The 237,838-nt window shown below is 43.0% G+C and overlaps 21 protein-coding genes and 2 long non-coding RNA genes across 41 annotated transcripts in view; 12 read left to right on the forward strand and 11 right to left on the reverse strand.

The window, feature by feature from the left end:
* The first annotated feature begins 4,559 nt into the window (after positions 1-4,559).
* On the forward strand, positions 4,560-6,184 carry LOC105030365 (transcription factor HES-1-B). Of its 2 annotated transcripts, none has more exons than XM_010904195.4 (4): positions 4,560-4,843; positions 4,948-5,043; positions 5,174-5,261; positions 5,412-6,184. In XM_010904195.4, the coding sequence occupies exons 1-4, from the start codon at positions 4,736-4,738 to the stop codon at positions 5,909-5,911; spliced, it is 792 nt and encodes a 263-aa protein (XP_010902497.2). In that variant the 5' UTR covers positions 4,560-4,735; the 3' UTR covers positions 5,912-6,184. The 2 variants fall into 2 exon arrangements, with proteins under 2 accessions (XP_010902497.2, XP_010902498.2); XM_010904196.4 differs by having other exon boundaries at positions 5,508-6,184.
* Positions 6,185-11,675: 5,491 nt separating this feature from the next.
* zgc:153913 (LRR and PCC domain-containing protein) lies at positions 11,676-15,410 on the reverse strand. The gene is made up of 2 exons (XM_010904197.4): positions 15,237-15,410; positions 11,676-14,924 (listed from the first exon to the last, which is right to left on the reverse strand). Exon 2 carries the CDS (start codon positions 14,916-14,918, stop codon positions 13,305-13,307), a length of 1,614 nt encoding a protein of 537 aa, XP_010902499.2. The 5' UTR covers positions 14,919-14,924; positions 15,237-15,410; the 3' UTR covers positions 11,676-13,304.
* A 116-nt stretch (positions 15,411-15,526) lies between these two features.
* cldn1 (claudin 1) lies at positions 15,527-19,397 on the forward strand. The gene is made up of 4 exons (XM_010904198.5): positions 15,527-16,103; positions 17,087-17,251; positions 17,857-17,941; positions 18,242-19,397. Exons 1-4 carry the CDS (start codon positions 15,881-15,883, stop codon positions 18,402-18,404), a joined length of 636 nt encoding a protein of 211 aa, XP_010902500.2. The 5' UTR covers positions 15,527-15,880; the 3' UTR covers positions 18,405-19,397.
* A 1,943-nt stretch (positions 19,398-21,340) lies between these two features.
* On the reverse strand, positions 21,341-24,075 carry LOC117594282. Its single transcript, XR_004575637.1, has 2 exons — positions 23,658-24,075; positions 21,341-23,369 (listed from the first exon to the last, which is right to left on the reverse strand). It is a non-coding gene; the product is annotated as an uncharacterized LOC117594282 (long non-coding RNA).
* A 22,511-nt stretch (positions 24,076-46,586) lies between these two features.
* Positions 46,587-52,817, forward strand: bcl6ab (BCL6A transcription repressor b). Of its 2 annotated transcripts, none has more exons than XM_010904199.3 (8): positions 46,587-46,726; positions 48,624-48,795; positions 48,902-49,123; positions 49,304-50,310; positions 50,409-50,576; positions 50,715-50,845; positions 51,464-51,601; positions 51,871-52,817. In XM_010904199.3, exons 1-8 carry the CDS (start codon positions 46,696-46,698, stop codon positions 52,012-52,014), a joined length of 2,013 nt encoding a protein of 670 aa, XP_010902501.2. In that variant the 5' UTR covers positions 46,587-46,695; the 3' UTR covers positions 52,015-52,817. The 2 variants fall into 2 exon arrangements, with proteins under 2 accessions (XP_010902501.2, XP_010902502.2); XM_010904200.4 differs by lacking the exon at positions 46,587-46,726 and adding an exon at positions 46,745-48,352.
* A 2,036-nt stretch (positions 52,818-54,853) lies between these two features.
* On the reverse strand, positions 54,854-58,779 carry cmpk (cytidylate kinase). Its single transcript, NM_001304184.1, is given in 6 exon segments — positions 54,854-55,246; positions 55,774-55,870; positions 56,147-56,223; positions 56,567-56,719; positions 57,017-57,163; positions 58,526-58,779. Coding segments are annotated over 6 exon segments (660 nt in total). The 5' UTR covers positions 58,670-58,779; the 3' UTR covers positions 54,854-55,204.
* Positions 58,780-58,905: 126 nt separating this feature from the next.
* On the forward strand, positions 58,906-65,115 carry fam78ba (family with sequence similarity 78 member Ba). Its single transcript, XM_010904202.3, has 3 exons — positions 58,906-60,208; positions 61,382-61,661; positions 63,689-65,115. The coding sequence occupies exons 1-3, from the start codon at positions 59,874-59,876 to the stop codon at positions 63,929-63,931; spliced, it is 858 nt and encodes a 285-aa protein (XP_010902504.1). The 5' UTR covers positions 58,906-59,873; the 3' UTR covers positions 63,932-65,115.
* A 2,693-nt stretch (positions 65,116-67,808) lies between these two features.
* On the reverse strand, positions 67,809-84,012 carry slc35a3b (solute carrier family 35 member A3b). Of its 6 annotated transcripts, XM_010904206.5 has the most exons (9): positions 82,281-82,445; positions 79,352-79,467; positions 76,345-76,621; positions 75,662-75,816; positions 75,313-75,435; positions 74,154-74,328; positions 73,941-74,059; positions 73,422-73,555; positions 67,809-71,112 (listed from the first exon to the last, which is right to left on the reverse strand). In XM_010904206.5, the coding sequence occupies exons 3-9, from the start codon at positions 76,553-76,555 to the stop codon at positions 71,019-71,021; spliced, it is 1,011 nt and encodes a 336-aa protein (XP_010902508.1). In that variant the 5' UTR covers positions 76,556-76,621; positions 79,352-79,467; positions 82,281-82,445; the 3' UTR covers positions 67,809-71,018. The 6 variants fall into 6 exon arrangements, with proteins under 6 accessions (XP_010902508.1, XP_010902509.1, XP_010902506.1 ...); XM_010904207.5 differs by lacking the exons at positions 79,352-79,467; positions 82,281-82,445 and adding an exon at positions 83,753-84,012; XM_010904204.5 differs by lacking the exon at positions 79,352-79,467.
* LOC105030372 lies at positions 82,871-85,089 on the forward strand. Its single transcript, XR_829584.3, has 3 exons — positions 82,871-83,132; positions 83,612-83,729; positions 84,220-85,089. It is a non-coding gene; the product is annotated as an uncharacterized LOC105030372 (long non-coding RNA).
* Positions 85,090-87,273: 2,184 nt separating this feature from the next.
* Positions 87,274-89,416, forward strand: imp3 (IMP U3 small nucleolar ribonucleoprotein 3). Its single transcript, XM_010904210.3, has 7 exons — positions 87,274-87,536; positions 88,162-88,269; positions 88,466-88,540; positions 88,633-88,712; positions 88,836-88,887; positions 89,009-89,081; positions 89,200-89,416. Exons 1-7 carry the CDS (start codon positions 87,400-87,402, stop codon positions 89,224-89,226), a joined length of 552 nt encoding a protein of 183 aa, XP_010902512.1. The 5' UTR covers positions 87,274-87,399; the 3' UTR covers positions 89,227-89,416.
* sec22ba (SEC22 homolog B, vesicle trafficking protein a) lies at positions 89,359-91,748 on the reverse strand. The gene is given in 5 exon segments (NM_001304197.1): positions 89,359-89,959; positions 90,444-90,590; positions 90,816-90,976; positions 91,219-91,328; positions 91,567-91,748. Coding segments are annotated over 5 exon segments (648 nt in total). The 5' UTR covers positions 91,642-91,748; the 3' UTR covers positions 89,359-89,804.
* A 277-nt stretch (positions 91,749-92,025) lies between these two features.
* On the forward strand, positions 92,026-101,233 carry zgc:55943 (DUF4612 domain-containing protein). Of its 6 annotated transcripts, none has more exons than XM_020045484.3 (7): positions 92,037-92,275; positions 93,853-93,915; positions 94,007-94,142; positions 96,584-96,666; positions 98,454-98,524; positions 99,358-99,418; positions 99,867-101,233. In XM_020045484.3, the coding sequence occupies exons 3-7, from the start codon at positions 94,052-94,054 to the stop codon at positions 99,909-99,911; spliced, it is 351 nt and encodes a 116-aa protein (XP_019901043.1). In that variant the 5' UTR covers positions 92,037-92,275; positions 93,853-93,915; positions 94,007-94,051; the 3' UTR covers positions 99,912-101,233. The 6 variants fall into 6 exon arrangements, with proteins under 6 accessions (XP_010902519.1, XP_034147284.1, XP_019901043.1 ...); XM_010904214.4 differs by lacking the exon at positions 92,037-92,275 and adding an exon at positions 92,299-92,758; XM_010904217.4 differs by lacking the exon at positions 93,853-93,915 and having other exon boundaries at positions 92,026-92,275; positions 94,007-94,094.
* Positions 101,134-103,362, reverse strand: tsen15 (TSEN15 tRNA splicing endonuclease subunit). 2 transcript variants are annotated; one of them, XM_010904218.4, is made up of 4 exons: positions 103,171-103,362; positions 102,861-102,942; positions 102,509-102,644; positions 101,134-102,145 (listed from the first exon to the last, which is right to left on the reverse strand). In XM_010904218.4, exons 1-4 carry the CDS (start codon positions 103,249-103,251, stop codon positions 101,977-101,979), a joined length of 468 nt encoding a protein of 155 aa, XP_010902520.1. In that variant the 5' UTR covers positions 103,252-103,362; the 3' UTR covers positions 101,134-101,976. The 2 variants fall into 2 exon arrangements, with proteins under 2 accessions (XP_010902520.1, XP_010902521.1); XM_010904219.4 differs by having other exon boundaries at positions 103,035-103,263.
* Positions 103,363-105,826: 2,464 nt separating this feature from the next.
* si:ch211-13f8.2 (procollagen galactosyltransferase 2) lies at positions 105,827-113,893 on the forward strand. The gene is made up of 12 exons (XM_020043591.2): positions 105,827-106,323; positions 107,677-107,787; positions 108,428-108,545; positions 109,139-109,273; positions 109,903-110,107; positions 110,817-110,936; positions 111,403-111,476; positions 111,566-111,672; positions 112,168-112,300; positions 112,564-112,691; positions 112,806-113,012; positions 113,308-113,893. Exons 1-12 carry the CDS (start codon positions 106,073-106,075, stop codon positions 113,585-113,587), a joined length of 1,869 nt encoding a protein of 622 aa, XP_019899150.2. The 5' UTR covers positions 105,827-106,072; the 3' UTR covers positions 113,588-113,893.
* A 92-nt stretch (positions 113,894-113,985) lies between these two features.
* zgc:153115 (C2H2-type zinc finger protein) lies at positions 113,986-120,017 on the reverse strand. Its single transcript, XM_010904220.4, has 2 exons — positions 118,985-120,017; positions 113,986-117,238 (listed from the first exon to the last, which is right to left on the reverse strand). The coding sequence occupies exons 1-2, from the start codon at positions 119,484-119,486 to the stop codon at positions 116,985-116,987; spliced, it is 756 nt and encodes a 251-aa protein (XP_010902522.1). The 5' UTR covers positions 119,487-120,017; the 3' UTR covers positions 113,986-116,984.
* Positions 120,018-120,419: 402 nt separating this feature from the next.
* On the forward strand, positions 120,420-162,729 carry LOC105030387. 3 transcript variants are annotated; one of them, XM_020045595.3, is made up of 74 exons: positions 120,420-120,976; positions 121,193-121,240; positions 121,501-121,667; positions 121,925-121,995; positions 122,461-122,626; positions 124,037-124,174; positions 124,369-124,546; positions 124,922-125,064; positions 125,830-125,933; positions 126,673-126,838; positions 127,128-127,310; positions 127,695-127,847; positions 127,994-128,138; positions 128,444-128,602; positions 128,759-128,877; positions 129,484-129,765; positions 130,104-130,259; positions 130,518-130,702; positions 130,802-130,984; positions 131,089-131,180; positions 131,611-131,780; positions 133,797-133,950; positions 134,278-134,357; positions 134,466-134,646; positions 134,772-134,927; positions 135,021-135,154; positions 135,880-136,038; positions 136,248-136,428; positions 136,587-136,798; positions 137,062-137,250; positions 137,348-137,490; positions 137,636-137,795; positions 138,197-138,280; positions 138,732-138,869; positions 139,543-139,659; positions 139,763-139,855; positions 140,098-140,321; positions 140,783-140,985; positions 142,709-142,957; positions 143,961-144,190; positions 144,550-144,714; positions 145,240-145,329; positions 145,823-146,167; positions 147,698-148,054; positions 148,989-149,354; positions 149,907-150,038; positions 150,133-150,285; positions 150,710-150,823; positions 150,996-151,169; positions 151,431-151,683; positions 152,191-152,345; positions 152,442-152,554; positions 152,654-152,735; positions 153,156-153,365; positions 154,431-154,593; positions 154,818-154,933; positions 155,330-155,476; positions 155,620-155,733; positions 155,874-155,999; positions 156,190-156,348; positions 156,512-156,670; positions 157,347-157,509; positions 157,696-157,889; positions 157,971-158,063; positions 158,288-158,492; positions 159,082-159,269; positions 159,405-159,502; positions 159,597-159,781; positions 160,393-160,598; positions 160,822-160,984; positions 161,265-161,374; positions 161,866-161,991; positions 162,098-162,245; positions 162,493-162,729. In XM_020045595.3, the coding sequence occupies exons 1-74, from the start codon at positions 120,919-120,921 to the stop codon at positions 162,501-162,503; spliced, it is 11,736 nt and encodes a 3,911-aa protein (XP_019901154.3). In that variant the 5' UTR covers positions 120,420-120,918; the 3' UTR covers positions 162,504-162,729. The 3 variants fall into 3 exon arrangements, with proteins under 3 accessions (XP_019901154.3, XP_019901155.3, XP_019901156.3); XM_020045596.3 differs by lacking the exon at positions 150,133-150,285; XM_020045597.3 differs by lacking the exons at positions 156,190-156,348; positions 156,512-156,670; positions 157,347-157,509; ... (10 more) ...; positions 162,098-162,245; positions 162,493-162,729 and having other exon boundaries at positions 154,823-154,933; positions 155,874-155,993.
* A 119-nt stretch (positions 162,730-162,848) lies between these two features.
* Positions 162,849-169,341, reverse strand: LOC105030381 (V-type proton ATPase subunit d 1). The gene is made up of 8 exons (XM_010904221.3): positions 169,144-169,341; positions 167,721-167,892; positions 167,367-167,545; positions 165,971-166,050; positions 165,049-165,126; positions 164,458-164,634; positions 164,028-164,102; positions 162,849-163,159 (listed from the first exon to the last, which is right to left on the reverse strand). Exons 1-8 carry the CDS (start codon positions 169,271-169,273, stop codon positions 162,998-163,000), a joined length of 1,053 nt encoding a protein of 350 aa, XP_010902523.2. The 5' UTR covers positions 169,274-169,341; the 3' UTR covers positions 162,849-162,997.
* A 4,465-nt stretch (positions 169,342-173,806) lies between these two features.
* asip2b (agouti signaling protein, nonagouti homolog (mouse) 2b) lies at positions 173,807-178,242 on the reverse strand. The gene is made up of 3 exons (XM_010904222.3): positions 177,907-178,242; positions 175,818-175,891; positions 173,807-175,260 (listed from the first exon to the last, which is right to left on the reverse strand). The coding sequence occupies exons 1-3, from the start codon at positions 178,013-178,015 to the stop codon at positions 175,093-175,095; spliced, it is 351 nt and encodes a 116-aa protein (XP_010902524.2). The 5' UTR covers positions 178,016-178,242; the 3' UTR covers positions 173,807-175,092.
* Positions 178,243-188,779: 10,537 nt separating this feature from the next.
* LOC105030383 (sorting nexin-16-like) lies at positions 188,780-196,273 on the reverse strand. 2 transcript variants are annotated; one of them, XM_010904223.3, is made up of 10 exons: positions 196,092-196,273; positions 194,556-194,626; positions 194,035-194,361; positions 192,778-192,864; positions 192,394-192,542; positions 192,182-192,283; positions 190,720-190,789; positions 190,136-190,272; positions 189,658-189,828; positions 188,780-189,268 (listed from the first exon to the last, which is right to left on the reverse strand). In XM_010904223.3, exons 3-10 carry the CDS (start codon positions 194,350-194,352, stop codon positions 189,169-189,171), a joined length of 1,134 nt encoding a protein of 377 aa, XP_010902525.2. In that variant the 5' UTR covers positions 194,353-194,361; positions 194,556-194,626; positions 196,092-196,273; the 3' UTR covers positions 188,780-189,168. The 2 variants fall into 2 exon arrangements, with proteins under 2 accessions (XP_010902525.2, XP_010902527.2); XM_010904225.3 differs by lacking the exon at positions 192,182-192,283.
* A 127-nt stretch (positions 196,274-196,400) lies between these two features.
* LOC105030385 (receptor-interacting serine/threonine-protein kinase 2) lies at positions 196,401-209,741 on the forward strand. Of its 2 annotated transcripts, none has more exons than XM_010904227.3 (12): positions 196,401-196,607; positions 197,026-197,279; positions 197,630-197,783; positions 198,171-198,326; positions 199,635-199,792; positions 200,941-200,990; positions 201,099-201,260; positions 201,410-201,495; positions 202,611-202,712; positions 203,443-203,539; positions 205,366-205,569; positions 205,927-209,741. In XM_010904227.3, the coding sequence occupies exons 1-12, from the start codon at positions 196,572-196,574 to the stop codon at positions 206,301-206,303; spliced, it is 1,836 nt and encodes a 611-aa protein (XP_010902529.2). In that variant the 5' UTR covers positions 196,401-196,571; the 3' UTR covers positions 206,304-209,741. The 2 variants fall into 2 exon arrangements, with proteins under 2 accessions (XP_010902529.2, XP_010902530.1); XM_010904228.4 differs by having other exon boundaries at positions 196,528-196,607; positions 197,186-197,279.
* LOC105030384 (Y+L amino acid transporter 2) lies at positions 206,568-220,807 on the forward strand. Of its 2 annotated transcripts, none has more exons than XM_020045174.3 (11): positions 206,568-206,655; positions 213,145-213,669; positions 214,346-214,471; positions 215,208-215,352; positions 217,369-217,492; positions 217,759-217,862; positions 218,397-218,493; positions 218,664-218,813; positions 219,380-219,563; positions 220,388-220,478; positions 220,571-220,807. In XM_020045174.3, exons 2-11 carry the CDS (start codon positions 213,162-213,164, stop codon positions 220,596-220,598), a joined length of 1,557 nt encoding a protein of 518 aa, XP_019900733.2. In that variant the 5' UTR covers positions 206,568-206,655; positions 213,145-213,161; the 3' UTR covers positions 220,599-220,807. The 2 variants fall into 2 exon arrangements, with proteins under 2 accessions (XP_019900733.2, XP_010902528.2); XM_010904226.5 differs by lacking the exon at positions 206,568-206,655 and adding an exon at positions 212,112-212,397.
* A 3,054-nt stretch (positions 220,808-223,861) lies between these two features.
* On the forward strand, positions 223,862-226,224 carry wu:fc46h12 (uncharacterized protein LOC568958 homolog). Its single transcript, XM_034291590.1, has 5 exons — positions 223,862-224,074; positions 225,016-225,124; positions 225,344-225,463; positions 225,615-225,693; positions 225,811-226,224. Exons 1-5 carry the CDS (start codon positions 223,977-223,979, stop codon positions 225,918-225,920), a joined length of 516 nt encoding a protein of 171 aa, XP_034147481.1. The 5' UTR covers positions 223,862-223,976; the 3' UTR covers positions 225,921-226,224.
* A 7,158-nt stretch (positions 226,225-233,382) lies between these two features.
* The window catches only part of ccdc39 (coiled-coil domain containing 39), an 18,678-nt gene continuing 14,222 nt past the window's right edge, over positions 233,383-237,838 (reverse strand). Inside the window, exons 18-20 of the mRNA XM_029119076.2 lie at positions 234,989-235,168; positions 234,183-234,271; positions 233,383-233,847 (exon numbers count right to left, since the gene is read on the reverse strand). Coding sequence (XP_028974909.2) covers positions 233,664-233,847; positions 234,183-234,271; positions 234,989-235,168 — 453 coding nt within the window. The 3' untranslated portion in view covers positions 233,383-233,663. The remainder of the gene's footprint in view (positions 233,848-234,182; positions 234,272-234,988; positions 235,169-237,838) is intronic.

The raw sequence follows: 237,838 nt of genomic DNA on the forward strand, positions 1-237,838 counted from the left end.
AGATTTCAATAAGACTTCGGTCTCATTGCTCAAAGTTGAACGTCTCTAAATGCCTGCTTTATACGACTTAAAGGGACATTTCACCCAAATCACAAAATGAAAAATTGGTGTCCTATCCCTGTAAGCAGTCGATAGGAAAGGTTTGATAGGAATCATTGCTTTGGTGGCACAAATCCTATCCAAAGCCAGAGTCCAATATTAGCGTTGGGTGAACTATCCCTTTAAGGAAAGTGACAGATGGAGGCTTGTTGTGGTCCAAGTTAGGAATCTCAAAATGCCTATTGCTGTGGTCTTCTAACTTAGTCAACAAAATTTTCCAAAGCTATGCATCCCTCCTGTTTATTGACTTTAGATTAACAGATTTTGTAAATGCTCAGGTTGTTGAAAAATATGATCTTAAATCTTCGATGAACACAGGGCTTCTGCATCATGCCACAAGACTGTTGGCCCTTTGAGCGATAAACCATTGCTTTAGGATTTAAATCAATTATTCATGTCTAATGCAAGTTTATTAAACATGCATGTGTGGCTGTCTAAATAACCCCCCCCCCTCCCTATACATTAGGATTGCTCTCTTGGTATCTGATTATCCAGAAAAGAAATCCCACACTGTTAAAGAAACGAGAAAACCCAACCTTTGTTTTCAATCGCTCTCTTATCTCCCAGAGCTTTCATCTGACATCCAGGCCTTTTCATCCCCACCTCCGATAAATTCAACCATATTTTTAGGACGGATGGTGGCCATGGAGACCAGTGATTTCCCATCATCGAGCCTTTCTCCCCTCCCTTTCCCACTATTGATACCTCCCTCTTTTTTTTTTTGTGCCAATAAAACAAAGCCCAGTGCTGAATGGGCTCTGAGGTAGGTAAATGTATTCAGTGACATCAGCCAGGACGATTCTATTCTGCCGGATTCCTGTACCATTTGTTTCCAGCCTTGTCTGAGGGCCGGACACTCTGTTGAGCCCATTGTCCCACGTGTATTCCACACAGGCCCGCAATTAATGGGAGCCTTGTCTAAGGCTTCTGGAGCAGAAACGTCTGCTGTGAAGGGGGACAAAAGGCGGGCGGGCCACTGCCAGGAGTTGCAATGGAGCCCCCCCCCCCCCCCCCCATTTAGGGGGGGGGGGGTCTCAAAGGGAGGAGGTGGAGGGAACAAGCTGAGGCGTGGGTGAGATGTTTAAGTGATCCCGCTGTCCCCATCTGGCTGGCCTCGCTCTCTGTGTCACACAGCCCAGTTTAAGGGGACCAGTCCTGGGATTCGGTGATTGAGATGGCCACTGCTCTGCCTATTTGCCTTGGCAGGGTCAGCATTGGGTGGGGGGTGGGGTGGGGGGGGTTATGTGTTGGACTGTCCATCTCAAACCAGGTGAACGTCAGGATGAGTTTGACTGAGAACAAACATTTACAAGTGACCGTGAGAAAACGGCCCACGGTGCTGTCTTTGATTAAATGTAACATTGTGAACACGTAGCAAACGGACCACGGTGCTGTCTTTGATTAAATGTAACATTGTGAACACGTAGTAAACGGCCCACGGTGCTGTCTGTGTTTAAATGTAACATCGTGAACGCGTAGCAAACGGCCCACGGTGCTGTCTTTGATTAAATGTAACATCGTGAACACGTAGTAAACGGCCCACGGTGCTGTCTGTGTTTAAATGTAACATTGTGAACACGTAGTAAACGGCCCACGGTGCTGTCTTTGATTAAATGTAACATTGTGAACACGTAGCAAACGGCCCACGGGGCTGTCTTTGTTTAAATGTAACATCATGAACACGTAGCAAACGGCCCACGGTGCTGTCTGTGTTTGAATGTAACATCATGAACACGTAGCAAACGGCCCACGGTGCTGTCTGTGTTTGAATGTAACATCGTGAACACGTAGCAAACGGCCCACGGTGCTGTCTTTGTTTAAATGTAACATTGTGAACACGTAGCAAACGGCCCACGGTGCTGTCTTTGTTTAAATGTAACATCGTGAACACGTAGCAAACGGCCCACGGTGCTGTCTTTGTTTAAATGTAACATCGTGAACACGTAGCAAACGGCCCACGGTGCTGTCTTTGTTTAAATGTAACATCGTGAACACGTAGCAAACGGCCCACGGTGCTGAACATTGTGAACACGTCAATCAATTAAATGTATTTATTAAGCCCTTTGTACATCTGCTGTTGTCACAAAGTGCTTTTACAAAACGATCATCGCTGTTGGTCATTGACATGAGCAAAGCACTCAAATACAGGTTTGAGAATGTGTACATTCAAGTAGCAGTACATTTATCCCCCCCCCACACACACACCACCACCACCAGCACCACCACCACCACCACCATCACCACCACCATCACCACCACCACCACCAGCCTCTCCCTCTGTTCCTCTCCCTCTGTGGTTCCCACACTGATACTAATCTGGAGTGTGCCATAAAACACAGTTATAGATTATGGTGTGCAATAAAGGCGAGGAGTGTCTCCAGCCAGACCGGCAGGCTTCTTGAGCAAAGAGCTGATAAGCAGCAAAACCTTTTGTCTGATGCCTGTCAAGAAAGGTGAAAATAAAGACATCCCGATAAGCATGTTGGATAGTAGCCAGCTGTGCTAGTCCTGTTGGCCATCGGCTAAATCTAACCACTGGCTGAAATGTGTGCCATGCAGAATTTGTAAAGATCAAAATAATGTCCCTAGTTGTGGGGACACGTTCTATCAAGCACGGTCTGAAAAGTACTAGAGCTAGGATAGATTAAATTCCATCCCTAATACAGTGGGGAGAACAAGTATTTGATACACTGCCGATTTTGCAGGTTTTCCCACTTACAAAACATGTAGAAGTCTGTACTTTTTTATCATAGGTACTCTTCAACTGTGAGAGACGGGATCTAAAACAAAAATCCAGAAAATCACATTGTATGATTTTTAAGTAATTAATTTGCATTTTATTGCATGCCATAAGTATTTGATACATCAGAAAAGCAGAACTTAAAATTTGGTACAGAAACCTTTTTTTGCAATTACAGAGATTATACGTTTCCTGTAGTTCTTGATAAGGTTTGAACACACTGCAGCAGGGATTTTGGCCCACTCCTCCATACAGACCTTCTCCAGATCGTTCAGGTTTCGGGGCTGTCTCTGGGCAAAACGGACTTTCAGCTCCCTCCAAAGATTTTCTATTGGGTTCAGGTCTGGAGACTGGCTAGGCCACTCTAGGACATTGACATGCTTCTTACGGAGCCACTCCTTAGTTGCCCTGGCTGTGTGTTTCGGGTCGTTGTCATGCTGGAAGACCCAGCCACGACCCATCTTCAATGCTCTTACTGAGGGAAGGAGGTTGTTTGCCAAGATCTCACGATACATGGCCCCATCCATCCTCCCCTCAATACGGTGCAGTCGTCCTGTCCCCTTTGCAGAAAAGCATCTCCAAAGAATGATTATTTAAAAATCATACAATGTGATTTTCTGGATTTTTGTTTTAGATTCCGTCTCTCACAGTTGAAGTGTACCTATGATAAAAATGACAGACCTCTAAATGCTTTGTAAGTAGCAAACCTGCAAAATCGGCAGTGTCTCATACTTGTTTTCCCCACTGTAGCTATAATAATGCATTATCTTTGTCAAGTGCTTTTCCCAAAATGAACCCCTGTGTTCTCTAGTGTTTTCATTTTGTCTGCGTAATTAAATCCAGCACCTTATGGTCATTGTTTACAATTTGGAATCTGTCAGTCACATAAGCTACGTAATGATAATAGTTACAGAAATATTGACTACACAGGCAGAGGACAGAAATCAGTGTTTGAGTTAGCATAGGCTGTTTTTCATTCAGTTGGTTCAATAATTTGATAGAAATTACATCAAGAAAATGTAATAATAAATAGTAATATGTGGGATGTGTAGTTTAGTAGCTGAAGGTTATAGGATTGTGTAAGTTATTCAGTGATTGAGGTCAAGGCAGGACACCAGGACAGACCAAGGATTTTCCCTCAAGTGAGTTAGGCATGAAATCTGGTTTATGTCTGGGTTGAGGCATGAAGAGTGAGTGACATGAAAATGACAGGACCTGTTAATCAGTCCAGATAAGTGAGGCACTCTCCCTGTGTACTCTCACACAATTCACAAGCTGCTGTTTGATTGCGTTTGCTTGTTTTGTTTTATAATCAGTTAGCTTCAAATTGGGTCCCATACAATTACTGTACACTCTCCATTTGTTGTTTACCAATGGCAACATGAAACCACATTTCAGCAATAACTTCTATATACATTAACCTGTCGAAGCTGTAGACCACTGCCAATCTGTCTGGTCTCTGTGAAAAGTGCTGAGGACCGTGTCTTACACCCGACATCGGATAGCCAATCGAATACCTCTTTGCACGAGCCAACCTCCTCCCTGGCTAAACGTTGGCGACGTCGGGTTACCTCCCTGGCAACGTGTCCCGCGCGCTTATTGGTAGAAAGTTGCAACGCGGAATGAAACTTTGGGACGGTTCACACGAGCGGTTCGCGTGCAGCCTACTCTATAAATAAGACCGGAGGTGAACTTCCAAGTGTTGACTTGTTATCAACACCGTACAGGCGGGTCGTTATAACTCCATTGTAATAAACACTTGTAATAAACCGCGTTGGTCAGTAAAAGTGAATTTGAGTGTTTCACTATTCCTCAATAGGCTGGATTTTATCGAACAAATATTTTGGTGTATTAAAAGGGACCTACTGGAAGATTGTGGGATACAAAAACTTAAATATGCCGGCCGATATTTTGGAGAACACTTCGTCGGCCTCTGTTGTATCCACACCTTCGAGGGCGAATGGAAATCCGGATAAACCAAAGACTGCCTCGGAGCACAGAAAGGTAGGTTCACTGAAAAGTACGGACATACATCGAACAGTTTTTATACCTTAATAGCTGGTATTTTGAAAAGTAACATGACCTCGTGGATGTTTTTTTTCTTTCAGTCTTCTAAGCCAATAATGGAGAAGAGAAGACGCGCGCGAATCAATGACAGCCTTGGACAGCTCAAGACCCTCATCCTGGATGCGCTAAAGAAAGATGTAGGCTACGTTGCTGATGAAATATTTATGCCTATGACTGCGATATATGCTATCGTTATGAATATACGATACACTGAGAAGAAGTTCTAATATATTATTTAATCGTGTCATTTTGTTTGTGTCTATTTAGAGCTCCAGACATTCGAAGCTTGAGAAGGCAGACATCCTTGAGATGACTGTGAAGCACCTTAGGAATATGCAGCGTCTTCAAATTACTGGTAGGTTTTATGGAACGCTCATTGATTACAGTAATTCTAGACGTGGATGTTTATGGCATCGGAGACTGTGCTAATTTGGCAATTAGTTACTATATTTACATATTATATATTTTTTTAATGGACAATACGTTGTTTTATTTTACTTTACAGCTGCTATAAGCACAGATCAATCAGTCATTGGCAAGTACAGAGATGGATTCAGCGAGTGCATAAGTGAAGTCACCCGTTTTCTGTCCACATGTGGAGGGGTGAACACAGATGTCAGGAGCCAACTTCTCAGCCACTTAGCTAGCTGCGTGTCACAGATAAACACCATGAGCTTCTCAACTCAACGCCAAATCTCCACCTACTGCCAGCGTCCAGCGCCTGTCCAGTCCATTTCGCCAACACCAGCTGCGTCGCCTCAGTTGAATGGAGTCATGTCTTGCAAAAGTGGCTCGCCGCTCAACTTCTCATCAGAATTCGCTAAACTCTACAGTGGACTTCAGATTGTGCCGGCGACAGATGGACAATTCGCCTTTCTGATTCCAAGTTCTGCTCTTGCACATATCAACGCGCCAAACGCGCAGCACGGTAATCCGGGACTAGCGGTGGCGGTTTCACCTGTCTTGGCTCCTATCACCGCTGATTCGGTGTGGAGACCGTGGTAGTGTAGCGCACTCATTAGATTGATGGACTTACACGCACTATGAGGCCTTTTTTAACGGAAGGTACACACACTGTCAGACTTCTTGTATATTTTTGTACAGGCTGTTCAAAGCTGAATGTTTACACGTTATTCTCTGATCCAGGATACCATAGACTGTATTGTTTATGTTTGTATGTCAGTGATCGTGTTATTGTTGAAACGGAAAATATGGTTCAGATGTTTTCCTTCAGGAAATCAATACACTGTTCAAAATAAATTAAAATTCTCAATACTTTAAACTGGTTGTTTCTTACATGCAAAGTAACTATATTCTGCATCCTATCGCTATTAATGTGCTTTGATTAAATACCTCATCCAAAGTCTTACCCAAACACTGGATAACATAGGATCTCAGTATCAAGCATCAAGCGCTGAATTTTCTGCAGTCAAGCACGCCCCTTAAATATTTGAACACATGAACTGATCCTTACTCATCCGATTTCAACTCTGTGCCGTGACTGGTGACGAGACGTGAACTGATTTTAACTTTGATTTCAGTTAAACGAACCATTCCAGTGTTCTGGCAACTCTTTCTGTTTTTATATATGAAAATAATATATCAGTTCTGATGCTGTAGATAGAAACTACATTATTGCGTCTTAAACATTATAAGTTCTCTTCTCCATCGAACTGATTCCTCATCACCAGCTCCGAGTTCTATTAGTACTTTTCAACATTTCCCCACCGGGAATAAATAGCTCCCGGATGAGGTAAGGAATCTGAGAGCTGGAAGGAAGTACTCTCAACCCAGCGGGAGCCGCCAGGACAGGGAAGACGAGAGGAAGTCTTTGGGGCACGCACCGATATGTCTGCAGGAGAGGGAATGCTGGCACACAGAGACAGAGTAGTTGAACCTGGTGAGAAAGAAGCTGATCAGGATGGAGGGAGGGAGGGGAAGGCCCAGATGAAACAACTTAAATGTGACACCAAACGAACATAGTTAGGTTTGATCTGGGTGGAGGTTATCTGAGAACCGATCTGGGGTCAGAGGGAGATATTTCATGGCCAAAGAAATGTCAAGCTACACTATACTAGACTTACTTTAAATTGATGAGATGGTAGTGTTATGTTAGGTGCTCTTGCATTTTTGCATAAACATGTAAGTAAAAATATATACAAACATTTTTTGCACCCCACACTTTGGTAAATATGTTGTTGTTTTTTTTAGCTTGAAGGGATTCTCCTCAAACATCACAAAACATTCAATTTCAACTGGAAGGTGCAAATCAGGCTAGATTATGTATTCAAAGCCCCCCCCCCCTTTTTTTGATTTACACACAGGAAGTGCATGTTTGCTCATGGGATCTTGACAGTTTAGCTTAGCCTTAGTGCTGCTGTCCATTTAGCAATCTGGGAGAAAGCTAATGGTGTCACTAAACCAGTGTGAGTCCAGTGAAAAGCCGGACCAGGGCTCACAGGTGCCTGTCATCCTGCCTCACAGTACCCAACAAGCCTGTATCCAGATCTGTTTGTGTTGTTTCCCTTTGTTTGGCATGACAATCACCAAAGGGGTTGGCAAGATGGAACAAACAGACCTGGAACCAGGCAGGGCCACATCTGCTAGATCCTCTGTCACGGGAAGCAGTTTTAACAACATAAATAAGGTAAAACTGGAGTAAAATTAAAGTAAAATAATCAAAGTATTTGTGTGAATATATCATATAATGTTAAAAAGTGCATTCCAAATGTATAAAAAAATACGTATTTCCAATGCGTAGCAGTTTTGAGTGATACTGTTCTTTTCACCCTACAGGATTAAATTAGATTGAATAGTTGTTGTTGTTATTTTTTGGGGTGTGAGAGGAATTCTGTTCATCCAACAACTTCTAATTAATTTATACATTGAAACACGACAAAATAAGTTTCTCCTTCCAAAGTGTTTGTCAGTCAAAGCCGCTCCGACACATAATGCAGTCAATTAAGTTTACATCTCTGGTTTGCCCAAACACACCACCCCAGCAATGTGTATGAGCCCTAAAAGCCAAATAAAGCCTCCCCTATCAGGACAGGCCTTTGAGAAAGAGCCCCGCAACCCAAAAACAAAGGCCGGCCCTCAGTGGCTCAATGGCTTCACTCTTTGTGGCCCTCTCACTCTCCATAAAGGGCTTTGCTCTTGTTTATCCAGGAAGAGGGGTTTAATGGTCAAAAGGGGGGTACCATGCTGTCACTTTCACCACGCTAGAGCTGAAGGCTCTTTGTTGAGAGGGTCCCAAAGCTCCTCTAAGTCCAGACTACTCTATAGAGACAACACAGGACCACTGCTGCAGTTCCTGGGCTAACAGGTTTGTTTCTTTAAACCTACCCACCAGCACCTCCCTCTAACCCAATGGGCCACCTGTATACTAAAGGATGCATGGGTGGAGGTTTAAACAACACAAGATCTTTGGACTGGGTTATTCAAAAATGGGCACAAGGTCCCAGGTCAACTGGCGAGGCATAATGGTCCTGGTCAGGGTTCTTTGTTGGTGCAAGTACATCAATGGGAATTGGTATTTTTCAAAAAATGACACATCACATTTCTATGGATTATATGGTTTATTGACTGGGTGTCAGAGGCTAATTAAATGTACAAAGTTCAGTATTAGTCAAAAGTTTGGGATATGAAAACTATCCACAGGAAAACCTGTTGGGCCCAGGGTCTTGACCAGCTGAGGGGGACGCCACACAGCATAATATAAACATAACATAAACACTTTCACCAGTGTTAGTTGAGACACACGGCCAGCCCCTGTAAGTCCAGTTGTTTTTGCTTTCTTCCTGTCCCTTATCTTCCAGGCCAGGCCTCCCCTCTCTCCCCTTCGGTTTGACTGTTTTCTCCCATACCTCCTAAAAGGGAGGATGACAAGCATTAAGTTAGCTCAGGCATGGAGCCTCTGTGATCTGTGATTGATGAGCCATTCGTCACACAAACAGTAACCCAGTGACAGGGGCCCTGCTATGGGAAACCCAGCTTCCTGATATGTGCCCCGAAATCTCTACTGTGACTGAATCTATGGTGAATTGGTTTGTGTTGTTCTAAAGAGCTGTCACAATGATTTGGGCAAATAGTTCATATCTGACAGTGATGGTAAATAATTGCCTAGATTAGGTACTTGACAATCAATGGAGAATGATGAGGTTGAACCAAGATCTTTATTTTCTAGGAGTTGCGTACTTGTACATAAATACTGTGCCGATACACACATACCTGTAGGTACACCTGTTCATTGAAGTGATTTACCTGGTTTCTATGTTTCAAATTGGAGATATTTTTTTTTTAAATTGACAAATTGTTGACTTGGCACCAGTGATGGCACCAGGATGCACTGTGGGATGATGACAAGCTGGTGGAGGGAGTGTGATGATTTGGGCGATGTTCTGCTAGAAAAACCAGGGTCCAGGCATTCAATGTAGACGTCAGTTTGTAACATGCCACCTACCTAAACATCAATACAGATCAGGTACACCCCATCATGGCAACAGTATTCCCTGATGGCAGTGGCCTCTTTCAGCAGGATAATGTGCCCTGCCACACTGCACACATTATTCAGGAATGGTTTGAGGAACACAATGGAAAGTTCTATCTGATTGAGCATCTGTGGGATGTGCTGGACCAACAAGTCATAATGTTTTGGCTCATCAGTGTATGGGCAGCACAAGACATTTTACTAAATAAACAATTATAAAGATTGTATTCATTTTAAGAAAAATCTGAAAATATAAAAACAAGAAAAGAAATGAAAAGACGTCAGGATTGAGTCGTATTCATTATTTTCCAATACTCCGCTACTCTCCGTAGGTCCTGATTCATGTTTACCTGGCTTCTAACAGTTGGATTTTGAATTGAGGCACGGGGGCAACACGGCTGCCTTGCATTGTCCCCATGGCGACAGCCTCGGCTGTGAAATTCTCTCAGCCAGACCAGGCTGTCGACATACTGTAGATGTTCTGGTGATACGAAGACAACATTAATATTCCATGTTTTGCCTTAACCAATCTTTTCCCACAACTGTTCATTATGATTGCCGTTGGCGTGGCAAGCTACAAGCTACAGCTGAAAACATAAAAATGAAAGGGGGGAGGGTTCTCCATTGAGAAAATGAGGCATGACTTGCGTGCGTATATACAGCAGTTCTTCTGAAGTGCCCCAAATTCCTCTGACAATACCCCGAACCCCGTCACAGGACCAGGTTCCTCTGTCCAGGGCTGCAGGTGTGTTCTTCCCCAATAATTGGAATTTGCTTATAAGAAGATTAAATTCTCTTGTTCTCTTTCCAATAGAGGAGGTTGGGTCATGAAGCATTATGATAAGGGATTACCATTGGGACCTGCTCCCCTCCACTTAACGTAAGCATCAGGTCAGCTGTTCCTAATTTGGTCAGTGACACTCATTGGCCCCTCCTTTGGGGGTCTAATGTATATGGAAGAAGGACTGCTGAACCTCGTGTATTAGCAGCGGGGGGTGAAATGGCCGGTTCATGTCTTGGGGATGTGGCTTGTCATGATGCTTGTGAACGCTGGCCTGTAGATGAATGCCACTCAGTGGACAGCGCTGTCTCTCATTTTGTCGACGACTTGTTTTAGGAGTTAGGAATTTTCAGGAGGATATACGTTGTTAATGCTTAAATGTGGCTTGTTGTCTTTTACAATAAGCAAAATACCTAAGGGACAACATTTCCTAAATCTACTGACATCTACTCACGTGATGCCAGACATAGATCTGTGTTAACAGATGTCAAAACGCTATAAATGTCCAAGTTCTGTAACGACTCAGATTCTCTGACCACTAACAACCGCAAAAACCAAAATCCTCCCCTGTCCACCCCTCCTGTCCTCTCTCTCTGGCTGTAGACCTCAGAGGACCTCTCCCCTTTGTCCTCTGAACTCTGCCCTCCCTCACAGCCACTCTTTTATCCTCGGCTGTCCCGAACTCGGTGAGAAACCTCCCCGCGCATTGTGTCATCTGGACTCTGTGTGTCCTGGAGAACAATGCCCCCACCTCAAGGATCCAGCCCCCCCCCCCCCCCCCCCCCCCAATACATTCCCCACCCTCCCAAAGTAAGAGGTACTGTGCGACGCATGGCGCCCAGCACTAACAAGCCGATAAGTGGGGACGGGGGTCTTACCAAGGGGGGTTGAAAGGTGCTCTTCAACCAGCCTGAAAGAATAACAGCACAGCCTCCCTGGAACACCCTGCTGCTGTTTATATCCCAGACACTCTGTTTGCCTGCTACTCTGGCGAACGTCATGGATGGTGCGCTGGATGGTCATGAGGGGTGGATCGAGGGACAGAGTGGATCACTATATTAACCTCCAGGAGAGAAGAGGTGGACAGGTCTTAATCTCAACACGGGTCATGAGAACTGTCCAATGGGGTTTAAGCTAGCTGATGATCTGTATTAATGTTATTATTTGAGTTATTTTTAAAAAGGAAATGAAAAACATAGAAGGTGGACAGAAATTGTAAAAAAGAAAAAAAATACTCTATTGTCCCTAAATAAAGGTGATTCACTGGCACATCTTTAGTTGCTTTCACTTGTGTTTTGTATAGAAATATCAGATTTGCACTGGTGCAGTGATTCACATTCCAGACCCAGTAGACAAATTCCAATTTAAAAAAAATAAAAACATGTTTACGGTGTTGTTATTTGGTGATCACTATATTTGTACATATTGGGGACAATATTTCCCCCCTTTTAATTCATGTTCACCCCCTTCATTCTGGTCAAGTGAGCATGACCGCCTCATGCCGTCCCTGCCAGCTATGGAGGCCAATACTTGTCAGCTGAATTGTGATGTCATTCATCTCAGACGAAGGACCCAATCGACCCCACGACCCCTGACCCCTATAAACTGCTGGGTTAGAGTGTTTTATTCAAGGTGTTGCCATCTGTGTGCCCTCCCCTCTTCTTCCTCGACTCTTTTCTTCGGCCGTCCTGTCATCCTCTCCTATGTCCAGGGGCGGTGGTGTGTGACAAGTCTCCCCGGACGGCTTGTTTGTCTCGATCCATGTTTAAAGCTCCAGATAAAAGACTGAGTGGATCCCGGAGATAGATGTCAAATCTCTATGGTGGCGTCTTTGTAAGCACTTCCACTGATGTTTGTGCTTGTTGAAAATACATTTATAGGATTGGGTCGTCTCTGTTTCGAAAAAGATTCATATCTCCAGGAGGATCTCTCTTAATTGATGTATTTTTGTTGTTACATTGAAAGTGTTCGTTGAACATTTTGTTGTCCTTAATTCTAGATGGTAAATTAGCTGTGAAACTGTTGTTCCAAATTGATCACTGGTGTTGGTTTTTAAATGCATATCTTAACTTACTCGTTCATTAGGAAAACTTGTCTTTCCCCTCCATCGGCAATGCTGTACAGTTTGTGTTCAGACTGATCGACATAACAACCAACAAGTTCATTACTGGGGTGGCTGAAAGTTAATTTGCTATGTATGCCTGCATAGTTACAGTCTATATCTATGGGTGGCATAAATACGTATTAGTGGGCGAGGGCAATTGGGTGTATGCTAAATAATGTAAATATCTAAGATGGTTTGCGAATACTTTGATAATCTATGGGAGTGATACCGAAAAGGGTGATTCAGATGGTAGAAATGAGAGAAATGTATAATTTTATGGGAAGATGATGAGAAATGGAGTCATCTGCTGGTAGAAATCTACGTTACAGTAGTGTATTTGTTAGACAAGCCCCACTTCAACCCAGTTCATGCATTCTTTTTTCCCCCCCCCGATTTGGTCCTCATTTTAAGTGTGTGAAGATTTTGTAGACAGTTGTAGAAGAAAGATTTTTGATTTGAGTGTGACCATATGTTTCAAGTGTAAACTGACAAGATCAATCCTGGAGTCCTGGAGGAAGGACACATTTTACAGGCAGGAAGTAAAAAAGGATTTAACGATGATGTGGATACTACTGGGTTCACAACATGGTCTAAACCTCTTCAGGTGAACTTTGAACCTTACAAAACAGTTCATTCACCCTGCTTATCACTCCGATTTAAGTGGGAAACACTGTCAGTTACTGGTTGTCAGCATTTCATTATAGGCCTTCAATATTGACAATGACTGCAGGAAATATTTATTTAAGTTAAACCCAATAATGCTTATGTCAGCATCAAATCATATTATAAATTACTTACAACCGATAAATGAGAAAAACTATACCTAAAATGTATATAAGATTCAGGGGAGATTAACTTTTTTCTCATATTCAGTATGTTGGCACATACAAAAATGTACATCATGTATATTTCTTCATAAATGCCACTCTGAGTTTTTGCATTGAAACATGGCCATACAGTAAGAAATAACAACATAAAGTACGGGAGAAAATGGGGTAAAAAAAAAGAAATTGTAAAAAAGACTTTACACAGTGGGATTAATAGTCCAAGTATGACATTGTGACGATTCTGACTGTGGTGAGTCTTTTTTCAAGATATACTCAGAGGGGTTACTATCCCCTTCTTGGAATTGCACTTTGAGGCTCAAAGGCCTACCCTTAGTCACTTTGCACTTAATAGTCATGTTGTCGTCAATGACCTGGACAGTACATTTGCCAGGGTGTGGCCTCTCCTCCACAGAGCAATTGAACGGGACAGCGCTGGCTCTCGAAGAGATATTACTTGGACACACCAGCTGGTCCCTCTCTATGGATACCAGACTCTGTCCTCGTAAAGATATGGGACCCTTACAATAAACGTTACTGAGGTCCTCCACTAAGTGGCTGTGTTCAACCATGTAGTCGTACAGATAAATCATGTGGCAGTCGCAGTGCCAGGGGTTCCGTCTCAACCTCATCACGTTTTCGTGGGCCGACGTGTCGAAGAAGCCCGGTGGAAGCATCTGGAGGCTGTTATCTGAGAGGTAAAGCTGCTCCAAAAACACCTGGTCCTCAAACAGCATGGCCTCCAGAGAGCTCAGGTTGTTGTTCTGCAGGTGGACGAATTCGAGTTCTCTGAGACCTTGGAAGATTGTTCCAGGCAGCAATATTAGCTGGTTCTTAGAGAGGTCCAGGTGTTGCAAAGCCGTTAGATTTCGAAAAACTGCCTCTGGAAGGTCAGTGAGCTGGTTCTTGGACAGGAACAGGTGACTAAGACTGGTAAGACCACAGAATAAATCAGACGAGATCCATGCCATTCGGTTGTCTTTGAGATCCAGCTGCTGCAAGCTAGAGGGAAAGGTTCCAGAGCTCACATTTGCGATCAAGTTGCCGCGAAGATTCAGCTCCTCTAGTTCTTCTAGGTGTGAGAAGACCCCTCGAGGGAGGTGAGATATTCGATTTCCCTGCAAGTAAAGATTTTTCACCTTGGAGATGTTGTGGAATGTGTCGGGCAAGAGAACGTCAATCCGGTTGTAGCCCAGTCTGAGGGACTCTAGCTGGGACAAGCCACTGAGAAGCTCCCCTTCCACCTTAGAGAGCCTGTTCAGGGACAGGTCAAGAACGCGAAGACTCTGGAGGTTCTGAAAAATCTGCCCGGGCAGGTGGGAGATGAGGTTACCCTTCAACTGAAGAGTCATCAGCTTCTGGAGGGAACTAAAGAGGCCGTTGCTGAGTGACTTGAACTTATTGAAATTCAGCATAAGTCGAGTGAGATTCCTCTGATTGCCAAAGGTTCCAGGGTTCAAGTGCTCCAGCCAATGGTTGCCGCTGATCTCCAGCTCCTCCAAGCCAGTCAGATGGTCAAACGCCGTGGTGGATACGTGGGACAGCAGGTTGTTGACAAAGACCAGTTTGGTGAGATGAGGGCCATAATGCATGGTCGAGCTCAGGTGCATGAGACCTGTTGTCATCACAATCAACTCCTTCACTTGGGTAGACGTGTTTGTGGGCATGGATCTCAAGCTCTCCTGAGAACACATCACCTTTGTCGATGAGAAACACTGGCATTTAGGAGGACAGTTTGTGTTCGGTGCAGAAGTGGCCCCATGTTGAAAAAGATGAAAGAACAGCCACAACGTGGAACCAAAATATTTCAACATCCTTCACTATAGAAATAGAACAGTGAACATTTAAACATTTAAATGAAAGATATATTGTGGTATTTCAGATAATATATTTGACCAATAACATTGAGTATGGTAGGGCAGATGGAACACAATTCTAAGTTAACTTGCTGAGGAGAATTTCAGTTCCACTAAGTGTTGAATAGTGACGTATATATTGTTCCATCCAAGCTTTGCTGATATTAAGCAGTTCACAATAAGTAAAGCTGTAATTTTTTATTTTGACTGTAGTAGAAGGCTAAACTATACTGTCTGCTATTATGTTTCTTAATTTTATAAACAGCCAAAACGTACCTGTTTTGTGACTATTTTCCAGGTTTCCAAATGTCTGAATAGAGAAAATAATTTCCCTTGGGGATTTGAGGCTTCAGTCCAACTAACACACACTGTGCAAGTCCACCCACAACATGTCTACATTGGGCAAGACAGACCTTTCAGCTATTGGTCAGATAATGTCATGAAGTCCTTAGATCACAAGGCAAGGGGCAGTCTCCAGAATCTAACAGAGCTGCGTAATTTAGCTAAAAGTTACTCAAAAGCATTGCTGTGGTGAAACCAGACGTAATTCCCGTGGTATATAATGTCATATCACGGCTGTATGCTATGTGAAATTGAGGTCACTCGGAATTGCGCCCTCTAAAATCTAAACACAGTACTTCTAAGGGGCGGCAATAACTTACAACCTTTTTCTAAAATGAATGGAATTCCAGGAAGCCGTTTTTTCACCTGAGCCCAAAGGATGCGTTGGCACACCTTTACCCAGAGCGCTCATCAAGCACGCACCGCTACCTGACGTTTCTAGGACATTTCTAGATATTTTTTTTTTTTAGAATTTAGGCAGATTTTATTTGAATGCTGAGTTAACCCAATTGATCATTTATTTTTTAGGTATCTGTTATACATTCATTTATTCATAGGGCCTATTTTATTCGTTTGAAATGGCAAACTCGGGGATGCAGTTACTTGGATTCACCTTAGCTTTTTTTGGCTTCATCGGGATGATTGTGTCCACGGTCATGGCAGAGTGGAAAATTTCGTCATACGCTGGAGACAATATCATAACAGCCCAAGCCGTTTACGAGGGGCTTTGGATGTCCTGTGTATCGCAGAGCACTGGTCAAATCCAGTGTAAAGTGTACGATTCGATGCTTCAGCTACCGGGTAATTTCTTACTTTATTTTCAAACGTTTTACACTATAAGACACTATTTTTACACTATAGACATATTAAATATATTTTTTTCCAAAAATATAAACGAATCAATCAATCTCTTTGAAGTGTTTAAGAAATTCACAACAATTTAAACCTTGGAAAACCGACATAAAGCCTTAGCGGCGTGCATGAGGTCTCATACATGAACAGACAAGTCTTGGGAATGCTAGCCAGGGATAACTGAAAAAAACACCATAGCTCCATGGACGGGATTCAATCAAACACCCATTGCAATATTGACGCGATAGCACTTCAGTCCACGGTCAGTTTTACTTACACGCTGGTTAGTGTAATAAAAACCTGAAAAACAGTTACCACAGCAACCACACCAACATATATCCTTTTGAAGAATTATTCGTTTTGGGGGTGGGGGGAATTAACATTTATTCACAACACAGAAAACATTGCTAAGGCATGAATGAGTTGGGCTGAACAGGGTAATGATGTTAGATAGCATCTTCCACCTCCATTAAACCAACATGTTTTCACATGCAAGTTCGTACAACAGATACATAGCTAACGTACCCTTATTCCCGGTATTTGTTTATCAGTTAAAAGTATGAGTTAAAGGTATTTTGTTTTTATATGATTGTTCTTTTATTTATTTCATATTATTATTTCTTATTTTCTTTTTCATGCTCTTTGACAATATTCCTTTATAATAAAAAGTGTTTTACAAATGCAATTAATTATTATTATTATTATTATTATACTAAGTCAATGATTTTCTGTGATCAACTAGTCAGACAAAGAAACACGGACAGGGGCACTGCAGACAACAAAACCTACCTGCTATTAAGGAGCTAGGTTATGAGTTGTAGCTCTTATACTTTGTTGTGCATGTGTCATATTTAGGACACAATCATTAAAGATAAAATATGACATTATGACATTGACTGAGTGTGTCTTCTGTTCCTTCTGTTCCTTCCCAGGCATGGTTGTGGCTACCCGAGGTCTCATGGTGGGGGCCATCTTCCTGTGTGGCCTCGCCATCCTGGTGTCCATGGTAGGCCTGAAGTGCATGGTCTGTCTGGCAGAGCAGCCAGATGCCAAGGGCAAAGTGGCCATGACTGGAGGAATCGTCTTCATTATCGCAGGTGGGTGTTCGGAGAATGCAGAACCACTGATATTTGGTCATAATTTTGGGCAAAAAAGCTTTCTACTTCTTTGTGTGTAAAAAACCCCAGCTAAAACCTTACCCACGTGTAAAAACAGTTGGTACTTAACTTTAAACTTGTTGTTTACCCCATATCTTGAAATATATTTTGTCTGGGGGTCTGTGTATATGGTGTGTGTGTGGGGGGGGGGGATACAGCCCGATACAGTACCGGGTATCGGGCTGATACTGGGCTCATGTACTTATGCCGATGCCGCGCACCGATGCCGCGCACCGATGCCGCGCACCGATGCCACGCACAGATACCACGCAGCAGCCAGAGGCCAAGGGCAAAGTGGCCATAACTGGAGGAACAGATGCCACGCACAGATGCCACGCACAGATGCCACGCACAGATGCCACGCACAGATGCCACGCACAGCTGCCACGCACAGCTGCCACGCACAGCTGCCACGCACAGATACCACGCACAGATACCACGTCATGGAAACATTAAGTGAAACAAAGGGTTATCGGTGCATCCCTACATGGAAATGTTACCAATTTAACCAGGACCCAACATTATGTTGCTCTGCCATCTCCCAGGTCTCTGTGCCCTGGTGGGCACGTCCTGGTACGGCAGCAGAATAGCAAAGGAATTCTACGACCCCTTCACCCCTACAAATTCCAGGTATGATGTCATTATCCCTTTGGCTGAAGGGGCTTAGTTAGGATTTGGGAAAATGTTTTCGATATATTATTCAGATTACGTAATATACAGTGAAATGTAATTTTGCACATAATTTATCATAATCTATGTTTACTTTGAAAAAGCAGCCGCCTGTTTGATTTTGTTAATGAAATCAATGTACTCCTGCAGGCCCCGTGTTCTGGTGGAACACGTCCGCAATCCCAAAAGATCAGGGTTCAGTCTTAGTCTCAATCCTTCCTATTTTGTCTCCTCTTAATCTGCACTTCTTGACATCTGCAGGTATGAGTTTGGCAAAGCCCTGTTTATTGGATGGGCCTCCGCTAGCCTCACCATCATAGGCGGTTCTATCCTGTCCTGCAGCTGCCCCGGTAAAGCCTCAGGAACATCCCCCCGCTACCCGGCCACCCGGTCCACCGCCCCCCCGGGGAAAGACTACGTCTAGACCTGAAGGACTTCCAGGGTCACATTTAGTAGGCCAGACCGTGGCAAAACCTTTACATTTCAAACCAATCTTTGGCAATGAGAAGGTCATCCATTGTATTTTTTTGTCATTTTCTTTTGTTCTGTTTCTTGCCCATTGAACCAAACCGTCATCATCCATCCGGCCATGCCTTCTTCAGGGAACGGTTCTGACTATGCTAGGGTCAAAACTCAAGTTATTTTTGTTGATTTGGTTGGTTTGTTTTAGCATTTTCATGTCTGGTTGTTTTAATGAAAGACACACTACTAGCAAACAATATATCCATGATGCTTTTATGTTATGTTATTTTTATTATCATGTTCGTATCATTGATTCACACCAAACTGCACGGCGCTGTACAGATATTTTCTTTTCAGGTTGTTCATCATTCCACAGCTATGGCAGATTTGCAACCAAGCCAATGTACTTCAGCTGTCTCTGGTCGGATTAATCTAGAACATAATATTTGTGCACTGCAATTTGATAGGTTGCTATTGCTGTGAGCAGTGTCGTTTTAAATGCACTGAAACATAAAAAGGGGTTATTTTACTGCGCAGGTGTGGCTTTGATTATTAACCAAAAATAGACAGGAGTTTGGGTTACTGTAAAAACAATTACCATGCCACTTTAGAGAAATAGTTGTTTTTCAACGGTATTTTCTGTGGCATCAAATTAGCCTATGGCAACATTTCTACCAAAACCTTTAGGTCATGTGATAATGTTGTTGTTTTACATATAAACTGGTGTTTATAATAATAATAAGTTTATCTTTTCATTTAGATTTCATTTAATCTAGATACTGTTATATTTAGAAAGTACAATAGTACTGCTGTAACTAACTGTACCTAAAATATGCAGTAATTAACATAGTTGCGGGCATAATAGAATCACCTAAGCTGAGTTTCAACATCCAACATGTTTACAGGTGCCAAAATAAGCTAGGTTGAACCTGAAACATGGATGTGTGTGTCTCAAGATACCCTGCAGAGGGTACTTGATGAGATGGACGTTATATTTTCTTTGTTGTTAACTACTGCATTCTTTGGAAAGGGAGGTGCCTTGACCTGACTTTTGCTGTCACAGTGGACCTGCCGCAACATGCCTTCAAGGTTCTTCAGGACGTATGAAAGGAATTTCTATAAAATAACTGGGATTAGAAACATCAGCATCAGTGTCTATATCCTGCTCTTAATTATATAAGGTAATTGGTTATATTAAAGTTTCCTTAATTCAAACTGAAACATGTGAGAAAACAAAATGATAGTTCATAAATATTCCAAGAGTCATATTATTGGCAAAACTTGTACTCTTCTTTAACAAAAGCACAGGTTATTATCTTCTAAATTCTCTTTTTAGAATGAACTACAATTCGGTTGCTGGTTTCGATTAACAGTCTTAAGCAATATGTAGCCCAGGGTTATGATTCCTGGCACTCCCTGTAAAGCCAAGATGCTGGAGAGTGATACAATCAAAAGGTATTACTCACATCTCCAACTACCTGTCTTTACATGCCCCCTGGAAACCTTTCTATGCTAGGAGTGGGAATTTCTCTCTGGAAAAAAAGGCTAGGAAGGTGCTTCTTAACATGTTTGACTTGATGGAAACATACTATATTTTTAATCTAAAGGTTAAATGAATGGTACTATAGTAAGTGACAATAAAGTGCAGTTAAAACAATCTCCTTTCCATCTGATAACATCGAATTTGATTAACAAAAGGCACATCTCAACAGGTTGCCCCAGGGGGCAAAAACTCCTTGAATGCTCTACTCCGTTATGTAGGTGTGCTTGAAAAATGAAATGTTCAAAAATAAATACAGGGATTTTCAACAGTAAGAGATCAAAAACTGCTTTAAAGACACCCCCCAAAAAAATTGGGAGCAAAGTGGTTTTTTGTTGTTGACCTTAAGCAATGTGGCTTAAGGTTGGTCTCATTGGACTCTGTTTTGCCTGAGAGACAAAATAGAATCATTGTTTGGTTTTGGTTGATGTGTTTTCCTCAAGGCCATGCATGTTGTGTTCCCCCCGTAACATAACAAATGTTGAACGAGGTCCTCAGCTATTATATTAAGACAGGCCTATTAACGATAACTTGATGTTTCAAGTAAAAGTTTCCTCATACTAAAACATGAGTTTAAATGCGTCACAAATCACAAGAGATATCAATAAGAAATTACAGAAAAAAACTTTCAAAACACAAACATAACTATGGGTTTACAGAAAATGTGGGAGGAAAAAGACAATTCCAGTCTTTTGCCACTTTCAGAATAAAATTAATGGTAAAAATTCTGATATTTTGGAGCAAATATTGTTAAAGGAATTCTTATTAAAATACACTGTATTTAATATAGCTGACTTTTGAAATGTCCCATTGCTACTGAAGTGTGACCATACCAATGCAATGACAAATTGACATCTGGAAGGTAAAAACAATATACTTGTACACTTAACTTGGTAGGTGACATCTTTGACATTGCTCAATGCTCATATTACTGATCGCTAATTTCAAATATACTTCTGGGCAGAAATTATGAAAAAAGACTAAGTTTGGCTAATAATAAATTAAATGTGGCTGGAGGCCTGTTTTATGGTTTTATCTTTTCACTGGTTCCTTGGCAGGCAGCACCACCCTTTGGTGCCACCAAGAATTGAAGAACAGGTTTTTTTTGTAATAGATGCTCATTCTGTATGAAGAATGTAACGGGAATGTTGAGTTTCGAGAAAGTGTCTTCTAAATAAAAAGGAACATGCATGGGAGAACGATCAAGTTAATTATTTTAAGGAATTGGGGCGCCATTTAAAATACAGTATGTTTTCACATCAATAAGTACTTGGGCAGCAATGTTGTTGTTCTATTTTTTAAACAAATTAAATCTGATGAACTTTTTGGAACACTTGAAAATAACTTTCATAAATAGCTAGATTTGTAAGGATTTTATTACATTAAAAATAATTTGTGGATCCTTGATAAACATAAGCATACATTGTACAACATGTATTGATGAGTTAGAAAACTCACCTACTTTGATAACGTATAAAAGTATTCTTCTACCTTAGACTTTTGCACTTTTTATTTTGTTACATACAGCATGAAATCAAAATGGATTTCATCAGGTGTCTTGCCACTGAACAACAAAAAAACATGATGTCAAAGTGAAAAATCATTGAATGAATTGAAATGAATTTCAAATATAAAACAGATTTTAAATTCATATTTTTTTATAATTGATTGCATATGTATCCCCCAACTTTTTATTAAACACCGGAATATGCAGTGGTGCAACCACTGTCTGTACAGTCACCTAATTAGTTGAATGTCTACCTGTGTGCAAAAAACATGTTTCACATGACTTAGGTTATATACATCTGACCCACAGTTGGTTAGAACAATTACTTACAAAAAGTACTTCATGAAGACCAAGGCACATTCAAAGCAATTCTGGAATAAAGTTATTCGAAAGCACCAATGGTGTAGGATATGAGGACATTTCCAAATCATTCATATGGAGCACAGTAAAGTATATGGCTCAGGTGTGAATCTTTCTAGAAAAGGTTGTCCTCTTAAACTGAGTATCTGGGCGAAAGTAGCAACTATATGCTGGGTGCTTTACAAAAGTAGCTGTTATGGGAAAGATACAAACATTTATGAAAAAAACTCATATCAAATCATAGCATGTGGGAGATTCTGAAACCAAGTGGAAGAAGATTCCTTGGTCTGATGAGACCAAAATATAACTTTTTGTTTTAGCACTTTGTTTGTCACAAGCATAACACTGTGCATCATCCTGGGAACACCGCCTCTACTGTGAAGCATAGTGGTGGCAGCATCATGCTGTGGGGATGCTTCTCTGGGCCTGGAAAACTTCTGAAGATAGAGGGCAAAATGGGTGCCTCAAAGTACAGAGAAATCCTGGATGACAAAGTCTGAAAGAAACTTAAATCTTGGGAGAAAATGACTGTTCCAGCAGGGCAATGACCACAAACATTCAGCCAAAGCCACAATGGAGTGACAAACATTTTAATGTACTGGACTGGCCCAGAGCTTGAGCAGTTTTGCAAAGAAGAATTTACAGTTTTGCAAAGAAGAAAGTCCAGATGTTCAAATTTGGTAGAGTTATTAAAATAGAGTAATGGCTGTAATTGATGCCAAAAACCTCAACCAAATATTCACTAAAGCAGGTGAATACTTACGTAATCCATTATTTTCTGTTTTGTATTTGAGATTAATTTCTATGTATTTATATTCAATTTGACATTTTGGATCTATTTTGTGTAGATCATTGGCAACAACTCCTAATCAAATCCATTTGAATGTTGTAACACAATTAATTGTTCAAACGTCCAAGGTGGGAGAGAATACTTTGGAGAGCCACTGTATGTACAGCTGAGAACTACCTTGCTGTTAAAAGACCACTAGGGGACAACAGAGGTCCAAGTTAGGAGACTAGATCTACACCCTTTTCCATCTGGGCAATGTCAACAAGTGATCTGGAAAGGCTAGCAGTCGAAATAAGTAGGACGAACAGTGTTGCTTACTGATACCTATCCCAGAAAAAGATTATCAGAATTCCAACCGTACAGTTACCAGTAACACATTTACATTAGCAGTTTACATTATTCACATTGGGATTCACAATATTTCATTGTAAGACTGTGATCTTTTCAGGTGATTGGGTTCTTTTCTTTTTAAATAATCAGATAAATGTAATCGATCTACAAAACGTTATGTGATGCCATTAGAGTGACCTCATTCCTAATGCTTTAAAATGTATGTTTTATGGCCGTTATTGATAAAACAGGAGACAGGCATTTAGACTGATGAAATGCGTCCACACAGCACACTTATCACAAAGCACGTTCCCCACATTAGCGCAGATTTATCCGATCTGGATTCCATCCAGCTCCCTTTGATGAAACCACTCCACATCTCCAAAGCTGCAAGGCTATGCTGTTGATGAATGCAGACATTTAATATGCACAGTGTAAAGCATTTCTGGGATTTGTCACACCTTATATTAATGTTAAACCACTGCGTCACCAGTGATTTGTTTTATGGATACCCATATCACATATAATTCCCATATTGTATTTCAACAATAATAGCTTTATTCAACTGTAAGGCAGGAAAGGCTTGATCAATTTATGTCAGCAACCTAATTGAATTTCGGCTAAAATCACACATCAAACGTTTTTCTTATCAATCAATCGCGCAGAAACAGATAAGATTTATTCAAACCTGTAGACGGAGCGATGGAAATTTTCTATGTTGTCAATCCAATCTTACCCTCAAGACTAAACTGGCATGGTCTTCTGTGTCATGTGCAGTCTCAAGATGTTAAATAGATTCCTCTGAATTACAACCAGACCACAGCACCCCACACCCAGAGTATTGCCAACAGATGTTCTCGTTTAGCTGGAAAGGGTCAGTTGACTTTCAGGGACAACTTGTTTAGGACAACTTGGTTCAATGTGAATAAGAGATGCAATCAATGATCTACATTCAGCACTGTTTATTGACTTTACAGACTACTTTCTGTGAGATGTGACAAATTAGTAATGTTCCAAAAATGCTATTGTGAACCCAAGGGACTTAATGGATAATGGAATACAGCTTGCACTGCATCATCTGCGACACCTTAATATGTCCATTTGTAGAACCCCCCCCCCACCACAGTACTATGATAGAAGTGTTTTTACAATTTTAATTCCAAACAGTGTGACTTGGTCTGCAAGGCTGGAGGCCAGGTACAGCAGAAACCCTATGCCCCAAGCCAGTGCAAGCTTATCCTCATGGGTTGCCATTCACCTATCGCTGTGCTTCCACCTGAAACTCAGCAGCCAACTTCTTCAGCATTCCCAAATCTGCCTCCAGCAGAGGGTTCCCTGAATAGCACTCTTTGGTGGTGCTCTGATCCGATTAACCCTTTAAGGGGGGGGGGGGGGGGATAATCCCCCCTGGGCTCGCTGGAAATAGAAAATAGTCTGAGCCGAGTCCGAGGGACCTTGTATGCCTCAACAGTCACCTAACGTGACCTCCGGGACTCTAACGTGACCTCCGGGACTTTTGTTATCCCCAACCCCTGTGTTGATGGTTCATGGACAAACTTGTCAGGAGTGTCACACAGATTTGCCTATAGTCCTGGTTCAAAGCCATGGTTGTGTATCAGATCTATGGTACGGAACTGAGTTTAGTCAAATCCTGTCTCAGCTGGGGTGTGAAAATGGCAAATTATCAAAACATCTAACATTTCCGGCCTCAGATCTTTTGAAGCTGTTGCTTTCAACAGTGTTTTAACTGAATATGGGTCAACTTGAGTGATTTTGCAGATAAGATGATCCTTGTCACATCAGTAATTGACAGTGGCAATAATAATAATTAACCACATTTTTTGTTAAAGTAATAATAAATAATTTTCTACCTCTTATTTTTATAGAAAACATTCAATAGGCCTTGCGCAATTGCAGTTTGGCTGTTGAGAAGAGGTATAGCATACTAACAAAAACTCAAGACGAAATCATTAACACTGTCTGAAAGTGTACACAAAATGAACTCAGAAGACTTTAAATGAATCAAGCAACTGCAGATTGCCACTTTAAGCAAAACCAATTACATCATGCTCAGTTGATGTAGATTGCAATGGACTCAGCAATCCTCAGCAGTGTGAGTGTGTGCGTGCATGCGTGTGTGCGTACGTGTGTGAGTGTGTGTGTATGTGTGTGTGGGGGGTGGGTGGGTGGGAGGGGCAGACAATCGGAACAGCAGCATCTTCCGTAAACAGAATGTCCACAAAGCTCTCATCTCCTTCCTAGCTGCGTCATGAACTCTCCTGACCCGAACGGGCAGCGGGACTGTGCTGTCCGCTAGGAGGGGAGGAGGGTTACCATGGCAACAGGCATGTCATGCAATACGCCCCAAACCCGTGATTATTCTGTCTATGCGTGCGTGTGCACAATAGTATTATCCCAAGTGTATGCATCTGTGCATTCCTCTGCCTCATCTGTTTCATACCATTTTGGAACTGTATAATAAAATACTATGCTGGGATTGTTTTAACAAGGTGGTCCTTGTTAACGGAACACCAACTAGCGATCTAACTAATTAACTAGCGATCTAACTAGCGTGTGTCCAGCACATGGCTCATATCACGAGGCATGACAAACCAAGACATTTCATGACAAACCAAGAGATTCCGTTCCGCTTCTCTGCTACGTCGCCCTGACGGTGAATTGCAGCTGTTTTTAAGGCTGCCCGTCTTTGAAAAGCAATTGCTCAAACAATCTGCCCTGGTCATGGTGCAGCTTCAAGGGCATTAAAAACCTGGGTATGAATTGACTAGCTTAATTAATATCCAAGTTTTTCAGCAGTTGTTCTTACACACATTCCGTATGTGCTTGGGAAAATTTGTGTAGTGGTCTAGAACCACCAGAATGCAACCTGATATAGGTAAAAATAACAATTTGCTATTTTTATCCTCCGGGATAGATAGTGGTGGATAGGTCAAAGGTGACTGGCACTTTGCATTTGGTCATCATTGTTGTGGTCAGGGAGCATGACGAAATCCTGTTGCATTACCTTCACCAGAAGCTGGCCGATCAAGAATATTCTGGGCCTGAATGAGTTTGACTATAGTGTTATCTTTTTCCTCTGTTGCTAAAGTGAGAATGCTGGCCGTTGTATATATGATCAGGGTTTATACAATGTGACCTACTAAACTCAACCCAAAAATGGACCTCCCCAGCTTAAGTACTCCCTTGTGGAAGGCCTAGAATAGGGTTGAAGTGTGAAGAAGATCTGCTGCTGGAGAGGACTTGGCCCATTTTGGTTGTATGAGTTGTAGGAGGCGCCGGGAACTCCTGTTCAGCAGCAGCCTGGTTTCATGATGCGGAACTGGAACTGAGGATCTCACTTTTGTTCTCTCCCTTGAATCTGTCTGCTCACATGTTGAATCTGTCTGTTCACAGGTTGAATCTGTCTGTTCACAGGTTGAATCTGTCTGTTCACAGGTTGAATCTGTCTGCTCACAGGTTGAATCTGTCTGTTCACAGGTTGAATCTGTCTGCTCACAGGTTGAATCTGTCTGTTCACAGGTTGAATCTGTCTGTTCACAGTTTGAATCTGTCTGCTCACAGGTTGAATCTGTCTGCTCACAGGTTGAATCTGTCTGCTCACAGTTTGAATCTGTATGCTCCCTGGCTGAGTCTGTCTGCTCACAGGTTGAATCTGTATGCTCACTGGTTGAATCTGTCTGCTCACAGGTTGAATCTGTCTGTTCACAGTTTGAATCTGTATGCTCACTAGTTGAATCTGTCTGTTCACAGGTTGAATCTGTCTGCTCACTGGTTGAATCTGTCTGCTCACAGGTTGAATCTGTATGCTCACTGGTTGAATCTGTCTGCTCACAGGTTGAATCTGTCTGCTCACTGGTTGAATCTGTCTGCTCACAGGTTGAATCTGTATGCTCCCTGGTTGAATCTGTATGCTCGCTGGTTGAATCTGCCTGCTCACTGTTTGAATCTGTATGCTCACAGGTTGAATCTGTATGCTCATAAGTTGAATCTGTCTGCTCACAGGTTGACACTCTCTGCTTACAGGTTGAATCTCCCTGCTCACAGGTATCAGATATGCTGTTACCTACCTGACCCCCGGGCATCTCAAGCTCCAGGGGCTGTGGTTTGAGGTTCTGAGGTGATGTGTGTTAAAACACAAATGCAAACACATCCCTGTGTGCCGTTATAGGAAGGGGTGTTTGGTGGTAGGTTGAACTGCACAGCGCTTGGGTTTTCTGCCCAACACTTTCCAGCGTCTTCTGATACAAACGTTGGATTGAAACAGACACGCCCTCAGATTGTCATGAATTGAAATGGAATCCCCCTCGTTGTCTCTTTTGTGCTGCTCAGCTCTCCTCTTCATGTTCCCCCTTTGGATCGATTATTTATTTCCCCCCTGAAATGTTTGTGCGGATCGTACAGATGAAGTCCTGTAACTTTCCTTCAGGTCAGTGAAGAGTTACATAGGCAATAGAAAACTGTCAATTCCGATGAGTTTAGATGAGCTGCTTCAGCAAGAAGCCCGGGGGGCCCAGCTAGGTTCATACTGTGCGGAATGTGGACAGAGTGTTCCCAACTGATTAAATCCGCAGACCACATGGGCAGATCGAGCAGCGCTCTGTAGACTGTCGGGGGGGGGGGGGCGTTGATGTAGGGGGTGGGGGTGGGGGTTGTTGATGGCGGTGGGGGTGGGGTGGGGGGGGTGCTTGCAGAACCCGCCTAGAGAACGATGATGAACATTGAGGTCACTGAGAAGTGTATTACAGCCTTGACTGTAACTCCCTGGCTTTCTCTTAATCGCTCTACCCAGGCGCCCTCCCTGAAACCTGCCAAAGAGAAGAACCCGGTGGGGTACATCGATCGAAGATTGATAATGAAAATGTAAAAAAGCCCCACCCCTCATCGCCCCCTATGAACACGTTGGAGGAACATTTGTTTCGGGGGGCTGTTGCTCGGGTGTTCACTTCTTCTTCAGTCTCTGTCTGTCACCGTGAACATATAGCAGGTCGCCACCCTCATGTTGGATTTGTCTCCTGCTGAGAGCAGCAGGCATCATCAGAAATGAGCAATGAACAGTAGGAACAGTAGGAACAGTAGGAACAGTAGGCGACCACTGAATTTGAGCTCCTTCAGCTTTGACTGGGGGGGGGGGGGGGTTGCTTTGCCAAGGCCCATCTCCGTGGGTCACTAAATGTGCCACTCAGAGCGACCCGTCTCCACGGAAAAATCCAAGGGGTCTGGACACACTGCCCCTCTGGGCAACACGGCCTTCCCGGACCCGCCAGGCTTTGAAACAAGCACCGGCTTCCCAGTACAAATTAGTTGTGCCACTTCACTTTCAGGAGCCGGGACGCACAGTGTGAAGACAATGCCCTCTGTGTTTTCTGAGCTCGGCGCTCTGTTCTCATGTTGATTGGCGCTAAAATACTACAACGTGCCTGTAAGCTTGCAGGGAGGTCACACCTAACGTAACAATGGACTTTTACTTCTAAAATAGGACTGACGATATATCGCTCTGTGCCAAATAATGATACTCTGTGCAACCTGCACAGTGTATAGACACCAGCGGACACAGTCACCACAGTAGTCATGACTTTGGCACTTGCAGGAAAGTGGTATGTCTGTGCGTAAAGCGGTCGCTGGTTGCTCGTCACCTTTTGAGGCTGTTTTAGAGTAATTGAACGGATGGGCCAGAAGCTGTCTCTTTTACAGTCTTAGATTTAAGTGCATAATATAATGGGGATGGATAATATTGTACACGATTGCTCTCTCTTTGGCAGTGTTTGATGAAAATGCTGTACGGAAGGCTCCTGGCGGTCGCTGAGGAAGCAAACATTAAAGCGACAATCAGTCATTCTCAGAATGAACTTCAAGGCAGATCTAATGATTCGGGTTTCGCATCGTTGTTATTAAGACCAAACTGTATCTCACGGTGGCTACCGTGAACGGGGAGTTTGTGTGTCACGTGACTTGTTTCCAGCCACAGTGTGAGCAAAGGGCTTCCATGGGAACAGTGCCTAGCTACAGAGGCCTGCAGGACTGTGTGCACAACTGATCCCCTTTACAAGAAACACATGGGGCAGACATTTCTCACTTCAATGCAAAACCAGTGAGTACACACAAGACATACTGCTTTGCATACTTTTTCTTTTAATTTAGAGAAAACGATGTGCATTCAACAGCAAATATGCCCACTGTGATCTGGGCAGCTACAAGCTGGCAAATACAGTCCGAACAGGGAAGGCCTTGATAATTATTGAAACAGAACACCAGATGCAGAATACATATAAGGGGCTGCTCTGCTCCTTGGCTCTCCATCGACTTTGATCTATTCAAACGTCTCCCCTCCGTCTCATCGCTTCCCTAGTTAATCGCTAACTCTACACTGGTCCAGTGCCCGAAGGACACCCCTGACAGTTATTTCGTGTATATCCAACCACACTAGAAACACGACTGGCGCCGGATGTACAGGCAATGCTGACTCAGATCAGTCTAGCTCTCGCTGGTTGTGCGGCGGCGCGGCGCCCGCCTCAAAGGCAACTGTGGTTCTGTGGTTCTGTGGAAACAAATGGCGAAGGGCTGATGCATGTGGTGAGGTTTGGGGTGACGTGGGAAACTCCGCCTCTTCCTCTTCTTGAAATTGACATTTTCGAAGTGCAGACGTGCACCCCATAACGTGCACACCATAACGTGGACACAACCGATGTGACAGGGGAGGATGGATAATATCTAGGGAGAGAATCCTGCACAGAATCACCTGCCTACACACAGAAACTAATGCCAGAGAGGCATCTTTTAAAAAGATGGGTGAAGTTTGAGGGCGGGAGATATTTGAGTTGTGCCCAAGGTGATATTTGTCTAGGAGGGCGGGTGTTAACTGGCTAGTGCACCTGCGCGGATTAACTAATACACAAATGACCGTATAACAAAAAGGTATGACCACAATAAGTAATGTCTTTAAGAGGTTGGTGACTGCAAAGGAGACCTTGAAACCTTCAGCGTATACAGGCTGCACTGTGGCATTCCCGCTCTGTCAGTCTCAACATCTGCCTCTCATCAGGGTTAATCAGCCCCGCCCCTCCTCACCTGCATGTCATCAGGGTTTAAAGCCACGCCTCTCCTCACCTGCCTGTCAACAGGGTTAATCAGCCACGCCCCTCCTCACCTGCCTGTCATCAGGGTTAATCAGCCACGCCCCTCCTCACCTGCCTGTCATCAGGGTTAATCAGCCACGCCCCTCCTCACCTGCCTGTCATCCGGGTTAATCAGCCATGCCCCTCCTCACCTGCATGTCATCAGGGTTAATCAGCCACGCCCCTCCTCACCTGTATGTCATCAGGGTTAATCAGCCACGCCCCTTCACACCTACCTGTCATCAAGGTTAATCAGCCACGCCCCTACTCACCTGCCTGTCATCAGGGTTAATCAGCCACGCCCCTCCTCACCTGCATGTCATCAGGGTTAATCAGCCACGCCCCTTCACACCTACCTGTCATCAGGGTTAATAAGCCCCAACCCTACACACACCCATACCTTATCTCAAGGTGAAAAAGCCCCACCCCTCATCGCCCTTTTTGAACGCGGGGATATTCAACGTCAACCAACTCTCCACATATATTGTTCAGCGAAGGTGCATAGATATGGGAGCCTGGCGTGTTAAGTTTGACATGTTTTTACTTGGCACTTTTCACTTTTTTTGGTATTGGCATTAACACAGTATACATGATCAAAATCTATCTCCAAGAGGGCTGCGATTTGAAGAAGTGGAAAGTTTGATTTTTGGAAACCCTAAGCAGTCACGTGGCGATACTTAAAACTAGTTCCTCCAGTGTTGTTGTCATTAACGGCTGCCCCTTGGCCATGACCCTGATCTCCGAGGTTATCTCAGACAGAGTGCGTAATACACTAAACAGGTTTCTATTTGTCAACTCCACTGGATGTACTATTTTTGGGCGGAATAGGACAAAGATAAGCACCCCGTATTTGACCTTTAGAATTTTGTCAGATGCCATCATGTGACTTGTGCTGAATGATCTCGTTCTATGTGACATCCTTGCAACTTCACTGTTGGTTGAACAGCACAGAGGATTACCTAACCCGGGAAAACATTTACTCATGTGCAGTATCTCAGGCATCTAGTTTCAGGCATTTGTTTTACACATGCCGAGTTAAGCTAATATTGGACTGGCGAAACCTAGAATGCAGTAAATGTGGTAGTTAAATGTCCTTTTGTGATATTCCCTGTTTTGTCAACCTTTGGGCTGCTTTTAAACAGGTGATTCAGTTTGTTCATCTCGGAAAAATATCAGTTGTCAAGAGATATCGGAAACAATATGAGAAATTGTGAAACCGTGGAACCCAGACATGGGCCATCTGTGTAAAGTACATAGGGCAACCAATGATATGAATTCACTGACAGGTGACTGACAGGGGCGCTGTTCTGAAGTCCCTCTCCGCCATTAAGTCCCTCATGAGTGCCAGCCTCACACTACTACTAATGTAGTGTTCCTAGCACAAATTTGCTGTTGTGGGGATGGCAACATAAGCCCTGTTGTAAATAATTTCAAAATCTCTTTAAGTATTTTGTCATTTTTATTATTATTATTATTATTATTTGGCAGCCCAGTGCATTCAGAGGTTTCATTGGCCTAGACGTAGCGTAAGATGTCCATGGGTTGTGGAGGTCATTGCTGTCAGCTGTGCCACAGAACAACCTTGGGATCGGCCCTGTTAAAGAACAACACCACCGTTGTCCGGAACAACTAAAGCACACGAGCGGACTGTCACACTTTACATTAAAGTACCACAGATTACCATTTTATTATCTAACGGGAGACAGAAGACACAGGTTTTCTTTATTGTAATACATTGGGCATCCTATAAGTCACAAAGCAAAAAGCATTGATCCTGTGTTCTTATGTTTCCTCTCAGTGGTTTGCACCTCGTTGGTCCAAATTGACTCGACAAGGATCAGAGTGGTAGCGGAAACCTGTCACCTGTAGGTGTCAAATACAAGCCCCGGGAGGGACCCAGATGTACGACGTGGCAGGCACCAAAACAAACCTGACGACTTGTTTTCTGTTCCCTCCCCTCATGGTGCTCTCCCAAACCCCTGTTTACCATGGGTTTGGGTTACGGTCAGGCATGTTGGCAGCGTGTATCCGGTGAAACCAAAGACATGACCTGGAATTTGATCTTTTCGATTGTTGAGGCACATGAGGGGAGCGTCATCGTTCACACACGTCCATGCCTTATTTTTCCCCTGGTCCACCACTGCGCGGACATTTCACACCTTTCCATTGATTCATATCAGTGTCTATTCTCAAAGGTTTGCAAACATGGCTTTGTGTAGTGCAACATGGCTGCAGTGTTTTACGGACAACTTGGCGGTCACCAGAGCAATTTTTTATTACATTAAACCTTGCACAGGTTTGTTAAAGAACCCTCCCAATTGTGCTTTGCACAATCTACAACATAAAACCCAGCTACACTGAAGGCTTCAACTACCAGAGGGAAAAAATAGCTCTGTCCTATAAACCTACTGACCTGCCATTAGGTTAAAAACTGTTCCAAAGGCTGACCTTTAGCTCTGGTGAGCCGAGCGGCAGTTTACAGAAGCCAAACGGAAACCACCCCTACTGGGCCACTGTGGCGGAGATGAACATGAAAAGGGTTACCAAAAAGTTACATAAGAGATACAGTTCAATAAACAGCAAGCAACAGCGAGCCGGTAAAAAAGTTCACAGTGAAAAGAGGAGAGATTGTGAACATTCATGCTCAGCTACGGAACAATGCAGTCCTTTGTGAATCACGATGTCACTAACAGCTAACCAGTCTTGTTAGCAACCTGACATCAGAGCTGCCTGAAACCAACTCTCAAAGGCCCACCATACTTCCCTTCTAACATGGGTCGCGGCTATCCTATTTTCACAAGGGGTGGTGAAATGTTTGTCAATTCATTTTAGAGAAACGAGAATCAGCTATAACAGAAAATGAAAGAGGTGACTGTGAACAGAAAAACTGAGTTCAATCTAATTGCAACTGACAAAATATTCGTGTTTGGCATTTGTGCAAAGTGTTTCATTATGATTATTCGTCAGTGATCTGTGGAATGAAACCTGGATTGGACATCCGCACTGACTTTCAAGACTTTCTAAACATGTTCCTATGCCACTGTGCTTCATAGCAGTGGTGCTCAGGTTGTGGGTTATGACACCAACGTGGACATGACCAGTTGGGAACTCCCCGCTTCAGAACATGTAATTTCTTCCCATTGGTCACCCGTTTTGCTTATTCATCAACGCCACCACCTTGTGAATGCTGTTACCACTTATTTAATTCACATTTTCCACAAACCTTGGTCACGGAACATTTGATTTGGATCATTCATTTAGTCCAGCTATCACTGTGGCTTATGGACTGTTGATTGATGCCTTCCTCATGGATTTAGGCTGGTGTCCCCCATTGAGTGCTGGATTAGACAAATCACATAAAATGCATTACCATTTGCGTAGGTTAGAATGGAAAGGTCATTATAAAGACGTAATACCCAGTCGAAAACTTTTACTTAAGTCGTTTGCTAACAATAAAGAATCATAAAGAAACGCATAAAGGGTCACATATTAGACTGTCACATTTTGATCAGTTACAACCACTTATTCAATCTTCTGTACTTTGGTTAAACTCAATAAAAGTTTAGGGGCCACGATGTCATGTGGTTTTTCTAAATATTCTATCTACATTTTAGATATTTGACAATCGAAACAGAACACCACCCCAGGGACAGGCAGGATGAATCTTCGTGACAGAAGCCGCTGTCCATTTTCAAGTTCAGGCTGGTATAACTAAGTGTGAAAACCAAAGAGAGGAGCATAAAACCTAGGTAGAGAAAGTGCAGAAACCAAATTGCCATACAGGGACAGAAGAGGGAAGGATATGTTATTCTTTGTAGGTGACAGTAATTCCTTGAATACACAAGTTTGACCATGACTAATGTTAACAACAGCAGATGGCTAAAACCACTAGGATAATCATCTTTAGTTTATAGAAATGTGCTGAATTGGACAGTGATTTGCAAAAGTTGAGTTATTTTAATATTATAAACACACAATATATATTTTTTAAGATAAACTAATCCTGAGCTGTAAATTGCAGGAGCCCTCAAACACAAAGGGTTATTTAGAAAACAGTGAGCTTTTGGTTTCTCCGCCGGAATTTTATTGCTAATTAACCTTTACAACTGCTTTGTCCAGAACAGTCAAAGGCCAGAGGTTTTTATAACAGCAATGTTTTTCAAATAGACTTTTAGATTACTGCAGTGACACCCATCTGCTTGGCCTCTTCAGCCACTCCCTCTGAGCTTGTCCTGAGAGCAGACTGGAATGACCACTATGTACGGAATTCAGATGGCCAAAGCCTTGACTTGCTTATGTGAATCGTAGAGTAAACTACATTCTTGGATGACCTGTAACCTAATATTTCATCTACTGCAACATTTTTATTTCATTGAAAATACTACCCCATTTATCTCATTAAAATCTAAAATTGTACAAACGTTTCTTTACAGCATAGCAAAGTGAAGTGTAGTGCATTAAAATCCTAGGATACAGCGTGTCCTTGGGCATGTAAACAGAGCTCTTGTGGACAGTAGATGGTTAATCTCAGAAAGGGCCAGTCTGTCTGTATAAAGGTAAAATGTAAAAATATTACATAATAATATGAAATGATGGCGTTTACTGGCCACCTTGCATATCCAAAAGTTGACAATGAGATTCAGTCATGCTCATCTGATAAAACTCATTGTTGGATAATACACATAACCTGATCACATATGCTCAACCTTCACATATTGTAAACAACTGTAACAACTCTAACAACTGTAAATCAGTTGGCGTTATCCACTGTAATGCCATTAATGTGGCGTAGAGGGCGTAGGTGTGTATATTAGGTGTGTGTGTGTGTGTGTCAAGAGGGTGTTCAAAAGTGCAGTCTGCAGGCTGAGTTGAACATGGGTTATGGTTGTCATGTGGCCAGAACTTACGCAAGTCCTTGTATAACCTGAAATTCAACCAACGTTTGCTTTTTTCCATATCAACCGAAGTTGATCTTTTTAATATCAACCAGCGAATGGCTTTTGTCGTATCAACCAACTTTTACCTTATCAGTATCAAACAACTTTTGCCTTTTTCATTATAAACTCTGTTTGCCTTTTTGAGTATCAACCAACAGTTGTTTTTTTCAGCATTAACCAACGTTTGCCTTTTTTCGGTATCAAACAACATGTTTTCCGAATTCAGTGTGTTGTTACTTGTCAGTGATAGAAATACAAAATGGTTAGAACCCAAAACAAATAACAAGCACATATATGCACATCTTCTGCATTGCCCAAAACCTGTTCTCTTTCACATTATTAGTCTGTTCCACTTGGGCAAGCCCTGCCCCTAATTTCTCCCAGAAAGGCTTTAGAACTGCAAAGTCAAGCCTGCTTGTATCCAAACATGCTAAGCATGGATACTGTATTTCACTGGCTTGTTAAAATGGGATCAATTATCAGCCAGTGCCATTTATAGGTCTGTGGGGTAGACTAAGGTTGGATTCACAGGTGGCCTTACTCTCGTCTCCTCAAAGGTCATGTGACAATCACGCCTCCACTTCCTGACAAAATGCAGACAGGACTTACCTGCTTCTCCGTGCATGTCTCAACTCATCTCGTCAAGCAACTTAGTGCTGTTATGATCTAATTACATCAAGCGAAAAGTAACGACAAAAATGTCCTTGCTTGTTTAGCTCTCTTCGAGATCATGGTGATTCTAGTGATGACAAGCGAGAACACAAAGTTTTTGATCCATCACCTTTGGCCACAATAAACAAGACTCAAACTTCTGTAACTGCACAATTGTTCCCTTAGGCAAGGCAATCTCAATACAGCCCAAATAAGTATTATTTAAATATTATTACACAGTTTTTTAACACGATCATATTCTAGACTTATTACAGACCCGAGAGCAGCAAACAGTTACCAAAATGACTTCACGGGGAACATGCCAGGCCTCCCTATCCAAACAAACTAATTCCCACAGGCTTTCCCACCTACCCCTCTCAGGTCACTGAGGCAACAACCTCAGATGACCTGTTGGACATATGTTGACATGAACACTGGGCTGTGTTTGTGTGCTCAGAAACCGTTTGTTTACATTAGCTGATACACACTCGCAGGGCTCCGTAAACAGCACAAGGCCATGTGTTCTGTCCGTGTCTCTAGCATGCTCTGTCCGACAGGCGTGTCACGAGGTAGACCTACGCTTGTAAATCAAGGGCAAACAGAGACATTTGCCAGGAGTGAAATCAGACAACAGCGGTAGCTTTAAGATGAACGATGGAAACAAGGCGTCACTTGTGGATCGACATACAGATTCGGAATCAGGGAATCATTATAGTTTTTACACAGTTGTCTTAATGTCTCAACTATGGAAATAGTTTTTTTAAATATATATATTTTTGCTAACTTATGACTCTGACTATCATTTTTACTCTCTCTTACACATGTTGAACGAAGATCTGATTTGTGATTCCAACAACACCCCAACACTCACACACACACACACACACACACGCACACAGGTCCCTCCCAGAGAGCATGACATTACTAAAACATGACCCCTTACAAGCAAGCTAACAGCAAACAGACAACAAAGCTGCCATTTATTTCCATAAACTCACTTATCCCTTATTTATATAATTGTTCCAAGGTCAGACGTGACACACAATCTGTGGATGCCCTCGGAAGCCCATTGCACAGTTAACGGTCCATCACTTGGAAATTACCTCAAAAGTCTCGAAATGACACATGTTGTTCTATTGACTACTTGTTGCAAACATCCACTCTTCAATTCTACTATTGACCCCGAATGCTGATTCAAGTGTTGAGCACATACCATTTTATGTGCTATTTAAACCCACACTTATTTCATACTCATCTTGCGAATAGACGTGACAGTTATAAAGGTTGTTTCTTCTATCCAGGCAACAACGCTTCACCCACAGGAGAGGCATTGAAGAAATGTGTGAACAGTAATTAGATTGAACAACAGACATTTTCGGTCAATAACTGAACATTCCAAAAGCCAAACGTGGTTAGTTTTGTGTTTTTTTGTGCTTTATTTAGGGCACATGCTGTAATTCCCCCATCTTGCTGTAGGAGCCTGCAGAACTGACCGAAAGGATCGTGGGATCGTGTGTAGGACTTCCAGAGCATTCTTACACAACAAAGTTGCATTTCTTCATAGGTCGGATACACCTGCCTACAGAAGCAAGCTAAATAAATCTCAGATGTACTTCTACCGATAAATTCAATAAATTAACCAAGGCAGCTACAATTCCAATGTTGAAATTTCAAACCTCAGACCCCTTTTTAGATTTGAATATCAGTAAAAATTTTAATAAAAAACAGATTTGCCACACCTGTGAGGTGGATGGATTATCTCGGCAAAAGAGAAATACTCACTAACACTCATTTAGCCAGATTTGTGAGCAATATTTGAGAAAAATAGGCCTTTTGTGTACATGGAGAAAGTCTTAGATCTTTGAGTTCAGCTCATGATAAATAGGAGCAAAAACAATAGTGTTGTGTTTATATATTTTGTTCAGTGTAGTTTTTTGGTGTTTTAGTAGTAAATCTAGATATTTTTGGAACCAAAATGGTTTAGTTCTGTTATTGTGACGTTCCATATGGTGTTCCAATCTCCTCAAAGGATGGATTCTCTTTCCCCTTCTGTACTGGTGAGTAGGTCTGCTCAAGCCTCACTGCAAATGTCGGTAACAACTCGCAAATGTGGCTGGGGGAGACATAGGTCATGCAAGTTACCTATTATTGCTAAGAATTGAGAAACTGATGTTTACCAGTTGCAAAAGCACCTGGGAACTGCACACTTCCTCCCAAAGACCACAAACAGACCGGAGAAGACTAGAGAGTGATGAGTGTGATGAGAGATTGTGTGGATGATATGCTGGGTGAAATGGCACAAAATATATTTTTTAGCTCCACTGCCAGAGATTGACCTTTTAAACACATTGCCCTTGCACAAACCATCTACTGCAACAGGGTGATCAGATTAACATTGTACATCTGTAGGTTCTAATACCCGATATCACGGGTAGTTTCCTCATATCCCAGAAGATCCGAATCCTGCTGTTGTTCTGTTCTAACTGATAATTAACTGCACCCATGTGATGTCCCAGTTCTAGGGGAACAATGAAAAAATGCTGTGAAACTTGCTTCAAAGTCCAGAGTTGAGTTTGAGGCCCCTATACGAAATGAGCCGAGTTCATATTTCAAAAGCCTTGGGCTTGTTCAGCGTGACAGGGACGTTTCTGGTTTCTCTCTGCAACTTAACACACTACTAGACACTGAGTAATTGTTCTAATGGTTAATCTCCCCCTAATTGCAATCTACATGCCTTAACTGTAAGAGGGATATGGAATGAAAGGGCTTTTATTCAGTTCATCATCAGTGGATGATTCTGCACAATCACTTTTTCAGGGAGTCGGGTTCCCTCAGTGTGTGTCAGGGCTTAAGTATAGATAAATGAGAAGTAGTGGGATATTCTTGGAGGGGAGACAGAGAGGGGAGGAGCCCATCACTGGCTTATGGCTCATCCCACAGTACAACTCTTCCACGTGGAAATGCGCAAAACCAGTTTCACCGATATTATTATTAAATGTTTAAGGCATTTATGCTTTTATTTTAATGTTTTGCAAAAAGAGTAGTGTGCCAGATTCAAACCCACAAGGAAGTGTCTTTCTTATCGCTTACAATGGCTGTGCAAGCAGATGTTTCCCAAAAACAGACAGTAGTGCAGTTCCATTAAACTATCTATTGTCACATTAATAACATTTTCCTCTTCAAGCGGATGTATATATTGTATGAACCTTGGAAAGGACACTACTCACCCATCCACAGGGCATATCTTCATTTGGAGCAGCCCTGCCAAACTCTACTATATATACTTTTTTCTGAGTCTGTTAAGGGTTTTCTACACATTTTGGTTGAACTGTAGAGACAATGTAATACATGTTAATATTAAGTCACGTATAAAGTAGGTGAATGAAAACATTACATACCTTGAACCTTGTTAATACCTTCCTGAATGAGATTCCAATTAAACAATACAGTTCTGGGAATGTAATATGTATTGTTTTACAATGTGGTTATTAGAATTTACCTAGATTTACTGCTTTTATCTCAATCAACCACCAATGTAATTGTTTGAATAATCACTAGATTTTATAGTTTCTACAACTTTTTTTCTTACCACTCAAAGCATGGTTTTTATGATACTATTTTATATGGATTAATGGTTAATCTCGTTCCCCGTGAGCCCAAACACACAGAAGCTCTATTGAAACAATCTGTCAAATTTGGCCTTCATCAGCCAATAAGAAAGTTGTATGAAAATCCAAGGATGATTTTGTCTTTTAAAACACATTAGTTGTAATAGAAAATATTTCAAAAATAAGTAGCTAATTGAACAAACACTGCGTTAAGTGTAGAAAGATACAAACTGGTTATAGATTCAAGCTGGTTCAGGGTGGACTAGATTTAATGGACAAATGTTTGATTTACATTATCTCTTAGTCAGAAATACATCACCATTTGGAGCCACGTTTTGACTCATCATAAAATCATCAGGCCACTGCCGCTAATGAACATTATAAAAAAAAAACGTAAAAATTCGAATGCCTGTTTTGTCGGGCTAATGGCACCGAGGTGAATTGAAAGTCAGATCACACAGTCACACACGGTGTATTTGCACGTGGAGGAGTTCATTGAACACTATTACAGCCTGGTAGCCATTAGACCGAAAACGAAGGACGAGTGGAACATTGCCGCTCAAAGTTCTTTGTTGTTGTGGATATTGACCCCCTATGCTGTTTACTCAATGCAGAGTGTTTACATGTACTTCATTTCGCCGATTTTGCCGTCGATACAGATTCTTACTGAAATGTGCCCCCCCCCGTTTTGAAGAACAAAAAGAGTAAATAAATGTGTGATTTATTTCCTTCTGACATGGCAAGAAATAGGTCAACCGCCACGATGACTGCGGTAACTGTTGATTTGGTTGTCAACATGCCAGTGCTTACTGTGGTCTTTTGACTGTAGAAAAAAAAAGCGATCCAATTGTCCCAGTTGAAGCAGGCAGCATGCACGGGAGGGGCTGTACCTTGTCGGACTGAAACTCATCCTCTGCCATTTTAGTAAACATATACATTCCTCATTAACATCCCATGACTGAACCTTTGACCTTGAAAATCTGAACATTCTTCTTGATGTCACAACCAAAATGGAAAGAAAATATTCAGCTCCGGCATAGTCCATGAGAATAAAATTGCATATTAAAACACAGTGTGAATTGAGAACAAGATTAATGACAAGATTAACGTTAGTATTGGAGAACATCACTTTGTCATTCATAGGTTTCATGCACCAACTGATTTTGTGTTTGTAGCAGAACAAACATTTTCTTCTCTTTTGTTTACACCCAAAATGTGACAGCATCACTATTCCTACCTAATGGAAGAAACCTGTGGGACACAGCTAGGAGTGACACTCTCATGACTTAGATTTGAAGACCTTAAATTACGCTAGAAAAGCCCACAAAAATACACGCCTTGCTGGAAGCCCCGCCTTATACAGGTGATAAGCCTAAAGCTCAGATTCATTCCTTTAATTAAATACAGCTCCTAGCTGAGCCAGGAACACTGGGGTGGGGCCAAAAAGGTGTGGTTCTGAGACTTCCTCCTTCAGGGAACTGTAGTTGTAGTCCTAAAATTACATTTCCTTTCAGTCTGTCAACTCGGTAGGACTACTGGGAAATTGGCCTTAAAGCTTGTCCCAAGCACCCCCCAGCAGTTGGGCTCTTTTGGTTGGGCTCCCTGTTTGTGCCACAACCCGGCTGGGTTTTAACATACCCAAGTTCTCCCATGTAACCCCGCTCCTGAGCTCACTCCACTGCCTGCCAGTTGAAGCTCATATCCACTACAACACTGAGCTTGGTCATGGTGCCACAAGTTCAACTACCCTGCCCTGCTTTCAGGCTATAGTCGAAACCCTACATGCTAACCTCACGCACTTCCTTTGGCCACCCCTGGTCTCTTGGCCACCCCACCCTTACAGCTTCCATTAGGCCCATTCAGAGCTCTGTCCTGGATCCCTAATGATGGAGCAGGCTTACCCTTCAAGCTAGGAAAGCAGAGTCCCTGCTATTTTCCAGAAACTTCTAAAACTCAGTGCATCTTTGATAACCTTATCAGCTACTCCAGGCCATCAGTGAGGTTTACACTCACACTTATTTCCTTTTATCGTGCTATAATTACTAATCGTCTCATTTCAAGTGCATGAGACTCCATCGGGTCTATCCTGTTAGCTATTCAGGCTTCACCAGGCATGTGCGCCCTAATGTTCATGTGATTAATCGAACAGTTATGCAATTATTAAGGGGCTTAGATACAATGAGATAATCCTCACCATCGATGTCACAGCATTAATTCTTTAAGTCAATTAAATCAGCCATGTTAAGTTGAGAAAGAGCAACAGGCCAGCAGGTCGGGCGCTTGTCTTCACTCCACTGTGTCCTTCCTGTAGGTGTGCTGCTGTCCTACTGTGACACCAATGGAAGCAGCCGAAGTTGCAGTATATGAGCGTGTAGTTAATTTCCCTATTCTACATTTAATCATCCTAACTGTGTAACGTAGAATAGCAAGGCTTCTGATGTAAAACAGATAGGACTGCTTTGAAATCTTCAGTCAATCTTGGTCTACAGTGGTGAGTCAATAACGCTGCAAGCTATGAATAAGGAGCGTCCATGGAAGATGTGTTACGATAAATACATTACAAAAATGTGTTCAAACTCCACCATAGAAGCAATAAAAATGACAATGTTCCTCCTTGTTAGGGAATTTAGTACTGTCAGCCCTCTGCAAGAAAGCTGAAACTAGGGTGGAATTTCACCTTTCAGCAACCTAAATTCATCCAAAGAACTTGACAAAGCTTGAAAAGTTTTATAGAGAAAATTTGTCATATTGCTAAATCTAGGTATGGAATGTTAGTAGACAACTATCCTAACAGCCTCACAGCTGTAATTACTCCCAAAGCTGTTTCCACCATGTATTAAATCAATGGAGAAGACCAGGCTCTATCTGCAGCTGAGAAACTACCCATGAGGGGTCTTACACAGCAAAATGTGAAAAAGGGGGTGTAGACTTTCAATAGGCACTTGCAAACCTCCCAACCTTCCATCCTTCGCACAAATATATATTAACACTGACTGTTTAGGTTCATTTTACATCAGCAACTGTCACAATGTGCTTTTACAGATACTCAGCCTGAAAACCCCAAAGAGCAGGCAATGACATTTGATGAACAGTGGCTATGACAGTATAACTTCAGTCAATTTTCCAGCCACCATGTCATCGTGAAAACATACCACTATCTACCAGTGAGACTTCAAAACTCTCACAATCCCTGACTACTAGTCTTTGCCTATACATTCATTACAAGCTATGGGAGTATGGGTTTGGTCTGGCCCAGGTTTCCATTCAACCAACAGAGAACACTGAGTCTAGAAAGGATGCTGCTAAGATGATTAAACCACAGAAGTTTTCATCCACTAAAGATAACTGTGTGGAAAACACAGGCCCACAGAAGAGAGAACATTACATACTAGAAATAGACCTGTCGGTTGCCATGGTCACCTAAACCTCTTTACCTTTTATTTAAGCGTGTGGGCTTGAGAACCACTGGATGAGGAGTGCCATCTTCCCATGCTTTAATTAAGATTATCACTAGATACACAGGGTAAAGTTGTATTTTTACAATGTAATTTTACATCGTGTGTCTCTCATTTAGCAACCAACCACTGGTACTCAACATTTGAACTACAGGTAATAAATTAATACAGATTTGTAATTGCAAATATTTTTATTAAAACACAGAATGTGGGACTGTAAAGGAATTTCGACAAAAACAAGAGGCAACATGGCAATGACTTTTCCTCCACACTTTCAAAGAAAAAAGGTTGTAAGTTCAGTTCACATCTTTGTGGGACCAGTGCAAAAAAGTATGAACTCATTACAGTAATTCACTCTGGATAACAAAATCTGCTATTTATACGTAAAGGAAGCATGTTTGGCAACCCCTTGGACTCCAGGGGTTTAAACCAGTAATTAAATTAAAATTAAATTAAATTAAAATCAAAAATCTGTTTGAATAACACTATTGTATTGTATATAATGTTTGTACAGTACTGTGCTAAAGTCTTAAAATATATATTGATTAAAGCTATTTCTTTTTACAGTAACTCTTTACTTTTTAGAATATAAAATATATAACATTGCAGTAAACACATAGAAACATTAATACAATGAAAACTAACAAAAACAATTCCCTTGCTAGAATGTGGTGTCATGTTATCAAGTAGTGCTGTGGTAGTTTCTTCTCACAGTATTTGCCATAACACTTCTTTTGACTTTCAGTGCGTTTTCTTTCTTCAACTTGTCCATTGTCCTCTAATGACTTTATGACATTTCTTCTAACCATCTCATAAGACATCAATTACCTCACAAGACATTTTTGTTCATTTGCATTATGTATTTTCACTTTTATTTGTATTTATTCTAATGTTGTATAGTGTTTTGCAAGCAAATAAGCATTTAGTGCCCAGATAAATTGCTTTAAACAAATGTAACCTGTGGTCTAAGATTTTTGCACAGTACTGTATATTTTAAATGAATGTCTGAGTTAGCCATGTGTTTATATTGTTTGGGCAAATCCTACAATATTTTTACTTTGAGATTTCGAATATGTCTATTATGTAGCCTAAAGTATCCTTAACGTGGTGTCCATTGCAGCAACTTTAGTAAATTAGTGTTTGACATTAATTAATAATGATTTACTTGGTCTGTAACACGATTGTAAATGGTGTTGTGTTGTATTATGCAAGAAGCCACTTTACAAAATTTAATTCAATAATATATACAGAGATTTTTCCAAAACAGCTGTAAATGTCGACTTAAATGTTTGGTACTTTTGTAGGAATCAGTCCACCATACTGACCAATACTTACAATGTTAATGAGTTAATATTTTATAACAAATCAGCCTAACATCAACTGATGTGAAAAGCTCTGCACATTTTTCTTAGTACTCATCAGAAAAGTACATCCACTAAATGGTTGGAAAGACCGCTATTTTGTGCGTCAGGCTGTATTTATCGCGTTTTTAGGCGTTTTTAGGCAGACAAGAAATGTGGAAAACGTCGAACTCGCGATGGTGACATCACGCCCAAATACACCTGGCAGTACAATCTCTCAGTGAAAAAATCATGTCAAGCAGTTCGTGCTTTTTCGTGTTATATGCTACCTCTGATTTGTGCGAAAATGCACGAATTAATATTTACCGGAGTATCTCGAGGCGTAGCGATTTCCTCCACGAGTTAACATCCGAATTTGGGCGTCGATTTCACCAACACTTAAGTAGGTGTCCCTAAAACACATTAACACGCTCAAGTGCGTTTTTGAGCGAATTCACTGTGAGACCGAGTCGAAATTTGACATCCATAAAAAAGCGAACTGTGCGTAGTTCAGTCTTGTTCAAACAAGCTGGCATTTAACAGACTGATCGGGAAGAATAATAGCTCAAAAAAGAGCAAAGCACCTGGGCATTTAGGCCTACCTCCCCCTCACACAGCTGCCAAGGTAGATACACTGCTGCTGGGCAAAGACAACAGTCAATAGAGTGTTGTTGTACTTAGCTAAATCAATTCCTGTAATTCATAAGTGACATTTACTCTGACACATCCCAACCCATTTTGAAATCCATGAAGTCTGATTTACAGTAAGGTATGTTCATTAATATATTAATAAACAAGAAATCTCCCATAATTTTGTCTCTGTGACACAGTAAGTGCAGCTATCAACAGATTAATGTATTGATAATGAATTAATCTACTAAAGTGAGAAGGGTGAACTATTACATTGAAAGTGTTGGCTGTCCACCTGACCCATGCATTCAAAAAGTTAACCCTACTTAAACACTACAATACAAATATCAAATTTTTTGGTTAAATATTGAAAAACAACTATATTAGTATCATAGTTTTTTTCAATTTGTTGAGTTGTTTTTGCGATCACAATTGCTTGTTAGTTACACATAAAACAAATGATCAAAGTGTACGTGGCCCTAATAGCCAAAACTTGTTTTTGATGGGATCTGATATGATAGGAAACAGGCCACAGATGTTGTGAGGTATTGAGAGGATGTGGTGTCAAAGAAGTGACTGAAACATACGCTTTATGATTGTGTCATCAGTTTAGTTCTGACATCTGTAAAGATTAATCTTGCATTCTCCATATCAGCAACAAGGTGATTGTGATAACCATAAAAAAAAAAATCTTCCCTGAAATAAATGCAGTCACAGTGCCATCTTTCTACAATTACTGTTTCCAAAATGTCATTTGACTGACTTTAAAACTGCATTAAAAGTATAACTGCACTGAATGTTTTCACTCCAGATTCACAATGTTAGTCTCGATTTTGTTTACATTTTGACCCAATTTTAACAGGTAAATTGACTGAGGACACACTCACAGCAACAGCCTGTAGAGCTTTTAGTGACTTACTCAGCCACGGAATGTCAGATTTCCACTTTGCTGGCTCTGAGATTCGCTCTAGTAACCTTTCCATTACTGGTCAGATATTTTAACTGCAAGGCAACCAGTCTAGCTCAGACTGAGGAAATTAAAAAGCCACTCAATTAACAGGTACAAAAATATGTGATTAACCTGTCATTCAGAAGGAAATCAATGCATTCTTTTAATGAAGAAAAAGTAAAAAAATAAAATAAATAGACCATCAAATGTTTTCTCCAAATAGCATTTTTTGTTAGCTATTTAACCATAATTTAATGGTTGGAATTAAACGGATCTAAGGGGATCGTGAAAACAATTAAAGTAAAAACAAAAATACTATTCTCAAGCTTAGTCTACATTACAACAATTGTATTACAAAGTAATACAATTCAATAAATCATACAGTGAGCATGAACCTTTTACTTTGGAGTATCCTAAATAGAAGCACGTCCTTATAGGTGGAGATTTGCATTAAGGCAAACCATGCAACCGATTTTACTCTACTATACTATTATCGCGATTGTGCTTTCACACAAGCGCAAGACTGAAAAGGTAAAATCCACAAGCGATTGATGAAACTGAAAAAGTCTAAGAGAAGAACAATTTGAAAATTCTTTACTACAATTAGCATTGGCTACGTTTTGCGAGTACATTAGAAAGAAACTTTCTATAACGACAAGCAACCTCCTGCTCTGCGCAGCGCCGTGCTCGTGTCCATCCTCGTGAACGAGCGCAAATTCTTCGAGGTCTTTATAGAATGGTCAGGTGACCTTGGATTTGGACGATTCCACAAGCGAGGGAGAACATAGCCAAATAAAAAATAATAATCGTTTGAATAATCGTTTGAATCAGTAGTAGGCTATACCACGTTTAACGTTTGACTGTATAAAACCAAATATATAAATATATTTCGTGTAATGTTCATAAAAGGAGAGACAGCTTAACATGGATCCTCCCCAACGACTCGAAAATGGTATATCTCTCTGGTAGAATTCCGAGAATTAAGCCCTTGAGTTTCTTAGAACTGGATTCTCAGAACTGGTGATGCACGAAGTTTCCAGGAAAGTTTTACAAGGTGAATCTTTTTTTTTTCATTATTGGACGGGATTTCGCTAGAAGTTACTTGTAGTGGTAGACGTTAGTGGTGGCCCTATTGGCATCTATTGATACAGTTTAAAAACCTAGATACTTCCAATTTATAATTTGTTCTTAAGTTTTGTGAACAGTGGGGTTTCTCTTGACTGCGGTTGCTGGACTTGCTGATGTTTATAGCATACCTGATTCATGGACGTGTTGACTAGTCTAGTATGTCTTCTGCTCAAGGCAAACCGCATGCTTGCGAGCGATTTATCTGGAAGTTCTTCGTGAATTCTTTCATTGGGATAACACATTCATTTTTGTAATTGCCCATTGATGCCGTTAAATGTTGATCATGTTTTTTTTTTTAATATAGAGATTATTAGAATAAACTGTATTCAATGCATTTTGTGCAATTGGTTCTTAGCCTATATTAAAGTGTACAGAAAATCACTTATGGATTCAACCAATGGTCAAAATGTTTTGATTAATCAAAGGCCAGTATGACTTAAATATTTTCAAAACGAACCTCAAACAGTCGCAACAGGGCGCGCCTGTGTGGTTAGATCACTGTACTACTTTTTAGTTTTGCGCAGTTTTTTCTCTGATGGTGGTTTCAGTTCCTGGTAGATTTCCACTGCTGATCTGTCGAATACTTTTCCAATTAGTGTTGCGACTGGGGGAAGAATTTTTTTATGTTGGTCTACATTCTTGATTTGTTTTTATGGACCGTTATCAATTAAATGGCCAGTAATTTTGGACACAACTTATGAGGGATGGGAACCTCCTTGCAAAGCAAAACCCATATGCATTTGAAACTCCTTTAGACATATTTTGCAATGATACTTGTTTACTTACTGGTTAACTTTGATATATTCCACATTTTCTAATGAACATTTTCAAGTTGAAGTAAGCAGTTGGTAGAAATACTATGGGTTACACTAGGTGGTTTCCACTTACAGGCGTATCGAACAGAAAGCGTATTTAGAAGCAACCTAATCTGTGCGCACGCAAGACGGAATGTACAAAATGCGACACTTCCAAGCGCGAAGAGAGCGTGAACTCAGGCTACTCTTAAAGGGGCCGCCAGTCCTTTTTTATTTCAAAATATGCACTGCGCTGTCAACTTAAACATGGAACACCGGTGTCAAACCGATTCCAATGAGGGCCTAGTGTATGCTGTTTTTTCCCCATGTAATTAGTGTCAAAATGAAGAGTCCAAAAACCAGATTATGGGAGATCCTAACTAATTAGTGACCTAATTAATAAATCAAGTACACGGTAAAAAGGGAACCTGCTGACACTCTACCCTCCGTGGAACCGGTTTGACAGCTGTGCATTAATAGGTTAACTGAAAAAAGTTACAACTACCATAAAAGCATAACTCTTATCTCTAAAATGTGCATTTTATCAAAGTGAAATACAATATTCTGCAGTTAAAAAAAGCTCACAATTTGTAAATTACTGTTGGGGTTAACTGTGTTATCTAATATCAATATGTAATCTGCTTTTTTGGCGGCAACCATTACAAGTCCTCTTTCCAACTGACCACATCAATCATGGCTTGTCGCTATTTATATGTCATGAACAGGAGTTGCTGCTGAGCTGTAGTCTTGTTGATATGGTTAGTACGATTTGTAGCTACCGTAGAAGAAAAGGACCCCATTGCCCCAATGTTGTTTTTTTTTTTACACTAATGGGCATTGAATTTGTGCCACCTATTAAATGAATATTTCTTAGACACCCAACATGACCTATGATTGTCCTCATATAAAATATGACATGATTATGTATTTGACAAAGAGCAGCTTTGTGTACATGGCAATGTTCATTCTGCAATACATATGTTTGGCGGTTTGTCCTTCATTAACCAGAAATTCACCATGATCCTTTAGACTCTGACACCATGGCCTCATCGGCAGATGGCTTCATTCAGTTTACCCGCCATGCCGGGGATGTTTTGCTCAACTTTTACCGACTCCGCAGTAGAAATATCCTGACCGACGTCACTATCCAGATTGATGGACAGTGTTTCTGCGCTCACAAGACAGTCCTCGTGGCCTGCAGGTATGTTCAAGTCCAACTGTGTGTTCTTAGACTAATCCTTATGGCGCTATTGTATTGTCAGAGGAAAGGGTGTGATATTAAGGGCATTTCTCCTCTGGATTTTCAGTGGACTCTTTTACTCCATATTCACGGATCCCCTGAAGAGTAACCTGAGTACAATTAGCCTGGACCCCAAAGTTGACCCTGATGGGTTTGCCATCTTGCTAGACTTCATGTACACCTCAACCCTGACCCTGAAGGATAGCCTGGTTCTAGCTACCATGAACACAGCCTCGTTCCTACAGATGGAACATGTGGTGGACACCTGCCGTAGATTCATCAAGTCCAGGTACGGAAAAAATGAAACCATTGCTCAGCTATTTATTCTTGTTCTGTAGCCTACTAGTGCCTAGGACATTGCCCAGTTAGGTCTGAGAATAATTGTAGCCCCATGATTTTTTTTATTCTCATCAGTGTATGATTTCAGTGCTGAAGGGTTGTGTTTGCTACTTCCTTCCTGGCCTTTTAGAGAGCAGTTTGTGAGTATGCAGAGAGAGGAAGTACTGGCCAGCCCGATGCGTCTCTCTCAGGACCTCCCAGTTTTCAGGGTCCTGGATGGGGTGGAGGCCAACAGCAGCCGCAGTTCCCCATCTTCCCTCAGGGATTGGAGCAGCTACAGCCCCAGTGTGTTCAGTGGCATCAATGCTTCGGGTAGCTCCCACCACATCCACGGACAACACCTCCCAATCCCCGTTGGAAAGCTGCCAGATGCCCACACTGTCGGTGACCTCCACCAAGGGGCCACCGTCTTCCAGAAACCCGGCTCTCCTGTGAATCGCGTAGAGGACACTGCCATCATCCACCACTCTCTGTCATGCCACTCCTCATCCTCCTCTGTCGCCATCACCCGACCTCTCCCCTGCACAAGCTGTCAGTCCGTGGCTTTTGGGGGCCTCCAGGGCTCTGAAAACGGAGGGGCCTCTGACATGGAAGAGGACAGCATCCAGCACCCCAAGCCCGGCTCCCTCAGCCTGTCCCCAGGTTGCAGCAAGGGGGTGATCTGCAGCCCCAAAAGCCCCCTCCGCTCTGACTGCCAGCCCAACTCCCCCACCGAGTCCAGTGGATGCAGCAGGAATGTTGCCCTGGCCCTGACCCGGCCCTCTGGCTGCTCCCAGGAGAACAAGGCCCGCAACTGGAAGAAGTACAAGTTCATCGTGATGAACCAGACCTCCGGGGAGAAGGAGGAGGACGGGGCCCGGGGAGGGAGCGTTGAGGCCGGTGACTGTTCCCCTCTCCGGGGCCCCTGTGGGAGCAGCGGATCAGAAGGACCAGTGGGAGAGCTGCAGGCTGGGGAGAGGCTCGGTGTGCACGAAGATGAGATCCTCAGCCCGCAGGCCAGCCATTACAGCCGGCTGACATGCTCATCCTGTGGCACGAATGCCCCTCAGCACCTGGAGGTGTGTCCCCGCTCCCCTGGTTCCTTCAGTGGGGAGGACGCCAATGAGCTGCACTCGGAGTACTCCGACTCAGGCTGTGGTGAGTAGTATGCTTTTGAAGGAAACATTGACGTGGCGTGTGTTCTGTTCACACTGTTCGCAACCCCGTGGCAAAACCTTGATGCTCCGTTCCCGCAGAGAACGGTTCCTACTTCTGCAATGAGTGTGACTCGAAGTTCGCCGAGGTGGACTCCTTGAAAGGCCACATGCTCCAGGTTCACGCCGACAAACCGTACAAGTGTGACCGATGTCAGGCGGCGTTTCGGTACAAAGGGAACCTCGCCAGCCACAAGACTGTCCACACTGGTAAGACTTGCACAGACGAACCGATAAACGTTAACGTCGGCATCGGAGGTGGAACCAGTGGGACTTGGGGCAATGGGCTTCACTTGGTCCTGGACGGTGTCAGTGTTTCATGGTTTCTTCATGCCTCCCGTGTTTCAGGGGAGAAGCCGTACCGCTGTAACATCTGCGGAGCTCAGTTCAACCGGCCGGCCAACCTCAAAACCCACACCCGTATCCACTCTGGAGAGAAGCCCTACAAGTGTGAAACGTGCGGCGCTCGTTTTGTACAGGTGAGAAGATTGGATGCAACTCGCTTGTGAAGGAAATCAATTTCCAATACAGTGGGCTATATATTGTGATCTAGGTTTAAATACTATTTCCATTTATTTCACATAATTAGTGGTGCATAATTTGTATTTGAGTCTTTAAAAGAAATACAAATAGACTTGGAAAGTATTTTCAGCTATTTCATTATAGATTATAGGACAAGTCAACTGCATATATTTGGCTGTGAGTTAACAGAATGAGTTAGCCACTTTAAACATTTTCAAATAGAAACTCTTAAGTATCCATACAATTTTAATCCAGGTCTGGATATTTCATTGTAATGTCATTAATAAATAATATATTTTTGGTTACTCTATTTGGGTCGTCAAGATTGCCATCTGTAGATGCTCTACAGATATTCGTACTACCAACAAACTATTAAAAAAAAACAAGTAAATGTTTTCTACAGTTCATTTTAGGGTTAGACTGACAGTGTTGGGGTGAGGGTCAAGGATAGGATGAGGTTCAAGGTTAGAGTTAAAGTTACTAGCTAGGCAATGCTTTACAAACTCTCCAAATGAAGTGTTCGCTTTTTATTCAATTCGCCCCTTTCAAAACCTAACGTCTTATTTTGTTTCTAGGTTGCACATCTCCGTGCCCACGTGCTGATTCATACCGGAGAAAAACCCTATCCCTGTGAGATCTGTGGGACACATTTCCGCCATCTACAGACTCTTAAGAGCCACCTACGCATCCACACGGGAGAGAAGCCCTATCATGTAAGCACCTTGCTGTGACCCTGTGTGTAAGTGGTTAATCAGGACTGCTCCACTTCCTGGATAATCCAAGCTTGGCTTCCTGTGACCGCCTATCAATAGCCTAAGCCCGGTACTGCTTTAAACAAAACTGGAACTCCGCTTAAACACGTTACTGTAGTGGATGTAGGCTGTCCTGATGGGAACCCTTCATTTAGTTTGTGAATTAACCTGTTAAGAGGTGAATGGATTGAATTTGTCACTCAGCTGCGGTTGTTCTCTCCCTTCTTTAGTGCGAGAAATGTGACCTCCACTTTCGCCACAAGAGTCAGTTGAGGCTGCATCTCCGGCAGAAGCACGGTGCCATAACAAACACCAAGGCCCAGTACCAGCGGACCAACACGAACATGACCGTCGGCTTGGCCGAGGTCTGCTGAATGGGAAACCGATGGTGGAGTGTAACTGGCTGACAACCCACTTGTGTTGTCAAAGAAACGTGTTGTCATGACGTCTTGGTAGCACACTGGCAGAGACTGTTGTGTTCGTTAGCACTGGTGGATGGCTTTCCTCCGAATGTGAATACACAACCATATTTTATCATTCACAGCCATTGTATTTGTATGTTTGTGTATATAAGTACAGTGTTACCTGTGATAAAATGTTTGTGTTTAAAGATAGTGGCGTACATTTTTCCTAAAGGAGTATCTCATGATGGAATGTACATTTTGGAAAAAAATCCTACATCAGGCAATATGCTTTTCCTAATGTGTTTGGTATTCACTTGTGTATTACCTTTTTCGTTACCTTTTTTCTTTCCTAAGACCCTCAATAATACTGAACATTGAATTCTCATTCATATTGAGAAACGCTGTCATGTTGGTACATCCTGCTATAGATGCAGTCTATGGAGGCATGCTCAGCTGGAGGTGAGCTAATATGTTCTTATGTCCTTTGAATTTTATATCTTATATACTGTGAATATATATAATGTTATGTGTCCAGATTGACCTCTGCTGGCAGAGTACTTGTCTGTAATTAGTTACTGAGGTACGCTTCTTGTTTTGTTATGTTTTTTTGTGCATTGAAAATAATATATTATCCGACACTGTTCCATACGTATGCAGTGTATTCAACGTGCCTTACACTGAGAGGTCCTCAGGAATGTTACTCACATTTGTCTTTATAAACTGCAGAGATTTATGTGAAATACAGTGTAAATAAAAGTATGTATTATGAAGAATTGTGGGGGGGTTTTTTTGGGAGGGGGGCATAATGTCAGTGTGATTGGAAAAAACACCATTACACTTCCTAATTGGGAACTACATTCTTATTCCATTATCTCACAATGGTGTTATATAACACTATATACCGGTCCTTCAAATTTTGAATGCTGATAACCATGGTATATTAGACCAGAACACTTTTTTTTTTTTTTTAAGCTATAATTGCGTTGGTAACCAGTTTATAATCGAAATAAGGCGTCTCAACGGTTTGTGGTATATTGCCAATATACCACAACTAAGCACTGTGTCCGTGATGTGTAGTGTCAAAGGACCGTTTTTAGCCATTGTATATTGGCCATATAATACACCTCCTTATTGCTTAAGTATATTTATTTTATAACTGAGTCATGTTTAAAGACATCATATGACCACACCACAGAGGATAAACCACAGTATTGGACAGAATGACCTACATTTGTAAGTATTATAATGGTATTTCTGTAATTTAATTTCCACATATCGTCCTAGTTGCATTTTCTGTGAGACAAAGGTTCACGGGTTAAAATGTGGTCACATCTACACTGCTTACTTAGACACATCATTTATATAGTTGTAGGATCCAGTGTAGTTGGGAGAGCATGGTAGTTGCAACGTCAGGGTTGTGGGATTGATTCCCATGGGGGCCCAGTACAAACAAATATGAATGTGTATGCATTCACTATTCTAAGTGGTAAATGTAGTAAAATAAGTAGTAAACCTAACAGGAGTACAGTAATTAGGTTTAAGTGCCTTGCACAAAAGCAAAACACAATGTCTGTGTCAATTGGGTACTGTGTCAACACTCCAATCCCAGTTGAACCTAAACCAATTGAACGGTGATTTGACTTTTGGTAATGTTTTCTAAATGTCAACATGGTGGAAATTTTGGTTTACAAAGAGTTGTGTGAAGTTTGGGGAAAAGGCTGAAAATCGCAGTTTTTATGATTTGTTTACATGGTCTTTCTTCTGGAACTTTGATGTTTTGGTGCATATAGTTAATAGAACCAGTTTTAGCGCGACAACTGAGAAAAACTAAAGCTTTGAGAGATCGATCCAGCTTACGAAGTAAGAAAGGTGACGTGCCATTTCTCAACACTACTGATACCAGCCTGCCCTCTACTGGCTCAATGGGTCCACTCACATGAAACAGAACCGTATTGTTCCTCTTCATTTCGGAGAATGAAGCATGTGAGGCTGTTACTACACAGCAGCAAATCTGTTTGTAGACGTAATGTGTATTCTCTGATATTTGAATAAACGCATTTAAACTATGGCGATAAACACTCACCCTTAACAAGACTGTAGGATGAGTCACGTATGGGATTTACGCAGTTGTTTCATCCCTGAGAACCACATACGTTAACACTTCTTAGACTCATTGGTCAATAATTCCCTGGAAATTGTCCGAGTGTGTAAAAAACTGACACAGTAAGGGGGCGTTTAGTGTTTCATATTTTACTCATATGTTTTGCCCTTGTGGTAATCATTAATCTAACAAATAACCCTGCAGGAAAACTTGACAGCATTATTTATGACGTCACAACCAGAGCCGAGTGATTATGTGATTTGGCATCCCCGCTAGCTCCACGTGGCACGAGACAGGCATTTCAGCATTCTGGAGACTGCCAAAGCAGCAATTAAAAAGCTTACGGGCGACCCCATGTTTAAAATTTGTCGCTACGACCTACCGTCATTGATTACGCTGCAAGTTTGTCCTACCGCAATCAAGTCGGCTTGTTTAATTATACCCCGTGGTCCAATAGTACCTTAGCTGAACATCCACTCAAATGTATTCCAATGAGAAATCTGTTTTACATGTTTCAGGGGAAGCCCATTAGGCAAACGTTAATCTCTGAGTATAATTCAATTGTACATCCAGAGACGCCACCTCTGATTCCCCTGTGTAATTATTTCATTAAACCCCTCTCTATCTAGAGCAGGAGAATGGTTGGTCTTTGAAAATGCATGTGCTCGCCTAGATTAGAGCTAACAATGATGCAAAGAGTTTCAAACACAGAAAAACTTAATTTAGTTCAGGTACAGTACAGCATTTGACTCTGCTTGACAATGAAAAAGTGCCTCAGCTAGCTAAAAGTAATTCTTCTAGCCTTTAGCCTATAAGCAGATCATCTACATCCTCCCTCCCTCCCTCCTTTACTCACTCAGGCAGTCAATCAGTCACTCAGTCAGTCACTCAGTCAGTCAGTCACATACAAGAAACTTGGCATTTGACAAATATGAAGCGCACCCAAAAATAATAACACAAGTAAAAAGTCATTAATGGACATATAAACTGAGTAGTGCTGCTGAAGTTGATAACAATAAAAGTAGTAGATTGGTACAGCTTTTGGCAGTGGGCCGAGTTTCAACCCTCTTTGTCCAGGATGGCCTTGACGTCAGCAAAAACCTGAAATAGAGGACAGAACCCGGTGCGTTAGAAAAACCGAGCACTGACGTCTGCATTTCAATCGCCTGAAAGACGGGAGCACAGTAATACACGGTCAGTTACTAGTTTGGACACACTTAGCCATTGAAGTCTAAAATTTTGACTGGTACTTTAGAGTTGCTGGAATTTTGAATGGCGTTTGAAATCTAGACATTCAGCGTTGTTCAGATATTCCCCATGTCGTGTTAATGGGCTGCCAGGCTCATGAGGAAACCGGCATTTCCATTTTCGGGTGACCCTGCAGACGGTGATTGGGGGCTAACAGGGCTGCTTGTTGAGTGTCCTTCAAAAGCATCTATGTGCAGCAACAGCATATGCCTGTCTAAATAAATGACTCTGGGCACAAGTATGTAACTAATGAAAACAGGAATAAAACCAGTCACTGACTTCAGACGGATATAAAGAGATCTAACTTTTATTGTCCATTGAACAATAAAAGTGGTGTGCGGTACAATTGCTTGTGTGTGTTACGGCTCTCCTTATCTTACCTCATCCACGCTGCGTGAGGCGTCCACCGTGTGCACCTTGCCCTGTTTCTCATACAAGGACACAATGGGCCGTGTCGACTGCAGGAATGTCTGAATCCTTCAGAGGAAGAGGAGACTCAGACAAAGGGCTGACCAGTACCCGGGTCATCACCGCTCACATCACAGTCACACAAGCAAACACAGCCAACTAAAACATGCCTCTGAAGTGTTACTTTTGACCCAAACGTCGACTGAACCTCAAAGGATATCGGCATATAACTCAACAGTAAACATTACTAGAAAGCCATTATTGAAGGTGAGTTTTGAGGCTGCGTAACACAGGGCACATGTTACGTATTCACGGACAGCGTGCCCTTCAAGAGTTGGCTGCTACCTTTTCCTTAGACTCTCTCTGTTGTCATCGCTGCGCCCACTGCTCTTCCCCCTCTCCAGACATCTGTCAATGCAGACCTGTGGACAACAACGCACACGGGCGCACATAAAGCATTACGGTGTCATTCCAGCAGCCAAGATGTTTACACAAGGAGCGACTTTCAAACTAGAGCCTTTACTCCGGATTTCTCAAATCTGATGTAACCTTTTCTCTTAATGACATTTTTGCCCGCCCGCTTCCTCTTGCCAGAGATCCTTGCCTTCCATATCAGAGATGAAAGAGGAAATGGACTCTGGCTCCATGTTTTTCGGTTTTAATGGAAGTGAAGGAACTGAGTAGACCAGACCCAGCTGCTACTGCTACATCAGCGGTAAGCAGTCTGAGTCGACTGTCTTCACAGTGTCCGGACGTCTTATTTACCTCATTGCTACAGTCAAAGAAAAGCACAAATTTGACATCTGCCTTCCCATCCATGACAGAGGTCCACCCCTTAAAGTTGTCTTCATTTCGGGGAAAGCCGTCGATGAGGAAACGAAACTTCTTCTCATCTATTTGCATAGTCTCTTCCATGGCCTGTGGACAGAGTCAAGTTCAAGGGGCAGTTCTGCCTCAAGTCAAAACATTTTGGCGGGATTATGACAGCTATTAAAACGACATGGTGGCGCAATCCTTCACGAAACACACGCCTTATTTAAAGTGGATCTAAAAATCCCCTATGGAAGAAATTAATGGTGTAAAGAGCAGCTTTTGAAATGTTATTGCTAGGTTTCATGGGAATTATGACTCCTTCTATTTCAGGCAATTGTAATGCAGAAGTCAACAGTCAGGCCAAATCCTGAGGCTACAGGTATACCTGGAGATGGAGCATACCTTCCTGAGTAGTTTAATGGTGATCTCGACAGGGACAATGTTGCCTTCCTTGATGTAGCTGTCAATGAGCTGTCCAAACTCTGAGCCTTCTCTGTTCCGTTCGGCCCTCAGCAGGTCTCCGGCAGACAGGTGAGTGTAACTGTAGTTCTGTGAAATATGAATAGGACAAATGCAAAATGCTGCATACAGGTGTGCGGTCATACTCTACAAAGAGCAAGGAGGAAGGATTTTGAAGAGGGTGTGACATGTGCGCCATAGCTGTTACAGTGTGCCGTGTGAGTGTAGGCTTTGTGCGTGTGTCTGGGTGTGACTTGATAAGAGTCAACACTTTGTGCTTGAATAGGATGCTTGCTGATACATGTGGTAACAGCCACATGGTCTAAAGAAACAATGAAGCAGGGCTAGGAATTGCCTGACACTACAGTATTGTCACAATACACACTGCATATGTCAACCCTGCAGATAACTGCATTATCATGATTCTCTATGTATTGTGGTTCGACGCAGTGTTATTGTAGTTCCAAAAATACTGTTCCCAACCATGTCTTTGAAAGAATGCTATAGGGGTTTTGGTGCAGGTGCAGCCAAGTAGCGCAAAATAATATTGTGATGTTGTCAAAAACAATTAATCAAACATAAAATCACTGTATGTAACTGTATATATCCCCCCCCAAACATAGTCCATGGAAAATGCAGGAAACGTGTCTTGGCAGAATAGAAAGTCACAAGGGAGCTACAATGGTGGGAGTAAATGTCAGTTTGCCGACATCTGCCCTCATTTCTGACGACCGTTTTTTTTTTTTTCCAAGGGCATTGTTTGGAGGATTGGGGCAGGTTCATTGCAGATGAACAAATCTTTACATAATATAATGTGAGTCGCACAACCTTCGTTTTCACGATTTACACATCGGTATGACGTCAATATGAGCGCGTCAAGGTTACTAGTTGTTTTAATTACAGTGTTTTCAACTCTGAGCTATATTTATTAGCAACAATACTTTGAAGAGAAATGTCGAACATTCAAGAATAGCAACATTTCTTGATTTCAAGGCGTATAAGATGGGAACGATGATACCTAGCGTAATATTAATGCAACATTTACTGCCAACATTTAAAACTGTTTTCCAGATAGCATGTTGTCAGTGTAAACAATGGTGATGTAAAATGTGGCTACGTTTCAAATAGGCAGACGAAATCTAAAAGGTATTTTTTTTTAACTGTTCTCATAACCAATAACATGAGCTATGTTGCCATCAAATACCAATTATTTAACAAATATTAGAATTGGGCTGTTTTTTTTAAATGCATCCTTTGAGTTGAGGTATAACCATTTGAGAACCAGTACAGTGAGCTAGAAGACAAGTACCGGAAGTTGGCACCTTTAACTAGTCTTTCTTGAACCGAACCTAAGAAATGTGGTAACAGCACAATCAAATATCTTAGCAGAATCCATTGCACTGTCAAATTACAATTGTCCTTTTTCATTGTTCTTGCATCGACATCTCCTACCTCCACGATTTTGGCGCACTGGGTCCCTTTGCCCGCGCCAGGCCCGCCCAACACGAATACAACTTGCGGCTTCATTATCAATGCGGCCCTGTATACAATGCTCGGCACCTTCGCAGATAAGCTACTCAATAATCGGAAAATCATAAACCAATAACGACAATCCAACAAAACACTAAAAACACGAAACCGTTCGGCGAGAAACAGACAAAACGAATTGAACGACCGGCTGAATTCGTGTCACTCGAGGGAAGTCTGTCGTGCCGAAGTAACACCACTTCCGCTGTTGACGTGGCCAACCAATGGAAACAAAGGGGGGTGTCTATCGGTGTAAATCACGCCCACAAAAACCTGTTTTTTTCCTCTCCCCCACTGTTCACGGATGTCTATCCTCCCAGCATCAGCACCTTGCTAAACTGAACAGCGACCGTCCTCGAGGAAATGATGCTCTACCGAGCGAGAGAACTGGAGCGATAATGGTCAATCGGTCGACGGAAGTAGATATTTATCATTCGCGTTACCAAAATATTTTAAGGATGAACTGCTAGGTAGTCTATAACACCTAGTCGCGAGCACGTTTGTGCCTCTCGGCTTTCGTTCACCATTCACGATGTGAGCCATCCTCATCATTGATCTCAAGAATGGCAAGAAGAAAACATTTAAATTGACATAATGGGTCGACATGGCACGTCAGCCTGCCCAGGCTGTTTCATTGATTGATATACTATAGTATATCTGGCTATAATTAGCCATCGAGTTTATGTAGGATATGAGCCGTTGTATAACGACTTATTGCTTTGCGGACCATCTCCTTTGAGGGCGCTGGACAAATAACAAGGCTAAGTGAACCGTCGAAACAAAGGCGCCCGTGTACCCCTACTGACACACCTGCTACCCGGTCGCTACTGACATGACAACGCTGAACCGAAGAAGCAGGATCAAAGGGCACCGACCTGCAACCGGACGCGTGGACTCGAAAAGGAAGGGGTACGTCGGACTCGCAGCGTGGAAGCGGAGCAGCCCGGTCGCGGCCCAATTGCAATTTCTGGGGACAAGCACCAAGGGCAGTGCGGCACTCAGAAGTCATATCAGGGAAAGGCTGCGGGGAGCTGTTCAATGTTTTACCTTACCCCAACTCCCCGTTACGTTTCTTCGACGGTCTATTTTCCCGTCGCGGAAAAATGCTTGAAAACACCAGCTGTATTGATTTGATGATCGAATGTCTGCTTATTGTTTATATTCAAAATCATGCCTCTATTCCCTTTCATTCTATCTAGTCATTTGAATGCAGTGATGGGCCTATAAGAGATTTGTCTTTATTTACAAGCTGGTTGGAATCCGAGTGGAACTGATGTGGATACTGGCCAGGTATCTTCGGCTGCCTCCGTCTCTGGTTTTGCTTATTCTGCTACTTGCGAGCGCCATGGGCTGTATTCAAAGCATAGCATGCAAGCCACGAATTAGAAGGGAGAACATTGTGGTGTACGAGGTATCCGCCTCCATTGACCAGTGCCCAACGGTGATAGAGGAGAACTCGCCCATCGTGCTGCGGTATAAAACACCGTACTTCAGGGCTTCAGCCGGGATTGTGATGCCTCCGGTGCCCCGCAACGAGACCTGGGTGGTGGGTTGGATCCAGGCGTGTACGCAAATGGAGTTCTACAATACCTATGGTGACATTGGCATGTACGTTCTTGGTGGTCGTTCACCTTTTGGCATAATCGTTACATTTCTGGCTCAGACTTTGCCTTTCGCTGTCTCTCCCTCTGACTCTGTTTTTCTATGTCTTTATGTGTCTCTCTGTTTCTAAGTAACGCACACACAATATACTTTAGTTCAGTGGGCTAAGGCTTGACTCTCTTGGCCAGACGATGCAGGTTTGATACCCATTGGATCACACAATAAGAGCTGTATGATATACTGTATGTGTAGAGGTGTTGAAATGTGAAATTATAGCACCTTTGAAATGTTCAAACATCTATTAAGTGGGCTGTGTGATGCACTGGGGCGAAAATCTGATATCTAGTTTGGAGGGGACAATTACATTACATTTTCTCAAGAGCAATTTTTGTAGTTTTGTAATAGTACTGTAATGCTGGTTTAGTTTGCACCATCAGTTTGCTCGCTATTGTAGCTCTGCAAATTCAGCTATTGTGTGCGAACCCTACCAACATAAAACACATTTACTGGATTAGTCTTACGTTAGCTACGTGCATTGAGTGCCTTTCAGATGGTAAACACGAACACTGTCACCTTGCCAGCTAAGGAACACCTCATACACTGCACTGGAAGCTTCTCTCATTGACTTGAATTCAAACAGCTGCAAAAGCTGGTTGATGTTACTGTAGCTTGCGAGCAAAACATCAGCTAACCCCTAGCTAACATAACGTGTGACCTGTAATTCAGGCAGAGAAAATTAAGGCTGGTAACGGTTAGAAATGTTTTTTTTTTTAATTGTATTGAGTAGTAGTAAACACATGTCTAAAATATCCTTTGTTTGACCTACTTACTGAAAGTCAATCACCAACGACAGACTGTCAGATTCCCACTCACCTGCACAATGTGCCGCTGCTGAGGGCTGGGAGGCAATGGATCAAACCATTGTGATGCAAAGGGTGGGGGTGTCGCATTTAAAAAAACTTAAAGCCGCTATTAAGTGTCTATAATCAGCACAAGTGCTTTCATTGCGTCTTATTACTATTATTTAAATTACATAGTTATGTTTACATTAATATATGGGGGGGGGGGGGGGGACAAATCATAGTTACACCCAGGATGGGGGATTTCCGCCTTTGGTGATGCATCATAGAGGTTTCCAGATATGACATGATAAGACATTCTCTCTGTCTACCACCCAAGGTCCAGCTGGGAGTTACCAGAGCTCCGCGAGGGCCGGGCCAAGGCCATCAGCGACTCGGACGGCGTTAGCTACCCCTGGTACGGCAACACCACCGAAACGGTTACCATCACCGGCCCCACGTCTAAGCCGTCGCGCCTCACGGTCAGCATGAACGACAACTTCTATCCCAGTGTGACCTGGGCCGTGCCGGTCAGCAACAGCAATACTCCGATGCTGACCCACATCAGCCGCGACCAGAGCTTCATCACCTGGCTGGTCGCCATCAATGCGGTCACAAAGGTACGCCTCAGATGTCGGGATTTACTCGTGGTTCGACAACGACAACGTTTTATAATCTTAAAGGGACTCTTTAAAACTAAGTGGTCCTTCTCACCTTAAAAGTCATCACATCACAAGGTAAATTCACTTTTCACGCTATATATGACTCGCCTCAGTCCTGAAAAAAAAGAGGAAAGATTAGCACCACCTGGTTAGTCTGATCGAAAGAGGAAATGGTGTGTGATGTGGACTCAGACCTGACACCAATGTGCCTTTGTCGAAATGCATCTCATGTTGTTCCCAGACACTTCCTCCCAACTGCACATTCTGGTGGAATGATTTTGTCCACTTGGCTTTTATTAGCTAATAAAAAGCACAATATGAAATTCTCAGCACAATATGCATTGGCTTAATCTTCTTAATGTACCGACAATCATCTTATAAAACATCTTCGCCCAGTTTGTTCCCTCAAGCACCAACTTCCACACTGTAAACAGTGTTATGAGACAGCTGAGTGAACAGCACAGCTGAGCTGTCCGAAAACACTGTGTGCTGATAGAACAAGTAAAAAACTGGGTAATTCTTGCTTTGGTAAAACCCTTTCATTGTGATTAAATTATCAAACATGATAAATATTCACTCCATTTGGAGCCAATAATATACATTACATGACTGATTAAATTCCATCCTATAGATGATGGTGACAATCCCTCTCAGACCAACTGCAGATGGTTGTTGTGTCGAGATCATATGTGCTGTGAGCAATAGCCTGAAGACGAGGACAGTACACCAAAGCCTTAAATGTGTTTAACATTTTGCCTCTGGATTACAATCACGACTGAGCCTTTCTGTTGTGTACCGAAATGTGCGACCTTGGTGGTTGTCAAGCTAGGCCACAGATAAAAAAAAAACGTCTGTATGTCGAATCCAAAAAGCACGTTGGGCTGCAACATATAGAAGTAAGTTGTTATACAAGTTATCTTTACCATTATACAGTATATACTGTACCTGTGAAATGTTTGGACACCACTACTCACTACTCAAGTGTATTTCTTCATTTTAATTATTTTCCACATTGTAGAGTTATAGTGAAGCCATCAAAACTATGAAATGACACATATCATCATGGAGTAACCTATAAATGTGTTAAACGTATCAATACATCACCTGCAAATCATTCCGTTAACCCTTTCTACATCTCCCAAAGAAACGGCAGTTGGAACCAAAAATCTTACATTTGTACTCATCAGACCAAAGGACAGATCTCCACCCGTCTAATGTCAATTTCTCGTGTTTCTTGGCCCAAGCAAGTCTCTTCATTTTGGTGTCCTTCAGTAGCGGTTTCTTTGCAGTAATTTGACCCTAAAGGCTTGATTCATGCAGTCTCCTCTGAAAAGTTGGTGTTGAGATGTGTCTGTTACTTGAGCTCGGTGAAGCATTTGTTTGTGCTGCAATCTGAGGTGAAGTTAATTTCTGAGGCTGGTAAACTGCTTTAGAGGTAACTGCAGCAGAGGGAACTGTATCAGAGGTAACTGCTTTAGAGGTAACTGCAGCAGAGATAACTCTGAGTCCTTCGTTTCCTGTGGCAGTCCTCATGAGAGCCAATTGCATCGTAGAGCTTGATGCTTTTCTGCGACTGCTCTTGAAGAAACGTTCAAAGTTCTTGATATTTTCAGGATTGATCTGTTTCAAACTTTTTGGGTTACTACATGATTCCATGTGTGCAATTTCATAGTTTTGATGTATTCACTATCTATAATGCGGGGAATAGTAAAAATACAGAAATACCCTTGAATGAGTAGGCGTGCCCAAGCTTTTGGTACATATGTTACATATATGTAAGCAATAAGGCCAGAAGGGGCCTGGTATAATGGTCATAAATCACAAAGCCCAGAGATGCCCCATTGCTTCTAAAAACCTGTTACCAACATAACAAAAGGGGATGGGGAAAACAGCGATGGGATGTCTCACGTACTACGACTACCAGTCGATCAGTGTTCAGGATTTAAACCGCCCGGTTTTATTAACGCAGTCGTTTCACTCTCCAGGAGCGCATTGTGCTACAAACGGTTCGGTGGCGGATGCAGGTGGACATTGCCGTGGACCCTGACATGCCGCTGGGGTCTCGGGCGTCCCTGGTGGGGCGTCCTCACCAGGAGCAGCCCCAAATCCTCAACTACCAGGAGCCGATCCCCCCTAACGCCCTGGGACGCCCCAACGCCAACGACGCCCAGGTGCTGATGTGGAGGCCTCGCAGAGGGGCACCTTTGGTGGTCATACCACCCAAATAAGAGTGTTCAAACAGTAAATGAGAAGAGCGAGGCCCATCGCTTAGGGGGCCAGGCTGTGAACACTTCCCTCCATACCTCACTGTCAGGGTGATAATGAATTGTGAAACAATGGCAGTATTCTTTCGGACCGTGTTGGGATTGGCACGGCGGCAGTCTTTAGGCAGGTCCGGCACTGAATCAGCGTGAAATTGGGTCTGAGTCCTCTGGTGCCGCCAGGGTGCTGTGCCAATAGGGTTTTTATCTATCTGCCGTTGGAAAGAACGCGACGGAGCTTTCGGGATTTCGATCGAGGTGGACTGAGCACAGAATTGCATCCTGCGTACAATTTTAGATCTTACTGCATGAATGAGAAGCCAGCGTTTGGCTGGAATAACAACGGTGTTTTGTTTCAGCCGATCACGGCAAGGACATGGAATGGAGCGTCTAGCACTTGTCTTGAGATCCTGCCAGCCGGGAAAAAACCTCTTCAGTGCCAATTCTGGGCACAATTGTTATTAAATGCTGACACAACACATAAATAATTCATTAAGAGATTTAACTGTAAGAGTCAAATCATATTATACAAATCTTCTATTAGATTTAAGATAAACTCACATCAATCCGATTGTATTGAGGGGCACCTAGGTGTGGCATAAAGTTTGAAAAAAACAAAAAAGTCTGATTGGAGTCATTTAAATGCGCCTGTCTTTAAAAATAATAATATATAAGCTAAACGTGCGGGGTTTTTCTGCAATGAGCTAAATATTTTTAGTACATAGACACACATAAATGTCCAACTCCAGCCCTAGATGCTACCCATGGTGTTTATCTAAGGGTCCATTGGAGGTTGGTCCACGGTACCAAAGTGCACCAAAGCAGTAGCCTGGCCTGAATGGCTCATTCCGGAAGGTTCCTGGCATTTGACACATGAGGTCACATGATTCATGGTCCATCTGCGCTGGTCGCTGGCTTTGGCTCTCACCTTTCCCTCTGTCGATCCAGTTCCCTCCCTCTCATCAGTCTGTCATTAACCCCTCTTTTCAGCATGTTCTGATCCTCCCGTAAACCACCACAAGACTATGCAAACACAGAGGGACTGTTGGGCGGAAAGACAGATTAAAGGTTTTATATACACAGTGATGGCTTTCGTTGTTTCTCCAAAATGACTGACCGTCTATTAAACCCGAATCGCGTCTCTTTCTGTCCACATTTCCAGTTGTCATTGCTGGGTAAGACCGTGGCAGCCAGGTCATTGTTAAAAACACAAGAACTTAAAATAAATTACATGAACACTGTTTATGCACCTTTGCCTTGGCACCAATTACCAATTATATTCAGTGTTCCGTTGCTATAGAGACTGTGATGGTTTGCCTATACACCACACCATGGGAACCAGAGTCACTTTCTTAGTGCACAAAGGAGACATTTATTTTCGTATTGGACCAGTTTAAGCAGTCCCTCCCTGTTTCAACTTGTTTTATTTTGTTTTGCTGTAAAATAAATGTGACCCATTTCAAGGGTGTGGATTGGTGTTGGACAATGGTGGCGTCAGTGTCCGTATTCTTTACTCTTTTCCTGCGGGGTGAAATTGAACTGTCTGTAATATTGGGGGCGGAGAGAAGAGAGGTCATAACCTCCCTGTCCCCTCCCAACAAATCTACGCCTTTGACCCAGTTGTTGCAAAACCACAGAAAACAGATGACATCTTGCTCATTAAATTATCCTGTTTTGTGATTTAATACTTAAATAAAACATTATATACTTCTGGTTCTTTCAACACAAAGCATCTGTATAAAGCTTTATTTAACAGTTGATCATTTCATGTATTCATTTTCTCATGCATAAAAGACAAAGTTACCATAAATGAAATCTGCAACTGGTTGTGCAATTCTTTGGACCTGAGAATGAGCAGCAAGTTCACAGTCCTTTAATCCAGTTCCTCCCGTAATAAAGTAACATCCATTGCCTGTAGTCATTGGACTTCACCCCTCACATCTACTTGCTTTTTTTTTATTTTGCAGATACTCAACAGCAAATGAGGAGGGGGTAGCACCTGTAAAATCCTGTATGCCCAAGAAACCATTTGTAAAAAGTTAAAGTAGAGGAACTTCCGCTGTTCTCATCTGCTACATACCATCCAACAGATTATTTTAATTTACTGTACTCGCAAAAGTCATTCCATGAGATAAAGAGCTAGAGATTTTCACCTACGACAATATTTGGACTTTTTGGACTTGAGCTTTATGACTCAATCTGAAATCTAGCTGACCTTCAACCATTTTTTCACTATTCAAATGTTTATCTGATGTATTTATTCAGGGACTGTTCAAATGTTTAATCTTTTAATGATCAGTTCCGATTTCACACAATTATGCCAATTAATAACTGTAGCTTCCTGACACAATTATTTTTGTAAAGCACTAGCCTAGGGTTTCTTCAAGTCACAGGAACAGAGCTGGTCCATGGACGAATACCTGCCGTTCTGTGACATACCCTAAATCACAACAGACGATGGGCGCGAGTCGTCTGTCCGTTAGATATCGCACACACCACACTCAGCCATCATCTTCAACCTCTGATTAAAATATATTCCAGAGGCTATGGGACTGCCCATGAAACCCAAGTAGAATAAATTATTTGTTTATTAAAACATTTTTTTAATAACAAAAAAGGAAATGGTCAATATTTGTTTTTTTCACTCAAGGGGCCCTAGAGAATAAAGTCCATTATTTGTCGGTTGTTGACACAAAAAAGTTTGAGGAAGGCCACAATATCAGATTAAGTCTATGCTTCAATGCACTGAAATATGCAAATAAATAAAAATAATAAAATATGTATAATTACTTAAATTAGGCACTCATTTGTTCTATTCCTTCCATATCAATATTATTTTATACTGAATGTGATACCTAATATAGTTTTAATTCACTCTGATTTAATTTTATTGTTTGTTGTAAGAACGTTGACAACTTGGGAGAAACTGTAGGTTTATTCGAGGCCAGCTACAGGACTCAGAGATTTGAAAACCAAATCCGGGAATTAATTAAACAATTCGGAATTAATAAATAAAGTTGACGGAATTAATAAATAAAATCATGGAATTAATAAAACATCCAGATGAACAGATTAGGAGTAATGGATAAAAAAGATTGAAGGGACAAAATAGCCTGGCTTTTTTAACAAGATTGAGGGCTGACAAAGTCTTCTAGGGACTTATAATATCCTGTCCTTGGTGATCTTCTATGTCCCAGAGCACATACAGTTAGGTCCGTAAACACCTGTACACTGACACAAGTTTTGTTATTTTGTCTGTGTCCCAAAATACATTCAAGTTACAGTTAAATAATGAATATGGGCTTAAAGTGCAGTCTCTCAGCTTAAATTGGAAGAAGGGTTTAAGAATTACAGCTCTTTAATACGTAGCCCCCTCTTATTCAAGGGGCCAAAAGTAATTGGACAATGGACTCAAAAGCTGTTTCATGGACAGGTGTGGACTATTCCTTCATCAGTAAAGCAGTTAAAAGGATTTGGAGTTGATTCCAGGTGTGGCATTCACATTTGGAAGCTGTTACTGTGAACCCACAACGTGGTCAAAGGAGCTCTCAATGCAAGTGAAACAGGCTACAAAAGAAAACTCCATCAGAGATAAAGCAGGAATATTAAGAGTGGCTAAATCAACAGTTTGGTACATTCTGAGAAAAATAATAACACACTGATGAGCTCTGGAACACAAACAGGCCTGGACGTCCACAGAAGACAACAGTAGTGGATGATCGTAGGATCCTTTCCATGGTAAAGGAAAAACCACTTCACAACATCCAGCCAAGTAAAGAACACTCTCCAGGAGGTAGGTATATCATTATCCAAGTCTACCATAAGGAGACTTCAACCCCTTGAATTAAGGCTGAAAGTCTGCACTTCAATTGCACCTTGTTGTTTAATTTCAAATCCATTGTGGTAAAGTACAGAGACACAATTATGAAAATTGAGTCAGTAACCAAATATTTCCAACTGTAGCCATACATGTTTTAGACAGCCCATAGCAGTTTTACCTGTTTAGCTTGAGGGACTGCCTGAATCTCCTACCCAAATCTAGTTTTCCCTCCCATGGAACAGATATTGTTGTTCATATAGTTTCATGGAAAATGCTGTTTTTGCATTATTACTGATGTTGCAGTAAATGTCAGATCATGGGCAAAACAAAAAATTGGTTTGCTTGTTATAGAGCATATCCATGCCTATAGAATAACCAAGACATATCCATGCCTATAGAATAACCAATACATATCCATGTCTATAGAATAACCAAGACATATCCATGTCTATAGAATAACCAAGACATATCCATGTCTATTGAATAACCAAGACATATCCATGTCTATAGAAGTGTTTGAATTGACTGGCTTGAACTGATAGGCCTACTTGAAGCACTACAATGACTGTAAATCATCACACCATTGGAACAAAAAAGAACAATATTGTCTATAGCATTTATCTGTTTGTCAATCTTAAAACATTATGAAAGCCTGTTTTTAGTTTCCTGTGGTGTTGGAAAGTCACAACTATTAACTGGTAAACAATCTTTACTGACCGAAATGTATGGTGAATGTGTGGAACCAGAATCAATATATCAAAATGCAACATTTGAGAAATCCAATTCAATTATTATTAGAAAATGATTTAACTTCCCCTAGTTGATTATAATTGCAATGTCAACCCTCCTCACCCCCCCACCCCCTCATAAAGCTATAATGTATTTTTTTTTAGCTGTTTGAAAAAAAACATTTGGGGTGGGAATTAACTTTTGGTCCACTTTGTTTTAGACCAATGACCATTCATCTGAGTAGGATTGTTTTAGACCAATGACCATTCATCTGAGTAGGATTGTTTTAGACCAATGACCATTCATCTGAGTAGGATTGTTTTAGACCAATGACCATTCATCTGAGTAGGATTGTTTTAGACCAATGACCATTCATCTGAGTAGGATTGTTTTAGACCAATGACCATTCATCTGAGTAGGATTGTTTTAGACCAATGACCATTCATCTGAGTAGGATTGTTTTAGACCAATGACCATTCATCTGAGTAGGATTGTTTTAGACCAATGACCATTCATCTGAGTAGGATTGTTTTAGACCAATGACCATTCATCTGAGTAGGATTGTTTTAGACCAATGACCATTCATCTGAGTAGGATTGTTTTAGACCAATGACCATTCATCTGAGTAGGATTGTTTTAGACCAATGACCATTCATCTGAGTAGGATTGTTTTAGACCAATGACTAAGTATGTTCAGGCCGGTGTTCACAACACTCTGGTTTTCTAACATCCACGTGATCAGACTGAACATTTTCTGCATGCCAAAGAAGGCTCACTTAAATAAATCGTAAAAATAAGTTTTCTTTAGATTCGTTTTTGTTTAATAATCAGTCATAACATAACATAAAAACATAACCACAAGTACTGCATTGGCTTTAATTGTGGTTATACCACACCAATATATATTTTTTCTGCCCATCTAAAAAGTGATCTTTTGATATTGTTTAGATACTATTGTTGTCGATTTTGAACACTCAACTCTAAATGTACATATCTTTATGTATTCAAACAGTAGCTATTACATTAGTTCTCCAAGTAAAAGAGATGTTGATGGAGTCCTTCATCATGGCATTATATGGACTGGTCCCAAAACATATATTACTATTACTATCCCCCCTCATCCTGTGCTAACAACCTTAGTCTCTCAAGCGAGACAGCTGCTTCGTGAATCTCTGAATTACTCCAGGCCTGGCAAGACAAAGACCACCCCTCAACACCGCTTGAATGATATACAACACACTTTCCAACAACTAGTCTTCAGTTGTAGCAAAACTAAAAATGTTGTGCGTCAGAGACAACCTGTGCCCACCTAGCCAAGATACACCTTGGATGAATCTGAGCTGGGCCGGAGCTTTCACCCCCATGGGTACAAGGCATAGCCCCACCCCTCGCCACACACACACACACATACATACACACACACATGCACACACCCACACACACACACCCACACACACACAGCTGGTAAACTGTTTTCTAGAAGGGGTTCTCAACTGCAGAACCCAGAGTACTGACGGTTTTCATTTTAGTTCTTTTGTCAGGCACTGTCTTAGTCATTTGGTTTTTTCACATCCTGATTATTGAGTATTTCTTGTTTTCCCGAAATAATCCATCCACCTGACAGGTGTGACTGGTGTCACATGCTTTAACATCAGGCCCGTCAATATTCTGGATCCGACAGAATGCCCACCAAGATGTAAACACGCCTTTGGTTCTTAATTTGCCGGGTTCAAAATTAGTGAAATACATTCTTTTAAAATGAGGTTCCCAAAAGTCAGTGTGACTGTGAAGAAATGTCTGCAGTGTGTAAAACAGCCACAAAAACCAATGCAAGTGCAGCAACCTCAAACTTGGTCATACACCTGAAGTCCCATATTGAGAGTGAAGAATGTGCCGGCCAGCTGCAGCTACATGGAGGTATGGTCCTTAAACGCAGAGGCTTGCTGGTTAAGAAAAACAGGAAATGTTAAATTGCACAGACACAGGGAACAATCACTTAAACGCTGACTTCCAAAAACCTAGGCTTGTGGCCTGCCATGAATGCGTAATACAGTAACCGGGTCCCGTCTCCAGGTTACTAACGTTGTAGAATAACAGCTTCAGCTCCATGACAACGTCTTGAAGCACGATAACTGAGGGACATGCATGTGAGTGTGAACTGAAGACGTCACGTTCACGAGCCTGTTTGAGAAGTCACTGTGGGAGAGTATAGACACCATGTACCACTTTCTCCTTGCAACGTGAAGTCTTTGAGTTTGAGTAAAAACCATTTCAGAATCATGAGCTAAACCATCACCTCCATTTTGACTGTCAGGACTGACCAAAGCCTGGCGGTGTTGTTTGCACCCTCCGTACCGCTTCTCCGCTGTGCTCCTCCTCAGCCAGAACGATCTCCTTCTCCTACCTCCATCTTGCCCCGTTTCCATGTGTTTTTGACGTTTCAGCTGTGATTTTGCTCGTCTCTGCTTTGGGCATTGCGGGGCTGTTGGGGGGCGGAGTCTCCTACTACACATGGCTGTGATTGACGGCCGTCATCTTTCTCTCGTAGCCGTAGAGGAATGTGGCAGCAATGACCAGCACTGCCCCGAGGAAAAACACACTGGAGAGGGGAAAACACACCTGTTTTGTGCTGTAAAATAGGGACCGTGTTGCAGTTGTAAGGACAAAGATGCAGCAGGAGTCGGAACATTAGCGTAAGCCGGTAGCGAATAGAGCCTGCAGTACAACTGTTTTTGTGAAGTTCGGTGGAACTGTAATGATCTATACATTCACAGAAACTGCTTTACATCCAGCAAAACTAGTTCTTCATCATCAGGTGGTTGGTATCAGGTTGGAATGCATTCTCCCCCACTCACCCACTCTCCCCATTCACCCACTTACCCACTCTCCCATTCACCCACTTACCCACTCTCCCATTCACCCACTTACCCACTCTCCCATTCACCCACTCCCCCAATCCCATTAGGTAGAATGATTTCTTATTTTTCTTTTCATTGTTATGCAGAAGATAAACAGTTGTATTTGTCGGTTAAGCCAAATGATTTGTGTGTTCTGCATTATTGCCTTAATTTTCTTGAGTTAAAAACTGATAAAACCAATGTTATAATTAATCATTGGCACCCCATCTACTGCAGATGAAGTTCGGTTGGCTCTAGGACTGCTAGCAAAAGAATGTATGCCTGTGGTCGGAAATCTGGGAGTTTGTGAGGTGCTGTGCGGTTCAGTATTGGTTGCTTGTTCTTGAATGACACCTGTCCTGTTTGCTTTTTCTTTTCCCTTTGGTTTTGAATGTCGCCCGTATTGTGGTTCTGATTAGTTCACCTGTTGTTGATTAGGTTCTCTATTTTTACCAGTGCTGCTCTTTAGTTTACATGAAGTATTGTTGAAAGTTTTTTATGAGAGGTACCAAGCCTTTTTCTAAACCCCTACTAGACTGCCTGTGTTTGATAATCTGCATTCCTCCTGGACCATGCATAGCGTATTTGTACTTTTGACTTAGAGGACTCCCTGTCTTGACCTTTTGTCTGCCCCACGACAACGTTTTGTGCCTTGCCCTTTTTGGAATAAACCACGCTCCGCTACTGGATTCCAAACCCCTGTCTCAGGGTGAATCATTACAGAGTTTTCTTTGATCCAGACTTAAAATTTGAATGAAACACATACAAACTGGTGCAGTCATGCTTTCACCAACTTAGAAACATTGCCAAAATAAGATTGGTTGTATCTTTTAAGGACACTGAGAAAATGATACATGCTTTAATTTCATCTCGCCTAGACTACAGTAATGCTTTGTTTACATGGCTGTTACGCATGCAGGTACCCTGTATGTGCATTTGTGTGTTTCCCCTCCTGTCGTTTACTCAGGTGTCCTTTATGTTCCTGATTGTGCTCATTGGTATTTCCCACCTGGCAGTAATGAGTGCATCGCCTGACTGCTGAGGTGGACCAATCAGTGGACATTCCTCCTAATTGCACCACCTGTTCCTTTTTTCCTATACCCAATCTCATCACACATTCCCTGGTTTAAAAACCCAGTCAATTGGTTCTCCCAGAGAGATTATTTTGCTTTACCCCACATGGACATAGACACTTGAGATACATTCTGATTTCATACATCACTTGGTTTAATCCATGGTTTACCACTGAGCTTTCTTCTCTTATTCATGAGCGCAATCTAGTATGGGCCAAGACAAGGAACTCAGATTCTGATGCTGACTGGCTTTTATTTAGGCAGCTGCGTAATAAATGTTATTTGCTGCTCAGGAAGGCCAAATCTGAGTAATTAACATTAGTAATTACTGAAAACCTAAATGACCTTAAGAGGTTTTGGAAAAATATTTATGTGTGAAGCGTTTTGTGTAACTGTACTAGAGAAGTGCTTTACAAATAAAGTTTTTATTTATTTATTTACTTTATCCATTCGCCCATTCACCCACTCCACCATTCTCTAATTCAGCCATTCACCCACTCCACCATTCTCTAATTCAGCCATTCACCCACTCCACCATTCTCTAATTCAGCCATTCACCCACTCCACCATTCTCTAATTCAGCCATTCACCCACTCCACCATTCTCTAATTCAGCCATTCACACACTCCCCACCTCCCCCCACGCACCCACACCTCAATCCCCCACTTTAGTTTTTCATCTTCAATAAAATGGTTGCAAATTTCAAAAAAACATGTTTTTGCTTTGTTATAATTTGCGTGCAGACTGTGATACAACCTATATTTAATCAAGTATAAATGAAGTCTACAACGTAACAATATATGGAGAAAGTGAAGGGGTCTGAAAACTTTCCAACGCCATCTTGATTTACATGGCTTCATATTAATATCTTTAGAGAGTTGAGCCATTGCTCCATTACAGGACGGTGTGTGGGTGTGCGTGCGTGTGTGTGTAGCTACCTGGTAGGGTCAAAGTCATTCAACCAGAAGTAGGATATGAGTGTTGACAGGATTATGGAGATTGACGTGGCGAAGCCCTTCAGGATGTTGTCGGCGTACTTAATGACAGCGGCTACGACCAAGCCACCCAGAGCCTGGGAACCACAACGCACAGAGGACACAGGTTTAACACACACCATCAGACATAAGAACACAATGTACACACACACACACACACACACACAAACAATCATGGCACTTGAGCTGACAGAAATAATACACCGTTTGACACACAAGAATGTAGTGTACATAGTACAGCATTAACTGCACACACATGCTTTCACACTTCCTTGAGTCAATGCAAACACACACACACACACATGCCCAACAGACTCCCACACACCCCTGCCTCTCCCTTTCATTCTTCATTTACGTGTGCTTTCTTTCTCTCGTCTGTGGTCATTCACACACAAACACGCCCCCTAATGCATGCCAATATCTATAAAAAAAAATTTAAAATTAAGCATAAGCATTAAGCACCTGCAGGGCCACAACAGTCCAGGTGAGTGAGGTGTAGCCCTGGAAGACGCCGGACTCCCTCACTCGCTCTCCGTCGTACACAAACACTCCCATTAGACCAAACAGCAGGCCAAAGAAACCTGAGAGGGAGACGGCGAGGAGGACGACATGGGACGGAGGGTTAGAGGACAGAGGAGATGGATGTGACGCCCGCACAGTCCCAGTGATGCTGACCTAGCTGGATGTTGCGGATCCACACGCTCTGCTTCGACTCCTTGAGTATCTTCTCGAAGTACACGCCGGCGAAGCCACTGGAGAAGCAGGCTATCAGAACCGCTATCACACCCACCATCTGGGAGCCGGCGGACAGAGGCTTGGGAGAGGGCCCGACCAGAGCTTCGGTAGGCCACTGTGGAGATCAGTACATGTCACAGGAACATATGAGCAACCAGGTCTTTTTTTTTGGTAGTTGAAGAAATACACCCAACAACAAGTAGGGTTTGTAGACAACAGTGCCTTCCGAAAGTCTTTGGAGCACTTCGCTTTCTTCACATTGTGTCATGTTATAGACTCAATAATTGATTTTGAAATGTCCCAAAATGACAAGGTGAAGACAGGTTTTTAGAAATGTGTGCACATTTAGACTCTTTGTATTCAAACCCTTTATTCAGTATTCTGTAGTTGCACTTTTGCCAGTGATCACAACTTCTAGGGTATACCAGCTTTGAACACCTGGACTGGGCCGGTTTTTCCCATTCTTCCCAGCAGATCCTCCCAAGCACTGTCAGATTGAATGGGGAGCCTTGGTGAACTGCCGTCTTCAAATCTCCCCACATATGTTCAATAGGGTTCAAGTTTGTCTGGGCCATTCAAGGACATTCACAGACTTGTCCCGAATCCAGCATTGTTTTGTCTGTGCGCTCTGGGTCGTTGTTATGCTGAAAGATTCCTCTTTACCCTAATCTGAGCTGCAGTGTGCTGTGGATCAGGTTTTCTTCACTGAGTTTGCATTTTACGCTGTGCTTCCCTCAATCCTGACCAGTCTCCTTGTCCCTGTCAGGTTCTCCAGTCTCCTTCTGTCAGGTTCTCCAATCTCTGCATAGGAATCCTTTAAGCTCTGTTAGAGTGGCCACTGGGTTCTTGGTCACCTCCGCGACCAAGGCCCTTCTTGCCCAGTTAACTAATAAATTATAAATTAAGTCTATAACACAACAAAATGTGGAGAAAATTAAAGGACCTGAAAACTTTCCCATAGTTTTCAGATTCACCTCATCCGGGTATGCAAAACATTATCATCAGTCAGCCAAGAATGTTCCCAACATCAGTCGTACCAACTGGAACAGACCTAAAATAAACAACAGGTTTTTGACTTGTGGGTGCCACATCCTGTCACCTGTACGAAAGCGATGCCAGTCATGAGGATGAGCAAGGATAGCCACTGGTACAAGCCCAGCTTCTTCCCCAACATGGACACTGAGAACAGGGCTGTGGTGAGAATCTTCAGCTGGTACGTCACCTGGTTGGGGATAGTATACATTTCACGTCCCGACAGAAAAGTGGACACAATGTTGAATGCTAGCATGAGGAGAGTACAAAAACACACCCATCTATGTAGACACACTCGCACACAGACAGATGTGCACACAGACACACGCGCACACAGACACGCGCTCACAGACACGCGCTCACAGACACGCGCTCACAGACACGCGCTCACAGACACACGTGTAGATGTGTTTTACCTGGTAGGTGGCTGCGTCAAGGTTTGACAGGGCCACGTAGAGCAAATTGTTCTGGAGTGTGTAGATGCCTGAGGGAATGGCCAGCTTCAACGTCTCTAGGGGTTTGTTAAGAATCTCTTCCTTTAGCACCCGATTCAAAGCCCGCATGCTGAATCCTGACGGACAGAGAAACAGACAGTAAAAAACATTAGTTTTGGTATTTTACCTAGGGCACAGACACAGATGGACAGTCAGACAGACAGACAGATAGTATACAGACAGACAGATAGATAATAGACAGACAGATAACAGACAGGCAGACAGACAGACAGAAAGAAAAACAGATATTAGACAGACAGACACAGTCAAAGATAACAGACAGCCAGACAGACAGAAAGAGAGATAATAGACAGACAGACTGAAAGATAACAGACAGACAGATCAAATACAGACAGTCAGTAAGATAATAGTCAGGCAGACAGACAGATCAAATACAGACAATCAGACAGATAGACAGACAGACCTAAAGATAACAGACAGTCAGACAGACAGATAAAATACAGTCAGTCAGACAGACAACAGACAGTCAGACAGACAGAAAGAGAGATAATAGACAGATAGACTGAAAGATAGACAGACAGACAGATAAAATACAGACAGTCAGACAGATAACAGACAGTCAGACAGACAGATAATAGACTCACTGTGGTCATGGAAGACAAGCAGCATGCAGGTGATGATCTTCAGCAGCTCAGCCGACACCACGGCCGACGAGGCCAGGTAGCGGGGTCCTTCGCCCTGCAGTGTCCGGGAGTACCTCATGGTGAGCACCAGCGAGGTGGTCTGCAGCACCAGTATGCCCAGGGACAGATACTTCAGCCGGGACGTGGACAGGGAGGTAGGAGGCGGCGACATGGCTTTGTAGCAGGGCACCTCACAGGTGTCAGGGGAAGGGGTCAGGGGGGAAAGCCCTGGGTTATGCTGTGGGAGAGACAGACAGTCTGGGTTGTGCTGTGGGAGAGACAGACAGTCTGGGTTGTGCTGTGGGAGAGACAGACAGTCTGGGTTATGCTGTGGGAGAGACAGACAGTCTGGGTTGTGCTGTGGGAGAGACAGACAGTCTGGGTTATGCTGTGGGAGAGAAAGACAGTCTGGGTTATGCTGTGGGAGAGACAGACAGTCTGGGTTATGCTGTGGGAGAGACAGACAGTCTAGGTTATGCTGTGGGAGAGACAGACAGTCTGGGTTATGCTGTGGGAGAGACAGACAGTCTGGGTTATGCTGTGGGAGAGACAGACAGTACTGCCTGTCATGCCAAAACTGCACACACCAAGACCCACACGTTGTCAAGTCCAAAAATGACCACAACGTGTTACATTGACCAACATAACTTTAACTAACTTCTCCCACATTCCCCAATGTTTTCTTGAGCAACCCAGAACCCGTGAGCAGAGTTCCCTTGCAAAAGACACCCGTGACAATGGGAATTCACACACAAATAAATGTTGAATTAAACAACAAAATAAATTTAGGCTAATGACCCCACCTCCAACCCAAAAGAAAATCTACTACAATCAAGGAACATATTTTCCTAGGCTGATTCTTCTTCCACTCCCCTGTTCTACCCAACATCCCAAAATGAATAGAATAAGACCAACCATGTCGAGGCAGCTGACGAGACAACGTGGCTCCTGGAGGTTTAACCAGTTGTGCTAGCTAGAGAATATATAGTATATATGAGAGAGAGGCACGCCACCACACCTTCCTGTGTCCCAGAGCTGAGTGATTAGCAAACGGATGAGAGCAGGATATTCAGGAGTGTGGCAAGAACCAGATCAAGTTGCTGGCAGGGCACGTAACTGTTGAGTGTTAATTGTTTGCGCATGCTGACTGGACCAGTCACTGCTCTTCCGCTAACACTGGCTCTCGTCTGAGCTCACTCTTAAGTTACCGACCGAGACTGTCATGTCTGGGTTTATCTTGTTTTTTTTCCTGTGTATCTGATTGGAAATCTGCAGAGATCTTATCGTGTTTTACCTGTTTGACCAGTTGTGAATTTTTTTTGCCATAAACTTTAACTGATTTGTTTGGCGTTCACTCAAGATTCTGCCCAAGACACTCGTTTTCAAACCTCCCCCGGCGAACTAAAGCTGTCTCACAATTTTGTTTTAGCTCACCTGAATCAAGCAGTCAAGGCCTAATAATTAGTTGATAGGTTTATTCAGATGTGCTAGCTCTGGAATACATCTGACGCATGGAACTACTGTCCCCAGGAGAGCTTCAAAAACCCCTGCCCTGAGGGCCACCATTTCAACACTCATATTGGACGGACACAGCAGTCCTTCGTAGGCGATTATCGATTAGGCCTGAGGCTTTCAACCTAACAGTGAACAGAACAAATTTGCACAGGCTCCGGTATAACAAGTAACGTCCTTCAGTTTCAGGGGAAAGGCTCGGTCGGTGTCGAGAGAGCCGAGAGGCGGCCGGGCACTGACACACTGGCCTCCTTATGTGGCCACTCTCAGCAGCTGCTGGCAGGGAGCGGCTGCATAATCCCTCTCTGTGTGTGAGCCGGGAAAGGGGAGGGGAACGGGGTTTGCAGAAAGCTGCCCTGTGCAAACAGGAACACGCGCCCTCGCACGCACACATATACAGTAGTCCCTTAAAGCGTTATGCACCCAATGCAGCGTCACTGGCGCTTAGCTTTGTGAGACACCCCTTTTTCTCCCTCGATCAGTACGCAGAATGTTCCCTGCTCCAGTGGTCGGTGAGCCACGCCCCCAGAGGAGTTGCCCAACACTTCTCCACTAACGGCCAGGGATGCGCTTCAAACTTTGCATTGCGTGTGGGAGCCCAGTTCTACAGTTAATTACATCGATATAGTTTTATAATCTCCGCTTACCGACTGGAGTACCTCGCGCCCCCCCCCCCCCAGGCAGTATAACCTTGCCTATCCCACAGCCACACTACTCTAAGCACTTTAAGCTATTTCACATTTGTATTATATTTATACTAACAACATTCACTGGAAGTATCCTGGGTAGCTCCCCCTATATGCAAACTGGCTGATATTGGCATTCCCCTACAAAGTTTTGTAACTGAGGTGATGAATAGACATTAAAAGAAAGGACTGCCACAAGCAGACGTGGAGTCATGAGGAAGTGGAACATTTACATGCCAGGACTATGCAATTACTGAATACAGTTTTACATATTAATTTAATATTCAATGATTACACATTACTACCTTAAAGTGAGGTTTCCTTCCAGCTGAAATGTGTCATGCTAGTTTTAGGCAAGCCTACGTTCAATAACCAGTCTACGCCCTTTTGTCACTGAACGGCCCAGTTGGATTAGAGTTGCTTTTCTAATGTAGTGTTTGTAGCCGAACACTACATTAAAGGCGTGTTCCACATTCATAGTCTTGACTGGAAGGAAAATAAAGCATTTGGAGAGCTTACTGTCAGCACTGTCCAACCAAACCGCGAAATGGGGAAGAATTACGATGGTGTCACACCTTGTTTACGTCCACAACTTGACATTCCATCACATGCTCTCGAATTTCAGTTTCTCCTCAGTTCTGGAACTTCCTCTGGACGGGGGACAGTGCAGAGGGCGCCTGTCCTTCAGTAACAGACTGTCCAGCAAGTTTGCAGTTTCTTGTTCAACCTGAATCTATCAGGGCCCAGCAGCCGTGGGACGGGGTACTGACCTCTCTGCAGTGCCGGTCTTCAGTGACACACAAATCTGCTTAGCCAAGATCCAGGACAGGTTGTAGCGCCCGGCTGTGTTCCACCACATAGAGCCTGTTGTCACCTCCTTTTTCATCTAAATCAAATATTTGTTTGTAAGGTGGGACTTTTTAGATGGATGGTCACGTGACTGCCATTTGACTTCGATTCCTGCGCATGTTGGCCTCTATCTGACTTGAGCTCTCGTTATTCAAAGCGTGCATAGACCTATTGCATCACAGTTTCAAACCGGGCCCTCGCTGTTTCCTGTGCCATTGAGCCTGGAACAGCTGCATTTTCGGAATGGAAAGTGTTTAGGCAGCCTATTTGATGAGGTTTTTACTGGAGATATGGGATCATGTGTTTGTTTTTTCTCACTAGGCGCCTTGGTTAGGCCAATAGTGAAACATTATTGCAATTGGAAATGATTTTAAGAGAATTTCACAACAGCTTCAAGTAAGATGTGAAGATTTTATCTCCCAATCACCTGAAAATGACATCAAACAAAAAATGTAGTTGATTTCAGGTAATTCTGAGATGTTTTCATTTTTTAAAGGTTCACATTTCCTCCATAGATTTTTTTGGTAGTAGTTACTGAAGTCAGTATGGCTGTTTAAAGAACTATGGATTAGTTTCTCTTGACCAACTTCTGTAATGTGAGGACACATCTCTCCTTTAGGCAAATGCCCTGTTTTCCTCAACTTGCTCCTCTATACTGTATCAGCCTACCCAATAGAAGGCTGCACTGAACTGAAGTAGACACATCATACCAGTTACTCCAAAAGTCAACACCTCCTTTTTTGGGGCGGTAATTATTTTCAGTTCTTCAAAAACAGTCTGAGGGGCTGGCTACCTGATCATTGCTCTTCCTAAACACCTAATCCATCTGTCTATATGCATTACTCACTGCCAGACGTCTATGACAGTGTCCAGAGAGGTTTGGCAAGATTGTCGCTGACCGCAGACCTCCAAGACACTTCACCCTCCCGCTTCAGGAGCAGTGTAATCCCCCAGGCGCTACTCAACCCCCTCCCCCCAGCGTCTACAGACCTTCCTGACCATGGGCCCCAGCACCGCACGAAATCCCCCCCTCTCTCAGCCTAAAGACTTCCACGGACCCACTTGTATTCCAGGACTAGAACTCTCTTGCACTAAATATCTGGACACTGATATTTGCATATTTGTTATTTTCAGCCAAACCTGCTGAACGTCCCCGGCCCATGAAAACTCTCATGCAGTCATCCAAACACTGTTCCACCAAGATGCCGTTCCTACCAAGACAACACCACGATCAATTCCGATATAACCTATTTGCACTTCACATTGCATTGAACTTTATTATTTTGTAAGTAAGCCACCTCATGCTATTGTTAACTGTTTATTGTTGTATTCAAAAAACATTTGCCATTGTATTTTATTCAGCCCTTTTGTTGTCCCTGTCAAGGAACACACACAAGTAGGCATTTTGTTGTTTGGCTCTACATCCGTATACTTTGCATACCACAAATAAAAGGACTAAACCTGATGTATGCACTTTATTCATCTTTACTGTATGTATCACCTCATATGTTGCACTATATTGATCTCTCGCTTATTCCACTGTACGCAATGTATTTGTCTAGGTCGTCATCATAAATAAGAATTGGTTCTCAAATCGGCTTACATGGATAGGTAACATTTTATTTAGAAAATGTATTATATGTATCTTTAAATGCATCTAAATGGGTCTTTAAAGAGCGTAATAAGAGACAAACCCAAACGGGCATTGTGTAGGCCTAAGTTTGTACACAGGCTATGTAGACCCACTGTGACAGAGTACATGTGATTCAGGAGTTTTGTTCGAGACAGCGAGCATTATCAAACACATGATTAAACTGACATTAAACCTAAGCACCAAGAACCCAATATGAGATTATCTGGTGTTTACAGAACTGGAGCACTGAGATTGTGATATCAGGACCTGCTTAGATAAAGCAATAGAGACACTATTGTGATGTACAGTATGACTAAAACAATTGGTTGATGTTAACATTGGTGATTCTGAGAAGCCTACAGTGATGCACGAAATGTTACGGTGTCTGACAGTATTCTTATTATACATTTGTGTTGTCCTGTTGTGATTTGATATTGTTTTGTGGTTTTTATAGTTCTGTTGTCAGTTGATGTTTTGTTGTAATTTTTGTAGTTCTGTTGTCAGTTGATGTTGTATTATCATTTTTGTAGTTCTATTCTTCATGACAGGTTTTAGTGGATCACAGGAAGGGTAGGTGGTGCTACTGGCCCTCCTGATTTAAATTCCTAGTGATAATATTCACGCTGGCCTCAATTGTATATTCAGTGCAGAGTCCCAATGTTTTACATTCACAACCAGGCACATACAGCTGACATTGATAGGGTCTGTCTCGAAAGTCCAGGCTGGAGTTTAGAGTTTTGACATGGGAAAGTAGGACTTAAAGGTTTAACATAAGATGTGTTCTGCTTCAGAAAGAATAAATGAGAACAGCACAGCTTTCCTCCGTTTTTGATGGCCTGGGCCCTGCCTGGCGGCTGACTTTAATATCTCCCAAATGTGTTTAAATAAAGTTTAAATCAAAATAATTTTCAATCAAAGCAATAGCAAATATTAATTGCCTAACTTGTCGAATTAGGCAAAAACATAACTTTACTGGCCAAATGTGTACTAATTCATATCCTCCATCTAAGACTGTATTATTGGATAAACGAACGTTTAATAAAAAGTCAGAAGCACAAGTTAACAACAAACGAAGAAATCGTACGTACAACGTAGGATAAGCTGAAACAAAATGTTGAAGATATGCTTCAAAACTTCAATAACTTGATCGCGAACAAAGTTACAGAATGATATTATGTCTATTTCAAAATGATCAGTTTCAAACAGACACACTTTACCTGTAGGGTCCAGGTATCGTTCGTTCATTCGTTTGTTCGTTTACTTTGTACAACGAAATAATGAGCAAACGAGTCCTTTTTTCGTTTCTTCGTTTATTCAGAAAAAAACCCAAAACAATTTTTTTTGTAAATGTTTTGTTTCCTCGTTCCTGCATGAAAGTCAGAAAAACCACCTGATATTTAGATTTATCCCCTGTGGGTGGTGCTAAATCTGGACCGGGTCCGTGTAGGTCCGTGTAATTTTCGGTCATAGGATTATGTCTTAATACAGGAAAACAAATAAACGGAAACGTTTTTTTAATATTTTACTTACAATATTTCATTTCTGATTTGAAACGAATATTGACCAATCAGAAAACGGCTCGTTTTTCGTTCATTATTTTTGGTTTCATAACTAAAATAGATTTAATTAATTCTAACTTAATTCTCCTCTTCTCTGTTAAAATAGGAAATGGAATAACGGTGAAAGGAAAATAAAAATATTTCTTTCTGTTTCTCGTTCTGTTCATACCAGGAAATGCACGCCCCCCTTATAGAATATTCATATTTCTTTTAGCAAATCGCTGTCTACATAAAAAATAACACTAGGACACAGATCAAAAACTCTGGACACGGATACAAATCACGATCTACTGATACACTGTCCAGAAATCTATAGATTAATGAATACGAAGCTGTTTTAATGGGTTGCAAATGTTTTTTATGGGGTTCGCCTGAAGTTAATGCAAAATGTTAGCTGACCACAATTAGAAAATGGGAATTTAGGGGAAGGTAAAGGTTTAACACGTTTAGTAAAGAATTCCATTCTGCCAGCATGCGGGACGTCCTGGATTGCACATTCATTTGATTCAGGTAAGAGCTTTAGGTAAAGTTGCTTTGTAAAGTGAACATAATTACTGTTATATTATGTGTTACCTATGGAGATGTTTGTTGTATATAAACCAATTGTACATGAGGAGACATTATTTGGACACGAGTGACGGCAAAAGGTTAGATAATGTAGTCCTAATGTAGCTACAGTACGTGTGTGTGTTGAGTTAGCAATTGTTTTTGCTAAATTACAGTACAGTTACCTCATGTTTGCAAAGTAAGTCTCATACCTAACCGCTGTAATAACAAATGCTACCACGTGTATCTCGTTAGTTAATCAAGGTAGACATTTGCAACCCTAGCTACCATTAAATAATGTCATTATTAAATTAAATTCATACAGCACTTGCTTCAGATACTGATATAAACTAAATGTAAAAATGTACCTTGATTCTTGGTAAGCCAATTGCTTGAATACTGGCTAGCTTACAGATTACTCTGTTTTCTATGTACACCTTTAGGAGATAGATGGACCAGGATAAGAACCTTGAAGAACCGGTGCCCAGTAGGTGTTGATCATCATAGCTGGTCTACCGACACCATTGGAGGTGCAACAGGCAATAATGTCCAGCAGAGCAGGTGGCAATTACATAAATACTTACGAGAATGATGAGCGTGGCATACTGAAGTTTTCTCTATAGAAGTTCTCTGCATCCCATTGCTGGCTTGCCTCTCAAGTTGTCTTGAACATTGTGCTGTCCTATGGATGGGGTGTTAAACGGGATCCTGACTGGTCACTACAGATGCCATGGCACTGATAGTATGAGTATGGGTTTTGAACCATGTCATGGCAGAATATAAAATATGGGCCTCATAACAACATTGGTATCTAATCATCCCCAGTCTCCAATTGGCTCATTCAAACCCTCCCCTCCCATTGTAACCATTCCCCCAGGTCATTGTTCTAAATAGGAATGCATTCTCAGTAAACTTACCAGTTAAAATAACAGATTAAATTACAATCTACATGGCTAATGAAAAACCCTTCTGTTCATGTCTATTAATTATTCTATGTCTTTTTACTGTTCCTCTCCATCCCATCAGTGACCATATCTGTCTGTTTATTCAGAGCTCGGATGCTGCAGACTATCACAGACAGGCTACCGGGCCTAAAAGGAGTTCATATCTTTGGGGTGGTGTAAACTATGGATGCATCTACGAAACACGACCCCTGCTCACATCCAGTCACAAAGGGTAACTGAGCAGTAGCCTTTCATTCAGTTTTGGGCTGGTAACTGAAATGTTCAAATTCCCCAGCTGAAAGTTCTTACTTCAGCTGGGGAAGGCCTAAACTTTATTGAGCAAGGCCTAAACTTTATTGCTCCTGTTGGTCTCTCTGGCTCACAGCACCTGCTAACCCACCAAAATGTAATAATTTGTGAATGGAGAAGTGATCGGAATATGTAGACTATGACATCTAGCTGCTTGAGTAAAGCTTTGGTTAAAGCCCTGAACTACCCAATTTAAAATTGAAGGGCTAGGCATTTTACCTGCACATTTCCGATTGTTGATTTCTTTCTTTGGGAATGTTAGCGAGTGTTTCCCTCTAATTGGATCAGGTGGGCAAGCTGTTATATATGGAATAACGGTGGGTTCCAGAGGAGTTTTGACAACCACTGCAAAAATCCACCCGCCATGTAATCTCCAGTCCAGAATCCAAACCACCTGAACATTTTATTTTGTGCTGACTTTCTATTAGTCCTAGACACATGAGGGTGTAGAGGGAAACACACTAGATACCTTGAGGGAACGGAGGACCAGGCCACTTTCAGGGCATGTCCTCCTGAGTCAGTTTACTGCTTCCAGTACCTCTATAGTTCCAGCCAACTTTTTCATCCTCTTTATGTTACGAGAAATGTTTTTCCAGTCTGGATGCATCTTGTCCCGTAGTTGGATACATCTTTGACATACTGTATGCAGACTCAGTAACTACCATGGGCATTATGGTCTGTATGTTTGACAATAATTGAATGTCTCCATATTTAATAAAAATTTTGAATTATCATTTTGTTGGTCAGTCATTCTTCAATATTCATATCTATTAATAATAAATGTTAATGTAAGATATTTAAGTAAATAGGTTTGAAGGGGTGTAGTGTATGACCAACATATGACAACTAAGATTTTAGGCACAATGTGACAAAGGATACAGTTTTTGACATTGTATATCAGCCAGACACCTGAAACTTCCTGTGTTATTACTAATAACCTGTACCAGATCTTACTGTCACGCCCTGATGTGTTTCACCTGTTGTCTTGTCTCCGCCCCCTCACCAAGTGTTCCTGGTTCCCCATTGGCCCTGTGTATTAAACCCTGTTCTCTGTTCTGGCAGTTGCCAGATCGTCTTGTCTTGTACAGCCGCTTCCAGCGTTCCATGTCTTGTGTTACCTTCTCTGCCTGTAATTCTTTCCCCTGGTTTCGCCCTTTGCCTGTTTTTCAGATTACGAGCCTGCCTATCTTGGTATGAACAAAACAAAAAACAGACATTGAATAAAAGGAGAAAAAAATATATATATTTCACCATTATTCTATTTCCAATTTTAATAGAGGAAATGTGAATTAAGCCTATTTTTGTCATGGATCCAAAAATTATGAACGAAAAACAAGCCGTTTTCTGATTGGTCAATATTCGTTTGGAATCGAAAATAAAATATTGGAAGTCAAATATAAAAAAACTAATCGTTTTCTGTTTATCTGTTTTCCTATATGAAGACATAATCCAATAGTCGAAAGGTACACGGACCAAGACAACTCTTTCAAATTCCCTTTCACTCGTTATCCTACTCGCAGACTTCAGGCAGCGTATGTGTCTACTGCCCCATCTCTACATGGACAGAGATGTCACTGCCGACGTCACCACCTGTACTGTAATCTGGTTGGGTTTCTGCACCAGCGCTTCTTTTCGTTCTGTGTATTGTGCCAAACAAAGTTTTAAACCGCGACATCTTTACTTAACATATTTGTTTTGTTGAAAGAAACATTGCAACTTAAACGTTTTCATTGGGGAAACAACCCCCAAACAAAACGATTAGGATTAGGAATAAATACAATTGGGTGCCCAGCTTCTAGCCATCGTCCATCGACCTCCAGCCCAAGTGGTGTCTGCGAAGGGCGCACAGGATCATCAGGGACACTTCACATCCATTCCACAAACTGTTTGCCCTCCTACCATCAGGCAGGGGTACAGGTTTCTTCGTTCACACACCAGCAGGCTCAGGATCAGCATCTTTCCATACCCTGTAACCCTGCGGAAGTCTGTGACCCATCACTAACCATACACCCCGCCCCGCCCCCCGCCTGCACTGCTCCATTTGCACCACTCTGACACTGCTTTGCAAATTCTTATAATGGAAGTTTTCAGCTGTTACAGGTATGTGTCTACCTCGGCAAACTCACTGCTGCTATCCCTGCATTTCAGTTGCACATGCAACTTGCACATTCAATTTGCCTCTTTGCACATTTAGAATTGCCATCGTACTTGCATTTTTACAGTTGTTACATATGCATGCTTACCCCAGGGACATCATTGCTGCTGTCCCTGCATCCCAGTTGCACATGCTACCTTACTCATTCAATTTGCCTTGATAGCACATCTAGAATACCACTTAGAACTGCCATTTGTACCCGCACAACTATTATCCCACTTGTAACATACACTATTCTTAATACTTGTAAATTTTCTGCTCTCCTCGTTTGCCTTAATTGCACATTTAGTATTGCCATTTCTATTGCATTTGCCTCCATTGCACATCAATATATTCCACTTGTAATATATACTTGTAAATACTTGAACATGTTCTGCCCTCTTCTATTTGCACTTCTGGTTAGATGCTAACTGAATTTCATATTACTGTGCTTGTACTTCAATGACAATATAGTTTAATCTAATCATCTTAATTAGATACGTCCCTAAAGTGGTGAACACAGCCGAACATAGTTGAGTTCTTTGCACTTTGTACACCTCTGGGCGCTTGAAATGGCAACATTTGGTTTTGATGGGAATTCCCTCGATAAAAAGTGGGTAGTTCAAAGGGGCTGTCTATTTGGGGAATGGAGTCCTGTCTTACTGTTACGTAGTACTTACTCTCGCACAGTAGGTGGCGGTATGCTATTTGTTAGTCAGCAAGGGTGCAAGCGACAATGAAGAAGAAATTATGCGCTTCCGGTTAGCACGAACAACGTGTAAAATAATTTATTTTGGTTAATACATTTACGTCATCTAGTTTGTTACACAGTTACTTCGGCAAAATGGTTCGAAAATTAAAATTTCACGAGCAAAAGCTTTTGAAGAAGGTCGACTTTATCAACTGGGAGGTAGACAACAACCTGCACGAGGTTAAAGTATTGCGGAAGTATCACATCGAGAAAAGAGAAGACTACACTAAGTAAGCATGCGTTTTGTTGCTTTTCTCTCGTAAATATTTCGTAATGTGCTAAAGTGCTTTTGGTTGTTTTGGTATATGGTTTTATGTCTAATTATTACAGTCTATATATCATACATCAGTTTCTGGCCTTCTCGGATTCTTCTGTGAGGATTTATATTAGGGTTCTTCTCTGATATCAGGATCCCGAAATACTATTTGCCATCAGCCAGTCAGCTCAAAATATTTGAATTACTCACCAAAACAACTAGAGCCTTTAATGCTGTTATTCACGGTAGGTACTGTAAAAAAACTGGATATTATAGCCTGGGCACTTGGAATCCTGAATACAGATATAGTGTATGTAAGCAATAAGTCACGAAGGGGTGTGTTAGTTGAAATATGTCCAGCCGTTTTACACTACCTATGCAACAATGGCTTCTAAGCAATCTGGGGCATCAGCGTTACAGTCTGATCACCACGTCCTAAAACTAGTCTAAACTGCTACCTAGTGTGATAAACTCTCTGTGGTGAAAGACATCTGCCATATTGTTCCAACTACCTGCAATAAAAAAAATCTTCACGGGAGGCTGCGTTAGTTTGAGTCCCTGATAGAGAACCTCCGATCCTGTGTCTGCTGGCGCCACAGGTACAACAAGCTGAGCCGTAACATCAGAGATCTCGCTCAGAAGATCCGGGATCTGGACGAGAAGGATGGCTTCAGAGCCCAAAGCACAAGCAAACTCCTGGAGAAGCTGTGAGTGTCCTTTCTTTTACCGACCAAAGTAGGGTACTGAGCAGTTTTCTTGTTTCCTGGTTACTGTAACAACAGCAGAATTTTGCCCTGTAAAAGAAACCTCATGTGCATTTAACCAATAAGCCTATGGTTTCATTGCTCTTCTCAAGTACCCCCGGGGGTCTCGGTTTCTCCTGGTTTTCATCCCTTCCTAAAGGTATGGAACTGGGCTGATCCCAACCAAACAGAACCTGGCTCTCACGGAGAAAGTCACAGCTTCATCGTTCTGCAGGTGACAAAAGCCGTTCCATCCGCTAATAACCGCGTCCAACCCACCGCTTGTGCTCCGGTTCACCGTTTAATCTCGTAAATCTCTTTTGCCAGGCGACGGTTGCCCACGGTGATGGTGAACCTGCGAATGGCTCAGAACCTGAAGATGGCCATCACCTTCATTGAGCAGGGACGTATCCTTTACACCATGTCCTGGGTTTGTGTGGCAGCATGTGGTCAGATAGTTGAATGTCATGTGGACTGAGCCTCTCTAGGGGTCACCTGCTTAGTGCTTCGTGTCCTTGACTGTACCTCAGATGTGCGTGTGGGACCAGAGATGGTCACAGATCCAGCTTTTCTTGTCACCAGGTAGGCCTTTGTTTTGTCAGACTACTTCTGTGCCTACTTTTTTCCCCCTGACACATCATGCTCAAACCAGCTGTTCATTCCACAAATCCCCTAAATTGTATTTGTATTTTTTTTTTAACAGAAATATGGAAGACTTTATAACCTGGGTTGACTCTTCGAAGATCAAAAAGCATGTCATGACCTACAATGACGAGGTGAGTAACTCAACTTAAAAAATAACCTGTCAGTACTCTTAGCAATGTTTGAATATCTCAAAAGGTCCATCTCTCTAAAATTGTCAGTTCTGACTGTCTCATTGTGGCCTTCTTCCAGAGAGATGACTTTGATCTAGTGGTGTAGACCGACCATCAAGTCAATGATCAACCCTGAAGGATGAGGCGCATGTGCGTGTGCGTGTGTGTGTGTGTGTGTATTTTGTACTTATTTCTCATTTTGACACTGCTAATAAAAAAACATAATATAACAAATAAACATTTCAACATTTTATGTACATTTTGTAAACAATAAACTCAACTTTTGCCATTGTAAATTTGTTTTCCCACTTAAGACTATTTGCATACCAATATTATTATTTAATTTTTTCAAAGAGACATTGGAAACAGCACCCACCTCATAGTGTAAACATTAACATTGTAGTTTTAAGCCTTTTATGGTCCAGAAAAACTGAATAATAATGCACAGAAAGCATCACTTCTATCTCAAGGGCAAACCACCGGGCAGAATCTGTCTCAGTCTTCACACAGGTATGAGATGACCACAGCGGTAAAGGCACAAGTCCATACAGTTCTGTAACACCAAGACCAGGCCCAACCCTTACTTTAAGGGACCTCAAAGGGAACCACCAATATGGTCAATTTAAGAAGTGGCTACGAACTGAACCCAGGATATCTACTGCGTCACAGTCCTTAAGCCAAACACTAGATCCACCAGAATCGCACATAGACAATGAGTGTAATAAAGAAGACAGCCCCAGCTGCTATCTTGGCATAGGTGGATCGGATGTTGAGGTACTTGGCGTCGCTGCGGTACTTCTTCGAAAGGCTGGAAAGATTGCTGGCTTTGGAGTCAAGAGCTGGAAAGAGGAAAATATCTCCATTCATATTTAGGGCCAATTATATTACAATATTTTATGGTGAAATGACAAGTAGGAGTGGCCATTCATCACTCACAAAATGACTCATTTTCTCCCCTAAATTCACACCTAAATGCATTTATATACATGAAAGGCTGAAACCAAGGTAGAGAGTTACCCCTTTAAATTAATCTATATATTTTCTATTGACTCCGGACTGAGGCCTGCAGGTTTTCCCATGTTAGTGGAGTTTTGAGACAATGGCGTTTAACATGGATTCAGGAAAAGTTTGAAACCTTTTGATTTTGTGGCACGTCTGCATTTTGGGTTTCGTCCCGAGGGTGTGAGGCCTCTCCTCGTTGCAGGACCTCCTTACCAGATGAGGCCTCTCCTCGTTGCAGAACCTCCTTACCAGATGAGGCCTCTCCTCGTTGCAGAACCTCCTTACCAAATAAGGCCTCTCCTCGTTGCAGGATCTCCTTACCAGACAAGGCCTCTCCTCGTTGCAGGACCTCCTCTATGTTTGCCACCATGATTCTCTGGACACCCTGCAGCTCTGTGTTGATGCTGCCCAGGTTCCTCCGTGTCCTGCTGTCAACGTAGTGCTTCTTTGTCTTCTGGATGTACATGTCTGAGGAAGGACAACGCGCAATTAAACAAGTTTTGGGTTCAGGCTGCACCGTGTCGACCAGTGGCACCGGTGCCCAGTGGAAAAAAACATGGGATTGTGGGAATATATGGGTGATTCTGCATGGAATAAGCTTTGGCCAGAATTAGAGGAAGCCAAGATTATTATGTACATTTAATTGAAAGATTGAGTAGCCTGTCTTTGAGAGAGAGAAAAAAAAACACTTACCGAACTCAATGAAAGAGTACGGCCTGGAGACAATGGGGACTTTCTTTCCATGCAGTTCATTGAATTCATTCTGTAGTTCTTCCAGGTACGCAAAGACAAGCTTCTTTGGAAACACAGCTTCACACAACGCCAGGTAGCACACACCATGTTCTATTATGTAGCTTAAGAGACCGACATCAAGCGTTAGTTTGAAGAAACACTTGAAAACGCAGGTTATTACATCTCAAATTGGAGTATAAAGATCTCTGAAAACGACTGTACACCAAAGCAGCCTACCAGTCAAAGGCTCATGTATAATTGTTCTGTGTCATTCTGGACCATGCAAGCCAGAGTCTGGCCTTGCTTGGTTGGGGAAGTCACTGCCCCATGAAAGACGGACACCCAGTACAGATATCCTACTTACTGAAACGACATAACCCCAGCCTCGAGGGTACACCTATTGGGACTCTGGGCGTTGAGTTTCCGGCACAGCTGCTTTGCCTGACTCTGGTAATGTTGCAAATCTCTTCCTGACTAAAAGGTTAAAACTGGGTGAGATTCAATGTTTGTTAAAATCACACACTTGCAATTACTAGTTCTGAGAATCGGCTACAGTACTGGATGTTAACCTAAAACCAATAGGATATAGACATGTGAACACCAGACCTAAGCAGAATATAATGTAGCTTAAAAAAGTTTGTCAGGTCATTAGTAAGGCTGCTAGCTCACGTAGCTACAGTATTAGCTCGAAGAACATGTAGTTTATTCAAACCTGTTCATCGTCTTGCATCGATGCAGCAAGTGGCAGTCCATCTGCTACTCGAGCAATCATTGTAAGCAAAACCATCTTGATTAAAACTTTAAAAAGTCACACTAGAAACTGACTTTTGAGTGTTTGCTGTCTGGGCAAAAACTTCCAATAGACTTAACTACGTAGCTTCTGCTGTCAAATCTGACGCGCTGGAGCAGAGCTGGCCGGAAGTTGATGCACCATGGAATTATGTCCGGCAACAACTTTTTGTGTGCAACTTTCTAGCAAGTTACTATTTTAGGAGTTATAGTATAGAGGATTTGTAACAATATAGTGTCATGTAAAAGTCAGTAGTTGGCTTTTTGCAGCAACAATAAATATTACAATACAGTGTAAATATTGTCGCGTATATACATATATATATTATATATCTATATATATTATATATAATGTGTATGTATATATATAATGTAGTTATTAATATGTTCTGTGTCATTTCTGAAGATGACCAAATGAACAATGTCATCACTTTCGCTAATTTGTCTTCGGACCGGACCAGACAGATTATATACCAGACAGTGAGCCAGACGGATACATCTCGATTGCTAATGTCTGACGGTGTATTTAGCGATGCAGATGCTTCCACCGATGCGGGCGCCTGTCGTTTGAAGCTGGTCAAAACTCCAAAAACCAGTAGATGCGGAACCATGGACAGATTCTGTAAAAAATGGTAAATATGCTCAGCTTTGTCCTTGAGATAACGTTAGTCATTGTATTTCGTTTGGTTAAGTCGTATTTGTTTGTGTGGAGATTGGCTCGCTCTTTGTAAAGGGAATCGTTGTGAAATGGAGCCTCGTTCTAGGTTCTCTTTTGTTATTATATTTCATTGGTTATTTTCAGCATTTTTAATATCTGTTTTTCACTAGTCAATTTTGGTGCCGTTTTTCAGCTCTCTTATTAAATGAAATAATGGATGCTATACCCTAGCCTATTAATATACCTTAAATGATAAGCGAAGACTGAAATAGCCTGCAGATAGCATAGCCCATATGCATTTCCAAATAGCTTTCTACTGTGATTGCATGGTTCACTACAAACTAACATTTTACAATTCAACATCCGTACGTGACAGTCCAATTGCTCATCTGACACCGCAGCTGGACACAGCTGAGCAGATCAGTGCGCTCAACCACACCGTCTGTCCAATAATCAGGTCAGACGCAGTCACCATTAGAGGGCTCATGTTATGAAAATGTTACTGATTTTGACCAACAAGAGCCTCGGTTTTACCCACAAATGTTAATTATTTCCAATAGCTCGGAATACCATGCATAGTCTATCCAACTTATCCGGTATTTGATTTTGATAGCGTTCAGTCCTGGTGTCGCATACCCGCTTTCGCTGGTGGCCTACAGTTGAAACCTGCTCGTATGAGATTACCCGTCGCGTAGTCACCATTGGCATCCCGGGCCCATTTAAATGGACCATTGTGTGAGGTGCAGCTGGCACGACTGTTTTGAGCTCTCGACTGCGCATAGCTAAACCGTGTGGCTTTGCGCATATAGACCCCAAAACATGTAGGCTACATGGATTCTCTTATTTGGTCTGATTAATTGAAGGCCTGTACGGCGTTTTAACTCCCCAGAGCGTATGGATAATTCCAGCCACTAGTTTAGAAAGTAGTGTTCACGAGCTTAAATCGGTCCTTTTTTGTGTGGGCCTACTGTGTCTTCCCTTTATGTTTTCAGCGGCTTAATGGTACAAGCATCGACTGTAGTCTGTAGTTGTGTACTTCTGTTTTGTGTGTTAAGTTCAAAAAAGGATCATAATGCCAAAATGTTTTTATATATGTTTTGAAAGAGTGTCTGTAGGATCTCCCACTGGTGTGCCAGTGTCCTAAGGTTCTGTTTTGTCTCACCGGCCTAGATTCAAGCCTTGACTTTGCTGCCAGCTGCCAAGTGGCATTTAAGCCCCATGGGGGCATACAAATTGTCCAGCGTCACCCAGGTTTTGAATGAAGGCATTGTCAGCAGGGATTTCATGGTCTTACTGCAATCTAGGGAGTGAACATGCCCTTCGATTCATTGACCTATGTGACTTCCTGGTTGGACAAACAGCCTGAATAGAAGAAGAATGCCTTGGCATGGATGACAAGGGTCAACTCTTCCAACACCAAAGTTATCACATGCAACGTACCCACCGTGTCTCAAAAGGATACGCTCCCTGATTGCGCTGTGTCCATTATGGACAGAGCGTTAATTCGTGTTTGTGTATTTGCTGTAATCCACGTTGCGTGTGTCCCTGCAGTGACAGAGTTTACCACTAAGTCAGAGAGGTTTTGGCTTGTTGCTCTATTGCGGCTGATATAAGGTTAGATATTTTCTCATCATCAGGTTACACAACTCTTCCCCATATCCCCAATTCTTGTCTCCTTCCCCTCATACTGCCTCCCTTCCTCTAGGTCAGCCTGTGATGTGCGTGGGTGAAGAGGAGAGCGGGTGAGGAGATGGGCTGCACCTCGGCCAAGCAGGTGTCGGCCGTGCCCAATGGTGAGGAGGGCCGCAGTAAAGCCTACACCAATGGGGACCTTCTTTCTGGTCAGTACTGGGAACACGGTCACCTCAGGGCCAACTACGGTGTTCCAGAATGTTCAGGGTCTCAGAATGTTCAGACTCTCAGACTGTTGGGACTCTCACAGAATATTCAGACTCTCACAGAATGTTCAGACTCTCACAGAATGTCCAGGGTCTCAGAATGTTCAGACTCTCAGACTGTTGGGACTCTCACAGAATGTTCAGACTCTCACAGAATGTCCAGGGTCTCAGAATGTTCAGACTCTCACAGAATGATAAGGAGCTCTGTAGATTATTCCACTAAAGGTTTAAACGTAAGACCTATTTGTCTGAGTTCATGGAGTCAAGGGACCTCAAGAATTAGCCAATCTATGTTTTTACATGTAACAGGGAAGTGGTGTATGTGTGAAGCTTGTGCAACAAAGTTTTTCAATCAAAGAGGCAGTAATGAAGTGATCTATGGGACTTAAGTCAGGTCTAGCCGAGCTGATACAAGATGCAGGGATGAGTGTTAAAATGGTGTCATCATGGTCCAGAACTGTCATGGTCCAGTTCACTGTACATTTGGCTTCCTGAGGTTTTGGGGAAAGGCAAATAATCCTAATTACCATTATAGCTTTTTACTAGTAAATTAATTGTAAGTTGATTCCAAATAAGAGTGAGCAAACATATATTTTTATTTTACCTGTAATCATTATTTATTGGGTTTGAAATAAACTATGGCTTTTTTAATATAGCAAAATCCAATTGCACCTATAGCTTAACCTGGTCAACAGCTGATGTAATGACAGACATATCAGTGACATCTGCATACAGATGAATTTTACATGTTTTAATAAAAATATAGCAAATAGAAGGTTCCAGGGCCCAAATCGTCCCCTGTGGTACACCTTCCATAATACTGAGGAAGCACATGGTGTCCTGTCTGTCAGTTGTTCAAGAAAAATGGGTGGGAATGACCCTGATGACTCATTCTTGTCCATTTCAGACAGCATTTCAAAAGTGTTGCGTTAATGGCCTTTTATTGTGGCAAGTTTAAGGCACACCTGTGCAATAATCATGCTGTCTAATCAGCAACTTGATATGCCACACCTGTGAGGTGGATGGATTATCTCGGCAAAAGAGAAGTGCTCACTAACATAGATTTTGACTGATTTGTGAACAATATTTGAGAGTAATAGGCCTTTTGTGTATGTAGAGAAAGTCTTAGATCTTTGAGTTCAGCTCATGATAAATGGGGGCAAAAACAAAAGTGTTGCGTTTATAATTTTGTTCAGTGTATATTAGCATTCAGTCCACTATAGGACCTGAGGCAGTCATCACCTGCTGAGAGAATGACCAGGCAGGGTTTTTCTTTTTCTGAGATTTGACCACTTTCCAGAACTTGGCTGGGTCAACACCAAAAGATGGAGTAGCCTGATGTTCTATCCATGAGTTAGTCTTTTGATTCCTCTAATATTATTCCATTATGTTTTGTGGCAAACGTAAATGCTATCAATTTGGAAGCTACAGTGGCCTGGTTATAGCCGCGTGGCCACTGTCAGGTCACTCTTCCCCTTCATGAAGTCGTTGGCCGTGCGTCACGTTTGACTGACATGACAGGGAACAAAAAACCCCACAAGGAAAGTCAAAACAAGAACATTTTCATCGGGGCCCTTTCCAGCTTAGGGGTTGGGTTTAGGATAAACGTTACAATTGTGGTTTAATTTGGGGCTGGATTTTTCTGTGTGAGTGTTAGGCCTTTGGGGTTTTGGTTATGTTAACTCTAGGGTTTATGGAAACTGAAGTTAGGGTTTAAATGTCTAGTGTCTTCGCAAGGATAGAGGTTCCTAAAAAATGTGCGGGCGTTTGTCATCGAGAGCTAAATATAGACATGGGATGATGGAGGGAGACGGAGGGAGACGGAGGGAGACGGAGGGAGACGGAGGGAGACAGAGGGAGACAGAGGGAGACAGAGACGGACAGGAACTGTCCTGATTTTCAAGCATTGTGGATTTTTTCCCCCTTGAACTGTTAATTTGAGCATGTCATTATATTTTGGTAAGTATTAGACTGAGAGAACGATTGGCCTGGATTCTGCTGATTAATGCAATTCCCCTTTTTGGTTCTAGATGAACTGTCATTTCCTGATTAATCTAATGGACCCTCATGAACGGTCACTCTAATCCGAGTTGAGCACTAATCTGCAGCATGCAGATATCAAGTAAAATGGATTGTCAGAAGCGAAGCAACTGTATGTTAATGTTGGTGGTATGTAAACAATGGGATGAGGGCAAACATGACTGGGCATGTCAAAACTGGAAAGAACCAATGAGATGCTGAGCTATGGATGAGGTGCTGGGCTGTGGATGATATGCTGGGCTGTGGATGAGGTACAATGCTTTGAATGAGATCCTGGGCTGTGGATGGTCCGAGAGACATGTGGTCTTTTTTTTTTTTACCCAAATCCCTGCTCCTTTTCACAGATGAGTACAAGAAAGATGTGGAAAAGGCGAAATATATCAGTGGAGAGGGGGACAGACAAAATATCTGTAACCAGGACAGCACGGTAAGAAATACTTTATTGAAGTTACTTGTCATAGTTATATACAGGTGCTGGTCATAAAATTAGAATATCATCAAATAGTTGATTTATGTCAGTAAATCCATTCAAAAAGTGAAACTTGAATATTATATTCATTCATTAAACACAGATGGATATATTGCAAATGTTTATTTCTTTTAATTGTGATGATTATAATTGACAACTAATGACAATCCCAAATTCTATATCTCAGAAAATTTGAATATTACTTAAGACCAATACAAAAAAAAGATTTTTAGAAATGTTGGCCAACTGAAAATATGAACATGAATAGTATGAGCATGTACAGTACTCAATACTTAATTGGGGCTCCTTTTGCCTGAATTACTGCAGCAATGCTGTGTGGCATGGAGTCCATCAGTCTGTGGCACTGCTCAAGTGTTATGAGAGCCCAGGTTGCTCTGATAGTGGCCTTCAGCTCTTCTGCATTGTTGGGTCTGGCGTATCGCATCTTCCTCTTCACAATACCCCATAGATTTTCTATAGGGTTAAGGTCAGGCGAGTTTGCTGGCCAATTAAGAACAGGGATACCATGGTCCTTAAACCAGGTACTGGTAGCTTTGGCACTGTGTACTGGTAGCTTTGGCACTGTGTGCAGGTGCCAAGTACTGTTGGAAAATGAAATCTACATCTCCATAAAGTTGGTCAGCGGCAGGAAGCATGAAGTGCTCTAAAACTTTCTGGTAGACGGCTGCGTTGACCTTGGACCTCAGAAAACACAGTGGACCAACACCAGCAGATGACATGGCACCCCAAACCATCACTGACTGTGGAAACTTTACACTGGACTTCAAGCAATGTGGATTATGTGCCTCTCCTCTCTTCCTCCAGACTCTGGGACCTTGATTTCCAAAGGAAATGCAAAGTTTACTTTCATCAGAGAACATAACTTTGGACCACTCAGCAGCAGTCCAGTCCTTTTTGTCTTTAGCCCAGGCAAGACGCTTCTGTCTTGTTCAGGAGTGGCTTGACACAAGGAATGCGACAGCTGAAACCCATGTCTTGCATACGTCTGTGCGTGGTGGTTCTTGAAGCACTGACTCCAGCTGCAGTCCACTCTTTGTGAATCTCACCCACATTTTTAATGGGTTTTGTTTCACAATCCTCTCCAGGGTGCGGTTATCCCTATTGCTTATACACTTTTTTCCTACCACATCTTTCCCTTTCCTTCGACTCTCTATTAATGTGCTTGGACACAGAGCTCTGTGAACAGCCAGCCTCTTTAGCTATGACCTTTTGTGTCTTGCCCTCCTTGTGCAAGGTGTCAATGGTCGTCTTTTGGACAGCTGTCAAGTCAGCAGTCTTCCCCATGATTGTGTTGCCTACAGAACTAGACTGAGAGACTATTTAAAGGCCCTTGCATGTGCTTTGAGTTAATTAGCTGATGAGCGTGTGGCACCAGGTGTCTTTAATATTGAACCTTTTCACAATATTCTAATTTTCTGAGATACTGAATTTGGGGTTTCCATTAGTTGTCAGTTATAATCATTACAATTAAAAGAAATAAACACTTGAAATATATCAGTCTGTGTGGAATGAATGTATACATTATACAAGTTTCACTTTTTGAATGGAATTACTGAAATAAATCAACTTTTTGATGATATTCTAATTATATGACCAGCACCTGTGCATCTTTTTTTTTATCAGTTAACAAGGAGATGCATTCCATCAAAAATATTGAGGATACCTGATATATCAGCCAAAACATCTGATGGTCAGTAATGTTATGCTGATCCTGTGTGTTTCAGGAGAAGACTGCCCTGCTCACCAGAGGCCAGCACATGGATGACACGGGATCCAATAGCAATGGGAAGACACAGTGAGTGGAACAAATAACTGTCAGGGGTGTGGTCGATTGCATATGAATTCCAGTTAATTAAAAGAACGACACCAAATAAAAAATGATTCCTTGTTTAAAAAAATTAAGGATTTGTTTTTTAATGTGATTCTGTCACAATACATTGCTGGCTGTCCCTTTTCACCCTTGAACTCTGTTGAAATAGACCTAACTCTGACCTCATCCCCAGGTGTTTGGGAACTACACTGACCATAACCTCATCCCCAGGTGTCTGGGAACTAGACTGACCATAACCTCATCCCCAGGTGTCTGGGAACTAGACTGACCATAACCTCATCCCCAGGTGTCTGGGAACTAGACTGACCATAACCTCATCCCCAGCTGTCTGGGAACTACACTGACCATAACCTCATCCCCAGGTGTCTGGGAACTACACTGACCATAACCTCATCCCCAGATGTCTGGGAACTACACTGACCATAACCTCATCCACAGCTGTCTGGGAACTACACTGACCATAATCTCATCCCCACGTTTTTGGGAACTACACTGACCATAATCTCATCCCCACGTGTTTGGGAACTACACTGACCATAACCTCATCCCCAGCTGTCTGGGAACTACACTGACCATAACCTCATCCCCAGCTGTCTGGGAACTACACTGACCATAACCTCATCCCCAGCTGTCTGGGAACTACACTGACCATAACCTCATCCCCAGATGTCTGGGAACTACACTGACCATAACCTCATCCCCAGCTGTCTGGGAACTACACTGACCATAACCTCATCCCCAGATGTCTGGGAACTAGAATGTCCCTGACCTCTCAGTGTGTCCTGTTTTCTCCACAGTATTCATTCTTCAGAGAGCCAGCAGGAGTTCTTCAGGATGCTGGATGAGAAGATTGAAAAGGTGAGGAGAGCCTTGATCCATTTACCTTCAGCATAACTATTATTATACTCAGATCAGGTTGAAGGAGATAAGCTTCTGATTGTCATAGCTAAAATCACATGTGGTAGTTAAAAATAACAATAGATCAATGTCTGATATAGGCTTTTTTAGACAACTCTGTCTCATTATGACGTCTGTGAGAGCAACTCTGTGCCGTCGAGGTAAACTTCATTTTAAAGTAGCCAGTATTTTTCCAAAAGCATAATGACTTGGCTGATTCCTCCTGATGACCCTGTTGAGTCATGTGATCGCCCTTTGACGAATTGGAAGCCCCGCCTAGTGGACTACTTTAAAATGGCCAATACCTTCAGTGGTGACATACATCCTAAAATGCACTCAGTCCCATTTGAGTTCTCTATCCTTCATGGTATGTCTGGAGAAAACTTTCTTCTGCTGCCCCACATTTTAGGGGCAGGACTACTGCTCAGAAGAAGAGGATATGTCATCACAGTGAGGTCCACTATCTGCTCTGCTGAGAGGAAGGTTTTGTCCAGCGCAGGCTGATGTCATTTATTCAGCTCTGAAAATGAGTTTGTCCAACACTTTCCTCCGCCTTGCTTCACTTGATTCGACCAAAGGCATGGACAGACGGAGCCACATGACTCTCACCCGAGGGCCTGCCTCCTTTTGGACTGGTCCATTTCGAGATTGGAGGGGGGGAGACACATTGACCCAAACCAAACACCTTTGCCTAGCCCAACGAGTCTAACGTGAACATTTCCCCCCCACACACACGGGAACAAGACATGGCCTGGGACTACTTCCAGCACCAAGCCTGGAATTTTGAACAGCTTTCCAAGTCTTTTCCCAATGGACACTAAGTACAGCAACCACTCTTGACTTTCTGACTGTGGTCCATTAGGAGTTTTTCGTTTTGAACTCATTGAACCTGTGAATGAACTGTTTCCCATAACACAACTCCTGAATGGTCCTAGTGGCTTAAAGAAACCATTTGTTGTTCCTAATCTGATTCCAATTGAATGATGAATAGTGGATGTTAGGTGGGGTAAAGGAACATAAAGCTAATAATTATTCCAGGGTTGTATTCTTGAAGCTAAAAGCTGAATGATATGGCAAATGACTTTCCGTAACAAACACTAGTTGATGTTCTCCATTGCAAACTGTTTTGCCAAGGTGTATCCTAATGAATGCCAACCAGGTGTTTGAAACAGATCAGCTTGTTACAGATAGAAATATTATGTAATAGAGCTAGCAACACTCCTACCATCCTATTGTTTCGTTGATGCTCTTGATCAGTGTCTCTCTATGTAGTGTATTTCTATCTGAAAAGTTCATAGGGCCACAACCCAATGAACACACCCCTGGCACACGAACCAGGGCAACTTGCTTACTTCCTGCATTCCAAGACACTTCTGAATCTTCTTTTTCTACGGTGTGTTCATATGTGATCCATAGTTTTGCTCTACTTACGTCACAACGTAGGGTGTTGTTGTTTAATGTTAACGCTCAGGGTTGCAGTGTTTTAGTCATTGTCTTCTGTAGTCGAGCCTACCTCTTAATTAGGCCATTTTGCACCATTTGCGCGCGCGCGCACACCTCATCAAGGCACACGCTTTACCTAGCATCATGCTGTCAGTGTCTGATCAGATGACCACCCCAGTGTTAAACCTCCAGGCAGTATACTGTACAGGGAGCACGGTCAGGTTGGCCTGTGCTCCTTGCATTTTTAGCATCATGCTAATTCGTGTTAGTTTTTTTCCACGTTCGACTTTTTGATTTTCCAGTAAAATAAAAAAAAAATATGTTTTCAAGTCACCCCAGCTGAGGTCTGGTCTCTGATGTCCTTTCATTTGATGTAGAAACACAATGTCTGATCACAGTTGTTGTATTGTTACTTTTAATATTCACGTCCTTTTACCTGAAAATGCACAGTAAACATTTGCTATTACTACGGTATTCATCTTCCAGTGCCAGTGGATGGGATTACCTCAACAAGGCCTGCGTGGTAGGTTTCACATTGCCCTCGTGCGGTCAGAAAAAAAACATCCACTTTGAATTCAGAGTTAAGGGGTGAAATTCATCACCGTCAGCACATAGCTTTACAAGAGACCCAATTTACGTCTAACTGTGGACTGCATTGTACAGCTGCACTCTCACCGCCATCATAAGAGTTTGGTCATGTTAACACGCCTGTCACACTTGGCCAGTAAAGGTATAGTATATTTTTTCGGGGGGCCAGTTGGACACAGTCACTGATCATCATACAAGCTACTGACCCCTAACAGAAGTCGCCATGCCAGGTTCACAAAATAACTGTTCAGGCAAGGGGGCCAGGCTGGAGAGGCACGCCATTACCATAAATCATCACCACACCAGATCAAAGGCGGAAGCATCACAGGCACATTGTCAAGTCTCCAAGGTACGCGCGGGTTTCTACTGGTCACTTCGGAGTTCATGACCAGACCGCAGCATTATGCTAACGGTCACTGTGCTTCATTACAAGAAGGAATTGTGAAACGGCGATGGTCTATCCCAAAGTCACTGTGTTCTTTCAATGTTCATTGCTGCTGACGTCTTTTGCGGTGCTGCCGACGGCCCTGGTCCTGGATGCCTAGAGGGGGGTCAGGGGTCAGTAGGCCGTCACACATCCTCTGGTAGACCAGGCTGGAGTCAGACGCGACCACGCACAGCAGCATGGGAGAGCCTCTGGCCAGTACTGACCGCACACTGAAACAGAGGATATATATATATATATGGCCATAGACATATAGCAAACACCCAGCTTCACTTTCCTTGTATGTGCTCGAACAAGAGACGTGTGTCGGATTATTTTGACATGAGGAAAGCTGAGAGGAAGTTTGGAAAGTATGTTAATTATGCATTTCTCTGCTCTCATAAGCAGTGTGTTGTATAAAAAGACCCAAAAGGTGTTTATTCCACTAAACAAAATGTTTCAGTCGGAAACCGTTTCATTAAACAGAAAGAAACAAAGAGGCGCCTACCTGAATTTGTCACATGGAAGCGCCTAACGTTTTGCAACTAAAATGGTTTGTTTTGTCAGAATGGAACCACGCCACCGTCATATCTCACCTCCTGTGGCTCAGGCCTCTGTGAACAGGCAGTGGGAGCACCGTCTGAAGGGACGCTCCCTCTTTTTCCCGTCCCTCCAGCAATACCAGTCGCAGCTCTGAGCTCCCCACGCCGCTCACTTCCTTCCAATTACGCACTGTAGTGGGAAGAGCCGTTTGTCTAGTTAATGTCAAACACAGTAAACAACACACACTCCGTAACACTCAGAGACAACAGGTTGTTTTTGGAAACTTGAATTGTTTACTTACCATAGCCTAGTCAAGTGGTCATCTAAATGACGAAAGCATGTAGCATCCATCTAAGAGGTCTAGCTACCTTGTAAAAATGTGAATCCAAATGGTGATCGACTCACCCTCGGTAAGATCCAAGTACACCAAGAATGCGGCATGCACTTGAGCACTGTCTCCGACATCCAGGTTCATCAGATTCTGGTACTATTAACACGAACATGAGAGTTAAAGTTTACAACGTTACATGGCTATTGCACGAGTTACACTGTTTATTGTTGTTGCCCGTGCCATCTTACTAAGTTCCGGTAGATGGCTGGGAAATGTTAGCTTCGTTCCGCAACAAGCCATCGTTTACCGATGGTTTGTGTACTGTAATGCCAACTTGCGGGACGAAGCTAGTTTGTGGATGACATTTTTCATTTTGTTAGCTACCATTGGATGCTGCAAAATCCAGTTAGGCGGAAGTGTTTTTTCAATCACATCGTCATATGTTTTCTTCGTTAATTCCGACATATTTCCACGTCAACTAAATATGTACATCACTTGAAAATCTAATGGATGTGATGCTGAAAACGTCAAATTTTCTGCACGGTTAAGGTACTACAGTGTCAATGGTCCGGGTAAAAAAAAATTGTACGTGTTATATGTTCCGTTCGGTTTTATTGAATTTTGTTCCGGGAGATGTTTTTTTGTTATACTTAATATACCGTGTAAAGAAAAACGCAAAGCTAAGAAAATATATTATTTATGTGTGAAACTTCAGTAAGGTGTTAGTTGGGACAACCTCCACCCACGGCACCGCCTGCTGCCCCATCAGCCATCAGCTTCTACGGCTCTTAAGAGATCAATTTGCGCCTTGAAAAACGAACTTATTTCTTACTGAAATCCTGCATTCCTTTCTAATTGCCAGTCGCGTTCATTGTAGTGTGTGCCAGCCCTGATCCTAAGACACACACTTAAAATGCTATTCCTTTTGCTCGATGGTACAGAGAAGAGCAACAACAAGGCTGAGTGTGGAAAGGAAGAGCATTGCTAGTGACAGGGTTTGAGCATTGGCTGGCAGGGAGTGGCAGTTCCCCTTTCTGCTCCATTGGTACCATGGTCTAGTAGCGGATACAAGCTTCAGCTGTTAGGAGTCTGGGGGGGGGGTGCAAAATGACATGGGAGAACTTGCAAATGTTGAACACCAGGCGGCCTGCTGTATAATAGATGAGTTGCAGGGGTTTGGTGGCACAAGCAGGGAGTCCTACTGACAGTGACTTGAAAATTGTGTGGATCGGAAATTGGGTTGCTTCGTATGCTGGTTAAGGTCGTACCCCGTGATTGTTGTACAGCGGGAACTGTCGTGAGCGAGTCTTCGTCACAGTGTTGTAGAGAGCGTGCCTGCAGTAACAAGTCACTGCCTCGTTCCTGCCATACATCACACGGTTTCCGAGGTGTTTGGAAAGGAATTTCAGTATTTTGAGACGTCAGAGGGGTGAACTGTTGGTTTCTTGACGAGAGGAGTAACTCTGGTCATCTTGAAGTCAGAGGGAACACAGCCAGTGTTCAGGGATTAGTTGAGTAGAGAAGTGTGAAATTATCCAAAGATGGTTTGTAGGAATGGTGGGTTGTGTTTGAGGGACCAGTGGACTCAGTAGCCTGAGTGTTGTTGAACACCAGGCGGCCGATGTATTAGGTGCCGATGTATCAACCTTCATTCTACAGTGGTTAACTAAGTCACTTGAGAGGAAAGATTAAGGATTTTGAGACCTGAGAAAAGATTAGAAATTGGTGAAAGAGTTTTCTGTGATTACAGGGAGAAGAAAGAAACAAGAAGTGAGAGAAACCAGCAGATGGAGAAAAGGGAAAAACAGGGCGTGAAAGGGAACTCGGTCATCTGGAAGTTTAGGTCACCTGCCCTCTTATTTGAGTTCACAGTGAGTCATTTAGCCACTGAGCAGGAGCAAAGGGCCGACCTGACCGGGAGGGACGAGGACAGGGAGAGCCATAGGATGTAAAGAGGCAGGAGAGTATGGTGGAAGAGACAGACTCAGTAGAGAGAAGAGCGAGGGGTTTAGGACCTGGGAGAGATGATAGGATAGAATAAGAAAGGTACAGTAGCAGCTGTGACAGTACAGATATTACTGCAGCAAAGGACCATCTGGTGTATAGGGTTAGCAGTAGGATTAGTTGACAAACAGCGTTATTAAGTGAATATATGACTTGTTAACTAAGTCTCTAATGGCACCTGGTGAACAATAGATGGCAGTAATGTTAAGCTTGAATGAACAAGTGAAATTGACGTTATGCAATACAAGAAGACATTGATAGTGGAGTGAAAGGGGAACAAGGACATCTCAGGTTTCTGAGACTCGTTTTGGTCATCTTTGCGTACACAGATGAAGGTTGAAAAAGCTAATATAGATGCAAAAATACATTTTGGGGTGTGATTTAGAAAGTTTAAATTAATGTTTTGTTGAGCATGACTAACAGCTTCCAGGGTAAGTGTTGAAAAGAAGAATAAGTGTGTTTTGCTATTGGGTGTTTTAATTCCAAACCACCATACAGTGTGATCTAATTGATTAGATTAGGACAGCTTGAGCTTATTTTAAAATTACAAACAATGAATGACAGCCAACTGTCCCATATCAATCAATCAATCAAATGTATTTGATAAAACCCTTATTATATCAGCAGTTGTCATAAAGTGCTTTTACAGATACCCAGCCTGAAATACCATAGAGAAAGCAACAACAGAGAAGTTGCACCATCTCTAGGAAAAAACCTAGAGAGGAACCAGACTCTGATGTGTCATAAGTCCTCTTCTGGGAGTGCCGGGTGAAGATCGTAACACGTGACCTTTTGGGTCACGTCAATGTTTTTGTATATTTAGATGACAAGCAGGTCACCATATTGTGGAACATTGCTGTGTGTTCGTATATAACCCATGATCTATGATAAGACTCGATATAACCCTTGAACTATGATAAGACTTATATTATATCTCTGGCATTGAACTATGCCAGAGATATAATATAATCCTTACATAATTCAAGTCATTTTGACTTTGATGGATCTGTTAGATTAGGCTTTTCTGAAAACAAATGTGTGTGTGTGTGTGTGTATTGCATTTGTGTTGTGCTCTCTAACGTGAAGAACAAATTAACTTCTAGTTCTTTAAATAGTTCATTCATTCATTTCTGTCATTTGCACCAAATGCTTAATTAGTCTGGTAAGACCTAGCCAATGCAGGAGGAAAACAAAAAAACAGTGCGCAACTCACCTGCCAGTCCAGTGCCACATACTCGTCTTGCACCATTCATTCGTTCTCCGCGACTGTAGCTGGAGGGTCATGGAGGCCATAATGCCTTTTGGATTTGTGGGTTTCGGACTGCGTCTTGTGATTTTAACCTGGATGCTCCCAGACAAGACCTGTGCGGGGGACCTGATAACTGACCCCGTGGAGCCTGTCCTGCCTGAGTCGTCGTTGCTAAAGCCTAAAGTGTTGATCGCTTTTCTCGCCCGGAATGCAGAGCACAGCCTTCCCTACTTCCTGGGCTGCATTGACAGGCTGGACTATCCAAAGGATCGTATCGCTGTCTGGTAAAACACATGTGTTTCAATCTGTGGTTCCACACATGTTTCTTTTTAGTTGGTGAAAATGTTTATGTTTTATGTGTCCTTTATTTAATGATCTGGGTCACATTGAGATATTCATCTCTTCTGAGCACTGGCCCAAAGGGTAGCAGTAAAGAGACAGACACAGGGAAAAACAACAGAAAAACATAATGTTAACAACTGTAATTAGTTTAAAAGAGCCACCTTTGTTCAGCAGCCCTCCAAACTGGGATTTATAATCAGTTTAAAACACTTGAAATTAAATCTCACATGGTGAGGCAGACTGGCGTTGGCCGAAGCATTTCACTCGTTTAACAGTGACCTGACAGTAGTAAATGCACTGTGCACGTAAAATTATTTATTATTAATTTGGTCCGCTTTGGGAATCAAACTCATGTTATGCTAATGTTCTCATTTGAAGTGTATTTTAGGTATTCCTATGCATCATCAGATTTTAGTCCTGAAATAAAAAACAAAAAAAACTATCAGTTACCTAAAAGGATTGCCGTGCTGCGGAAATATACATTATTTATCACCAGGTTCTGTAGGCTAATGGACACCGCACAGGAAAAGAGAGTATTAAATTAGCAATCACTGAAAGAAGGGAACTTTCTGTAAGGTGAAATCCATTCAAAACCCATTGCCATCGGTGGATTTCGTTGCTTGAGCTCAATGCCTCCACACAAATATTCAGATATGTGAGAAGAGTAAACAGTGGACTCTTGGAATAGAGAGGGCAAGACTTTATGGCAGAGAGAGCCATGGCAACCCAGGAGAGACACAGAGTGAGACACACAGTGAGAGAGACACAGAGTGAGACACACAGTGAGTGAGACACACAGTGAGTGAGACACAGAGTGAGACACACAGTGAGAGAGACACAGAGAGAAACACAGAGAGACAGATTGGGAAAGACAGAGAGAAGAGGACTATAAGTCTACTTTTTATACAGTCAAATGTTTTTATCCAAAGAGACTCATGGAAAATCATATGCTGCTATATTTATGTCTAATGTCCCGGACACAGAAAGTCTCTAGGTTTTGTCTCCGGATAACTGGTCCAGAGGCCATGTGGGAGTCCCATCTATAGCAATTGAATCTACAGCCACACTGCACCCGAACTGACTTAGCCTCCTGGTCCAGCCAGTTGATGTAGTGGGCTGGGGCTCTGGGGCTGACTTAGCCTCCTGGTCCAGCCAGTTGATGTAGTGGGCTGAGGCTCTGGGGCTGACTTAGCCTCCTGGTGCAGCCAGTTGATGTAGTGGGCTGGGGCTCTGGGGCTGATTTAGCCTCCTGGTCCAGCCAGTTGATGTAGTGGGCTGGGGCTGACATGTTTCAGGGCAGCAGCAGATCACAGTATGGACAATACCACAGCCATGCTGCAGGAGTGGATTAGAGGAGTGACGGGCCAGTATCACTCTGTCCACTGGACCTCCGCCGAGGAACCAAGGTGAGGGAAGTCTACTCCTTTCCACAATCATCAAACCAGTCAGAAGGGTCCTTATTCGTAGGATTCATGAAAACTACATTAAGTCTTTATGGTTAGCCATGTTGTGGTTTGGGACAGAGCTAAGGTTTAAAATCACTGTAACCCTGTCCCCACTACATCTTGTACCCACTGTACCCTCTGTAACCCTGTACCCACTGTAACCCTGTACCCACTGTAACCCTGTACCCTCTGTAACCCTGTACCCACTGAAACCCTGTACCCACTGTAACCCTGTACCCACTGAAACCCTGTACCCTCTGTAACCCTGTACCCACTGTAACCCTGTACCCACTGTAAACCTGTACCCACTGTAACACTGTACCCACTATTCTCTGTACCCTCTGTAACCCTGTACCCACTGTAACCCTGTACCCTCTGTAACCCTGTACCCTCTGTAACCCTGTACCCACTGTAACCCTATACCCACTGTAACCCTGTACCCACTGTAACCCTGTACCCTCTGTAACCCTGTACCCACTGTAACCCTTTAGCTACTGTAGCATTATACCCACTGTAGCCCTTTAAAGCTAGGGTGAAGGCTAGAAAGGACCCATAAGGCGACTCCACTCACTCCCTCTCTGCATTGCTCCCCTCCCCTCAGCTCTTATGCAGATGAGTCTGGCCCGAAGCACTGGCCTGACTCACGGTTCAGCCACGTGATGAAGCTGAAGCAGGCGGCTCTCCAAGCAGCCAGGGCTCTATGGGCCGATTACATACTGGTGAGGTCCTCCGAAGCTCCACACAGTGTTTTAAAGATGCATTCCAGGATTTTTCAGCTGCAAAAGTGGCACTGTCGAGCCCTAACGGGCCCCCGATAAATGGGTACCAAGTCACGCATGTGCTGATATGTGGCCCATGTCATCTAAACCACTGAAATGGGGAATTTCATGGCTACATTAGGTATAACAGCAAGTCAATGTATGTACATATAAACAATACATTAAATATCTGGCTTAATTTCTTACGCTTAAAAATAAAAGTTAATTAATTTGCAAAGTCCCAGGCTGCATCTTTAACTACTCTCAGTTATAAGGGTCATTAGGTGAACCGCCTTCAGGTTTGAGATTTGGAGAAAATAAGGGTGTTTTATTGGTATGCTTTAGTGGATAGAGATAGTTGCAGAATTAGGTGTGGGGCATAATCCTATCCATACTGCAGCAGTACATGTTCCTAGTCACTGGACCACCCCAAGGTCTCATTTAGGAAGTATTTACTGTTACAGTAACACTGCCATGATGTTCACAGCTGTAACTGGACAAAAGACGCCACAGAAATGCCTCGTATGAATTCACCGCACTTCACCGTTCCACAGTTTGTGGACGCCGACAACATGCTGACCAACCGGCGGGTGCTGACCGAGATGATGGCGGAGAATCTGACGGTGGCGGCTCCCATGTTAGAATCCCGCGTCCTCTACTCCAACTTCTGGTGTGGCATGACTCCACAGGTATGCCCTTCATGGCTGTCTGTCTGCCTGTCTCTCTGGCTGTCTGTGTGTATCTATCTCTCTGGCTGCTTGTCTGTCTGTCTCTGGCTTGCTCTCTGTTTGTCTGTCTCTGGCTGTCTGTGAGCTTTTCTATCTGGCTGTGTGTGTTATTTGCATTTCAGAGTTTTCTCTCCTTGACATTAATATTTAATTAAATGTTGTGTGATTTAAAATATACTTGTCAAGAATCTTTAACAGATGTTGATATATACAGTGAGCCCTTTCTTATTTCTGGCTTTGATGTAAGCTCACCATTATCCTTGAATACCCAAATCATGCAAATTGCAATTAAATCAGTAACAGTCCGGTAAAAATCCCTCCATATTTTGTAATGTCCAATTCATGACAATTGCCTCACTTCAACGCAAAAACTTGCCAGCGCGTTTCAGAGAGTTGAAGATTGAGACATGCCTCCTTTATAAGTCCAATCGGGGGAATCCAGCCCCACCATTTGAACACAGAAAAGCTGCTGTTTAATACAAAAACAATAGGCTGAATGTTGAACATAACATTTCACAGAAATCCCAAAACACGGCACAGTTACTTTAAGTGCCACTGACCTACTGCACGCCTCCCCCCGCCCACCTCAGGGTTACTACAGGCGTACCCCGGAGTACATTCCCATCAGGAACTGGAAGCGCCAGGGCTGCTTTGCTGTTCCCATGGTGCACTCCACCTTCCTGGTCGACCTGAGGCGGAGTGCCACCCGAGCCCTGGCCTTTCATCCACCGCACCAAGATTACAGCTTCCCCCTGGACGACATCATGGTCTTTGCCTTCTCTGCACGGCAGGCAGGTCAGACACAAAGTCATAGTGGATCGTGGCAAAGTGCCATTTTAGTCACAGTGTGTTGAATGGGTGTTGTTTTCATTCAGGTGTGTCAGTTGCGCTTCATTGAACACGCCTGGGTATTGGAAACAACGGAGAATGCGGTGTGTGTATGACATTAGCCAGGCTCAGTCAAATGGTCAATGATTATCAATACATTATGTCATTAAGTAGATGAAAAGAACATGAAGCAGAAAGCCTGCTAAAAAGACATCACCGACATAACCAATGAAACAACCAGCAACATTACCATACTACGCCATCATGCCAAACTTTCCTGAGAAAACCTGGTCTGAAATGTGTTAATGTATTAAAAACATTTTATTTGTGAGGATTTGAGATTCTTTTTGCAGTGAGATTAGGTCACTTTAGACTAGTGTTTCATATTGTGCAGATTACCTAAATCCAACAAAACATTTAACAGAAAACTATCAGAAACTTTTAACTCTATTTCAGGCAATCAGACTGCAGATATCTCTGGACTGTCTCATTTTGAAGTCCAACCCTAACCTACCCTAACTTTTTAATACATATTTTATACTTTATTGGGACAGTTGCAAGACAATTGTTAGCCTTGTGGCAAAATGTGGAGAAAAAATTTAAATGTTTCTCTCTGTACCATAGCAAAATGTGTCAAAATGCAGGAAGCTAACATAGACTCTGTGACTCCATACAGATGTGCAGATGTACATATGTAACAGAGAGCATTATGGGTATCTGCCACTTCCCCTGAAGCAACAGCAGAGTCAGGAGGAGGAGGTGGAGAGCTTTAGCCACACACTGACTGAGGCTTTGAGTGAGTACACACACACACACACACTCACACACATTACCCCAGGACAAAATCATAACTAAAGCATTTCCACTCAAATCTTTGAATAGCATCAATAAATCATTTCCATGAATGTGCACGCAAGGTGTGAGGGGTTCCAAGTTCCAAGTGATTTTTGATTTTCTCTGTCTCACACACACACACACACACCTCATGATATATTTATGCATACATTCACTCCTTTCTTTCCTGCTTTTCCCTCATCAACAGACAGGTCCCTGTGAAGACTTCTCACAGTATCACAGCTATGTCAGAATTCTCACTACTGTGTTATACAGTAGCTCAGAGTACTACTTGCTATCTCTTTAGCCCTAATCATTCTCTTTCATAGAAGAGTCCAGAAACTGGTAATCAATGAATTCCCTTAGAGATCACATATAACAAATGTGCTCTTTTTGTCTAACAAAATTGTTGTATCTGCTTTTCTCAGTTGATTACCTAATGATGCCGTCCAAATACATGCACCATCGACCCAAACCTCTGGAAAAGATAGGATTTGAAGAGGTAGAGAGGATACACTTACTGAACATCACTGACTTGACCATCACTGGTTAAAAGACATCATAAGCCTGTTCTTTCTGCCTTCATTTCAGATCTTTTTAATTAATCTAAAGCGTCGCTTTGACCGGAGAGATCGAATGCTGAGCACCCTTGCTGTTTTGGGCATCGACTTCACATTGACAGAGGCGGTGGATGGCAAGTACGAACCATCCAGAAACACTTCACCTAATCTACAGCCTGTCCCTGCTGTTCTGAAGGAAATTAGAGCCTTGAACGATTAAAGTCTGTTATTAACTGGGTGATTTGAATCAGTTGTTTATTAACTGGGTGATTTGAATCAGTTGTTTTCCGGTTCTGTATTTGTAAATCATTCAGAACATTTTGGAGATTTCATTTTTCACGTGATATCATGGCCTTTTTCTTTGCGTTGATCGGTGGCAAAAACTCCTGATTAAATCAATTTTCTGTAACACAACAGAAAGTTCAAAGGTCCAAGGAGGTGAAATCCTTAGAGAGCCACTGCACATATGAGTCTTTTAACTCTCCCATTGATAGTTCTACAATTTAGGCAAAACAGGTGCCAAACACTGGACAGGTGCGAACTTGTAGTACGTCTGTCTCTAAGCACCGTACTGGGTTTGACAATTTCAATAATGTTTTATTAATCTTTTCCTTTCTTCTCTTTTGTGTTCAGAGCTTTGAACACCTCGCGGCTGTTAGCGATGGGAATAGACATGTTGCCTGGTTACAAAGACCCGTATTCGGGGCGTGTGCTGACGCGAGGAGAGATCGGATGTTTCCTAAGTCACTATAAAATCTGGAAACAGGTGCAGATCTAGCCTATACATCCTAATCAATTCAAATCAGAAACGAAACACTGCCTTTCAAAATTGATCAGTCATAATCGGTGGTAACTTTCATTGGTGATGTTAAGGATCTGTAACAGTATTGCGTTATTCCTCCGCAATTAGTTTTTTTCTGACTGATGGAACGATAGTAGACCACCCGCGTTTGCATTGTTTTGTCGTGTCGAGCGCGCGATGACATGAAGCATCTGAGTGGCCGTGCTGTTGTACATGTCGCCCCCTAGGTGGCGGAGCTGGGACTGCGGCGTGTGCTGGTGCTGGAGGATGACGTCCGGTTTGAGCCGCGGTTCCGCAGCAGATTAATGACGCTACTGGAGAACGTGGACAGAGTGAGACTGGACTGGGATCTGATGTGAGGGCAGACTGGGTTTGGGTTCACACACACATACACAGGAGGATGTCCAAGCGCGTCTCATCTTAGGGTACAGAGGGGTTAACACCTCTCCCTTCCCCATCCTCCTGTTAGCTACATAGGACGTAAGAGGCTGCAGGTGAAGCAGCCGGAGCCTTGGGTGGAGGGGGTCAGTAATCTCGTGCACCCCGACTACTCCTACTGGACCCTGGGCTATGCGCTCTCCCTGCAGGGGGCCAAGAAGCTCCTGGGGGCCCAGCCTCTGGGCAAGATGCTCCCTGTGGACGAGTACCTGCCTGTCATGTTCAACAAGCACCCAAAGTGAGTTCTGGCATCAGACAAAGCATAACAGCTTTGGCCCTTTAAACCACAGTGCTCCCTCTCACAAACACACACGCTATCAAACTCCGTAGCGAGCACCTTATTTATCAAAACGCGAAAATGCTTAAGTGAAAATAACCCCAGCAAGCCTTAGAGAATAGATAGCGACCAAAAAACGGTACACACAACTTGTTGCCATGCTCCTGACCGCTGGTCTTCCACCGGCCTTTGTGGACCTAGGTGACGGATTTGTTTTCAGCCCTGGCGTGTTTGTGTTGTCATTCGCCGCCCCCAGGGAAGAGTACATGGCCCAGTTTGAGCGGAGGGACCTGCTGGCGTTCTCCGTGGAGCCACTCCTGCTCTTCCCCACACACTACACCGGCGAGCCGGGCTATTTCAGCGACACGGAGACCTCCACCATCTGGGACGACGAGGCCACCGCCACCGACTGGGACCGGGAGAACGACCAGCGCCGCGGCAAGCCGGACGGCCAGGGACGACCCACGCCCTCGGGCAGTGCCGCAGAAGGAGTGCCCCCTCTTTCATCCGCCAGCAAACACAGAGAGGAACTCTGAGGAGTTGAGGTCACACAATCGTCACAAAGCCAGTTTGGGCAGAGCAGCGGGGTGGGGCGGTTAGAAGGCAGTCCATCAGTGAACGTCCATCAGTGAAATGATGAAACAGCTCAGTTGGTCCAGTTTGGACAAAATACTGCAGTATCTGCATCACAATAGTGGCTTGGTTTCCTAGACGGGTCAAACGTTGTTGTTTTTTGCTTTAAGAGCCATCACTGACATCCCTCCTTCAAGCAATACTGACAATAAAGTGGATATATCAACCATACTGGACATTTAAATACACATGCAAGGTAACAGAATGTTTGACACATGTTCCCAAAAATAAAACAAACAAAACATTCAGTTTAATGTTTTTATTTATTATTAAAAAAGCAATGACAGTTTTGTGTCAAGCAAACAATGGAACCAAGTTATCAGCACTGTTCCATATTCAAAAAGCTACAAAAAAGATAATTAAACCACACAAATGATAAGTTGTAATAAATTAATCAGCGAAATAAAAGAAACAAAAAAAATTCTAAACTTAAATGTGTTGCACAGAAAATACGGAAGTTCCAGCGCTAAATTTTTAAGACCTGAGAGTATAAATATCAAAAAGCATGTTGCAGCAAGTATTAAATTAGTTCCACAGTTCCTCTTATGTCATTGACATAAACCAAAGCTGGAATAAGAGGTTTATTTATGTAAAAATCAGGCTTAAAAAAATCTAAAAACATTGGTTCAGTACAAACAATGCAACTGTGCATACTTCTTTCGATTAGTGTATGATGGGAAACTATCAGCCCGACCATAAAATGTGTTTAGCAAGGTGAATGAAATAGTTTGAGATACGCTGGTATCCTCCCAGTCAGATTTAGTGGTTTACAGAAGCTATATTGATTCATTGGTAACTACCTGAAGGTTAACCAAATAGAGTTCAGAACTTAGAAATTATACATAAGCAGTTAAGAGTATTTCACAAATGCTTATGTTAACTGCCAAATGTGATACAGTCAAAGTATCAACTTGCCAGTGTTAACACGCATTTACAAATTGTTAATGGATTTATGAAGTCCTTATGTAGGTACTCTTTGAAGTTACATTTTACAAAATTATCCCCATCTAGTGATACATCTCTAACGCATTAGGTCCAAACTAAGCTGACATTTTCATACAGCACTCTTATATATATATATATATATGATAGGCCAAAACTGATTAGCACTACTGAACACCACAGGTAAGTAACATTCTATGAAAGTGTTAAGCACAGCGAAAACTGTACATATAACAAAATGTCAAACCTAAGGCTAGGTTAGCTTTGTAAGAGTATTTTTGATCCAACACCAAAGACAAATGAGGCAAAACTAACTGTGAGGTAAATTATTATTACAGTTTGTGAAATAATCATTTTGACAAAAGGCAGACTTGCCGAGTCACCTAGTCAGAAAACAAACAAATACATCTGGAAAATAAAATCCACGGAGACATTTCAAATTCATTTGAAAACATACTGTTATATTGCGTCACTGATTACATAGTCCATTTTTTTTGATAACTGCCAGCAGTCACCAAGAACTGTCGGATTGTAACAACTTGTGAAAAATGTGTACAAATGGCAAAAGGATTTCCACATAAAAGTTGAAAATATCCTATTACAGTGGAACAAGCAGTGATCAAATGATGCAGCAAAAATGATCCATTAAAGTCAGTCTGTTCGGGAAGACGGAAGACATTGGAGGGACTGTACGAGGAGGTGCCTTGGCCGCATAATTCCGTCTGTCTTTCAAGGTAATGACAGTTTAAACCAAGGCCCTGGGAACACTGGACTGCAGTGTTATTGTGTCTGAGAAAAGCCAGATACATAGGATCAAGTAAAATACACTGGATCAAGTAAGATACATAAGACCAATTAAAACACATTGGATCAAGTTGTTACGGTGAATGAGGACAAATCAAAAAACCAACAGGTCATAATCCCAGTCTATCCTTTATCGCACTTCCTAAAGCACTTGGAAAAGGGCGGTTAACTAACCATAGGTCCTAATTATAATGAGATAACATATAGCTTCATCAGATTCCACAGTGTTCAATTGTAGAAGTATATTAACAAAGTGAATATCTATCACACGAAATAGCCAAGTAGCTAGCATTAAAAACAACACCTGTATGAAAAAGTGCCATATTGCATGTGTATTTGTAATGTGCTGACGATTCAGCGTAAACCTGTATAAATGACTCAAACTGTAAACATGGTGCAAAATAATTATGAAATAGTTTAAGGCTTTCTGAGTTTCCTGATGTGTTGTTGATCACTGAGTTAATAGAGGAGTTGTGCCCATTAAGCTGGACAGACAGTGGAAACAGTAGAAATGGTCTTCTCTTTCTCTGACAAAAGGTAAATAAGGACACACACACATACACGCACACACACAGACACACACTCTTACACAAACATGCGCGCGCGCACAAGCCGCCTATCCTTTTCCTATCCAAGTGTATACCGTCACCCCTAATATAAGGACTACAATTCATCACAAGTATGACCTCCACTAATAGTTTTTTTTTTTTAGGATATTCTCTACAATAAAAGCTTAAAGCTTATATACATTTGCATAATTACCAGGCATAATACGACGTGTATCATGTGTCAACGTTTCTGTGGATGGTGAAAAGAAAAGTTGAACGAGGATTTATGCAACTGCCGGTATGCAAACTGCCAGTGTTAAGCAGTTTAATTCATTCATCATCAGCACTATAAAAGTGAAGTTGACCTGCACTTAAAATCATATCAATGCAGTAAATACAATATTGGAAGAAAAACATAACTTAAACTAGGCCAACTAAAATGTAACTGGCAGAGATAAAAAATTAAAAAAAACAACATGGTGGAATGTGCAACCTCTAAAAACATGGAATCAGAAAAACTGCTACTCTTCTAGTCAATCTCTACCTTCTCTATGCCTCTAGCTTTCTATATATATATATATATATATATATATATATATATATATATATATATATATATATATATAAAACAAAATGGTGCTAGCAAGAAACCAAACAGGCACAGTAGAAAGCACTGAGCACCATCGTTCTAAAAATAAGTAGAAAAGAGGAAAACATTTGGCTGATGCATGTGCTGAGAGTGCCTTGGCTTGACGCTGATAGGCCCCATATGTGTAAGTGTTCTTCAGTTAAAGGTTGAGAGAGGTTGTGAGGAGCATTGAGTGGGGTCATCTTCATATTGTTGGGTGGCTGGGGGGGGGGGCAGCACCCCCGCCCCCCACCTCCCCACTGGGTCATGTCGTTTTGTTAGTGGCGGAGAGGCCGGAACAGGTCGGGACCGCTCCTCGTAGCCCGGCGCCGACCGTGGCCGGGTCAACGTGGTAATTAACCCGGCGACCCCTCCCGTCTACTGGCCCGCGGCGGGGCTGGATGCCCGGTTCCCCCCAGGGGACAGACCCTTGCGGGCCAGCATGGACGGCTGGAAGTCGGGATGGCGGCGGGCGTGCTTGATCAGGTGGTCGCTGCGCATGAAGCGCTTGTCGCACAGCGGGCACAGGAAGCGCTTCTCGCCGGTGTGGGTGCGCGTGTGGCGGGCCAGCTCGTCCGAGCGGGCAAATTTCTTCTGGCAGTCGGGCCAGGTGCACGGGAACGGTCGTTCACCTGGTGGTGGGGGGGAGAGGGTTGAGAGGAGTAAGACATTCGCCTCCGTTTCCACAGCAACTGGTCTATGCTGAAGTATCATGTCAACACACTGTCACTCAAAGGCCCACCATTGCCCTGCCCATCCCTAACGTCGGTCATTTTTGCAAGATAATATACAGTAGTTAGTTGGGAGACCCTTGAACACAAAACATTTTCGAGGAAAAATAGATGATCACCAGCTGTCTTTTTTCCGGTACAACTAAATGCTCACACAGGCACTTTAAATGAATGTTTAAAATGTGTTGATTTCACAGCCAAACCAGGAAAGTTCTCCCCTCGTGGTTTACATGTGTATTGAGATATTCAGAAAAGTGAATGCAAAATGCAGACAAATGTGCTACATTGATACTAACTGGCGATCTCCAACATATGGTGGGCGGCCATCTTAGAAGAGCAGCTCTCAAATCATCCACATGTCTTCTTGATAAGTCAAACTGGGACTTCTGAAACCTTCTAAGGCTCAACTTGACACATATTTTTCGAATACACACAACTTGCAGGGCTGTTCCAAACTGATGTCTATTAAAGATAGAGTAATATATGTTAAATGTCTACAATACATAGTTTACTGAAGGTCTGTGACCATACTGTTTATGCTGACTTTTATTAAAGACAGTATACATAATGAGACTACAAACCTATTCTGTGGCCTTAGAGCATTTTAGTCATTTATTAGCCCCTCTTATTCGGAGCGACTGAGAAGCGAGTCTATACGTTCTCATACTTCTTTTTAAACAGGATTTGAACTCGCGCAGTTCTACAGGAACGTGTGCGACACTACCAGCTGAGCCACCGCTTCTTTTTAGGTACAATACAGAGACGTAACTGAACTGGAAACCAGGACACGCGAAGCAAGGGGCAGCCAGGGCCGTGCAATTGGTTATACTCAACACTGCAAAACCGACCAGCTTAATGCAACGCCCCCCACTCCCGTTTTGTGGGCGTTCCCTAACCACTTGTTCTACTCAACGCCGTTTCCTGTTCTAATCCATCCGTGCCTGTTCTTCGGTGACCCAAGACACCTGGCTAGTGGACACCTGATGCATGCACTCGAAGTAACAGCCCTAAAACAATAACTTTGACATGTATGACAGACGGACAATATCGTGAACAGAGTTATTCTGCAAAGACCTAGATCTCACATGATGACCACGTTGATGCGAGGTGGGATTAAAAGATTTGGCAGCTCGAGCAATAAACCAAAAGAAAAAAAAACAGCGAACCCCGATCCTACGCAAACGCACCCAAACTCCACATTTAATCTCGAAGTCCCATCGTCATGCAAATCCAGTCTAGATATAGCATGTTCGTCACTAGTAGCTATGCATTTTTCGTCCAGCCCCATTCTTTTGTTCGTTAACTTCTTTGTTATGAGCCCTCTGTTGGAGTTTTTCCCCTCTTTTGTTCGGCGAGTATTGTACTAACTCGCGGGTAAACGACAGAGCCTCTCACTAACCAAACATAACGTGTATCACTGTGAAGAAAAACACCGTCTGGCAACAAAAAAAACATACTACTCTTTATAACGAGCAGTGACTCACAACCGAGGAGTGCTTAGTGAGAATTGACAAACTTGCAAGTTCTCGAAAAACTAGGAGAACAACGTAATTCAGACGATATCTATGTATATACCCACACTAGGTTTACTGTTAGTTTTATATATATATATATATGATATAGGTACATATATATATTTATTTTTACCTGTGTGGGTTCTAATATGGGCTTTCAGATGAGATGATTTTCCATAAATTCTATCACAGCCGTCGAAAGTGCACTGGTGTCGCTTTATTGGGGACCGAGGCGCCCCTCCTCCCCACTGCTGTTGAGTGGCATTGTACTGTCCAGGAATTGGAGTAGCAGAGGGGGTCATGGTAGGGGTAGTTGAGTCAGACAACGTGGTGTAGCCGCTCTCCCCGCATGAGGAGTTGCTGCTCTCGGAGTAGGCCGACATTGGCCGGAACTTCCCGTGGAGGTCCGTGAGGATCCCAGCCACCGTCATCATCTTGGCCCCCTCGAGTCTCAGCGTCTCGCGGACCTCCCTATCCTCGCTCGACCCTTCAGGCTCTCCGGGAAGAAGGGCCTGCTCCTGGGGAGGGGGCTGGTCGGCGGGGGCAACTGGGGTGGGTCGGTGTAGGACAGGACCGCTAGATATCGAAACCAGACATTCGGCGGCGAAGTAATCCGAATACGCAACCATCGACATTCTTGGTTACCTTTTTGACTTTATTCTGTAACGCGAGTCCTTTCTCTTGTTCAATTCGGTCCTTGTTGTTTCCGCAGTCGTTTTCGAAGGGGACTAGCCAGAGATTTCGAACTCGTTTATCAGTCGAACTCGTTGAACCGACCTTTTCCGACTATCACAAAGGCCTGTCGTAATGTGCTCGAAAACATCAAATTATGTAATACAAAACCAAAAAAAATATTCTACAAAACGTGCCAGTACCTCCAGCCCCACATGCGCGCTTCACATCGTCCAACGGTTCATTGTGTCTGCCTCTGAAAAGCCGGTGAAACCTACGCCCCCCTGGTATAGAGAAACGCGCAGAAACTGACGTTGCAGGCTGACGTGAACTGCGGGCGTGGTGGAAGGCAGCAAACAACCGATAGATCCGCGTGGAAAGGTGGTGCCTGTAGTTGATAGGGAAGAGAGGGGTGTAGCCCTTCTCCAAATCGCTTATCACCTTTTACGATTTCCTATCAAATCCCGTCTCATTTGTCAACCCAATATCTTTGAAACACCACACGTTTCTTTATTTCTGCAATATCGGCTAAATAGACGTGATCATTACTTTCACAGATCATTGTAAAATATAATTTTCGCAGTGTATTTTATTTAATCGGTGGGTTTCAGTGATGTATTTCTTGCTTACATTTCATCTGAAAAGTTTTTTTTAGGTTTATTACTACCTAAAAGCAGAAGACGCAGACATTAGACGTCCCTCTTTAGACAATGCCATGATATATCTGAGCCATGGTTTTAAATAAAGTCACACCCCATTTCAACTGTCTGGTCTGTGTGTTTCTGAGACCATCTGCCACACAATAATCACTTGGAGGCTAAACCAAATCTGACCCCAATAATGATCTGGTTGTTATCATCGAGCTGCTACAGACTTGTAATATGCGTATAACAAGACGTAATAAGGAAACGGATTAATCCGGTATTCACAGCATGACCCGCATGATGTGCGGTTTGTGCACTCCCATCGTAAAAACCCTATAAAAACGACACTTTTGTTCAGGTTTAAAGTGTAACGGATGGGTTAAAGTAAGGCCTGTGTTTATTCTGGACAAACATGCAAAGCTGTTTAAAAAAGCAACAGACATAACATTTTTCAATTGTTAGTAGTGTTTTTCAGTCTTGAAAGCCTTCTTTTGCCATCAAGGGAGTTAACGCCAAGCGGAGAGCATCGAGTGGGGGTCCCAATGTTGTGTCAAGTGATTGGCTGAATTTGCCTCAGAGGACGTTTGTAGCCCCAGACTGGAAGGTATTTCCTGATTGGATGCTGCGAGCGCTGTGGATCGCAGGCATGGCCATTCGCTGGCAGTGTGAGAGCAGGGACTGCGTTTCAGCCCAACGACTTGTGGAGTCTTGGAAGCTAGGGTTCATTTAGTGAACTAAGACAGCTACGGCCATGTACTCTCTTGGACTACTGGTCTCCGTTATTTTCACTGCTCTCGTTCTACGACACGGTAAATTATCTGTGACCTGTGATAGTATTTCTAATTTGACTTCACTCAAAGTTAGTTTTGAGACTGGGCTACTTGACGATCATTTTTAGATAATTGGTTAATTCACTGTTACTACCGTTTTATGCAAATTACTGGATTAGAATTTGAATCTGTCGGTTTCACAGATTTTCTTATTTGCTATTTAAAAAAAAGTATGTGTTGTTTTCTAACTTTTAGGTGATTGCCTTCAGATGGACCTACAGCTCTGTAATCCTGAATGCACCGGTGAGAGCCAATTGAATGTTAAATCACATATTCCCAAGTGTTCTACAACTCTTCAGAATAACTTTAGTTGATGAACCACTAATATGTGTAATGTGGTTTATACACTCCTTATACATGACGTTTTCATGTGCTATAAATTAAAGTTATTGTATAATCTGTGATTTTCCAAATTGAATAATCAAACTCTCTGTGTGGACATTGATAACATGGTTTCCATAAAAAATAATTAGAGGAAATTGTCTGTTATTTGATGGCCACAGCATCCTCATCCTCTGACACCACATACCAGAGAGGGATAAAATACACCTACAGATACAGCACAACGATAGCCACTACGCTACAATTCGTCTCCTCAGGCAGAAACGGACTGGCTCTTGACTGTGTCGTGGATGTAGATGTGATTTCCAAGTGTCACCTTTCGATGCAGGTCTGGTATACAGAAACGTTCACGTCGATGTAGTGATTTGTTTGTTGTAGTTGAAAAAATATCAAGTTGGAATCCTGTCAATGTACAATCCTTGAATTCACTTTAGAGAGCAATCCTTTATGTGTTGATAATTGTTTAGCTTTGGGAAGTTAGTTCACTCGGAATCCTTGCTGTTTCCACTGCTGTATGTAATGAAAAATGGGACATTGAGATGAAATGGGACGTTTTAATAATTTTCTATTCTATCCTCCCTGTAGATCAGAAATCCACAGATTAAGCGTCTTTCTCCGCAGAAGGAACATTCAGTGCAACGCCTCAAGAGTTTAAGGTCAAAACCTAAATAAGGAATTTCCTTTGATTTGAGGATTTTTTTCACTTTTATTTTTGTAGTTTGGACTGTGTGTCATTTGAGGCCTTTGCTCATAGGAGATTTCTCCCATTGACACACTTGCATCTATAACTGCACACTTTTTTGTGTCCGAAGAGCATACACCTAAGACAGAAAATACATAGACACATTGATTATCTTCATTCCAGAACATTTTAATGTGATACTGCTCTGACAACACTATCATGAGTCCATGGGTTTCAGGTGTCCAGGAGGTCCTCTGAGTCTATCATGACTCCATGGGGTTTCAGTTGTCCAGGAGGTCCTCTGGGTCTATCATGAGTCCATGGGGTTTCAGGTGTCCAGGAGGTCCTCTGGGTCTATCATGAGTCCATGGGGTTTCAGGTGTCCAGGAGGTCGTCGGGGTCTTGGAGATCTCATCTGGTGTTTTATTTACCCTCCCAGGGAGTCGCTGGAGAGGAGTCGCCTCAAGTTCTCCCTCCAGCAGGGAAAGGTCACGGCCCTCTGTCTGCAAGAGGGGGAGCAGGTGTGGACGCTGAACATCAAGAGATCTCTACTGAGCATGCTCCAGACCTCCCGTACCGCCAAGAAGCAGGAAGTCGTTGAGGAGGTGAAGGGTGAACAATTTGTCTCCCTGTATGAGGGATGTGATTTGACCAAAACCGTAACTACATGAACTATAGATCTCTGGACAAGACCCGATATGAAACTCTGTGTTGGAAATCAGAGCCATGCATGTGAATTTGGTCAGGAGTTGCATTGCTGTGGTGTCAACACTTTGTCCTGTAAAGCTGGGAAGTGTGCTGACTTTGGCTCTCAAGTAACTCAAGTAACACTATTAGATTATTTAAATGAGTCATCCAAGCCTGGCTAGAACGCATAGTATTTTGCACAGTATATTAATTACACAGAACAACCAGTATGTTAATTAAACAGTACAACCAGTATATTAATTACACAGCACAACCAGTTTATTAATTACACAGTACAACCAGTATATTAATTACACAGCACAACCAGTATATTAATTACACAGTACAACCAGTATATTTATTACACAGCACAACCAGTTTATTAATTACACAGCACAACCAGTATATTAATTACACAGTACAACCAGTATATTAATTACACAGCACAACCAGTTTATTAATTACACAGTACAACCAGTATATTTATTACACAGCACAACCAGTTTATTAATTACACAGCACAACCAGTATATTAATTACACAGTACAACCAGTATATTAATTACACAGCACAACCAGTTTATTAATTACACAGTACAACCAGTATATTAATTACACAGTACAACCAGTACTACAACCAGATGTGTACCATGTGTGGTTGTGTGTGTTCCAGACGGATGTGTACCGTGTGTGGTTGTGTGTGTTCCAGACGGATGTGTACCGTGTGTGGTTTTGTGTGTGTTCCAGACAGATGTGTACCGTGTGTGGTTGTGTGTGTTTTCCAGACAGATGTGTAACGTGTGTGGTTGTGTGTGTGTTCCAGACGGATGGGTAATGTGTGGTTGTGTGTGTTCCAGACGGATGTGCACCATGTGTGGTTGTGTGTGTGTTCCAGATGAATGGGTAACGTGTGGTTGTGTGTGTGTTCCAGACGGATGTGTAACGTGTGGTTGTGTGTGTGTGTTCCAGACGGATGTGTAACGTGTGGTTGTGTGTGTTCCAGACTGATGTGTAACGTGTGGTTGTGTGTGTGTTCCAGACGGATGTGTAACGTGTGGTTGTGTGTGTGTTCCAGACGGATGTGTAACGTGTGGTTGTGTGTGTGTTCCAGACGGATGTGTAACGTGTGGTTGTGTGTGTGTTCCAGACGGATGTGTAACGGGTGGTTGTGTGTGTGTTCCAGACGGATGTGTAACGTGTGGTTGTGTGTGTGTTCCAGACGGATGTGTAACGTGTGGTTGTGTGTGTGTTCCAGACGGATGTGTAACGTGTGGTTGTGTGTGTGTTCCAGACGGATGTGTAACGTGTGTTTGTGTGTGTGTGTTCCAGACGGATGTGTACGGGACTTGTACTACTAAATATGAGAGAAGAGGGTCTCTACTGGTGAAGACAAGGAACATCAGACAATGTCACCACGATCGACTGGCAGGCTTCTGGCCACACTCCATCTCTCTGACCAAGGACACGGTGAGCTCTTCTGCCCCTCCCCTTTCAGTGCCACATCTCTGCAAAGACGCCCAGCATTTTACAGTGACACTGATTGGCCTGAGAGGAGTGCCATACCAGTTCTCTAAAACCCGTTAGTCACACCACAGTGATACTAGATTATCAGTGTGCCTTCTTTGAGTTTATCTGGTAGTTGTGAACTTCGTATGTCCCAGACGTTGGACTCCAATCTCCAGTGTACCCAGCGACATGGGACTACAGTGATGGAGGAGGTCCGCTGCACGGAGACCGTCTCTGTGGTGCCGTTGTCGGGGTCAATGGGAGTGGTGACGACCCAGACCAACTCCACCCTGATTTTGCTCAGAGCCCTGGAAGGCACACCCTCAGGAGCTGGTGAGAACACCACTGACATTCTGGAGGGAGTAAGCTGTTCTAGCTACCTGCTTTTCAAGGCATTCGTAGGATGTCTGTCTGAGCAAAGCCCACAGCTTTATAAGAAACACTGCTAAAATAAACACTGCTATCCCTGTTGTACTACTATCATTTAGTAATGCTACTACTATGACTACTAATATTACAACTTACTGCTGTAACCAAGACCACGAACACGACTACTACTACAACTAGTAGTACCACCACTGCTGTTACTACTACTGCAGATTCTAAGCTGTTACTCATTTGTAAAGATAACTGCCGGATGTTGTTTTACCCAAACAGCACCTGATGTAAGTGAATATAACACTTCTCTTCTGCCTTGCCCGTAATCAGATATGCTGGATCCAGGTGTCCTGACCGATCTTCGGTTTGTGGAAGAGGGGACAGAGGGGTCGATCCGGCGTGGTCCCCCCGCCCTCCAGGAAGCCTCAGACACCGTGAGAAGGCTGTGCACTCTCGCATCTGACCAGCATCAGGTAGGACCCCACCAGCATCAGGTAGGACCCCACCAGCATCAGGTAGGACCCCACCAGCATCAGGTAGGACCCCAATATCCTATTGGTGGTTTTAAATCGACTGAGTCATGATGACCGTCTTCTCTCGTAAATACGCTGGGCCCGTGATTTCACCAGAAGGCCTGTATATGTCAGAGGTAAAGCAAGCTGTAGGAAACACACTGGCAACTGTCTGGAAGATCTAAGACCTACACTTGTTTTCATTGATTCCATTCCATTTTTTATTTAATTTCACTGTAAGTTGTAACCCGGAGGTATAAAGACCAAATGTGTTTACTGAACTAAAGTTGTATGAAAACCTCTCCAACGTTCTATTAACCTGCCTAAATGTGAAAAACCCTAATTGTTCCCAGGGGCAGAGCTTTTTCTTTAAGTAATGTTGTCCTGACAAACCAGACTCTGCTTGTTTGTATTTGTGCAGTGTGGTTAGTCCTCCCTGAAGCCTTTTTCACACTGGAGCTTGTTGACTTTCACACAGGAGCTTAGCCAATCCTGATATTCCCAAGTAAAAAAGGATCTCAAATATCCACAAAATGTAGTTCTTCATTGATATTTAACTCAAAGGAGTGTAATTTTTGTAAAGTATTGATATCTTTATTGAAATCTTTGTGATCAGAAATCTCCCCCTTATTTTCATCAATTTTCTTTTAAATTTTAAATAATATTTTTTTTAATTCACATCCAGAAAAACCTTACCCAGGTTTGTGTGTCATTTTCCCTGTATAGGCCTCGGATCTGTTCCTTCACTTGGCATTCCAACTGAGAGCCTTGTCCATGTCCCAGCTCAGGACTCTGTGGCAAGATGTTTCCTTCAAGTGCCGAAACGACTGGTCAGTTCCCTTACTTCAGTCACTGGGAAATTACATTTTTTGTTTTCAATGGACGGGAAGTCGTGGGAGTAGGATTTTCTTAATTAAAACAATACAAAGTGCTCCGGGGTGTGAACCAAGAGGTGTCTGCATGGGGGGTAGTAGCACGTTGTATATGTCACCCCTCCCTGAAACAACTTACACACCTGGTCAATGCAATTTGTCACCATGTTGAAAAGAAAACCAGCAAAACTAAGGTTTCCCACTCGGCATGGGAGCTGAGAAATCCTGCATCAATACATCAGAAGGGAGAATGTGACTGAATCTGTGGAGTCTATTCCCAGCATTTCACCCTTACTGGGGTGTCTATTCCCAGCTGTTATCTCACTGTGAAATCTATTCTCAGCAGTTATCTCAATGTGGAGTCTATACCAAGCAGTTTTCTCAATGTGAAGTTTATACCCAGCAGTTATCTCACTGTGAAATCTATTCTCAGCAGTTATCTCAATGTGAAGTCTATTCTCAGCTGTTATCTCAATGTGAAGTCTATTCTCAGCAGTTATCAAACTGTGAAGTCTATTCTCTGAAGTTATCTTTCTGTGAAGTCTATTCTCAGCAGTTATCAAACTGTGAAGTCTATTCTCAGCAGTTATCTCAATGTGAAGTCAATTTTCAGCAGTTATATTTCTGTGAAGTCTATTCTCAGCAGTTATCTTTCTGTGAAGTCTATTCTCAGCAGTTATCTCTCCGTCTGTGATAGGCAGCCTCTCTTGGATGCCCTACCGGCGTGCAGCTCAGAGGAATGCATCATCCTCCTGACAGACCTAATCCAGAATGAGGACATAGAGGAGGAGAGGGCTCACTCCTTTCTCTCCACCATCGCCCTCATCCCTTACCCCACACCACACATCATCCACTCCGTCAATGTAGGTCTGGTGTGCTGTTCTTTGGGGATATAGGATATATACTGTTCTGTATGTACGCTGAATCCCAGTGAATGTCTAATTGGTGAAGACGTGGCAGAGAATGATGTGACATAAGGTCTTCATAACCCTGTAATAAACAGTAATAACCCAGTCATAACCAGTACAGGCACATGAAATACTTAGACTGATGAAATGAATATGTTTCACTCCATCTAACAAGGATGTTTCCTGATGGTCGGTTAAAGAATGAGACAAATAACAACCTTTCACAATCTCCCGTTCTCCGCAGGCCTTGCTGAAGGCACCTAAGGTGAGGGCCAAGGCCCTGTTGACCGGGTCCGTCCTGGTCCATGTTCTGTGTCAGAGGACCGGGTCTCCCTGCGGTGTCGTCCCCCAGGTCCAGGCCTTCGTACAGGCCCTGAAGGACTCCCTGGGGGAGGACTGCGGAGGAGGGAACTCGCCGGTCCCTGAGGTACTCCAGATACCTCGATGGAGTTAGAACTCTATATAGACATCATCCTGTTGTACTGGACCGCTGGTGAAATGTTTCGGTTAGGATTAAATGGGTAACAGGGTTAATAAAACTGCAGTCTCCAATAAAACCGATGCCCAATCTGTTTTATTGTTATTTAAGAAGTATAATAATTGAATGTTTATGCATTTAATCCTGTTTTGTAGGCGAAATCCAGATTGCCTAGATGGTTGTGCTGTATTTGAGCTTTGACCTTCCATTATGATGGTTCATAATTTATTCATGAGCCTGAGCGTCTCTAAGGCCGCTGATGACGAGGACCGAGATGGTGGGAGCAGGAATTATGATGACGATGACCATGTAAAATGATGATTCCTTCCTCAGCTGCTCCACACGTTGAAAGCAGTGGGAAATGCCGGCTTGGTAGCCTCCTCTCTCATCCCTCAGCTGAACGTCTGTATCCAGAGCCACTCGACGCCTCTGGAGTTTCGACTCACCGCCGTACAAGCATTCAGGCGAATCCCCTGTAATGCCGACGTGAGTGTGGGGACACATAATTGTCAAGTGTCGAATGTTGCGGTGATGTTGATGTGATGTTGCATTGATGTTGCGGTGATGTTGCAGTGATGTGGATGTGATGTTGGAGGTTAGGTATCTGTTACTGACATCTTTGCTGCCCACAGAGGGGGTCTCTGCTCCAGCTGTACCGTGACCCCCTGGAAGACGTGGAGGTCAGGATTGCCGCATACCAGCAGGTCATGCGCTGCCCTGACCCAGACATGCTGAACGCAGTAAGGACAACTCTGAGACACGAGATCTCCAGCCAAGGTTTGAGAAAAGCTCCAAGTCGTTCCTTACCCCAGCCACTTGGCCCTTTCAGATGTAGTAGATCTATAATCTGGAAGTAATATGGGGAAAACTCCACCTTAACACTGCTTACACACAAAGCTATTTAGAATAGCTCCTCTACCCAGACCTGTCAGATCTCCACATGGTAACGGTTTAAGGTCAAAGGGCAGAGTCAGGGAGTGAACTGTGACCTCCGGTTAAGGGTGGCCTGCGCTGTTCCAAATGACTTCACCTACACAGCCTAAAAACGTACACCTGACGATCACTCTGAATGTCACTCTCAGTGGGCTCGTTTGTGTGGAGTCACCTGACCCAGGTCCTGAGGACAGAGGACCCCATGAAGCAGGCTCTGTTGGAGGCACTGCCTGATGACATCATCACTAAAGACTTTGAGGCCGAACTCTGGAAATACTCCTCTTATTCAGATTACACAGTGGACTCGGGTAATTGAATCCGATACCTGTGCATTGACATTTTAGTTATACCATTCGTATGTTAATGATGAATATTTAATGTTAATGATGAATACTTTTCCCATATACTTGCTTTAGTGGTACTTGTTTTGGAAGTGGTTAATAATGTGTGTGTGTGTTTGTTAGGACTTGGCATTGCAAATATGGAGGGAGCCTTAGTTTTTTCCCCAAAGTCGTTTGTGCCCCGCTCTGCCATGGCAAACCTAACTGTCCACGTCCATGGAAGAGCGTTCAATCTAATGGAGGTGTGTAAGTTGGATTAAAACGTGTTGGTTTCATGTTGTGAGTAATGTAATGGTTTTTAAATACATTTTCGGTATTTTCTAAACATGCAGTACTGTGCAAAATCTTAGGCATCTGCAAGCCAAACTAGTAAAGTAATTTATTGGGATAGTAAGTGTTTATTTATAAATAAATAAATGAATAAATATATATATATGTATATTCTCTCTTCTTTTTTTTTTACAAATAAACCCTTACTATCCAAATTAATTACTTTAGTTTGATATATTCAGAAGCGTTATATATAGTCATCATCAGCTGTCATTCGAAAGATCCTAACATTTAAAATCGGATGAAGAAGCGTTCAATTTGCAGTGGTCTCTTAATTTTAACCCTTCTGTTCCTCACTCAAAACCTTCCTTTCCAACCTTTTTGGAAAGGAAAGAAAAAGGTGCAGTGGTCTACATTTTTTCCAGAGCTGTATCTATATAGTATTTATGTAGTTATATATATTATATATTTTTTATTAAAAGACTTACTACCAGGTACCTAAGACTACCACACAGTACTGTACGTGATTCAAATGAATCAAACATGTTATATATCACAATGGATGCTCTTTTCCAAAGGTTGATCTTCGAGTGGAGAACATGGAACCTTTTCTGAAACAACTTTTTGGCCACCAGTCAGCTTCTCCTGACAAAGACTCCACCGCTCCGTATGAACATGAGGATGAAGAGGAATCTAAGATGAAGGAAAGAAGAAAAAGAAAATCAGATGATGTAGATAAAGAACAGATAAAACAGAGGAAAAGGAGAAAAGCTGAGCAAACAGAAGACGATGGAAGCCAGAACGGAAAGCATGGTTGCTCGTCTAGCATTAACAGTTACCTCAATCAAGCCAGGACAGTGGTGAGATTTTTCCCGAAACATGTAGCCGTTGCAACATCATTTAGATGATTTAAGCCTAGCTAGCCTGCTATTAGTGCCAATTCAGAGCAGACATTTAAGCCTAGCTAGCCTGCTATTAGTGCCAATTCAGAGCAGAATATTTAAGCCTAGCTAGCCTGCTATTAGTGCCAATTCAGAGCAGAATATTTAAGCCTAGCTAGCCTGCTATTAGTGCCAATTCAGAGCAGAATCACACTGCAAGGAGTTTGCACAAGTAGCCTCAACAATGCATCCGATTAGATGTTAGATGTTAGGATCTTTCGAATGACGATGGATGATGACTGACGTGTTGATTCTAGTTCTCAGGAGGGAGCCCGGAGAAGACGAGGTCACGATGTTGGTTCGGTGTCAAGGTGTTCGGCAACGAGCTGAGCGTGTTGACCTGCGACGACCTCTACGCCCAGTTGAAGGGGCTGTCACTCAACATGGCCGGGTTCGCCGTCAGACTGCTGAAGGTACCAGACGGCGACCTTTGACCTCTGTGAGGCATGTTTGCTGTGTAACTCAAACCGGGCACGGCTTCACAGGAATAACTTCTGATGACTGGAGCTGAATGAAATCCAGTGTTGTTGTCTTTTTAGTATGCTTGCGCCTATATATATTTGTTTCATGTATTCATATAGAATCAAGTTAAAATCTCGGGTCTCTCTCTTTCACCTTCTCCCTAACTCTGGCCTTCCTAACTCTCCCTATTTCCCGTTGCCTCCATTTAGGGCCAGGAGGTGCAGCTCCATCACAGGGCGGTGCTGATGACAGATGAACTGGTCCTGCCCTCTCTGTCAGGCTTGCCCATTAGACTGGGCATCAACATGACCTCCCTCCTCTCACTGCGTCTGAAGGGCAGTGCCGACTACAAACACTGGTCCCACTTCTCCCTGGCAGGCCATGTAAAGCCAATGTAAGTGGGCGTCCATTTTGGATCCGGCCCACTCCTGGTTTCCATAGGAGAGCAGCTGAAACATGTTTTATTTATTTTGTCTATATGGTGTTTGCACAGGGCCTATGTGGGCCTGTCAACCCGCATGGGGGTGGATGGGGCCCTGGGTAGGGCTGGACTGGAGTGGGCCACAGATATCAGGACCTCCAGCAGCCTGGACGGGAGTGTGTATCTACAGGAGGGCCACGACCTAAGAGTGGTCCTTAACACGCCCGAAGACATCATGGACATTGTCACTCTCAGGTGAGATGAAAGTATTACTTGGTTAGGTAACTAGTTTGGACCAAATGCAATTCTGAGCAATTCTGTTGCCTCAAATTTCTCAATATTTACTCATTGTGCCACAGCTCCAGGATAATTCATGTGAATGGAGATCACAGAGAGGAGATGAGAGGCTCCAAGAATCGTGTGGAGAGAACCACCTGCACCCCAAAAACATGTGAGTTTGTCCCGAGACTCAAGTGCACAAAACATTCCAGGGAGTAACTAAGGTCAAGCCTGGAAATGTCCAAGTGGACGTTGTTGTGTGCAATTGTGCAAGCATCCTAGTGTCTTCCTCCCTGCAGATGGGAAGTTACAGTAAGATCCAGGCCTTGCTGATTAAATAATAAAACGCAATGAGACATTTTGACATTTGGCATTTTAGACATTTTGCAGATGCTACTTTCCAGAGCTACTTACTATCAGTGAGTCCATCTTAAGATTGGCCTGGGGGTCAATTACATATGACAGTCATAGAGATCTGTTTCTCAATAGCTAGGTTATCTAAGATTAGTATGTGATGTATCTGCAGTTGTTATGGGAGATTTCCAGCATGTTTGGTGTGTTAAAACGAGTGGACAAGCAGCCATTTTGTATTTCTCCTCAAGGGTCTAAGATGGTGGGTTGGCAGCTGTGCTCCAATGTCTCCTTCCCCTTGTCTACCACGGGGCTTTCCTTCCCCCCCCCCGGGCCTGCACATTTCTCCCTCAGGCTGCTGAAGCTGGATAGAGGCCTTCACCAGTACCTGCTGGAGGCGGCCTATTCCCTGTTGACACAGGTACCGTCAATCTAACACGTTCCCCTGCCCAGCTTTGACTGTGGTGTGTACGTACCATCGCAGGTTATCCCTCTGTCGAAGTTACTGTGTACAACTACTGAATTAAGTTCAAGACCGTTGGCGGGTGAACAGTGAAGCATTATGGGTACTCTAGTACAGTGTCTCCCAACCTTTTTCAGTTACTGTACCCCCTGAAAGTTTTTGCAATGCCTGGAGTACCCCTGAAGTACCCCCTCATGTTCATTTCACTAGTAAGTCTATGGTGTCGTGAGTGTTTTTCAAGTACCCCGTGTGGAGAGGCCAAGTACCCCCAGGGGTCCTAGTACCCCTGGTTGGGAACCACTGCTCTAGTACACATTCAGAACTTCTGTACTCAGAAAAGACCTGTATGCCGATAGTAGCCGCCCATAGACGGAAGTTGATGAGGGAAGTCGGTGTATGTGTTTCTGCGAAAGCCCAACATCAGATTCTGCTTTCCTACAGCTAGATTAAAAATGGACTCAACCGATCGACATGGCAGTGTGGCAGTGTGGCCTTTGTTTTTTTTTGCCTTTGACTAAACCGGCAATAGCTCAATTTAGTTTGTTGTCAATTTAACCGTAGCTCCAACAGAAATGTTACTTCTGCTTTTAATCCAACCCTTTAAAATGAAGAAGTGCAAAAGTCTGCCACTTGGGTGCAATTAGGGTTAACTGTCTTGCTTAACAACAGACAGACAGATCCCCCCCTCCCCCCGCCAAAAATCCTGTCAGTTATTCGTCAGATCCTCAAAGTGTCTGGCTGTCTGACACAATTTGTGAGAAGCAACTGCACTGACTGCATTCAAAATGTCTTCACCTTATCACATGCATTTTGTGAAATGAATCACCTTTTTTTTTAAACCCCATTTATATTCCCAAAATTCCAACATCCAATTTGTGATTATGGTCATGCCTCATTGTGGTTGGTGGGTTTCCCTTTGGTTGATGCCTGGCAATGTGGGTGGATTGATTTCCTGCCTGTTGGGCCCTGTCCGGGGCCTCCCCCGGGTAGGGCCACAGTGTCGCCGGACCCCCCCGTCTCAGTTCCAAGGTGTTACGCTGCTATATTATTGTGCTGGGGGATATGAGGAATGCACTACTAACTTTTTTCAGTCTCCTCCAGTTTTACATTTTAGGAGATGAGGTCCTGGTCCACACCTGCGGAGTACCTGGTTTGGGGGGCCCGTTGCTGTCCCTGTCCTTGTCCACCTGGTCATACTTTTGACCTAGTCTAAAATCAAATAGACTCTGGATTTATCCCAGAGAAATTTATTATTTATTCCAATTGGATTCTAAATATCTCACCCGGCACAGCCAGAAGAGGACTGGTCACCCCTCTGAGCCTGGATCCTCTCTAGGTTTCTTCCTAAAATTCGGCCTTCTTAGGGAGTTTTTCCTAGCCACTGAAATTCAACACTACTGTTGTTTGCTCCTTGGGGTTTAAGGCCGGGTGTCTCTGTAAAGCACTTTGTGACAACTGCTGTTGTAAAAAGGGCTTTATAAATACATTTGATTGATTGATTGATTGCATGAACTCCCAGCAGACTCAGTGTTGAGTAATGTGTCTTCCGAGACACATAGGATGCAATTCTGGTCTGTGTCATGCTGCCCACTCAACCAAAAGGTCTACACCTGAATTCTTATGCACCAGAAGGCACGCATTCCCTGACCTTCTACCTAGATTTATCTCAGAGGTGCCCTAGCATCTGCAAGAAGTTGCTAGAGTATGAGAAGACAAGGTAGCTATATACAATTACCAACCTCCTTAACACAGGTCGTGCTAACCACCCCTGGGCTAATCTGCAAGCAGGATTTGGACCCCAGTCTTGCACTGACACAGCCAACTGGCGAGTCTGAAACTGTGATCTGACTAAACCTGCTGACTTACTTGTAAAGCATTATGGGTAGTGTAGGACACCATCCTACAAAGTGGCCTGTGAATGACATGCCTACACAATAACCTGGTGAATAAGGTCTTTGTTCTTCTGTGTTCCAGAGGGGCTCCTGGCTTCCCAGAGAGGCCTCCCTCCACCTCCTCCTGTCCACCCCCCAGTCCTCCATCCCGCGGGACCTGTCTCTAGACCTGGCCTTCCAGCCCGATAGGCTGCTTTTCAGGATTAGTCACCCACTCAAGACTGTCACCATCCAGGGTATTCAGCCTTTTTGAACTGATTTCATTGTGGTCTGGTTTTCATTCACTTAAAAGGTCAATGAAAGGGAATTAGATTTGACCTGGGTTCAAATATTAATTAAAATCCCCCCCCCCCAAAAAAACGCTTCAGCTGTGCTCGCTGTGTGCAATACAAACGGTTGAATTTCCCCCAAAGTGCAATCACGGCCTGTCTGGTTGGTATACAGTCAAAGTGTGTGACAGAATTCCCATTCTGTGTGAACAAAGTATCTGAATTAGACACAACCCTATTGAACTGCCTTTCCTGTTGCTGCGACATTTGACGTCTGTGGTGTTTTTCTGTCAGGACAACTTGACCAAGTGAGGAATATGTGGACCGGCAAACTTGAGCTTCTGATAGACAATGTTCATCACTGCTATATCCTGGTAAGGAGCAGACAAGAAAATGGTGTTGTCTCTGTGGTGTTTCTTGATTCTACCATTTTGTCAATTGTGTCCCTTGAAGTCTATTGGAAATACATTTGGTTTCCACAGGGACTGATTGATGCCCAGACCGTCCTCTCAGAGCGGAGGCTGCGCTATCATCTAGAAGCCAAAGTGGCCACAGAGAGCCGTCCCATGGTCCTTTCTGCTAACATCACCCACGGACTCGGCAGAAAGACCAGCATGTCTGCCACTCTGCACAACGTTTTCAGAGAAGCCGCCTCCCTCTCTGGTATCCCCACCAACACTATTGAACAATGGATCCGATAGCTACAGTTTGCGCTGTACCGGTTCTGTGTATTATGACGTTTTTGTGAAGGTGTATTAAATCCATCGTTGCTGCTCGGTTCTCCACAGTGGTTCTGGAGCGGAGGCAGAATGACGGGCCGAGGCAGTACTCCATTGAAGCGGAGCTCCTGCTGCCTGGAGTGCTGGGTGGCCGGATCCTGGGGCTGATGGAGCAGAAGGGCTCGCTGCGAAGCTCTGCGCTGAGGCTCAAATATGGCCTGGGAGGTGAGTGTGTCTTTGACTGACAGGCTAAGGCCCTCTGTGGACCTCTGCTCTGCTGCCACTGGCTATGTTACACCGACCTTTGACCTTTCTCAGAGGACGCACGCCTCCTCCGTCAGGAGTGCCACACAGCCCAGAGCCTGAGGAGTGACACGGAGCCCAATCAGACATACCATACGAGTTTCGAACATGAGTTCTACTGCTCCAACACCGCCGCTGTTAACCACAAGGTAAACACTGGTGGCCAGAAATGTCAGTGTGTTAATGCCATTTTTTGGGGGGCTTTGTTTAGGCTTTGGCACATTCATAAATGTTCAAAGTTTAAAATTGGACTTGCATTCATAAATCTCAGTTAAAATTGGAGTTGCCAGAACAGTGTTTCAAACAACCAAACCACTGGAACCATGTGAATGAAATGTATCTCTGGCATGTTTAGAGATACATGTTTAGAACTCTGGCATGTTTAGAACTCTTTACAGAAAAGGGACAGAATAGAATAGTAGAATAGAACAGATCAGAATATAACGGAATAGCATACAATGACAGAACAGAATATTCTAGTATAGAATACCACAGAAGAGAACTGAATATAACAGAACAGATTATAGCGGAATAGCATTTGATGCCAGAACAGAATATACTAGTATAGAATACCACAGAAGAGAACAGAATATAACAGAACAGAATGCAACGGAATAGCATATGATGCCAGAACATTAAGGCACTAATGCAATGTCTACTATATTTATGCTCAGTCCACTGTCCTTATTTGTTTTTATCTCCCTTATTCCTTTTGTATTAATTGTTGCACCAATGGCCAGAACAAATTCCTTGTTTGTTGTGAAACTTACTTGGCAATAAAACCTTTTCTGATTCTGGTTCTGTCCAAGTTATATTAGAATACATCAGAGTGGAATACACTTGGCCCTCATCCTTATGCCTGTCATTACTTCAGGTCCACCTGAGGCATGAGGAGAGCCCAAGTCACACCAAGTCCAGTGTGGACGTGAGCTATGGGAAACACTGGGATCAGATCAACAACAAGCGCCGGCTCCACCTCAGCCAGTCCTTCAGGAACCAGTCCAGACACAACCTCACCAGCTATGCCCTTGAGGTTCTCTGCACTTTATGACCAACATTATGTAGGGTTGCAAAATTCCAATCACTTCAAAAAAAGTATTTTTTACAGAAATGCTGGCTGGATTTTCTGCCCATTCCCTTTGGATTCCCAGAATCTTTTAACTGGGATTTCTAATGCATTTTTCAAAAAACAATTAAATGTTCCATGCTCCTTCTGATCCCCCAACCAAGCCTCTTCTCCAGTTCAGCCTGCAGGTCCCAGAGAGGTATTTGAACTACAGGACCCAGCTCCTGCATTCACACCTGAGGCAGAGAGGAGTGGAGAGCAGAACCCACCTCAGAGTCAACTACAACGATGAGACGCCCCTGGTAGCTGGACTGTACTGGAAAGCCGCCACCAAAGCCTTTCTGAGGAAATGTGAAGGTAATGACAGGTTGAAGGACTGTGACGTACAGGTGATAATGGATTTCTGTTGACGTCGCATCTCCGGGGACCGGCCATGTTGGCCCTCTTCAGTCGTATTGTTCTGTGTGTGTTTGAGTGGGTTTGCGTGCGTGTAACTTTGTGCGTGCCATCTCCAGGCACGTTTAACCTGGACAGCCCCTGGCTATATGTACACACAACCCACAAGCTGAGCCAGCCACAGCGCCACACCTACCAGGTGACCTCTGAACTGACGGCTCGCAGGGGGCTGACCGTCCCTAACCTCACGCTGGAGGGATATTATAAGGACAGGAACAAGGACGTAGAGGCCCGCTTACACCTCTACACACCTGCTGTCACCTACCTCAAGGTAAGAGGCCTCCTGCTTGTCTTGACATTTTGTCTTGACATCCAACATGGTCTTCAAATATTGACTTGACATATAGATTTTTTGTAGACATTTTGTCTTGATACATAGAATTTCTTTATAGCAAATATTGTCACATATTGAATGGACGTATTGACTTGACACAATGTCTTGACATTGTGGGCGTGGCCAAATAAGGAATTCCTATCGCCTGGACCAAGGGGTCACGTTTCTTCACCGTGCGTTACTATCGTGTGTTCTTCCAGGCGAGTGGCTGGGGGGTGATGGGTAAGCGGGGCCTGAAGGCTTCTTGTGCCCTGTCCTCTGCGTGGAGCCCTGCCCTGAGAGGAGACCTCTCCCTGGAGGACACCAAACAGGGCCGGACCCTGCAGCTGACCTCCGGCTATGGCCAGCACAACCTCAGTCTCTGGGCAGAACTGACCACGGTGGATAAGGTAGCTCTGAAGTGGCCTCTGGGAGTAAGCAGCGTTCTTAAAAATACCTACTCGTGCTGCCCACGAACAAATTGATATACACGTTCTCGTTCACCAGAAATTGATGAGGAGGATGGTGACGATGAAGATGAGCTTATCGGAGCCCAAAAGCCCATCGTTTGAGTTGGAGCTGGAGGGAGGAGTGGAGGAGCTGAGGAAGGACAAACTCATTTATCAGAAGAGAGTTGTGTTACTCCTTCGGTATGCACCCACATACTTGGGTTCTCAGTGTGCCAGATCAAATATAACATGATGTTGACGCTAATCCTGATGATATTAAATGGAAATGTAATTGTAATCCTAATAGATGCAAAGTTATAACGGCCCCTTCCAATATCACCTACAGACAGCCGTTCCAGAACTTTCTTCAGTTTTTCCTTCTCCAGGAGACCTTCACCATCAACCTCCACAAGGGCCTTTACATCCTGGAGTCCAAAGCCCGTCTCTTTGGGAACAGGGAAGCCATTCATACTGTCACCCTGGGATACAAGCAACCCAGGCTTTTTGTGAGTCCAGGACCGGTCCTGGGACTGTTTTACATTCAACCTGCATAGTTCTTATCAGATTGTGTTAAATGCATACAAATAGAAAGGACAGGGGAGGACTTTGAATAGGTGCTCCTGATCTATTCAGTCTATTTCGATGCATTTAAACATCAGGATCATGTGATCGAGGACTGTCAAGTGTCATTATAGTCTAACTCGTGCAAAATCCAGATGGACAGTTTTTTTTTTTGGCCTTGTGTTGAATAAGGTCTCAGAGGAGTGGTGATCTGGATCAGGTCCCTCTGATATATTATCAGCAATTCAACTCCCGGGACACATTTTTTATGGGTCCTGATTTTCAGGATAGAAAAGGTTTTTTACAAGAGTCTTTCTCAGGGATGTTGTCTTTGCATCTTCTTCAGATGTGCTCTTCACTGACCCACCCTTTTGGTTCTGAGCTCATCCCCCATGACTCCGAAGTCTGTGTCATCGTGTCCAGCAACCAGGTAGGGTGATTTATACCCGGCACATTCCAGTATATCAATACCAATGTTCGGACACAGTCTTTTTTACCAGAGAAACAATGGTGCATTAAATGGAATCTCAAATCATCTCCAGTCTAAGTGTGTGTGTAGAGGCTATTGTCTTCTGTAGTTCATTGATCCGTACATTGAAAGAAAGCAGCTGAGGCTTGTAGCCGAGCAACACGTGGAAAATGAATATGATGATATATTATGACAATGCCCGGAATTTCAGTTTGAAGTCTCAAAGACCAAGACTACATGATTATACAGTATTGATACAGTACTGGTATCCAATTGAAGCAGATTGTTATTTTTATTGTGGCCTGAAATGTGCGTGGAATAAATTGCAAAGCAGGAAAATGTCATTCATTCCTACAAAGATCCCATGGTTACATTTTTTATTTAATTCTATGGCTGCCGTCTCGTTCCACAGACACAGAGAGAGGTGCGTGGCAGGCTTCGGGTCGGAAAGAAGGACAAACTGACGTTCCATGGACAGGTGCAGCTTAACCCTGCAGATTCACCACAACGCGGGGTCAAAGTTCGAGCAAACCTTACCCACCTGCTCCAGGTAAGGGAAATGACATGTATCGTCATGGACGTACTGTGCATGACGATACTGTGTCGTCCGCCCCATCTCCATCTCCTATATACTGTGTATGTACTCCATCTCCTATATACTGTGTATGTACCCCATCTCCATCTCCTATATACTGTGTATGTACCCCATCTCCATCTCCTATATACTGTGTATGTACCCCATCTCCATCTCTTATATACTGTGTATGTACCCCATCTCCATCTCCTATATACTGTGTATGTACCCCATCTCCTATATACTGTGTATGTACCCCATCTCCATCTCCTATATACTGTGTATGTACCCCATCTCCATCTCCTATATACTGTGTATGTACCCCATCTCCTATATACTGTGTATGTACCCCTTCTCCATCTCCTATATACTGTGTATGTACCCCACCCCACCCCATCTCCTATATACTGTGTATGTACCCCATCTCCATCTCCTATATACTGTGTATGTACCCCATCTCCATCTCCATCTCCTATATACTGTGTATGTACCCCATCTCCATCTCCTATATACTGTGTATGTACCCCATCTCCATCTCCTATATACTGTGTATGTACCCCACCCCACCACATCTCCTCATTTTTGGTGTCAATGAGAAGAGAGGAAGTGATTTTAGACTATTAAGACTTTTTCTATTTTGCTCTTTCAGTTGAAGCTTCCCTCATCTGCTGTAGTGGAGGGAGTCGTGTCCTGGAATCTCCAAAACAACGGTGTGTTTGGTTACCTAGCAAGAGGGAAGGCTGGGATTGAACAGCAACACTGTCAAGTAAGAAGAACTGAGAATCCACAGCCATTAATACATACTACCTGAGCAAGATATTGCTCCTTTATGAGTGTAGAGCTCAACAAGCGGTTTTCTTCTCCTTCAGTTTTCTATTAATCTGAATGGATCGTCAGACAGGGTTGACCTGTATTCCTCTCTAAGTCACCCCTTCCAGTCTAAGATCCCAAACACATTGGAGGTGGGTCAGCAATGTCCTTTTTTTAACTAAATGTTTTATTAATCAAATTGCTTAAAAAATCTGTGTGTCTCCTGATTTTATTTTTATTTTATTTTCTATTTAAGGTGAGAATTAAAGGGTCCATACAAACAGTGCCTATGGGGAGAAAAAGCAACATACAGCGAATAGCACATTTTTAAATAGTTCCTGGTTATGTTTCAATGCATTGACTTGATTGGTCAATGCGTGTTTGTGTCCTCCAGGCCCAGCTCACTGCAGACCAGTCTACAATGCCTGGCAGGGTTAGCAGCTCTCTGTGGGTGAGGGCTGATGGGAAGAACAGAGCCTTGCTGGAGGCCCAGGTCTCCCACTCCCTGATGGGGGGTACCAGAGGCCTGTGTGGGCAGATGAAAGTGCTCCAGAGTCTGCTGCCTGCTGTAGCCACTGAGCTGAACTTCAGCATGTCTGCCAACATCTCCTCAGATAGGTGAGGTTGTCCTCACGATGGGATGGTCTCAGTTCCATACTTCTGCCCTCTCTTGGTTTCCTCAGAACCCACTAGAGGCAAGGGTGAATTGCTGTCCGTTAATGACTCAGAACAAAATGCACTGAGATTCAGAAATGTTACAAAAATAATTGTTATGTTGCTAATAGTTGTTCAATATCAGGAGAATCTTTTCCCAAACTATTTACAGCTGTAATTGTTGTTTCCACCCAGTAACACCTCCAGGGGATGAAGACATCTAGAATCGATACCACATCATTGTTTATTTGTTGATGTTTTATGTTTTATATAGAGAGATTTTAACACATTAAAGGGGCCTGTTGACTTTCATTACAGTCACTGGATTTGTCCGTATGACACCACTGATCTGTCTTACACTGGCACTGTCCGTCCGTCTCCAGCACCGTTTCTCTACTGGTTTAATAATTTCCTCTTCCTGCAAGACTCTCCATGCAGGGTTCGTGCCAGCAGGGAGGCCATGTCCTGCAGGCCCGGGTGGATGGGACACTGGAGCAGTCCGCAGGTTCCCCAGTGCTCCGAATGGCTCTCGCAGGGGACCTGAGGCACTCCTTACCCAGCCTCGCTGCTCTGCCTCGCGGCCTGAGTCTGGAAGGGGCCCTGGGGCAGTCAGACTGGCTTACTGAAGGTATGGTGGATCCCTTGGACCCAAGAATGGATTGAGACTCATTCAAATGAGTCCAGAAGTTTGAAAAAGCTTATCGAAGTGGGTGAAAAGTTATGGTGTGTGTTGTCCACATAGTGATGCATTATTTAGTTGACGTGTGTGTGTGGTGTGTGTGTGTGATGTGTGTGATGTATGTGATGTGTGTGGTCTGTGTGCATGTGTGTGTGTGGTGTGTGTGTGATGTGTGGTGTGTGTGGTGTGTGTACATGTGTGTGGTGTGTGTATGGTGTGTGCGTGTGTGTGCATGTGTGTGGTGTGTGTATGGTGTGTGCGTGTATGGTGTGTGGTATGTGGTGTGTGTATGGTGTGTGTGTGGTGTGTGATGTGTGTGGTGTGTGTGTGATGTGTGTGGTGTGTGCGCGTGTGTGGTGTGTGTATGGTGTGTGTGCGTGTGTGGTGTGTGTGTGTGTGGTGTGTGTATGGTGTGTGCGTGTGTGGTGTGTGTGTGTGTGGTGTGTGTATGGTGTGTGGTGTGTGTGTGGTGTGTGTATGGTGTGTGGTGTGTGTGTGGTGTGTGCGCGTGTGTGGTGTGTGTGTGTGTGGTGTGTGTATGGTGTGTGGTGTTTGTGATGTGTGTGGTGTGTGTGATGTGTGTGGTGTGTGTATGGTGTGTGGTGTGTGTGGTGTGTGCGCGTGTGTGGTGTGTGTGTGGTGTGTGTGGTGTGTGTGGTGTGTGTGTGGTGTGTGTGTGGTGTATGGTGTGTGGTGTGTGTGATGTGTGTGGTGTGTGTGGTGTGTGTGTGGTGTGTGGTGTGTGTGTGGTGTGTGTGATGTGTGTGGTGTGTGTGGTGTGTGTGGTGTGTGGTGTGTGTGGTGTGTGTGGTGTGTGTGGTGTGTGGTGTGTGTGGTGTGTGGTGTGTGTGATGTGTGTGATGTGTGTGGTGTGTGTATGGTGTATGGTGTGTGGTGTGTGTGGTGTGTGGTGTGTGGTGTGTGTGGTGTGTGGTGTGTGGTGTGATGTGTGTGGTGTGTGTGTGGTGTGTGTATGGTGTGTGGTGTGTGTGATGTGTGTGGTGTGTGTGATGTGTGGTGTGTGGTGTGTGGTGTGTGTGTGGTGTGTGTATGGTGTGTGGTGTGTGTGATGTGTGGTGTGTGGTGTGATGTGTGTGGTGTGTGTGTGGTGTGTGTATGGTGTGTGGTGTGTGTGATGTGTGTGGTGTGTGTGATGTGTGGTGTGTTGTGTGTGGTGTGTGGTGTGTGTGTGGTGTGTGTATGGTGTGTGGTGTGTGTGATGTGTGTGGTGTGTGTGGTGTGTGTGATGTGTGTGGTGTGTGTGTGGTGTGTGTATGGTGTGTGGTGTGTGGTGTGTGTGATGTGTGTGGTGTGTGTGATGTGTGTGGTGTGTGTGATGTGTGCGGTGTGTGGTGTGTGGTGTGTGGTGTGTGTGTGGTGTGTGTATGGTGTGTGGTGTGTGTGATGTGTGTGGTGTGTGTATGGTGTATGGTGTGTGGTGTGTGTGGTGTGTGGTGTGTGGTGTGATGTGTGTGGTGTGTGTATGGTGTGTGGTGTGTGTGATGTGTGTGGTGTGTGTGATGTGTGTGGTGTGTGTGTGGTGTGTGTATGGTGTGTGGTGTGTGGTGTGTGTGGTGTGTGTGATGTGTGTGGTGTGTGTGATGTGTGTGGTGTGTGTGTGGTGTGTGGTGTGTGGTGTGTGTGTGTGGTGTGTGTGGTGTGTGCACTGCAGGGCAGCTGAGAGTGACAGTGAACCAGGCTGTTTACAGTGTGGAGCTGAGTCATGAGCAGGACCCCGGACACCCCTGGGAAGATAAGGATGGCATGCTGGGAAAAGAGATGGACGGGGCCCGCGATTGGCTGTGTGTTCGAGCAGACGAGGAGACATTGTGTGTGAACCTGAGCCGCCGACTGGACAGACCAGGGAAAGGTGGAGTCAGTGGCCAGTTATCTCACTCATCCCTTTGGCTCCACACTGCCGGTAGATCCTTCTCTCTGTCCCTGTCTGTCACCACTGTCTGTTACCACTGTCTGTTACCACTGTCTGTCACCACTGTCTGTCACCACTGTCTGTTACCACTGTCTTTATCCACTGTCTGTTACCACTGTCTGTCACCACTGTCTGTCACCACTGTCTGTTACCACTGTCTGTCACCACTGTCTGTTACCACTGTCTGTTACCACTGTCTGTCACCACTGTCTGTCACCACTGTCTGTTACCACTGTCTTTATCCACTGTCTGTTACCACTGTCTGTCACCACTGTCTGTCACCACTGTCTGTTACCACTGTCTGTCACCACTGTCTGTTACCACTGTCTTTATCCACTGTCTGTTACCACTGTCTGTTACCACTGTCTGTCACCATTGTCTGTTACCACTGTCTGTCACCACTGTCTGTCACCACCGTCTGTTACCACTGTCTGTCACCATTGTCTGTTACCACTGTCTGTTACCACTGTCTGTCACCACTGTCTGTATCCACTGTCTGTCACCACTGTCTGTTACCACTGTCTGTCACCACTGTCTGTATCCACTGTCTGTCACCACTGTCTTTATCCACTGTCTGTCACCACTGTCTGTCACCACTGTCTGTTACCACTGTCTTTATCCACTGTCTGTCACCACTGTCTGTTACCACTGTCTTTATCCACTGTCTGTCACCACTGTCTGTTACCACTGTCTGTTACCACTGTCTTTATCCACTGTCTGTCACCACTGTCTGTTACACTGTCTATCACCACTGTCTGTCACCACTGTCTTTATCCACTGTCTGTTACCACTGTCTGTCACCACTGTCTGTATCCACTATCTGTCACCACTGTCTGTCACCACTGTCTTTATCCACTGTCTGTCACCACTGTCTGTCACCACTGTATGTTACCACTGTCTGTTACCACTGTCTGTCACCACTGTCTGTTACCACTGTCTGTCTCCACTGTTTGTCTCCACTCTCTGTCACCACACTCTGTTACCACTGTCTCAGGCATACCAGATAAGAGCAGTGCTCGGGTGAGTTGGACCCGGGAGGAGGACAGACTCACAGCGTGGGTGGAGCTAAAGGTCGGAGCTCAGGGCCTAAAGGCTGAGTTGGAGGCGGTCAGAACTGGCTTGGCCTACCCACGATGGGAGCTCCAAACACAGCTACAGCATCAATGCAAGGCCCTGGTCCAGAGAGGCCTACCCAGGTCCCTGCAAGCTACAGGCCATTACCAGGTGAAGTGTCATCCTACTCTCTTTTGTTGTCTTCCTCCTCCTAATCTCTTTCTCCTCTTACTTTATGTCATCATCTTCATCTCATCCTTCTCTTTCTTCATCCTATCCTCTATTTTACCTCTCTTCTGTATTTTAGCAAGAATGTTACATTTAATTAGATTTTATACAGTATCACTTGAGATATCTGGTCAATATATTGAAAAAGTGTAGTTTTAAAATGCTTCTAGCCAAGGTCTAAAATATCCTTTAAAAAAAATTGATTTGGTTTCAAGCCATTTGTTATACTATTACTCTCTATGGGTGTTCAATTATCTTATGGATTTTAAATTGAGTTAGCTTTTTATTTTATCTTTATCTAGGATAAGCCAGAGGTTGTGAGTTCAGGGTTGGCTGTTCAGGTGGACAAACAGAGAACATTGACCCTGCTAGTGGAAGCTGCTCGAGCCAATAAAACGGCCAGTCTTACTGTGTCTCTGCTGCACCATCTGATGCACCTCAAAGGAGTGATACCTACATCATTACAGGTGAGTGACCTCGCTGAGGCAAATTAAAAGATCACAGTACTTGCTCATGGGCCTTGAATGTGATGATGCAAATTGTTGTTGCACTATCTATGGTTGGGGGGTTTGGTGGGGTCGGACAACGTCGCCCTGCGTAGTTGCACTCTAGTGACTCCTTTTGGTAGTTCGGGTGCATGCAAGCTTAATCATGGTTGTTGGCCAGTCAACTTTTTTTCCTCAGAGTGTAGGTACTGGTGAGTACTTCTTGGTTAAACGAACAGTATGATAACAAGCTAAATGGCTTGTTTCAATTATAGGCTCTGCCAAACCCACTGGGTGATGTTTTAGGCAAAATCAGAAGAAAATATTAGCCATACAAATTTATAATCAAAATTATAAATTTCTCAATTTCTGCATGCTTGATGGTTAAAGGGCCTCTGACAACACAGATGCAGGAACTTTGTGCCCTCCAACTCATATACCATACATTCCTCCATGTTCTCCCTCTTTGATAAACAAACCGTGTCGATGGGGTTTCTGTTTTCACAGATGAGCTGCACAGCAGATGCCGCCATAGCTGCTGCTAACGGCCGCCTCGCGGCCCAGTGCTCCGGAAGTGTGGCTGGTCCACCCATGGAGGTACATGCTTTTCGCTCCCACAGACCACAGAGCAATGCCTGGCTCTCCTTGGACCTCCATGCTGCGACCTGGGGGCCATTTAGCCAAGCCCCAAATGCTTCCCTCAGGGCCGTCCTCCAATATTACTATTTCGTCATACCAGAGTACCCCTCCCTGAGAATGTAGACGAGCCGACAAAAAGGACCTGTTGACCTGGTTGTCCGTCATCGCAGTGACCTTTTACAGGAGTGCCTTGAATTACTGGAATGGGCATATTCATTCTGGTCAACGTAATTCTTTTTCTATGAGCGTAACAACATGGCGGGAACAGGAAGTGACCTCAACCATTTTCCCTGCGGAAAAAAGCAGAACGAAATGAGCCTACTCTTTGCTTTATTGCATAAGTTAATCACTAGTGAATATCTTATAATGATTTGATTTAGCCACACAGTAAGACATGTCAACTAAGTTGTCCCATGGGATGTTTACTATCTACATGTTTTTGCCTCCACAGCCTCTCCTCCCTCTGAACTTCTCAGTGAACACCTCCTTGGTCCATTCCGGCTGCGCCACGCGTCTGGACACATACCTTCACACCCGAGGAGAGAGGACGGGGGCCGCCAGCCTGGCCGTGACCTCCTGCCTCCCCCGGCTCAGCTTTAGGAGCTCCATCCGCCACTCCCTGGGGGAGCTCCAGGCCCTGGGCCTCCCTCTTCACGCTGCCCTGGTCCTGGGCATCTCAACCGGGGACCGGCCTGGTGTGGAGCTGGAATTGGGCCGGTGCCGGATCAGGGCTGATTCCAGGGAAAACGAGGCTCGCTGGGTGTTCAATGTGACCCACCACTGCCCGGCATTACAGGTAAGCACTGAGAAAAAGAAAACGCAGACAGGAAGAGAGCCGGCACATGCCATTTGAGGACATCTGACGTCTTAGCGCAGGGCTGAATTACCACTGTGAATACCGTTTGTCTCTGCCTCGGACAGCTTTTCCACAGCCAAGACATTGACAGGGCATTTCCGGCTGACAGATACTGAGGTAATAACCACCCACCAACAGAAGATTCGCCGGGCTGTTAATCATCATTACAGCCCCGTTTTTGAACCACGGCCACATTGACGTCGCTGAAACGCCAGGAGATGGCTGAAGTCCTAATGGGTGCCTATTATCCACCCGGGCCGACTCCTCCTGACGTCCTTCAAGGGAGTTGTCCTCAAAGCCGCAAAGGCAAAGCCTGGCGGGCTCATTTTCCTCTGTTGCTCGCTGTACTGACAGAACACTGTCCCTGCGGCCCCAGTGGCACGCTAGAAAGTCAACGGTAGTGTACTATATGGGGATCAGGGCGCCATTTTGGAGGTGGTCCACAGCATGGTTTTGTAAAGCTGAATGTCTGCTGTCTGGATCAGGACCCCTATGGAGTACATATAAACAGCGGAAGTGCCCCTGTGTGTAGTGACTGCTGTGTGTGTGTGTGTGTGTGTGTGCTCGCGTGCGTCTCCGCGTGTGTATGTCTGCTGCGCGCGCTCGTGTGTTTGAGCTTGTGTGTGCACACGCAAGCATGTGATTGTCAGTGCTTTGTGGATGCAGCTGGACAGATTCCTCCAGGTTTGTTTACTGCCCGGGGGAAAGACAGAGCGAGGGGTTGATGAGACAGGGTAAGGAAGAGAGAGACAGAGATGGAGGAAGACAGGAGGAGGATAGAGAGGGCAGAGTTAAGAGAGGGAGAAGATACAGGGGAGAAAGAGGCTTTAAATGACATAAAGAGGTAGATATATAGAAAATAGGTGCTCTAATTGTGCCACGGGTTCCTCGGATTAATTGAAAGTGTAGATGTGTTTTTCATGGAAGAATGGCTGCAGTTTTAAAGTGTGCGTTCATGTTACTACTCAGTTTATGGGTGTGGTTAGGGTTTATGGGTGTGGTTAGGGTTTATGGGTGTGGTTAGGGTTTATGGGTGTGGTCAGGGTTTATGGGTGTGGTTAGGGTTTATGGGTGTGGTCAGGGTTTATGGGTGTGGTTAGGGTTTATGGGTGTGGTTAGGGTTTATGAGTGTGGTTAGGGTTAAGGTTTATGGGTGTGGTTAGGGTTTATGGGTGTGGTTAACGTTAGGGTTTATGGGTGTGGTTAGGGTTTATGGGTGTGGTTAACGTTAGGGTTTATGGGTGTGGTTAGGGTTTATGGGTGTGGTTAGGGTTTATGGGTGTGGTTAACGTTAGGGTTTATGTGTGTGGTTAGGGTTTATGGGTGTGGTCAGGGTTTATGGGTGTGGTCAGGGTTTATGGGTGTGGTTAAGGTTAGGGTTTGTGAGTATGTACTTTTGATGTACTGCATGTGTGTGTGTGTGTGTGTATTTCTAAATGAGCCAGGTGTGTATTCCACCTGTCTCCACAGAGTGCAGGACTCCCTGTGTCACTGGCGTTCCACGGCCTCCTCTCAGTGGTCCCATGTCAACTGGTCCTACACTGCACCCTGAAGATGGACAGCGGTAATCTAACCCTGGAGCTGGACCAGTCATGCAGGCCGGCAGCACACCTCTCAGGCTCCCTGGCACACTCCTTCCCGGGCCTCTGGGCCCGGGGCCTCCCCCGGAAAACCAGCATAGAGGCTTCGGCTCCGGGTGGCCGCGAAAGGGCCGGGGCCCTGCTGATAACGGCCGACTCGTGTCAGGTCAGAGCCAAAGGAGACCTGGGCCCTAATGGAAGGACTCTGTTGCTGTGGGCTACTGAGTCAGACTGTCCCTTGATACAGGTGGGGATTTGTTTTTTTTTTTCATGTTTTTGTATATTGTTTTTTATATTGATTAATCAAAAATGCTTAACGACGTTGATTTTTCATGCATGGTTAGTCCTTGATTAGGCCGGATCTGTCACTTATTGATATGCAAGAGTGAACATTAACTTGTTTCAATCCAAAACTGAAAAGTAGCCTACGCATTCCTGTCGTGACTAATGTTTACTCCCCACTTGTCTGTGAATCCAGCCTAACAGAGCGTTAGTACTCATACATTACTTAGAACAGAGTAAACACCTATTAGAAAAGCTAATTGTTTCCAGGCTCTCATCTGAACCCCATTTTAACCCCATTTTAGCCTAAAAACCAAAGGCCAAAACCACGAAAAGCATCGTTATGATTCAGTGTCTGCAGCTCTCCAGATATGTGTACGGGGGGGCTGATCTGTGTTTCATACAAGATCCTCAAATAGGTGCACTTGATGCCTTGATCAAGGGCACAATAGTAGATGTTAGAACTATTGGATCAGAGACCAGCAACTTTCCATTTCAATTTACATTAATAAATTCTGCCAGTTGTTGTGATAATTTGAGGGGAGAAATTTAAGGTCCATGACATACCCTGTTCTAAAAGACCTTTGAAAAAGGCAGCTCCTGCACTTATTTTATTTCAAATCAAGCACTGTCCATAGTTTGCAATAAAACATAATGTCTTTAACACAATGCGCTGTTTTTTAAACAGAAAAGTGTTTATTTGTACAAATTGCAACTACAGATGTTTTTGCTGTAAATTGTTTTAATCTTTTGACAGCATTAGTTGTTTACAACATGGTGTAAAGACTTGTTTCATGTTGTGCGAGTCCATCTGGTCTTGTGTGAAGATCCAGGCCTGAAGAAGGCAGTGAAGTCACATAGTTGAGTCATGTGAGTCAAGCCCCCCCTTTTCCCCACAGGGCCTTGGCCTCCCCTCCCAGGTCCGTCTCAACGGCTCAGTGGGTACAGACGACCGGAGCGTCTGGACGGCCATGTTGGACGCGAGCGTGTACGGACAGCAGACTGGTTCCTTGAGGCTGACCGCTGGGGCGGGGCCTGGGCCGAGCTTGGAGGGACTCCTCAGTCACAACCTCACGGTACTGGCCTCACTACCGGACCAGAGTAAGGTGGTGGTCACCACCGGGGGTGGGGCAGACTCACAGGGTTACGGTGCAGAGGCGTGGCTACAGCTGAGGGGTTGTGTCGTGAGTGGCTCTGTGACGGTGAGGACGGGACATCACCTGCAGGGGGCAGCAGTGTACCACACCAACTGCACTGCGCTGCAGGTACCGGCAAATAATTTATTCTCTTATTTATTTATTTTGCGTGTCCAACTGCTGTCTGTTGTCTGGTACACATTCATTCTTAAATAAAATGCATTTCAAAGTGCTTAACAGGATATGAAAAAGAAAAAGGATAAGAGAGTTTCTGTGGAGATCATGATATGAAGTAATATATATGGATATGTATTTAATAAATAAATAATAAAATAGTGATAACCAATTGCTGATTGTTGATGAATGTCCTAACCTGAACACTGTAGATGAAAAGTGCAAAACTGACATTAGATTATAAACTGTTTTACCTAGTAAGTTGTCTGAGAAGGCACATCATTTTCAACTAGAGCGCTAAAAGGCTTAACTGCCTTGCCCAGGGACGGAACCACATATTTTTCACCCTACTGCTCTGGGATTCTACCTAGCAACCTTTCGTTTGCTGATCAGAAGCACTGCTGGGGTACCTGACGTCCAATCCCCGACTGTGCCAACTATCTCCAGCTGGGGTAGCAAATAATTACCCCACAAAAATAATCAATATTTCATACATTGTTATTATAGAAATGGGGCAGCCCACAAAAGATGAAAGCTGCTGCTTCATTGGCCATCACCCAAACACTATTAGACGCCAGCATCTCTACGACAACGGATGACAGGGAACTGCAGGCTTTGATAGCCCTGAGGAACACAAAGGTAGGACTCTGTTTTTTTCCTTTCATTGATTCGCCGCTACAAACCAGAACCGGAGGTGAACGATGCTGTGTCCACCTCCGTTTGTGTGTGTCAGGGTAGGCAGGAAGTGTCAGCCTTTCTCAACCACTCTGTGCCTCGGCTACAAAGGGTGGGCCTCCCCGACAATGCTACCATGGCAATGCTTTTGGAGAGCCATGGCAACGGCTCCTACCACTGGCTCCTGCACTGCTCCGGTGGTAGCCAGCAGGTAAGCTGGTCAACAGCAATAGCTAATAGATAACCTGACCTTGAACTGTTGTCCCGCAAAACAAGGGCTTTCTTTTCGTCTGTTTTCATCTACTTCTTATGCACTCGTTGTAATTAAATGAGAACCGAACATTAAAAGGGTTTTAGGTAACTCAGGCGTTGTTTTTACCCAGATGCTTTTGATCCGGTCTGATATCAGTGAAAAACAATAGAAAGGATAGAAGGAAGAGAAATGTGTCGAGATATTATTCCTTACGTACATGAAAACCTTGTCTTTCTCTAAGATGACTTTATAACCAAGGTACCGCACTTGATATCCATTTATTTCTCTTGACCTATTCTCAAATTCCTACTTTATATTCGAAAAGAGCAAATGTGTGGTCAGTGTATGTCTGTCTCGATGGCAAGACCTCTGTTTGTGTCAGTTGCTTGAAGAGGTGACAGTGGACAGCACTGGGGTTATAACAGTGGAGAGTCATGTCAACCACACTATGGACATCTTGAGGAACTGGGGACTGTCAGAGAACAACAGTGTACAGGTGAGAAACATACAATAATACTGCTTCACACGTGTGAGCCGAACCAAACCAACATGAACCGATATGAACCGGTTTGAACCGACATGGACCGACCTGAACCAAAATGAACAAGGTTGACCACAGTGATTGGAACCCACCTGGTCAGCGTGAACTGACTTTGCTGTGCTTTCAGATAGTGCTTGGTTCAGGGGAGGTGAAGAACCTGACAGTCTCATCCCAGTTCGGAGCTCGATTAGCAGGACTGAAGCTTCAGCTGAAGGAGGGTCCCATGACTACTGACCTGACAGGAAACCTGTGGCACAATTGGCACTGGCTTCAAGAACGAGGGATCCCACCAACAATGGAGGTAGAGTTGTGTCTAGTCCACCAAGCCTCTCAGAATTATTTGTTAATACCTACTGTAATTGTGGGGTTTGGAGTTCATTTGGTTGTCTGGATTCCTTCACTTTGTTTAAATTACTTCAGTCTTTAATCTTCAGAGGCGAGTTGGACAAGCTAACTATACTAAATAAGAAATGTTTTGGGGAAAACATGCTTCCCTTCCAACTCTTTCTCTCCCCGCCTCTCCTCCTCCTGCTCCTCCTCCTGCTCCTCCTCCTGCTGCCAGGTCCGATGCTCTGTTCACGGGGTCCTGTCTGAGCTGCGGTCCGGGGCTCACGTCTTCGTGGACGGACACAGGCTGCTGGCATCTGGCCTCAATATCAGCCTGGGCGAAGGTCGTGTGGCCGCACGGCTGTTTCTGACCCCTCCCTCCTCACTGCGTACAAACCGGCCCCACAGCCTGGACTCCGCCCTAGACTCCGCCCTAGACTCCACCCTAGACTCCGCCCTAGACACCGCCCTGACTGCCCAGTTAACAGGTTAGTGGATCAGCTAACATCACTGACAGAAATGGAAACCTTTTGGTTTTTTCTGTGACACTGTTTTAAAAAGCCCATCAAATGCAGAGGGGGGCTGGGGTTGCGCAGTGGTTAAGAGCGTTTGGACCAGAAAGCGTAAGGTTGCCGGTTCTACTCGCCAAGCCGACAAGGCGAAAAAACAGTTATCTGTAATTATTTACTGGTCACTGCTTTTAATAACTATGTGTTCTTAGCATACTAACCTATAACTGTAAAAAAAGTACTATCGCTAACAAGCCAAAGTCAACCCAGCGCAGTTTTAAATAGAATGTTCTACTGCATGAATAAAAATGAAAAAGACAACAGAATATGAAAACAGAATGGGACATCTTGGAAACCTGTTTGTGAAGTGAACGGCTGATCGGCGATGTCTTGTGCACAGTTCCGTGCAGCTGTGCTGGAGGTTAATGATGTACTCAGTCAGGCCTCTAGGCCCTAACTCCCTGTGTCGTAACCTTGTCCCTGTAGGGCCCATGAGGGGGGTGTCACTGGACTGGAAGGGTGTGGGGAGACGGGTGCTGGTGGTCGGGGACGTGAGGGGCTGGGGGGCCCCTGGAGGCTCCAGGGAAGCCAGAGCCACGATACACCACAGCTTCCAGGGACACACCAGACCTGTTCTACAGGTAGGTTGCCTGACAAACACATGCAAAAAATAAAAAATTAAATACATGTACACATATGTACACTGTGTGTGTGTGTGTGTGTGTGTGTGTGTGTAGGTCGAGGCCTGGGGAAGACTGACTGACTCTCAACTCAGATGCTCTGTAGCTGTGAACCCCGAGCTCAGCTCCTCTGTGGCGCTCATCGTCCAGGGACACCACCTGCCCGACAGGTATAACACCTGACACACACACACACACACTCTGATCATGTAGATCTTGGATGGAAGGGCTTCCTGATAGCCCCGGTTGATGGCTGTGCTTGTATCCAGTAAGGAGTTGATGATGAAGGTGGTCCAGACTGTTCCACACTCGAAACCTTACCTGCCCACGCAGCTCAACGTCACATCTCAGGTCAGCTAAAGTTACAATGTTGTTGTGTCTGTGTGTGTGTGTGTGTGTGTGTGAGAGTGAGAGGAAGAGAGAGAGATGTTTTCTACTTAATCATTTGAGTTGGAGGAATTTGCTGCAGGGTGCCCACTGAAAAGCACGTGGAGAATGCGTCATGTTTCTCCACGTGCTTTTCAAGTGAACTTTAGAAATGAGGCCAGCAGGGTTCCTCCGCACCCTCTTGCTGTTCCTGAAAAGTACCTGCACACAAACCCCTGCAGCCGGGGTTTTAAAGTTTCCTGTGAAGCGTTTGCTAGGTTTGAATATACAGGTATGTGTGACAGCATTGTTTGAATGTGTCCTTTATTTCTTGAGTTTCTCTAGCAGAAAATTGAAATGATTGTTATTGAACTGTTGTTGGACTGAACCGTCTCTCCGGTTCAGTTGAATCAGTCACGCTCCAGTGCCAATGGTCTGCTTGAGCTGCGCTCAGACTCCAGGGTCAGGGGGCAGGCAGAGCTGCGCTCAGACTCCAGGGTCAGAGGGCATGCGGAGCTGCATTCAAGCAGGAGGACGTTCTCGGCTCGGTGGGAGCTGAGGGTCACGGAGGGGGGCTACCGCCAAGCTATGGAGCTCAACCACACATACCCACAGGTAGCCACCCAGTTAGTGTACAATTGGAAACACGGCCTCAGTCCCAAAAGAAGGCTTATATTCAGTGTTTGCAGATTTGTATGAACAACTTGTAAGCAGCCTGAGTCAGTTCAAACAGTTTACAACAATTCCCCTTTTGAAGATTTGATTGCATCAAATATGTGGTTCACTCAGATCTGCAAAGAATTTCGTTATTGACAGAAAATCTTCCTAACTTTCTGTAAACACAGAAGAAACCCTGAATAACCGGCCTCACATTTACGTCTTTCCTGAATAACCTGGAGACATTTACTGAACATTGTTTGTTCTTATACTCAGGTTCTTTACTGTAGGAAGTTACAGATTATAGTGGTGGTGGAGCCATTAGGTTCTTTTCATCTCAGAAACACTGAGGCCTCACATTTGAATAGAGCCAGACGTGTTTTCCACAGAGCCTTTTATCTTAATGGGGGGGTCATTCCCCTACTCCATGTACCAGGATGAAACATCTGTTCGTGTCGGCCATTTGGCCCTTTTATTCATGTCACCAGGACCATTAAATGGGCCTCTCTTTTACTGTCCCTTTGTTATAAAGTGATATCTAACTCTGTACTGGTTAGAGAATCTGACTAAACTTCCAAGTGGCATGTAAAATCAATTAATTGGATCTTTAAAATCCTCCGTATCTGTGTATAACTCTCTAAATTAATTCCCCACACCATCAACACAGCTGTTACTTGTGATGTGTCCTATAAGATTAATTGACCCAACTTTTATAGCTCTTTTCGTTACAGAAAGAATCTCGTGTTTGAAGAAACAAAACAAAATAATAAAAATTGGACAAAAACGTCTCTCCCTGAGATAAAGGTTTTCAGCTGTTAATGCCTCATGCAAATAGAACAACGGAGAGGGAAACACATGGCCTGAGCTGAGTGAGGGTGGCGGTGGTCAATGAGGGACATGAGTTGGTCCTCCGACTGCAGGCAGCACTGTGACACGCCGTTCAAGGTGTCGTCCCCCGAATGTAAATGTAACCGACCCCGACCCTAGTCCCTTTCATGATCATGTGGCTGCCTGTGTTGGCAGCTGAAACCTCTGCCCCGGAACATGGCTTCAACGACGTGGTATGAGACAGCCAACTGGAGCCACCGGCTGCGGCATGAAGCCGAGTGGGCCGGTCAGACGTTCAGCGTGGCGGGGCTCTGCGACACACCTCCAACACCGGACCTGGGAGACCACGTACTGAGGGGTACTAGAAAACACGACCCGATTCCCCAGGCACCACCCCGTATAATGTCTTATCAATCTACGCGTGGTACCCCAGTTTTCCATTTTCAATAAGCACATTTCTTTCTTTCTTTTTTTTTTTTTTCTTTGGCTTTGTCATTATGGGGTATTGCTTTGTAGATGTGGTCGATAGCGCACCAGAACGTGGAGAACGTGAAGGGGTCTGAATACTTTCCCTGTCCTTAGTTCAGATTGCCTCCGTGCCCCAGTGGTGTACTCTGGACCTGGCCATAGAGCGCTCCCCCCGGGCCGGACTGGACAGCGCCGTGCTGGGCTGGAACAGACACGGGCAGCGGGAAGAGGTGAGGCTCTGCTCGCTCCGAGTAACACTTTAGAAATGGAAGGTCGACAAAATGTTGGGTCTCTGGTGTGAATTCATGGGTGTGTGTCTGCTGTGCAGCATATGTTAGCTGGTGTGTGTTGGTGTGTGTTGGCGTGTGTTGGCGTGTGTTGGCGTGCGTTGGCGTGTGTTGGCGTGTGTTGGAGTGTGTTGGCGTGTGTTGGCGTTTGTCATGATGGCATACATCAGAACCAAATGGTGTATTCAGTCACTGCCTCTTTAAATGAACTTTCTTCTGATTGGTGCCCTTTAGTCTTGTTCCCCTAAACCTCCGGACGTTGACCTGAATCCTGACATGGTGCTGCAAAATGTCTGGGAAAGAGGGTATTTTAGGCAGGTTTGTGATGTGTGTTGTCAGGTCAGAGCTCTCTGTTCTTGGAGGGATGTGGTGGCAGGCAGCGAGATGACAGTGGAACTGAGACAGCCGTTCACCAAGACACTCTCCCAAATGTACCTCCACACACTCTCCAACACCTCCACCACAGAGCAACGGAGCAACCATCAGGTACCACACACACACACACACACACACACACACACAGATACAGTACACACACACATCCACTCTACTCAACTTATATTACCTGTCTCTATAGCATCAGTGTTAGTATAATTGATGTGTGTGTGTGTGTGTGTGTGTGCGCTCAGGCCCTTGTCTCCTGGAACAGTGGGTCACCTGTGAACGTCTCCCTCACCCTCAGCCAGCAGTGGCAGGACAACTCCAGCAGGGGGCAGGCTTGTGCCCGCTTCTCAACTGCACAGGTGCAATCAATTGTACAGACATAATATCCTATGCCTTTACTGGGTGAAACCTGTCGCTATGGTGAAACCTGTCTCTATGGTAAAAGTTGACCAGGTTATTTTCTTTGTGTGTGTCTTGTCTTCATGCGTGTGATCGGCAGGCTGTAGCCCCTTCCCCATTGGCTGTTGAAGGCTGTGTCTCGGTGGCCAAGGAAGTGAATACTTACTCCCAGAATGCCGAGCTGAAGTGGGAGGAAAAGAGCCTTAGACAAGGCTTTAACTACCAGGTGCTGATTGTCATTATATAGGATAGGGATACATGTGTTTTATGCGTTGTTTTATGGATGTGTCGTGTGTTTTATGCGTTGTTTTATGGATGTGTCGTGTGTTTTATGTGTTGTTTTATGGATGTGTCGTGTGTTTTATGTGTTGTTTTGTGGATGTGTCATGTGTTTTATGTCCTCTGGGTTTCCACAGAGGAGTGCCACAGGACTCCACACCGTGCAGCTGGAGGCTGGGGCAGAGAACGTGTCGCCGGCCCCCTGTCCCTCACACACCTTCCTGGGCCAGATCCACACCAACCTCAGAGACAAGCTGGAACATCACCTGCTGGTGGGCATCTGCCCCCCACATCTGGTGAGTCAGGCCTTCTGTGTAAGATCAGCTAACTCCACTACAGTAGTAGACTTTTACACAGGCACATGCCTTGTACACTTCGTACAACCGGTTGACGTGTTTGTGTGTTGATTACATTTTCCCTGTGTGTGTGTGTGTGTCTGTGTGTCTGTGTGTGTGTCAGTCTCTTGGCTGGTCTGGGCACTACAGAGTGAACTCGGGAGCGGAGCTTCTCTACACAAAAAGTAATCTGTCTGTGACTGGCCAGCCCCCCTGCAGCCTGACCCTGGCTGTCACCAACTACTCCAGCAGCCACAGTACCAACACATCCGTGGTGGCGGAGGTGAGCATGGCCAGGAGCCTTCACCCCAGGGGCCTTCATCCCAAGGGCCTTCACCCCAGGGGCCTTCATCGCAGGGGCCTTCACCCCAGGGGCCTTCAACCCAGGGGCCTTCATCCCAGGGGCCTTCAACCCAGGGGCCTTCATCCCAGGGGCCTTCACCCCAGGGGCCTTCACCCCAGGGGCCTTTATCCCAAGGGCCCTGACCACAGGGGCCCTCATCCCAGGGGCCTTCACCCCAGGGGCCTTCATCGCAGGGGCCTTCACCCCAGGGGCCTTCAACCCAGGGGCCTTCACCCCAGGGGCCTTCACCCCAGGGGCCTTTATCCCAAGGGCCCTGACCACAGGGGCCCTCATCCCAGGGGCCTTCATCCCAGGGGCCCTCACCCACTGCATGTAGACTGATGCCTTCACTGTGTCGCCTTCCACTAGAGTTTACAGCCGTCTGTATCTGATACATATTTACCCTCTCTGCCTGTCTGCGTGTCTGTCTGCGTCTGCCTGTCTATCTGTCTTCCTGTCTTTATGTCTTTCTGCCTGTCTCCATGTCTGTCTGCCTGTCTATCTGTCTTCCTGTCTATCTGCCTGTCTTCCTGTCCATCTGCGTGCTGTCTTCCTGTCTATCTGTCTGCCTACCTGTCTGCCTGTCTGTCTGTCTGTCTGTCTGTCTGTGCTATAGACTAAGGTAGGTAACCTGAGTATGGAGGTGGGGGTCAGTGTCCTGTCCTCTCTGCGTGGTCTGGGGCTGCAGATCCAGGCCAGATTGGACCGCAATGAGCAGGTATGGCTGAAGGGGGCGCTAGAGGGACGCTGTCTACACACCACAGCCGGCTATAGAGACGGTAGGCCACATAAGCGGTTCATCTTATCGTCTTAGATTTGACTGAATGTAATTCTTCATAACTGGCTCTGTTGTTTTATTTGGTGTGTGTGTGTGTGTGTGTTTGTGTGTGTGTGTGTGTGTGTGTTTGTGTGTGTGTGTGTGTTTGTGTGTGTGTGTGTGTGTTTGTGTGTGTGTGTGTGTGCAGCGATGGGAGCAGATGAAGCCCTCTCAGGGGCATTGTGTCTGGGGGACCGGCGGAGGTTAGGCCTCACCTTTGAAGTACTGAGACTAGAGGGCGGGACTCAGCTTGAGTCACTCACATCCATCTCGTTGGGCACAGCCAATCAGAGCCTGGCGTTACGGGCCAGAGGATGTGAAGAGAGCCTATGGGCAGTGGAGGTAAGAGGCGTACGCCCAGTGGAAACGTGACTTCCTGACATTAGTTTCCTGATCATCACACGATTTCAATGCCATCTGCAGGCCCGGATCCACCATCTGGGCTCTCGGTGGAGGAATAAGCTCTTGGAGAGAGTACAGAGGTTACAGCAGCTCCTGACGGAATTCAGGCGCCAGGTTGGTTTGGGGAATTGGTTTGCTTCCTCAGTATGTGGCTTACTTAAACACAAGATGTCATTTCTCGGACGCAAGTATTTAATTACTTAGTACCTCAGGAAAACATCACCATAAGTTCAAATGTTAGTGCTCCATAGACGAAACCGCTACTTTCCATAACTATGTGATTTAATGTTTATAACAGCTTCGTAACAGCTATTCCCTGTAACCATTCTGTCATTAAGTCTAAGGGCAGTGAATTCCTCCAGGAGCTGAGCAGCTCAGCCCTCCATTTTACCCAGAGATCAGAGGCCATGCTGGGGCAGAGAGAGGGAGAGGCGTGGGCCTCCTGGAGGACGAGCCGACTACGCCACGCCCTGACTAAGAGCGTACCGCACCTCCTACTCCTGCTACAGCATGCCTCCAAGCTTGGACAGCAGGAGCTCCAGAGTGAGTGACCTGTGACCTTTGGGAACCTCATTACTTACCTCATCCTAATCAAAGATGATTTATTACAATCCCAAAATTCTCAGGTGAAGGAACTGTCTTTTGAACACATTTTGTTGCTGTTACATTTGCACACATGTATCTCTGTTTCTGTGTACTAGACCAAATGTGATGCATTAGTTGCTCAGGCTTGGCAGATGACTCAAACAGAAACTAACCAGGAAGGCGTTGACTGGAATGTGTCCACTCGTAACACTGTGGGCTAAGTGGTCGTCAAACATCCTCCAAATCCACACCTTGGGTTATAAACAGACTGGTCGTTTTAGTATTTCACTATCAACTTCACCTGTTACATTCATTTGTTGTCTCCTGGGAAGGGTCCATGATAAGGGCCATGTCCAGTTTCCGATCTGACAACGGCGATGCATGTCCTCAATGGCTGACCACAGATGTAAATCATGATCAGGAAGATTCTGGCACAACTAAGTTGTTTTTCTCCAAGGTGCCAGAATGCCATGTAATAGTTGCAACTCGCTAAAATATGTAACGATCTAAACATCACAGTGAATATATTACCTTTCTTCATTCCCAGGACCGCTGGCCACTCTAGCTGGGGCGTACCACGACGTTACAGGCCAGAGGGTAGAGTCTGTGTGGACCCACGCTGTGTCCCTCTGGAGTGCCAGACTGGTGGAGCTCCTACCGCCGCTACTGGAAAACCCTCAGCTCAGACCCCTAGCTCAGACCACCGTGACTGCCTTCATCGCTCTCCTGGATGTGGTGAGTCTGCAGGTTTATTAATGAACTGCTCACTTAAGTCCATCTGGATGAGACTAATGGCTAATTGGCCAAGACGTAAATAAAATGATCGAACGTAATGGGCATTTTTGTGTTGCGCTCTTAAATCTGTGCCAGTTGAGCCAGCAGACGGCTCTCTGGGCAGAACTGAGATTGGCGGCAGCCTTGGCCCGCGTCAGGAGACACCTGGGTTCTGTTTACAAACTCTCTCCAAGGTACGCACCACCAAGACTACGGCGGTAAGCATGCATAAGACACCGGTTTCCTAGTGACAGTCTTTGGTGTCGGGCCGCGTGTCTGTTTCCACAGCGACTGCTCGGTGGGCGTGTCCATACCGCTGGCACGGGGCCAGGGGTCCAGGGTGGAGGAGGCCGGGGTGGTGGAGGTCCTCCTGGAGGAGTGGCTCCTGAGGCCCCTTCAGGCTGTCACCTCCCTCAGGCCCACTGCGGAGCTCTACCGCCTGAAGAGGAGGGTCATGGACAGCCCGTTCCGCCGTAAGCATGGCAGACATTTTGTATTGGCCAAGTGATGAGAGCCCCTGGGTGGTGTTCATTAGGCCTCAACCGTCAGCGAGGGACTTTAAACACTGAAAAACAACTTTACCAAAAAACACAACCCTAATGAACACGACCCCAATGAATGTGACCCTAATGAACACGATCCTAATGAACACGATCCTAATGAACACTATCCTAATGAACACGACCCTAATGAACACGATCCTAATGAACATGACCCTAATGAACACTGCCCTTATGACGTGACCCTAATGAACATGGCCCTAATGAACACGATCCTAATGAACACGACCCTAATGAACACAACCCTAATGACCGTGACCCTAATTAACACGATCCTAATGAACACTACCCTAATGACCATGACCCTAATGAACACTACCCTAATGAACATGACCATAATGAACACTGCCCTAATGAACACTACCCTAACGAACACTACCCTAATGAACATGACCCTAATGAACACTACCCTAATGAACATGACCCCAATGAATGCAACCATGGATTCTTTGACCCTAATCTACATCCATAGTTTAATCAAGGTTTTCGGTTGGCCCTTTGCCCCTTTTCCCCCCCTCTGTCAGACCAAGCCCTGCTGGTGGCTGGACAGTTTGTGGTGTCCTTTGACGGCCAGCTGTTGGAGCTGCCAGCCCCCTGCCCAGTCCTCCTAGCCCGCGATGTCACTGATGAGGACTCCTTCGCTGTGTTGCTGGGTTCAGATGCCCGCTCACTGTTCCCTCTAGTGGTGAGGATGTACAACAGCACTGTTGCCATCGAGCAGAATGGAGAGGTACAGGACTTCAAAATAAATGGATTTAACAACTGGCCTTTTACTTTACAACAGGCCTTTTACTCTACATAATGGTCTTGAGGATTTTGTGCTCCTATGTTGTTTTTGTAAAGCCACAGACCAAGTTCTACATTATTGTGGATGATACAAAAACATCTTAACTATATTGTATTTTAGATAACAAGGGCTGATTGAGTGAAACAGATGTTTTCTACTGTTTCAGGTGGAAGTCAGTTGCCATTCCACACACACATCTTACAGTAACAGTGGACTTGTCGTTCACAAGGAGGCGGATGTTGTTGAGTTGTCCAATCAGAACGGAGCACTGGTGTCGTGTGACCTATCCCTGGAGCTGTGTAGTCTGACTCTTGATGGGTGGCTTCATGGTACAAACAACCATTTAAAGAATAACCCACCCCATCTACATTACGTTAAGTTCCCTTTTTTAAACAATGGGGACTAATTTAGGACTTATCTAGAGACGTGGGTGAAAGATTGATTTTGACAATATTATATGTGCTTGCAATAATTACACATTTCATAGTCTCTACATTTCAACACATTTCAGTTATTTCAGACAGACAGTTATGTCACATGAGACAAATCCCCTTAAACTCTTTTCAGAAGCTGTAAACATAAATGATGTGATTCCTTCACTCTGTTCAGGTGCCTCCACTGGTCTCTTTGGGACCAATGACAACGAAGCAGGAAATGACTTCACTTTGCCCGATGGTTCCAAAGCTGACAACATGGCTGACTTTTTTCACAGCTGGCAGGTAGGAAAGGACACGACCCGACCCACCGGGGGTCCTTTCGGACCAGCCGGTCAGATAGGCAGGACTGAGTGTGCGATCCAGTTCTGTTGGCTTGACCCGCGTTGACGAATCGGCTGCCTTTGCTCATCTGCACCGTAGCAACACGCTGGTCAGGATACGGAATTGATCAGTCATCGCTGTCTGTTGTATGCCAGTTGGGAGGGAGAAAGGTTTTCAGGAAACACCTAACATTTACAGACTAGGTGTGAAGTTGAGACCAACTGGCAGCGGACAGCTTAGCAGAAAAGCTTTTGGCCGGTAACTAAGGGTTTACTAGATCAAATCCCCAAGCCGGCACGGTGAAAAGGAAATCTGTCCTTGACCAGATGTGAATTTCTCCTGTTAGTTGCTCTGATGAAGTGTGTGGTCTAAACAATTAAAAGGTCATTATGTTTACAGTTAAGCTGTTATGGATGTGCTTCTCATTGTCTTGTCTGTTTGTTTCTGCATAGACAAATCCTGAGTGTGGCAGTGTACCACAGAAATCAGAGCCCTGTCCTAAGATGGCTGCCAACTCTCTGAGATGTGACACGCTCTTCTCCGCCCAAGACTCACCACTGAGTTCCTGCTTCAGGGTGGTGAGAAGAGATTTTCACAGATGTCGTTATACAACCAGGTAGTTTATTGGGACCACATATTTGTTTAATGAAATTATTTGTATTGTCTGTTTTTCCTCTCTGTCAGGTGGATCCTGAACAATTCTTATCTGTGTGCGAGAGAAGCCGCTGTGGCTCTGTCTCGGGCCCCTCCGGAGCCCCCTGTAGGCTAGCTGCTGCTTTTGTCCACCTCTGCCAGAGAAACCATGTCCCTCTAGAGCTTCCTGTCCAATGCAGTGAGTATGATGTAAACTAGAGCTCCTGTCCAATGCAGTGAGTATGATGTAAACTAGAGCTCCTGTCCAATGCAGTGAGTATGATGTAAACTAGAGCTCCTGTCCAATGCAGTGAGTATGATGTAAACTAGAGCTCCTGTCCAATGCAGTATGATGTAAACTAGAGCTCATGTCCAATGCAGTATGATGTAAACTAGAGATCCTGTCCAAATTAATTATTTCTGTTTATTTCTGCTCATTTCTATAGCTCCAGCCTAAGAGGCTCTACCATGACGGAGTTACGACTGAAACAAACAACTTTTGTCTGAAGCCAAAACCCTTTTCAGTTCATTACTGTTTTGTCTTACACCGCATTCACCCTGTGCTACTATTGATCCTGTACTGTACTGTGTTTTTGATAGTTTTACTTTGTTTCATCAAGTTGTCTTGATTTATGTTGTTTAATGTTATTGTTTTTATATACCTTATGTAATTAATATTTATAGCACTATTCTGTTTAGATACATTTAATAAATATGTTTAATAAATGTTTAGTCATAAGAAATGGAGAATGTATCTGAAAACCTGAAAATTGACATAATCATCAGTGAATTTGGAGGTCTTGAGTTGGTTGGGTTGGGAGATCCATAGATCACTATTCAACATTTGCACAAAATGCTGTATCCAAAGACAAGAAACATAGCCGCGTAACTATAGCCTTTACTAGAGTTTAATTATAATACGTAGTTATTTCCGCAAAACGTCGTTCTCTTCTAAAAGATGGGGATGTAGTTGTCGATCTTGGACTTCTGCCGCTGCGTTACGCACTCTGCGATCCAGACAATGTTGCGGGCCTCCTGCTCCTTCAGCTTGATGTAGGAGTAGAACACTCCGAGATGGAACTGATCCAGGAAGGCCAGCGTGTTCAGGTGTACCTGACAGACGTGGAGATTGAAGACTCAGTACATCAGAGAATGCAGTCGACAGGGTTGCTTCAGGTGTTCAAGAGTGTTGGGCCAGTAAACGAAAGGTTGCTGGTTCTAATTGTTTTCAGTTGGTCTGTGTTTATATGTTACATTGAACCTTTTTTCAGTCACCCTCTCGGACTCTAATTAATGAGACTTTATTAGCCTTGGAAAGTATAATCACATGCACGGCCAAAGAAAGCTCTTGAAACCAGTAGAACAATCATATATTCCCTGTTTAGTTAGTGTGATTGGAGAGAGATTGACAACATTTAGTTGTCAATATCCAACCATTAATCACACTAACAAAACAGGGAATGTATGAATGATTTACTGTTTTCATAAGCTTTCTTTGGCACTGCATGTGATGATGCTTTCCAAGGCTAACAAAGCCTCACTAATTGGAATTGGAGAAAAGGGGGAGAGATACTGGATAAAATTAATGTAAATTTAATGCATTTATATACGGACCAGCTGATAACAATGTAGAATGTATATACAGACCACCTGAAAACACTGTAGAATGTATATACAGACCACCTGAAAACACTGTAGAATGTATATACAGAACTACTGAAAACACTGTAGAATGTATATACAGAACTACTGAAAACACTGTAGAATGTATATACAGAATTACTGAAAACAATTTAGATATTCTATACAGACCAACTGAAAACTATGTAGAATGTAGACATAGAGACCTACTGAAAACAATTTAGAATTTGCATACTGACCAACTGAAAACAATGAAGAATTTGCATACTGACCACATTGTCAATCATCATTTATTGTATATGCGCTCGATACATTGTCTACCTGATAAGCATGTGCTTACTTCCTGCTCAAAGAATCTGTCCTCCAAAGTTCTTGAAGATCCGTCCTCGGTGTCACTGAATATTAATTTATAGTCCTGGAGGAGGAATAAGCATTTCAACCCTAACATGAAAGACAGCAGTATTATGACATTGATGTTTTGTTGGGCCCTCCAGAATCATTGGCAACCTTGGTAAAGATGAGCCACATAAGAGAGTGATGTTGTTTCTTTCTTGATTAAGAACGTGTTATTCCTTCAAACAATCATCCCTCAATTAAACGTGTAAGTTCTAGCTTGTTAAGAAGCTTTTTTGTTTTGCTCGTCTCAAGTTTCCAATAGTTCTGGAGGGTTCTGCAGTGTTGCGTCCAACAGGAGGAAACTGAAACAGGGAAAGATATTTGGTCCAATTTGCGCTGGGTTTCTAATGTTTTCCCATTGCTTGGATTCTCACCGGGTAGTACTCAGCCACAGCTTTGACCTGCTCGTGGTCCTCTGCCCTGGCCAGCAGCTGCAGCCCCTCAGGGTACAGTCTTCCACAGGAGGGGTACAGGGCCCTCCGGTCCCCCCCACTCAGGTCCGTCCCAAACGAGTTCACTGTGATGATGAACGACCGCCGGTCCGCTTCAAACTGCAGAACACACACAGTGACACAACACACGGGCCTAACACATGCAGTGACACAACACAGACGGACATTACACACACCCAGGCGTAACACACACATACCACGCACACACACACACACACACACACACACAGACATAACATGTCCTCACATCTAAAGATTTGCCATGGGCTACTATACTTGTGATGAAAAATGGACCTATCAAATTAAGTAGTACATGTGCAGACATCCCACACACACACACACATACACAGGAAAATCACATACATATGTGCACAGACACACACACACACACACACACACTGGGTTCATGCTGGGTTCACCGTTGTTCACACTCAAAACGTCAACAGACAGGCACGCACAACACTAACTGAAACAAACTGACAGTGTCTCGGGCGACGTTTCGAAGCGCTTTACCTCCAGGATGGGGCACATGATGTCCCTGGTGGCTCCTCCCCTTTCCCAACAGAACGCATAGAAGGCCTCCAGGTAAGCCTGTTTAAAAGTGTTTCCAAAAGCCATCGGTGTAAACATGCCTGTTTTTAACCCACGTTCCAGTGTGTTTGCCTGACAACTACTACATCACATTACGATACACGGACCACGTCCAATAGTCCCACTCCATGTACGTTAAATATCCATCTATCATACAATATTCATACATGTACTGTACACACGGTGAATACAAACCAGTGTTTGGAGCCACTGACCAGTAACCGAAAGGTTGTTAGCTTGAATCCCAGAGCTAGCACACGGAAAAACACATCACCATGTCTCTAAGTACAGCAGTTAACCTGAATTGCTCCCAGGTTGTTGGCCGAAAATGTGTTTTCTGTTCATACTTACCTGGTAAAATGAGGGCATAAAATGAAATGATTCAAGCATCAAATTAAAGTTGGAGCAAACAGTGGCATATTTCATTTTGTTAATTGATGCCAGACCAGTCCCCCCCCCCCCCCCCCCCCGCTCCCCATGGAGGCAGCAGAACCATGTTTGCAGAGCATGCACTCCCAGCTTCAAAGCCAGGCGTAGAGGTGATTGATGTCTTTAAAATAGTCGCGGGACAAGTAATGGAAGTGCTTGGAGGCAACTGACCCACTTGTGACAGTAGTACTGTAGATACAGGGACATTCACCAGGTTCTTCCACCACGAGCAGTGCCATTAACTGGGGTGGGTTTTGCCGCTGTTTCGCAAAGCAAGCTTGAGGTTCTCAAAACAAAGAAACCCAGCATGATGTCATGGTTGACAGTGTATCTGTCTTACATTGTGCCTGTGCATGGTAGAGCTCAAAACGTAAGGCAGATGTTTCTACATTCAGTGGACGTAATGTTTCCCCACCTTGTACAGCTTGTTTCTCATGATCTCAGCACCCATTTCATCCAGATTGGCCTCTGATACAGCATCCTGGAAGAAGGGAGCTGAAAAGACAAAGAAGAATTCATGGTGTTTCAGAATTTCGGAAACCATCAATAAAATCCCAGGTTCATCCTGAAAATCCTGACTGAATGACCCCCGGTGTCAGGATTTCAATAAAACCATGTAACTTACTGAACGTTTGCAACTCTACGCAATAAACACAGGCTTGGGAATAAACCCTGACACGTACATAAACCTTGGTAGCCACAGGAGGCATTTCAGCCTGAGGTTTGACACTGCTGAGCAGCAGGGGACGATGTTACGCCGCCCGCTGAACTCTTCAGTACTGGCTAACCGCGTCCAAAGGACGCCTGCTGCTTTACTGCTTGCAGATAAATCTTGTGTACCACATGAGCAGACTCACTGGTCCATAAATGACTTGTAGTTTACGAGTAACAGCCCAGCAATAGCACAGCAATCCTAAAACAAGCAGAGAGCTTGCTTAATGGTGTCGATGTATTTTAGAGTAGTAGGGGGATTTCATATTTCTAATACTATAACTTGTGATAATTATTCACATCCTAGATCAGGTGTAGGAAACCATGTTACTGGTGCAATTCAAATATTACAGTACTGTCCCAACTGGACCAACTGGGCTGTTTCATCAGTTCACTAAAGGACTAAATTCAGCACAACTGGTCTTTCAGGTCGGTAATGAATTTTTTGATTGCCTAACTACTATTTATATTTTCAGTCAGACAGGTGTGGGTTAGTGGCATCCACACTCAGGTCACAGTGACTCTGGAAAAGACTTGTAGTGGGCTGTAACACCCCCCCCCCCTCCCCCCCCCCATTTAAAATGCAGTCCAAGACTACTGTGAATAACAATTGTTTTTTAAAACAGTCATTTTGAGCTGGATGGGTTTAGTTTATATTTGCATTATCTATAAACTGAATCAATATGGTACGTCTGTCAGCCACGACGTTACAAGCTTTAAAGCGAGTGGTTTTGATGACTTGGGGCACATACCTGTTTTGGCCCAACAGCCCCACTTTAATAAGAGGCCAAAAGAAATCACAGAATCCATGTTTGAGGAAGTGGAAAGCAAGCCGTATCTAAGGGCGTGTTTACATTACACTACATTTTCCGAGACATATCGAAGAACACTTTCAAGATGTTCAATTATTTTGTTGCGTAAACTTGTAGATATCGATGTCTTCGAGGCGCCGGTGTAAATTCAAAAGCGGTGGAAATGATCATGCAAACCAAGACGAATCAGTCTGGCTTTGTATTCTCGCTCTCTCCCGTAATGTAAACAAATCCTAAAAGTGTCCCGATGGATTCCCTCAGGGGACGCCCCTGCAGTCTAGTCATTACCCAGTGGTGTGTCCACAAGGATGGCACTGTACAGTTCTGCGTGGGTGCGGGCGATGCCAACCGCCGCCATCTGATCAAACGTTCCCAGTGGGTGGCACCTCGGCAGCAGCTCCTCCACGTCCCGGTGCTTCAGGGCGCCGGTGATCAGTAGCACCACGTTGTCAATCATGTAGCTGTAGCTGTGGAATGGAGACAGGTATTAGAATGATTTTTTTGTTTTGGGCGGGGGGTAGTTCCATTTCATGTAGCACCGAAACAAGGACAGGTCAGGGAAGAGAATGTGAGACTAGTTATATTTCTTTTCAAACCCTTCCTCTCTCCTTTGGACAACAAGATGGATTAAAGCGGTCCTACGTGATGTAGTCGAGGAAGGTGGACAGGGGCGGCAGAGAGTGGGCACGTAAACACCGGAACTCCGTGAGAATGGTCCCCTTCAGTCTGTTGTCGAGGAGGGACACGGTCAGGTCCTCGTTCCCAGCCGTCAGGAGACTGCCGTAGTCCGTGCTCTGCAGGTGAAGCTTCATGTCTACATTCAGATAGTATGTTAGTCAAGTTATTATTAGGTTCACAGCATGAGCCCGTTGTTCTTATCTTGCCCAACCTTCTGAATGCCCCCACATGTTACAAAAAATTATTTGGTCCAGTCCATTGTTTGGGCCAACACATGAATGAAATTATGAGAACACATTTTGTGTTCTCAATGGCCAAAGCCTAATAATCTGCATTTACATTATTATAAAATGTTCGCTTCACATTGTCAGAAACGATGGGGAAAGATAGCCAAGGTTTTCTTTTTGCTGAGAGATCATTGGGCTGGATTCAAACCCATTTTGTAGCCATATATGGGCCCTAGAGGTAGCAGCTTAAACCATGGGACCACCCTACACAACCCCAAATATTTAGAGGCACATTTTCATTATCTTTTCCGTAAGTCACGTTTTGTTTGTCCCAATCTGTAGTTCCAGTAAATTCCAGTTAACCTTTAAAGTTCTGAGTTGTCTGATAAATCATGACCACAGAGTCTTAGAAGTGACATCCGTGTAAAGTCAGACAACACCACTGTTCACCCCAGCCCCTGCGTTAATGTTGTGGTTTTGTTGATGAAAAGCAGTCTGGTGGACCAATGTTTGCAGGACATATTTACAAGGCATCTTAAGTGCAATGATATCAGCGGGGGAAAATAACAGCAACTCTATTAATGAGGACTTCTTTGTTAATATGAAGTTTCACCATGTATGGATAAGAGCATGGAGTGTGTGGTGCTCTCAAACTCGCCATGACAATATTTATGTGTGTATATTTACAGTTCCCCTCCCATTCCCTACACGTTCTTATGAACAGGGACACTCTAGACCTGGTTGTAATAAGGTTTCACCAGTACCCAAGACCATTCGGCGAGTTACTTTTTTGCATTTGAAAATGATCTATTGTATAAATGCCACAATCTGTTTTTTAATGGACTTTAATACACCCCTGTCATACTGCCAGTGCGGTAACTTATTGCTTCCTCTTTGTGTGGCAGATGATGATGACTAATGAGGAGACAGGCTCACACATGCGGATAATACGCTTGCACTCACTCACGGAAACGCACGAACACACACACACACTGTTTTTCCACAGTTTAGGCCAGGGCCAGACTAACTAAACTTTTTAAAGCGTTACTTACTCAATATTCTGCTTAGCTACAAACTGGACGGACAACCCCAGCGCTCCTCCTGACACAGGTGAACAGGGTCAACACATTGGTGGCCCTGTAAAAAGACCCTCAGCTTACCCTCTAGTGTGTCGCATTGGGCCAGGTTGTGGTAGTCGGACCGGGTCAGAATCCCTGCCTTCAGTCCTCGGACCAGACCCTCCAGGTACCCGTGATCCACATTGAAGCTAAGCTCCGGACACAACGACATTATTCTAATCCACACGGTTTGTCTCTTCGATGCTAACTGAAAGCTTTTGCTCAGTCTCACTTCTAACTTCCCCCGTTTCTTTTAATGACTGATGATCATAATGCAGTCCTTCCTCTTTGACACGTAACAATGTCCATGTCTTTTGACTATATATATATATATATATATATATATATATATATATATAGTCTGAGAGTAGGGCTGTATCCAGCATCTGGGACCTCTGTCTGACTCAAACTGTTGGACTGAGTACAATAAGAAGGTGGTTGCCAATGTTCATGTTTTTGAATTATGAGCTCGCCCACCTGCTATTTCACTTTCTAACAGGAGGGATATGCCTATGGGGAATAAGCCTTTAAGCTTAATTCTGTTTTAATCCTATAACGTTTCTATATTGAGTAGTCTGTATGTAATTGGGTGCATCCTAGTTCTATTGAGATGTGCTGGCTGAGCGGCCAATTTGAGATTTTTTAAAATATTTATTATAAAGGGCACTCAGTGTGAGAGTCCCAATGTCAATCTGTAAATGTTAAATTGATGGTAATACTATCTGTTGATAAGCAACTGCTTGCTAAGGTTAAGATTAGGTTTAGAAGAAGGTTTAGAGTTAAGGTTAGGTTTAGGATTAAGGTTAAGGTTAGTAGATAGCTAGTCAGTTCAAATGTTACTCATAGTCTGTCCATAATCTGTAGAGTATCCATGGAAACACTTTTGCGACTCTCAGAATAAAGTGTTACCTTAGATGTGTTAATAGGCTTTAGAAATTCACTTTAGAAATCGGTCAAACATATTATTATTATTATTTGCTTACTGCTTCCATAAGTAGTGCCAAACCCATAAAAGCTGCCAAGTCACATTTTAACCAAAATTCCTTAGCACAGTTCAATTGCCATAGACCATAGAATTTTAACGCTAAAGTGTGCCTTGAATCCAGCCTTCAACCATTAAAGATCTGGAACATTCCACTTGAAAACCACTCTTTAATACCGTTCATATGTTTTTTTTATTAGTACTATAAGCTTTAATGGGATGTATTAGGATTGGCCTCTGCTCTTTAATTGATAAAGCTCCCAATACCAAAATTACTTCAAAACATTAAAACTGACAGCGGCGCTAAAGCTTGATTAAATGCAGTTCCTGCTAATAAAATATTTCATACTACAGTTTTAGGGGTGCACCCGACATATCGGCCAGCAATTTGTATCTGCTGATTACAGGCAAACATTTTGTAGTTGGTATCGGCTGATTGCTTTTAATGTGCCCAAAATGTCAGACCTATTGTTCTTTCCAGAACTTTCAATGTATTATTTTCACCGTGGCGTTCCAGCATGGCAAAATCATAGCCATCATATCAAGAAAAGAAAAAACCCAGACTTTTTTTAGACACATGAATTGCCTTTTCTTAGGAGCCAGCCAATTAATTCAGCACTCTCTGCAGGCCAGCCGCGCAAGCGACTTCAATGGTCTTCAGTAGGGGCGAGGGAGAGAGAGAAAGCAACAACGTAGAACCGTAATTTATCGGACTGGGTCATTGAAATATTCATTTCCAGCGCAAGATACTTTTTACCCAAAAATCACCAGAAGCCCGCGTTTGTGCTTTTTTCATTGTTTTGTTCACACGCGTGGTGCTTTTGATTTTTTGTTTGTGTGTAAACGGCAACTGGTTGCAACCTGCGTCAAATCTCTAAAGGACAATCAGATTCTGGTCTGCTAGCGGCGACAGACAGTCGTCTCTGTTACCACAGTAACCGTCTTTCAGGAGCGGCTGAACATTTCCTATCTATTTTGTCTTATAGACTCAGGTGATTTTTCGTTGTAAATTGATCAAAAATATAACACGTTACTTGGGTCTAGAAATACTTTTGTTACTTTTTTCAAATGATTACAAAGCATACTTGGGGCTTTCTGTTTTATGGCGTACGATGGGGGTTGGCTGCCAAAATGAGTGGCTGGTAGATTTTAAATCTACCTGCCACATTTGCTGGTGAACCGGAATGTTAACTTGATGTCTTTCCTATAATAATTATGTGCTTTTAAGGCTGCTAAGTGTCAGAGGACTTGTCTGATCTTCAGAAACACAGCTAATTTCAACAATTTACTCCTTAGCATATTACTCCATATTCAAAGAACAAAATGGCATTTGTTAAAGCGGTTTTCAGTGTTACATCTCTTACCTACCTTATTAACTACATTTATAGAATGGGAATGTGTATTGATCTTATAATTTAATTAATGGAAAATGTATATCAGACTAATTTCTGAGATTATTTTGTTATTAAAATATGTAGGAAGATAGTGTGTGATTTAATTTATATTTGTTGGAATGAGAAGCATCATCAGAAGCAAATTTGTTATTCTATTCATACCAGGCTACACAGGTACACAAATGACAAAACATTAAAATTGGCATCAGCCAATTGTGGAATATGGATATATCAGCTATTGTTTACTGCCAAGATTAATCTTATTGGTGCATCCCTAATCTCAATGCATTTCAGAAGCAAAATTCTTGATTAGGAAAAGGTTGTAGTGTGTATTTAAACTTAAACCATTGCTGCTAGAAATACTATTAAAAATTAGAAGACCAGTCTGGAATAGATTATGTTTACAAAGCTTTAATATAATTAATACTTCAACATACTGTTCAAAATCCAAATGGTTGAAAGGGACATTTTTATTTTTATTTACCACTGATCTTGAACTCCAGCTACAAACATAAAACCTACAGTGACAAAGGTTGACTAAACTTTGATTGCTTGTTCAAACATTAAAGCTATTTGTAGTTTTCTAACTGTAACTGTTTTAAATTAGCATGAAAGTTCCAGACTTCAATGGCAAAAATTACAATTCACCACTGTTTTTGATCCATTTAGCTACAAACACCACCCCAATGTTGACATCTGCAGACGGACTCAACTTGATGGTTTCAACACAGTTTTTCCTAAAAATTATGCTTCATCAACTATAAATCTGATGTGTCCCGATTCGTTCCAAGAGTGGAATGCAGGCATTAACATTTTAAACATAAATCTGTAGCAAATATTTTACTATAAAACACTACAGATCTAATAAAAGTAAAAACACTGTATTGTTTAATACTTGTCGCTGATTGGCTGGAATAAGTACTAGAATCCACAGTAATTCCTAATGTGACAGTTGGACGTTTGCTGGACAGATTAACCAGACACCTAATCATAATTTAAAAGAACTACTACAAAAACACTACATTTAGATAGCGATGAATGCCAACAAATAAGGCATTTATCCTGCTAAAACAACAGTTTTTAATGAACAACAACAAAAGCTAAGTAGAAATTGGGGGTTTTCTTTATGTTTACAAGTTTCATTAATTAATGAATGCTTTTTTGTGTTTTGGATGCTACAGACCCCACTCAGTTTTTCGTTAATTCCATATTGATATAGACATTCAGAACCAAAAGACTTATTAAATGGTTTAGGGCACTCTATTTTTAGTACCAAGCTGACATCCACAGTCTAGGTTTGAACTTCGTGCCTCTGGCTGAAAGTTGGCTGTGAAACCAAATGGGGCATGCAAGGGTAGAGGGTAGACATCGTCAGCAGATGTTTCCTGGTTTCACTGCGCTCTAGCAACACCCTTGGCCAGCTTGTGGACAGGCAAAGTTAACTCGAGTCATGTGGCGAGCAAGTAAGCCCTCACAAGCATTGATCTACATTACTTCCGGAATGAAAGCACAGTGTGGAAAAAAACCAAATGGCTTGATGCGGATGCCTTTGAGGAAGGCTTGCAGCGATCTTTAACTCTCCCAAATCCTTTGCCATGAGAATGGTTGCCATGAGACACGGCTGTGGATACGATTGGCTATGACTAAAAAGGGGAAGGAACAAAGGGGAGGCTAAAAAAGGGGTATAAAAAATATGTTATTCTTGAAACAAGTTCTAAACAAGGCTTCAGACAGGAATGTGTGACTAATAGAATGAAAGCAATCCCAAACATACTTGTGCAAAAAGGGAATCAAGTGTTCAATCAGGGTCTTTGTGGGTGTAAGATGGTTTCATGCCTGTTACAGAGCGGGTCTCTGGAGTAAGGTGTATGTGTGTGTGTGTCTGTCTGTCTCTCTGTTGTGATTGTTTGAAGGCCTGACAGAGTTTTATATAAAAAACAAAGGAACTGTTCTCCTTTTGCTGTATCAAAAGGCTATAGGCTGGTTACAGACCATACTGACATGGTTACAGACCATACTGACATGGTTACAGACCATACTGACATGGTTACAGACCATACTGACATGGAAAACGTTTTTTTTTGTTTTTTTTCATTATCATTTAATTAATACTTATTCTCTGTACTCTATAAAAAGTATTATTTCCTAAATCCAACTGTTTCATCCACATAATCCACAGGAGCATTTGCTAAGAAAATTAAACGATATATATATATATATATATATATACACATATCCACTGTGGTGAAGCCCATCATTAAGCGTCACATAAAACAATATTATTGCCAAAGGGGATGACTGGTGAGAATAGCAATACAAAGAGGATGAGTGAGGCTAACAAAGATATTTATTCAATATAAAAAATAGAGAGAGAATGTTTGTCACAAGTTATTTGATGTTCTTTGTTGTGGTTAGCATTGGATCAACGTGACCCAGAATCTAGCAGAGGTGCACAGTTAAACAAAAGGAGCATTAATACAGCTATGAGGTCGACTGTTACATGTTTACAACATGGATATACAATGTCTTGGTACATATACAGAAAATGTTGCGGGCCCTAACAATATATCCACAAAATGTGTCATTCATCAGGTCCAAAATTGGTATCTATGTAGTACTGTATGTCCGTGCTCTTGTAGTGTGTGTGATTGTCTACAGTAGGGATTCCCAACCTAGGGGGAGTGCCACCAGAATGGGACACCTGAGCTTCCTGTGTGCGGGGGTTTCTGCGCCATACCTGATTTGAGGGGTAAAATAAATATATATAGAGAGGGATAGATAAATAGATATAATTATATTTTATTCAATATAATAATTGTTTTTAGAATATAATAGGTGCTCACTCACAATGTAATCTTCAAGGAGATATCCCTGGCTTGCTCCCACCTGGTGGAGGTTTGCTGAATTACAGCCACGACAGTTCACAATCAAACCAAGTCTCCTCTAAGAGCACACTCGCTGTACTTACTTTTACTTTTCGATGATCGAGTTACAAAAGCTTGAGAAATCTCAGATCTCAAAAAAATATAAAACATATATTTAGAGGGCACCTTGTTTTACCACACCATTCAGTGGCTGTTTTCTCGCTTGAACAGAAACTGAATTAACTGAATGTCAGCAACCAGGAAGTGTCAGAGGGATTTTGTTTGCCCATGTCTGCTATTGTTTGTTAGAGGAGAGCTGACCGCGTCTTGGTGACATAATTGGAGGAGGAGGATGCATCTTTTCTGGTCAAATGCCATCATTCCACTGTTATTGCAGACATATGTTGGTTTTCGAAATACAAACGATGCTGTCAGTTAGCCGTTACTAGCAAGCCAGCTTACTATTCTGTGGAACCCCCACCACCCCACTGAAAAGGAAACAAACGGGGGGGAGGTTTTATCGATTGTAAAACATGGTGCCCTGGTGGAAGAAGGTTGGGAACCCCTGGTCTACAAAATAAGTATGTCCACCTGTGTGATCTCTAGTTGAGAGGTAGATTATGTGTGTGTGTTTGTGGGTGTGTGTCTGTGTGTTTGTGCAAGTGTGTGTCTTATATGTGATGTTTTGTCTAGGTCTTCTTTGGGCAGTGCAGGCCCAGTCTAGGTCTTCTTCTGGCAGTGCGGGCCCAGTCTATGTCTTCTTGGGGCAGTGCGGGCCCAGTCTCCAGCAGTGGCAGATGGTGTTGAAGAGGCGACAGCGGCAAGAGGCACAGGGGTCACAGCAGGGGGTGTGCTGGGCACAGCTCTCCATCAGACGACCACATCGCCACACTGGGGCCACAGGCTCCGGCTTGGCTTTCTGAAACAACACACACACATGGACACACACACACAGACACATACAAGGACACAGAATAATATGTTGGAACACCCAATATCAGTGATTGAGAAACATTTTTTATAAACCATACATACTGAATTACCCATAATCTGGATCGGATTCTGTTCAGGTTTCAGGTTTCTGTTATTATTCTGTTTCAGTATTGCCGTTCCCTGACAGTTAGACATCCTGCGACGTGAACTGGCACGATTTCTAGTCGAGTGTTTCTGGCTACAGTTTTTAAAGGTGAATGACCGTCACAGGATTTATCCACCTGAAATCTCATTCCATCTGAGAAGTCAAACCGTGCACATAGCCGCGTCAAGAAAAGATACTGACACCCGACGGTTGAAAAACCCCGAGCAGCACGTCCCCCCCCCCTCCCCACTGACGCGCTGTGTACCTGAACCTCGTCTTGACTGGGATTGTGATTGGTGTAGACATTCCGGAGGGAAGGTGAAATCCCCTTTAACCGATACTGTATGTTTTAGGAGACGTGGCTGCTGCTTTCTGAGTGGAAAAGGAGTACAACTTACTGCAGCCTGGTGGTTTCTCTGGTGTGGCCAAATCCGTCTCCTGACAAAAAGTCTTGGTTTTTCTTCACTCCAAACTACAGTCAGAAATATCAGAAAAGGATTTAATGCTGGATATGAAATGCACATAGGAAGGAGTTAAAGAATCCATTTCAAATGAAGAAAAACGTCATCAGGTATAAAGATTAGAAGGTCCTGTCTTTAGGTTTATGAAAACCGACACAACGCACATTGAAGTTAAATACCCAAAGATATTTTCTGCCTTTTATTCATTTGTAAACAGTGACAAATGTTACTGAAAAGACAATATTGAAAGTTGAAGACTTCTAACTCTTAAAGGGATAGGTTGTCCAGATTAACTAACATAGCCAGTAAATCAGTGACTACAACAATGAACTGAATTTCTGGGTTCTTAATTTACATTCCAGAGCATGAATCAGAATTGGACTGGCTCGGGATAATGCCTGACGTACAGGTTTATCTTAATTAAATGGGGGAGATGTTTTGTTTTAATTTGAAAGATGAAAAAAGTAATGCAGCCCGTATGGGTTCTGTATTATGGATTTTTGCAGAATTATCATAATATCCCATTTCATAGACATCTGGCCAAAATAAGTTTAGAACATCCCATCAACAAATACTGATGCAAAAACAAAATTGTCTGTTTCTTTTTTTTTGCATACGTCAAATATTTTTGTTCTGTTTCCTGGGATAATTTGTGGTCCCAGTCCAACCTTGTAGGAATGTATTTAAAAGCATTTTTTGTAGTCCAGGTCAACTTTACCTTTAAATACCATAGCCTTTAACAATTAATGTTAATGCCAAAATAGCGGTTCCATTATAAAGAGCTAATCATTTTGGTACTGGAAGTCCTTTTCGCAAACCAACCATGATAAATGATACTTGATGTACTGCCAGAACTCACAACCACACTTGCTCACACTGGATAGCCCCAAAGACGATCAACAGATAGTTTGCAGATAGTATAACCATCTGTTAACAAGCACCTGCTTGCTAGGATTACAGTAAGGGTTAGGCTTAAATGTATTGCTAGGTTTAGGGTTACTGGATAGCCAGTTTTTATACTGTTCAGCATTTGAATATCTGCGGAATATCATCTATTTAGGACTACCCAAGTGAAGTGTTACACAACAGTTGGTCACGCGTTGAGAGAAGACACTGAGCACCACTAACATCACAACTCTTAATAATTCCATATCACGAGCACTGCCAAAAAGCCCAAAGCACAAAGAGAACTACCGATTGCCATCTTTGCTTTGTAACCTGAACAACAAATGAACAGAATAATTGTATTGGCTAGTCTTGCCAAAGTATAGCAACACTGACACTTAAACATGGAGACGTTGTCCCTTGTAGGATTCCAAAGCATTTACTGGTTTTAAAGGGAATTCGTCTCTTTTTCCCAATCTCAGCAATAACTCATATGATGAAGGCTTAAAGTCTCAGAAATGAATAGGGTCTTTGTATTTATGCGTCTGGTGTTTTCCTCAACAGCTCAGCCTTGCAATTCTGACTATCCACTGATATGACGTCATCTCACATATACAAAATTGCGCTTCCTTTAATAGTTTCTTCTGATCACTAACCTTTAAAAGCAATGCCTTAAACTTTAAAAGTGAAATCGTATTTTTTCCAGTCTTATTTTCAGTTGTTTGCGGTCACAAATTGAAATGGGAGCAATTTAAAAGGAGATGAATTTGGACATGAAAGGATATAAGCATTATTATTTATAGTTTTAGAAATAAAAGCTATTCGTTGCACATTTTATGCACAACATGACAGCAATTATAATTGCATTTGTTAGCATGCCCGGGAACTGCACGTATGGTCTATTGACTATTTTAAAGGTGATATTTAAATGTTACGTTTTTATTTAAATCTTGTCAACATTATTTTCAAAATGAATGTTAATACTTCACAATTTGCCACCGCGGCACATAAAAACATGTTATGTTCTTAGGTTGCACTTGCTCCGACGAGTAGCCGGCTCACTAAAATCCATATGATCACTAAGCAACAGGCGTGCGCCACCCTGCCTCACCAAAATAGAAAACATGCTACATGTCTTCACCTGAATCATTCTCATGTTGTTTCTGCGCTTCCCTTTTCAAGTCTTCAGAAAAAGATGACGGAAGAGACGCCGAAAGCAGACAAATCCAGAGAAAATGTTTCCCGAGCATCTCTGCTTCCAGTCGTTGAAATAACCTGAAAATCTGGGGGTAATAATAATGTTAACGGTTAAGATGAATGCACGCTCTGACGTTTGAAATGTTTGGCAACGTACAGGTTACTTTATATCCCCAAGAGAATGGATTAATATGTATTTGATATAAATAAAATGATCAGCCTATGCTTAATGTCGCAGCTCAGAGGATTATCTCCTGTGGAGGGGTAGTCATAAACTCGATGCTGTTGTTTTATAGCTGAACAGCATGTTATCCACGCCCTCAGTTTCGGACAAACCCAACATGCTTGCTTCCATAAGTATACACATTATAAAAAGTAACAGGCTCTCCCTGATACTATCGCAAATTCCACTGATAGTAGTGATTCATTTTCTGTTAAATACTTTTTGGAATGCGTGTCAACTTGAGCTGTACATTGATTGCAGTGGCGTTTTTATATGTAAAAAATTGGTGGGGCACAAACCATTTGAAAATATAGGATACATACCTGTAAAGCTACAAAACTCCCTCTTGCTACTGATGTGTTAAATAAACAAAACACTTTTAAAGACAGATGGAGCGGCTTGCTTCTACCAGGTGTTGTAGTACACATACTGGAGAGAGAGAGAGACCTTGTGTAATTGCTTTCCTTCTCTCTCACACACATGTAAAATTACCACTGTCACATTTACAAACCTAAATTAGGAATGTAACCAAGCTCAGAACCAATGTGCCTACAGGGCCATACATGAACAGCAATGAGCTCAACACCACTGAAGGCCACAACGAAGCAGAAAGACTACTTTTCAGGAATACAGATCCATTCTATGACACCAGCCTTAATAGATAAGCATGGACACACTGACACTCTTCACCATCTATATCAATCGATCCAGCACAAAAATATGACCAATGCACGGACCAGCACCACAAAGGCAGGATGATAAAATATGCGTTCACTCACCAAGGATGAGGGCTCACTTGAAGAGAAAAGTGGCATGGCGGTTCTTTCTCTGGGCAAACTTTTCGATGACTTTGGGAATTAAGTCATGTAGCTGCTGAATCAGCTGGCTTTCGATGGACAACATGGCCAATGCGTTGAGTGGCGGCTGTCCCATGGTATTGCGAGTGAAGGTTTTTACTCTCTTCAAGGTGGAAAAGTTCCTCTCTGACTCGGATGTCGTCATAGGTGTTGTTATGATAATGACGGTCTCAGCAAAAGCCTCCTCTAGGTTGTTCTCATGGATGGATCTTAACAGAGACAGGGCCATCTTACCAGTGTGAAGCTCAGTGTGGCGGTACAGAGTGGTCAGCTCAGACTTCAACTTTTCCTCGTTTCCTAGAGGCCATAGTTTCAGCGCACAGTCAAGGTCAGATGTAGGGAATGACAGGACAAATTGTGGGAAGAGCGAGCTGTCAACCAGCTTGGCAGCAATCAGGTGGCCACTTTGTGAAAACCTCTGCTCCACCTGGGAGATGACTGTGTCACATGCGCCATCACCGGCGCTGTGTTGGTTACTCGTCGGCCTGGCTCGTCTGTTCCATCGTGGCAACCCATTCATCAGTGTTGTATAAAACATCAACTTCTGGCATAAAGAAAAACAATTCTGGCTGCTGCAGAAAGGCTCGGTCCCAGAGTTTTTTTGACAGGCCATATGCCTCACTTATGGTGGCCTCATCCCATCCTGGTTCTGTGCGTATGTCCTCCATACACAGGAGCAGCGTAGCGCTGTTTTCCCAAACTGCATTGACAGTTCTACTTTTAAAGTTCCACCGTACAGCGGGGGGCCTTGGAATGCGTCTCTGTGTTGCCTCAGCAAGTGCCGCAACACGTTTTAGAGCACCAGAGAAAAAGGTGGCAAAAGCAGTTAAATCTGCAAAAAACACCTTCAGGATGCTCATCCTTGCTGAACAAAGTTACTGCAAGGTCAGGTTCAGCTGATGAGCATAGCAGTGAACAAACTGGGCATGTGTGTATGTCTCTTTCATTAGTGTCTGAACCCCTTGGACGTTTCTACTCATTACAGCTGCACCATCATTAGTCTGATCGATCAGCTTTTCTCCCAGCTTCAGTGGTTCCAGCACACCCTTGATGCTATTAGAGAGGCAGAGTCCAGTTTTATCTTTGACTTCCACAAACTCCAAAAACCTCTGTCACTGTATTGTCAGGCAACATGTATCGCAACACAACCACCATTTGTGATTTACAGGAGACATCAGTTGTCTCATCTGCTTGTATGGCAACAAATAATGTCTCGTAAACTTGCTTGGCTATCTCCTCCCTGTACACTTTATACATACAGTCTAATAGTAAATTTTTTACAGTGCTAGATGTCCCTTTGAAGATGGGATGAGCGTCATAATGCCTCTGAAGTCTCGAATCGCCCTCACACATAGTCTCGAAAATGCATCTGAATATTCCAGGATTCAGGGAGTCCACCGACTCGTCGTGCCCCTGCAGTGCGGTTTCACATTTTCCACACAGTTTAATACATGTTATGATCCTACTGAGAACGTACCTGTTTTCCTCCACCTGTCTGTTATGCTGCTCAATGGAGCGCCTGTGTGCACTCTCAACTTGGGCTGCGACATTTACCCTTCCAAGTAAGCCCAATTTCACAGCATTGTCCAGATGACTCCCGCTGCTCTCATGTTTTGCAATCCTCTCAGAAAGATGTTTCAAATCTTTGTAACACGTCCTCGACCAAGTACCATCTCCAACAAATAGCAGACATGGAAAACAGAAGAGTGCCTTCTTTTGTATGCTAACAGTTAGCCACTTTTTCTTCAAAAACCACTCCACGTTAAACCCGCAGTTACTTTTACCAGCAGTTTGAGTGATGACAATATCCTGTGGCTGATGGGCAGCAAGTCGCTTTACCTCTGTTTCACCTCCAAATTATTTCACATCCAAAATTGGGCCCAAAGTGTCAATATTTTCTGTGGCCACCATATTTTTGAGGGGACAGCAAATTTGCACTATTATACAAGCTATACACTCACTACTTTACATTGTAGCAAAGTGTCATTTCTTCAGTGTTGTCACATGAACAGATATACTCAAATATTTCACTTTTGTGAGATACTGTATATGTTCATATGACAGTCTGGATAGAGGACGTATGGGGTGTACTATACACATAGGCTATATTTTCCTTATATGCATTTTATGAATATATTCAGCCGAAATATTTAAATATGTTTCCGTTTATTTAAGAATATTACAATATATTATTTGTGTGTCTGGGTAGATCTGGGTTAGGCTACTTTAACTAGCTAGCCCACTGACTAGAAACCCTACCAGGAAGGCATGCAAACCCTTTATCCTTTTGAAGTGGCGTGGCTGAATGAAATAACGTGTACGTTTTCTGTGTCCCACCGTGAATAGACAATTTTTTGCGCATCCTTTCAACTCAACGGTAGTACTCATGTAGTGATCTGGCCGACCGAGTTGCTCTCAAGCTGCCGAGAAGTGTTCATATTCCCCTCCCCGCTCCGAAAGTGTATTCGCATGAGGGTACTGTGGCGAGTTGTGAGGTAGCCTTAGAGCGTGCACGCCCATTTCTGTAGCTGAAGACAAATTACGAGGATAGTATTTGATTAAGCACCCCGAGTGGGCAGACATTGCATTGGGGTAACAGTGATTGCCTAAGTTTTGGCACCGTGCTGCATCAAAGGCGTGAGCCAGGTATCCCTTTCGAAGTTAACTGTAAAGTGAACTCAGAACATGCATTTCACGGCGTTCAGCCATTCATGCCAGAGGCCAAAAGCTCGGTGCTCCCCCTGACCACCTGAATCAAAGTCCCTTAATGTATGGTCCGCTCTAGGGCGTTCTTGTGTTTACAGTGAAATATTACAGGGACGTTATTCTAATAATAATGTAGTCCCATGATCCTCAATGAGGGGCATTTGGTTTATTGTGAGTAGTAAAGCTTTCGGTCGCATACCACTAAACATTGTCAACATTCTGGTATTTAACCTCAAATTAGGGTTATTTTTGATATGTGAATGGATTTGTGACCAATGCACATACTGTGCTGGGCTCAATAATATTTTTTTAGGTTTTCACGCTTAAAACAATTAAAATAATGAATAAAATAATGGGTGATGGTTAACTTTATATGACTAATTTTTCAGTTTGCGGGGGTGGGCAGTGAATTCAGTTAAAGGGGCACTTAACCCTGGGCGGACATTAGGTGAGGTGCATCATCATGACTGAAACGTTTCTAGGGCAGTAAGATGTGTTTTCACACATTATTGGTCCAGAGAAGCAAGTTTTATTTTTTGCATGCCAAAAAGCTCACATGAATACATCACTGTGTGTATCGAAAGGGGAGGGAAATCTAAAAGACTACAACTCTAAAGCCGTAACTTCCTGCTCTGCTGTAGTCCCTTTACCCTCAGCGGGTTTTTTAAATCCACAGTAGATTGACGCTGCTGGCTAGCTGGCTTTACAATAAGCAGCACTGTGGCTTGTCATAATTTGAAGTAGGCTACTACTGTGCAATGGATTTGAAAGACAGTGGTGGATGTAATGAGATTTTGCCCTGCTCTGAATTCTCCTAAACGCAGAACTGACATGTCATTGAGAGGAAATTACATTTATCAAAAGTGATCTATTATTATTGCCAGAATTTGTTTACAAGCGGGTTAGCTGTACTTCTAGTTTATAGTTGATGCAGCTAGTGAATGAATCCTAACTAATTAAAATTTCACAACTGGAAAATTCCCACCTCCGTCACGTTTACCAACGCAACATAAAGAACAGACAGACCAGGCTGACGAGCTGTTTGTTTGTAGTTATGTTTTTATAAACGCCTAATGGAAATATGTTTCTTACAGTCACACCCCCACACCTCCGTACATAGGTGGGATCAATCACGTCGTCCTTGGCTTCCTGCTATGCAGGGTTTCTGTTGCAGCACTAGAGAAGGGTTAAAAAGGCCAATAACCTGTGATTGATAAGTGAGGTCTGATAAATTGTGTAGAGCAGGGTTAGATAGGCCAATAACCTGTGATTGATAAGTGAGGTCTGATGAATTGTGTAGAGCAGGGTTAGGTAGGCCAAGAACCTGTGATTGATGTGTGATGCCTGTCATAATGTGTCATGCAGTATTCACTTCACACCCGCAAATAGGCCCCCCCAGGCTCGAGAGGATCTGCCAGAAGGAATGTGAAAGCTGCCCAAATCCAGGTGTGTAAAGCTGGTAGAGGCACAGCGAAGAAGACTCAAAGCTGTTATCACTGCCAAAGGCACTTCTACACAGTACGCAATAAATGGTCTGAATATTTTCAGTGTAAATATTCGCCCCTGTGCACTTCTCCACTTTATATTGTGTTATAACAAGAAATCAAAATCGATTGAACCTGGAGTTTTTGCCAGTGATCAACACAATCCAAAATGTGTGAGAGTGAAATTAATTGCAAATTGTTGTCCGAATTAAAAAGAAGAATTAAAACAGAAAATAATTGCATAAGAATCCACCCTTTTACACACCTGAATGAGATGAGGTTACAACCAACGGTCTTTAGAAGTCACGTAATTAGTTGAATAGAGTCCACATGTGTGCAGTTAAAGTGTTTCACATAATTTCACGTTGAATAGACCTGTCTCTGGGAGGACCCACCATTGGTTAGTACAATTCTTAACAAAAACGACATCATGAAGACAAAGAAATATTAAAATCAAATACGAAATGAGGTTCTTCAAAAACACCAGTCATGGGCAGGGTAGATAAATATTCCAAGACTGAGCTGGGAGACTACTGTGGCTACCGTGACAACAGCCCAGGTGCTTCACAAAGGTCGCCTTTATGTACGAGTGGCAAGAAAGAAGCATTGTTGAAAAAACCTCATATCATATTTCAGCTAGAGTTTTCCAGAAGGCATGTGGAAGTATCTAAGACCAAGTGGAAGAAGACTCAGGGCCTTGTGAAAATTGAGGGCAAAATGGATGGATCAAAGTACAGAGAAATGCTGAGAGGAAACCTGTTGAAAGGTACAGAGAAATGCTGAAAGTCTTCAAGAGATCTGGGACTCATTTTCCAGCAGGACAATGACCCCAAACATACAGCTACTGTCACACTGAGGTGACTTAATAATAAAAAGGTTAATATCCTGGAGTGGCCCAGTCAAAGCCTGAACCCAAATTCAATTAAGAATACGCTGAAAGAGTTGAAAATTGTCATTCAGCAGAGGTCTTGAGCCAACTTGACGGAGCTTTAGCAATTTTGCAAAGAAGAATGGAAAAATGGACAAAGATGGCTGGGTATTGAGGTGCAAAACTATCCAAATACACTCATGGATGTACATGCTGCCAAATTTACATCCACTAAATATTGATTAAATGGTTGAATAATCATGCAATCAATAGTTTTCTGTTTTGTACATGTAATTCCTTAAAAATTTTTTTTGCTTCTTTTCACTTTGACTTTATGGAAAAAAAATTGCCCCTGAGATTAAACATTGACCTAGCTACTCAGTCTGTATGCCATTTTTAGTCGAAAGGTTTCTTCAACACATTTTATAAGTTACATTTTAACTCAGAAACGCAGAAAAAATTCACAACATATATAATTTCCATATATTTGCATATTTAATATATATTTTAGTAATGTGTGATTTTGAGTGTATTACCCCTTTAAGGTAAAGTTTCTGTTTTCCCATTCATAAAGCAGTTATACACATGCCACGAAACATAGACACAAAACAAATTGTCGAAGGTCTTGGGTAGCTTGAGGATTGAGGGTCAAATTCCCACTGTGGGCCAGTATTTAAAATGCATGTATTCAGTACTCCACTGCATTTTGCTTAGTGGATAAAATGCCCTCCTCTGGACATCCTAGAGAACAGTGTCTTTAAAAGCCAATTTCCTGAAAAATCCTTAACATTGTTTCATGGTTTTTGTTGTTGCAGCTTCAAAGCAAATTTCCTTGGGCCCAGACTGGTGCAGTCACTCCCTCACGGTAAAGCGAAATTGGCTAAGTGCCACCCGAGGTTACAGGGGTGGATGATGCGCCTCGTCTCATAGGGCCCTAGAGACTCCTCAGGGCAGTTGTGGTTGATGGCCGGGGAGTTAGTGCTTGTGTGTCGGTAAAAATGTCCTGGTTGGGCGACCAATGTGATAAAAAGTAAAGTGGCTCAGCATGAGGTGCGTCGGAGCTCACATCTAAATGGACTGTTCTGTTGTGGGTTGTTACAAAAAGGCAAGGCCAAAATAGACGTAAAAAGACTGGCTACATCTTTTCAAATTTAGAGATGTATGAATGAATATAATATCCAGCAATTATACACATTTTGCCAAAAGGCAAAAAGAAAAGGTTGCGATTTGAAAGATTAAATTACAGTGGATTTATGTCTGAAGCTGGTCTGAGTAGACAATTGGTGCCGTAGGTTTGAATCAGCAGTTATGCTGAAAGTAAGCCTCACAGGACTACGTTTCCCACAGTTAGGAACGTCATTTTGTTAGTGAAGTGTTTGCATTGAAATATGGGATGCTGTCCAATATTTGACACAATATTTAAAAATGCACATGAGTTATAATTAATTGAGTTTTATTAGCATTAAACTAATGTTTAACAGCCACTATAAACCTGGGATTAACATGGAATATTGCACATGTAGTAATGGGAGGAATGATTATTGTTGCTTTTGTCCAACATCTGTCCTCTTTCCTGACCACAAAACCAAACACAACACAAATCATAAACCAAATCAGGTTCTTTTCTCCAGAATTGTACAGGTTCAGAAATCCTCAGAAGAAACCCAAACTTGTGTCCAGGAAATTGCGTATATTATAAAGTCCAAACAGCAGGAACAGACTTCAGCCGCGTTCCACTTTGAAATAAAACAGAGACACCCAGAGGAATTCGGAAATGGATGTTTCACCAAGTCCAATTGTTTTACTTTTCTCCACCAGTGCAGTCTTCCTGGCACTTGATGGTGAAACATATATCCCCAATGCATTTTTCCTTGAAGTTGACACTTCACTCAGCAAACGTCTAATCAATCAAATTGTTTTCTTTTCCTGCTCCTCTCTGAGTGGTGTTTCGTGTCCTCAACACCTGCTGAGACTCCATGGCAAAAATATTGAACTCATTGTGGCTTTAAGTATCTGTAAGATACACTGAGAGTGTAACAGAAAAATGAAAAGAATAATTGGCAGTGTTTCTCCATGATAATATACTTAATCTAAATGATGTGAGTGAATTAAATGTACCCATTTTTATATTCCCGAAATGACCAGTCGACTTGAGTCTCATGTTCTTGTGTTTGAGGACATTTGTGGATATCCCTGAAGGCTTCCATGTCAATATCCTACGAGCGAATACAAAAAACACAGGGTTTTTTGTATTCTTTTCGCACATTTCCTACTTATTTGTCTTACTGCGGTAAATAAATTCTCTATTTCCTCTGAAGTCTAAGCTGCTGTCTCCGACACACACACACACTTCAGGATAGGTTCAAACCAAAGCCACTGCTCCTATAAAAAGTAGCTAACATAAAGAAAATTCACATTGGCATGTTCTCCCGTCTTTTTTGTTTAGTCTCACATAAATCAATTACTCTTGCAATGTGAAAAGGCCCTTTGTTCAATTTTATTTTAACTTAAGCAGAAATAGGTCACCGCTAACATTTTTCTCGTACTGCCCTACCGTGCTTGCCACGTGACCTAGATAGACTTCATATTAAGGAGTCAACAGGTTAATCCCCCTAACACAGCTAGCTCAACCTGGAGAGATCTTAATCTGACCAATTACTTTTGGTCCTCTAAACTGGGGGAACTACAAATAAAAAGGGCAATAATATCTACAGTTTATGGATGTTAAAGTTCAAGTGAATGATTCCAAACTAACTGTATTGGGCTTTATCAAAAAGTAACACAATGATCTAAAACATACTGCCATAGAATCTATGCCATTTTCCAGGATCAAAAAGCACAATGTCTTTGACTGGCTAAATTAACCCCAAGATATAAACTGTGCTCAACATTTGCTTAAGAGAAAGAACAACAACTGAAGATGTGTGCCCTGCCAGAGTATCACCAGAGAAGATACCCAGTGTCTAGTGGGGTCAATGGGTCACAGAATCTTTTTTTGCATGAAAGGGATACGCAACCAAACCATAAACATAACTGCTTAATTTGGAGATATTATTACCTATTCCAATAAAACTTTCCAATAAATTTAAAGTATAGCGCCTTAAGAATAAAATATTCCCGGTTCCAAAAAATACTCACTGACCTTCTCAGAATCCTAGCAAAACCACTGCCCCCAGCTCAGAGGTTATCATTCCTGGTTATGAGGTAATCCCTCAGATAAGTCCACCCATTCCTAAACAATTTGATCTGTAGCTCGTAAACATTTGTCTATCCAGAAGCGTCTCTCTCACGTTTGGGGTCTGCCATAGATCTGCCACTGCTCCTGGCAGTACTCCAACTAGCCTAAATGGTTAATCCCACCAACCCTGCAAAGCCCTGGCTGGGTGCTTAAATCTTTTCTAGTACAGGAACCCACTAGATTCTGTTTACAGATAAGGCTACTCTTATAAATCATGTCAGCATGAATATGCCCAATGGATACACCTCGTACGCCCAATGGATACACCTTGTACGCCCAATGGATACTCCTCATACACCCAATGGATACACCTTGTACGCCCAATGGATACACCTCGTACGCCCAATGGATACTCCTCATACACCCAATGGATACACCTTGTACGCCCAATGGATACACCTCGTACGCCCAATGGATACACCTCGTACGCCCAATGGATACACCTCGTACGCCCAATGGATACACCTCGTACGCCCAATGGATACACCTCGTGCGCCCAATGGATACTCCTAATACACCCAATGGATACACCTCGTACGCCCAATGGATACTCCTAATACACCCAATGGATACACCTCGTACGCCCAATGGATACACCTTGTATGCACAATGGATACACCTTGTATGCACAATGGATACACCTCGTAAGCAGTTTCCTGCCAAGACCTTAGTGATTATTGTAGTATCGCCTGTGTCCACAGCAGTACTTCCGTTAAACGTGTTCTCATTGTTGTCCAATGTCTTATTCCTCTTAATAAGAGTAAACAGATTGCTTGTCAGTAAGAAGCATAGGTTTTATCTTCATTGTACAGTACCATAAGAAAGGCTCTCTATAAGTGATGTTTAGCATTTGTAGGTGTGAGAGCTACAAATTCAATACATCAGGTTTTTTACAACTGTAAATGAACTTAAAAGGTGTCATATTAAAATCAGTTGGATTTGTTTTCAGAATATATGGATTGGCATTTTCCTAACATTGACAGTTTTTTCATTCATTATTCAGATTACAATTAGTAATAGAAAAGATTTAGTAAGATTAGTAATAGAGATGTTTTTAATCCATAGCAATGATTTCTTTTAGGTTTGGAAACAAGAAAAAACCTGACCCTTTCACGGCACATCTGGCTGTTCAAGACATGTGTGCTGGTCTTGGACGAATCCATAGCATACTACAACATCAAACAAACAAATAATAGATACCAGCTATGCATTTACACATCACTTCTGCCCGGTAAAATGATTTACCTGAAACCTGTGAAACATCTGTCTCAGAGGATTGGATAAGGAAACATAGGAATGATGGTGGAAAACTGTGTTTACAGCGCCATCTTGAGGTGAAAAGGGGGGAGTAACATTTCTATTTATTACAGTTAGCCTGACGAAGTCATGAGAAAAACCTGAAGAACAAACATTTGCTTCTGGAACATTAAAACGCCTGCCATGTGATCCATACATGTTTATTTGCATAGCTTTAAGGAACAGAGGAAGTACGAACCATAAACATTTTAGAAAAGAGGTTGCGGTAAGGCAGTTTGAAACAAACACACAATGTCATATTTTAACTTGATGATTATACATTGGAGGCAAAAATTTATGTAGAAAATGAGTTCCTACAAACCACATATTTCTGGAATCCTCTGACAAAAAGTTCCACCCACACACCCACACACATACACACATACACACACACACCCTTAATCACCCTTCCACACAGTCTAGCGACAGCAGGAAACGGTGGCTGGAAAGTCTACACACTCTTGAAGCTCAGCAGTCCACCTTGGAATCATACATTTTTCCCGGTCAGAATCAAATGCTAAATTCCACGTGGTTCTATGAAGTTGTTGAGTCGATGAAGACGCCTGGGGAACTACGAATGGTTGCAGTTGACCAGTATGCCCCGTAACCCTTGACTTGCCGATCGACTTCCAAGCTGGAATGGCAAAGTGGAGAGAAAAGGTCAGAGTAAAACACGGGTTACATCATAAAACACAGACACATTAACTGTCCCATTCTATTAGGCCGACCATGACTTGTGTAACATATGGTTCTGTTTAAAGCCAGTTGTTAACAGTTCATGATTATTGATAGATCGGGCGCCCTGTGCAGCTACAAGCAGCTCAGGCTGGCACTCGTAAAGTGGCCCACCCCACTGCCTGGATGACCAGATGGGTTTGACATACCAACACATTTGCATTTGGTTACATTGTACCAGGCAAGCTGACTCAACCCTCGCTAACGCATCTAAGAGAAAACTAATAATAAAAAAAAGCCCAGATCCCCCGAGGGCAAAGACGAACGGGTCTTCAGATGATCAGGGACCTTGTTTCAGGGCACGTGTCTTGGTCAGCTCCCATTGTAGATGACACCGTGCCTGAGCCCTCAGTTTCTCTGTGCGCTGTGGTAGTGTCTGTATCTGCTCTGTTCTCTCTGTCCAGGGCGGAGAGTGTTCCGCTATTCAGAGTCTGGCCCTCTGGGAAGGGGACCTCACCGCTGAAACGGGGGGGGGGGCAACATGTTACCACACACACACACACACACACAAACTATACTTGGGAAGTATTTTTGGGGGTTACACTGTAATCCTTGTTTCCTTAACTCTACGCTTTACACTAATTTTAACCCAAAACTTAACCCCACGCCCTAAATAGCATTTCTTTAAAAGAGACGGGAAAGGTTCTCATCGTCAGATTTACTATAAGTTGTCATATCAGTAAGGGGTCCTAGTTCTCGCCAGTATAGAAATAGAGACACAAATGCTTTCTTTTTGTGCTCTTCAAGCATAGCAAAGAATCCTTACTTCAGTATCTTCTCCAGCATTCCAATTCGTGTCTGTCTCTCGTCCAGGGCTGTTTTCAACGAGTCGATCTGTCGCTGTTTGTCTAATAGCTCCCTCTGGAGACGGTGATTGGTCTCCTCAAGTGTCTCACAGAAAGCCTGTCAACAAGGTCCCAACAACAACAAAACTTAAAACATGTTCATGAGACAACAAACAGAAGAAAATAGACCAACACTGACAGAGACAATCAGGACCATCTTTTCGATCCTTCAAAGCACATTAAATAATGTTGCCCAGAGGAACATGCATCTGGTTCTCATGGCTAAGTGGGTTGAAGTATGGAGTTTAAATCAAATGATTACTGGAAAGTTGAAGTACAGACCTTCCGTTTTCATTAGAAGTATTTGTGTGCAAATTTGTTTCACCATTTAGAAAATACTTTTTTCATGCACAGTGTTTCAGGTCATCGAAAGTATTGGAACAGCTTAAAAGAATGTCCAAATGAAACATGTTGGTTTTGTACTTAGCCTCATATCCTTTGCATGTAATAAGTGTGTCACAAAATCCATTTAAAAATAAATGTCCAGTATAGAAAGATGCCTCACCCTGCTCTCCTCCAGACTGTCAAAAGGGCCAGGAGGGTCGTCTAGACAAAGGAACTGTCTGACCGCTTCGCTGTGGGGGGAAAGGTCAGAGGTCTGAAAGGTCACCTGGACAACCTTCCAGACAGTCACAAGACACTGGAGTTTGACTAGGGTTGAATTTTGGGAACTGGATTTACAAGGATTCTATCACAAAGCCAACTCCCTTTTTTCCGGGGATAAATGAATGTCAAGAATCTAGTCAACTATAAACAGAGTGCTGTTAAATGGAACTTCTAATTGATATGGAATGTATAAACCTGTGTTTTTTAACCCTCCTCAGCTATTCAATATGCATAATGAATAATCTGCACTCGGGCTGTTTTGTACTGTAAGCCTGCTTATATACAAAGTCACCCTACATATTGTTTACAATGAAACTGTACATTTGACCTTGAAACATTGTTGATATGCTGTCCAACTAATCTGTTTTGGGGTGGTCTAGAAAAAGGTAAAATCATTGCGAACAGCCCTTTAATACTAAACCTATTAAAGATATGGAGAACAGAGGATTCACGCATGATAAAGGACCTCAGTTACCACATTACAGCTATCTGGAAGCATCCATCGCTACATAAGAAATTCAACCACGGTATGTTGAGTATTGGTATGACAGAGACAAAAAAAAACGGTTTCAACATCTCAACAACAAAGTCCTTTCTGTCACTTGCTAAACTGTGGCCTCTGTGAAATATCCCATCCAACGTCTTGATGTTTTTTTAACAGCTAGGATTTCTGCTGCTGAGACATGATTGGAGTATGCCAAAGGCCTTGAATATTGACTGGTTTATGAAGAATAACAGGGATTTCAAAACATGATTAAATCCCAGCTTACAACTCAGACGGTGCCTCTTCAAGGTATTCACCCCCCTTGAACTTCTGCAAATGTCACTGTGTCACAGCATGGCATCGAAATGGATTTAATTAGGGGGTTTCCCGCCAATCGACATATTCCCCAATCTTCATTGCAAAATTCCTCAAGATCTGTCAAGTTGGACAGGGACTTTTGGTGAACAGCAGGTGGACTCCCTTCAATTAATTATGTGAATTCTAAAAACAACTGGTTGCGCCACAGCTAACTCAGGTGTGTCACAGCCAGGGGGGTGAATACTTACTCATTTATTATTCAGTAAATTTTCTCTTTCATATTTGTAATCAATTTGGAACTTTGACACTATGGACATTATGGACAGTACCAGTCAAAAGTCTGGACACGCCTCCTCATTTATGCAAAGAGTGTGCAACACTGTCATCAAAGCAAGGGGTGGCTTCACTAGAACCAAGGCCGCATTAGAAGAATCTACAATATGAATTGTATGTATTTTGATCTGTTTAACACTTTTGTTGCTGCATGATTACATACGTGTTATTTCATAGTTTTGGTGTCATTCAACAATATGAAAAATAGTAAAACTAAAGAAATAACCTTGAATGAGTAGGTGCGTCCAAACTCTTGACCGGTAATGCATATTCCCATTGTATAGACTGAAAGGTAATGTGCGATGTTCTTTCCTTCATTGTGTCTTGTCTGTTAAACAACATCACATGTATAAGTAAAATAATTCTGGTTATACGTGTATGCTGAATATTCACTAACAAAACAAAATCAACAAAGGTTAAATGAATCACGTTGCCTACCTGTTGGTGATGTCTTTGTGTGCTATGAGGTTCTGTAGAAAGGCTTGAAGGCCTAACTGTCTCTCCTCTAGAAACTCCACATCGTAATTATCCCTGAACCAGCGCTTGGGTGGCAAGGCGAGTCTAAATCTGGGAAACAACTCCTTCAGCTGAGACAAACACAGAGGAGGGAGGGAGAAGCACAATCATTGGTTAATATAAATCGCTCCCTAAAATCGGAGGGCGATTTTATTGATCTTTCAATGGATTTTCCCCCTTCTTGTCTTTAATATGGTGAATTGAAATGAGTGTCAATATTGTTATCGGTGACTGAAATAGAATAGTAACTCTGTCCAGGTGGAGCAGATTGAGGGGGACTATTCGCTGGTAACTGCAGCACTTCACCTTGTCATTGAGTCTGGAGAAGTCTGTGTACCTTCTGAAAATCACCCAGTTCTCCTCTGGATTCCTTCGCACCAATACTTTATACACCTATAAGGACAATTTGGCCATGTTACATCATATACTTTAAGCATACAGAGACCTGAGTGAGACATTTTCAGTTTGGTAGAAATGTAACTTTTTTCAGGGACATGTATCTCTCTATACATACAGTCACCTCAGAATGATTGATAAAGACCAAAAAAGGATGTGTAAAATAAAATAGGTACTGAGCCATAATGTAATTTTAAATTACATTGAACTTATTGCACTACCTTAACTGTTCAAAGAAATCAACCAAAATGACAATTTACATAAATTATTCATTGAATTCTCCCCAAACAAATATCCACATTATTGGCACATTTGATTTTGGTACTTTGGGCCCCTCCCTCAGCCAGGTTTCAGCCTACTGGCAGAGGCACCCAGGTTTTTGACTAAAATGGTAGAGTTCAGGATGCCATTGACTTAATAAAACTCGCCAGTGTATCCCTTTTCAGGGTGTTAACGCGGCTCTCTATTGATGTCGGTCTGCATCCGCACCCTCCCCCACCCGCCTCGCCGTAGGAAAGAGTAAGGGAAAACACTCGATGACTTGAAAGTTCCAGGCGGTCTGGCAGTCCTTACAAATAGGATATTGGCATTGTGGTGTTGAGAAGCAGAGACTATGTTTGAGAAAAAATGCACTGTAAATGTCAAAGCCATCAGTATTGGAGGCAGATTTTATGTTTTCATCCTGTCCCCTTCAATTCTAGAAATAAAATGCAGCCACCGCTCCTAACTGAATCACAGTTTGGAGTCATTTCCTTGTGACTGGTTGGCTATTGCAGCTGCTTCACAATCCAGACAGGCACACATTTCAATAGTTTCCCTTTTCTGTGAATAGCAAGAACACATGATGACTCATCCCATTTCATGGAACCAAATGATGTGGTGTGGAGAAATAAGTGCCTCTGAAAACTAATAAAATATTATCACACTTCAGCAAAATGCTCTACTGTACAGATACTACCATGTTACTACCAATGAATGGACCCTCTGCCCCAGGTTCCCAGACGGTATGTATGCAAACCAGAACCATCAAGCCCGGTCTGAACAAACAGTGTAAAGGATTAAGTTCCAGCTAAGTAGCACCTGAATAAACAAATCAGTTCCCTTCGTGATTGGGTCAAACGAATAATGTGCGATCAAAGAACAATTATGATTTGGGAGGCTCCTTACTGTGAACTTTGCCCTCTCCTCCATGACCTCATAGCCCAGAAGGGTTGGCGTGAGTGGCCTCGCCCAACTGTCCCCGGGGGTCCCAGGATCTGAAAACGACACCACCCCCTTATAGGCATCTGAGCTGGGACATGCCTGGGGGAGCCTGGGGCCGACCACCGTGGATGCCCAGGCCCCAGTGCCCTTCACCCAGGGAGACCTTCCAGGAGTGGAGCCGGAGAGGCTATCCAGGGGGGATGTGTCATTGGGCCGAGCTCGGCAGCTCCCTGACGTTGTCCCCTCCATAGGGACGGGCACTGGGACAAAGGGGGTGACCATGTCTCCCCACTGAAACAGCAAAAAGACAAAAAGAACAACAATTCACTGTTATCCATTGTCAGTCAGCGAAGGAGATGAGAGTACTGGAGAGACAGACAGAATCAGAGGCTGAGACACAGACAGACAGACAGAATCAGAGGCTGAGACACAGACAGACAGACAGAATCAGAGGCTGAGACACAGACAGACAGACAGATACTCACATAATAGCTTTGGCTATTTAGAAACCAAATGGTTTTGAGGTGGAGAAGCTGTGGAGATACAATCTACGAGCCTGTAGAAATTATAAACAAAATAAAAGCTGGTCCGATTTACTGAAATTCACACAGGCAGTGTCTCTAAAAGTCATGACAATTTTTTGTAATCCTACCGTAGCATGCAGGCAGTATTCTAATGAGATCCGTGAATGTGTGAGTAAGTCTGGCACTATATTTGACTGGCACTATATTTGATTGGCACCATATGTACATGACAGCTATCTTCTCCTGCATCCAGTTCATTAAGGATGTCTTTGAAAGGCTTTGCCGCTGTATGTGAAGATGCATTCTGAAATGTTAGGCTACTGGTTGCTGTCGAGCCAAAACAGGTCATCCAAAATGACTACCTGTCATTTGTGCCAGTATGTGAGCCCATGTAATCAAAACCACCTTTAAACTTGGAATTGAATGGCTAACTGAGGTATGATAGTTCTACTTACAGATGATGCAAAGGTAAACAATATAAAACATCCAGACCAAAATGAGAGGTTTTAATACAAAATGTGTCATGGCAAAAGTGCCAGAATGCATCTGTAAGAAATGTTTTGACAAAACATGAACTATGCTGGATGCCATGAATATTTAGATCAATACATACATTGTGCATATAGGGAATTGGACTCTGTGTGCAGCTAGCTTGGTTGGTATATTTCATGTACATCCTAGTAGATACTGCTTTTGATATAAAGCAAAGAAAATTAGGAAGACGAGGACGCTGCACTTTCATATTGACTTATATAGACTATTTAAATGTTTAAACATAGAAATGACCAAAAAGTAAGGTGTTACATTAATTATTTTTATTTTATGGTGTTGGAATTCTTCTAATTTAATATGTAAACGCGTTGCTAGTATCTGTATCTGAAAGCCTACTTAAAGAGTTCTAAAGATTTTGTAATTTATTTCATCTTAAAGACATTAAGGTTATTACGAGGACACAATTGGACCCGTATTTTAAATGCAAACACTAATGCACATAAAGTTCATGGACAGAAAATCTGCATATTGGAACTGGCTGTTTGATAGGATGAAAATCGCATTGTATCCTGGGTAAATCCTGACGGCATGATCTACAAATAAGTCGTTACTTATGATCCAAGGATATTACATCGTCAGTTGCTTACAGTCGTTTTCATCCTCTAGATCACAGTCAGTCACATTTGAGAGGACAAGATGCGAAAATAACTTCTCTCACACAAAGCACCTGCCATACCTGCCAAGCATAAAACGTTTAAAGTGTGTAGTAGGTCATAGTCCCACTCAAAGCTTATTTGTCAATGCTGCTTTTTCAGTCATTGCAAAATTATGATATGTTCAAAGATAATAATACTTAGACTTATTTTCCTACTTTGCCTTCAGGGAAATTTGTCTAACTCCCAGCTAAACTAGTGTTCTCTTATATGGAAGCCAAGAATAATCCCCAGTTAAAACCCCGTGTCGTTCAAAACCACAATACGACACATATTTTCCCCAATACAGTACCTTGGAAGTTCTTCAATCCGCTTGTTTGATATGCACCATTTTAAAACAAAACTTACATTCTTACAAAGATACCTTCAATATTGAGCGCACATCGCAAACAAATACAGAACTTGTTTAATTGCAAGATAAAACTAGACTTCTATGTGCAATTCTTCAATGCAATAAAGATTTGTCTGAAAAGTTTACCACTGTCGCATGTGGGCGTGTCTTAGCGAAGGCGTTCCGATTCTACCATAAAGCTAAAATATGTGCGCACACCCTTATTTTAACTCGGGGATTTTTCGTATTAGAATTTTTTTTGTTGAAAGTTTTTCCACTTAACACGTCAAACTAATAATAAAAAGTACTTCGGATGATGGTAAAACTTTGTTTTACGACGCGCAGGTTTGCTGGGAGAGTTAATAACTATCCCATGAAAACGTTTGGGTCCTTAACGTAACTCTAAGAAACCCGGAAGACTGTCACCTGACTGCACAATTTATGACAACAACGGACATCGAAGCCACCACCTTCGCAGTAAGCTAAATGTAGAATTCAGTAATGTCTGTCCTAGTTTACGTTAATGTAATCTACCAGCTATTCTGTAACATGATACTATTTGGCTAACTGATCTCGGACTGTAGTATCTTACAAATATGCCCTCAATATGTTGTCGTTAGCTGTACTATCTGTAGCTAACAAGAAAGCATGATCCAGTCGCACATTGTTTTGGTGTGGAGCGGTTCCTCGCTAGAGTTTGACATATTGACAGGTGTACATCCTTTATTTTTTCTATGAAGAATTCAAGCCAAATCACAGTCAGTTTTGGACGGCTTACTGCAATTAAGCCCGCGAATAGCCGTTACCTCCTAATGGATCATTTATGATTCTGTGCTCCCGGGGGGCTTTTCGTTGCGTCTGAAACGAGAACTGTCAATTCCGCTTTCTCTTTTAGGCAGAGGAGGACCACTTGCATTTTCGTTTAAGTTCCTATTGTTGGTTCACAATAATTATGGAGCAGCGGCACGCGGGCTGTGTGAACCTCTGTAGTCTCACGAGCACTCTACCAGTGATCCCCTATCAAAAGCTGACGGACTTGCATTACCTGAGTGCAGGTGGGTTCGGAACCGTGTTCAAGGCACAGCATTCTGATTGGCGGACCACCGTTGCCATCAAGTGCCTCAAATTGGATTCTCCTGTTGGCGAAAGGTAGGATTGTTCAAATTACTATGCCATACCAAGTAGGACTTGTGATGTGCTTCACTTGATTTATTGTCTAATATGCCTACTGGTATATGATACATGTATCTAGAAGCCCCTATTGATTTTCTGTTGACCCTGACACTATTAAGGTATGTCCACAATGAACATTGATTTATTCTCAGATATGTAAAATAAATAAAAAGATATATACAGATGTGCCATGCACAAATACGAACACAGTGATTTATTATGTGGTTCCGAAATCCTATCACTCAGAAATGTACCGTATTGTTTTTCTACAATTGTCTATGCGTATGTAATTAAAAAGGCCGCAACTTAGTCACAACCATTTGCAGGGAGAGAAATTGTCTGCTGAAGGAGGCAGAGGTACTTCACAAGGCCAGGTTCAACTACATCATCCAGATCTTTGGCGTGTGCAATGAGCCTGAGTTCTTCTGCATCATCACAGAGTACTTGAGCAATGGCTCCCTGGACCAGTTGCTTCATGAGGTAAGAACAGTGTTCAAAACAAGGAATTACGAACTTAGGCTGAAAACTGTTGCCATAACAATGAAGGGGATTTAATTTAGGTTGTGCTTGTAAGAGGTGAATACAAGCACAGTATGGTTTTCACTCTTTCATTTTTGAAGAAGGTAACGAAACACGTTTGTTTGAGGTTTCCTTTGCCGTGGACTCGACTCTGACGTTGTTTCAGTCATTCAGCAGATGACAAGACAAACACAGCCTCATCGGTTGAGGAATCAAAGACGTGACAAAGCTTTTGGGCCCGTAACACATCTGCGAAATCCCCTCAATGCAGTCTTTCACTTTCTTTTTTCATGTATTCATTCTCCACTCTCCTAAAATTTCCTTTCCATTTCCTTCTGCACTCTGTAGAAGACCCTATTCCCAGTGCTGGCCTGGTCGTTGAGGCTGCGTGTCCTGTACGAGATTGCCCTGGGTGTCAACTTCCTGCACAACATGACCCCACCCCTTCTTCACCATGACCTCAAGACACAGAATATCCTGCTGGATGGAGAGCTCCATGTCAAGGTGCGTGTGTGTGTGTTGTGTTTGCGAGTGGCTCTGTTGGCACATCCACACGCATGTTTTTAACATTTAGGCAGATCCCGAGCTGCATACCCACACATTTTTGGGGTGTATCCAGTTGAGTACACAACCTTGTCTGATCGCAATGCGGGCATTGAGACATGTCACGCCAAAGCCATCTTGCTTCTTTCACGCGCTGATCGGCCGACCAGGAAGTTAGCACAATGAGCTTGTGTGAGGTCACACACTATAGACCACGTTGTATGTCTCAGTGCTGCGATACAGTGGCTCAGACCACTGTGCCACCCAAGGAGCCCCGCTGAGCCCTCCTTCTGAAGTCCCGAGGCCCAGATCGGTGGCTAGTCAAAGATCATTTGTCTTCTTATGACTACGACAGGAGGGGCAAGATTAGAATATGAATCGGCACTCAGTTATCTTGAGCAACCCTCCAGGAACCAATTTAAGCTTAATTAACCCCTATTAAAATTGTTCTTTTAATAGTTTTTAACTTGGCCCAGATTTGGGTGTGTTTAATACATGACTCGGTCCAATCTCACAGAGCCTTAAGGCTTAGTTAGAAAATATCTTAATTAGAAAATATCCAAATGTCAGCGTTTATTTGGAAGTCCAGGGTGGGAGAGTATACTTTTTACTATTTAAATAAGACTTAAATACTGTTTTAATACTATTTAGGTCTGGTTTCACAGACAGAGATTAAGCCTAGTCTAGGACTAAAAAACAAGCTCAATGGAGTTTTTTTAGTCCTATTCTAGGCGTAATAAATTTTTAGTCCTAGTCTAGGATTAATCCGTGTCTGCGAAACCAGCCCTGAGTGTACCAAAGTGCAACAAAAATGGTTACACTATTATAAACTATAAGTATACAGCATTTTTGCCTTGGGCAACCTTACCTAAAAACCTTAATAGGTTTAGTAACGCCCTGTAAATCAGTTACGCCCTGCATACTATCAAAACAATCAAATGCTTTGCTTGATCAGAGCTCAAGATTAATGTAGCCTGGTAGGTGCTGATAAAACTGAACATGTCAGTGGATCCTAATTTTGTGTTTTGAGCACACTTCTGACCAAAAAAGGTTTTCCTTCAGGTTTTGTTCTATTTCGTGCAAAGTTGCAACCTAGCAAATGAATTACTCTACAAAATAAATCATGCCTGGTCTAAAAAAAATATGATAAACATACTGAACTGCACCCAGCAGATTGTTCTCCTTCTAAACATGACCCAGCTCTTCAGCAGATTGTTCTCCTTCTAAACATGACCCAGCTCTTCAGCAGATTGTGCTCTTTGTGTTCAGATAGCCGACTTTGGCCTATCCAAGTGGCGTCAACTGTCCATCAGTAAATGCTCCGGGTCAAAGCCACCTGAGATGGGAGGCACTGTCATCTACATGCCCCCTGAGGAGTATGAACCCTCCAAGAGCCGCCGTGCAGATGTCAAACACGACATGTACAGGTAAGCCGAAGGCAAACCAGCTTGACCACAACCAGGGTTTCATAGTCCCTTGTAACTCAGTTGGTAGGACATGGTGCCTGCAATGTGAGTTTGTTTCCGATGGGGGTAGGGAAGGAGGACAAAAATGCCTGGAGGAAAGTGAAAATGTGGGCACTCACTACTGTACCCTGAATAGGGATAGCTGCTAAAAGCCTTAAACTAAAGGACCTAGACAATTTGCCGGATCTGATTATGCTTGAGCGAGAGGTTAAAACACACTGACAAGTGGCATCAGGCAACACATGGGCAGCATTAGAATTGGTTCAGATCACCATCTGCGTAATTTGAAACATGACTGGATCTGCTGAACATATTTCTTACGCGGCAATCTCGGCTGATTTCTTCACCAAACCCTAAGCGAGTGAAACTGTGTGAAATTTGAGACATTTGATTAGAAGACACACCTTGTTTTTTCACTGAAAGAGACCTTGTTTTTTGCCAGTTTTACGGAAGTACGTCAGTCTGTGTGGGATTTTACACAAGACTTCAGTAAAAGTACTACAATGTAAGTGTATTATTTTGGTCAGATTAAATCTGACCACATTCCCCTTAGGGGAAATGGCAGGGCACTTTGTATTGAGCTCCAATTTAAATATATTAATGTCAGTAACGTGTGTGTGTGTGTGTGTGTGTGTGTGTGTGTGGGGGGGGGGGGGGGGTAACAAAAAGAGATATGAAACTTGTTGCCTAGGCTTAATCTCAATTCCTGGTTCTGGCCAAATGCAACAATTGTGAGCTCACCTAAATAAAGCCAGAAGTCTCTGACTGAAACACATTGCCAACGATAGATCAATGGAAGATTTTAGTTAGTCTGATGGGAAGACTAGCCCCTCCCACTAGAGCAACCATTTAATATTTTACGGAGAAAAGTCTACATGAAATGAGCCTTTCAACATCTTTTGAGGTCTGACTGATTCAGTCCTTTGGGTCTCTGGGTGACGGTCCTTGAACAGCTGTTATCATGATTAACTGAAGTGGGTTTTCCATTTCGGTAAGACTAACGAATTGAGATGCATGACTGAGTATTTCATTCTATTAAACCTTCTTCTGTGTGAGCGTGCCTCATCTGACTCAAAAATATATATTTCTATCTTGTGTTCCCATTTTAGCTATGCTATCATTATGTGGGAGGTGCTTTCCAGAAGGATACCATTTGAAGGTAATAAAGGGAAAATTGCTTTTAATTGAGATTTTCTAACTGCAAAACATATGTTGAAGGAAAATCACAGCGAATATTTCAGTTATCTAATTTATTTTGTGTGTACAGACGCGACCAACCCGATGCAGATCATGTTCAGCGTTCTGCGGGGGACTCGACCCGACACCAGTCTGGACAGTCTGCCCCGAGACATCCCTAGCCGGGAGACCCTCATCCACATCATGACCAGTGGATGGACCACCAACCCAGATGAAAGGCCCTCTTTCCTTAGTAAGAAGCTTGTCCTATTACCTCTGACCCTCTAATCTAAAGCCAGCCATTTGGGTGAAAATCTGGAATCCTAACGGCTGGATGTGCATAGAGCCTTAACCTGGCCATCCATAGGCAGGACGGGGTCATAATTGTCCATCTGTGTTCAGAGTGTGTGATCGAGCTGGAGCCAATGCTGAGGAGGTTCGATGAGATTGACGTCCTCGAAGCTGTGCTGGAGGTGAAGAAGTCAAAGGTCAGTTGTGGCGTCGAGTACATAGACCAGAAGTTCAGTGACGTGTTGGAAATGTTTGGCAACGTGAGTGTGTGGTGGTATCACTCAAGTAACACTGTGAATTGCAAAACATTTCTTGTTGGATTTGTGATAGATGCGTTTTGGATTACTTCAGACATGACTCATGTGAAATTAGGAAGGGAGTCAAATGGATGACTTGACATTCTGGTAGGAATGACCCACAACCCCCCTCTGCCCGCTCTTTAACATTAGAGTTCAAAGAACATCCAAGCCTCTGTGGCAGCATTTACATACTGTCATCTTGACAATTATTGGCACCCATGATAAAGATAGGAAAGCAGTATAATAAAAAATAAAATAATGGGCTACATTGTGGAATATATTGTAGTCCAATAATTATTTTCAGGGGGGGTGTCAACCAAAATGTTTCCTGATTCTAAATACCATTTAATGCCTAAAAAAATTCAACATTAAATGCAAGTGTTTAATAAAAAATTTAAGATTTTTAAAACACCTAAAGTTATTAAGCAGTTGCATTTATCGTTACAGTGTAGAGGCTAACCGGGAGGAGTGGAGGCAGACAGTAGCACATTTGTTTCAGATGAACGAATTGTGCTTCAACCGCTTTCGTCATGGGAACATTGCTTCCTTGTGCTCATGCATCACTGTCATGCCCCTCTGCCATGCCACTTCTGCTTTGCAAATTTTGCAACAAACTGTGTTTTTTTTATGTGTAAAGTGCAAAGAAGACTTGGGTTGTACACAACCTATCACTAGTATTTCCAATAGTATTGATACATCCTCAAACTTTTTTCTTTTTGTTGCCTTCATCCCACCAAGACTATTGACTTTAATGTTATTTTCCCCCCCAAATTGGATCTCCTCACTGATTTCAATGGGACAGTAATAGTACCACTTTCATCTGAACCATTAAAACTACAGTGACCACATTTGATGCATGTTTAAAATGTTTGAACATGTATCAACTGATTATTTTTATGTAGTTAGCATAATTACCATTTAATTAATTATAATACAATATCTCTTGAACCACTCAAACTAGAGGGATCAAACCAACATGGTATGTAATCTCTCCATCTCTCTTCCCTCTCTAGCTGATGAGGAGGACAGGTGGCTTTTCTGCTACACCTGTTGCATGCGTGGACAAGAGGGAGGAGGAGAAACCTCTGAACATAACCATCTCCAGTCCCTGGCCAGTACGTTTTCGAGAACAGAAGTGTTGTAGAACAGAAGTGTTGTAGAACAGAAGTGTTGTAGAACAGAAGTGTTGTAGAACAGAAGTGTTGTAGAACAGAAGTGTTGTAGAACAGAAGCGTTGTAGAACAGAAGCGTTGTAGAACAGAAGCGTTGTAGAACAGAAGCGTTGTAGAACAGAAGCGTTGTAGAACAGAAGCGTTGTAGAACAGAAGCGTTGTAGAACAGAAGCGTTGTAGAACAGAAGCGTTGTAGAACAGAAGCGTTGTAGAACAGAAGCGTTGTAGAACAGAAGCGTTGTAGAACAGAAGCGGTGTAGAACAGAAGCGGTGTAGAACAGAAGCGGTGTAGGACAGAAGCGGTGTAGGACAGCAACATTCTAGGACAGCAACATTCTAGGACAGCAACATTCTAGGACAGCAACATTCTAGGACAGCAACATTCTAGGACAGCAACATTCTAGGACAGCAACATTCTAGGACAGCAACATTCTAGAACAGCAACATTCTAGAACAGCAACATTCTAGAACTGCAACATTCTAGAACTGCAACATTCTAGAACAGCAACATTCAGCGTAGGCTTAAGACCTCAGGTGCCATCTATAAGACCTGGCAGGACTCTGTTCTTTAAGTTCGTGCCACTGGGCTACAAGCACTGCACATTTCGTCCGCGTCTCCGTGTCCGTGTGTGTTTTGCCTACATATCTTCAACATGCTGTGTTGCTGTCACAGGGAAGCTCCACCTCGGGCTCTGGGTCTCACTCCTCTCAGGAAGCAGACATCTCCCAGCCGAGCTCTCTAATCAGCACCCATGACCCGCCTTCTAGAGGTAAGCCTGCCTCATCCTGGGCTATTAGTAACACCTGTAAATAGCTATAAATACAGTGTGTGTAATAAACTCACTGCACTCTGACTGCCTTTCTGATCATGCTTTTTCTCATATGCTATGTGAATGTGGCTGCCAGGTGGGCAGGCTCTTGGGATGCCTGTTATGCAGCCTCCAGCGGTCCACCACTGACCAATACTGTTGTTTCAGAGATTAGTTTGGTTTTTTTACATGGGGAAATGTAACATTTTTTACGTCAGAGTAATCCACAGATGACCCATTTATTTCAGTATATTCAGGTTGTCTGGGAAAATCCAATCACTCCTGGCTCCCAGAACTCTGTGGGAACCTGTCCCCGGAGTGTAAACATTCTGTAGCTGGTCATCTGGAGAGCTGTTCAAAACACATTCCACTGATCGTCATGTCTAAATCTCCCACACACACACACACACACCACAGATAAAACACATTTCCGTGAAAGGCATTGTTTAAAATCTAGTATTATTCATGTACAGTGTTTCCTCTTAACTGCAACCCTCCTCCAGGTCTCTGATTATTACTTTGTCTCCTTTTCTCTTTTACTCCAACCCGACCCTGTCAGGCCCGACCCTGATGGCAGCATGCTGTCGCAATGTCTTTCTCCCATGTACTACTCTCTCCTCTTCAGTCCGCTCCTTTTATCACCCCGGTTGTCCTCTCCTCTCCTCCCTCCCTACATCCTGTGACTCCTCCGTCTCCTCTCCTCTCTTCTTGCTCCGCGGCTAAGTGACCTCCTGTGAGCTCACAGAACGTGGCTGTGGGCAGTCAGGCCCAAATGAAGGAAAACTAATCTTTTGGATGCTGTCATACGTTCACTCTGGCCTTGATATCTTCTCATCCCTCCTGAATGCGTTTTAAAAACTCGTGTTTTTTGAACCCCTGGAAACTTTTAACACCGTCTTTGAAAAAGGTTTTATGGCATACGCTCCTCGTACATTCAGAATATTGAGACTGGAATGTTTGGAAAATAGGTGGCAGAGATGATTATAAAGGGAATGGTTTCGGTTTTAACCCTGCTGCTGTGCACAGTGTGAAGGGTTTGTTTCACTTTCACGGAGTAGGTAACATTACCTCAGCACATTATTTAAACAGGTTAGCATCTTCCCTTTGCCTGGTTGAGAGCTCGTAGCCACACACCCACATGGCGCTTCCTCAGACACACCAGAGAGTGCAGTTTGGAGGATTCGTTTCTGGCAATTGCAGCAAGTAAATTTAAATGTAAAAAAAAATTTGAACTTGGAAATGAATGTTACTGTAGGCCTAGCACACACCTACGTTGCCAGGATTCAGCAGGCATTTTGGTTACACTTTATTTGGACAGTCACGGTGACCATCTGTGGATGCTCTGCAGATGTTCATACTGTCATCTGAATGCCTGTTAGGGTCAGGTTTAGAATAAGTGTTAGGGGTAAGTGTTCGGGAAAGGGATGAGGATGAGGTTTCTGTTTGGTGTTAATTGACCTGTTATTGATGCTTTACAGTCTGTCCAAATGAAGTTTTACCAACATTCTTTGGTAGACTTATAGTGACTGTTTAAAAAAAAGAACATTGTCCGACAAAAGCCTATCAATAAAACAGCCGGCCAGGCGACTAAATGCGGTCAACCCTAAATGATACCCAGCTCTGTTCCTGTTCTCCCGCTTCTCTTTTTAACAGATAAATAGATAACATAAATACAGAGAGTTTCTGTAATGAGGAGAAAAATCTTTCTGTTCTTAGCTGCAGGAGCCACCGCTTTTTGACACCCATCTGTCCTTATCTCCCTCCCCCCAACACCTCCTGTTCCTCAGAAGTGAACCCCTCTTCGTTCATGCCTCACACCCTGGATCCCCCCCAGCCCCTCAAAGAGTCCAACAACCTTAACGACTACCCCCAGAATGCCCAGCCCCTGGACAACCTCAACATACCCCTCAAACCAGACAGGGCTGAGTTGGAAACTCAACTGGACAACCTCACCCTGAAGCCGCCGCCGTACCCGTCCCCAAACACACCAGGTGACAGAAATTATACCCGTTCTCAGTACCTGCCCAGCTAGACTCAGTGGCCTCCAGAGTTATTGACAAAAAAAAAAGGCAACATTATATTTCGTTTTGGTTTATCGGCTTGATCTTAATCTCAAAACATAACAGAAATCTGCCCTTTAATTGAACTGTTTCCAATATGAAAGGCTCCAATTATTCTGTATGTAATGACATCAGTAGCGGTCCTAGAACAGAGCCTTGAGGAAAACAAGGGGCTTGAGGAATCAGAACTTTTTGTTCCTCAAGCTCCGTGTTGGAACACTACTGTTTCCATAATTTCTATTACATGTAATCTAATACCTAGTGTGAAACTATCCCCACGGTCTCCAGATTACCTACCATCGGACCCTGCCGGCTCAGCGCTGGGCCCGGTGGCGCGGTGGATTGCGGCGCGGCGCGAGGCAATTGTCGAGCAGATGACGGAGGCCTGCCTGAACCAGAGCCTGGACGCCCTACTGGCGCGCTCTCTTCTGATGCGGGAGGACTACGAGTTGGTGGTGAACCGCGGCACCCGCACGGCCAAAGTCCGCCAGCTTCTGGACACCTGCCATCGCCACAGCGAAGACTTCTGCCGCGTGGTGGTTCGCAAGCTCCAGGACAACAAGCAGATGGGCCTGCAGCCGTTCCCCCCAGAGCTCAGCTCCTCCGGGGGCCCATTGACCCCTAGTGCACCCCCGCTCTCCTACAGCAACCCCAGGAATTATTAAGAGTTGTTACGGAAAAGACTAGACGCCCTGTAAACTGTAAAAGACCTTGAGCTCGTTGAGCTGGTACTGTTTGTTAGTGGGTCTTAGTCAGTAGGTACCAAATGGAGTTTAACGGACTGAAAGATGGAGGGACTGCCTGGACTTGTCCAATAAGACACTCATTTTTGTTTTCCACTTGCACAATGTTTTGTAGTTTGTGCCCTAATAAATATGAACCGGAACTGGGAGTTGATCAAGCCCAGCTGTCGGTGTACATTAAGTGTCGTGGCACCTACTTTTCTTCTCAGTCACACAGGAAAACATGTTGGTGTGACTCAAATGGAAGGCAACAAGAAGTTGAAAGGACCTGAAGGTAAATACGCCTTTTAAAAGACAGTTTTCCCTGTGTTTCGAAAAAGGTTTCACTGTTCTCTAAAAAGAAAAAGCAGAGGACTCTTTGGGATTTACAGTCAAATGCTGTGGGATTTAATCAAGGCATTTGAAGAATTACAGTACCAGACAAAAGTTTGGACACCTACTCATTCATTGGTATTTCTTTATTTTTCAGATTTTCCGCATGGTAGAATTATAGTGAAGACCTCAACAAAAACTTGGAATCATGTAGTAACCCAAAAATTATTAAACGACCAAGTTGTAGATTCAAGGTAGCCACGATTTGCCTTGATGAAAGCTTCGCACCATCTTGGCATTCTCTCAACCAGCTTCATGAGGTAGTCACCTGGAATGCTTCCTTCAGTCTGCGGTCCAACTCATCCCAAACCATCTCAATTGGGTTGAGGTCAGGTGATTGTGGAGGCCAGGTCATCCGATGGAACACCATGACTCTCCTCCATGGCCAAAACAGCCCCTTAACCAGCACTGGACAGAACCATTGTTCTGTTGGAAAAACAAATTACAGTCCCTCTAATTGCACACCAGATGGTTTGGCGTGTCATCCCAGAAGGCTGTGTTGGTCATGCTGGTTGATTTGAATTCAAAATCAGTGACATTGTGACAAGCAAAGCACCATCACGACTCATCCTCCAGGCTTCACGGTGAAGACCACACATGCGGAGATCATCCGTTCAGCCACTTTGCGTTGCATAAAGACAGCTGCTGGAATCAAATACCTCAAATTTAGACCAATCAGACCAAAGGAAAAAATTCCCAACAGTCTAATGTCCGTTTCTCTTCCAGAGCAAGTCTCTTATTGCTGTCCTTCAGTAGTGGTTTCTTTGCAGCAGTTCGGCCATAATGGCCTGATGCATGCAGTGTCCTCTGAACAGATGATGTTGATGTGTTACTTGGGTCTTCCTTTCCTGTGGCGGTTCTCATGAGAGCCAGTTTCATCACAGTGTTGATGTTTTTTGCGATTGCGCTTGAAGACGTTTTCTGGATTGACTGATCTCCGTGTCTTAACGTAATGATGGACTGGCGTTTCTCTTTGGTTATTTGAGCTGTTCCTTACAAAATATGTTCTACTACAGTACAGACATGATGAGGGTCTTCGGTATATCAGCCCTGCCTTATCACAACACTGATTGGCTCAAACGCATTAAGGAAAGTTAACTTTTAATTAGATTTTAGAATGCATTCCAGGTGACTGCCTCATGAAGCTGGTTGAGAGAATTGAAAAGAGTGTGCAAAGCTTTCTTTGGGGCAAAGGGTGGCTACTATGAATAATCTACAAAATGACATTTCTGTCTGTTAAATTACTTTTTGGGTTACTATGTGATTCCATGTGTTTTTAGTTTTGATGTCTTCAGTATTATTCTGCAATGTGTGAAATAAAATAAACAAATGCACTTGTATGAGTAGGTGTGTCCAACCTTTTGCCAGGTACTGTATATAATGAATCGTAGGTCATTTGTCAGGGAAATAATTAGTTTCTCCATGAACCATACCCAATGTTCTGAGTGGTTAGTTACAGGCCCCTTCTGACCATTTTCTAGTTCTGTTTTCTTCCCTCTGCCCTAAATGGTTTTCCAGAAAGAGATAATATGTAACATATTACTTATCTATGGCTCTGGTTTCACTCCTTGACTGTTGAATCTGTAGCTCTACAGTTAGAGAAAGGTACTCAACTAGAGTTCTACTGTTTGTGGAAACAATGAGTAGGTCAAAACTGGATCAACCACATTCCTTGTTGTTTATCAAAACAAATTGCTGCATACAGTAGGGATATCACTGTATTTAGATTTTAGAATTTGTTGTATTATAATTTTTTTGGGACAATTTCTAAACCATGTCTTTTTTCCTCATAAAGACTGTGCACTTTCTGTCCTAAAATACATTCTGTTGACATTGAAATCAAATGGGCCCAAGGCTTCAACATACACCCCAAGAGCAGGATCAGCATTTGGTTTCAGGGAGGACGACGTATCGTGTAGCCTTTGTTAAGGCCTTTATTATTTATAAGACGTGTACTTCCCTATACCGCGTATTATAGAATTTCAACGGTGGATTTAGGTGTTCGGTTTTAGCTTCTTTAGAGTCTGTCTTTTGTCTTGACAAGTTTACATATGAAGACAAACAACACACAGCCGATTAAAACCGATGTATTATAAATCACTGTTCCTGCCAATGTATTTAATACATCTGCGGCTGCTTAAACACTCTCCTTGGGTCTGACAAGGTCTTCGGGCTGTTTTGTTGACATGTTTTTTTGCAATAGAGTACGTGATGGTCCGTAGCTTGTTACAGTATCTCTGTTTGCACTACGTGTTTTTGGTAGCAGCCGGTGAACTGACTGGGCAGGGATTTGTCCTCGAGCCAAGTGTCAAATATAGTGGCCCTGAACAGCAACCGGCTGGGCTTAGCGCCGCAGTTGTTTGTTCTGCTTCCGACTGTGGCTGTCGGTCTGTGGGACGCCGTGTTGAAGGGAAGCCTGGCTGCCCACCCTGTCCCATCTGAAGTATGTCATTCAGCCAGGGGGAAGGGAACTGTCGCAGGGTTAAGGAGATGCCTTTAAATGTTGGTCCAGGATGGGCCAGAGTCATCACTTCATCGATTGCAAATGCAAAACGGCGTGGGGATTAATATATTTTTTTGTTGATGGGCCTAACAGTTCTTTTAACTGTATGAAATGTGTAACTTGAAGAATCTTCCTTGGCGATGAAACTCAAAGAGGGTGACTTCCAGAGAGTGCAGAGTGGCAATAAACCCATCAATCTCCACCACACACTTGTTTGTTAATTGTTCCCATAAACGTTCCACTTTTAAATGATAGAACAAGCCTTGAATTCAGTTGAACAAACCCCTTGTCATTTTACAACATGTAAAGCTAAGTAACAGTTAACCTTTTAAGATAGGAACGTAGTTTGCCTTCTACATGGTGTCAAGTCCTGTTATCCAACATCAATTACTTTTAAGGTAAAACTTCCATCTTCACCAAACTCAGACCTTCCCTCTCCCGTCCTGCTGCTGAAACCCTAATACATGCATTCATAATCTCCCGTCTTGACTACTGGAACTTCCTTCTTACTGGCATCAAATCTACATCCCTCCATGAGCTCCAAATGGTTCAAACTCTACTGCCAGACTACTCACTCACACCAAGTCCCGGCAGCATATCACCCCTATCCTCTGTGAGTTACACTGGCCTCCTATCTCCCAACACATTGACCACAAGATCCTCCTACTGACATATAAAGCAAACTACTAAACAATATCACCCCTGCCTTCCTCTCCGAACTTCTTCTTCCATATCAATCTACACACTCACCCCGTTCTGGTACTGAGGGCTACCTCATAAATCCAAGCTCAAAGGCTTTATTCCATGTTCATCTTGTAAAGCGTCTTTGGGTCCTTGAAAAGCGCTGTATAAATATAAAGCATTATTAATATTATTGTTTTGAAGCTCAAAAACACAGTGGTGCCTTGAGCTCATGGGATTCCACTTGAGCTCATGAGGGCTGCACTGCTTCAGATTTGCTGAATGGAGTCACTGGACAGTCTCATTAGCCCTTACTCCATCAAACATTGTTTTCCCACTCCCTCAGCTCTGGACACATCCAAATGAAGGTCCAAGAGGAAGGATTTAGGCAGCATCATTAAGAATTACCCAGAATCTATGAGGCAGTGTAGAGAAGAAAAGGCAGGATTGGATCTGGTAATTATAGTGCATGGTGCAATAATTAATCCAGTTAATTCCTTGTTGAAATGACTCTACCCAAAACAAGTATTTCTAACTAGGCTTCAGTACAATGGGTCTTATAGACCTGACCTACTGCCCTAATTAATGTAGCCTTGTACGAAAAATATAAATGTTAATAATTAATATTAATTAGAAATGTTTGGCTGTACTCTTTAATATACTGGCCTAACATAAACCTCTTATACCATTAACTTTAGGCTTTACTGAATTACCATTCTTATAAATCCAAAACGTCACAATCTCTCTGACTATTTTTCCTTTGAAGATCTTGATAAGAAATGGCGGACCCAGTTGACTTCACAGTCAAAGGTAACTACAGTATTGTCCAGTGGAACTATCCATAATTGGCATTGTTCCCCCGGGTGACCCCAGCGGGATCTCCAGGTCATGACTGTTACAATCACTTCCTCTCCTGACAGTGGAGCTCTGTCCTGCTGATACCTGTCCACAAAGCATCAGTGTCAAAAGTAATCTCATCCTTTCACCTTGTCATCCTCTGGCTCTTCCCCCAGTTTCGGTTTCTGCCGGCGATGTGTGTGTGTGTGTGTGCATTGTCTCAGCGTGGGGAACTGAGCGCTCGGCTAAGTCCCAGCTGGGTAGAGGCCTTATTATAAATGCATTTCCTTAAACGGGTGCTTAAAGCACAGGCTGGGTCAACACCGGGCTCAACACTATGACCACTGTTGAACGCTGGCTGAGATCTCTAGGCTCATGTGTTGCTGTGTGTTCATTCATCAAGGCGTTCTTACCAAAATAAATTGGTGTTGTGGTAGATTCATTGTCAGACCACGTGGTTGTCTTCTGTTTTCAGCTCTGGTCGAGTTGGAACGTATTCTGTGCCAAGTGTTTTGATGTAGGGTGGTAGGGCGCCTTGCCTTAGAGAAACTTCCAAAATCTTCTGGATAATTACAGCCTTGTCTTTGATACTGTTTTATGTTCAAGACTCATATTGTTTTCCACAACTGATTAATCCATTTGCACAGAACTCAACATTTTATCGATTTAATTTCTTTTTGCTTTTTTATACCATTGGACAAACTGCTGTGTAAGTACAGTACAACTATCTTTGATGTTCTGCCTTTTGTTCCATTGTTCTAGTTTTCTTCAGTCATTTTCTACTTGTAGTTCTAAGTTATTTTATGTATTAAAAAAAAAAAGTAATATTCCTGTACAGCTTCCCGATTTGATTCAACTTATGTATGTTTTTCCATTTCGGTATGCACATTCACCACTGTCAAATATACTGTATACAGAAGATGAATCTGTAGAACTGTAGCACAGAAAATAGGATTCACCAGAGTATGTATGCAATGATGTTTCAGATACCATACACTTTTCATTAAAGTGTGTAGAATCCTTACAACCCTGTTTATTTTTTTCCTGTATTTCAGTTCTTATATTTTACTCACTGCCATACTCTGAATCCCAGGTGCAGTGGCTTCAGTCATACACAAGAACATAATCAGAACCTCCACGATCAGTCTTTGGTGTTACTCTATACACACACTACTGTTTAGACAAATCACTTCCTGTTTACAGTCTATGTAAAATGGTTCCCTTCGGGTCCTTTTTTGGGAGCGGGGGGGGGGGGGGGGGGTCAATGATGGGAACTCAATAACAAAATGTTCCATGGGAAGAACGGGTAACAGCTGGGTCTGAAACACTTCCCATGCGCGAATGAGACAAATCCCATGTTATCAAGACTCTGTCCGGGGAAGAGCGGGTGCTAAGTGCTGATATCCTCCCAAAATAGAAGTGGAACCGGAGAGGGTGTCTACCATCGCACTGGCATTGCGACACTGACCGTCCTGTTGCTGCCTCAGATGGGCGCACTCCACTCTCCGACTAACTCAGAAAACCCATCAGAGGGTCTTGACCTGTTGGCATTCGAGCGTTCACCCTCAGAGGAAAAACCTTAAATTCTCATACCTGTTGAGAGCCGTGTTCTTCTATCGACAGGTAGGGACGGTAAATGTGTCTTTATTTATTTTATGGTCATGGTTGTGTTCATGGGTTGAGGATCTTTGTCTAAAAGATTGTGGTAGGTGGAGAGATGACACTTGTGACCAGCACTTAGTCATTTTACATCTATATTAGTATATTACAATGGAACAGAATAAGTAAAGGACCCAGTAAAAGAACTGTGGGAGCATGTGTTCTGGCTCTACTTTAGGGGCCATGGCAGGAAAAAAATGTGGGTTTAGGGTGGGGAGCCCCTCATTGTCCAAACATAAAGGTATTCTTAATTCCAGAATGTATAAGTAAATATTTGTCCCAGTTTAAAGGTGCTACTACTACCATTAATACAAGCAAAAATGACCAGTAGACATGTTTTGAGTTAATGTTTCAAATTACATATTGTCTAGACATAAATAAATCAGTGGCCGACATATTCCCCATTTTAACATTCTCACCGGTCCGTCTATCAGTTTGCATCGACTTGTGATCTCCACATACTGTAGACCCCCGCAGTACATTCCTCCCCCCAAACCACCCTGGACTAGCTAATGCTACACCGGTCTCGTTCTGTAAGGGGAAACAAAGGGAGGAGACAAGTTGCGTTATTGTTTAGAGGCAGGATTCCACACAGTGCCCCATCAATTACATTTATTGGTGTTTGTATTATTTAGTATCCCTGTAATATTTTCATTCAATTCATCTCGAGATCAACCTCAACATTAATGCTGCGTGCACATTTTTCCTCAGCTCCTTAATCTGGCAGAATGAGACAGAAGCTGGCTGCCCTGTTGCGGTCACTATGCCCCAGCAAGCGGGCCGAGTCCGTTGAAGACCTCAAGGTGCCGAAGGGCGACGACAACAAAATGCAAATGAGGCGCGAGATCTCCCTCACGAACGGCATCTGTCTGATAGTGGGCAACATGATTGGCTCTGGAATCTTCGTCTCCCCCAAAGGTGTGCTCATGCACGCCGGCTCCTACGGCCTGTCGCTGGTCGTCTGGGCCCTTGGTGGCATCTTTTCCGTTTTCGGGGCACTGTGCTACGCAGAGCTGGGAACCACCATCACCAAATCGGGCGCCAGCTACGCCTACATCCTGGAGTCGTTCGGCAGCTTCCCGGCCTTCATCCGTCTGTGGACGTCCATCCTGCTGATCGAGCCGGCCAGCCAGGCGGTCATCTCGCTGACCTTCGCCAACTACCTGGTGGAGGCGTGGTACCCCACCTGCCAACCGCCCTACGACGCCATCCGCCTCCTGGCTGCCGCCTGCATCTGTAAGGGACCTGCCGTGTGGTTGTTTTTACCAAGTCACCAGGGAGGGGGTTTGTGGACCCTTTTCCCCGGGGACACAGGTTAACCCCAATCCCATAACCCCAAACCGTTTTTCAATTTCAAACGGATGACTCCATTTAGGATGTAAGCTCCTTGCCCGAGTGAACCAATCATTTCAGCTTGCGGGACTCATGATTCATGACAGAAGGGGCTAGTCCACGGACCACAAAGATATTTGCCTGTGTCCAGGAAATCGTCTCTTTAGGCCAAATCAACCATTGTCTTTAGTCACATGAACGCATCTTCAACTCAGTTGCCCCGTGCGTCGGCTGGCAGGAAAGTGAAGCCCCGAAGAGCTTGTCGGCCGGGCCGTTAAAATAACACCGGGTCCACTTTGCTTTGTGCTGGTTCTTTGGTTGTCTGGGAGTCTCACACTGGACTGGTATTTAGGTCAGACAGCGATGGACCGAGTCAGCAGCACGGTTCAGACACGAGATTCCCCGGCCCGGAAAACTTACTGTTGTTTGCATCACCTCCAAGTTACTGTTACTAACATAACAGATTTTTCAACTGTTTGCTTTGTGGATCGGTCAGACGCTCTAACGGCCGAGCTGTCTGCCGCCCCTCTCTTCTGCATCTGTATGGCGCAGCGTAGATAACCCCTCTGTTTCCTCACAGGCGTGCTGGTCTTCGTAAACTGTGCGTACGTGAAGTGGGGCACCCTAGTCCAGGATCTGTTCACCTATGCCAAGCTCCTGTCCCTCATCCTAATCATCATCATAGGTGTCATAAAGTTGGCCCATGGTAAGTGATGTGGAGGGGACAGTCAGCATTTCTGGTGGGTAGTGTGTGGGGTGATTTAACTGTGACTGACCCTCCATTATATTAAAGCATAGTTTTAACTGTGACTGACCCTCCATTATATTAAAGCTGAGTTTTAACTGTGACTGACCATCCATTATATTAAAGCATAGTTTTAACTGTGACTGACCATCCATTATATTAAAGCATAGTTTTAACTGTGACTGACCATCCATTATATTAAATCTGAGTTTTAACTGTGACTGACCCTCCATTATATTAAATCTGAGATTTAACTGTGACTGACCATCCATTATATTAAATCTGAGTTTTAACTGTGACTGACCCTCCATTATATTAAATCTGAGATTTAACTGTGACTGACCATCCATTATATTAAATCTGAGATTTAACTGTGACTGACCATCCATTATATTAAATCTGAGTTTTAACTGTGACTGACCCTCCATTATATTAAATCTGAGATTTAACTGTGACTGACCATCCATTATATTAAATCTGAGTTTTAACTGTGACTGACCCTCCATTATATTAAATCTGAGTTTTAACTGTGACTGACCCTCCATTATATTAAATCTGAGTTTTAACTGTGACTGACCATTCCTCTACTCAAGGTACATGTGCAACACAAGGTAATGTCACACGTCTGTTTTCCTCTGCTGCGTCTCCCTCCTCCCTCCTCCCTCCTCCCTCTTGCCTCTCTCCCTCCTGTGTCTAGGAGAAACACAGAACTTCCAGAATCCATTTGAGGGTTCCTCGATGGAACCCGGGCCTATAGCTCTGGCCCTTTATTCAGCCCTGTTCTCCTACTCTGGCTGGGACACACTTAACTTTGTCACGGAAGAGATCCAGAACCCTGAGAGGTATCTGTCCTATTTTAAGACCCCCGCATTCATAAGTGGGTCAGTCATCCAAGTCTTACAACAGATTAAGCGCATGCAGCTTCTCTTCACCAGGAGAGTGGTGGGCTCGATATGTGGCATTGTGAGTCCGACACACAAAGGATCCTACTTCTCACTTCTCTTCTCATAGTTCCCTACCATAAACTCTCCGATATTTCAGACTGTGTTGGATGACTGCACCTATGCTTTGGTTTAAATCAGAATCCAGCTAATAAAAACTTTCGCTGTGTCACCATCTAGTCCAGGAGTGTCATACTTAAAGGGGCACGGTGTAGAATTCAGCCTCTAAACAATAACACGTGTCTGCTCCTCATGTTTCCTTACCAAACAAAACCAGTATATTATTAGTTAGTCCAGGGTTGTTTGGGGGGGGGGGGGGGGGGGGTAGTACTGCGAGTGTCTGAGGTTAGTATAATAAGGAGATCACAGGTCAATGCAAACTGTTAGTCGGACCGACAAGAGTGTTTAAATGGAGATTGTCAGTCACTGCTTAGTTTTCAAAGGAAGAGATTATTTAAAACATTAACTTAAAACGAACTACAGTTGTCCTATGGTCATTTTTGCTTGTTTTTATGTTAGTAGTACAGCAAAAAGATGACATACTGTGCCTTTAATTGTCCTTTCCCCCTCACTGTCTACTTTCTGCTCTTAGAGGAAGGATGACAACATGAGACGGTTTTTGGATGGCAATCATCTGATTGTCACAGTTTGTAAAATGGGAGCTACAGTGGGGAGAACAAGTATTTGATACATTGCGGTTTTCCCACTTACAAAGCATGTAGAAGTCTGTAATTTTTATCATAGGTACACTTCAACTGTGAGTGACGGAATCTAAAACGAAAATCCAGAAAATCACACTGTATGATTTTTAAGTGATTAATTTGCATTTTATTGCATGACATAAGTATTTGATACATCAGAAAAGCAGAACTAAATATTTGGTACAGAAACCTTTGTTTGCAATTACAGAGATCGTACGTTTCCTGTAGTTCTTGACCAGGTTTGCACACACTGCAGCAGGGATTTTGGCCCACTCCTCCATACAGACCTTCTCCAGATCGTTCAGGTTTCGGGGCTGTTGCTGGGCAATACGGACAATAGCTTGCCTATTGTCCTGTAGCCCAACCCAGCCTTGTGCAGGTCTACAATTTTATCCCTGATGTCGTAACACAGCTCTCTGGTCTTGGCCATTGTGGAGAGGTTGTTTGATTGAGGGTGTGGACAGGTGTCTTTTATACAGGTAACAAATTAAAACAGGTGCAGTTAATACAGGTAATGAGTGGAGAACAGGAGGGCTTCTTAAAGAAAAACTAACAGGTCTGTGAGAGCTGGAATTCTTACAGGTTGGTAGGTGATCAAATACTTATGTCATGCAATAAAATGCAAATTAATTATTTAAAAATCATACAATGGGATTTTCGGGATTTTTGTTTTAGATTCCGTCTCTCAATTTTGAAGTGTACCTATGATAAAAATTACAGACCTCTACATGCTTTGTAAGTAGGAAAACCTGCAAAATCGACAGTGTATCAAATACTTGTTCTCCCCACTGTATGTGCTCAATAAAGAGCAGTGTCAATACAAAGATCTATTGTTCATGAGCCCAGAAAAGAACATCGGGAAACTTTTCCAATCATGTTGTGACAAACCTGTAAAGTCTCCAAAAATCACACATACCATGATGATCTTTTTAAAGGAATTGTTATGTTGTTTATCTAGAAGAACAGGTGTCACTTCACTGCCCCTCTTCACAGGACGTCCCAGCACAATATTGATTAAATTCCACACATTGAGTAATGGGCAGAACAACAAGTGTACACAAAATAGAAACAGAACTGCAACATTTTCTTTGTGTCAACTACAAAACAGAAGTGGTCAACAAAATAAGCAAAAATGCATACTATGTGTGGTTTAGTGGAGACGATCAGTTATGTTGTTTACAATCCTTCCCTTTGACCTGATACTCTGTTGCTATAGGAACCTGCCTTTGGCCATCGCCTTTTCCATGCCAATAGTGACCATCATCTACCTGCTGACCAATGTGGCCTACTACACAGCCCTGGACATGCCCTCCCTCCTGGCCAGTGACGCTGTTGCCGTGGTGAGGCGTCTGACCCACAAGCTCAGAATGGGGCGTTTAGGGCGGTGAAGGACAGGACACGTATGTCGCACCACGCCGTGTTCTGCCTTGTTAGACATAAGGACAATATCCGATAAACCTGCGATTAACATTCAAACAATCCCTAGAAATTCCACTGTTGCATTTTGCCAGAAGAAACGGTTGTAGCGTGACCGACAGTGATGCGTTCCTGGGGGAAATTTAAAACTGACCGATGAACTAAGCGTTTTTTTTTTCTGATCCCACAGACGTTTGGGAATGCAGTCCTGGGACCGTTCAAGTGGATTATTCCCATCTCCGTGGCGATGTCCTGCTACGGGGGACTCAACGCCTCCATTATTGCTGCCTCCAGGTATGGACCACATCGTCGATGCATTGACCTCACATGGTGGTCCTGGTCACAAGCTCAGGTGTTTCAATGGCCATGAGCTCTGATGCACACAGTAACATTGCCTAGAGTCCACCAGAGAGTTACTCTCAGAATACAGTAACACTGCCTGGAGTCCACCTTAGAGTTACTCTCAGAATACAGTAACACTGCCTGGAGTCCACCTTAGAGTTACTCTCAGAATACAGTAACACTGCCTGGAGTCCACCTTAGAGTTACTCTCAGAATACAGTAACACTGCCTGGAGTCCACCTTAGAGTTACTCTCAGAATACAGTAACACTGCCTGGAGTCCACCTTAGAGTTACTCTCAGAATACAGTAACACTGCCTGGAGTCCACCTTAGAGTTACTCTCAGAATACAGTAACACTGCCTAGAGTCCGTCTGACAGTTGCTCTTAGAATACGGTGTTTCAGATCATAGGTCAGAAAACCCAATCCATTGTAGCTTCTGAATCGTGCCTATTTTATTGTTTTCGCTGCACTCTGTACTGTCCAGGTTGTTTTTCGTGGGGGCAAGAGAGGGACACCTTCCACGCAGTCTCAGTATGATCCATGCCGAGCGCTACACGCCCGTGCCGGCTCTCATATTCAACGTGAGTCATTACCGTCCCGACTTCACAGACCACAGTGCTCTCTTGAGTTACACAGTGAAGTCTAGATATGTGATTTACCATACAGGGTCATTAGAGAACAGGTCCTTGATTCTATCAGGCGACCGGCTTTAGAATATCTCTGATCTGTTATGTGTCCTATTTATTTTCAGGGGTTGATGGGTCTCATCTTCCTGTGTGTTGAGGACGTCTTTCAGCTCATCAACTATTTCAGCTTCAGCTACTGGCTGTATGTAGGCCTGTCAGTGGCTGGACTAATCTACCTGCGCTACACTCAGCCGGACAGAAACAGACCTGTCAAGGTACGGAGTTACTAACATGTCATGTTTCTTTCTTCTGTGCTGGCTCTGTTACATACAACATTGTAGGAATCTTTATTATTTTGGCAATAAACAGTTCCCATTCTAAGTACTATAATAAAACCTACCCTAACTCCTAACAACAACCTTGATTGTGACTTTTACAATGAATCTAACCTTTTGTAGATCTGTTCTGAAACACTGAGGTAACAAGCACCATTTGTTCCGGTGCCTTGGATATATCAAGGATTTGTTGTTCACATCTTTTGAATTTCAGTACAGCGGAGATTTGGCCCACATACTTGCTGGTAATTTTAAAAGAGGGGGGTGGGCGCCTTTTGTTCTGGTTCCAATCTCATTAATACATATATGGACCCAGAACTTGATCACAGAGCTGAACAATTAACATTTTAGTTCTAGGTTGACCAAGATTAGCCTAAACCTAACCACTGAACAGGAAACAGGAAGTAGCCCTTTTCCTTTGAGGGACTGGCAAGATGTCGTCACAAGATACGTGTGATGTGAATAAACGGATGTGTGTGTCCCCTAACCGGGTTTCCTCTCTACAGCTCAGCCTGATCTTTCCCTTCATCTACTGCCTGTGCAGTCTGTTCCTGGTTATCGTCCCCCTGTACACCGACACCATCAATTCGTTCATAGGGATTGGCATTGCCCTGTCCGGAGTGCCTGTCTACTACATGGCTATCTACCTGCCTGACCACAGGAGGCCCCGGTTTATAGGCAAAATAAACGGTGAGGATCCAAGCCTGGTTTTCTTGGAACCATTTTACGTTTTAAAAAATAGCACACTGAATGGAAAATATTTAGTGGGTTTAGACAAACAAACATAATCTGTCTAACCATCCAGCTGGACTGTGACCTATTTACATGCAATATTGCTAGACAGTGATCGTGTTGGGAGTAAGCAGATTCGTTAAATAATTTTGAAACAAAAGTGATGCCCATTAACTTTTAGGAGTTGCACAACATGTCCGTCAACAGGACAATGGTAATGTTCCTTTGGATGTGTCCTCACATGTGAGTCATTTAGCAGATTCTGTCATCCAGAGAGACTTGCAGGTGTGTTGTTCTTAGGGCAGCCAGGTCAGACATCCAGACATATTAACACCTAAGGCAGACTAGCAAGTCTATTCACTAGGGACTTTGTCATAACCCTTGTCACGTATATGGCAAGCCTGTCATCACCGTAAGAGTCACAGTTCAGTCTGCCTTTACAAATTGATCCCTGTACATCCTGTCCACATGTGAATGGCAGCCTTTAAGTGTCCAAAATGTGATTGTTCCGCCTCATTGGTTGGGTTTTAGCTGTATGCATGACTCCAGGACACGAGGTATCATAAAATGTGTACATGAACTGGCAAAGCCAGACTCAGTAAATCAAAAATAAAATACTGCATTTGTTCTGAAAAATGTTCTATGTGCAACATTTAGTGCCATGTGTGTCAAATTCCATTACCTACAAGTCCAGTGAAACCACTCCAGTTAAAATGCCTTTTGTCTTTTTTTTCTCAACATAACTTGTGACTGACTTCTACCTTCCTCTCTCTTTTTGCCAGCCATGGTCACCAAATATACCCAAATGGTGTTGTACTGTTGTCTGACGGAACTCGACCTGGAGCCAGAGAAGCTGCCGGACAGCAAAACTCAGTGAGGAGGCCTCCTTGACCCATGCCACATTTCCACTGGTGCCCAACACTGGCGTTGTTCCCTAAAGTCCAGATTTGTTTCTGTTTCCACAGACACAGGCCTGGGCCAGTCAGCCAATAGGACATGGCCGAGTAGCCCGACTCTCACTTGGTGCCAAGCCTCGGACTTTAGGACTTTTGGCGGGGTTTATGGATTGACGCGTTACATGGTGTGATAACGCTGCATGTTGTTCTGTTCGAATGGCGATGTGTATCGTTTGCTTTAGGCTTCTCATATTGGTTTTCATCCGATCTAACAAACAGATCCTTCCTAAAATAGAGAAAATAAAGCAACAGTACAGGGAAGCAAAGACTCAGAACGGAAAGAGTTGGAACGACAGAAGTTAATACGATGCCATTGACTCAATAGAAAAACGGAGCGCTGAGAACGAGACGTAGCCTGCAGAACTTATAACAACACAAAATTACCCCAGAATTCTCCCAAATCCTTCTATTAAAGGTATATATATTTGACAAAATACTCAAACTGGTTTAGTTGCAGTGTCACAAGTGTAGGTGGAGAAGGAGCCGTCGCAGGAGTTTGAAGAAGACATTTGTTTTAATACTTAAGTTCTAACACCATATTGTAAACAAACTGAGCACGGCATTATTGTTTATTTTACTACCAGAAAAATATTGCCTTTTATTTTTCGTGACCGGAAAACCAAATTGCGTTGTTAGTTCACTCCTCCCTCCCCACGTGAGCTGCTCTAAGTCCTTGGTACCAAATGTATAGTGGAAACAGAAAAGTCTGGATCCAACATTAGCATAAATCTCTGGTGTAGCCCTGGTACCGGGGGTAAAGCACCAGTGGAAACACAGCACCAGAGTCCCAGCTCTGCCCTGGCCACACCGTGCATCATGAGCCTGGAGCCTGACTAAGCTTTGCGTGGACAAAGGCTGTTCTGAAAGGTTCACACCGTGTGAAGGCTGGCTGGCAGGGGGCCCAAGAAACATGTCGCAACCTCAAAAGGCTTTTCATGGTTTGACGACTAGTTAGGAGCTGGTACTCGAGCATAGGCCAGAAGTATTGTTTTTCTTTATTTAAATTACACTGGTGGTAATAAACCAATTTTATCTAGGTTGTGTAACAGATTATCTTTTATTTTCCAATATTTTCCAATTAGAGTATGACTGCTCCTTTTGTTATTTTTTCATTGTAATATTATAACATAATGATTAGTTAACTGTGATGTTTACTATCAATATAAATAATACTTAGATGTTCTACAGATGTGGCAGGTCACACTCCTTGTGTCGATTTGTGCTGAGTCAGGTGGTCTCACAATGTTACATGGCCCAGTGGACCAATGTGTATTCTAGTCAAGTAATTTCCAAAATCAGCTGTCAAACATAGATGCTTAAACTGTTCTTTTGTTTTGTTTTTAACAGCTCATTGATTACATTTGAATTTGCTACCAATGCCTAATACTGTTATAGCCCACCAGTGTATTTAGACAGGCTTCGGGGACAGAACCTGTTCTATTGAATGTTTTCACGTGTACTTTCCCAGATGCTAGTCACTTTAAATAGACCTGAGGACTGTTTGTGAAGTATCATGTTCAAACAGCCAGTAGGAGGGTTGATGACCAGAGTCTCGCTTCTTTCAGACATTAGTCAATGCTCACCACGGTCACAGACCACCTCTGTGCTTCCTCAGTCCTTCCACACATCTCCTTCTTCACCACACTTGTCCCAGCCTTCTCTTTTTTTCTAAACTTCTCTTGTCCTTCTCTTCCTCTTTCTTGAGAGAATACTTAGTGAGTTTTTACATTTTTGCCAAATATTTCAATTGATACTTACCTAAAACATTTTTTCTTCCATTCTAGTCCCAGGCATAAGGGTTAAAGCTGTGATAAGTGACACCACCCAGTTGTTTTGTCCTTGTTGTGATTATTTTGTGGCGTGAATTAAACATTCTCTATTAATTTTCATATGCACCATGCGTCCAATAACTTCTCATTCACAGGGCTCATTTTGACCGATTTAACTGCTTTTACGCTAGCATCTAATGTTTACACTAGAGCGTGTCCCATTAAATAATGATGGCTTTACTTCTAATCCAAATTTTACACGTTATGCCTGAGAAGACAGACTCACACTGTACAAGTGGCAATACAGGATTTTCCCAATTCAACATATTGATCTGGGGTGACATGGATAAAACCACAGAAAATGCACTGTTACTGTTCTGCTGTTCCCTTCTTTTATCCTGCTGTCTCTGAGGTTGAGCTAGAGCTTCAGATTGCTCCCCAGTCAAAACTGCCAAACAACAGGCCTACAAGAGGTTGTATTTATTTACCTACCCAGTTTAAGTCAGAAATGTTAGGATATTTGCGCCAACTATATTCCCATGATGTCTTATTATAACCTTGACAATGTCTGAGACATCTGGCCTAACTTCGCATTTCACCCAATCATTGTCTGATCTAGAATAAGTGACAGCCTCGTAATGGCATAAGTTACCAGCAACAAAAAACACTCTGTCCAGTTCTCTCTGCTAGCTGTGGTACTACTGAACGCCCATGTGCATTTCTGTTTTGAGGGAAACAGTATCTGACTAAACTGAAGTTCGAAACAAGCTGCATTATTGTGCTTTGTTTCGCCGCAATGTATTCCATTTTATGAATAGGGGATTCCCTTAGATCTTACTATGAAGGCATTAATTACTCACCGACTGGAAATCTGGACTACTCAGACTTGAAATGTGAAACCATAGTCAAGTTTATTGGCTTGATTCATTTCAATCCCAATTTTTTAAGCATCTATGTAACATTTTGAATAAGCTCATTCATGTATTACCTTTAAACGTAGGTAGCATTAATCTGAAGTGGACAGATGTACAAATAAAAATATAGTTGTTGTTTTACAGAGTTTATAACATTGCTAAAGCACTCTAGATGGAATATAGGCCAAATCTTTTGAAATGTCCTTACATCGTGCAGTTTTAAGGCAGCTCTCGAAACTATCTACTCCAAACTTGGGTCAATTCCCGTGTCGTTAGAGGTTCCAGTTGCTGACCACGTGAGGCGGTAGCAATTACATAGTAGCATCGTGGTATTTAATCAATTTCATGTTTGTTAAGATCTCTAGTGTTATTTTTTGGAGGATTGTTAAACAATAAGTACCAATACAGACATCTACAACGATTGGCTTAATTCGTTTCATTTTAATAATAATATAATAACTGAGTTAATGGTTTAGGAAAAATGTAAACCTGCGCGAGTGCCATCGCTGCAACCTCGAGGCATCCCATAAGTGTATCTCCCTGCTGTGTACTTCTCACATGGCCTGAACCATGCTAAATAATGTATTACACGCATGACCATCTGCCTGTCGTCCGCTGTGGAACATACAGTGCTGCTCCTATAAATGCTCTTGTAGCCAACAAACATAGAAACCTCGAATACCAACCACAGGCATCCTTCAGGCTACAGAGATCTACCTGTCCGTATCTACAATGCATAGAACCCTGCTCATAGCCTCTGCTCTCCTGATGGGAGTCCTCGGAGTTCCCGTTTCTCAGGACCCCGTCCAACCCCAGTGCAAAGTCATATGGTAAGGTCCTCTTTAGGTAGGAATGTATTCATGATCAGGTTTGATATTGAATCAGGTTCAGAGATAGCCATTGGCTATTTAAATAAATTGGCTCAATTGGAAAAACCTCTTAATCCAGCCAAATATGGACAGAAATGTAATACTTGTTTGTATGTATTTTTTCCTAAAATACTCTATTGAAATCTATCAATGGGGCAAACTGGGTTGTCTAAAGTCAGCCTAAGTATTTTATTTAGATTTTGTCTTAGAGAACACACTTTGCACCAGATTGTGGTTAGATACTTTTCCCAGTCATCTGACTTTAACATACCGAAGACGTGTATGTAAAATGCTTTCTTGGCACAATTTTTTAAAGAAGAAAATGTTCTCTAGAATAAAAAAAGGCACCAGATAATCAATTCCCTATATTTATACGTGAATACTTTTTTGTTGTTGTTGCGATTACTAAACCAAATTTTGTAAATGCAGATGCTTCTGAACATGAAATGTCAGTTAAAGAAATGAACACTGAATGTTGATTATCGAACATTTATTTAGACCCAGTCAACAAGTCGTTAAAGTAAGTTATAGCCTACATATAATTTACTTGGTAACATTGTATGCTAAATGGACAGTAAAAATAGGAATGATTCTGACCTTAGATATTATCCATTTAAAAGTAGTTCAAATCCATTAGAGTTTGTGGAAATACATATAATTGTTGGCCACTCCTACATCTGCCAGTGTTCAACTAGCTAAACAGTGAACTTCTTATGACTAATTACTAGCAACTAGCTAAACAGAGAACTTCTTATGACTTATTACTAGCAACTAGCTAAACAGAGAACTTGTGTGCTGTTTCAGAATATACAAGAGACCCAATATAATCCGTCTAAAATGGGATGAAATTGTCAGCTGGCAAGATCTATGTGATTATGACCATTTTCTGTTATGATTTACAGGCTCATTGGTGCCCCCTGCACAGATGTCTTCATGACTGTGGTGAACCAGATCAAGGCCTGGACAGGAACGACAAGCTGTGAACTTGGAGGAGAAAACTGTATGTATGAGGTAAGCCCCCCCCACTCTCCCCATAAACAAATGTACTTGTGATCATTGTGATTATTTTATTTCTTATTACATTTCTCATCTCCCTGGACACCCAACATGCACATGGGGTGATTGCAGTATTTGTGGAGTTCTATTCCAAGTACTCTCCAGTAATTCTGTCAGTGGTCGACTGTTTAGCTGTACTTGTGTATTGACGATATCTGCACTATGATTCCCCAGTTGGAATCTGTCACCCCTTTGGTGGTCAAAGCCACGAAAACGTCTCCCAGCACCATGAACATGAGCAACCTCACCTTGACAATGTCTCCGATTGAAGACCCTTCCATATGCCGTGTGACGGTAAGACAGGCAAAGGGACTGCAAAGGATCTCACAAAAAATCACAGGAGCTTAGCTAGTCAAATTAACAATGTGTTTTACACTAAATAATCTATCAATAAATGCTTCTCACATGTTTAACCGTGACGTTGTATCTTACCTTTCTCTATCAGGGTGATGCCATCTCAGAGTCTTGGACAAGCCCTTTAGATAATGGAATGAACTACTGTAGCCTTGAAGACCTGATCATCGGTAAGAGTATCTTCTTATCACTTTCCCCAGTAAAATGTCATGTAATATTTTAACCGAACAATGTCAGAGACACTCCAAAATCTGACTCTTATCCATGCCTGTCTCTTACCATTGCAGGAAGTGGACTCAATAATACTCTAGGATTCAAGGAGTTCACCAGCAACTGGATCTGTCTTGGTTACACACTTGGCAGCTGTACAGTCACGAGTTTGAACAGAAAGATTTGAGAATGAAGAATTATGTTACAGAGAGTGCAATCTCTGGAGCCCCCAGGTAGAGCCCACAGCCCACAGATGTTCCTGATCCACATTGTTTTTAAATGTACACCACCTACTTTACAATGAGGCTGGCAGATGTAAAGTTTTTATTAAAAACAATGTTTTTTGGATGTTACTGCTCTTCTAAGGGAAAAACCTCTAGAAGAGCAGTAATGTGACACCATACAATGAGTTGATGGTGTGAATTTGGTTGATCTGAATGAATCATTCTTGGCTTATGATCAACAATAAAGCAGTTGTTCTCTACCATGCATCAGGGTCTCCAGCCGTCTCTCATTTTGTTGAAGTCCTGAACTAGTTCACCTGAATCAAGCAGCCAAGGGGCTGCCTGGTATACAGTCTTAGAAATGTTTTATCACAATTTACTAGTTTAATTGGTAGCATGTGCTTTGTTCTTCCCAGACTCGGCGCAGTCTGTTAAACTTAAATAAATAGATTAAGGATCTGTATTACAGTTACTTTTAACCATTACGTATTAATGCCTTACTGTAACAGCTACAATCTGGTTAAGGCTTGCATCAAAACATGACGTTTGTGTGTTCTTGGATTCAAAAGGATCTAAAAGTCTGATTATATATATATATATCCATGTGTGTGTTCATTTAAAAATAAATAGCTACGAGGATATTTCGTATATTTGACGCAAAATAAAGTGTACTTACGTATTGATCATTCTGAGGAGCTAGCATAGATACATTTTATTGTAATATGTCCAAATACACATAAATACAGAGGAAAAAAAGTTATGCACATTAAAAATATATATGAGCTCCAGCGCTTGCTGGGCCTGCTGCCCGCGGAGGTGCAATAAAATGAAAATGAATTACTTAAAAATCATACAATGTGATTTTCTGGATATTTGTTTTAGATTCCGTCACTCACATTTGAAGAGTACCTATGATAAAAATTAGACCTCTACATGCTTTGTAAGTGGGAAAACCTGCAATAATCTGCAGTGTATCAAATACTTGTTATCCTCACTGTATTGATCACTCTGAGAAGCTAGCACAGATATATTTTATTGTAATATGTTCAGATACACCTGCATCAAAGGTAATAACAATACATTATACAACTGTATTTCTGAACCGCAAGTTGTTCTGGTTCAAGGACAAACAACGTGTAAATCAATCAACTCGACCAAACAGCTGATTAGTGCATGAAACAACGACACACATTCTCGTCTGACCGCGCTACTGTAACGAAACCCCACTGATGCTCTGAGTGAAGCTTTCCATTGGCAAGGTTTCTTCATGAGCTCTAGCGCTTGCTGCGCCTGCTGCCCGTGGAGCTGCTAGTGGAGCTGGGGGGACGGGAGTCCCGCGGCGAGGGCGTGAGGGCAGGGGAGGTCACAGACAGCCCCAGGTCGAGCTCCAGAGTCTTCACTGGGGGAGAATGTACTGACGACGCCCTGGGACTGCTGCCGGCTGAATGCCCAGCTGACCTAAAGGGAAAGAAGGCATGCCGAAGATACACAAAATTAACAAGAAAGCCATCATTGGGACAATGTAGATACAATCAAACCCCAACTAATCATCAGACCAGGCGGGAATCTGTTTGGATCAAACCAATGGTCACAGTACAAAATTAATTAATAAATAAATCAGGTTACAAACACAAACGGGACCAGAGACAGAGACTCTTAAAACAAGCTTTGAGGTTGTTAAATGTTTCAGGGACTCAAGAGGTGTAGACTGACCATGACGAACAACACCACTAAGCTACACTGTCTGTATAGTCTAGAGCCCTGAGCTAGACTGTATTAGTAACATACCTGAGAGAGACAGAGCTGCGAGCCCAGTTTGTCTTTGAGCTGTGTCGGCTGGCATGGGTAGTGGTCTGAGATGGCAGGGTCAAGTTGGCCTGGAAAACACAAAAATAGTCCCCTAATGCTTTGTCAGGATTTCAGAATTGCCTCAGCCAACGCTAGGAGGCTGGTAAACAAAAAAATCTCACAAAAAACTATAGTATAACAGAAAGAAAATGAAACCTGCAAAAAGTACATGTGTAAAGCCATTCTCAGGTCAGACTGCTCATCCATGACATCCAGGACCATCTTGTTGATGTTCTTATTGAAGTTCTTCAGCACCCTCAGCTGAATATCCTTCTCCTCAAACGTCTCCTCATTGGCCTTCTTGGCTGACCGGATCTCTTTGGTCAGGTTGGAGCAATGAAATGGAAAGATATTTAAGACATTATCACTGATTAATGCAAAGAATAGATGCATACAGGCCTTCCATTTTAAATATTAGATGATTATAAGTAATTATAAAAATCCCTCTTTTTTGTGTCTCTCTTTGCGGCATTAAAGAACATCCCAAATTTTAAGCCTCCAAATGGAGACTTACAGTAGCCCAGTTTTCCAAGTTAAGAACTTATTGTTCGCTTACCATCTAATCTACCCAGACCTTGACAATTTCCCTTGTTAGGAGATGATCAATGTTATGCGCTTCACCTGTGAGTGGTCATAATGTTTTGAATCATCAGTGTATATACAGGCTCATCAAAAAATATATATATATATCGTGGAAAAGTTCATTTCTTTCCATAATTCAAATCATATATTCTATATTCATTACACATAAAGTGAAACATTTCAAGCCTATTTTTTTTCATTCTTGACGATTACGGGTTACAGCTTATGGAAATCAAAAATCCAGTATCCCAAAATATTATTTATATTTTTTACAATAAAAAGAATTCGACCTGAGAAGAGCTCTAATCAGCGAATTAACTCCCTGAGCATTCAGTACACACAACAAAAATCATGGGGAAGACTGCTGACTTACTGGCTGGCTGTTCACAGAGTGCTGTATCAAAGCATATTCATGGGAGGTTGACTGGATGGGAAAAGTGTGCTAGGAAAAGGTGCAACAAGCAATAGGGATGACGGCAGCCTTGAGAGGACTGTCAAGCAAAGCCAATTCAAGAACTTGGGGGAGCTTCACAAGGACTGGACTGAGGCTAGAGTCAGTGCATCAAGAGCCACCACACACACACACATGTCCAGGAAATGGGCTACAAGTGTCACATTCCTAGTGTCAAGACACTCCTGAACCAGATGCAACATCAGAAGCTTTTTGGCCATCTATGACTCTGTTGCTTTTCCTTCCTTGGACCACTTCTGATAGGTACTGACCACTGCAGACCGGGAACACCCCATGAGAGCTGCAGTTTTGGACATGCCATCATCTCCAAGTTCTTGAATTGACTTCACAATTTGGCCCTTTGGCCCTTGTCAAAGTGGCTTGCCCATTTTTCCTGCTTCTAACACATCAGCTTTGAGGACCGAATGTTCACTTGCTGCCTAATATATCCCACCCACTGACATTGTTCCTCGTTTCTCCTCCGCAATCTATTCCATTTTATGAATAGGGGATTCCCTTTGATCCGTAAAATCTGAAAATGACTATGAAGGCATAAATTACTCACTGACTGGAAATCTGGAATCCTCAGTCTGGAAATGTGCAACCTTAGTCAAGTTTAATGGCTTGATGAATTCCGATCCCAATTTTTCAAGCATCTATGTAATACTTTGAATATTCTAAATGTTACATAGATGCTTAAGTATTTTATTTAGATTTTGCCTTTAAACGTAGGTAGCATTAATCTGAAGTGGACAGATGTACAAATAAAAATATAGTTGTTGGTTAACAGAGTTTATAACAGTGCTAAAGCACTCCAGGAATATAGGCCAAATCTTTTGAAATGTCCTTTCATCCTGCAGTTGTAATGAAGGCAGCTCTCGAAACTATCTACTCCAAACTTAGGTCAATTCCCGTGTCATTAGAGGTTCCAGTTGCTGACCACGTGAGGCGGTAGTAATTACATAGTAGCATCGTGGTATTTAATCAATTTCATGTTTGTTTAGATCTCTAGTGTTCTTTGTTGGAATTGTTAAACAATAATTACCAAAACAGACATTTACAACGATTGGTTCAGTTCGTTTCATTTTAATGACAATAATAATATAATAACTGAGGTAATGGTTTAGGAAACAGTTAAAACCTGCGCGAGTGCCATCGCTTCCATCTCTACAGGTATCCCAGAAGTGTATCTCCCTCCGGAGTACTTCTCACATGACCTGAACCATGCTAAATAATGTATTACACGCATGACCGTCTGCCTGTCGTCCGCTGTGGAACATACAGCGTTGCTCCTATAAATGCTCTTGTAGGCAAGAAACATAGAAACGACGAGCCCTAATCACAGGCATCCTGCAGACTACAGAGATCTACACGTCCGTATCAACAATGCATAGAATCCTGCTCATAGCCTCTGCTCTCCTGATGGGAGTCCTCGGAGTTCCCGTTTCTCAGGACCCCGTCCAACCCGAGTGCAAAGTCATATGGTAAGGTCCTCTTTAGGAAGGAATGTATTCGTGATCAGGTTTGATATTGAACATGTAAAATCTCAGTTTTCTTTGAAGTTATTCTGAGATAGCCATTGGCTATTTAAATAAATTGTCTCAATTGGACAAACCTCTTAATCCAGCCGAATATGGACAGAAATGTAATACTTGTTTGTATGTATTTTTTCCTAAAATACTCTATTGAAATGTGTCAATGGGGAAAACTGGGTTGTCTAAGGTCAGCCTAAGTATTTTATTTAGATTTTGTCTTACAGAACACACTGCACCAGATTGTGGTTAGATACTTTCCCCAGACTTCTAACTTTAACATACCGAAGACGTGTATGTAAAATGCTTTCCTGGCACCATTTTTTAAAGAAGAAAATGTTCTCTAGAAAACAAATTGGCACCAGATGAACAATTCCCTATATTTATACGTGAAGACTATTGTTTTTAACGATTACACCAAATATTGTAAGTGCAGATGCTTCAGAAGCTGAAAGAAATGTCAGTTAAAGAACTGAACACAGAATTTTGACTATCAAACATTTATTTGGCCTGTCAACGTGTCTTTAAAGTAAGTTATAGCCTACATATAGTTTAGTTGATAACATTGTATGCAAAATGGATTGTATGAAATTGAATGAGTCTGACCTTAGATATTGTCCATTTGAAAGTGGTTAAAATCCAGTAGAGTTTGTTGAAGCACTATCATAAATTAAATTTTAAACATAAACAAAAATACAAAGAAATCTCAAAATCGATAAGTAGATGCAAAAATAAAATTTGAACATGGTTATAAATATGTAATGGAATTCCAAAATTTTTTTTACAACCTTTAATTTACTGCTGTACGTGTCACTGTTGGCTACTCCTACATCTGCCAGTGTTCAACTAGCTCAACAGAGAACTTCTTATGACTTATTACTAGCAACTAGCTAAACAGAGAACTTGTGTGCTGTTTCAGATTATACAAGAGACCCAATATAATCCGTCTAAAACTGTAAAATTGTCAGCTGGCAAGATCAATGTGATTTGGACAATTTTCATTAATGATTTACAGGCTCATTGGTGCCCCCTGCACAGATGTCTTCATGACTGTGGTGAACCAGATCAAGGCCTGGACAGGAACGACAAGCTGTGACCTTGGAGGAGAAAACTGTATGTATGAGGTAAGCCCCCCCCACTGCTCCCCATTAACAAATGTACTTGTGATCATTGTGATTATTTTATTTCTTATTACATTTCTCATCTCCCTGGACACCCAGCATGCACATGGGGTGATTGCAGTATTTGTGGAGTTCTATTCCAAGTACTCTCCAGTAATTCTGTCAGTGGTCGACTGTTAAGCTGTACTTGTGTATTGACGATATCTGCACTATGATTCCCCAGTTGGAATCTGTCACCCCTTTGGTGGTCAAAGCCACGAAAACGTCTCCCAGCACCATGAACATGAGCAACCTCACCTTGACAATGTCTCCGATTGAAGACCCTTCCATATGCCGTGTGACGGTAAGACAGGCAAAGGGACTGCAAAGGATCTCACAAAAAATCACAGGAGCTTAGCTAGTCAAATTAACAATGTGTTTTACACTAAATAATCTATCAATAAATGCTTCTCACATGTTTAACTGTGACGTTGTATGTTACCTTTCTCTATCAGGGTGATGCCATCTCAGAGTCTTGGACAAGCCCTTTAGATAATGGAATCAACTACTGTAGCCTTGAAGACCTGATCATCGGTAAGAGGATCTTCTTATCACTTTCCCCAGTAAAATGTCATGTAATATTTTTACCTAACAGCAATGTCAGAGACACTCCAAAATCTGACTCTTATCCATGCCTGTCTCTTACCATTGCAGGAAGTGGACTCAATAATACTCTAGGATTCAAGGAGTTCACCAGCAACTGGATCTGTCTTGGTTACACACTTGGCAGCTGTACAGTCACGAGTTTGAACAGAAAGATTTGAGAATTAAGAATTATGTTACAGACAGTGCAATCTCTGGAGCCCCCAGGTAGAGCCCACAGCCCACAGATGTTCCTGATCCACAAATGTACACCACCTACTTTAAAAGTTGAGATTTGTGAACACACATTTAAAAAACAATGCTTTAAGTGTAACCTCTGTTGCAGTTACAATGAGGCTGGCAGATGTAAAGTTTTTATTAAAAACAATGTTTTTTTTTGGATGTTACTGCTCTTCTAAGGGAAAAACCTCTAGAAGAGCAGTAATGTGACACCATACAATGAGTTGATTGTATGAATTTGGTTGATCTGAATGAATCATTCTTGGCTTATGATCAACAATAAAGCAGTTGTTCTCTAACATGCATCAGGGTCTCCAGCCGTCTCTCATTTTGTTGAAGTCCTGAACTAGCTCACCTGAATCAAGCAGCCAAGGGGCTGCCTGGTATAGAGTCTTAGAAATGTTTTATCCCAATTTACTAGTTTAATTGGTAGCATGTGCTTTGTTCTTCCCAGACTCAGCGAAGTCTGTTAACTTAGATAAATAGATTAAGGATCTGTATTACAGTTACTTTTAACCATTACGTATTAATGCCTTCCCGTAACAGCTACAATCTGGTTAAGGCTTGCATCAAAACATGACGTTTGTGTGTTCTTGGATTCAAAAGGATCTAAAAGTCTGATTATATATATATATCCATGTGTGTGTTCATTTAAAAATAAATAGCGACGAGGATATTTCATATATTTGACGCAAAATAAAGTGTACTTACGTATTGATCATTCTGAGGAGCTAGCATAGATACATTTTATTGTAATATGTCCAAATACACAAATACAGAGGAATAAAAGTTATGCACATTAAAAATATATATGAGCTCCAGCGCTTGCTGGGCCTGCTGCCCGCGGAGGTGGAATAAAATGAAAATTAATTACTCAAAAATCATACAATGTGATTTTCTAGATATTTGTTTTAGATTCCGTCTCTCACAGTTGAAGAGTACCTATGATAAAAATTAGACCTCTACATGCTTTGTAAGTGGGAAAACCTGCAATAAACTGCTGTGTATCAAATACTTGTTTTCCTCACTGTATTGATCACTCTGAGAAGCTAGATAGCACAGATATATTTTATTGTAATATGTTCAGATACACCTGTATCAAAGGTAATAACAATACATTATACAACTGTATTTCTTAACCGCAAGTTGTTCTGGTTCAAGGACAAACAACGTGTAAGTCGATCAACTCGACCAAACAGCTGATTAGTGCATGAAACAACGACACACATTCTCGTCTGACCGCGCTACTGTAACGAAACCCTACTGGTGCTCTGAGTGAAGTTTTCCATTGGCAAGGTTTCTTCATGAGCTCTAGCGCTTGCTGCGCCTGCTGCCCGTGGAGCTGCTAGTGGAGCTGGGGGGACGGGAGTCCCGCGGCGAGGGCGTGAGGGCAGGGGAGGTCACAGACAGCCCCAGGTCGAGCTCCAGAGTCTTCACTGGGGGAGAATGTACCGACGACGCCCTGGGACTGCTGCCGGCTGAATGCCCAGCTGACCTAAAGGGTAAGAAGGCATGCCGAAGATACACAAAATTAACAAGAAAGCCATCATTGGGACAATGTAGATACAATCAAACACCAACTAATCATCAGACCAGGTGGGAATCTGTTTGGATCAAACCAATGGTCACAGTACAAAATAAATGAATAAATAAAGCAGGTTACAAACACAAACGGGAAGTGACCAGAGACAGAGACTCTTAAAACAAGCTTTGAGGTTGTCAAATGCGTCAGGGACTCAAGAGGTGTAGACTGACCATGACGAACAACACCGCTAAGCTACACTGTCTGTATAGTCTAGAGCCCTGAGCTAGACTGTATTAGTAACATACCTGAGAGAGACAGAGCTGCGAGCCGAGTTTGTCTTTGAGCTGTGTCGGCTGGCAGGAGTGGTGGTTGGAGACGGCAGGGTCAAGTTGGCCTGGAAAACACAAAAATCACACACATACAAACACTGATCAGCCATAACACTTTGACCACCTGCCTAATATTGTGTAGGTCCCCCTTTTGCTGCCCAAACAGCCCTGACCCGTCAAGGCATGGACTCCACTCAATGTAAGCGACGCACACACACCCAGATATCCACGTGATGTAAAATAAAATGTTTCATTCATCAGACCAGGACACCTTCTTCCATTGCTTCGTGGTCCAGTTTAAACTTTTTCAGCAATTTGAGCTACCGTAGCTTCTGTGTTGGATCAGAACACACGGGCCAGCCTTCGCTCCCCACATGCATCAGTGAGCCTTGGCCACCCAAGACCCTGTTGCCAGTACACCCCTTTTCATTCTTCGGATCACTTTTGAAAGATACAGACCACTTTTTATAGGCACTGACCACTACAGACCGGGAACACCTCACAAGGGCTGCAGTTTTGGACATGCTCTGACCCAGTTGTCTAGCCATCACAATTTGGCCCTTGTTAAAGTCGCTCTGATCCTTACGCTTGCCCATTTTTCCTGCTTCTAACACATCCAACTTTGAAGACAGAATGTTCACTTGCTGCCTAATATATCCCACCACTGACAGGTGCCATGGTAAGGAGATTATGAGCGTTATTCACTTGTCAGTGGTCATAATGTAATGGCTGATCAGGAGCATGGAGATAAAAACAATACTATACCAGAAAGAAAATGATACCTGCAAAAAGTACATGTGTAAAGCCATTTTCAGGTCAGACTGCTCATCCATGGCATCCAGGAGCATCTTGTTGATGTTCTTATTGAAGTTCTTCAGCTCCCTCAGCTGAATATCCTTCTCCTCAAACGTCTCCTCATTGGCCTTCTTGGCCGACCGGATCTCTTTGGTCAGGTTGGAGCACTGAAATGGAAAGATATTTAAGACATTGTCACAGATGAATGACAAGTATAGATACATACAGGCCTCCCATTTAAGATATTACATGATTATAAGTTATTATACCAAATCAATGTATGTATATATACATAATATACAAACACACATATGTGTATATGTGTGTGTGTGTGTGTATATATATATGTATATGTGTGTGTGTATACAGTGGGGGAAAAAGTATTTAGTCAGCCACCAATTGTGCAAGTTCTCCCACTTGAAAAGATGAGAGAGGCCTGTAATTTTCATCATAGATACACTTCAACTATGAGAGACAAAATGAGAAAAAAAACCCAGAACCACACGGGGGGACCTAGTGAATGACCTGCAGAGAGCTGGGACCAAAGTAACAAAGGCTACCATCAGTAACACACTATGTTGCCATGGACTCAAATCCTGCAGTGCCAGACGTGTCCCCCTGCTTAAGCCAGTACATGTCTAGGCCCGTCTGAGGTTTGCTAGAGAGCATTTGGATGGTCCAGAAGAGGATTGGGAGAATGTCATATGGTCAGATGAGACCAAAATATAACTTTTTGGTAAAAACTCAACTCATTGTGTTTGGAGGAGAAAAAATGCTGAGTTGCATCCAAAGAACACCATACCTACTGTGAAGCATGGGGGTGGAAACATCATGCTTTGGGGCTGTTTTTCTGCAAAGGGACCAGGACGACTGATCCGTGCATAGGAAAGAATGAATGGGGCCATGTATCGTGAGATTTTGAGTGAAAACCTCCTTCCATCAGCAAGGGCATTGAAGATGAAATGTGGCTGGGTCTTTCAGCATGACAATGATCCCAAACACACCGCCCGGGCAACGAAGGAGTGGCTTTGTAAGAAGCATTTCAAGGTCCTGGAGTGGCCTAGCCAGTCACCAAATCTCAACCCAATAGAAAATCTTTGGAGGGAGTTGAAAGTCTGTGTTGCCCAGCGACAGCCCAAAAACATCACTGCTCTAGAAGAGATCTGCTTGGAGGAATGGGGCAAAATACCAGCAACAGTGTGTGAAAACCTTGTGAAGACTAACAGAAAACATTTGACCTCTGTCATTGCCAACAAAGGGTATATAACAAAGTACTGAGGTTAACTTTTGTTATTGATCAAATACTTATTTCCCACCATAATTTACCAATAAATTCATAAAAAAAATCCTACAATGTGCTTTTCTCTCATTTTTTCTCTCATAGTTGTAGTGTACCTATGATGAAAATTACAGGCCTCTCTCATCATTTTAAGTGGGAGAACACATGCACACACGATATAAAAAGTCTGAATATAAAACATTTCCCTGCCAGGTCTTTGTGATGTAAAAGAATGAGACAAAGATAAATCATGTCAGAACTTTTTCCACATTTAATGTGACCTATAATGTGAACAATTCAATTGAAAAATAAACTGAAAGTTAATCTGTTCTAGTAGGACTTTCCTGACATTTTCTTAGTTGCATCTTAGAGCAAAAGCCATGGTCTGCAGAGATCTTCCAAAGCATCAGAGGGATCTCATTGTTCAAAGATATCAGTCAGGAGAAGGGTACAAAATAATTTCCAAAGCATTAGATATACCATAGAACACAGTGAAGACAGTCATCATCAAGTGGAGAAAATATGGCACAACAGAGACATTACCACGAACTGGATGTCCCTCCAAACTTGATGAAAAGACGAGAAGAAAACTGATCAGGGAGGCTTCCAAGAGCCCTACAGGAACATTAAAGGAACTGCAGGAATTTCTGGCAAGTACTGGCTCTGTGCTACATGTGACAACAATCTGCTGTATTCTTCATATGAATGGGCTATAGGGTAGTGGGGCAAGACGGAACCCTTTTCTTACTAAAGTCCTGCTGAAGTTTGCAAAAACAAACATCGAGTCCCCCAAAAGCATGTGGGAAAATGTGTTATGGTCTGATGTGTTATGTGCAAAACTACACTGCACATCACCCAAAGAACACCATACCCACAGTGAAGCATGGTGGTGGAAGCATTTATGCTTTGGGGCTGTTTTTCTTCAGCTGGAACCGGGGCCTTAGTCAGGGTGGAGGGAATTATGAACAGTTCCAAATACCAGGCATTTTTGGCACAAAACCTTCAGTCGTCCGTTAGAAAGATGAAGAGGAAGTTTACCTTTCAGCACGACAAACCCAAAGCACACATCCAAATCCACAAAAGCATGGCTTCACCAGAAGAAGATTAACATTTTGGAATTGCCCAGCCAGAGCCCAGACCTGAATCCAATTGAACATCTGTGGGGTGATCTGAAGAGGGCTGCGCACAGGAGATGTCCTCGCAATCTGACAGATTTGGAGCGCTTTTGCAAAGAAGAGTGGGCAAATATTGCCACGTCAAGATGTGCCATGCTATTAGACTCCTCCCCAAAAAGACTGAGTGCTGTAATAAAATCAAAAGGTGCTTCAAAAAAGTATTAGTTTAAGGGTGTGCACACTTATACAACCAGGTTGTGGGTTTTTCATTTTAGATTTTTCCACCTCAAAGATTTCTGTTTGTTTTTCAATTAAATTGTTCACGTTATAAGTCACATTAAATGTAGAAAAAGTTGTGACATGATTTATCTTTCTCATTCTTTTACATCACAAGAACCTGCCATTTTAACAGGGGTGTGTAGACTTCTTATATCCACTGTATA

Source organism: Esox lucius, chromosome 3 (assembly GCF_011004845.1).
Source record: "Esox lucius isolate fEsoLuc1 chromosome 3, fEsoLuc1.pri, whole genome shotgun sequence".
Classification (NCBI taxonomy): domain Eukaryota; kingdom Metazoa; phylum Chordata; class Actinopteri; order Esociformes; family Esocidae; genus Esox; species Esox lucius.

Excerpts from the sequence above, each read along its gene's own strand:
- tsen15 (XM_010904218.4), bottom strand. The coding sequence starts at position 103,251 with ATGTCGGAATTAACGAAGAAAACATATGACGATGTGATTGAAAAAACA. Across the intron at positions 102,645-102,860 it reads GTACTTGGATCTTACCGAGG|TGCGTAATTGGAAGGAAGTG; the intron begins GTGAGTCGATCA and ends TTCCCACTACAG. Across the intron at positions 102,146-102,508 it reads AGAGGCCTGAGCCACAGGAG|TGTGCGGTCAGTACTGGCCA; the intron begins GTGAGATATGAC and ends CCTCTGTTTCAG.
- imp3 (XM_010904210.3), top strand. The coding sequence starts at position 87,400 with ATGGTTCGAAAATTAAAATTTCACGAGCAAAAGCTTTTGAAGAAGGTC. Across the intron at positions 88,541-88,632 it reads ACAGCTTCATCGTTCTGCAG|GCGACGGTTGCCCACGGTGA; the intron begins GTGACAAAAGCC and ends CTCTTTTGCCAG. Across the intron at positions 88,888-89,008 it reads CCAGCTTTTCTTGTCACCAG|AAATATGGAAGACTTTATAA; the intron begins GTAGGCCTTTGT and ends TTTTTTTAACAG.
- zgc:153115 (XM_010904220.4), bottom strand. The coding sequence starts at position 119,486 with ATGTCGATGGTTGCGTATTCGGATTACTTCGCCGCCGAATGTCTGGTT. Across the intron at positions 117,239-118,984 it reads CCATATTAGAACCCACACAG|GTGAACGACCGTTCCCGTGC; the intron begins GTAAAAATAAAT and ends CCCCACCACCAG.
- wu:fc46h12 (XM_034291590.1), top strand. The coding sequence starts at position 223,977 with ATGCATAGAACCCTGCTCATAGCCTCTGCTCTCCTGATGGGAGTCCTC. Across the intron at positions 225,125-225,343 it reads GAGAAAACTGTATGTATGAG|TTGGAATCTGTCACCCCTTT; the intron begins GTAAGCCCCCCC and ends ATGATTCCCCAG. Across the intron at positions 225,694-225,810 it reads CCTTGAAGACCTGATCATCG|GAAGTGGACTCAATAATACT; the intron begins GTAAGAGTATCT and ends TTACCATTGCAG.
- cldn1 (XM_010904198.5), top strand. The coding sequence starts at position 15,881 with ATGGCAAACTCGGGGATGCAGTTACTTGGATTCACCTTAGCTTTTTTT. Across the intron at positions 17,252-17,856 it reads AATCGTCTTCATTATCGCAG|GTCTCTGTGCCCTGGTGGGC; the intron begins GTGGGTGTTCGG and ends GCCATCTCCCAG. Across the intron at positions 17,942-18,241 it reads TTCACCCCTACAAATTCCAG|GTATGAGTTTGGCAAAGCCC; the intron begins GTATGATGTCAT and ends TGACATCTGCAG.
- LOC105030383 (XM_010904223.3), bottom strand. The coding sequence starts at position 194,352 with ATGGTCACCCCCTTTGTCCCAGTGCCCGTCCCTATGGAGGGGACAACG. Across the intron at positions 192,865-194,034 it reads AGGAGAGGGCAAAGTTCACA|GTGTATAAAGTATTGGTGCG; the intron begins GTAAGGAGCCTC and ends TTGTCCTTATAG. Across the intron at positions 192,543-192,777 it reads TCTCCAGACTCAATGACAAG|CTGAAGGAGTTGTTTCCCAG; the intron begins GTGAAGTGCTGC and ends TGTTTGTCTCAG.
- slc35a3b (XM_029119033.2), bottom strand. Across the intron at positions 74,329-75,312 it reads CTGGCATCGCTTTCGTACAG|TGGCCTACCGAAGCTCTGGT; the intron begins GTGACAGGATGT and ends TGATCTCCACAG. Across the intron at positions 73,556-73,940 it reads GGACTGTTGTGGCCCTGCAG|GCTCTGGGTGGCTTGGTCGT; the intron begins GTGCTTAATGCT and ends TGTGGTTCCCAG.
- LOC105030387 (XM_020045595.3), top strand. The coding sequence starts at position 120,919 with ATGTACTCTCTTGGACTACTGGTCTCCGTTATTTTCACTGCTCTCGTT. Across the intron at positions 121,668-121,924 it reads AGTGTCACCTTTCGATGCAG|ATCAGAAATCCACAGATTAA; the intron begins GTCTGGTATACA and ends TCCTCCCTGTAG. Across the intron at positions 137,491-137,635 it reads AGAGTTGTGTTACTCCTTCG|ACAGCCGTTCCAGAACTTTC; the intron begins GTATGCACCCAC and ends TATCACCTACAG.
- LOC105030384 (XM_020045174.3), top strand. The coding sequence starts at position 213,162 with ATGAGACAGAAGCTGGCTGCCCTGTTGCGGTCACTATGCCCCAGCAAG. Across the intron at positions 215,353-217,368 it reads GAGATCCAGAACCCTGAGAG|GAACCTGCCTTTGGCCATCG; the intron begins GTATCTGTCCTA and ends CTGTTGCTATAG. Across the intron at positions 217,493-217,758 it reads CCAGTGACGCTGTTGCCGTG|ACGTTTGGGAATGCAGTCCT; the intron begins GTGAGGCGTCTG and ends CTGATCCCACAG.
- zgc:153913 (XM_010904197.4), bottom strand. The coding sequence starts at position 14,918 with ATGTTGAAATATTTTGGTTCCACGTTGTGGCTGTTCTTTCATCTTTTT.
- LOC105030381 (XM_010904221.3), bottom strand. The coding sequence starts at position 169,273 with ATGTCGTTGTGTCCGGAGCTTAGCTTCAATGTGGATCACGGGTACCTG. Across the intron at positions 165,127-165,970 it reads TGAGAAACAAGCTGTACAAG|GCTTACCTGGAGGCCTTCTA; the intron begins GTGGGGAAACAT and ends ACTTTTAAACAG. Across the intron at positions 163,160-164,027 it reads ACAGATTCTTTGAGCAGGAA|GTACACCTGAACACGCTGGC; the intron begins GTAAGCACATGC and ends CACGTCTGTCAG.
- si:ch211-13f8.2 (XM_020043591.2), top strand. The coding sequence starts at position 106,073 with ATGGAGGCCATAATGCCTTTTGGATTTGTGGGTTTCGGACTGCGTCTT. Across the intron at positions 112,301-112,563 it reads ACTATAAAATCTGGAAACAG|GTGGCGGAGCTGGGACTGCG; the intron begins GTGCAGATCTAG and ends GTCGCCCCCTAG. Across the intron at positions 112,692-112,805 it reads AGACTGGACTGGGATCTGAT|CTACATAGGACGTAAGAGGC; the intron begins GTGAGGGCAGAC and ends TCCTCCTGTTAG.
- LOC105030365 (XM_010904195.4), top strand. The coding sequence starts at position 4,736 with ATGCCGGCCGATATTTTGGAGAACACTTCGTCGGCCTCTGTTGTATCC. Across the intron at positions 4,844-4,947 it reads CTGCCTCGGAGCACAGAAAG|TCTTCTAAGCCAATAATGGA; the intron begins GTAGGTTCACTG and ends TTTTTCTTTCAG. Across the intron at positions 5,044-5,173 it reads TGGATGCGCTAAAGAAAGAT|AGCTCCAGACATTCGAAGCT; the intron begins GTAGGCTACGTT and ends GTGTCTATTTAG.
- asip2b (XM_010904222.3), bottom strand. The coding sequence starts at position 178,015 with ATGCTCGGGAAACATTTTCTCTGGATTTGTCTGCTTTCGGCGTCTCTT. Across the intron at positions 175,892-177,906 it reads ACAACATGAGAATGATTCAG|TTTGGAGTGAAGAAAAACCA; the intron begins GTGAAGACATGT and ends TTCTGACTGTAG. Across the intron at positions 175,261-175,817 it reads AGAGAAACCACCAGGCTGCA|AAAGCCAAGCCGGAGCCTGT; the intron begins GTAAGTTGTACT and ends GTGTTGTTTCAG.
- zgc:55943 (XM_020045484.3), top strand. The coding sequence starts at position 94,052 with ATGGGCTGCACCTCGGCCAAGCAGGTGTCGGCCGTGCCCAATGGTGAG. Across the intron at positions 96,667-98,453 it reads TCTGTAACCAGGACAGCACG|GAGAAGACTGCCCTGCTCAC; the intron begins GTAAGAAATACT and ends TGTGTGTTTCAG. Across the intron at positions 99,419-99,866 it reads TGGATGAGAAGATTGAAAAG|GGGCAGGACTACTGCTCAGA; the intron begins GTGAGGAGAGCC and ends CCCACATTTTAG.
- bcl6ab (XM_010904199.3), top strand. The coding sequence starts at position 46,696 with ATGCACGAAGTTTCCAGGAAAGTTTTACAAG. Across the intron at positions 49,124-49,303 it reads CGTAGATTCATCAAGTCCAG|AGAGCAGTTTGTGAGTATGC; the intron begins GTACGGAAAAAA and ends CTGGCCTTTTAG. Across the intron at positions 50,311-50,408 it reads GTACTCCGACTCAGGCTGTG|AGAACGGTTCCTACTTCTGC; the intron begins GTGAGTAGTATG and ends CCGTTCCCGCAG.
- LOC105030385 (XM_010904227.3), top strand. The coding sequence starts at position 196,572 with ATGACAACAACGGACATCGAAGCCACCACCTTCGCA. Across the intron at positions 197,280-197,629 it reads GATTCTCCTGTTGGCGAAAG|GGAGAGAAATTGTCTGCTGA; the intron begins GTAGGATTGTTC and ends AACCATTTGCAG. Across the intron at positions 199,793-200,940 it reads GTCAAACACGACATGTACAG|CTATGCTATCATTATGTGGG; the intron begins GTAAGCCGAAGG and ends TTCCCATTTTAG.
- fam78ba (XM_010904202.3), top strand. The coding sequence starts at position 59,874 with ATGTGGATACTGGCCAGGTATCTTCGGCTGCCTCCGTCTCTGGTTTTG. Across the intron at positions 60,209-61,381 it reads ACCTATGGTGACATTGGCAT|GTCCAGCTGGGAGTTACCAG; the intron begins GTACGTTCTTGG and ends CTACCACCCAAG. Across the intron at positions 61,662-63,688 it reads CCATCAATGCGGTCACAAAG|GAGCGCATTGTGCTACAAAC; the intron begins GTACGCCTCAGA and ends TTCACTCTCCAG.